Source organism: Spermophilus citellus (genome assembly GCF_964194105.1).
Source record: "Spermophilus citellus genome assembly, chromosome: 6".
In the NCBI taxonomy this organism is placed as follows: domain Eukaryota; kingdom Metazoa; phylum Chordata; class Mammalia; order Rodentia; family Sciuridae; genus Spermophilus; species Spermophilus citellus.
The window spans coordinates 31961682-32250039 of record NC_138187.1 but is presented as its reverse complement, the minus strand read 5'-3'; the positions used below and the strand labels follow the sequence as shown (position 1 = coordinate 32250039).

General features: G+C 37.8%; 2 protein-coding genes and 2 pseudogenes across 5 annotated transcripts in view; 3 read left to right on the top strand and 1 right to left on the bottom strand.

The window, feature by feature from the left end:
* Positions 1-72575: 72575 nt before the first annotated feature.
* Positions 72576-235214, top strand: LOC308650638 (cytochrome P450 3A9-like; the record flags this gene model as incomplete). Of its 2 annotated transcripts, none has more annotated exons than XM_081296820.1 (13): positions 72576-72720; positions 81434-81527; positions 82550-82602; positions 84143-84242; positions 86356-86469; positions 86727-86815; positions 87475-87623; positions 94215-94342; positions 95933-95999; positions 99915-100075; positions 101393-101619; positions 103997-104159; positions 104744-105262. In XM_081296820.1, 13 exons carry the CDS (start codon positions 72650-72652, stop codon positions 104837-104839), a joined length of 1512 nt encoding a protein of 503 aa, XP_081152946.1. The 2 variants fall into 2 exon arrangements, with proteins under 2 accessions (XP_081152946.1, XP_081152945.1); XM_081296819.1 differs by lacking the exons at positions 72576-72720; positions 81434-81527; positions 82550-82602; ... (8 more) ...; positions 103997-104159; positions 104744-105262 and adding exons at positions 208803-208873; positions 210774-210867; positions 211919-211971; ... (8 more) ...; positions 233540-233702; positions 235119-235214.
* Positions 123537-124472, bottom strand: LOC308650649 (olfactory receptor 2AE1-like; annotated as a pseudogene). The gene has a single exon. The product of its transcript is annotated as an olfactory receptor 2AE1-like (transcript).
* Positions 152234-153172, top strand: LOC308650646 (olfactory receptor 2AE1-like; the record flags this gene model as incomplete). The annotated part of the gene is made up of 1 exon (XM_081296830.1): positions 152234-153172. The coding sequence occupies one exon, from the start codon at positions 152234-152236 to the stop codon at positions 153170-153172; it is 939 nt and encodes a 312-aa protein (XP_081152956.1).
* Positions 235215-282281: 47067 nt separating the features above from the next.
* Positions 282282-288358, top strand: part of LOC308651216 (cytochrome P450 3A8-like) — a 7405-nt pseudogene continuing 1328 nt past the window's right edge. The window contains exons 1-4 of the transcript in view: positions 282282-282389; positions 283761-283827; positions 286834-286994; positions 287218-287444. The product of the transcript in view is annotated as a cytochrome P450 3A8-like (transcript). The remainder of the gene's footprint in view (positions 282390-283760; positions 283828-286833; positions 286995-287217; positions 287445-288358) is intronic.

The following is a 288358-nucleotide window of genomic DNA, read 5'->3' as shown; positions in this document are numbered from 1 at the left end:
CACTGTGCTGATACAATCTTTGAAAACTAACAGCCTCGAACCCAGGTGGAAGGGCCCTTACATCATGATTCTCTGCACTCGTACTGCCATCAAAGTTGCTGGTATTCCTGCATAGATCCATCATTCACAGCTTAAGAAGGCACCTGTAAATCTGGCTGTGGTGGTGCATGTCTGTAATCCCAGGGGCTTGGGAGGCTGAGACAGGAGAATTGTGAGTTCAAAGCCAGCCTCAGCAACTGTGAGGCACTAAGCAACTCAGTGAGACCTTGTCTCTAAATAACTACAAAATAGGGCTGGGGATGTGGCTCAGTGGTCGAGTGTCCCTGAGTTCAATCCCTGGTACCAAAAGAAAAGGCACCTGCAGAACACACTGGAGGAGAATCTAGTGGTCAAAGGTGGAAAGTGGCTAAGCATTGACCCTTTAAAATTAAAATTTCCAAGGTTTAATGTTTTGTTAATAACTTCTTATTTTTTAATTAGTTACACATGACAGAACAATGACCTTGACATATCATACATTTGACTCAGATGGGATATAAATTCTCATTTTTCTGAGTGTACAGGTTGCAGAATCATATTGGTCATGCAGTCACATATATATACACACAGTAATAATAATGTCTGTTTCATTCTACTTCTTATTGTTTTTCCTTTTTACTGTAAGCATAATGCTAATAATTTCACCTGATGGAATATTTGTGTATCCTTGGGTTTTAGCTATGCTAGCCTCAACGTATCTTGTACCCCATCTGTAGCCCAAGTAGGACTAGCCATTTCTGTATCACCACTAGTATTAAATTATATTTACTCCCATCAAGATCCAATAATTGGCCTTTTCAGATGGTATAAAGAAAACCAAGAAATTTTCACAGGGAGGGACCATGCAAAAATCTTACAGACCAGTCTCGGGGGGATAATATAAATTTTTGAATCTACAAATACTCAGCTCACCCTCAAGATTCAGGACAATATTCCTGTATAAAGCTTAAAAAGGAGGCCCTGGTAGACACTGGCTATTGAAGTGCTCCTTTAAACATGGATGTTTCCATGAGCCCCCTAAATTCTATAAATGATCAAAACTTTTGGTTACAATTGGCAGTTAATACTATGAAGAAAAGTTTCTTCTGCATACATGAAGGAAGCTCAATCCATTAATTGTTAGCTGATAATTTTATGGGCCTGTCTGTAAAATATAATGACCATGTTAAAGTCACTGGTGATAGGGCTACACAGCAAGACTGGTCTGTGTCCCATGGAGAGTCATCCTTGCCAGCTTCAGTGATTATCCAAAAACTGTTTATGCATAGATTGCACCCTTCCCCAATCCCCACCAATTTCTTCTATTAAACAAAACATCACCATACCCAATGGCAAAAGACTTCCTACAGGATGAGTTTCCTCTGTAATAAGACAAGTTTTCAGGCTTTGCCTACAAATTTTTCTGGGATCTTCTCTATTGGACGGATATTTCCTTTACTGCCATCTCTGGCATCTCCCCATCAAAATACCTGAAGTCCACCCTCAAATTGCAATGACAATTTAATCCTCTTGCACCCACTAGATGTCGCAATTGCAGTAGCTTTCTTTTTGCCAGTCCTGGGTCTAGTGGTAGGAATATACAGAGAAATCACAAAATTAGTCTGTAGTTTTGGCAAAACAGCTAACTTTACTGCACAAGTCTTGGCAGAAATTAATCAAGAGATGAAAGAACTCTGAACCTCAGTATTATAAAATAGAGCAGCTATCGACTTCCTTTTACTGAGGCATCATTTGGGCTGGCAACAATTCCCAGGCATGTGCTGTTTTAATGTTACAGATTATTCTAATGTTATCCAACGACAGATAGACGAAATAAGAGAGGAGATCAACAAAATTCAAATGGATAACTCTTGGTCAGGCTTGGTAAATTGGTTTCCACGATTAATTTCTCTTTAGTTTCTATAATTTGTATCCTTCTTGTATTAGTTATTGTTCCATGAATTATTAACTATATACTCTGGTTTATTGGGCTACAACTTAATTCTATTATGTAACATCAACAGTATTAGCCTATATGATTGACATTACTAATTACTCCCTATCAAAGATTTGAAAGGGACACATACAAGACAAGAGGGGAATGATAAACCCAGCCTAATTCCCTCTTAAGATCAGGAGCCATGTCGTCAAAAGTTATAAAAGGTTCATTTCTGTTTTCTGTAAAATATTAGGATTTCTATTTGGCCTGGCCATATTTTGATGTTTTAAACTTGCTTGGAATGCCTGCCCATGCCTTGAACTCACCCATGCTTGGCTTTCCCCAAACAGATAACAACCCTCTCTGAAACCTTAGTGGCACCTCATAAATTCTGGCTTTCCCTGACCAGATAACAACCCTCTCTGAAACCTTAGTGGTATCTCACAAATTCTGGTTTTGGGATCTGAATTTACTCCCTAACTTGAGATATTGAGCCTTTTAGATCATTAACCTACTATCTGCTTTTGTATTATGCTTGTCAAAATCCTGTTCTCAAGACACCCCCCCTTTTGCAACTTTTTTGAGCTATAAAATCTCTTTCTTGGGGAATTGGGACTGCTGGTCTCTAGGCTGTGTTAGGGGAGTCAGCCACTGATCAGCTTCCTTTGTGTACATGACAATACAAGTTTGCTTTAATTTGTTTATAATTTGAATTGATGGTCTTTTCTTTGCATCAGGGTTTAACAGTAGCACACAGGGGGATGTCGTCTACATATTGGAGAAGAACCACAGATAACCTGTCTTTGAATTTTGCTAGATCCGTGGCTAGGGTTTGTCCATACAAGTGAGAGCTCTCTCTAAATTTCTGATGCAAAACTCTCAAGGTTAATTTATATCCACTATGTGTTCCTCAAAAGCAAAAAGATATTGTGATTGAGAGCCTAGGGATATATAGAAAAAGTCATATTTTAAATCTAACACAGTAAACCAAGCAGCAGCAGCCGGGAACTCAGATAACAGAGTATATGGATTAGGAACTACAGTGGGGAGGGAATGACTGCTTCATTAATTATTCTAAGGTCTTGGACTAGTTGCCATTCCCTGTTTGTCTTTTGAACTCCTAGGATGGATGTGTTGCATGAGCTATTGCAGGGCACTAGAAGTTTTTGCTGTTCAAGTTCCTTTCTTTTTTTTTTTTTTTTTGTAGTGCTGGGGATTGAACCCAGGGCCTTGTGCATGTGAGGCAAGCACTCTATTAACTAAGGTATATCCCCAGCTCCTGTTTGAGGTTTTGTATAATCTTTAATAAGCCCCTCATTTTGCCTCTGAGCATAGTGGGGATTGTCTCTGATGCAGAAAGAGAGAGGGATCCTCTAAGATTCTGTTTAATAGTGGCATTTTCCCAAATAGTGTGTTCTTTGGAGAACTTATTTATTTATTTATTTATTTTTTGTATCAGGGATTGAATCCAGGGATGCTTAACCATTGAGCCACAACCCCAGCCCTTTTAATAGTTTATTTAGAGATAGGGTCTCCCTGAGTTGCTTTGGGCCTCACTAAGTTGCTGAGACTGGCTTTGAATTTGTGATTCTCCTGCCTCAGCCTCCTGAGACAGGGATTACAGGCATATACCACTGTGCCTGGCAACTCACTGATTTTATAACCTCAACTTGAGTAAACTGTCTGATTACAATGTGAACTTCCTAAGGTTTGTGGGTTCAGTTGAAGTTATTGTTTAATATTAAACAAGGAGTATTCCACTGATATCATGCTGTAAGAAAACATTAGCTATTTATTATCATTCAAGGCTTCATTCAGATTGCAACATATTCCATCTGATTTCTAATCTTTTTCACAGCCTTCATTTGTGGTGTCCAAAGTCTGCAACCTTGGATTTTTTGTACTTAGTTCATAGACTCTCACTATCTGTGGACTGAGTACATGTTATTAGAAGGTACAGACAGGGAAGCCAAAAGTAAAAGCATTTTTCCATGATCAGTGAGAAAAGTAAAAGCATTTTTCCATGGTTAGTGAGAAATCTGGAGGGGGACCCTGCAACATGCATTCTGAAAGCAGTCAACTTAGTTTTTCAAAAATATTATATAATATCACATAATATTATATAATATTACCAACACTATTATTTCAGGATCAGGAATTTTTAAGAGTTCATGCTAAAGGAGAAATCCTTCACACAGAGAGAGTGGGAATTGATGGAATAAGGTGTGGTTCTATACAGTCCACCAGAGGATCTTCTGTGGGATGCCCTGGTTGACCATAGCAGTGACCTGCTCATTGCCATGCATGTATTTGCTTCCACATGTTCCTTGAGTCACATCCCCACGCTCTCAAAATGCTTTCTGGGATCATCTCCCCAATAAACTATTTACATCTTTCTCTTAGGATCTGCTTTTGGGGAAAACTTAGATAGGGAACTCTACCATACACTAGGGTTTTGACAGTCATTGTACCAGTTCATTTTCACACAAGCCAAGAAGTATTTTTCAATTTATTCTTAGAGGTGAGTTGCTGAAATTAGGAGAGTTCAAACAGATCCCCCAGGGTCACCAGACAAGTTAGGGTAGGGTTACAATTTGGGACCGTGTGTGTGAGATTCCCAAGCATACCTATGCACCATTCTGAGATGCTTTAGATAAGACTTTTGGTTGAGTTCTGCATAAGTGTGTGATATGAGTGTTTTTCATCTAATGATTATTTGTATCCCCCTTCAGTAGTTTGTACTAGTTGTTCTCTTTCCTTGAAATGACCTTCTTTCAGTTTCTCTCTGTGTCAGTGATTCCTAAGCCCATGTTCAGGTTCAATATTTCTGTGAAGGCCTCACAGAACTCAATAAAGCAGTTACACTCACAGTTATTAGTCAATCCAGACCTGCTAGGTTAACCCTTCACTGGACAGTCACACACATTTTTCTGTCATTCAATACTCAGCACATGGTGGGACTACAATTTGGTGCAACTGCTCTGTAAAGCAGTATGTAGATTCCTTAGAAAACTTGTAATAGTACAAGTTTTGACCCAGCTATCCAACTTCTCAGTTTATACCCAAAGGACTCAAAATCAGCATACTACAGGGACACAGAAACATCAATGTTTATAGCAGTTCAATTCACAATAGTTAAACTATGGAACCAACCTAGTTGCCCTTCAACAAATGAATGGATAAAGAAAATGTGGTATATATACACAATGGAATATTACTCAGCCTTAAAGAAGAATGAAATTATGGCATTTGCCACTAAATGGATGGAATTGGAGACCATCACACTAAGAAAAATAAACCAATTCCCCAAACCAAAGACCAAATATTTTTTCTGATATGCAGATGCCAAGAAACAATGAGGTGTTTGGGCTAGGAAAGAATGGAGTTACTTTGGATTAGGCAGAAGGGAGTGAAGAGAGGGGAGGGGATATGGGAGTAGGAAGGACAGTAAAATGAATTAGACATTATTACCCTATGTGAATATATGATTACATGACCAGTGTGATTCTTCATCATGTACAAGAAGAAGTTACATTCTATTTATATATGATGTGTCAAAATATATTATATTGTACAGTCATATATAACTAATTAGAACACATTTAAAACAAACAAACAAACAAACAAACAAAGAACTCAGCACCAACATGAGCTCCTCAGAAGTGCCTTTGCCAATTAGCCTGGAATATCCTCCATCACTTTCTATCACTTTTCTTATTTTATTTTAATCTTTACTCTCTGACCACTGTACACTTTATATTTTATCATTGTATCATATCCAAATAAAAGGGAGACAGTTAAACACAATGTCCCTGAATGCCCTCTTTGTGTTTTCAAAAAACTTAGCTAAATTCAGGGAGTAATAACAGCAAGCCTGGGCCGGAGAGTCCAGATGCACATGATCTTGGACAAACCCTCACTTACGCACACTAGCAATGAAGACAAATTAGTAGTATCTGTAGAAACATACTTTTTTGCGTGTATACCAGGACCATTGATCATTTGAATTCTGGCCGTACAAGCAAGCTAATGCTGATGATGTCACTGCTTCTGAAGTCTAAGGCATAGAATCCCTCTTTTAGTGGGAATGGGTGTGGCACTGAAGTCACTATGGAAAAGATAGTATCAAGCATTCGGCCTTCGACCACTAAACAAAAAGCTGAGAGGGAGAGGAGGTGCTGCTTTGTGCTGTACCTTGAGGGACAGAGATACTATCTGTTTTTGCCTATTGCCACTGAATACTCAGAGTGGTCACTGATCTCTTTGCAAGCTTTCCCTAATAAATGTATGTTTTCCATGAAGTGTCTGGGCACTTTTCTTGCTGTTTCTGCAAACTACCCACTTCCCTGACACAATGTGACAATCATCTATCTCCTCTGCATAGAATGTAAGCTCCCTGAGATTAGAGTCATTCCTATTCATTGCAACTCATGTGTCAAGAAGGTAGTATGAGAATTGGCATTTAGCAAACATTTTTTTGATGAACTAAACAATCTGAATAACAATAGTATCTTTTCTATCTTTAAAATATCACAAATCAAGTTAATTTACTAATATTTTTCTAGCTAGATTTTAAGTTCTAATAAGGAAAGATATTCTTCCTTGGGATTCTCTGATAGTTGTTTCATCTCTATCCAAATGTTATCAAGGCAGAGTTAGAAAGGGGCAGATGTTTGAGAAAAATTTTCTAAATAAAATGCTCCATATCCGTAATTCTTTTCTTGGGCGTTCTCCTCCACTACCATCTGTGTTCTTCATCTGGTTTTCTTTATGACTTGTGAATCATATTGTTTACCTGAATTCTCCTAACTCTGGAGCTTGTTATCAACATTCTGGCCTTTCCTGAGATGATAATTCAATCTCTTTCTTAATAGCTGTGTCTTTCTAATGATAGCTCTTGAAGAAAATTCAGCATATACCTAATGGAAATGAATTACCTTGGACCATGTGTTTTCATAGCTGGCTTGAGTCAAAATTGAATTAGCATTCTAAGATCTCTGTAGCAATCATATTAAACAACAGGCATTGATTTTGAATGGCAGGAGAACAAGTCACTGGGGAATGATCATTAGTGGTTAAAGCCAAATGTGACTATCTTTTGATTTCCATTTGTCAGGTTTTGGTCTAGGGTTGGACTTGTAACACTGTTCGACCAAGAATTGCTAATGTGAAATCTTTCAGTAGTTTCTGGGATGCATTTTATTCCATTATGTAAAGTATAAAGTACTATGTGAGGACAGAACTACAGGTACCTTTAATTTCCTTTCCTTTATTTTCACAATTTTATGTGAAAATGTGATATTTGGAGCAGTGGCAGCCATCTTATACCAAAATAAAATACTCTGAACAGCAGAGATGAAAGATTAAAGAACTTGTGTTTCTGATAAATTTATTGCTCCACCATAGCATTGATCAACTCTAGATTCCTTCTAATGGGAGATAATATGTATATTGCTGCTTAAGTCACTTTTATTTGTTTACTATTTGAAGTCAAAAGCATACTTTCTAAAAATGGATTTAAAAATGTCCCCAAAGAACTCATATGTTAGGAAATGTAGCAATATTCAGAGGTGAAAATATTGAATAATGAGAGCCATAACCTCATCAACAGATTAATCCATTTGAATGGATGAACTACTGGGCAGTAATTGAAGGCAGGTGGGTCATGGCTGAAATGAGTAGGTCATGGGAAGGTGAACTTGAGCTATATCTTACCCCTGCTTTCTCTCTGCTTCCTGATCTTCATGAATTGAGAATATTTCCTCCCACTTTCCCCTTCACCATGATATTCTGTCTCATTTCAGGTTTGTAGAAATGGAGTTGATTGATCATGAATTAACCCTTTGAAACCATAGGCCCCAAGTCAACTTTTTATTCCCTAAGTTGTTCTGTCAGGTATTTTCTTCAAAGTGGTGAAAAGTTGACTAACACAGAGAAATTGGTACTAAGAAGTGTTGCTGTGGTTGTATCTGACCATGTTATTCAGAAGCCTTTGGAGCTGGTTTGCAAGGAGGAGCTTGGAAAAGTTTAAAGATTCAGGATGGAGAAGTTTTAAAATGTCATGAGTAGGATGTAAAGGCCATTCTTGGGAGAGCTCAGAAGACCAAAGTGCTGATAGGTATGCTGACAGTAAAGATTGTGTTCATTAGGTTTCTAACAGGAATGAAGACTCAGTTGTTAAATGACCTAGAGGCCACACACATTATATTCTGGCAAATAACTTGTCTACATATTGTGCATGTCCTGAGACTGTCTGTGAGGCTGGATTTGAAGATGATGAACTAATTAATCTGGCAGAGGAAGTTTCAATGCAGCAGAGAACTCAGGTGGGGGCATGGGTATTTCCTGTGGCTTTTATCCAGGTTTGTTGTGAGAAATGGGAGCAACAAGCAGAGAGGAAAGATTGGAAAAGCTTGTAGTTTGGCCAGAGAGAATGCACATATAAAATTGGGGCCAAAGAAGTTGAGGTTTCTAAAGAGATTACTATTGCAAGTCAGCCAGTGCCTCATTGGGGTAATTTCTCCTGGTCAGGAGGGGATAAGCCACCTGAGAAAATTACAGTCTGAAATAAAGTAAAGAAATAAAAGACAGTCAGAAAAATAGGTTTAAATGCAGAGTACCTGATTGATCCAGCCCACACAAGAGCTGGGGCTGAACAGTTAGAAGATGGCTCCCATTCTTTATCTAAGGGAGAATATTCAAGTCAGGGATAAGGTTTCAGAGGTGGAGTCTTGCATCATGATGTCTTGCAATCAACAGATTGATTGGCATCTTGGCAGGCTACACCCATCTCTGAGAGTGTGTGTGGGACCAGGCAGAGCTGAGTAGAAATTCACTTGCATTTGGGCGATCTTACCCAGTGGGATTGCCACTGGAAGTCTTCAGATACCAAATTTTCCTATTTAATAGTCTTCCAGCACTTTGTTTGGATCTGATTTGGATTCTTGGTTTTGAAAATGGAGTGTTGGATGGGCATTTCATGATCTCCAGGGGAGCAACTGAGAAAAGAAAGGGAGAGTTAGTGGATTGGAATTGTTGGCGGGGCTGTAGTTTTGGGGCTGAAAATCCACTCAGCGGGAGCCGCCATTTGATTTCTGCATGCTGTCTTGATGGCCCTGTCTACACAGTCCAGCTGCCGCATCTAGAGACTGGAACTGAGCTGCGTGCCGAGCCCTGTCCTCCGAAGGCTGGACCACGGCCTCAAGTGCCTCGGTCGCCTGTTCCCTGATGCACCTTGGGGCAGAGCCTGCTCTGGGGTCGTTCGGCATCCCCCTGTGAGGGGACCCGTGCTCCGGAGGATGGGGCTGGAGAGGCGCAGCGGCAGCCGCTTGGGCCCTCCGCGGCGGCGCTGCTAAGGTCGCGGACAAGCGCGGCGCCCAAGAGCGCGGACCAGAGGTGGAGGCGATGGCAGCAGGGTTTCAGTTCTAGAAAACTGGACTGGAAACAGAAGCAGTAGTTTCTATAACCCCAAGATCTTGCTTATGCCAGGAAACTGTAAGGGTAACATGAATATCATGGCGGCAGGCGCGGAGAGATCAAGTCTCTGACCTCTTCAACTGCGCGGGCATAGGGAGCTGTAAATTATCTAAAGCCTATTTGCTCAGGATCACTAGGCAATGCTGAACTGACGTGGAGCTAGGGCGTACACTTTGGGCCCCTCAGAAAACACACACTGAGCACGAATCTGCTGCATTTAAGCCCCAGATCGCCTGCTTCTCGTGACTCAGCACTAACGATCCTGCTGAAATAACTAGTCGGCCCACCTGATCTCACAGAGGTAAAAGCCAACTGAGCACCATAGCCAGACCGAGGGAATCAGGAGTGACGTGGGACTAGCGGCGCAGAACCCCCAGCTATCGCTCCCACCAGGGCTGACAACAGAGGTCCCTTGCACCAGCTACCAGGGGAGTTGCTACCTGAGGGCAAACAAATTCGCTGGGGGTCCTCAGCCCCAAGCCCTACAAACTTAGGGTCCGAGGGAGGCAAACAGAAAGGGTGTGCCCAGGCATCCGTGAAAACAGGGTTCCCAGGAGCAGCAGACCCGGCATGTAGCCAGTAATGTGGTAAGCGTCACAGGTGAGTGGGGCCTGGATTGAGGAACCACAAGAGAAGGACCTAGGCACTCAGGACTGGAGACTCGCACAGTCTGGGAAGAAGAGCTGAGGCACGGTGATTGGTTCCCACCTATCACGAGGAGAAGCCTGGCCCAGTGGGCATAGCTCCACCTACTGGAAGAGAAGTTAATCGAGCTCTATGACTGCATTTATTATTATTATTATTTTTTTAATGATTATTATTAGTATTTTTTTTATTCTCACTTTTTGTAGTTGATGTTGTTGTTGTTCTTTAACTTTCTTATTAATGGTTTCAATTTTTTTAAATTCTTTTTATTCTATTATTATTATTATTTTTTTTTTTTTAAACTTCAATTTCCATTTTTTTATTATCATTATAATTGTTTTGTTTGTTTTAAATTTTTATTATTTCGTTTTTTCTTTCTTTCTTTTCACTTTTTTTCTTTTGTCTTTTCATTTCTTTTCAATTTTCTTATTCCCCCTCTCTTGAATTCCACCTGCCTACACTCACTCTCTTTAGTCACTTCTTCCCTTCCCTTCTAATACCTCTCCTCCCAAGCATCAAATAAATTTATAAGAGTAAACAGTAACTCAGCAGTCAAACAGAACAAGAAGTATCATGAGCATAAAAAATCCAGGAAGAAAAGGAGTACAAACAATGAAAGACAGCCTAAATATTCAGGAGGACCTGGAGTCATCAGAAAAATGGCCATATAAAGAACTCAAGGAACACCTTAGACAGATGTAAAGGAACCTTAAAGATCACATTGAAAATGAATTACATAAACAGATAAAAGAAGAAGTTAAGCATCTCTATCAGGAGATAGAGATTATAAAAAAATCAAACAATAATTCTAGAAATGAAGGAAATGATAAACCAAATTAAAAACTCAATCGAGAGTATCACTAACAGAGTGGAGCAAGTAGAAGCCAGAACGTCAGATAATGAAGACAAAATATATCATCTTGAAAAGAGTCTAGCCAACTCAGATAGACTGGTAAAAAATCACGAGAAAAACATCCAAGAGATTTGGGATAATTTAAAAAAACCAAACTTATGAGTCATCGGGATAGAGGAAGGCACAGAGATTCATGCCAAGGGAATGAGTAACTTGCTGAAGGAAATAATTACAGAAAACTTTCCAGAAATAAAAAAGGAAACAGATATACAAATTGTAGATGCATACAGGACACCGAGCACACAAAATCACAGTAGACCAACGCCAAGACACATTATTATGAAGATATCCAATATACAGAACAAAGAGAAAATATTAAAAGCTACAAGAGAAAGGAGACAGATTACATTCAGGGGTAAACCAATAAGGTTGACAATGGATTTTTCATCACAGACGCTGAAAGCGAGAAGATCCTGGAACAACGTATTTCAAACACTGAAAGACAATGGATGCCAACCAAGAATTCTGTATCCAGCAAAATTAAGCTTCAGATATGACAACGAAATAAAAATCTTTCATGATAAACAAAAGCTAAAAGAATTTGTAGCCAGAAAACCAGCATTGCAAAGCGTCTTGAGCAAAACTCTACACGAGGAAGAAATGGAAAACGATAACCAAAACCATCAGTGGGAAGTGCCTCGGTAAAGACAGAGGATGGGGGGAAAGCTAATCATGGAGAAACAAACTAAATTAGGGGAAAAAACAGATAAATAATCAAACATGGCAGGAAGTACAAACCATATATCAATAGTAACTCTAAACGTTAATGGCTTAAACTCTCCAATAAAGCGACATAGGCTGGTAACATGGATTAAAAAAACAAATCCAACAATATGCTGCCTCCAGGAGACACATCTGATTGGAAAAGACATACACAGGCTCAAGGTAAAAGGTTGGGAAAAAATATACCACGCACATGCTCCTCGTAAGCAAGCAGGGGTGGCCATTCTCATATCGAATAAAATCGACTTCAAGACTAAGTTAATCAAAAGGGATAAGGAAGGACATTATATACTGTTAAAAGGAACCATTCACCAACAAGACATAACAATTATCAATATTTATGCACCAAATAATGGCGCTGTGACGTTCATAAAACAAACTCTCCTCAAGTTCAAGAATCAAATAGACCACAACACAATAATCATGGGTGACTTCAACACACCTCTCTCACCATGGGACAGATCCTCCAAACAAAAGTTGAATAAAGAAACTATTGACCTCAATATCACAATCAATAACCTAGACTTAACTGACATATATAGAATATATCAACCATCATCAAGTGGATATACTTTTTTCTCAGCAGCACATGGAACCTTCTCAAAAATAGATCATATAATATGCCATAGGGCAACCCTCAGTAAATATAAAGGGGTTGAGATAATACCATGCACTTTATCAGATCATAATGGAATGAAACTGGAAATCAATGATAAAAGAAGGAAGAAAAAATCCTACATCACATGGACAATGAACAATACGTTACTGAATGATCAATGGGTTACAGAAGACATAAAGGAGGAAATAAAAAAATTCTTAGAGATAAATGAAAATACAGACACAACATATCGGAATCTATGGGACACAATGAAAGCAGTTTTAAGAGGGAAATCCATCGCCTGGAGGTCATTCCTCAAAAAAAGGAAAAACCAACAAATAAATGAGCTCACACTTCATCTCAAAGCCCTAGTAAAGGAAGAGCAAAACAATAGCAAATGTAGCAGAAGGCAAGAATTAATTAAAATCAGAGCAGAAATCAATGAAATTGAAACAAAAGAAACTATTAAAAAAATTAACAAAACAAAAAGTTGGTTCTTTGAAAAAATAAATAAGATCGAGAGACCCCTAGCCATACTAACGAAGAGAAGAAGAGAGAGAACTCAAATTACTAACATACGGGATGAAAAAGGCAATATTACAACAGACGCTTCAGAAATACAGAAAACAATTAGAAATTATTTTTAAAAGCTATATTCCAATAAAATAGAAGATAGTGAAGACATTGATAAATTTCTTAAGACATATGATTTGCCCAGACTGAGTCAGGAGGAAACTCACAACTTAAACAGACCAATATCAATAGATGAAATAGAAGAAGCAATCAAAATACTTCCAACCAAGAAAAGCCCAGGACTGGATGGGTATACAGCAGAGTTCTACAAAACCTTTAAAGAAGAATTAATACCAATACTTTTCAAGTTATTTCAGGAAATAGAAAAAGAGGGAGCTCTTCCAAATTCATTCTATGAGGCCAACATCACCCTGATTCCAAAATCAGACAAAGACACCTCAAAGAAAGAAAACTACAGACCAATATCTCTAATGAACCTAGATGCAAAAATCCTCAATAAAATTCTGGCGAATCGGATACAAAGGCACATCAAAAAAATTGTGCACCATGATCAAGTAGGATTCATCCCTGGGATGCAAGGATGGTTCAATATACAGAAATCAATAAATGTTATTCACCACATCAATAGACTTAAAGATAATAACATATGATCATCTCGATAGACGCGGAGAAAGCATTCGACAAAGTACAGCATCCCTTTATGTTCAAAACATTAGAAAAACTAGGGATAACAGGAACTTACCTCGACATGGTAAAAGCTATCTATGCTAAGCCTCAGGCTAGCATCATTCTGAATGGAAAAAAATTGAAGGCATTCCCTCTAAAATCTGGAACAAGACAGGGATGCCCCCTATCACCACTTCTATTCAATATAGTTCTCGAAACACTGGCCAGAGCAATTAGACAGATGAAAGAAATTAAAGGCATAAAAATAGGAAAAGAAGAACTTAAATTATCACTGTTTGCAGATGACATGATTCTATACCTAGAAGACCCAAAATGGTCTACATAAAAACTACTAGAACTACTAAATGAATTCAGCAGAGTGGCAGGATATAAAATCAGCACACATAAATCAAAGGCATTTCTGTATTTCAGCGACAAAACTTCTGAAACGGAAATGAGGAAAAACACTCCATTCGCAATATCCTCAAAAAAAATAAAATACTTGGGAATCAACCTAACAAAAGAGGTGAAAGACCTATACAATGAAAACTACAGAACCCTAAAGAAAGAAATAGAAGAGGATCTTAGAAGATGGAAAAATATACCTTGTTCATGGATAGGCAGAACTAACATCATCAAAATGGCCATATTACCAAAAGTTCTCTATAGGTTCAATGCAATGCCAATCAAAATCCCAATGGCATTTCTTGTAGAAATAGATTAAGCAATCATGAAATTCATATGGAAAAATAAAAGACCCAGAATAGCAAAAACAATTGTAAGCAGGAAGTGTGAATCAGGTGGTATAGCGATACCAGATTTCAAACTATATTACAGAGCAATAGTAATAAAAACAGCATGGTACTGGTACCAGAACAGGTGGGTGGACCAATGGTACAGAATAGAGGACACAGAGACTAATCCACAAAGCTACAACTATCTTATATTTGATAAAGGAACTAAAAACATGCAATGGAGAAAGGATAGCATCTTCAACAAATGGTGTTGGGAAAACTGGAAATCCATATGGAACAAAATGAAACTGAATCCCCTCCTCTCGCCATGCACAAAAGTCAACTCAAAGTATATAAAGGAGCTAGATATCAAATCAGAGACTCTCTGTCTGATAGAAGAAAAAGTTGGCTCCGATCTACAGATTGTGGGGACGGGCTCAAAATTCCTTAACAGGACACCCATAGCACAAGAGTTTATAACAAGAATAAACAAATGGGACTTTCTTAAACTGAAAAGTTTTTTCTCAGCAAGAGAAACAATAAGAGAGGTAAATAGGGAGCCCACATCACAGGAACAAATTTTTACTCCTCACACTTCAGATAGAGCCCTCATATCCAGAGTATACAAAGAACTCAAAAAATTAGACAATAAGAAAACAAACAACCCAATGAACAAATGGGCCAAGGACATGAACAAACACTTCACAGAGGAGGACATACAATCAATCAACAAGTACATGAAAAAATGCTCACCATCTCTAGCAGTCAAGGAAATGCAAATCAAAACCACCCTAAGATACCACCTCACCCCAGTAAGATTGGCAGCCATGACAAAGTCAAACAACAACAAGTGCTGGCGAGGATGTGGGGAAAAGGGTACTCTTGTACATTTCTGGTGGGACTGCAAATGGGTGCAGCCAATTTGGAAAGCAGTATGGAGATTCCTGGGAAAGCTGGGAATGGAACCACCATCTGACCCAGCTATTGCCCTTCTTGGACTATTTCCTGAAAACCTTAAAAGAGCACACTACAGGGATACTGCCACATCGATGTTCATAGCAGCACAATTCACAATTGCTAGACTGTGGAATCAACCCAGATGCCCTTCAATAGATGAATGGATAAAAAAAATTTGGCATTTATACACCATGGATTATTACGCAGCACTAAAAAATGACAAAATCATGGAATTTGCAGGGAAATGGATGGCACTAGAGCAGATTATGCTTAGTGAAGCTAGCCAATCCCTAAAAACCAAATACCAAATGTCTTCTTTGATATAATGAGAGCAACTAAGAACAGAACAGGGAGGAAGAGCAGGAAGAAAAGATTAACATTAAACAGAGACATGAGGCTGGAGGGAAAGGGAGGAAAAAAAGGGAAATCACATGGAAATGGAGGGAGACCCTCATTGTTATACAAAATTATATATAAGAGGTTATGAGGGGAATGGGATAACAAACATGGAGGGAAATGAATTACAGTAGATGGGGTAGAGAGAGAAGATGGGAGGGGAGGGGAGGGGGGATAGTAGAGGATAGGAAAGGTAGCAGAATACAACAGTCACTAATATGGCAGTATGTAAAAATGTGATGTGTAACCGATGTGATTCTGCAATCTGTATTTGGGGTAAAAATGGGAGTTCATAACCCACTTGATTCTAATGTATGAAATATGATTTGTCAAGGGCTATGTAATGTTGTGAACAACCAATAAAAAAAATAATATCTTCCATGGTGATTTGGCCCATGGATATCTCTCAAAAGATTACCACTGCTAAAAAGAAGCTAAGTACTTTGCACAGAGAAAATAGGGAAGATTCTTTGAGGGCACCTCAGGAATGCAAGATTCCACCTTTGAAACCTTGGTTTGGTGATCATACTGGACTGACTTTTGCTCAGAACAGGCAGAGAGAAATCGAAGCCAAGATATTCAAATGCCTGTGGAAATGTTTTTGGGAATGGGTGAATTTATCATTTTGGAAAGACAGCTAAATTATGAATTTGCAGTGTACAATCAGATTCCTGCATGTGTGAAACATGTGTGGCACCAAATTACCTCTAGGGATCAATCTAGGGTAGTTCTGACTAAAGTTAAACAGGGTGCCAATGAAATAGATTCTGACTTTGTCGCGAGGCTCTACCAGACCACAAACTGATCAATTGGAGACCCAAGTGCTTGTGAATTTATTGTTTAACAGCTAGCATTTGAAAATGCAAATAAATTTTGTCAGGATGTTATCAGATCTCATAGAAAAAAAGTAAGAGTTCAGAATTCATTCGCTTGTGTTCTGATATTGATCCAGCTCATTTATAAACTTTTACCGTCGCTGTGGCTTTAAAACAAAGATTTTTGCCACAGGAACTGGTACACCGATCCCATGGGTGATGCTTTAATTGTGGGAGAAATGATCATTTTGCATGTGGCTGTAAAATCCACCATTATAAACCCAGAGCTCTCTCTGTTTACATAACCACCAGTACAAAGCTAGAGATCATGTGGCAGGGGAGGAGAGCAACCAAGATGGTGTCAACCCACCTTCATTTTGGCCTTTACTTCCACCTAGTAGGGAGTCAAAAAAATTCCAGTAGGCCCCTCCCTGGGCTGAAAAAACAGGAGAAACAGAAGGGAGCTCACACAGCCTAATGTCATTGTGGCCGACCATGGGGAGCCACCATTTTTACCTGCGCGAGTCGCCCAGACAATCTTTTTACAACCATCAATGGTAGTTGATATGATTCCTGAGATGGGACCACAACAAATCCCTACTGGGTTTTTGGGCCACTCCCTAGAAAAAATATAGGGTTAATTTTGGGATGTAACAATTGAAAAGAGGCAATCGAGGTGATTCCTGGAGTGGTGGACTCTTGTTTCAAGGGGGAATTAACAGTCACTGTAAAATCAAATTATGCCATCCGGCTTTCTCCTGAAAATACAATAGCTCAATTAAATTTTCTACCCTGTAATTCCACTGAATGTCCAGATGAAAATTTAGCTTCCAAACCGCTGGACAGAGTGTACTGGTCTCAATTAGTGCAGCAGCAGCACCTCCTACTGGAACTTAAAATTAATCATAAAAAATTCAGAGGCATGGTGGACACGGGAGTGGACAAATCAGTTTTGTGTTGCGATTTTTGGCCTGAGAACTGGCCCTTACATATAGCACCAGCTAATTTAGAAGGTATAGGGCAAGTCTCATAGCCTACTCAGAGCATCAAATATCTTCACTGGGAGGACCAAGATGGAAATAGTGGAGGTTTAAAACCCTATGTATTAGAATTTTTACCAGTGAATAGATGGGGAGGGGATATATTAAACAAAATAGGGTTATTATTAATAATTCTAAATTCTATGAGATCATTTGAGGAATTTAATCAAGGATTTCTCCCTGGAGATAATAAAAGAAATTATCAGGACAAGTATCTGTTTACAAACCAGTCTTCTCGACAGAGATTAGTAAATGCTCCAGACCAAAATTTTTCCTAGGGGCCCTGAGTGTCTCCCCAATCCACAAGACAGCAGAAAAAATCACCTGGTTCACAGGAGAGCCTATATAGATTTCTCAGTAGCCCATCTCAGGGGACAAACTTAATATAATTCATATATTTGTTGAGGAACAACTTCAGGCTGCTCATATAGAATCAATGCTTAGTCCTTGGAATACCCCCATTTTTATTATTAATAAAAAGTCAAGTAATTTGAGGTTACTACAGGATTTAAGGGCAATAAATCATGCAATTCAGTCTATGGGACCATTACAGCCTGGACTTCCTTCTCCTACAGCAATTCCTTTAAATTATAGCTTAATGGTGATAGATATAAAATATTATTTTTTCTCAATAAAATTGCATCCTGAGGATTGTTAAAAATTTGCTTTCAGTGTCCCAGCAATTAATTAAAAAAAAACAGTTAAGAGATATTGCTGAAAGATTTTTGCCTCAAGGAATGCGTAATGGTCCAACTTTATGTCAACAATTTGTGAGTCAACAATACTCCTATAAGAAATAACTTTCCTGATGCATTTATTATTCATTTCATGGATGATATATTATTGGTTCATGCTAATCAAAAATTACTTTCAAAAATTGTTACTCAGTTAGAGGCTTCACTTACAGCAATGGGTTTGTGCATTGCTCCTCAAAAGTACAAAATATGCCTTCCTTTCAATATTTGGGCCAAGTAATTGAAGGATATACAATTCTTCCTCAAAATCTACAGATAAAAGTTAAGGAGTTACATATCCTTAATGATTTTCAAAAACTATTAGGAGATATCAATTGGCTGTGGCCATCCTTAAAACTAACTACTTATGATTTAAGTCCTTTATTCCAGATATTACAAGGAGATCCTTCTCCAACTTCTCCTCGTCAATTGTCAATAGAGGCTAGAGCTGCTTTTAAAAAGGTTGAAATGGTAATAAAAATGCACAACTGACTAGAATTAATCCTCAAGATCTGGTATATTTATTAATATTTCCAACTGATCATTACTCTACAGGAGCTATATGGCAAAGATTGGGAGTTATTGCGTGGAGTCTAAGCCTACTTTCCCCAAAAGGCATTAATTCATTTTCATGACTATTGCTAAATTAATAATAAAAGGTAGAATGAGAGTTTTACAACAAATTGGATCTGAGCCTGATATTATAATCATTCCATTTTTGTTCAACAAAATAATTGGCTTTTTCAAGCTTCTAGTTTATGGCAAATAACTTTTGCTGATTTTCCTGGTCAGATAGAAATTCATTATCCTCATGATAAAGTTATTCAATTTTCATCAATAACATCACTTATTTTCCCAATGATTGTACGTGCCTATCACATAGGTAGAGCCTTAATGGTGTTCACTGATGGTTCAAGCTCAGGTAAAGCAGGTTTTTATAGCCATGTTCACACAGAGGTAATACAAAACTCATATACTTCTGCCCAAAGAGCAGAGCTACAAGCTCTCATTTGTGCCATAAATTACTTTACAAATGAGCCTATTAATATTTATTCTGACAGCTTGTATGCAGTCGGAGTTACCAAAAATATTAAAACTTCATTTATTGGATATACATTATCACAAGAGCTATTTAAATTATTTCATGATATACAAAAGGCGGTGCAAATGCCAAAATACCCATGTTTCATAGGACACATATGAGCTTATACTAATCTTCCAAGACCTTTAACTTCAGGTAATTATAAAATTGAAAAATTGGTAGCTGTTTCTCAACAAATGTCTCCATATGATTGTGCACAAGCTTCACATTCTTTACATCATCAGAATGCTTCTAGTTTACATATAAAATTTAATATTACCAGAGAAAAAGCTCGTCAAATTATAATTCACTGCCCCATGTGTGTCATACACAGTCCATCTCTGCCATCAGGGGTAAGTCCCTGTGGATTAAGACCAAATCAATTATGGCAAATGGATGTAACTCATATTCCTCAATTTGGTAAGCAATGTTATGTACACATAATAGTTGATACACATTCCAGATTCATTTTTGCCACAGCACATACAAAGGAAAATACTCAACATGTAATTTCTCATTGCCTAGAAGCCTTTGCTGTGTTAGGATGCCCTTTAAAGATTAAAACAGATAATGCACCAGCTTATGTAAGCTCTTTTTTGAAACAATTTTGCCAAGAGTTTTGAATTGACAATAAAGCAGGAATTCCTTATAACACCCAAGGTCAAGCCTTTGTGAAAAAATCTTATTTATTTATTAAGCTGCAATTACAAAAATTAAAAGGGGGAATAGGTTTATGACTCCCCAAAATAACCTCAATCATGCCTTGTTTGTTTTAAATTTTTAAAATTGTGACACAGAAGATCACACTGCAGCTGAGAGACATATGTCTTCCACAGCAACAGGCCCTTTAGGCCGAGTTTTGTGGAAAGACTTACAAACTGGTCAATGGAAAGGCCCAGATACAGTGATTATGGGGTCAGAGGTCATGCTTGTATTTTTCCAGAAGGTGATTTCGATCCTATCTGGGTGCCCAAATGCGCAGACAGGGAGGAGATAGAGCCAAGATTCAAGCATCTGAAAATCGACCCAGAGAAGCCTTCCCTCAAAAGGAAGAGATATCAAAGAAGAATGAAGATGACCCAGCAAGACTCAGCTGAAAAGATGATCTCATGGGAAGATGTGAAAAAGCTGACAACACAAGCTTCACTAATGATTCAACTCCTAGGGGGAAATAAGACCCCATTGATGATGGTAGCTGTCAGGTAAAGGGAATTCAAGCAGGCACTTATTAAACGTATTTCCCAGACCCACCCTTAGTGCACCCAGCTGTGTGGACTGGAGAATCTATTCCATTGTTTACTAATGACCCATTCATGATGGTAGGATTTACAGACACTCATAGTACTCCCAACCATGTGACTAGATTTAATTATTCTGGCTACAGTGCTCAATTACCTTTGTGTTGGTCCCAAGATAAAAAAGCTGGCTGTCTCAGAGTATCATTTGAGGAGAAGACATTGATTGGGAGGCCTAGATTAATTAATCATACTATTTTTGGAGACTTAAAACCTTATATTAGATCAGTGATCAAAATGGGATTTTCCCATAACAAACCAGTCATTTCTGCAAAACCTCCATGAATACCTCATTGTACTAATAGTTCTACGATAGAAATTGGCACCTTTCTTAGATGGATAGATTGTGCAAATACCTTTCAAGTTGTCTAAAGATGGTGGGAATATTTTAGACTAGTCTCCAAAAATTGATAAAAGACAATTAAGAAAAAGTTCTGCTATGACACCTGCAGGATTTGTTAGCAATATTTTGACCTACAGTGAGGATGGTATTCAAAAGGATGTTTTGTGTTTTATTGCTGCCTCAGAATTTTTACATTTTACAGACAAGCCTTTACAGGAATTTGTTGGCAAGAGTTGTAAGGAAGGTTCTTGCTATGGCTTTATGAGCCTGTGTTCAATCTCCTTACATTCTAATCTTTGGAAATGTAAAAGTTAAATGGATAGATGACAGATATCTTGTAACACGTAACAAATGTAACCTAACCAATTGTACTACTAGATATAATAGAGGAAAAGAAGTGTTGGTACTTCATCAGCCCTCTTTTGTTTTATTGCCAGCTAATATTTCAGAACCATGGTATGCTTATGCTAGTTTTCAAGTCTTACGACAAATCTATACCCAGCTTGTGAGACCTAGACGTGCCTTTGGAATTATAATTGTGGGAGTTATAGCCTTGGTTTCTTTCATTGCATACACAGTGACAGCTTTGGTGACTTTATCTCAAAATACTCAACATACAAAATTTCTTAATAATTTAGCTCAAAATACTTCCAAGGCTCTGAAAAATCAAGTAATATTGATGAAAGGATTGAGACTAAGTTAAACGCCTTAGAGGCAACTTTTATAAATACAGGTAATGAACTTTCAGCTTTAAAGTTTAAAGAAAGGCTTGAATGCCACACAAGTTATAAATATGTGTGTGTTACAGCTGCCAAGTACAATGCTTCTCTCTGGGATTGGGAGAAGGTTAAAAACCATTTGTTGGGTATTTGGCAAAATAGTTATAATAGCTTGGATCTTTTGGAACTCCGTCATAATATCCAAGATATTCAAAATAATAGAGCTGATTTTTCAGATCCTTTTTCTTTATCTAATAAAATATTAAAGGGATTAAAGGAATTAAATGGAAACATTCTTAAACACTCAGCCCAGTATATTTTTCCATTGTTCTCTTTGCTGTTAATTCTTTTTTGTGTTGTAACTTTAGGATGGCGAGTTTTCAGAGCAAGAGCGCAGAGACTCAAGAGGGTAAATAATCATCTGATTTTTAAAAGAAAAAGGGGGAATAGTGGGAGGCCATCCTCGCACATGATTTGAGTTACCTCCCTGGCTGGGAGAGAGGCTCTTAGATACATTCTTGTGTCCATAGCTTTCTCCACCCTTCTCAGGTCCGAGGGCTTGTCCACGTGGAGGCATATCTGTCCACTACCCAGAAGACCCAATCATTGAACCTGAACTTGGGACACTGCCCCCTTTAATCTTCATTTGATGGGATTTTCCCCAGAATTTTTTGTTCCCCAATAAAAGTCCACTCCCTGGTGTGTTCTCTCTCTCTTGCTAGCCTCTTCAGCAAACCTCGCTACTCTAATAGGTAGCTGGAGGCTGGAGCTAGGAAAAGCCATCCTGGAGCTGGTTTAAAGGTAATTAGAGCCTGTCTCTTTAATTCAAATTCCCTTAGGATTTCTCACATAGCTGAACCTCATTTATGAACCCCGTGCTGGCTGCAGGCTAAAGTGAGTTTAAGAATTTCCCCTACTTAAGGTATATATTTATAGCCATAAATTTCCCTCTTCAAATGGCTTTGATTTTTTCAAAAATTTGGTATATTTAGTTTTCATTTGAAATTGTCTCTGGGTGTTTGCCAATTTCTCTTGTACTTTAGTATTTGGCTTATTGGTTTTTAAGACTGTGTTGTTGAATCCCACATATTAATGATTTTTTCTAGTTTTTATTTTATTGATTTCCAGTTTCTTTTTCATTTTGATTAGAAAAAATACCCAGTAGAATTTCAATCTTTTCAAATTTATGAAGACTTGTTTTGTGGCCTAATATTTGAATTCCATGGAGAGAGTTTCATGAGTGTTTTTTCTTTTTTTTTCTAATATTTTAAAAAAATTGTTCTTTTTAGTTACACATGACAGTAGATTATGTTTAGACGTATTTATACAAGTATGGAATATATCTTATTCTAATTGGGATCCCAATGTTGTGGATGTACACAATGATGAGGTTCACTGTGATGTATTCATATATATACATAGGACAGTTATATCAGATTCATTCCACTTTCTTTCCTATTCCTATCACCCCTCCATTTCCTTCATGAGTTTCTTGTTGTTGGTTGGAGTCTTGTATATGTCTTTCTTGGGTTCAACAGTTCTATAGTGTTGTTTGCATCTTTTATTTTCTTATTCAGTGTTGTAGTATCCATTATTGAATGGGGAATATTGATGTGTTCCACTATTATTGTAGAGCTCTACATTTCTTCATTCCATTCTGCCAATTTTTGATTCATATATTTGATATCCTGATATTTGGTGCATGTTTGCTTATAGTTGTTATATCTTGTGGGAAATTCACATTTTTATCTTTTAATTTTTTTACATTTTTATCTTTATAAAATGTTTTTCGTTGTTTCTCATATCAGGCTTTGAATTAAAATGATTTCTGATATTGGCATACCCATTCTTGCTATATATTTTGATATATTTTGTATAAAGTATCTTTTCCCATTCTTTCTCTTTCAACCTATACATGTCATTTGATCTAAACTGAGTTGTTTGCAGTCATAATATAGTTATTTTCTTCAGTTATTTATTTAATCCATCTGCCAATGCATGTCTTTAATTAGAGAGTCGAATCCATTTACATTTGAGGTAATTGCTGATGGGAAGAAGTCACTATTGCAATATAATTTCTTCTGCATCTTCTGGAGCTTTTTGTTCCCTCAACTCCTCCCTTCCAGTCTTTCTTTGTGCTTCCTTAGTATTTTTTAGTGACATATTTTGATTGCTTTTCCATTTCCTAGTGTGTATATTGAATAGCTATTTTCTTTGTGTTAACAATGATGGTTTCATAAAATATCCTAGGGTTAGAAAAATTGATTTTATATTAGTTTCAAGTTAACTTCAGTTGCAGAGAAAATCTCTATTTCTTTGCAGCTACATACTGTCCCTTTATGTTATTAATGTCACAAGTTACATCTTTACATATCATACCCATTTAGATAGATTAATCATTTATATCTTTTAGCTCTTTTTGTCTTGTAAAAGAATGAAGTATGGATTTCCCACCAAAATTACTATTATGTACATTTTGAGTTTTGTTTATATACTTATCTTTTACCAAAGTACTGGATATTTTCATGGGGTTTGATATTAATGTCTATCCAAAAAAATTAGTGTCCATTTCTATAAGCTAGTTCATTACAGTAATAACAGAAGGCTACACAGCTCTTGTCCTTTTTCTATAAAGTATTTGAAACTTCCTGGCTTTGTTATTTCTAATTTCACTAGCATTGAGATTTATTAATTAGGTTTTCAAGACATTTTAATTGGTGTGAACCAATTATGAATTATTAGGGTTCCATAGATGCTTTTCTATGGTAATAATTTCAGGTATACAGTTAACTATCCTTTAGGACAAGTAGAGTTTTCCTAACAGATTATTCCTGGAATAAGCTGATTTAATTATCTCAGTATGCCTGAAGTAGGATGATTATATATAATCTAAACTTCCTAAGGTTTATGTGTTAATTGAGGTTGTTGTTTGATATTCATCAAAGATTATGTCAGGAGGACAGTGCTGTAGAAAAACATGAGATATGTGTCATCATTGGTTGGATATCATCTGTGAGCAACTGTCAATAAAATTATGTAGATCAGGCTGTGCCCTGCTGTGAGCTACTTCATGATGTAGTATGACATGAGTAACTCCATTGAGTATGAGTGCTGAGTTGAACTGACTCAAATGACTTGTTCATACAAGTAAAGAACTACCATCTGCCTAGCACAACCATAAGGCAAAAACTGATAAATGAGGTAATAATGCTAATGAAAATGACCTGAGAATCTATCAAATTAATCAGAATCATATAGATGCTTGGGCATTTAGTAGAAAACAACAACAAAAAGGTCCATGAGCTTGTGGGACACACCAGACCACTGAATGAAGCAATCCCCTCACCTGGGACCCATAAAAGAAGAACCCCCAAGACTGAACACAATGGTATCCTGGTCGCCTTTTAGTCACTCATCATAAGCCCAGCCAAGGGACATCATCATAGTGACAAACCTTTGATGCTCTCTCCTTAGGCTTCAGCACAGTTTCATTTCTCCTGCCTGTGATGACTATGGCCACACCAGGCTGACATCTTAAGCTGACACTGCTAGATGAAAATTTGAAACTGCCACCTGTCTGGTCCCTGGCTTAGAATAAGTTCTTTGCTTTGACAGTCCTGCACCCTGAACAAGTTCTTCAATTTTCCTCTGTCCACAATTGTATCTGCTCTCTACTTGTGCTCTCAGTTGAGACTCTTGGGCCCTGGTTGCTGCCTTAACCTTTTCTTTGTCTTTTATATAAGAATATGGAGAGAGAGAGCCAGATAGATCTCTATCTATATGTATAAAGAGGGGCAGGGGAAGAGAGATGTGTGAACTAGTGTTATAGGTATTAGTAGTTAAGACAGAATAAAAGAACCTGACATTGCCTGGTTGATGACTATCAGGTGATCCATGAGTACATGGTGAACTGCCACCACTGAAAGCAATGTAGCCTGTAAATTTATTATTATTCAATAAATTCTGACATTGTGGTGAGATACAAATATGTGTCTTCTATATTCATAACAAGGATTACTCACAACACAAATCTTGACTTAAAAGGCACTAGAGTTGTCTCTAGCAATGTGTCCCTGGGGTGAACTTAATTCCCATCCCCAGTCTATCTGAAGTAAAGTTGTAGTTGTCTGAACCTCCTAAGGTTTATGTGGTCAGTTGAGGTTACTGTTTAAAATTCAACCAGGATCATGCCAGTCAGTCAGTTTTGTAAGAAAACATCAAATACATGTCATCATTGGTGGCTTTATTAGGATATCAATATGTTCTAGCTGGCTGCTAGTCTTTCACCACACTCATCTCATTCTTTGCCTTCAAAATCTGCCAAATAGAAGGATTTGAACTTAGTATGCTAGTTTCTGGGAACTAAGAAGACGTGGCTCTAAGGTACACACATCCACACAGCGAAGCCCAAAGTGAAATGTTTTCCCAGAGTCATATTTGTGAGTTGCAGGTTTGGAGCATGACCTTGTGTCTGGACTCCTGTAATGACTTCAACTGTACTGCCATAGTTCTCATATTTTCTCCAAAATCCAAAGTAGGATCTAATCTGACTGTCTCTAAATTCACCTATCTCCACATGTTTAGTTTGGTTACAATAATGACCATATTCTTCAATGCTTATTTCTCTATAGTTCTATTTTTTTGTAAATACAATGAAGTTGTTGAGGTAGGCATTTTATAAAGAAAAGATGTCTCTCAGTTATATTTGTGCTGTCACAAATAACAGGTCTTTATTTTTTTGGGGTGGGGGTCTGGAAATATTCTCTTGTGTACATTCCATTTTTTGCCTGAGAAATATTTTTTTATTTCTTCTTTTTAGATATACATGACCAAAGGTTGTATTTTGACATATTATACCCTCATGAAGTATAACTTCCTATTCTTGTGGTTGTACATGATTACACCTTTCTTTCTGCCCATTTGTCACTTCATGGACACTTGGGTTGATTTCTTTTCTTGGCTAATATGAATAATGATGACATAAACATGGGAGTGCATAAAACTGTTTGATATCCTCTATTTCCTTTGGATATACACCCAAGGGAGGATTTCTAGACTATATGTTACTTCTAGATTTATTTGTTTTTGAGAGATCTCCAGTGATTTTCATAATAGCTATCTTAACTTTCATTTGAAAGAATGAGTGTAATCTTTCCCCTTTCTCTACCTTCTTTTCAGCACTTGATATATTTTGGCTTTTTGATAATATCTGTTCTACATGCATTGAGGTAAATTCTTATTATGGATTTGATTTGCATTTCCCTGGTGATCAGTAATATTGAGCATTTTCTTCATAAACCTCTTGGCCATTTCTATGTTTTCTTTTGAGAAACATTTATGTAAATCTACTTCCTATTTAAATCAGAGTCATTGGTTTGAATTCATTATGTGTTTTGTGTATGAACCTCTTATCAGATATATAGTTTGCAAACATTTTATCCTATTCTATAAGGTGTCTCTTCCCTCTGCTGATTGCCTCCTTTGTTATGCAGAAACTTTTATTTGGAAGCAACCCAATTTGCCTGTTTTTGCTTTTGTTTCCTGTGCTTTTGGGGTCTCCTTCTGAAACTCAGTGTACCTTCTAACGTCCTGTTGCATTATTCCATCTGTTTCCTTTTTGTGAGTTTATTTTTTGAAGACTTTCATCTCAGTCTTTAATATATTTTGAGATAATGGACTTTTGTAACTGCTGAGAAGTTGGGTTCTAGTTTCGAGTTGCATGTGAACAGGCAATCATTCCAGTGCTGTTTATTGGAGAGAATACACTTTCTCCAATGCAATTTCTTAGCCCCTTTTTCAGTGTTGAAGATCAGTTGGCTTGGCCTGGGTGGGTTCACTTGTAAGCTGTCGGTTCTGCTCCCTTGGTCCATGTGTCTATTTCATAGAATGACCCATTTTTTTTTATTACTGTTACTTTCCAGTGCATTTTGAAGTGTGGCATTCAAATGCCTCCTGCTTTCTTCTTTTTATTCCCCTTCTCCTCTTTTTTTTTCAGTGCTGATGTTTGAACTATAGACTTTGCCCATGCAAGGAAATCACTCTGTCAACTGAGCTACATCTCTGGCCTTCTTTTTTATCCTCTTGCTGGATTTTCTTTGCAGGGAGTCTTTTGTTCAGTGTTTCAGTCTCCTCACTAGTTATACATCTACCCTGACTACCTGTATCTTCATGCTTCCATTTCAGGAGGCTGTATTTCCAGAAGTTTTCTCATTAAACCTAGGTTATGCAATGGTGTCATAATTTTTCAAAAATAGCTAGTCATATTCCATATTCTCTGGTTTTAGTTATCTGAGACTTCTCTTTTTTCTTATTCTATCTAGCTAAATATTTTTCATTTTGTAGATCTCTTGAAGAGTCAAACTTGGCTTTGGTGATTTTCTGAATTGTTTTTCCATTCTCTGGTTTATCTCTGTTCTAAACTTTATTATTCCTGTTTTTATTATAGCTTTGGGTTTAGTTTATTCTCTTCTAGCTCCTGGGGTATAAATTCAGGCTGTGAATGTAATAGCTTTATGTTTTTGTTATTAGTATTTGTAGTTACAAATTTCCCTTTTTGCAGATCTTTACTGTCCAGGATATTATATTTTTTGGTTTTCATTTTAAGTTGTCTCAGGACATTTGCTAAATTCTGTCATGAATTATTCTTTGTCTGATTTGTTTTCAAGTGTGTGTTGCTAAATATCCCGATTTTGTGAATTTTCTAGTTTTCCTTATTCTATTGTTTTCCTTCTTTCATTTTCTTCAGATGGGAATAGATGCCTTGTATAATTTCAGTCTTTTTAAATGTATAAAACTTGTGTTGTGGACTAACATTTGATGTCCTGTGGACAGCATTGCAGATATTCTTTTTTTCCTTTCCATTTAAAAAATTTTATTTGTTCTTAGTAGTTATACATGACAGTAGAATATATTTTGACATACATCCATATGGAGTATGACTTCTCATTCTTCTGGTTGTATATGATGTAGAATTACATTGGTTGTGTAATCATATACGCACATAGGAAAAAACATCTGATTCATTTTACTATCTTTCTGATTCCCATTTGCCTACCCTTCCCTTCATTCTCTTTTGTCTCATGCATGGTACTTCTATTTTTCCCTATTCCTCTGCCCCTTATTGTGAGTCAGCATCCTTTATCAGAGAGAACATTCAGCCCTTGGTTTTTGGGATTGGCGGATTCCCTTATCATGATAGTCTCCAGTTCCATCCATTTAATGGTAAATGCAATAATTTCATTTTCTTTATGACTGAATAATATTCCACTGTGTATGTATACCACAGTTTCTTTTTTTAATATTTATTTTTTAGTTTTTAGTTGGACACAATATCCTTATTTTATTTTTACATGGTGCTAAGAATCGAACCCAGTGCCTCATGCAAGCTAGGTGAGCTGCTATAAACACCAATGTGGCTCCTTAAGTCCTTTGGGTATATACTGAGGAGTGGATAGTTGTTCCATTCCAAATTTTCTGAGGAATATCCATACTGCTTTCCATAGTGGTTGAACCATTTTGTAGTCCCACCAGCAATGTATGAGTGTACCTTTTTCCCCACATCCTCACCAACACCTATAGTTGTTTGTATTACTAGCTGCCATTCTGACAGGAGCGAGATGAAATCTTAGAATTAGTTTTGATTTGCATTTATCTAATTGCTAGAGATGTTGCACACTGTTTCATGTATTTGTTGATCAGTTGTATATCTTCTTCTTGAAGTGTCTGTTCAGTTTCTTAGCCCATTTGTTGATTGGGTTGTTTTTTTTTTTTGGTGTTAAGTTTTGAGTTCTTTGTATATCCTAGGGATTAATGATTTATCAGAGGTACATGTGGTAAAGTTTTTCTCCCAATCAGTAGGCTCCCTCCTCACGTTATTGATTGTTTCCTTGCAGAGAAGAAGCTTTTTAATTTAAATCTATCCCATTTATTGATCCTTGATTTTACTTCTTGTGCTTTAGGAGTCTTGTTACAGAAGTCAGATCCTAGGCCAACATGGTTCAGATTTGGGCATATTTTTTCTTCTATTAGGTGCAGGGTCACTGTTCTAGTGCCTAAGTTTTTGATCCACTCTGAGTTGATTTTTGTGCAGGGTGAGAGATAGAGGTTTAGTTTTATTTTCTATATATGGATTTCCAGTTTTCCCAGCACCACATGTTGAATAGGCTATCTTTTCTTAAGTGAATGTTTTTGGAATCTTTGTCTAGTATGAAATAACCACATTTATGTGGGTTTGTCTCTGTGTTTTCTATTCTGTACCATTGGTCTACATGTATGGTTTGGTGGCAATATCATGCTGTTTTTTAACTATAGCTCTGTAGTGTAATTTAAGGTCTGATATTGTGATGCCTGCTGATTTGCTTTTCTTGCTAATGATTTCTTTGGCTATTCTGGGCTCTTATTTTTCCAAATGAATTTCATGACCGATTTTTCTATTTCTTTGAAGAACATTATTGGGATTTTAATAGAAATAGCATTAAATCTGTATAGCACTTTTGGTATTATGGCCATTTTGACAATAACCTTACTCAATGTTGTTTTGTTCATTATTGAATGTGGACTATTGATGTCTCTTGCTATTATTATAGAACTCTCTACTTCTTTATTTAATTCTGTCAATTCTGCCTATCCAAGAGCATGGATAATCTTTCCTTCATCTTCTAAGGTCTTCTTCAATTTCCTTCTTTAGTGTTCTGTAGTTTTCATTGTACAGGTCTTTCACCTCATTTGTTAGGTTGATTCCCAAATATTTTATTTTTTTGAGACTACTGTTAATGGGGTAGTTTTCCTAATTTCTCTTTCAGTAGATTCATCACTGATGTATAGAAATGCAATTGATTTGGGGGTGTTATATTTTATATCCTGCTACTTTGCTGAATTCATTTATAAGCCCTACAAGTTTTCTGATGGAATATTTTGGGTCTTCTGAATATAGAATCATGTCTTCTGCAAATAGGAATAGTTTGAATTCTTCTTTTCCTATTTGTATCCCTTTGATTTCTTTCTTCTAATTGTTCTAGCTAGAATGTCAAGAATGATGGTGAATAGAAGTGGTGAAAGAGGGCATCCTTGTCTTGTTCCAATTTTTAGAGAGAATGCATTCAATTTTTCTCCATTTAGGTTGATGTTGGCCTTGGGTTTAGCATATATAACTTTTCCACTATCCCTGTTTTTCTAGTGTTTTAAACAGAGGTGCTCTATTTTGTCAAATGCTTTTTCTACTTCTATTGAGATAATTATATGATTCTTATCTTTATATCTATTGATGTGATGAATTATGTTTATTGTTTTCTGCAATGTTGAACCAACCTTGCATCCCTAGGATAAACCCCACTTGTTCATGGTGCACTATATTTTTAATATATTTTTTATTCAACTTGCAAAAATTTTATTGAGAATTTTTGCATCATATTCGTCAGGGATATTGTCTGAAGTTTTCTTTCCTTGTTGTGTCTTTCCATGTGTTCTTGAGGAAGATATGCACACCCACATTTTGGGGGTGAATTCTTGCTTTATTTTTATGGGTCCTCTTTCATATCAGGTTGTATTAATCTATAGAGTTGTTCCAGTGATATCTGTACTCAATGTTGTTGTGTTCATTATTGAATTTGGACTATTGATGTCTCCTGCTATTATTATAGAACTCTCTTATTTCTCTATTTCATTCTGGTAATTTTGGCTCCATATATTGGGATCCTTGATATTTGTTTTGTATTAGTTTATAGTTGATATATATCTTTTTGTGAATTCACCATTCTATCATCATAAAATGTTCTTTTTTCATTGTAACAGGTTTTGAATTAAAGGTGATTTGTCTGCTGCTAGTATGCCCAACATACTGTGTTTGTACTTTTATGTAAAACATCTTTTTTTTTCATCATTTAAATTTCAACCTATTCATGTCTTAGATCTAAACTAAGTCTTTCTTAGATAGAATCCATTTGTTTTCTGGTTGTCTTATTCATCTGCCAATGTATGTCTTTTGATTAGGGAGTTCAATCAATTTACATTTGGCATAATTAATGGTGGGAAGAAGTAAGCATCACAATGTGGTAATTTGTCTTCCCCATCTCCTGGAGCTTTTTGTTCCCCATTTTCCCCTTTCCAGTCTTTGTGCCTCATTACTATTTTGTAGGAACATATTTGGATTCTTTTCTTGTTTCCTAGTGTGTCATTGTTAGATATTTTCCTTGTGGTTATATTGGTGATTACACAGACATCTTAATGTTATGAAGAGCAATTTAAACTGATTTCAACTTAATCTCAGTTGCAGAGGAAACCTGTACTCCTTTACAGCTTTGTACAGTCTCTGTATGTGCTTGATGTTACAGATTACATTTTTACATATTGTATCGATTAAGAGAGACTTATCTTCTTTTTTGCTATTATTATTATTTTAAATTTTGGGATAATATTTCTTTTTTAAATAAAATAATACAACACTATTATACATCTTGACATAATCACAAAAGCATGGTCTCTAACCTGATTATGTCCCCAGCATTCCCCTCTGTGGATCCCCTCCTCCACTTCACAAATCCATTTACAGTTTATTTTTATTGCTATAAAATTAATGTCCTGTGGATACATGTGGTGCTGGGATGTACTATGCCACACCCATGCATGCACATTTTAAGTTCAGTCAGATTCATTTCTGTCTCTTATTCTTCCTCCTCAATCCTCTTCATGTACAATACTGATCTTTCCTCTATTTTGACAAAATTACCTTTCACTTACTTTTTTTCCCTCTCTCTCTTTTTTTCTTTTTCCCTCTTTTTTGTGTTTTTTGCTTCCCCACCACCTGTGTTATTTTTGATTAGCTTTCACTTAGCAGAGAAAACCTTTGAGCTTTGACAATTTGGGATTGGCTTATTTCATTTAACATGATTTATCCTCATTTATTTTTATTATTTAGTTACAGGTGGACATAATCTTTATTTTTATGTGGTGCTAAGGATCAAACTCAGTGCCAACATGTGCTAGGCAACCACTCTACTTCGGAGCCACAACCACAGCCCAGACTTATCTTCATTTTTAACCTTTAGCTTTGATATCCTATAAAAGAATAAAGCATAGAGCTACCAGCCGAAATTACTACTTTATAGATTTTTTTGTTTTATTCATATATGTACTTTTACCAAAACTCTGGATGCTTTCATTTGTTTTTATGTTAATGTTTAGAAAAAAAAGTAGTATCCATTTCATACTATGAAGCCCTCCTCTTTCTTGTAAAGTATTTGAAACTTCCTGGTTTTGTTGTTGCCATTGCAATTCATCACCATTGGGTTATATTGATTACATCTTCCAGAAAATTTAATGGGGGTGTGAATCGTTTATAATTCTGCAGAGTTCCACAGGGCCTTTCCTTTGGCAAATAAAATTTGAGTTTTAACTGTTCTTTGTGACAAATGGAGTCCTCCTGATAGTGTTTTTCTAGAGTCTGCTGATTTCACAATCTCAAAGGGCCTTATTAGTCTGATTAAAATATGAATTTCCTAATGTTTATGTGTTAGTGAGGTGGTTGGTTAATAATCAACAAGGATTATATCTAGAAGGTAGAAAAACATGCAGAAAACTATGAGATACGTGGCATCACTGGTGTGAGTCAAAGTCTGACTTTTAGAATTCACTTTGATATATGGTATCTGTGAAAGATTGTTCATGAAATCTTGACTTTTAGTGGCAGGCTCTAGAGCAGTCCCTAACAGCATGTTCCTGGGCGAGGCAAATTTCCATTCTTACCATAACTGAACTGGTTATAGTCTGAACTTTCTGAGGTTCTTGTGGTCAGCTGAGGTTGTTGTTTAATATTCAACCAGAATTCTGCTAGTGAGACAGTATTGTAAGAAGCTATTGAATACATGCCATCTTTGTTGACTTTATTGAATTTCGACACCTTCTAGCTCACTGCTGGTCTCATTCACTACCTTTATTTTTATTCTCTGACTTCAAAGTCTGCAACTTTGAAAGATTTGTACTTGTCTCATGTTATCCTAACACATGGAACTAAGAACATGTAGTTGAAAGTTTCAGACTTAGAAGAAGAATGAAGACATATTCCCAGGATCAGGTGTATGATGACAGATTTGGGTCCATGGTGACTGGATTCCTGAAATGAGTTCCCCTCAATACTGTTAATGTTTTCCATTCCCCACCTCAAGATCCTATGTATGTTCTGATCTGGCTGTTTCCCAACTGTCCCAATCTCTGGTCATTTTGCAGTTCCAAAACTGCTTCCACTTTTTCAGTTTAGCAGCAATGACCATACTCCTCAGTACCAATTTCTCTATAAATCTGTTTTTCATTTGAAGAATTTGAGGCAGAATGTTTTGTAAAGAAAAGATGCCATTCAGTCACATCCATGATGTCCCAAATGACAGGGTGAATAGTATTCTCCCTTGTATACATTACACCTTTCCTTTCATCCATTCAGTACTTCATGGACCCTTAAGTTGATTTCTATTCTTGGGTGTCATGAATAATGTTGTAATAAACATGGGAATGCAGATGTCTCTCTGACATATTACATTTCATTTGGATAAATGTCCAGAAGTAGGATGCTGGATCATATGGTAGTTATATTTCTAGTTAATTATTTGTTGTATGCTTGTTGGATTAACATCTCTTTCCCTTGTCACTTGTTAAACTTCATGAGAACAAGGATTCTGCCTCTTGTTAGCAGTGCTTGACACATGTCTTGATCATAGCAGGCATGCAGCCCAGCCAACCCATAGTGACACTGATGTGAGGAGCCCACTTCCTCCAATGCCAAGAGAGAATGCTGTGAGACCTGCCACTTGTCCCATGCCTCCCAACCATGAGGCCCACAAGAGTCAGTTGCTTCCCTCCTCTAGCAATCAAAGGTAGATACCATGTGGTTCCCTAAATCGGCCAGATCAAATTTGGCCCTACTGGGGAGTATTGTCTCTTGAGAACAGAGTTAGAAAAACAATTTTTGTTTGCATTTTAAAATTGCTTATTTTTGCATAGTCACAATTAGAAATTATGAAATTTGAATGTAACACTCAAATCATTCTGGCATAATCCTACCTCCCCACACTGAGAACAAACTCTTAACCAGTGGAAGTCAGGACAGTTTTCTTGAGAGTGAGATAAATTTGGGCTAATGATGCAAATGGAAATATCAGATTCATGTTGATGGTTACAACACTCTGAATAAAGTGATGGAATCTGAACCTAATGCCCTGTGAATATTATTTGAGCTTCCACATTGAAATCAAAAATGAATGCTGAGAAATTCATTCAATGTTGATGAAGATACTTTACCATACCTGAATGGTTGCTGTACTGTAGTTATCTGCTTATTTGTCATGATTTTCATCCAGAACACCTGAATCTTGGTCATCTTTATATCCTCAGCACTTAGAACAGACCTCTAAAAGTACGTGGAGATGCTTCAATACAGCAATGAGTAGGTGGGAGACAAGGAGTTGTTTGGGTGTTCTTTCAACACATAATATCTTCCTGTACATGTTCATCTAAATTGTCAGTGTGCAAACTTTTTTATGTTAGCATATATTGCTTCTGGGAAATTAAATGGCACAAAGAACATGTCTTTTATTATTATTCCCTGTACAGTAAGACCATTTGCATTGGTTGGGAAATAGTTCTTGCTACATTTCATCCCAAGTAATTATAGTTATTGCTTTTGATATAGAGTCTAAGCACTCTAGTTAGGGCCTGAGATGACTAGGGCAGAGGAATTGTCACATTGGACTTGGTAATAATACAATATTTGTAAATATATACTTTGAAGGAAGAAGAAAACATATGAAATTCCATAGGAGTTTCATTTCCAAAAGAATAAGGAAGGCATGGAGATTAACTTGTCAGTGGTTATGAGATGCCACTCTGACCTTGTTTGAATGCATTCTGTGAACGCCTCTCAGGGGGAGCGTAGAGGGAGATCCTATTCATCAATACCTTCAGTATCTCCCTGACTTGCCTCCCTTTTTATCCCTGCTGAGAGACACAGAGAAGTTGGAGGAGAAAGTGGGAGAAGGGAGCGAGATGGGTTCTTTCTTCTGAAAGTGCCACAGGGGAGCTGCTGAGGGAGTATCCATGGGGATAGGAACAGAATTTCAACCAATTGGTGTTGTGGTCATGGGTCTGGCTATTTCTCATGGTGACCCTGTCAGGGAAAGGCAAGTGTTGAGGAATGATGAGCAACAGATGGGTTTTCAAACAGCTTTATCTATCCTACTTTGTTGTGATCCACAGCTGCTGTGAAGTGATTTGCAATCACTGAGTCTCAGTTTCTACCTCTGCAAACCAGGGATAGTAGCCTCACTTTATGAAACAGAGTCCCTTAAAGTCAAGGAGAGAAGTCAGGCATGTGTAAGAATTTCCTGGGATATCAACCCACCATTCCTGGTGATTGCCTCTCAGCTTTCCTTTCCAACATCACTGCCACTTCTGTCCTTAATCACATCTCTGCAGCGCTCCCTTTTTCCAGACATTCCACAGGAATGCTTCAGGATTGGCTCCATATGAACGTATTTATGTGTCTTCCACTGCACCTAAGGCTATTCCTGAGTAAGGAGACTATGGGCTAGGAGACTATACCTGGTAAAACACCTCCCCTTGGCCTTGAATCAATGCATGGATGAATAGATGGATTTGTTTATAACACTTTAAAGGAGGAGCTGTGGAGAAAGCTTTGACTCAAAGGTGACAAACTATGATGGTCAACATTTTACATTGCATGACAAGCTCCAGAGTAAAGAAAGGAAGCAGCAGATTTGGTTCTGAACTAATATATTTACTATTGAGATGTCCACCTGCCACTGTTCAGCAGCCCATATACTTAAACCATGAATAATGTAATGAGATGAGAGTGGTGATCTGTAACCTTTGGACTTACCAATAATACTGAGGTATTTATTAACTTCTTACAGAATATGCACTCAAAGGAGGCCGAACTGGATATGTGCATGATTATTTTGCCAATGTGGGGAGGGCACTTGTGTCCCTATAGTTTTCTGTGGAAAGGCTGAAAATGATGAGAAAAGATAAAGAATATATGCCAAGTGCAGTTCAAGTGTATTTAATTTTGTTGTGTATTAAGAACTTTGAAGGTTATTTTCTTGTCATGAATCATGCTTTTTCAGAATAAACTCATACAGGACATAAGTCAGAATGATGATAATGTACTTATGCAATTTCCAAACACTCACTTGTGGGGTCTCTACCATTGGAGATGTGGTGGAAGCTCACAAGTGACAGATATGTCAATTGCATGACACCTCCTGACCAGTCTCCCAGGTCTCTTCACCATCCATTTGAGTAATCACCATTCATCAAAAACTGGAACCCACTGTCTCTGACCCTCACACCCTCCTACCCAACCTGGAATCATATTTTTGGATTTTGAGGTGCAGTGTGGGCTGCCTGTAATGACATCTTCCACTCCATTGGTAGCTAAGGTGCTTGGGGTCCAAGTGGCCATGCAGATTGCTCTTCTCCTTTTCTGTCCTTTTTCTCAGTGTGGCAGGGATATAGGGTCATTCTTTTTTTCCAGAATCTCTCTAAATTCCTGTCCATGGCAGACCCCTTTGAGGGACTCCCCAAAGAGCACCATGAATTGATGGTGCTCACTCAGCTGTCAGCTCCATCTTCTCCATGTCCAGTCTCTCCTTCAAGGGCCTTTGTCAACAGAACCCTGCTGGATCCACCTGAACACACAGGGACAAGGGATGAGGTATAGGTGACAGCTTCTGTTGTACTCAGTATCCTGGTAGGTAGAGTGGTTGCCAAGGACTTACAGGGGAAGGCATGCAGGGGCCAAGCCATCTCATCCAATTCAACTCAACTAAACTTTCTGGATGCCAACTCTGTAACAAGTATTCTTCTAGGAACTAGGGACATAACAGTGAATCATACCCATTTTTTTGATAATCTCACAGTCTGATTAGGGAAATGTTCATAAAAGTCCTTAAAGGAGGCAGAGAGCAGAGAGGTCAATAATAAAACTGGGAGGGGAGAAGAGGTGTAGAAACCACTCAGAGGAAGACATGATAGGAGATTGGTAAGGAAATTCTCTACTATATTGGTTTTGTGCCTGAGGTTTTTTTGTTGTTGTTGTAGTACCAGGGATTGAACTCAGGGGCACTTGTCCACTGAGCCATATCCCCAGCCATATTTTGTATTTTATTTGGAGACAGGACCTCAATGAGTTGCTTAGAGCCTCTCTTTTGCTGAGGCTGGCTTTAAATTTTTGATCCTCCTGCCTCAGCCTCCCAAGCTGCTGGGATTACAGACCTGAGTTGGGTTTTGAAGGGTGATTAGGAGGCTTTTATGGGGCACAGGGTCATTCTAGGCTGAGGAAACTACTTGAGTAATGATTTGTAGATGTGACTTGTTAGATTGAATTCAAGCATTTTGGAATGAGAGGAGCCATGGAGACCAGTCAGTGCAGGTCAGAGGAAATTAATTCCAGTGGGTTCACTTAAATTTCTAATAAGACTAAATGATCTTTGGCCTTAGGAAAACACTGACAGAATTGCTTATTGGTTTTACACAGAACATGCACTCAGAGGAGGTTTATGACCTTTTGCCAAATGCCAGGGTGCAGAGGGCATCTGACCCTTCCAACTCCAGGTAGTACACAGGTGGGCTTTCTCTTGCCTGGAGTCCTGTCCCCACATCCTCTTCCATAATGTAAGAATGCAGTCTGGCCTTACTAAATACATCTGGGCACAGAAGAGAAGCTCTGCAGGCACAGCTTTGCAAAGGGCAGCCCTAAAGGTTTTCATTTTTAGCTGACAGGAAAACTCAGCATAGAGAATTGCGGAGGGAAAGCAGTGATGGACCTGATCCCCCATGTCTCCATGGAGACCTGGATCCTCTTGGTAATCAGCCTGTAATTGTCTGTCTGTGAGTAGCTGCTCAGGCTCTTCTCCTCTGTAACCCTGGAACTGGGTGGTAATCAGGCCCTTCTTTCCCTTATCTCTTTGGAAGATCAAAAGAGATAATGGAGGAGAAGTTGCTAGAAACACAGAAGCTCCAGCAGATCCTTGAACTCCTACCTGCTCCCTGACTTCCTATTCCTGTGGCTAGGGAGGTTATTGACAAAATTTGTTCCTAGAGATGATCTAATTGAATTTTAGATCCAGACCAATGACCCAGATACAATAGAGGCAGATTATAAACAACTCATCGACATGTGCAGTGGGAACCTCACCTCTTTCTCCATTCCCTTTGGGAATGCTGGGGGGCTTTGTTTGGGTTTTTGTCTCATCTTTACCTTCTCTATTATGTCTAGTGGAGGAGATGTGTGGCTCTCTTGTGTATGTGGAGGTTTCCTGTTCCCCTCTCTCCCATCCTCCAGCATCATTTATGAAAAGCTCTACAGTGCACTCCATACCTGGTGGGAGGGTCATACCTTCCCTCTTTTATATGACCTCCCCTGGAACCCCCATTCCCTTCTAGAACTCAATTTCTACACCGTGAAATATGCAGAACTATTTACCTCTAAATGCTGAACTTTTAGAGCAGAGATAGCTGTCAGAAATGTGGGGGAGAGATCCCAGAGTCCAGCTGGGCCTTGTAGAGGTATGCCTGTGGATCCTTCAAACACATGGCCTTTTCTGAAATGATTGGTTTGGCTTTATGATATTTTATAAGAGTTACTGGATTTTTACAGAGGCTTTAAATGCTCACCCCTGGAGAAGAAGAAACAAGGTATTAATTCAACCATCTGGAACACATCATAGTTTCTCATATGATGTTGCACAGTGCATCTCTTGCTATGAACAGGAAGGAACTGTAACCTTTAGAGGGCATCCATCTTTTGGCTGAAAGGTCTCTTGGGGCTCATTGTCCTTTTCATACTTTCTCCATTTGCTACAATGTGACCAACTTTGGCATTGCTGGCGGCCTCTTCCCTCTGTCTTTTTTCTTCCCCAGTCTGCTCCATGTCAGTCACATTGGAGTGGAGAAGCTTGCGGGATCCAGGACCCACAGCTGTGGGGTTCAGAATAAGATGTATCAAAGATGAGTTGCAGGCAGGCCTTCCCTAGGGAGCACCAGCCCTAATGGGTTTTCATACAGAGGTAGTTGATGGATGGAGGCAGCAGATGAATGGCTTTGTGACTGACCCTCTTGATAACTGCCATTGTGCTTATAGGCAAGCATTGGTCACCCACTCTTGTGCACAGTGTCACTCAGGGGAAATATGGGAAATCAGCCTTCCCTATATATCAAATCATATGGACTGTCTGACAACAGCAACTTGGGTATCTCTGAAGGTATTCAGATTTCTCTGATGTCATGGGAAGCCTTGGACCCAGTTGTCATACAGATATTTGTATTTGTCATGCAAATAAGAGCACTGTGAGCACTCCTGGATCTTTCTGGGAAGACAGATCTAGCAAGGGCCAGATCCTAAAATAGGAACATGGTTCAGAGGAAAGTAAAATTATAAAAGCCTCAGAACAAACTGTAAGAGTGATGTTACCACAGGTGCTTCATGACTTTGTGATGTTGAGAAGATGCACTTAAGCAAAACCTTATCATTGGAGCAGAAGAAAAAATAACTTCCCAGTTCTCTCATTCATTAGTCCATGAATGAAAATCATCACTTCATGGAATAATCAATTTCCTAAACTGACACAAACAAACGAAATGCCCTGGCAGAATTCCAGCCTGAAGCTCTCTGGAACACTCTAGTTTGGAGATGCTTAGCAAGGATTCACTTTAGGATGGGAGCATAAAGAGTTCAGGTGCTTTTAGTTAATCATGAGTTTCAGGAGGTCCCTCAGTGGAGGTGGAGGGAGAGAGGATGAGTGCATGTGATTATTGCTTTGGGGGTTTTGCTGTCATTTATTACCTACATGTCACCTCCCTGGTTTGACTGTTCTGGTTCCTGAGTCTGTGACAAGCGAGCCCCACATACAGTCACAATCTCTGTGACTGGCTTTCTCTTTCACTGTTTAGATATGGGGCCTCCTCACATGAACTTTTTAAGAATCTGAGGATTCTTGGACCAAAACCTCTGCCACTTTTGGGAACTACCCTGGATTACCATACGGTGAGTCTTGCTCAACCTCCCTGTTTTGCTTCTATGGTTGCAAAGATTCACTTAGTTCTATCAAAGTGCTGCTCCTCAGGCGGAAGTTCTGAGATTTTTAAGGCTTCACACCATGCCTGGGATGTGCATAAGTCTGGTGGACCAAACCATCCACTGGTGTCTTCAGATTCCTAACTACCAGAACTTGAAAGAGAGAGAGCTCATGAGGAAAGATAAGCACATGCTTAAGGAGGAGACATGTGCATGTCCCTGGGAAATCTCATTCATTGCCCCTCAGCTTTGATTTCCACAGAGGGAATAATGCAGAGGTTTGTAGATGTTAGAGGCAACAGACTCCCAAGCCAGAACACCTTAGATAGACAAGCAGTTGCTTCATGTTCACAGATGAGGACAATCCCTGCCATGTCTACAAAGTCACAAGAAACCGAAAGAAGCACTGATTTCTCCACTTCCACTATCTCCTGTATTTGCTCTCCTGTCCACTCAGATGTCCCCGATTATGAGCTACCCTCTAACTTGCAGTGAGGGGTAGTCAGCCTGATCTCATGAGATTCCAGTCATTTGTGCCCTGTTGGTGCTATGGTCAGTACATTGGAATGACGGAGTTTTGTTTTCAGTTCCCAGGGCATGTGGAAATTTGGTGAAGAGTGTTATAAGAAATATGGGAACATGTGGGAGTGAGTTTTCTGGAAACTTCTCTTGGGTAGATTTGTTAGGATGCGGCACCTCAGTATGTGAGGAAAATCTTAACCCAGAGTCTTGGGATGCAGCTCTCTGTTGAAAAGCCTTTGGTGTCTGGTCCTGCCAAGGTCCCATATGTCACCAGATGTCAAAGTCCAGACTCTGAACACTCTAGTTTGGAGATGCTTAGCAAGGATTGAGTTGAGAATGTTGCAGGTAATGATTTTTCTCTAGGCTTTGATGGCCCAAGGACTCCCAGAATCACCTTCTGTCTAGTGCCTGGAATTTTCTTTTCTACCTCATTCTACTGACTTGGAAGAAGTGATGTAGCCTATTTTTAAAGAAGATCCCTTTGGGCTTATGTACTTGATGACTTTGAAAGTTTGGCCCAACTTCCCTGGCAGAGCTGCTGGAAGTTTTCTGGGAGAAGTAGAAGAGGTCGATCTTTGTACTTGTATGTTAGAAGCAATTGAGTGAAGTCTTTGCCTTTTTAACCCCTCCTCTTCTCTTCCCATTAGTCCTCAGAAACTGCAGGGCTGGATGCAGGCTCTGCTGAGGTGGCATGGCCTATTAAAGGCCAGGGCACAGAGCGATGAATCTCCTATGGCCCATCTACCACTGCCCCTTGCAACATTATTACTTGAGACCAGTTGACAGTTTGTTTTCAACTTTTTAACTCCCTCCCAAGATATCTTAAAAACAGGTTTGAATTTTATGATTCCAATTATTCAAGTATTATTTTAAATAGCCATCATTGCCACTATGACATCAGTAATAGGTTCTACAGAATGAAGTTTATAGGGATTTTATGTCTTGACATCCTATCTCCTATGAGTAGATAATGCATTAAAATGGAAAATGACTGTGAAAAACCAGGAACATTAAAGGAAAAACCTGTCAAACTGATAGAGGAATTCATGTGACAAAAATATACACATTTGCATAAATATGTACAAAGACAAAATCATTAGGTTATTTAGAGCAAAGAGTTTATATCGTACAAAGTGTGTGGCTTACCAGGTTCTTTTGTCAATGCAAATAAAGAATTTATCATTTTAAAATCATGCTATTAATGCTGAGAGGAAGCAGATTTAAATTATTGGTAGCACAGGCACATTGGCTCACAAAACTGTCAAAGGAGATTTTGTAAAATAAATAATGCTCAATTTTGTAACAGACACTAAAATATTTGTGTAACCAATATCACATTTTCTCAGCATAATTAATTTTTTTCTCCTTCCAGATTTGAAGTGTTTATTTTGAAAATTAACATTTGTCATTATTGCATTAAATATTGCTGACAACATCATTAGAATTCTGTCCACAACTTGTGTGAATTCTACAAGGAAAGATAGTTTTCATTTACTTAATCAACTTTTTTTGCCTAAAATCTATTATGTGCTATTACAAATATTGCTGATATAGCAGTGAATATCCCTGCTATAGACAATAAGAGAGAATATAGCAATAAAAATAGTTCAATTAATTTAAAGTATCATATTAGAAAGTCCTAAGTCTTATGAAGACCATATATCAGAGTAAGGAACTTAAGAGTGGTAGATAAGGTGGTTAGGGACATCCTCTTTGAGCCATTAAAGATTAGCAAAAACCTGAATGAAGTCAAGGACAAGATCCTGGATAAGGGTCTTTAGGATGCTGTTTTCCAGTCAGTGGAGCAGTCAATGGTAAAACCTCAAGACACACATATGGTATGTGAAGAACCGAAAGGCCAGTGTCACTGGAACAGAATGAGTAAGACAAAGTGATGGAACATGTTCAGGGTGATAACCAGGGAGAAGCTAATGGAAGATCTTACTCACTATTCTTGATGGTAGGAATCCTTGGGACATCTGGGAAGAAGAAAGAACATGATCTCATTTAAAGTTAGTGAAAGGATAATTATGATTGTAATGCATTCCACTAATGTCATGTATGTAAGAAATAAAAAAATGAAAACAAATCCAATTTGTCTAAAAATAAATAAATTACTTAGACTGTTGTGGACAGTGATTTGGCTTCACTAAATATAATAGCATGAAAATTATAGAAAAGTGACCCTATTAAGGATATGGTTTATGGGTAGAGCCAATATTTCTTTAACTTTTCACTGATCAAATATATTGTTTAGGTGTTTAAATATTTTAATTTCTGTGGTACTGGGGACCCAACCCAGTGTCTTGCCCATGCTAGGCAAGCACTCTAGTAATAGAATAATTAGCTATACCCCCAGCCCAGTTATTGAAATAGTGTAAACATATAAAAATTATAGAGAATGGTATAGGTGATACCCATCTATGCACCATTTGTTTTTAACAAAAGTTCCCATGTAATTTCTAGTTATTATCTATTTGAAGAACTATTTTGTCTTTGTCTCTTCCTGCCTGAGCTATGTAACACTATCTTTTTAAGAAGACTCCAGTGGCTTAAGTGATCAGAACTGCTAACTTGATCTGGGCGTTAATGTTGCTGTGGATTGTAGGATGAGGCTGGTGTCTTGTGCAACATCAGGTGTGGCTCCAACTGCAGAATCTGGACTGTTGGGTTTAATCAGCTCTTATTTTCCAGCACAAGTTGTATGATGGTTGAAAGTCTGTATTGGTGATCACGGATTAAGAGATGATCAAAATAGAACTTGTGAAAGAATATTATTCTGTCTTTACAAACTGGCGGGTAGGCACTCACTGTTTAAAAAAATAAATTAAACTTTTATTTGAATACTTTTCCAACATGAACCAGCTGTGTGACATGGGAGCAGTTTCTTTTCTCCTCTGGGCCTTGGTTTATTTGTACTTGTAAAATTTTTATTTTTAAATAGTTTTAGATTTACAGTAAGTTGGTAAAACAATGTACAGGGGCACTTAACCACTGAGTTGCAGCAGCAGGTTATGGTCTGTTTTATCCAAAAGACTCTTGTCCAGTGGATAAAAGAGAAAGAGGTCAGGGAATTTATTTTGGATTCTTTGGCCACTCTGAAGGACGGAGGCGGGTGGGCTACTGATCTCACTGCTATGGCATGTATAGATACGTGTGGTATTGATATGTGCCGAGTGGAGTTTGATGGATTATGATTTACCTGTGGCTGCAGGGTACAGTAGTGACCAGCAGAATTCTTAACTTTGACTTTATGGTACAGTTTCAATTCAGTCATAAGAAGTTTGTGGCAACTTGAATGGATTTACTAGTCAAATTTACCAATTACAGCCTCACTGAATTCTTCATGGGAAGACCTTTCTCACACTTGTGCCTTGTTCTTCATTTTGGATTACATGATTGGGATTGGCAGGGTTCTAAGTATTTTAAAGGACCAATTTGATTCCTGATCAAACATACCCAGGCCTGACTCTGCTTCCTTCTCAGAGAGGAAAGGAAAGGGGGAGGCCAAATTATAATCATAAGGGCTGTTGGTGAGCATGAAGTAGGGTAGAGAGAAGGGGCATGTACTAAGGTAGGTAATATTCAGGCCCTGATTGAATAAGTGGTACTAATTCCACTCACTGGATCCTTTTTATTTATTTCATGCCCAATGCCCTTCTATTGACACCTTTTTTCTTCTGCTATTTTAATTTTATTCATTAGAATAGGATCAGTCACTATCCTTCTAGCTTTTTGTCTTGCTCTCTAGTTTATGTAACATCATGGAATCATCCATTTTGAAGTTCCCCAGCCCTTCTATTACCTGATGTCTCTCAAAAATATAATCCCAGTTTCCTAAGTGAAATTGTGCACCTGAATCACATCATTATATGAAAGTCTAGGTTTTGACTTGATGATCTGGTGGGGGAAGGTTGAGAGTCTACAGTTCAAATAAGCTCCCAGGTGCTGCTGTTACAGCTGGTTTATGGGCCACACTTTGTTTTTTAATTTTAAGAGTTAATTTTATTGTTTTGTTAGGAACAATCTGAAGAATTCTTGATTTTTGTGCAACAACTGAAAACACTATCAAATATAAGGGGGAGATTATCAGATTGATTTCTTTCAAGACTTAAAAAGTCCATCAGCTAGCAAAGAACAAGAAACTGTTATGTAAGGGCCAATTCTGTGTTACCTATTTGTCATGAAAGATAGAAGACTTTGGAAAGGCAACATTTCCACCTTTTATCAAATTATAGCCCTTATATCTGCTGAGGGCCATTGCCAAATAGGAATGACGCATCGAAATTTCCTTGCCAGCGTACCCCATGTTAAATGGACTTGCCTTGGAAATTTGCTGTGACATTGCATGTGTGTTTGAGAAAGGTGACCCTGCTCAAGGACCAGGGTGGATCCAGGTTTAGGGTGTATCCTGCAGGTTTTAGGAAGTATCCCGCTCCTTGGGTTTAGGGCGTTCCCGGTTTAAGACAAGTTTAAGGCGTTCCCGGTTTAAGACAATCTGGGTTTAGGGAAGTTCCAGGTTTAAGGTTATTGCTGCTGGGAATAGGGCGTATCCTGCTGCCTGAATTCCCGTTGAGTTCTTGTGGAATTCAGAAAGTATTTGGGACGTGAATTGTGCAGCAGAACTTGGATTTCCCCAGAACGTGTGTGTAGAGGCTGGTGTGAGTTCGGGAATAAAGAATTGCTGTTTGAATCTACAAAGCTGTGAGTGGCTCGTGATTTTGTGCCCAGCCAAGACTGCAGCATATATCAATATTTTTGTAGGTTCTTTTCTGTCATACATGAGAGTTGAACCCATTTTGACATAATAATAAAAACATGAAATATTTCATGCTGTAGTTCAGACCCAAGTACCTCTCCTTCCCCACCCCCTACTCCCTTCCCTCTATTGATCTTTCTGCCATTTACTTATAGTTATTTTTTATTTCTTGTGGATATACTTGATGGTGAGATTCACTGTGGTGCATTCATGTATTTACACAGTCTTTATATAAAAATTAACTAGAAGGTTTTTAGTTTTAAACTTGAAATCATCTACATGGGAGGAGGAATGAAAATTCATCCTGACAAAAGTTCATTCCCATATAACAAGTTTCTTCCCAGGTTGAGAAATCTCAGGTAACCTGTGACTCACATTTTTAGTTTTAAGCTGTTTCTCCCAGATAGCCTTACAACTGAGTGAAAAAGCCTTTGTTTAATAAAACACTCTTGTGTTTCTAGTTTTATTAGGTTTGACCCTTGTAAGTTAGACCATATTCCAGTAGAAATAATTTTTCTGAGCCCAAATAAGTCTCCCTGAAGTTCCTGCAAATGTGTTGAGATGGAAGATCTTTTAATTCTCCATACAAGGAGACCTCAGCCTGACAAACTCTCTGAATGATTTTTTCTGCTATATTTTAGGTAGAATAATTTAAATTCTTCCTGAAGGACAAAGCCACCATATTTTACTCATAGCTAAAGTACTTCCATAGTCATTCCATAGTTACACAGTGTCTTGAAAAGACCCATCTTGTGTTGGTGGTGAGGATGACATAATGAAGAGCAGTCAGGCTAGAGTAGTGTAGGCCCTGGGACAACTTGAATGGAAACAATTTTGCCTTATTTTGGTTCTATAGGATCTAGGAGTGAAAACCACTCCCAGAATAGCTCCAAATTGCTTTTCCATATTTCTCCCCAGATATTTGGGTGAGAGCTTCATTTGGATTTCCCCTCATCTAAAATGTGGTTTTCTACATTGGCCTGATTTTCCTGGAATGTTTCCTCTTCTTTTAGCTCTCTCTGATCTGGAGATTATGACCCAGCCAATTATCTTTATTTCTGGTGACTCTGAATTCACTGCCAACACTCTCTCCCTCATTCAGTATGAAGTGGCCACTCACCCTGATGTTTAGAAGAGGCTGCCGCAGGAGATTGATGCTGTTTTGCCCAATAAGGTGCATGGATGGTGCCTGGAGTGGGAGGGCAGCCGTGAGCTCTCAACAAGAATGCTTCCTTGTCACTTACAGAGGGATTTCTTTTCAAATAGTATCGGCTATGATTCTTTCACCAGCACAATATATGAAGGATCTAGAGAGAAATAAAAAAAATGCGTGTTAAGGGTGAAACTGGAGTACTAAATTAGGGAGAATCAAAGAAAGAAAGCTTTTGATCATCATAGCCATGATGATTTGGGCCTTTCTGGCACCCCAAATGAGATTATTAAGATAGGTGAGGATCATTTGCATTTGGAAGAGACCCAAAGACAAACAGGGTTTTGCTATATTGTCCAGACTGGTCTTGAATCCTTGGGTTCAAGCAATTCTCCCACCTCAGCTTACCAAGTAGTTGGGTCTATGGGACTTCAGCTGATAAGCATTTATTAAATTTTATTCTCACAGAACTCTGAGGTGGGTGCTGTTCTGTTCATGCTTATAGGTAAGAACATCACTACATGTTTATATCTGGATTAGAGGAACATCAGATAATACTATCAACATTTTTTTTTACTTCTCCTAAATTTTATATGACTTTACTCTGAAGTGAATGTAGTAAATAAGGTTTAGTGTATTTCAAACTGGTGCTGATACTGGGAACAGTAGAGGACATACCTTGAGTAAAATATCAATTCCTAGATATTCACCCAGCTTGGGGCTCTTAAGAGAAAGAGACTCACTAAATAGTCTCTTTCATAAAAGAAGAGGTGATAATCATCCCAACAAATGGTAGATATACAAGTAAGAAAAAAGAAAAACACCCCAAACATCCCACAACACCTCAAAACCTGATTCTATTAAAAAAGATAGTAGAAGAAATATAGAAAAACATTTTAGAAAATTTATAATTAAAATGTTTAATGAACTTAAAAAAGGTGTTAGGAGTGAAGTTAGAAAGAAAATACAGGAAGTGAAAGATCATTTCAATAAAGAGAGATTCTGAAAAGAAGCCAAATGGAGTTTAAAGTGGCACATGCCTCTAATCCCAGAAGCTTGGGAGTCTGAGGCAGAAGGATTGCAAATTCAAGGCCAGCCTGAACAACTTAGAGTTATAAGTAACTTAGTGAGATCCTATCTTAATAAAAAATTAAAATAAAATAAACAAACAAGTAAATCCCCAAGGCCTTGGGATGTAGCTCAATGGTAAAGCACCTCTTTGTTCAATCACCAGAACCCTCCTACTCACCCACCCCCCACAAAAAAAAAGAAAAGAAGAATAAAAAGAACCAATTGTACATACTGGAAATGAAAGACTCAATAAATCAAATTCCAAATTGAATGGAAAATATCACCAAAAGATTAGACTTTGAAGATAGGTTTTTATCTTGAAAGTAAAGTCAATAATAATGAAAAAATGTTAATAGATCATGACCAGAAAATACTAAATAAACAATTGTTACACCTCAAGTCCTAAGAAAAAGAAGAAAAAACTAACACTAAAATCAGTAGAAGATAGGAGTTTTAAAAATCGAAGCCAAAATCAATGAAATTGAGAATGAAAAAACAAAGGATCAATGAAACAAATAATTGGTTCTTTGAAAGGATAAACAAGATTAATAAATCCTTAGCCAAATTTACAAAAGAAAGAGAATAAAGATCCAAATCAACAAAATTAGAGATGAATAAAGAAATATCACTACAGACTCTTCTGAAATCCAAAGGTACATCAGAAATTATTTTGAAAATTTATACTCTAATAAGCTAGAAAAATTTGAAAATATCGATAAATTCCTAGAGACATATGACCTATACACACTGAACCATGAGAATATAGCAAACTTAAACACAGGAATATCAAGCAATGAAATTAAAGCAGATGTATTTTCAGGTGAGTTCTACAAGACCTTTAAAAAGGAACTAATGTCAATCCCCCTCAAATTATTCCATGAAATACTAAAGGAAGAGAACACTACCAAATTCATTTTGTGAAGCCAGTATCACTCTGATACCAAATACAGACAAAGACACATCAAAGAAAGAAAACTTCAGGCAGATATCCCTGGTGAACCTAGATGCAAAAATTTTTAATAAAATATTGGTGAACCACATTCCAAAACACATTAAGAAGGTAGTGTACCATAATCACGTGAGTTTCATCCCAAGAATGAAAGGTTGGTTCAACATATGCAGATCAATAAATATAATTTACCACATGGATACAGTTAAGAGCAAGTATTACATGATCATCTCAATAGCTGCAGAAAAAGCATTCAACAAACCCACCATCTATTCATGTTTAAAACACTAGAGAAGTGTTGACAGAAGAGATCAGTAACCATTGGCATGATTATAACATACCAGTGAATATTCCAAAATGATAAAGGGTGGCCTCTGATCAGTGGCCAGTATCTCACTGATCATATTCTGACCGAGGCTCAGTTTAGACCTTGATTGATCAAGCAGAGATAGATTGCAAGCAATTCGTCACTGGGTGCAGTAGGATGCACCATTGGCAAGCTCTCAGAGTTCTGGGGGTAAGAGAGGTCTTCATGGCTTTTTGTCTCATTGTCTTGGTGTTACCTGTTTCATACATTCTGCCAGAGATGTGAAGAAGTCTTATTTCCTGCGTAGCAGGAAGTTTTTGCTCCCTCTTCCCTACCTACCAACACCATTTACACCATGTAACAAGTGCACACCAGATGCTATCATAGGCTCAAATTCAGCTCTTCCCTTTTTCTGTTCCATTTCCTTGGGACATCCTCCCTCTTAAAACTCAATTCCTTCATCCCATATATCCAGAACTATTTACCTCTAAGGTGAGGAATTTGTTGAGCAGAGAAGACTTGGGATTAATTTTGACTTCTATTCCTATTCCATCACAATCCTCTCCTAATTCTAAGAAGTTAAAAATAGTATAGATATTTGTTTCTTCCCTGATTTTAAATCTACAGGCAGCCTCCAAAGGAAAGATCCCTGAATTGAATTTTAAATATCTATCTCTTCCCAATTACAGTATGGGAGCATGAATCAAAACCAACTAGGAGCAGAATTCCTTTGAGTGGTGATATTCCTGGCATCAGGGAGCAAGGGAAAAGAGAATTTAGCTTGGACTGTGGAAAGGAGATGTTCCCCTATAAGTAATGTTTGACTTATAACCCAGTTTTACTTTTAAGAAAAGTAGGTTTTCATAATAATGTGAAAATAGAATATTATTTTTGAGCATTTTTCATATAAATAATTTCCAATTTCATTATTAAAAGTAACTCCATCATATGAAGAAATAGAAAATATAAATCAGGTTTTAAATATTTGAAGAAAAGGCTAGGGTTCAGCTTTGTCACAGCACATTTTTCCCTTCAATGATATTTTAAAAGGATTGAAATGTTTTAATTTCATTCTGTACAATATTAGAATTTCTTTGAGCAGGTTACTTTTGAAGGTTGCCATAGGGATTCTGTATTTGTGATAACCAATCTGTTTAAAATGACCTCATCTTTTTTGAACAATTGAAGGAATATTAATCTAATACATACATCCATGACTTAGATTGCACGTCTTTAAATATACCTGCCCAGCAGGGTATTCTTACTCAACAGTTTCCCCATATGCCAGTGTTCTTAATCCTTTACAGCACCTGAGTAAGGGAGAATGTGGATCAGTGATACAATAAAAGGCATCCAGATAGGAGTTATGAAAAAGTGGGAGAATACTCCTCTCTGCTGAGGGAAGAAGGCCCAGCGTGGGGACAGCCCCCACTGTAGGTCACTAGGAGAGGCAATGTGATGGCACCAAGTCAACTTCTAAACTGACACCAGTGAGTGAAGTGACCTGGAATAAATCTAGGCTGAATTGCTCAGGAATTTTCAAATTCATGTTTGGAGACTTATATCAGATATTCACTGTAGCTTTGGGAGCCTAATGATGGAACTTAACAATATTCAGCTGCTTTGAGCTAATTTTTATGGCTTTTGGGGTCTCTCAGGGAATGTGAGAGAGGAGATGATGAGCAGATGTAATTAGGGACATTGGAGTTTTTGTTGTTATTTATGGCCTACATGTTACCTGCCTGGCTTCACTGTTCCTATTCTTGAATCAGTGACTCATGAGTCACTATATACACACAGTCACAATCCCTTGACCTGGATTTCTCTTCCACTTTATAGATATGGGACCTATTCACATGGATATTTTAAGAAGCTGGGAATTCCAGGGCCAAGACCTCAGCTCTTTTGGGGAACTATTCTTAATTATCACTGGGTGAGTGTCTTTGAGCTCAGGTTTGTTCACTAAAACAATTGTTCCCTGGGAGATCTCTGTGTGGGTGATGGGGAAAGCCACCTTGCAAATTTCTGAGATACCCTGAAATCCTCTTTCATAATCTCCCAATGCAAAGTAATTGGATTCTTCATGTCCAAGCTAATTTCTTTAGCAAACATTGGCTTCTCTGCGCTGTAAACATTTTTCCACTCTTTCCCTTGGCAGAATGAGAGTTTTCCAAATCTTTCTTATCTATTTCCTTTTGCCCTCCAATCTCACTTTAAAATTGACTAAACATGGCCAATAATACCAATTCTGGTGCCTGAATACATGGTTGTTCAGAAATGTCTTCCACTAAGTAAACTAGTCCATCACTTTCCATTTGTTTTTCATAGAGCTCTAGGATATGGAAACAGTGCAGCCAAGCTCTTGGTGAGGGTATAAAAAGGGTGACCTTTATTCCCATTTCCAGTAGGATCTTCATTTCCATCTGAGACTAGTTCCCTCATCTCCTGGTTTTCTGGACCATCATTAGAATCATCCATAACTCTCTGCTTAAAGCATGTATGGTCTTTCCTAATATTTGCCCAATTCGAATTCCAACTCTCCTTCAATATTTTCAGATAAAGTTAGTTATCAATAACCCTACTCATCTGTAGCAATTTCTATTACCATATGTCCATCACCATAATGAAGTCCATGAACCTGGGTATGTTATTGTAACATTAAAGCATTGTGTATGTTGCATTGTGCAGCTGTTGAATTTGACAGATCGAATCCAATAGACAATAAAGATACTCTCTTTATATGAGATAGCATTTCTTTTAGTAATAATATGAAACCAAAAGCAAAAGTAAAAGGCAGGAGTGAAAGAGAAGACAATATGTCACCATATGGGGGAAACACCAACACCTGAAATCATGTAACTGGGGAATACCTGGAGTGTTTCAGGGTTAGAACTGGGAAGTCCTGGGCAGTCTTACCTCTCTACAGGTGACACTCCAAAGTCTTATTCCTTAAATTCAAGTTAGAACAAAGAAAGCTCCATTCTAACAACCTTCCTTGTGTGACCTAGAAATCCCCTCAATGACACTTCATTCTCCCAGGACTGGCCAGATCACTGAAGGGAGTGGGTGATAGCCTTGAGATAAGTGAGTGACTAAGTTCTCTTGAATAAGCCAAACCCACCAGGAAGCCAGCATTCTTTAGATGTCGCATCAAGATTGTGCAAAGGTCACAGCAGGCCCATTGACAGGAAAGATGTTGAATATTTTTCTTAGCTCTTATTTATTAAAAAAAAACAGGTTTTACAGGCAAATGCTATCATTTCATTCTCTTTAAGACTGAGTAATATTCCATCATGTGTATATCATTTTATTTTTAAAATATATTTATTTATTTATTATAATTTGTATTATACATGACAGCAGAATGCATTTTAATTCATAGTACACATATAGAGCACAATTTTTATTTCTCTGGTTGTACACAAAGTAGAGTCACACCATTCATGTCTTCATATGTGTACCTAGGGTAATGATGTCCATCTCATTCCACCATATTTCCTACCCCATGCCCCTCCCTTCCCCTCTCTCCCCTTTGCCCTATCCAAAGTTTCTCCATTCCTCCAATGCTACCCCCACCCCCATTATGGATCAGCATCCACATAAAAGAGAGAAAACATTTGGCCTTTGGATTTGGGGAACTGGATTAATTCACTTAGCATGATATTCTCCAACTCCATCCAGTTACCTGAAAATGCCATAATTTTATTCTCTTTTAATGCTGAATAATATTCCAGTTTGTATATATACCACAGTTTCTTTATCCATCCATCTATTGAAGGGCATCTAGATTAGTTTCACAATTTAGCTATTGTGAATTCAGCTACTATAAACACTGATGTGACTGTGTCACTGTGGTATACTTATTTTAGATCCTTTGGTATAGACTGAAGAGTGGGATAGCTGGGTCAAATGGTGGTTCCATTCCAAGTTTTCCAAGGTATCTCCATACTGCTTTCCCTATTGGTTACACCAATTTGCCTACCAACAATATAAGAGTGTGCCTTTTTCCTTACATCCTTACATTCTCCTTGTATTCTTAATAAATGACATTCTGACTGGAGTGAGATGAAATCTTAGAATAGTTTTGATTTGCATTTTTCTAATTGCTAGAGATGTTGAACTTTTTAAATATATTTGTTTATTGATGTATATCATCTTCTGAAAAATGTCTCTTTAGCTCCTTAGCCCATTTATTGACTGATTATTTGTTTTCTTTATGTTAAGCTTTTAAAAAAATATTTTTTAGTTATACACAGACACAATATCTTTATTTTGTTTATTCATTTTTATGTGGTGCTGAGGATTGAACCCAGTGCCTCATATGTGCAAGGCAAGTGCTCTGCCACTGAGCCACAACCCCAGCCCTATGTGTTAAGTTTTTTGAGTTATTTATATTGTTTATATTGTTCTATATATTGTTTCCTTTGCCGAGAAGAAGCTTTTTAGTTTGAATCCATCCCATTTATTGACTCTTGACTTTATTTCTTGTGCTTCAGGAGTCTTGTTAAGGAAGTAGGGGCCTAATTCAGCACAATGAAGATTAGGGCCTACTTTTTCTTCTATAGGCACAGGATCTCTGGTCTAATTCCTGGGTCCTTAATCTACTTTGAGCTGAGTTTAGTGCATGGTGAGAGATAGGGGCTTAATTTCATTTCCTGCATATGGATTTCCAGTTTTCCCAGCACCATTTGTTGAAGAGGCTATCTTTTCTCCAATATATTTTCCAATGAATGTCTTTGGTGCCTTTGTCTAGTATAAGATAACTGTATTTGTGTGGGTTAGTCTCTGTGTCCTCTATTTTGTAACACTGGTCTACAAGTGCCAATACAATGCCATTTTTGTTACTATTTTGGTGCCAATACAATGCCATTTTTGTTACTATTGCTCTGTAGTATAGTTTAAGATCTGGTATAGCGATGCCTCCTGCTTTGCTTTTCTTGCTAAGGAATGCTTTGGCTATTGTGGGTCCCTTATTTTTGCAAATGAATTTCATGAATGCTTTTTCTAGTTCTATGAAGAATGTTATTGGGATTTAATAGAGATTGCATTAAATCTGTACAACAGTTTTGGCAGTATGGCCGTTTTGACAATATTAATTCTGCCTGTCCCAGAGCATTGGAGATCTTTTCATCATCTAAGGTCTTCTTCAATTACTTTCTTTAGTGTTCTGTAGTTTTCATTGTAGAGGTCTTTCGCCCCTTTTGTTAGATTGATTCCCAAGTATTTTAACTTTTATGAGGCTATTTTGAATGAGATATTTTTCCTAATTTCTCTTTCAGTAGACTCATCACTTATATATAGAAATTCATTTGATTTGTGGGTGTTTTATATCCTGCTACTTTGCTGGATTCATTTATTAGTTCTAGATGTTTTCTGGTGGAACTTTTTGGGTCTTCTAAATGTAAAATCATGTCATTGGCAAATAGAGATAGTTTGAGTTCTTCTTTTCCTATGTGTATCCCTTTAATTTATTTTGTTTGATTGCTCTGGCTAGAGTTTCAAGGATAATGTTGAATAGAAGTGGTGAAAGAGAGCATCCCTGTATTGTTCCAGGTTTTAGAGGGAATGCATTCAATTTTTTTTACAATTGGAATGATATTGGTCTGGGGCTTAGCATAGATAGCTTTTACAATGTTGAGATATATTTCTATTATTCCTAATTTTTCTAGAGTTTTGAACATGAAGGGATGCTGTATTTTGTCAAATGCATTTTCTCATCTATTGAGATGATCATATAATTCTTATCTTTAAGTCTATTGATGTGATGAATTACATTTATTGATTTCCATATGTTGAACCAACCTTGCATCCCTGGGATGAACCCCACTTGCTGGTGGTGCACTATATTTTTAATATGTTTTTGTATGCGATTATCCAGAATTTTATTGAGGACTTTTGCATCTATGTTCATTAGAGATATTGGTCTGAAGTTTTTTTTCTTTGACATGTCTTTGTCTGGTTTTGGAATCAGGGTGATATTAGCCTAATAGAATGAGTTTGAGGAGTATTGGTATTAGTTCTTCTTTTAAGGTGTTATAGAACTTGGCTGTGTATTCATCTGGTCCTGGGCTTTTATTGGTTGGTAGGCTTTTAATGCCATCTTCTACTTCATTGCTTGAAATTGATCTGTTTAACTTGTGTATATCATCCTGATTCAGTTTGGGTAAAATAATGACTCTAGAAATTTGTTGATGTCTTTGATATTTCTATTTTATTGGCGTACAAGTTTTCAAAAATTTTTCAATTTTCTACTGCATTTCTGCAATGTCCATCATGATATTTACTTCTTCATCACAGATGTTAGAAATTGAGTTTTATCTCTTTTTGTCTTCATTGGCATGGTGAAGGGTCTGTCAATTTTATTTATTTTTAGAAAGAACCAACTTTTTGTTTTGTCAGTTTTTTCAATTGTTTCTTTATTTCAATTTCATTGATTTTAGCTCTGATTTTATGTATTTTCTGACTTTACTGCTTTTGGTGTAGATTTGTTCTTTTTCTAGGGCTTGAGATGTAATGCTAGGTCATTTATTTGTTGGCTTTTTCTTCTTTTAAGGAATAAACTCCATGCAATAAACTTTCCTCTTTCTACTGCCTTTGTAGTATCCCAGAGATTTCAATATGTTTTATCAGTGTTCTCATTTACTTCTAAGAATTTTTTAATCTCCTCCTTGGTGTCTTTTGCAACCCTTTGTTCATTCAGCAGCGTATTATTAGTCTCCTGGTGTTAGAGTAGCTTTCATTTTTAATTTTATCATTGATTTCTAATTCATTCCATTAAAATCTGATAGAATGCAGGGTAGTATCTCTACTTCTTTGTATTTGCTAAGAATTGCTTTGTGGAATAATATATGGAAGGATCTACTTTAGAGAAGGATCCATGTGCTACTGAGAAGAAAGTGTATTCACTAATTGATGGATGAAATACTCTCTATATGTCTGTTAGGTATAAGCTATTGATTATAATATTGAGTTCTATATTTTTGTTGCTGTTGTTTAGCTTTTGTTTGGAAGATCTATCCAGTGGTAATAGAGGTGTGTTAAAGTCACCCAGTATTATTGTGTTGTGGTCTATTTGACTCTTGAAATTGAGAAGAGTTTTTTGATGAATGCAAATGCTCCATTGTTTGGGGCATATATACTTAGAATTTTTACATCTTGTTGATGAATGGTTCCCTTAAGCAGTATGAAATAGCAGTATGAAATAGCAGTATGAAATATCTCTTTTGATTAACTTTGGCTTGAAGTCTACTTTATTTGATATGAGGATGGAAACCCCTGCTTGTTTCCACAATTCATGTGAGTGATATGTTCTTTACAAACCTTTCATCTTCAGTCTGTGGATGTCTTTTCCTATAACATGACTCTCTTCAAGGCAGCATATTTTTGGGTCTTTTTAAAAAAAATACAGTGTGCCAGTCTATGTCTTTTGATTAATGAGTAGGCCATTAACATTCAGGGTTACAATTGAGACATGATTTGTGTTACCAGTCATTTTGGTTTATTTTTGGTTTTTAATTTGACTTGGTTTCTCATTTGATTGGTTTTTCCTTTAGTGTAATACCTCTCTTTGCTGAGAAGGTATTGCTCCCTCTGTTTCTTCTTCATGGAATATTCTGCTGAGGATGTTCTGTAGTACAGGCTTTCTAGTTGTAAATTCTTTTAGCTTTTATTTATCATGGAAGATTTTAATTTCATAATCAAACCTAAAGTTTAAGTTTGCTACATATTATTCTTGGTTGGCATCCATTTTCTTTTAGAGTTGGATATATGTTATTTCAGGCTCTTCTAGCTGTGAAGGTCTGGTTTGAGAAATCTGCAGAGATCTTAATTGGTTTCCCCTATATGTAATCATATTATTTTCTCTTGTGGCTTTTAAAATTCTCTCCTTATTCTGTATGCTAGGCATTTTCATTATAATGTGCCTTGGTGGATATCTGTTGTAATTTTGTACATTTGGTGTTCCGTAAGCCTTTTGTATTTAATTTTCCAATTCATTTATCATGTTTAGAGAATTTATTTTAAAATTAAAATCTAAAATTTAAAAATTTACTTTTAAAAATTTAAAATCTGATATTATTTCATTGAATAGATTGTTCATTTCTTTGGTTTGTAAGTCTGTGCCTTCCTCTATCTCAATAATTCTTAAATTTGATCTTTTTATGCTATCTCATAATTCATGGATGTTCTGTTCATGGTTTTTTAGCATCTTCACTGTGTGGTCAACTTTATTTTTAAGACTGTATATATATATATATATATATATATATATATATATATATATTAGAGAGAGTGAGAGAGGAGAGAGAGAGAGAAAAAATTTTTTTAATATTTATTTATTTTTTTAGTTCTCGGTGGACACAACATCTTTGTTGGTATGTGGTGCTGAGGATCGAACCCGGGCCGCACGCATGCCAGGCAAGCGCGCTACCGCTTGAGCCACATCCCCAGCCCAAGACTGTATATTTTGTCTTCATTGTCTGAGGTTCTGTCTTTCAAGTGATCAATCTGTTGGTGATGATTTCTATGAATTTTTAATTTGGTTTATTGTTTCCTTCATTTCAAGGATTTCTGGGTTTTTTTTATAGAAACTCTGTTTTCTTATTGAAGTAATCTTTTGATTCTTGTATTTACTCATGTAGCTCTTTATTAAAATGATCTTTCTTTGATCTGTATTTGCTCTTTTATATCATCCTTTAATTCACAGTATATTTTATGAATGTACATCCTGAACCCCTTCTTTGATGTTTCTTCTGCTGAGCTGGTCATGGAATATAATAATGTAGTATCTTGGTTTGTTTGGGGCATTTTCTTCCCTTGTCTTTTCATGTTGTTCCTGTATCTTATGTTCTACCACTGTGGATCTGGGGTGCTACAGTTTTTACCCTATAAGCTTATAGTGTCCCCTCAGGGTTCCAATACCTCTCCTTTAAGGGAGAAATTGATATTAACAGATCCTAATACAAGCAATACAAAACCTTAAACCAAACATCCTACTAAGATGTTTGTGGTTTTGTCACAATATACAGAAATGGTGAGTTTAATGATTATCTACAATATAAACAGTCAGTTTGCAAAAGGTCTATAGTTTCTGATGGTGTACAAAGAGAGAACCAGGGGTGGGGTGTGGAATGAGGTGTTAAGGAGGTAGGAGGTGAGGATAGAGAGTTAATAGATCTTAGGAAGCATGAAAGAGGAATCAAAAGAAGTTGACTAGTAGCAGGAGAGAAGATAGAAAGTGACTTTGGGGAGACAAATAAGTGAGAAGACAATAGAGTATAAAAAACAAACAAATATAAAAATTAAGAAAAATTAAAAATGTAAAAATAAGAGATAAAAGTATATACAATGCAATTGTAGTATACTATTCAGACATTCCAGTCCTCAGTAGCATAATGTATGAAAAGTACTTGGTTTCACAAATGTTGGGGATATGAGGGTGGGGGAAGAGAGAGAGAAAAGAAAAAAAAGATAAAAGAAAAAACTCAAAGGAAAATTTAAGGATTGTTTTTGTGTGAGTTCAGTATCTTTCCTTCTTCCCTTCTCATCCAATAGATGGGGTTTTCTGTTGTTTGCTGTTATCTCCACCATCAGGATGGTGAAGGTTATTAGGGTGGGAGGGTTGGTATTGGGGGTGGAACTCCTGAAGGTGGGGTAGAGCCCTTGCCAGTCCCCGTTGGGAGTCTGCACCCCAAGGATCTGCTTTGGGGCCTGCTCATGTGATGTGGGAATCTCGTCTTATCTCCTTATATCACTTGTAGACCTCACAATTTCTGGTCTCCAATTTAGTCTCTAAACTCTGTCTCACTCACTCACTCTCTTTCTACTTCCCACTCAGGAACCTCTCTCTCTCTCTCTGGAATTCTTGTGGGTTGCACTCTGGGGCCTGTGCATCTGTCATGGAGATCTATTTTGTATTGGGCAGATCAGGACCAGGCTTTGTGAGCTACTGACCAGTCATGTAGCTGCAAGCACTGTGCCAGGTTAGTGGCTGTGGGGGTGAAGGGGGAGTTGTGGAACTAAAGGTACCTTGATATTGCTTCTAGGCCTCAGCCAGTGTCCCAATCTGGGAGTTGTCCCAATCTGGGATTTGTCCCAAATTAAAGATGGCAACAAAAGTGTTTCAAGATAGAGGCAGCTGCTTTCAGAGATGGGGTGTCAGGTAGGGCCAGGCGGTGGCCTTGGGCAGCATGCTCAGAAATGCTGCTCTGTAGCATGCAGTGTTTTTGCTGGTAGCTGTCTCTAGACCCTGTCAGTTGTCCCCAGGTGCAAGTGACTATGGCAACAGTTGCAGTGTCTCAAGATGGATGTGACAGGGGATCCCCATGCTGGTAGATGGGGGCCCACATGGGAGTGGCAGCCGGGCATCCTGCACAGGCACTGATGCTGGGGGTCCTGCACAGACATTGAGGTCAGAGGACCTGTGTGGACATGGCAGCCAGGATTCCTACATGGGAGCAGCTATCAGCGGTCCTTTAATAACTCACAAAGAAACAGTATTCCCCTGCTTGAATCCTAGGTCATGGAGTGACAAGGAATGCAGCCTCCCTCTAGCCTGCCATCTTGGATCTCTTCCTCACAATTTCACATTCATCTGTTGAAGGACACCTTGATTGGTTCCATAGTTTGGCCACTACGAATTCACATACTATAAACATTGATGTGGCTGTGTCACTGTAGTATGCTGATTTAAAGTCCTTTGAGTATAAACTGAGGAGTGGGATAGCTAGGTCAAATGGTGGTTCCATTCCAAGCTTTTGGAGGAATCTCCATACTGCTTTCCATAGTGGTTGCACCAATGTGCATTTCCACCAGGAATGTATGAGTGTACCTTTTCCCCCCACATCCTCGCCAACATTTATTGTTGCTTGTATTCTTAATAATTGCCATTCTGACTGGAAGTGAGATGAACTCTTAAAATAATTTTGATAAGAAAAATTATTCAAGATCTTTAGCTCAGTTTTGATGGCTGAAAGTTCCATCAGCATGGCTTTGGCTCTTGTGAGAGTTCTTCTGGCTTCCATCCATTAGGTGTCATCATGGTAGAAGCATTTGAAAGAGGGAGAAATTGATACCATTGGTTACCAGTGACAAGTCCTGCTTCCCCACATGTTGAAGTAAAACATTAGAGAAGCATGCCCAGGCAAGCATATAAAGCAGGGTTTACTTAAAAAAGGGATAACATAGATTTCTCAAAGGGAAAGATAGCTGGTATCCTGGTATCCCAAGAAGTGAGATGTTCTGACTTTTACAAAAAATATGTCATAGATTTCTTTGTTCTCCTGCTTTCTTCCCCTTATCTCTTTCTCTTTCCTCTGTATGTGATTAGGCCCAAGAGATGCTTGGTAGGATGGCCAAAAGGTGAGAAGCTACCTTGATAGGGTGGAGAAAGCATTCTGAAGGAATTAACATTTCATTTCCTCCATTTTTTTGGACCTGACCCTTGCCTATCTGCCTGTCTAATTCTGGCTTCAAGATGACAGGAAGAGACAAGATGCCAGACCATGGGGACAGGCCAGGAATGATTTCCTGCTATGCTAAACTTGTGGTAAATTTCACCTGCTGATAACATCACCACACTAGGGACCAAGTTTCTGACATGATCCCTTGGGGGTAAAAAACAAATCCAAACTTTAGCACTATAATTTTCAATATATGGTAACTATAAAAAATTTTAATACATTATTTCTATTTTTTCACACAGAGTCTCTCACTCTAGTAAATTCACATGACATTGGATAGCAACTAATGGGGAGCAACCACATTTCAAGAGCTCAATCATGAGGTCCTACTGCATCAGACAGTGCAGGATTAATTTTAACTTGGAAATGAGAGAAATCCTAAGAAGAGTTGATAATTGACCAGGGACTGGACAAGCAATGAAAGGGTAGAAAAGCCTTGGAAGTTCATTTCAAGTGACTATAGCCACAGATTGAAAGTGTGTAGTAGTAATCTGTGTGCAGATTTATACTACTGCAAATATTGTCACAAGGGACATCTTTACATAGATGACTTTGAGGTCACATCCCTTGCTCTGGCATCTGATACCATGAATTTGAATCATGTTCCAACGTGAACCAGCTGTGTGACATGGGAGCAGTTTCTTTACTCCTCTGGGCCTTGGTTTCCTCATCTGGAACATGAGGATGCTAATAGTATGTACCTCATAGAATTATTTGGAGACTCAGTGAATTAAACACAAAAAGCATATAAAATGCTTCCTGTTGTGTAGTTGATGTTGGCCATTGTATGTTTTTCTTTGCTGAATTATTCCTGAAAATCTATTCCCTGGAGAGAGGTACTGGACTGACTTTCTACAAGAGTGTGATATGGACTGTGGGCACAGGGGTTCTGTCCTTGAACACTGCTAATATTTCACTTCTGTTAGGCTGTCCTCCTAAAGAAGGAAATGGTACTGAATCAAAAGAAAATTATTCCAAATTTTGCAGAGAGAACTTGCAGTCACCTGAGCAGTCCCCCCATCTGGAGTAAAAGTAGGCATTGTTCTTGAAGGAAATCTGCCTGTGCCGGGTATGTACTCCTCTTGGAAGTAATAGATTTTGTGAAAACAGACTGGCACCATCTGGATTACCTTGCATATGATCCTTAGAATTCCAGAATTTGATTTATTCAACCCATATCTGTAAAGTTCTACTGTGTGTCAGGTGCTTTGTCCATGTTGAAGATACAAAGGTAAAATAGATAAAAGATCCCTGCCTCAAGAGGGTCACATGCTAGGGTTGAGAGACAGCCAACAGGCAGGAACACAAATTCAGTAACTACTCATTGCTTAATTGCCAGGAAGGAAATGAATAGGATGATGAGAGAGCAAGTAATAGGGCATCTAGTTGCCTGGAAGAGTCAGTGAAGTCTTTCTGAGTACAAGGTATTTTAAGCTGAGACATTAAGTATTAAGCATCTGTCCCATGAGTAGCCAGGGAAAGAGCATTCCAGAAAGCAGAATCAGCAATGCAAAGGGTTGTGTTTTTTTTTCCTCTGTGTTTCTTTCTCTGGAACACCACCCTGTTGTTCCAGGGTTAAATCCAATTTGTCATGGTATATTATCTTTTGATCACTGCTACTGGGTTTGGTTTGTTATTTTGTTTAAAAATTTTGCACTGAGCCTCATGACAGAGACAGGCAATTAGCCTGAATTTGTTGTTCTGTTTTTTTTTTTTTTTGTTTTGTTTGCAATTTGGATCTAGTTGCTGTTTCCCCTAGAATGAGTTGGTCACAGTGCCCTCTTTTTTCAATTCTCTGGGTTGATTGACACTGTGGTGTCTCTTGGCTTCACCTGTGTATTTGCAGCCTCTAGATGGTTGCTTATGGCCTTGTGTTCTAGGACTTATGTTTGTGTGCAATTGCTTCTCCTTTGCTATAACCTGGTGGTCCCTAAATTCTGTATTTTTTTAAAATACAGAAACCCATGTACATTGAGTTTAATATGTATCCTGGGTTGACTGTCACTAAGTGGTGCTTCATAGGACCTGTGGGTGAGCAGAAGTGGGACCCTCCCTACCAGCTGCCTGCTGAGGCAGTGGAAATGGGTGGTTGGAGGACATGATGTCCTGCTTTACTCCTGAAGGAAGAATAGGAATTCCCCAGATAGAAAACCGTTTGAGTCCATGTCAAGGCTCTAGATCCATCTGTGCAAACTAAAGAGACAGCGCCATGCCACTTTTGGGGACTGTGGCAATTGGCAAAATGTTCCAGTTTCTTAAAACATCACATATCTCTGAAGAAACCAGCTGTTGCCAGATGGAGAGGGGTCTGGTGCTATGATTCTGAGGCATTTAAATTTTATCTCATGGGTTTGGGGAGCAGTTGGAAGGATTTGAGCAAATAAGGAACATTATAAGATTCTATACTCTGACTGCAGACTGAGCAGAGAATTCCCTGGATATCTCATCCTGGGGTCAAAAAAAAAAAAAAAACTGATTAGGAGGTTACTGTCAGAATGATTGCAACCAGAGTTTTGAGATGAGATTTGATTCCCCACTTCACCAATTTTCTTCTGGGTTCTTTTCTCACAAATTTAAAGAATAAAATCCATGGACAATGATGGAAGTGAAAAGTAAATGGTGTAAGATTTATTTAAATGAGAAGATATAGAGCTCCTGATGTGGGAGGGGGCAAGAGAGCAGGAAAACACATTTTAGAGTGCTAGCTTAGGGGTTACAAGCATCAGTCAAAATCTATGTTAAAAAGGCATTGAAAAAATATCAAGACTATTGGTTGTGATCTTTAGCTTGAGTTTTAATCCTTCCTGTAATTCCCATCAGGGTTCACTCCCACCTTCCATTCCCACCCACCACCTCTCTGGGAAAAAAGGAGTTGACTGGAGTGTTCTCACAGGTGAGCTTCATGGTCTTTTCCATTTGAAATAGGCCTTGATGGTGCCTAGTAATATTTCTACTGGTTAGCCTCCTGGTAGAGAGTCTGCCTTTGAATAAGACCTTAATACAAGCCGAGTCTGACCATTATCTATCCTTATTAATTATATGGGGAGGGGGGCACATACCTTAATGCTCATATTTTCCTTTAAATATTGCCTATTTATTTCCATATGGTTTTCTGAAATTGGTCAACACTCTGGTTTTTCTTTGACTTTTTGATTTCATCACCTTGTATTTTATGCTCTCCTGGCACCCTAAATGATTCTGGTTGAGAAATATAACTGTGATGTCTGTTTTTCTCCTGATACCAGGAGTTCAGGGAATATGCAAGTTCATAGTGGGTTTATATTTATGGATGTTTCTTTGTAACATCTCAGTAACATTTTGTAACTACATTGGGTGTATTCTGTGAGGTGCATAAGGAAATATTTATCCAGTGGGGGAGAGAGGTAACCTGCCAGGTTATTCAGGAGGCTGCTTCATATGCAAACAAGCATAATAGCAGCACAATTTGGAACCAGAAGGTCTGGTTCCAGGGCCTGGATTCCTGCTTTAGTTCATTGGCAGGTCTATCCCCCATTTCTCTGTTTCTACATCTGTAAGTGCTCATTAAAATAATCCCAGTTCTACTCCTGATATAGGAAAAAGAGGCTGAACACCCAAGGAATTTTCAGTTAGCAGGTTTATTGGCTACAGGGTCCAGAGGGGCTATCACCTGAAAAATTCTCTGGACCTTGAGTCTGGAAATTCTTGGAACTTTGTATGGGGGAGAGGTTGGCGGTGTACATGAAAAGTGCTTTTTGTCCCCCTTTTTTTTTAGATTAATCAGAGATTTTCCAAGTTTTATCACAAAAGCAGAAGTAGCACCATCAAGTCTTTGGCCAAACCTAACTTTTGCAAGAAAGAGCAATTTAGTCCTCAGAAAAAATAGAAAGTTCTTTCCCAAATTCAGTTTTTTCAGATTTTTTTTTGCTGATGTTTTGTTAATAAGAACAGTTATGGTAAGGGTCTCTGGAGAAGCTTAAGATTCTTTGGTGGAAGAGGGGGCACCACCATGTTCAGCTCATGGAATCACCATAAGGATAAATGAAGGGAGATGTGAAAGCACTTTGTAAACTGTAAAATGCTGTGGAGGTGTTAGCAGATAGCTTATCAGAATAGACACTGAATGGAGTAGAAGGTGAGCAGCCATGAACTTCTCTTCTTTCTGTTGGCTGCTTGGCAGCTACTTTTAGAGAGAATCACCTATGCTTGTGGGGACAGGGGAATCTACCGCTCTTTGAGTAATTGTTAATAAGCTTTCTATGTTGTTCTGCATGAGGCCCTACAGTAGAAAATCACAAAGAACCTGCCAAACCAGCCAAGGCAGTTCAGCTCCTCTTTCAGGTGAAGTGAAGTAAACTTTTCTCATTATAATCTCCTTATAAAACTTCCTTCTACCACATCTTGAAATTTGATGCATGAATAAGCAGGTATGTCACTAAGCCTGTGCAGGACTGTGCCCGGCTCTGTGATGAGGAGTCTTCCAATATGAACAGACACTCACTTCCCCAATAAAAGACCCTCTCTTTTTGTTAGGGGAGACACAGCTTTGGGATTTGTCCCTATCCAGGATGCTCTCCATAGTTGCAAGTAATGAACTTTTCTTCACCGTTTCATCTCTGTGTTGTGCTTATCAGTTTTCTAACACCAAAGTCCAAAGCCATTAGGTTTGGTTCCATTTTTTTTGACAGAAAATCAATAGAAGTGCTTACCCTCCAGGGCAAGGGGGTCAGAAAGGACAACCCTCTCCTTCACTCCATCCCTCATCAGTGAACTTACTGTAGTTCTTCACGCTGACCTGTGTATGGGCAGAGGTCAGTTCATAACCCATTCAGAAGGCATGGGCTGAGGTGCTAATCATCCACTAATTCTGAGTGGCCTTGGGCAATTCTGAGCTGGTGTTAAAAGATTAAGACCGGGAATTCTAAATCTAGACTATCTAAATTTGAATTGTGACTCTGTGTGGAATTACCTATATGTTCTTGCAAGGATCAGTTGATATTACTGGAACTTCATTTGCTTGTCTGTGAGTTCTTAATAGTACCTGTCTTTTATGGTTGTCAGAGGTAAATATTTTTAGACAAAAATTTCACCTATTGTAACAGTGATCCACCTCATGCTTTGAATACAGCCTTTGGATTCTCTGCCACTAAGGCTTACTTTAAAATGGACATGATTTTATTTTCCTCTCCTCCCTCTCTCCCTCTATAACCTGGGAGTGGGAAACTATCTTTTACCCATCCTAGGCAGAGCGATCTGTCTTTAAGCACACACCCACCACAGGAAACAAGTAATTCAGACTTCAGAAATGGTACCAGAAGAATGACTCTCTCCCATTAAGAAGTGAATTGAACCTCTCACAGGGAAAACCTGGGATGGATCACTTCTTTAATAACCCTCTGTTCTTGGACTGGGGCTATAACTCAGTGACAGAGCACTTGCCTAGCATGTATGAGGCACTGGGTTCAATCCTTACCACTACATAAAAATAAACAAACAAAATAACGTCATTCTGTCCATCTAAAACCACAAAAAATAAATAAAATCCCTCTGTTTTCCCTGATGGGCAGAATCATAGCCTCTTAGATAGGAGTCCCCTGTGCTTATTTCCTAGTAGAGCAATAAAGCTTCCTTCTTTATCTCAAAACCGTTCTTGTTATTTAATTGGCATCAGGAACAAGACTGAGCTTTTGGTAACACTATTATTATTTGAGATAAATTCTGTGAATGTACTGGGCAGGAGGATTTCATGTTCAAAGGTTTCAGCAACTTAGCAAGGCTGTAAGCAACCTAGTGGGACCCTGTCTCAAAATAAAAAATAAAAAGGGCTGGTGATGTGGCTCAGTGTTTAAGCACCATTAGGTTCAATCACTGATACTAAAAAAAATTCTCTGTGTGTTTGTGGGCAAGTGTGTGTTTGTGTGTGTGTGTGTGTGTGTGTGTGTGTGTGTGTGTGTGTGTGTTGCCCTTTCCTCTGTAGTCCTAGTTGAGAAACCAATCTAGCATTTTAAAATTAGGACCCCCTTAGCAAATGTCGTCTCCAAGGTCCAGTCTATTCCATCTTTGTGCTTGATCCTGCCCCCAGGCTCTTGGTTCCTGGCTGTACTGGAGGGCCTGGGGGACTCTCAGTGATATGCAAGATAAAGAGAATAATGAGGAGATGGTGTGTTTTTGGAAGTTCAAGAGAATTATAGAGTAGAGAGAGGCTGGCAGTCCTGTGGGGTCCTGTGACTTGAAGGACCTTGACTGAGCCTCTTCCAAAGATGAGGAAACAGAGCTAGGCACACCCAAGTACTGACACACCCCACCCCTCAAGTCCTGTGAATTATGCTTTTATAACTTTCAAAGTAGGAGAGAGTTAAGGGGTAAAGTAAAAGTCATGACATGATTTTGATCTGGAATGTTCCTAAAGGCTCAAGTGTTAAAGGCTCAGTTTCTAATGCAGCAGTGTACAGGTGGAGGTGGAGCTTTTGGGGAGGTGATTTGATCATGAGCTTCCCTAACCTCATTTGTGAATGATCCATAGATGGATTCATAATTTTATGGCATTATCAGAAGGTGGTAGAGAGGACAGGGCCTAGGGCCTAGTTGGAGTTAGGTCACTGGGTGCATATCCTGGAAGAGTTTATCAAATACCTGGCCCCTACCTTGCCCTCCCTATGCTTCCCAGCAACCATGAAGGGTGTGATTTTGCTCCATGATGCACTTCTGCCATGGCAATCTGCCTCACTACAGCTCAGAATCAATGGATCCAAGTGATTATGGACTGAAAACTCTTAAACTGTGAGTCCAAATATATCTTTTCTTCTTTATTTAATATTTCTCAGTTATTTTTTCTCTTGTGGTTTTTAAATTTTATATCGTTCATTATAATTATACATAACAGTGGCTTTCTTTGTGATCTATTCTTACATGCTCATAGCATACATTGGTTTATTTCATTCTCGTGTACCCCCTTCTTTTTGCACCACCTTCTCCCTCCCCTGATCCCAATTCTCTACTCTATTATTCTCTCAAGTTTTCATATTCTTTTTCTAGCTTCCACATATAATAAAAAGGTATAACCCTTGGCTTTCTGAATCTGGCTTCTTTCACTTAGTATGATGCTCTCTGTTATGGTTTTGATGTGTGGTGTCCCCCAAAAGTTCAGGTGTGAGGCAATGCAAGAAGGTTTAGAGGAGAAATGATTGGGTTATATAGCATAGCCCTAATCCAATCAGAAAATTAGTTCCTGATGGGTTTAGCTGAGTAGTAACTGGAGTCAGGTGGGGTGTGGTACATTGGGGGCATGGATTTGGTGTATATATTTGTATGTGGCAGGTGAACACCTCTCTCTGCTTTCTGATCATCATGTGATCTGGGTCCCTCTGCCACACTCTTCTGCCATGATATTCTGCCTCATCTTGTACCCTGAGGAATGAGCTGGCCTTCTATGGACTAAGACCTCTAAAAACATGAGCCCTTAAATAAACTTTTTCTCCCCATACAATTGTGCTGGTTGGGTCCTTTAGTCACAGAAGCAAAAAAGCAACTAAAACATTCTTCATTTCTATTAATTTTCCTGCAAATGACATAATTCCATTTGTGTTTATGACTGAGTAAAACTCCATTGTGTATATATACCACATTTTCTTTATTCAGTAATCTGTTGATAGACACCTAGCTTGGTTCTATAACTTTATTATTGTGAAGTATGTTGCCATAAACATGGATATGCATGTGTTGCTATAGTGTGCTAATTCTGTTAGACAAATATGGAGGATGGTATAGCTGGGTCATATATTGGTTTCATTCCTAATCTCTTATCACAGCAACAAAAACCTGACAACAGAGGTCACCTGTGTCAAACACTGCTGAGAACTTCAGCAAAGGTTTATTTTATTTCATAATAATTATCTCAATTTGTAGTTTAATATTATTTTTGTGTTTAATTGGTTAGCATCCCTCACCATTAATCAAGGTTGAGACTCATAAGGGCAAAGATTCTGACTGGCTTGTGGGTAATATTTGGCACAGGTCCTGAATACAACAGACAGGCAGCCCTTCCAATCCACAGTGACACTGAGGTGCAGCTCACACCTCCTCCAGTGCCATGAGGAACTGTCTCTGGACCCAACATGTTCATTGGCACTCCCAACCATGAGACCCCATCATTCATCCACCAAAGCTTAGATACCACCTGGTTCCCCAAATTAGCAAGATCAAGTTTTACCTGAGAAGAATGTGAACTTAGCTAAGTTAGACAAGTAATCTTGCTTGCATTATTTTTCCATAATCACAATTATGAATTGTGGAATTTGAACCTCATACACAAATCATTCCAGAGCACTACTGTGCCTCTCTATACCCAAAGAAATTCACTCAGACAGTGCAAGTCAAGATAGACTTCCCATGGGAGGAACCACCTGGGCCCCCATTATGAAAGGATGAAAATACCATAATGATGTCATCCTTACATCACTGATTTGATGGATCACCTGTTCATTTACACTTATATCAGCTTGATGCCTCCCTGAATGTTATCTGAGATGGAACTTTTATCTGTTGTCAATGAGAATAAGAAAGGAGATAAACCATTCATGTTGATAAGGACTGTATATTTCTCATACCTGTATGATTCATTTTATGTGGCTGTACTGTCCTTATTTATGCTACATCCTTATTTGTCTCTATCTGAAACCAGAATAATAACTGGGCATTAGTCATCTGAGTACTTAAATATTTAGAACAGACCTTTTAAGGTATGTGGTAAGTGTTTTACTAAATATGTGTGAGGAAGAGAGGCCAGACGTCACGAGGGCACTCTCCTGGCACATAATGCTTTCCTGCCTTGGTGCAGCACAAATTTAGTATGCAAGTCACTTCGTGTTTGAAGATATTACCCTCTATGGAATTAAGTTCATGATGAATCCTCTCTCTCTCTCCCTCCCTCTCTCTCTCTCTCTCTCTCTCTCTCTCTCTGTGTGTGTGTGTGTGTGTGTGTGTGCGCACGCGCGCGTGCTCATGTATGTGATAACTTCTCCCTGGCCTTGAACTCCTTGGCTCAAGTGATCCTCCTATCTCATCCTCTTGAACAGCTGGGACTATAGATGTGTGCCACCCTGCCTCACTAGAGCATGGCTTCTTTGATTGTCCTTTGCAGAACAAGAACCTTTGCATAGGTTGGGCCCCAGCACTGGATGCGTTTTTCATCTCAAGGAATGACTAACCCATCCTTGTTGGTACAAATCACAACCAGTCCAACCAGGACCAGAGATAAGTAGGACAGGGGGAAAATCATATTAGCCTTGGTTATTTCATCATCTTAGCCAAATATGTCTTGAAAAAAGATGGAATTATATAGTTCCATAGAGGTTTTACATACAAAAAGTTTAAAAAAGATTTTGGGTTATGGTGAGATTGTTACTGACAGCCTAACCCTGGGAGCTACCTTGATCCTAGCTGGCTGGATTTGACTGTCCCCCCACATAATAAATAGATAGAAGATGGTAAGATGAGTATTGAACTTGATGCCATTGATCAACATGGAAGGAAGCCATTAGATTGCTTCTCCTTAACTACCCCACAGACACAATTATAATTTACAGAAACAAAAGCCAGGTGATATACATGTGTAGATTCAGTTGTTCTGAAGAGGGAGCAATCTGGAAAAAAAGGCAGAAAATACACACATGCAGATTTAGTTAGTCTGTGTTAGTCCCAGAAGGAAGGAAATCCCCATTTCCATTTTCTTTGGTGCCTGTCAGGGTGGGAGGTGGAAGCCCCATGGTCCTCCAACTTCTACTCTCAGCATGAGGAAGTCATTCCCAATGTCAGATGGGGTGCTTCCAAATTCACTCTGTTTCAAGGCTGTTAATTGTCAATAGTTATCAAATGACACTGTAATCTCTCCTTGTTTGAATGCATGCCAGAGATGTGAGAAGGGTTGGTGAAGGGTGAGTATCAGTTGGTGCAGAGTAAGAAGAAAGAGAGAAGGAAGCATATAAGCACAGCTTAAATGTCTTCTCATTCTGTTATGTATTGAGAACTTGGAGACTTTGTTACCTAATCCTCTGTTTCTCAAGCTAATCAGACAAAGAATTTGAATCAGAGTTGAGATAATGAGCTGATATAATTTCCAAACACTCAGACCTGGCATCACTCACATCAGGAATCTGCTGAGGGTCTCACAATGACAATTGTTCTCCTCCTAAACCAGCTTCTGGAGCCTGCTCTCCACCCACAACCACCCATTTACCAAAAAGCAGGAAGCCATCTGCTCAGACACCTCTTGGCCTAATGAAAAATCTGGAATTATCTTTTTGGAGTTCTGGTGCTGGATGTGCTCTCTGTGGTGATATCTGCCATGAGATGGATGGGTAGAGATTTGTGGTTCACCTGGCCATGCAGACTGCTATTCTCCTCTTCTGTCCTTTAACACCCATTGGTCATGGACATGCATTATTTTCAGAGACAGAGGCTATTCTTTGCTCTAAAATCTGTCTAACTTTCTGGCTACTGCAGGGATCTCTTACTGGCTGCACAGGAAGTAGCCTGGATTGACATTACTCAGTGCATCCATCAGCTTCATCTTGTCCATGCCCACTATTTTTTTCTAGGGGACTTCTCCCCATCAGAGTACTGGCACAACAGCCTGAATGTTCTGGGAAGGTGGCTGTGGCCAAAACAAGCCAAATAATCTTCCTGTATTAATAAACCAGGAAGATGAAGTGGTCACCAAAGACACACAGGGAAAGAACCTGCAGAGGCCCAGAAATCTCACCTGACTCAATGACCAAACGTCCCAGATACCAGCTCTTTGTAAAGAACTCTGCTAGGGACTAGGTGCATAATAGTGGATAGTACAGAGACCCTGCTGCAGAGAAGTTCACATTCTGGAAAGTTAAACAAAGGTGGAATCCAACAATGTTGTTGGAGAGTAAAGAGAACAACAACAAGATAAATGTGTTCCAGGGATACTAGAAGTTGTCCAGGGGAGGAAGTGGCTCCGTGTGAAGAGGTGGTATTGAAAGCATTTACCAGATGAAGTTTTGACTGAGCTGGGTTTTGAAGGATGATTAAGAGTCTTCTGGGCTGGGGCTGGGACTCAGTGGTAGAGTGGTTGCCTAGCATGTATGAGGCCCTGGGTTTGATTCCCAGCACTGCATAGAAATAAATAAGGAAAGAAAGAAAGAAAGAAAGGAAGAAAGAAAGAAAGAAAGAAAGAAAGAAAGAAAGAAAGAAAGAAAGAAAAAAATATTTTTAAAAAACTCTTCCATGGAGCAAGAGGGCATTGTAAGCAGAGGAAAGTGCATGAATAGTTATTTAGATATAATCTTTCTGGGTCAAATTCAAGGATTTTGTAATGAGAACACCCAAGGAGACAAAAACTGATTAGAGGACATTTAATTCCAATGTTTCACTTGAGTTTCTGATACGAAGCAATAACCTTAGGGCATAATGATAACACTGATCAAAGTTTTTATTAATTTTTATAAACCTGAGCTCAAAGATCAAAATAGGCTTGTCTCATGACTCACTGCCGACTTCCAAGGTGGAGGGGGCACCTGGCTTCTGCAATAGTGGGTGGAGCACAGGTGTTTCTTTTCTACTGGCTGTACACCCAACCCCACCTCCTTTCCCAGCATATAAATATGCCAGACTGACTCACAGCTGTTCATAGAACGCAAGCTTGGCACCTTCCCCTGTGAAAAGATAGCTCACATAGCTGGAAGTCAAACTCGGGGGAGAAAATTTTAGAAGGACAGTAGTGATGGACCTGATCCCAAACTTTTCCATGGAAACCTGGGTTCTCCTGGGAATCAGCCTGGTGCTCCTCTATCTGTGAGTAACTTTCCCAGTTCCTCTCCTCTTCAAACCTCCCATTTCTGTGAATAGGAGGTTTAGTGACATAATTTGATTTTGGGGATGAACTTCTGATTGAGTCTCAGTTTGGACCTAGATTAATCAGCCAGAGTTCTGTAGAGGCAGATTACAAACAACTGGACACCTTCTGAAAAGTGATGCACTCTTTGCAAACTTTCAGAATTCTGGGGGTAAAGAGGGGTTTACACAACTTTCTGTGTCATTGTTTATCTTTTGTGCTCTATGTGCACTACAAGAGATGTGTAGGCGGCTCATCTCCTGTGGAACAGGTGGTTCCTGCTCCTCCTCCCCACATCCCAGCACCATTTGTAAAATGCACCAAGTGCATCCCAGGTGCTACCACAGGCGCAGACTCAGTTCTTCCCTCAGTTCTCTTCCCTTTCCCTGGAACAGCCCTCCCTCCAAAAACTCAAATGCTCCACCCTGCAATATGCAGTTACTTCTGAATGATAAAACTATTGAGCAAAGACCTGGGAGAAATTTGGAACTTTTATTCCTTAAGTTAGCATCAGTGTAGAGATTTGTTTCTCCCTTGATTTGAAATCTAATGGCAGCCTCAAGAGACAAAAGTTAATAAGCCCATTTTGTATTTTAAATATTTTCCCATGATATTTCAGTACAGGAGCATGAATAAAATAATCTAGTAGAAGAATTCATTTAAATAGTGGGATTCCTGGTCTGGGGTTGTAGCTCAGTGGCAGACAGCTCATCTGGCATGTGTGAGGCACTGAGTTCAATCCTCAGCACCACATAAAAATAAATAAATAAAATAAAGGTATTGTATCTGCCTACAACTAAAATATATTTAAAAAATAGTGGGATTCCTGGTTTCACGGAGCAGGTGAAGAGAGCAGTTATTTCTGACTGAGGGCAGAAGACATTGCCCCAAGGGGATCTTTGGCTTCTATCTTTTTTTTTGTCTGTCTCTGTTTCTTTTTTTTATTGGTTGTTCACAAAATTACAAAGCTCTTGACATATCATATTTCATACATTAGATTGAAGTGGGTTATGAACCCCCAATTTTACCCCAAATGCAGATTGAAGAATCATGTCGGTTACACATCCACAATTTTACATAATGCCCTATTAGTAATTGTTGTATTCTGCTACCTTTCCTATCCCCTACTATCCCCCCTCCTCTCCCCTCCCATCTTCTCTCTCTACCCCATCTACTGTAATTCATTTCTCTCCTTGTTTTTTTCCCATTCCCCTCACAACCTCTTATATGTAATTTTGTATAGCAATGAGGGTCTCCCTTCATTTCCATACAATTTCCCTTTTCTCTCCCTTTCCCTCCCATCTCATGTCTCTGTTTAATGTTAATCTTTTCTTCCTGCTCTTCCTCCCTGCTCTGTTCATAGTTGCTCTCATTATATCAAAGAAGACATTTGGTATTTGTTTTTTAGGGATTGGCTAGCTTCACTAAGCATAATCTGCTTTAGTGCCATCCATTTCCCTGCAAATTCTATGATTTTGTCATTTTTTATTGCTGCTAGTACTCTATTGTGTATAGATGCCACATTTTTTTATCCATTCATCTATTGAAGGGCATCTGGGTTGGTTCCACAGTCTAGCTATTGTGAATTGTGCTGCTATGAACATGGATGTGGCAGTATCCCTGTAGCATGCTCTTTTAAGGTCTTCAGGGAATAGTCCGAGAAGGGCAATAGCAGGGTCAAATGGTGGTTCCATTCCCATCTTTCCCAGGAATCTCCAAACTGCTTTCCAAATTGGCCGCACCAATTTGCAGTCCCACCAGCAATGTACAAGAGTACCCTTTTCTCCACATCCTCACCAGCACTTGTTGCTGTTTGACTTCATAGTGGCTGCCAATCTTACTGGAGTGAGATGGTATCTTAGGGTGGTTTTGATTTGCATTTCTCTGACTGCTAAAGATGGTGAGCATTTTTTCATGTACTTGTTGATTGATTGTACATGCTCCTCTGAGAAGTGACTGTTTAGGTCCTTAGCCCATTTGTTGATTGGGTTATTTGTTATCTTATTGTCTAATTTTTTGAGTTCTTTGTATACTCTGGATATTAGGGCTCTATCTGAAGTGTGAGGAGTAAAAATTTGTTCCCAGGATGTAGGCTCCCTATTTACCTCTCTTATTGTTTCTTTTGCTGAGCAAAAACTTTTTAGTTTAAGTAAGTCCCATTTGTTGATTCTTGTTATTAACTCTTGTGGTATGGGTGTCCTATTAAGGAAGTTGGAGCCCGACCCCACAGTATGTAGATCGGAGCCAAGTTTTTCTTCTATCAGACGCAGAGTCTCTGATTTGATATCAAGTTCCTTGATCCATTTTGAGTTAACTTTTGTGCATGGCGAGAGAAAGGGATTCAGTTTCATTTTGTTGCACATGGATTTCCAGTTTTCCCAACACCATTTGTTGAAGATGCTATCCTTCCTCCATTGCATGATTTTAGCCCCTTTATCAAATATAAGATAGTTGTAGCTTTGTGGATTAGTCTCTGTGTCCTCTATTCTATACCATTGGTCCACCCGCCTGTTTTGGTACCAGTACCATGCTGTTTTTGTCACTATTGCTCTGTAATATAGTTTGAAATCTGGTATCGCTATACCGCCTGATTCACACTTCCTGCTTAGAATTGCTTTTGCTATTCTGGGTCTTTTATTTTTCCATATGAATTTCATGATTGCTTTATCTATTTCTACAAGAAATGCCATTGGGATTTTGATTGGCATTGCATTAAACCTATAGAGAACTTTTGGTAATATCGCCATTTTGTTAATGTTAGTTCTGCCTATCCATGAACAGGGTATATTTTTCCTTCTTCTAAGATCTTCTTCTACTTCTCTCTTTAGGGTTCTGTAGTTTTCATTGTATAAATCTTTCACCTCTTTTGTTAGGTTGATTCCCAAGTATTTTATTTTTTTTGAGGATATTGTGAATGGAGTGTTTTTCCTCATTTCCGTTTTAGAAGTTTTGTCGCTGATATACAGAAATGCCTTTGATTTATGCGTGTTGATTTTATATCCTGCCACTTTGCTGAATTCATTTATTAGTTCTAGTAGTTTCTTTGTAGACCGTTTTGGGTCTTCTAGGTATAGAATCATGTCATCTGCAAATAGTGATAATTTAAGTTCTTCTTTTCCTATTTTTATGCCTTTAATTTCTTTCGTCTGTCTAATTGCTCTGGCCAGTGTTTCAAGAACTATATTGAATAGAAGTGGTGATAGAGGGCATCCCTGTCTTGTTCCAGATTTTAGAGGGAATGCCTTTAACTTTTGTCCATTCAGAATGATGCTAGCCTGAGGCTTAGCATAGATAGCTTTTACAATGCCAAGGTAAGTTCCTGTTATCCCTAGTTTTTCTAATGTTTTGAACATAAAGGGATGCTGTACTTTATCGAATGCTTTCTCTGCATCTATCGAGATGATCATATGGTTCTTATCTTTAAGTCTATTGATGTGGTGAATAACATTTATTGATTTCCATATATTGAACCATCCTTGCATCCCAGGGATGAATCCTACTTGATCATGGTGCACAATTTTTTTGATGTGTTTTTGTATGCGATCCGCCAGAATTTTATTGAGAATTATTGCATCTAGGTTCATTAGAGATATTGGTCTGTAGTTTTCTTTCTTTGAGGTGTCTTTGTCTGATTTTGGAATCAGGGTGATGTTGGCCTCATAGATTGAATTTGGAAGAGCTCCCTCTTTTTCTATTTCCTGAAATAACTTGAAAAGTATTGGTATTAATTCTTCTTTAAAGGTTTTGTAAAACTCCGCTGTATACCCATCCGGTCCTGGGCTTTTCTTGGTTGGTAGTCTTCTGATGGCTTCTTCAATTTCATCCATTGATATTGGTCTGTTCAAATTGTGTGTATCCTCCTGACTCAGTCTGGGCAAATCATATGACTTAAGAAATTTATCGATGTCTTTACTATCTTCTATTTTATTGGAGTATAGGTTTTCATAATAATTTCTAATTGTCTTCTGTATTTCTGTAGCATCTGTTGTGATATCGCGTTTTTCATCCCGTATGTTAGTCATTTGAGTTCTCTCTCTTCTTCTCTTCGTTAGCATGGCTAAAGGTCTGTCGATCTTATTTATTTTTTCGAAGAACCATCTTTTAGTTTTGTTAATTTTTTCAATAGTTTCTTTTGTTTCAATTTCATTGATTTCTGCTCTGATTTTAATTATTTCTTGCCTTCTGCTACATTTGCTGTTGCTTTGCTCTTCCTTTTCTAGGGCTTTGAGATGAAGTGTGAGCTCATTTATTTGTTGGTTTTTTCTTTTTTTGAGGAATGACCACCAGGCAATGAATTTTCCTCTTAAAACTGCTTTCATTGTGTCCCATAGATTCCGATATGTTATGTCTGTATTTTCATTTATCTCTAAGAATTTTTTGATTTCCTCCTTTATGTCTTCTGTAACCCATTGATCATTCAGTAACATATTGTTCATTTTCCATGTGATGTAGGATTTTTCCTTCCTTCTTTTATCATTGATTTCCAGTTTCATTCCATTATGATCAGATAAAATGCAAGGTATTATCTCCACCCCTTTATATTTACTGAGGGTTGCCCTATGGCATAATATATAGTCTATTTTTGAGAAGGATCCATGTGCTGCTGAGAAAAAAGTATATCCATTTGGTGATGGTTGATATATTCGATATATGTCAGTTAAGTCTAGGTTATTGATTGTGATGTTGAGTTCTATAGTTTCTTTATTCAACTTTTGTTTGGAGGATCTGTCCCATGGTGAGAGACGTGTGTTGAAGTCACCCATAATTATTGTGTTGTGGTCTATTTGATTCTTGAACTCGAGGAGAATTTGTTTTATGAATGTTGCAGCACCATTATTTGGTGTATAAATATTGATAACTGTTATGTCTTGTTGGTGAATGGTTCCTTTTAACAGTATATAATGTCCTTCCTTATCCCTTTTGATTAACTTAGTCTTGAAGTCGATTTTATTCGATATGAGGATGGCCACCCCTGCTTGCTTACGAGGGCCGTGTGCGTGGTATATTTTTTCCCATCCTTTCACCTTCAGCCTGTGGATGTCTTTTCCAATCAGACGTGTCTCCTGAAGGCAGCATATTGTTGGATTTGTTTTTTTAATCCATGATACCAGCCTATGTCGCTTTATTGGAGAGTTTAAGCCATTAACATTCAGAGTTACTATTGATATATGTTTTGTACTTCCATCCATGTTTGATTATTTATCCTTTTTTTAAAAAATTTAGTTTGTTTCTCCATGATTATCTTTCCCCCCGCCCTCTGTCTTTACCGAGGCACTTCCTACTGATGGTTTTGGTTATTGTTTTTCATTTCTTCCTCGTGTAGTGTTTTGCTCAAAATGCTTTGCAATGCTGGTTTTCTGGCTGCAAATTCTTTTAAATTTTGTTTATCATGAAAGATTTTTATTTCGTTGTCATACCTGAAGCTTAATTTTGCTGGATACAGAATTCTTGGTTGGCATCCATTGTCTTTCAGTGTTTGAAATACATTGTTCCATGACCTTCTTGCTTTCAGCGTCTGTGATGAAAAATCAGTTGTTAACCTTATTGGTTTACCCCTGAATGTAATCTGTCTCCCTTCTCTTGTAGCTTTTAATATTTTCTCTTTGTTCTGTATATTGGATATCTTCATAACAATGTGTCTTGGCGTTGGTCTACTGTGATTTTTTGTGCTCGGTGTCCTGTATGCATCTTCAATTTGTATATCTGTTTCCTTTTTTATTTCTGGAAAGTTTTCTGTAATTATTTCATTCAGCAGGTTACTCATTCCCTTGGTTTGAATCTCTGTACCTTCTTCTATCCCGATGACTCATAAGTTTGGTTTTTTTATGTTATCCCATAACTCTTGGATGTTTTTTTTGTGAGTTTTTTTTACCAGCCTTTCTGAGTTGGCTAGACTGTTTTCAAGATGATATATTTTGTCTTCATTATCTGACGTTCTGGCTTCTACTTGCTCCACTCTGTTAGTGATACTCTCAATTGAGTTTTTACTTTGGTTTATCATTTCCTTCATTTCTAGAATTATTGTTTGATTATTTTTTATAATCTCTATCTCCTGATAAAGATGCTTAACTTCTTCTTTTATCTGTTTATGTAATTCATTCTCAATGTGTTCTTTCGCTGCTTGAATTTGCTGTCTTGTATCCTCTTTAAGGTTCCATTCCATCTGTCCAAGGTGTTCCTTGAGTTCTTTATATGACCATTTTTCTGATGACTCTAGGTCCTCCTGAATATTTAGGCTGTCCTGCATTGTTTTTACTCCTTTTCTTCCTTGCTTTTTGAAGCTGCTCATGTTACTTCTTGTTCTGTTTGACTGCTGAGTTACTGTTTACTCCTATAAATTTATTTGATGCTTGGGAGGAAAGGTATTAGAAGGGAAGGGAAGAAGTCACTAAAGAGAATGAGAGTAATCAGGTAGAATTCAAGGAAGGGGGGATAAGGTAATTGAAAGGAATGAAAAGACAAAAGAAGAAAAAAATAGGAAATAAAAAAAGAAAAATTAAAAAAAAATAAAATTAAAATTAAAATTAGAAGAAAAAAAATTTAAAAAAATTGTAGAAAAAATTTAAAAAAACAACAAGAAAGAAAAATGAAAATGAAAGAACAACCCAAATCAAAAAAAAAGAGAGAAAAGAAAAAAGAAAAAAAACTAATAAATGCAGTCTCAGAGTTTGATTAACTTCTCTTCCAGTAGGTGGCGCTGTGCCCACCAGGCCAAGTTTCTCCTGTCAATACGTGGGAACCAATCACTGTGCAGCAGCTCCTCCTCCCAGACTGGGCGAGTCTCCAATCCTGAGTGTCTAAGGCCTCCTCTTGTGTCTAGTCACTTCCCCACTTTTCCTCTAGTCAGGCCCCTCTCACGGGTGCCGCTCACCAAAATACTGGCTACATGCCAGGTCTGCTGCTCCCGGGAGCCCTGTTTTCATGAACGACTTGGCACACTCTTCCAGTTTGCCATTCCATCAGACCCTAAGTTTGTAGCGCTTGGGGCTGAGAATCCTCAGTGAATTTTACTTGCCCTCCGGTAGCCACGCCCCCGGTAGCTGGTGCAAGAGACCTCAGCTGTCAGCACTGGTGGGAGCGGTAGTTCCGCGCCACGGATCCCGCGCCACGGGTCCCGTGGCACCTCTGATTCCCTCGGTCTGGCTATCGTGCTCACGGGAGAGCTGGGAGGGGCCCTTACAGCAGAGCTGGAAGGGGCCCTTAAGGTTTCCCCGATGTGTGGAGAGGGAAGGCTAGGGAATTACACACCTGTAGCCGCAGGTTTCAATGAAGTTATCTCCTCTGCCACAGTCTGATGATGTCAGTTCTCTGCCATGGTGGTATCTCTTGCAAATGGCGACAGTTCGTTTCCCTTTGCCAGGTGACCAATGCAACGAGTGGGTCCTTACTGTCTCTCCCAAGCCCCGTTTCAAACCTGTGGCCACTACCTATGAAGGCTCGGTAGGCATTTACCTCCGTAGGATGAGAAGGCCCGACCAGCTGTTTCAGCCGGATGGATTAGTGCTGAGTCACAGATATTTGTCTGCGGGAAGCAGGCGAACGGGACTTGAATTCAGCCGATCTGGGCTCAGTGTGTGTTCTGAGAGGCCCAGACTGTTCGCCCCAGATCCACGTCAGCTCAGCATTGCCTAGTGATCCTGAGCAAACAGATTTAGGTTGTTTACGACTCCCTATGCCTGCACAGATGAAGAGGTCAGAGACTTGATCTCTCTGCGCCCGCCATGTTGGAATCTTTGACTTCTATCTTAAATCCACTTTTATAAGGGTAGGCATTCATAGTGATGTGAAAATAGAAAATATAAACCTGGTTGCAACAATTGAAGTAAAGGGTAGTACTCAGGCTTTTGTTACATCAATTTTCCCTCCAGTGGCATTTTAAAATTAATGGAAATGTTTTAATTTCATTCTGTTCAATTTCTTTGAGGTAAGTTCCTCATGTTCCTTCTGAAGGTCAAAATAGGACTCGTGGATTCTGTATTTGTGAAAACCAATCTGTTTAAAAATGACCTCATCTTTTTGAACAATTGAAGAAATATTAATTTAATACATACATCCATGATGTAGATTGTGCATGTCTTTAAATGCACCTGCCCAGCTGGTTATTCTTACTCAACAGTTTCCTGTATGCCAGTGTTCTTAATCTCTTACAGCAGATGAGTAAGGGACAATGTGGACCAGGGATGCAATAAAAGGCATCCAAATAGGAATTATGAAAAAGTGGGAGATTATTCCTCTCTGCTCAAGGAAGAAGACCAAGAGTGTGGACAGCCCCCACTGGAGGCCCCTAGAGGGGCCAACATGATGGTATCAAGTCAGCTTCCTAAACTGACACCAGTGAATGAGGTGACCTGGAAGAAATCTAGGCTGAATTGCTCAGGAATTTTCAAGTTCATGTTTGGAGGACTTATATCAGATATTTACTGTAGCATTGGGAGCCTCATGATGGAATTAGCTGCTTTGAGCTAGTTAATATGACTTTTGTGGTCCCTCAGGGAATGTGAGAGAGGAGATGATGAGCAGATATAATTAGGGCCATTGGAGTTTTTGTTGTTATTTATGGCTTACATGTTATCTGCCTGGCTTCACTGTTCCCATTCTTGAATCAGTGACTCGTGAGCCTCTATATACACACAGTCACAATCCCTTGACCTGGATTTCTCTTCCACTTTGTAGATATGGGACCTATTCACATGGATATTTTAAGAAGCTGGGAATTCCAGGGCCAACACCTCTGCCCTTTTTTGGAACTCTTCTTAATTATCGCCGGGTGAGTGTCATTTGAACTCCCTGTTTTGCCTCCTATAATTGCACACATCTGCTTAGTTACATCAGTAGAAATTCAGCTCCATGAGAGAAGTTTCAAGATTTCTAAGCTTCATAAACTGTGTGAGGGCCCCATCCAAAGCACAGTCTGGTTTACCCTGGGGCTCTGTTTACAACTCCTCATAGTGTCAGGTTCACTTCTGTTGATGAGCTCAGGACTCTGGCACAAACACACTGTAATCTGTGGACTTTCTGTTCAGACTGAGAGCATTCTCACAGTTTTCTTTTTTCTCAGTGCAGATTCTAGGAAGATACACTCATACCTCTGGGATGCTTTATTTGCACAGTTAAAATATTACAAATGAGGAAGATTAATTGCTCAGTTTCTATGATGAAAACTCAGAGCCAGTGTTTACCTATCTGTGTTCTATGTGCAGAGAAGTAGCATCTCCCCTTTTCCTAGGTTGACACCGGAAAGCAAGTCCACTTTTTATGTGCTCACTATCTCACTTACTTACTCAACAATATGATTGTGACAACATAAATCTCCTAGGCTAGAAGAGGTTGCTGGTATCTTTAACTTCCTAATGCTACCAGAATTTTAGAGACAACATGAGATAAATTAAAATGATACTGGATGAGGAGACAAAAGATGGCCCTGGGAAACACTCATTTTCTCTCACTTTGGGTTTCCTCATGTGCCCATGGAGGTAATAATTCAGAAGGTCCCAGTATTTCTGAGACAACATAAATAGAAGAAGAAATAATGCAGAAGAGAAGCATGTTGTATTCATAGACAAGGGCAATTAGTTGAGTATGTATAATAATTAGAGAAAATTTAAGTGACTTTACATATTTCATTTCAAATATTGCATATTTTCTCTTTTCTCCTCAGAAGCCTCTGAGTAAGAGCTTCTCTCTAACCACCTGTTAGGAACATCAAACCTGATTTCATGGGATTTGGGTCATTTGATGTGATGTCAGTATATTTACAATAATGGAATTTCATTTTGTTCTTCTTCCTAGGGCTTTTTTAATTTTGATGCAGAATGTTATAAAAAGTATGGAAAAACATGGGGGTGAGTATTCTGGAAATTTCTCTTTGGTAGACTCGTTATGATGTGGCACCCCAATGTGTGAGGACAATCTCAGCCCAGAGCTTTTGGGATACAACCCTCTGTGCTGCAAAGTCCTTGGAGGCTTGTACTGCCAAGGGTCCTGCATCTCATCTGGAGTTGGGTTCCATAGTGTGATTTAGGTTGACAGTGTTGCATGTTTTGGCTTTTCTCCTGCCTTTGATGACCCAGAGTCTCCTAGCCGTACTTTATGTCCAGTGTCTGGTTATTCCAATCTTCCCCATTTTTGTTTGTTTTAGACTCCTTTAATTGAATAATATGTATTATTTGACAACTTTTTTTTTTATTGTGGGCTTATAAGTCTATGACATCATCTTTTTCCTCATTGATGTTTAAAAGCAAAATTCCATTATTTAATTTTCAGATTTAATGCATGCTTTTGAACACATGGCTGGGAGGTACTGAGAAGCAGATGGGAAGTCCTTCTGCTCAGTTTTCTTCATTTCCTTTACTTTTTTTCTTCTTTTTTATTGTCATCATTATTGTTGCTCATATGCCATTTTTAAGTTTTCAGCGTTGGCTTTTCAATGAAGTAGACCCAAGCATTTCTTTCTCTCCTTCATCCATTTGATGTTAAGACCAGACATAGAATGTAGTTCCACCAGTGAGTTCCCTGGTGGATTGATGGGGTTTATATTGGAGGGTGGCCTCAGCTAACTATAGCAACTATTCCCTTTCAGAGCTGGTGGGGGTTTGGTGAGAGCCATAGAAGAGGGGTAATCATTTTGCTCTACACTAAAAATAGTGGTAGAAGACATTGACTCTTCTTCTCCATCTTCTTTCATCAATCCACAGAAATCCACAGGGCTGACCACAGTGTTCTGCTCAGTTGACATGGCCTATAGATACCATGTGATCCAGTGACATAACATTCCCTGCTGGATCTCCAAAGGCTCCACTCCAGCTACCACTTGCAAAACTTAGTAATTGTGACCAGTTAGCCAACTATCTGCCTTCAATTTTTTTCACTAACCTAATAGCCTTTTGAATAATCCAATATTTTATGATGTGAAAAGTTATGGAGACTATGGGCTAAGGCTGTAGCTCAGTGGCAGAGCACTTGCCTATCACATGTGAGGCACTGGTTTTGATCCTTAGAACTATATAAAAATTAATAAATAAAGGCATTCTGTCCACCTACAATTACAATAAATAATAAATGAATTTAGTTATGGAAAGTAGTGTAGGCAATACTATTATATTCACCATCTAGATTTAACAAGTGTTGCAATGCTATTTCTAATTATGATCTCTTAGGAGTGTATTTTGTCTCTACATTTCTCTTCCTACCTACTTTAACTACTTTACCCTTTATGCTATGAAGACTCCAGTGGCTTCTGTGGTCAGAATCCCCAACCAGAACTTCATGTTGCTATGTATTGTAGGACTAGGCAGGTGGAATAGGTAACCTCAGGATCAAAGTCTGGATTTCTGCTGCAGAATCTGGCCTGTTAGATTTAATCAGCCCTATTTTCTAACACAGCATATATGATGGTCGACGGCCTGTTTTGGTTATTACGGAGCCCAGCATTATCAAAACAGTGCTCATCAAAGAATGTTATTCTGCCTTCACTAACCGACGGGTAAGCATTTACTTTTCAACATTTTAACATTTATTTAGTTATTTTTAAGTTTTTAATTTATTCTTTCCAGTTATGCACAACCCTAGAATGTAGTTTGACATATTATACATACATGACCTACAACTTCACAAGCCTGTGTTTGGACATAATGTTGAGTTTTTCTGGTTGTGTATTCATATATGAACACAGGAAAGTTATGTCTGATTCATTCTACAGTCTTTCCTATTACCATCCCCTCACCCTTCCCTTTGTTCCCCTTTGTCTAACCCAAAGTAACATTTATTTATTTATTTATTAACTCAATTTTTATCCTGAGATATTTATAAATTCAGAGGGCATTCCTTGCCAAAAACATTACCAGGCAGTTGCATGTATAATTTATTATGTTTTACCCAAAGATAATTTCTTACATGACTATAAATTTATTAAGTTCCTATTTCTATAGTAACAGGAAATTGATACAATATAGGCTTTTTATTTTCATTTTTCCTGTTTTGTGTGCCTATATGTATGAGTGTACAGCTCTGTGCAAATTTATCACATTCCTACATTTGTGTAGATTTGATTGTGTTTTTAATGTGTTTTCACCAGTTCTTCATTAACCTTAGAAATGTGCCTGGTTTCTTTTGTGTTTACCACATTGGTCAATGTTTGCACTTACAAATAGGTAAAATCCTATCTGTATGCCTTTTATTTATTTTTCTTTTCCTCTGACATCAGCTGGGAGTTCCAGTGTGAGGTTGAATAAGAGCCAGTAGAGTGAACATTTCTTTTGAAGGATATAGACTTTAATCTTCCAAAGTTTACCCCAATTTTAGATGAGGCTGATGTGTGTGTGTGTGTGTGTGTGTGTGTGTGTATTTCCATACAATCTCTATATTCACTTTTTAAAAACTTTGGGTGCTGGGTCTAGCTCAGTTGGAAGAGTGCTTGCCTTGCAGGTACAAAGTCTGGGGTTCAATTCCCAGCATCACAAAAAGTTTTTAAAAAACTTTGATTAATGTATGATAATATGTTCAATACATACATATATTCCACACTGCCCAAATCCAGCCTCTATTTACTTCCCAACATGTCCAAATCACTAATCTGCACTCAGATGAACGTTTTTACTTGTCTTTCTGTATATGACGGAACATACATTGTAGAATTATTCCTGATGCTTGAGAGAAAACATTCAGTTTGCCACAGTAAGTACACTGTTAGCAGAAAATGGATTTTTGTACTCTTTGTCAAGTTGAAGAAACTTCCCTCTGTTCCTAATCTCCTAAATTTTTACAGTGAATGAATTGCTTAACACCTCACCATTGCTTATTTACTCAAGTTTATCAACTTGAAATAGTAAGTAACACCATTGCCGAGGCTGGCTTTGAACTTGCGAGCATCCTGTCTCAGACTCCCAAGCTGCTGGGATTACAGGCATGTATCACTGTGCCTGACTGGAAGCATACATTTTAATACAAAAATGTATTTTAGATGATGGAACTAAATTTCAAGGGATTTGCTTTTGTGGGCTAGCACCCAGGTGAAAAATAGAATTATCTTCCTTTCCCCCTCTGCCCTTGTAGAAAATATTGGAAGAACTTCCACTAATAACTTGTGTTTTTCCTGTATTACACTTATATTCCAAATCCTTTAAGTTTCAAATATTATTATTTTTAAAATTATCATATGTAACCTCCCCTTTATCAAGATGCTTATGCTGTAAATGCATGTAAAGACAGAATTGATCTTAGGTAACATACAGTTGACCAAGAACACCTGATATCTGTCACCAACCCATTTCTGCTCTGCATAGCCCTGGAGGTTGTACTAGGTCTTCTTCCTGTCTATTCCCATGGAAAAAGCTTCCAACCAAGGGGAATTTTACATCTAAACAAAGGTTGCAATATAAAGTCCAAAAATGGTGTGAGGTGCCTGGGTGTCTCTTCCAAACTCACAGGAGGCTAGGCACTTGGAATAAATACTGTTGAGTATCTGACATAGTGCTAGCTACCTAGTAGGCAGTCACTAAACATTTTTTTAAGTAAATCATGCTTGTTTAACAAACTTTTGCAGCTTTTGAGACCTCCAAATTTATGTAGGACAAAATCTCTTTTCCTCTGGGCTCTAGGATTTTGGTCCAGTGGGATTTATGAAAAAAGCCATCTCTTTGTCTGAGGATGAAGAGTGGAAGAGAATAAGAACACTGCTGTCTCCAACCTTCACCAGTGGAAAACTCAAGGAGGTAATAAAATAGGAGGGCTTTTCATTGGAAAGAATAAATCTGGGAATGGGTAGAAAGTGAGATAGATAGTAGTCCCTTTACAAGGGATAGTCCTCTGAATTTGAACTTCCTAAAAATGTTCTTTTGTCTTTATGTTTTAGAAGAGATATAGTAAGATTCATTATAAATGTCTCATACTTCTTCATCCTGGGAAAACCATAGCCTTGGGGACTGAGTCTCCTCACTGAACTATGGGTGATCTTGTGTTTTGTGCATAGATGTTCCCCATCATTAACCAGTATGGAGATGTGTTGGTGAAAAACATGAGACTGGAATCAGAGAAGGGCAAATTTATCAACTTGAAAGAGTAAGTAGCAGGGCAGCTCTGGCATTCCAAGCTCTACCAGGACCCCCTCCAACTGCCTGCCACAGAACTGAATTCCAAATGTTGAGCTTGTACAATGAGCAGACAAAGCAAGAGTTTGGAGTCACAACTCCAACTGTTCTTCTAAGAAGGAGGTGCTCCCAGGAGGAGTCAGGGAAGCTGAGGGAGAAAGGATCTCTCCTGTATCCACCAAGGTTTGATATACTAGAAGACAAAGTACTGTCAAGGTCACCTTTTTTTGAGCCCTCTGGGAAGACTCAGTTATTCTACCCTTGTCCTGCTGAAGCTCAGTTTGTATACAACTGTCATCATCCACATTCTATTTGTGCTACTGTAGTGTGTCTGATTATGGATCTGATTCCTGTGTGGGTGAACTTCTTGAGTTCAGAGGTGAGTCTAACTCACCTCACTGTCCCTATCAGTCCTGGAACAAGGTAAGTACCTCATTTGCAACTCATAAAGGCCTCATAGTCAGTGTGAAGGGATCATGGACTCATAGTCCAGCAGAAAACTGTGACAGTGTGTGGCTCATTGCTTGTCTTGCCTGGGTATGTGAACTTCCTCCTACTTCTTGCTGCATGTGTAGTAGAAGGATTGGGAAGATGCACTGATTTTAACTTTCCATGTCTTTCTCTATTCAGCATTTTTGGGGCCTACAGCATGGATGTGATCACTGCTACATCATTTGGAGTGAACATCGATTCCCTGAACAACCCACAAGATCCCTTTGTGGAGAAAGTCAAGAAGCTCTTAAAATTTGATTTCTTTGACCCTTTGCTCCTCTCAATAAGTATGTGGACTACCATGTTATTCGTTTCCTCTCTCTATTTAAAGAAGATCATTATTGATACATAATTAACATACCTTTTAATTACCCCACTTAATTTATACAATTAAATGGTTTTCAGTACAAAGATATACTCAGCCATCACTAGTGACCATTTGTCAACTCAGAAGCAGGCTATCATATCATTATCAACTCTCTATTCCCCAAGCCTAAGCAACCATGGATCTATTTTCTGACTCTATAGATTTGCTGATACTGTGAATTTTCTATTAATGAATCCCACAGTATGTGGCTTTGCATGTCTGACTTCTTTCATTTATCATTGTGTTTTCAAATTCTTCCATCCTGAAGCATGTGTGAGTACTTCATTTCTTTTTTAAAAGAAATTATTTATTTATTTGTTCTAATGAATTATACATGTCAGCAGAATGCATTTCACTACATAAAACACAAATGGAGCACATGTTCCTAGGGTAATGATGTCCATCTCATTCAACCATCTTTCCTACACTCATCCCCCCTCCGTTTCCCTTGCCCTATCCAAACTTCCTTCATTCCTCAGATGACCCTCCCACCCATTATGGATCAGCATCCACTTATGAGAGAAAATATTTGGCTTTTGTTGTTTTGGGATTGGCTTACTTCACTTAGCATGATATTCTCCAACTCCATCCATTTATCTGAAAATGCCATGATTTTATTCTCTTTTAATGCTGAATAAGATTCCATTTTGTATATGAACCACATTTTCTTTATCCATTCATCTGTTGATGGGAATCTAGGTTGGTTCTGCAGTTTAGTTATTGTGAATTGAGCTGCTATAAACATTGATGTGGCTGCATCACTGTAGTATGCTGATTTTAAGTCCTTTGGGTATAAACAGAGAAGTGGGATAGCTGGGTCAAATGGTGGTTCCATTCCAAGTTCTCTGAGGAATTTCCATACTTCTTTCCAAAGTGGTTGCACCAATTTACAGGCACATCAGCAATGTAAGTGCCTTCCCCCGCAAATTCTCACCAACATATATTTTTGCTTGTATTCTTCATAACTGCCATTCTGACTGGAGTGAAATGAAATCTTAGAGTAGTTTTGATTTGCATTTCTCTAATTACTAGAGATGTTGAACATTTTTTCATATATTTTTGTTGCTCAATTGTATATCTTCTTCTGAGAAATGTCTGTTTAATTCCTTAGCCCATTTATTGATAGGGTTATTTGTTGTGCTGTTTTTTTTGTGTTAAGTTTTTTGAATTTTTTATATATCCTGGAGATTAGTGCTCTATATGATGTGCATGTTGTAAAAATTTGCTTCCATTCTTTAGGCTCTCTCTCCACCTTATTGATTGTTGCTTTTGTTGATAAGAAACTTTTCAGTTTGAATCCATCCCATTTATTGTTTCTTGATTTTATTTCTTGTACTTTAGGAGTTAAGGAAATCAGAGTCTAATCTGACATAATGAAAGTTTGGGCCTACTTTTTCTTCTATTAGGTGCAGGGTCTCTGGCCTAATTCCTAGGTTCTTGATTCATTGTGACTTAAGTTTTGTGTATGGTGAGAGGTAGGAACTTAATTTCATTTTGCTACATATGGATTTTGAGTTGTCCCAGAATCATTGTTGAAGAGGTTTTTTTCCCCAATGAATGTTTTTGGCACCTTTGTCTAGTATGAGATAACTGATTTTGTGTAGGTTTGTCTCTGTATCTTCTGTTCTTTACTATTGGTCTACATGTCTGTTTGGGGGCCAATATGGATTTCCAGTTTTGCCAGCACCATTTGTTGAATAGGCTCTTTTCCCCAGTGAATGTTTTTGGCACCTTTGTCTAGTATGATATTCATGTGGGTTTGTCTCTGTGTCCTCTATTCTGTACCATTGGTCAACAAGTCTATTTTGGTGCAGATACCATGCTGTTTTTGTTACTATAGCTCTGTGGTATAGTTTAAGATCTGTTATAGTGATGTGATAGCTATTCTGGGTCTCTTATTTTTCCAAATAAATTTTATGATTGCATTTTCTATTTCTTGAAGAACATCATTGGGATTTTAATAGGGATTGCATGAAATGTGTATAACACTTTTGTAGTATGGATTTGCCAGAATTTAATTGAGACATTTTGCATCTATGTTCATTAAAGATATTGGTCTGAAATTTTCTTTTGTTGATGTGTGTTTGGCTGGTTTAGGGATCAGAGTGATACTGGCTTCATAGAATGAGTTTGGAAGTGTTCCGTCTTTTGCTATTTCATGGAATAATTTGTGGAGTATTGGTATTAGGTCTTCTTTGAAGGTCTTATGAAAATCTGTTTGGTCATGGCTCTTATTTGTATGTAGGCTTTAGATGGTGTCTTCTATTTCCTTGCTTGAAATTGATCTGTTTAATTTGTGTATATTAGTTTGATTCAGTTTGGGTAGATCATGACTCTAGAAATTTGTCATTGTATTCGATATTTTCTATTTGATTGGAGTATAAATTTTCAAAATTGTTTCTAATTATCTTCTGTATTTCAGATGTGTCCATCATGATATTTCCTTCATTATCACAAATTTTATTAATTTAAGTTTTCTCTCTCTTTATTCGTGTGGCTAAGGGTTTATGAATTTTGTTTTTTTCAAAGAACCAGCTTTTTGATTTGACAATTTTTTCAATTGTTTCTTTTGTTTCAGTCATTGATTTCAGCTCTGATTTTAATTATTTCCTGTCTTCTACTATTTTTAATGTTGATTGTTCTTTTTGGGGGGGCTTTGAGATGTAATGTTAGGTCCTTTATTTATTGACTTTTTCTTATTTTAAGGAATGAACTCCATGCAATGAACTTTCCTCTTAGTAGTGCCTTCATAGTGTCCCAGATATTTCAATATGTTGTATCAGTGTTCTCTTTTACCTCTAAGAATTTTTTAATCTCCTCTCTGATGTTTTCTGCTATCCCTTGCTCATTCAGTAGCATATTATTTAGTCTCCAGGTGTTGGAGTAGCTTCTATTTTTCATTTATCATTAATTTCTAATTTCATTCCATTTTAATCTGATGGCATCCAGGGTATTTGCTAAGAGTTGTATTTGCTAAGAGTTGCTTTGTGGCATAATATATGGTCTATTTTAGAGGAGAATCCATGTGCTGCTGAGAAGAAAGTGTATTCACTCATTGATGGATGAAATATTCTCTATATGTCTGTTAAATCTAAGTTATTGATTGTATTATTGAGTTCTATAGTTTCTTTGTTTGGAAGATCTATCCAGTGGTGAATAAGGTGTGTTAAAGTCACCCAGTATTATTGTATTGTGGTCCATTTTACTCTTGAAATTGAGAAGAGTTTGATGAATGTAAATGGCCTTTCCATGTTATCCCATAATTCATTGTTTGGGGCATAAGTATTTATAATTGTTATTTCTTGTTGATGAATGTTTTTTTAAGCAGTATGAATGTCCTTCTTTATTCCTTTTGATTAACTTTGGCTTGATGTCTACTTTATTTGATATGAGGATGGAAACCTGTGCTTGTTTACACAGTCCATGTGAGTGGTATATTTATTCCCAACATTTCACCTTCAGTTTGTGGATGTCTTTTCCTATGAGAAAAGTCTCTTGAAGGCAGCATATTGTTGGTTTTGTAAAAAATCCAATCTGCCAGTCTATGTCTTTTGATTGATGAGTTTAGACCATTAACATTCAGGGAAATATGGTTAATATTTCCAGTCATTTTGCTTTATTTTTGGTTTTTAACTTGACTTGGTTTCTCCTTTGATTGGCTTCTCCTTTAGTGTAGTTCCTCCCTTTGCTGATTTTAATTGTTGTTTTTCATTTTTTCTTCATGGAATATTTTGCTAAGGATGTTCTCTAGTCCAGGCTTTCTAGTTGTAAGTTCTTTTAATTTTTGTTTATCATGGAAGGTTTTCATTTTATCATGAAATCTAAAGCTTAATTTTGCTGGATATAGGATTCTTTATTGGCATCCATTTTCTTTCATAGTTTGGTATATATTGTTCCTGGACCCTCTAGCTTTGAAGGTCTGGGTTTAGAAATTTGCAGAGATACTAATTGATTTCCTCCTATATGTAATCTGATTCCTTTCTCTTTTGGCTTTTAAATTTATTTCCTTATTCTGTATGTTAGGCATTTTCATTGTTATTACCCTTGTAGATCTGTTGTGATTTTGTACACTTGGTGTCCTATAAGCCTTTTGTATTTGATTTTCCTATTCATTATTCACGTTTGGAAAAGATACTGATATTATTGCATTAGATAAATTGTTCATTCCTTTGTTTTGGAACTCTATGCCTTCCTCTATGTCAATAATTCTCACATTTGGCCTTTTCATGTTATTCCATAATTCATGAATGTTCTGCTCATGGTTTCTTATCATCTTTACTGTGTGGTCAACTTTACTTTCAAGATTATATATTTTGTCTTTATTGTCTGAGGTCCTATCTTTCAAGTGATCTCGTCTGTTTGTGATGATTTCTATTGAGTTTTAAATTTGGTTTATCGTTTTCTTCATTTCAAGGATTTCTTTTCCTTTTTATCTTTTTTGTAGAATCTCTATCTCCTTATTGAAGTAATCTTTTGCTTCCTGTGTTTGCCTATGTAGCTCTTTATTGAAATGACCTTTTGTTACCTGTGTTTGCTTTCTTATATCATCCTTTAATTCACAGAACATTTTAATTACATACATCCTGAACTTCTTCTTGGACATCTCTTCTGCTGTGCTGGCCATTGATTCTAGTAATGTATCTTGGTTTGTTTGGGGCACTTTTTTCCCTTGTTTTTTTCATATTGTTTGTGTGTCTTTCCCTTTAGCAGTGTAGATCCAATGTATTAGAGTTTTTATCGATAGACTTATAGTGTCCCTGAAGGATTCCATTACCTCTCCTTTAAGGAAGAGATCAATATTAACATATCCCAATGCAAACAATATTCAGGCTTAATTAAACCAAATAGCTTCTATTGAGATGTTTACAGTTTTGTCACAATAGACAGAAATGGTGAGTTTAATTATTATCAACCATGTAGAGGTAGGTTGCAAAAGGATCTACAGTTTATAATGGTGGACAAAGAGAGAACATGGAGGAGGGGTTAGGATGAGATTTTAAGGAGGTAGGAGATGAGTATATAGAGTTATTAGATCTTAGGAAACATAAAAGAGGAATCAAAAGATGTTGGCTAGTAGCAGGAGAAAAGAGAGAAAGAGACTTTGGGGAGACAGATAAGTGGGAAATAGAGAGAGAGAGAGAGAGAGGTGGAGGTAGAGAAGAGAACAACAAATTATTTCATTTGCTAATATTCTGTTGAGATTTTGCATCCATAATTATAAGATATATCAGTTTGTAGTTCTCCTGTGTTATCTTTGTGTTAAGTCTTAGGATTAGGCTAATATGGGCATTTTAGGATCTTTTACAAGTGTTAACTGTACTCTATATTTAAAAAATACTTGATATTTCTATGAATGTTTGTAAAGAGGTAAAGAATTGGTATTAGTTTTTTAATGTTTGGTAGAAATGTCCATGAAACATCTGGACCTGAGCTTCACTTTGTAGAAAAGTTCTTAGTTTCTAATTTAGTCTCATCACCTGATGTATGTAAATATATATTTTGTATTACTTTTTGTGTCAGTTTCTGTTTTGTGTATTTTTAGGAATTTGTCCATTTCATTTATGTAATTTGTTAATTGTTGTGATAATCTGATTGTTACAACATCTTTATATTTCTTTCTACGTATTTCCCTAGTTTTTATTTTGAATGCTAGTAACTGTAGCCTTTCTATTTCTGGTCAGTGTAGCTATTATTTTGCCAATTTTGTTGTGTTTTTTTTTTCCCAAAGAATTGCATTTGTTTTCACTAATTACTTCTATTGATTTTATTTTTTTATTTGATTAGTTTCCACTTTGATCCTTAATATTTTCTTCCTTTTTTACCTTTAAGTTTAATTTGCTCTCTTTTTTCATGATTTATTGTGTAAAATTTGATCATTCATTTGTGCTCTTTATTTTATGTAATAGATAAGGAATTTCCCTCTGCACAATGATGGCTTTTTCTCCATTCCACAAGTTTGATATATTATGCCTCATTTTTTCCCTTTCAATACTTTATTTGTTTCACTATATTTCTTCATTCATCCAGTGTTTATTTAGGTGGATATTGATTAATTTGCCCATACTTTGAGTTTCCCAATTTTCTTTCTAATAATGCCTTCTGGATTCCTTCTGTGGTGCTTGAGGAATACATGCTCTGTTGGTCCCATCCTGACTTCTCTTTCTTGAAGAGCATAATTAACTGCAGCATCAGACTGAAGCCTAGTTTTATCCAAAGACACGCTATTCCAGTACACGAAGGGGAAAGGGGTCAGGGTTTTCATCTTTCTCCTTTGGTCATGCCACAAAGGCAGAAGGGGCCACTGATCTCACTACTATGATGGTGGCCCTATATATGACATCTTCTTGCTCAGCCAGTGGCCTGGAGCCCAATCAGCAGTCTCAGAAGGAACAGTTCCTCTTTAGGAACCCTTATGACTTCCACTTTTCTGATTGGTAGAAAAGATGTAATTGCTCCAGGTAAATTTTACATTTTTCACTGAAGTGTCCTTTGTTTTTTCTTTCTCCTGCAGCAATATTTCCATTCCTTACTCCGATTTTTGAGGCAATGAATATCTCTATGTTTCCAAAGGATGTCACAAATTTTTTAAAGAAAGCTGTAAGCAGAATGAAAGAAAGTCGCCTTCAAGAGAAACAACAGGTAAAATCTGGTGGTGGTTACAGAGAAGGTTCATTTTTGATAACTTATTTGCCTATGGGTGAATGACTTCCATACTTCTTTGTATATTTTTAAAAGGTAGATAAAGAACTCTTGGTTGAGAATAGTATAGGGTTTCCATTTGGAGAGAATAAAGAATTTAGCATCTGGTAATAGAGATATAAGACTGAATCAGAGAGGGAACTGAATTAGAGTAAGATGTATTCCATGCTTTTTATAATTATGTCAAAATGGACTCTACTCTCATATAAATAAAAAGAACTAATAAAAAAGACTTAAATAAATAAAATTCTATATTCCAAATACTGAAAAAATAGTGAACCAAAGAGAAAGCATTTACAGTTAAATGATGGGCTTGGAATTTAGTTTGTCAAGGCATAAATATTGCTGATAGAAAAAGTCCCAAATACTCTAAAAAGGAATCCTTGTACATTGTTGAGTAGAATGTAAATTAGGACAGCCTTTATGGAAAACTGTGTGGAGGGCCCTCAGAAATCAAATACAGACCCACCGTATGATCCAGCAATCTCACTACTGGGTATCTAGCCACAGGAAGTGAAATCAGAATGTCAAAGAGAGATATGTACTCCCATGTACTCCATGCTGCACTATTTTAAAATTGTTCCTATTAATTGAGCCAAATAGATTTTGAAAACATCCATCATCAGGAAATGATAAATGCAATTAAAGATGTATTTAAACTGACATAAACATCAAACAGAATATACATATATCAAAGTAATCAGGTTACCTAGTTAATATGTACAGCTTAATGTTTTATATATCAGTTGAAATGATTTTTTAATAGAAGAAAAACATTTTATCATATCCCTTTTCTTCAATAGATAAAATTTCAACATAAAAATTATTTTTTGGTGCTTTAATTTCATCAGATTTTATATTGGCAAAGAATCATTGCATTTCCAAACCTCTCACTTTACAAAACTCTCCACAGAAGGCATCCTCAGGGTAGCTGGTACTGTCTGGCCCCCTCATGGAGCAGGCATGGGTTCTTTAGGTGAAGGTTTTGTCTCATGTATGAAGCCCAGCACAGGATGTGTGCAGGCCAGGGAGCCAAGATGGGCCCTCCAGGTTTCAGGACAAAGTTCATAGCTTCAAGCATGTTGGGATCTTTCAAGAAGCTTGCCTAAAATCTGATGATGAGCTCTAAAAATGGCAGGAGATTAATCTGTGGCATCTTAGGTGAAGAATTAAGGCAGTAAAACAAAATATTGCAGTTCAGGACTCTTCCCTGAGCAAACAAATGTAACAGGAGACAAAGCCAACCACTCTCTGGCCAGGAGGCTGTGTTCAGAATCCACAGAAGCTCACAAGCAGGGAGAGCAAAGACCAGTAGCTGTTGGACTCCACAGCCTGTTTTCACTCAGGGAAAGGTTCTACTCACCAAAGTTTATAGATGGATGCTTTTCTTCACTGATGACTTAGGAAACTCCAGCTGGACTTCTGAATTTAAAGAAGTCATAGTCTCAGAAGCGAAGATAAGTTCTGCACTCTTAATTTTTTTCTGACTTCATAATTAACCTTCTATCTTTGAAATCTCTCTGTTTCTAGCATCGGGTGGATTTTCTTCAGCTTATGATAAATTCTCAGAATTCCAAAGATGTGGAGTCTCATAAAGGTAAACAAGGTTGCTATCTCGTCTACTGATGGGGAAACTCAGAGGGAAGTGTGTTCTGGAAATGTGCAGGAGATTCTCGAGGAAGAAGAGCAATTCTACCAAGTTGCAGAAAGGCCATGCTTGGATATTATATACAGTAGCCTGAGGAACTTCCTAGAGAAACACATCTAAAACCATGTTCAAATGTTGAAGCTGATATAAACAAATATTTCTTTTACCAGCATGGTATTTTTATTCAACTTATTTTCTTACTATTTTTATTTTGATGCTCAATTTCTCCCATATTTTCCCCTGGAATCCCTTTCATGTAAGCTCCTGAGTCCTCTATTATTCTTGTCACCCTTTTAATGATTGTTTTAAAAGTAGCTTCTGTTTATTATGGCCATAGCAATATTGAACTGAAAACATAGAGGTTCTCCATGTAGTCATGCTTCACTCTTAATATCCACCACCAGAGAGTTATATTTATCACAGTTCAGGAACCTGTATTGACACACTTCTATCATTCAAAGTCCACAGATTTCCTTAGGGTTTGCTCTTGGTCTTGTACATTCTATGACATGTATCCACATTATAGTAGCATACAGTGTATTCTGTGCCCTTTTTATTCATTTTCCAAGTATTTTTTTTTGCTTTCTGATTTAAGATATTCCAGGTTTCTGCTCTATTTCTCCTGACAGCTTTGTTTTTGTTTTTGCAATTAATGGAATTTAGAAATCAAAATTTGTGATCATCTTGTAGATTTTTGCTCTTAGATACTCTCTGCAGACAAGATTTTTAACATGAAATACTTCTACATGGAGCAGAGGACAGAAATATTTCTGTATCTACTCCCATCCAATGATATAAACTATTTTTCTCTCTCCTTCAAATTTTTTCCCTAATTTACAGCTTATTTCTGTAATAAACAAATACTCCCATTGCAGTTCTAATTCATGGTACCCAGTGCCTTGACAACCATCTGAAAAAATTCCTGAATGTTGAGCAATTAATTCTAGAGATGAGGACTGGGCTTACTACAGCCTGCCAGTGTACAATTTTTTTTTTTAAAATTTATTTTTTAGTTGTAGGTACACACAATACCTTTATTTTTATGCAGTGCTAAGGACCAAACCCAGTGCCTCACATGTCCTAGGTGAGTTCTCTACCACTAGCCACAACCCTAGCCCCAGTGTACATATTTTTATGTTCAAATGTACATGTTATCTATCTATCTATCTATCTATCTATCTATCTATCTATCCATTCATATATCCATCTATCCTGTATGTATTATCCAGTTTTATTCAGCTTTCTATGATGAAGGAAACAGTCTATAATTTAACTCATCAATAAAATAACCACCAAACACATGTGCCTACTGAGCACTTGATACGTAGTTAGTGCCACTGAGGAATTGAAGTGTATTGACTTTTAATTAATTAAAATTTAAACACCCACACATGGCTAGTAGCTATAAATGCAAACATTTGAGCTCCAAACCTTGACTTATTCTTTTGGTGCAGGGTACAGGGTTACCAGGAATTGAACTCAGGGGCACTCAACCACTGAGCCATATCCTCAGCCCTACTTTGTATTTTATTTAGAGACAGGGGTCTCATTGTGTTGCCTAGTGCCTCGCTGTTGCTGAGGTTGGCTTTGAACTTGTGATCCACTCCTTAGCCTCCCACAGGGATTACTGGTGTGTGCCACTGCACCTGGCCCAAACCTTGACTTTATAGTCCTATTTCATGGGGTTCATACTCACTGGGATAAAAGATTTGATAATTAAATCTTCCCATAACATTATCATAGAAAATCATCATCCATCCATCCATCCATCCACCCATCCATTCATCCATTCATCCATCTATCCTATATGTATCTACCCAGTTCTATTCAGCTTTCTGTGATAATGGAAACAGTCTATTTGACATGTGGCTAGTGCCACTGAGGAACTGAAGTGTATTGATTTTTAATTAATTAAAATTTAAACATTCACATATGGCTGGTAGCTACGAATGCAAACATCCAAGCTTCAAACCTTGACTTTTTTTTGGCGTTGGGGAGTGGGGTATCAGGGATTGAACTCAGGGGCACTCAACCACTGAGCCACATTTCCAGCCCTACTTCATATTTTATTTAGAGATAGGGTCTCGTTGAGTTGTATAGCACCTCGCTGTTGCTAAGGTTAGCTTTGGACTTGTGATCCTCTTGCCTCAGCCTCCCACTGGGATTACAGGTGTGTGCCACTGCACCTGGCCCAAACTTTGACTTTTTAGTCCTATTTCATGGGGTTCAAACTCACTGGGATAAAAGATTTCATAATTAGATATTCCCAAAACATCATCATAGAAAAACATCATAGGAAAAAACATCAGTAAATCTGAATTCTGTAGACCTTTCAAACACTTGTTTTGTGTATTATTTTTTATCCCAAATTGCATGTTTGGCATAGGGACCATGTTTATTTCAGGGCCCCAGCTAAAAGTCCTGATGCATTCCAAGATACATGAGTTAATTTCATGATTGTGCTTAGCTTCTGTCAAGAGAAAAATCATGATGGAGGTCAGCTTCTATGAGAAGAGCTGTTCAGTGTGCATGAAGTAGAACAGATAGAGGGCATGTTCTAGGGAAGGTGACATTCACTCATGTCTGAATAGTGTTGTGTTTTACTAAAATACACCCTACTTTTCCCCCACGTGTCATGTTTACTGTCTCTCTATTGACAGTTTTCTTTTGATACTTTAATGACGTTCATTATATCAGTGTCAGTCACTACTCTTCTAACATTGTGTGTTACTGTGTAGTTTCTGTGTATTCTGAGATCATCCATTTTGAAGAGAGGTGCCCCAGGTCTTCTATTACCTGATGCCTCTCACTGGCATGAGCCCTACTTCTCAAGGGAAGATATGCACAAGAATCATCACATTTCATGGAACTTCACATTTTGACTTGGTAGTTCTAGGGTGGGTTTGAGATTCTGTGTTTCTAATAATTTCCCAAATGCTGTTGATGCTGCTTGTCCATGGACCAGGCTTTCAGTAGCAACAGTCCATTTGCTGCCCAATATTTCCTTACATTTCCTCCAACATGTTTAGATGAAAGATTCTTCAGTTGACCACTCAATGAAACCTTAGTATTATAAACAATCAAATCAGTGTTTCAAGCTATATGTTACCTAGAATAATTTAAAATTTTCCTGGATGAGAATATCATCCCCTTTTTTACTTACACAAAATCTAAGGGACATATTGATCATACTGTGTATCTTAGATAGAAATGGTGTCTCTTCCTTCAAGGATACATAAAATTATAAGAGGCTATGAGGGGCAAGGGGGAGGGGAAAAAAAAGGGAGAGAATTGAACAACAGCAGGGGAGGTAGAGAGGGAAGATGGGAGGGGAGGGGAGGGGAGGGGAGGGGGGATAGTAGGGGATAGGAAAGGTAGCAGAATACAACAGACACTAATATGGCATTATGTAAAAATGTGAATATGTAACAGATGTGATTCTGCAATCTATATTTGGGGTGAAAATGGGAGTTCAAAACACAATTTGAGTCTAATGTATGAAAGATGATATATCATGAGCTATGTAATGCTTTAAATAATCAATAAAAAATTTAAAAAAAATAAAAAATAAAAAATAAAAAAAATAAAAAAATAGAAATGGTGTCTCTTGAAATTACCTATCTTTGGTGGTGCTGAGAATGGCACAGCTAGAAGCCCAGTCCAAGTGTGGTATAGACCTCAGGAAAACTGGATTAAAAAAAGTTTTCCATTGTCTCCTCTATCAGACAAACTCTGAGAATGACCCTGAACTGCTTTTCCATGGTCCTGCCTGGTGATTGTGGGTTTTAATGTGATTTCTATTAATCCAAACCCTGATGTTGTGATTTGCTGGATTTACCTAAATTGTGTTTCCTCTTCCATTAGCCCTGTCTGACCTGGAGCTTGTGGCCCAATCAATTATCTTCATTTTTGCTGGCTATGAGACCACGAGCAGTGCTCTTTCCTTCATTTTGTATGAACTGGCCACCAATCCTGATGCCCAGACCAAACTGCAGCAGGAGATTGATGTGGCTTTGCCCAATAAGGTGAGAAGATGGTACCTGCAGAGGGAGGAAAGAGGCGGAGCCTCAGCAAGACTGCCTCCTCGTCCCTTCCTAGGAGGCTTTGTCCAAAATATAGTCACTGATTCTTTTCACCAGCTCTATTTGGAAAAGATCTGAAGAGACAAATGAAGGAGAAAACAGTGTTTTGGAGAAAATGCTATTTCCAAAACCACAAGGAATTTTTAAGAGTGAAATTTCAGTTGTATCCATTAATCCATTACCAGTTACCATGATGATACCTAGGAAGTGTAAGCATGTGTCGCTAAAGTGTCCAGATCATTGGCTCTGCTGAGCTGTGGCATGAGCTCTTGCCTGGCTGTCTACTGAGTGAGCCTGGGCTTGGTGGGCAGGCTGACTCTGCTCTGATCCACACATCTTCACACTCTAGTCATGTATTAGAGAGAAGCTGCCAAGGGATGAGTCAGGTTTTCTGGCTCCTGAACCAAACTCTTTACTTCTACCGGTCTCCTCTCCAATGTCACATCAGGCATTAGCCACATGTTGTGCTTGCTGTCCTCACACCTCTGCCTAAACAGGGAGTCTATCAGATATCAAGACACCTGGTTTCTGGGGCTGGCATGGCTGGTTTGGAGTGAAGTTGGCACAAAGCTTCTTCTTCAGAGCTCACAATGAAGCCTTGAAGAACAACCAGAAGATGGGTATAGCAACAGAGGGTCAGACTGAGAGTGGCTTCTTGTCCTCCTTAGAATGTTCTCTGGAACTGAAATTGTGTGACATGGTGCCATCCAATCTTAGCCTTTTTTTGGTGGTATTAGCGTAGAAGTTACCATTTTTCCCAACATTATTTACATGATATAGTGTTATCTCTAAGATATATATATTCAAAGCAGGATTATTCAAGAAAAAACGGATGTATAATGGGTTATTTCCTCTTTTCTATGTTCTATTTCCTTGAAATAGACATGTGATTTTTGTAGTGAAAGGTTACAGTGACTTTCACATATTTTACCTGAGTGTATTTGTCATATTCTATTAGTTACTTTTCCTCACATGAGAAAAAGTAGTACATGATGATGCTGAGGATATTACACACTGAATTTGGGATTGTCCCAAAGGTCTCTTATGTACATAACTACTCTGCACTTCTCAGTGGGCCATGGATAGGGTTGTCAAATGGACATGATTGTTTTTACAATGCTTAGTCAATTGTAAGTACTACTGTCCTTCACCATTCTGTTATTCTTGGGACCTCCTAACACTTTAATAAAACTACGTAGATTGTGTTTAAAGTTAGTTCTAAACATGAATTTCAAAAAATCTCTTTTTTTTTCTCTTCAGGCACCTGCTACCTATGATACCGTGTTACAGATGGAGTACCTGGACATGGTGGTGAATGAAACTCTCAGGTTGTACCCAATTGCTGGCAGACTTGAGAGGGTCTGTAAGAAAGATGTTGAAATCAATGGACTGCCCCTTAGGAAGGGAACAGTGGTGATGATACCAAGCTTTGTTCTTCATCGAGACCCACAGCACTGGCCAGAGCCTGAGGAGTTCCGCCCTGAAAGGTACAGGGCCTCTGGGAAAGGGAACCACCCTGGGCTAGGGTTGTCCAAGCATGTCCTTGTATTTCTTATCATAGATGAAATACAGGTAGCTATGTAATCATTTTTATATCTGTCTTTGTATTTTAAGCAGTTTTCCTGTTATAAATATAATATTTTCTTGCAAAATGATATGAATTTGTGACAAGGAACAAAACGAATGCTATGTCCATTCACTATACTTAATTCTTTTTTTTTAAAAAATTAATTGATTTTTTAAAAAATAAATGACAATAGAATGCATTACAATTCTTATTACACATATATAACACAATTTCTCATAACTCTGTTTGTATATAAAGTATGTTGACACCAATTTGTGTCTTCATACATGTACTTTGGATAATGATGTTCATCACATTCCACCACCCATGCTAACCCCCTGCCCCCTCCCTTTCCCTTCCACCCCTCTGCTCTATCTAGAGTTCAGCTGTTCCTCCCATGCTCCCCGTCCCTACCCCACTATGAGTCAGCTTCCTTATATCAGAGAAAACATTTGGCATTTGTTTTTTTGGAATTGGCTAACTTCACTTAGCATTATCTTCTCCAACACCATCCATTTACTTTGCAAATGGCCATGATTTTATTCTCTTTTAATGCTGAGTAAAATTCCATTGTGTATATATGCCACATTTTAAAATCCATTCATCTACTGAAGGGCATTTAGATTGGCTCCACAGTTTATTGTGAATTGTGCTGCTATAAACATTGATGTGGCTGTGTCCCTGTAGCATGCTGTTTTTAAGTCTTTGGGGTATAAACCGAGGAGAGGGATAGCTGGGTCAAATGATGGTTCCATTCCCAGATTTCCAAGGAATCTCCATACTTCTTTCCATATTGGCTGCACCAATTTACAGTCCCACAAGCAATGTATGAGTGTACTTTTTCCCCTACATCCTTGCCAACACTTATTGTTGTCTTCATAATAGCTGCCATTCTGACTGGAGTGAGATGATATCTTAGAGTAGTTTTGCTTTGCATTTCTCTAATTGCTAGAGATGATGAGCATTTCTCATATATTTGTTGATTGACTGTATATCCTCTTCTGAGAAGTGTCTGTTAAGGTTCTTGTCCAATTTATTGATTAGGTTATTTGTTTTTTTGGTGCTTCGCTTTTGAGTTCTTTATATACCCTAGAGATTGATGTTCTATCTAACGTGTGAGGGGTAAAAATGTGCTCCCAAGCTGTAGGCTCTTTATTCACCTCACAAATTGTTTCTTTTGCTGAGAAGAAACTTTTTAGTTTGTTAAATTCTTTAAATAATCATGAATTAATAATATGATCATGTTCTCCTAAACATATTTCTATGCATATATAGATATTTTTGCAAAACTAGATTGTATCATATTTTATTTGATTTTTGTTAGCACTTGATAATATATGCATTCAACCTCTGCATGTATGATTTTTGGGGTGGTACCAGTAATTGAACTCATGGGCAGTCGACCACTGAGCCACATCCGTATCCCTATTTTGTATTTTATTAGAGACAGGTTTTGAGTTGTTTAGTGCCTCGCTAAATTGCTGAAGCTGGCTTTGAACTTGGGATCCTACTGTCTCCGCCTCCCAAGTCACTGGGATTACAGGTGTGTGCCACTGTGCTCAGCCTGTATGTATGGTTTTTGCATCAATAATTTCAACTTATTAAATAAACTTTTTTCTTGTCAGTTTCCCCTAAACAGTCTAATACAATAAGTATTTACATAGTATTTAATATTATTAGTTATTATAAGCAATCCAGAGATGATTTAAAATATATTTCAGGATGTGCATAGGTTATACAAGTATTTCCCCATTATTTTTATAAGAGACTTGATCACCCAGGATTTTGTTTATTCCGATGCTAAAACTATTTCTCCTCAGATATGGCACCATGACTCTGTGTGTATGCATGTGTGTGTGTGTGTGTGTGTGTGTGTGTGTGTGTGTGTGTCTGTGTTTTCAATTTTATAGCATGTGCCATAACCTACATAACCACTATCTTATTTCATTTTATGTATTCACTCTTAAACTCCTTATATTTTATGTGTGTTTTGTTTCCTTTACTGTCTCAATTTACCATGATTTCCTTTGAAACAGCATTTATCTCATCTCAAAAAGACTGAAAGATCCTATAGACTAAGGGGGAAAAAGATGGAAAAACTCCTATAGGCTAAGGGGGAGAAAGGTGGAAAAACTCCATAGCTTAACGATTCTCATAGCAAAACCACAGCTGGATTTCAATGACCAGCCCAGAAATCATCTTTTACACCATTGCTTGGGGTGTCTAAGGCAGAAACTGAAACAAGTAACTGTTGTGGTTTTAATGTTTTGTTGACTTGTCATCTATTGTGGAACCAGGTTCAGTAAGAAAAACAAGGACAACATTGATCCGTACATATACATGCCCTTTGGAAATGGCCCTCGAAACTGCATTGGCATGAGGTTTGCTCTCATGAACATGAAACTTGCTCTTGTCAAAGTAATGCAGAACTTCTCCTTCCAACCTTGTAAGGAAACCCAGGTCAGTAGATTTTCATATAAATAATGTTTTATTTCAAGATGTTTTTCCAAACAGAGGGGCCTAGTCACAGAAAAATATATGCTTATTCATCATTAAATTCTTAGATTTATAATCCAGTGAGTCACTTTTGCACCATCTTTGAGATTTTTAGAGTTCATCACTATGGGGGCTCTAAGTTTATGGCTTTATGAAGACCAAAGTGTGTGGATGGTGAACTTGAGCACAGTGTAAATTCAGCTCCAAGTCTCTTGGAGAGACCCTGTGCATAGTCATGAGGTGTGGTGACCACAGGGTTCTGATGTTTGAGTGAAGCTCTCCTCACCAGATCTTATAGAACCTCCCTGTCTCAGGCCTTGTACAGGATAAATGTTTATGAAATAAATTTTCAGATAAATGAATAATTTTACTATCCAATCATGACACACCTTAGAGAATGAGTAGGACGAATTCAAAGTACATGACATTAAAAGTAGTTTTATGTTTGTGGAGCATCACTGGGCATAATGTGTCTTCTCTACTTTTTGTTGCTTTGGTTCCTGGTGTTTCATTCATTGCTTCTCCAAATGCTTATCTATATGTTACAGATTCCCCTGAAATTAGCCGATCAAGGACTTCTTCAACCTAAAAATCCCATTATTCTGAAGGCTGTATGCAGAGATGGGACAATAAGTGGAGCCTGAACTTCCCTAAGGATTTGTGCATTGTTGTTCTCAGAGCCTGGGACCCACAACATCAGAGAACAAAAATGTATTTTGTGAAGAAAACTCAAAATGAAGATAGACTCTATATTCCTCAATTGATGAATGATAAGAGATGCTGGACCTTTGCTGAGCTTGCTCAGGGTCTGTGCAGAGTATTATGATTTTGTGATGGAAAGGAGGTGCCCATCTCAGTGCCAGATGTGAATACTCACCCTTTCTGGGTCTAATGGGCTCTCTCCTCTCACTGCCAGTTAGTCCTGGCAGCTCCTCCTGAGCTCTGATAAGATAATAAATAATTATTACCAAATTTGTCAACAATTTTTAATGAAAATGAGGGTGGTTGTGGTGGCTTTTGTAGTGACATTGATATATGATGTCTTACTTAAAATATGCTGTGATAAGTTTTATAATGAGAAAATCAATAAACATATCCTTATAGAAGTTTATCTGAAGCCTCTATGCCCATTTAAGGGGATATAGAGTACTAAATCAGTGAGAGTCAAAACTCAATCTTTTGATCATCACAATCAGTGAATACATGGAGCTTTTTCAGAAATTTAAATTAAATAATAAGATGGATAAAGTTAACCCACTGTGAATTTTCCCATTGCTGGAAAAGTATATTCATAGTGTCCTGCCATTTTTGAAGTACAAAATTTGTAACACTTTACTGAGGTAGTTATTACTATATCTCTAGCTTAGAATTCATACTCCCATCCTATCTCCCTTGTTGATTCTGGAAAGCAAGAAACGTATTTGTAGTCCATCTTCAACTCCTAATGGTGTAGCCTTTATTCATTTACGTAATTATTTATTTGTTTTGGTACAGGGGACTGAATCCAGAGGTTCTTAACCACCGAGCCACATCCCCGGCACTTTACTATTTGTTCTAATTATTTATACATGACAGAAGAATGCATTTTGAAACATTATACAAAAATGGAGTACAACTTCTCATCCTTCTGGTTGTACATGATGTAGACATACACCAGTCATGTAACTATATATGCACATAGGGTAATTACCAATTCTTTCTACTACGTTCCACATATATATTATATATTATATGTTATATGATATATATTTATTGATACAGGTTTTAGCTAAGATGCTCATGGTATCATTGAGTTTTGGCACTAGTTTTGAACTCATGATCCTCCTACCTCAGCCTATAGAGTCTTGAGGATTATAGGCAAGGAATAAATTGTCCTACTCTTTGAGATTATTAAGGAAAGACTCTATCAAAATAGGTGCTATGAGAGCTGGATTTTGGAGGCTCAGCAGGAGTCTTTTATGAGGCACAAAAATATTCTAGGCAGAGGAACCTGTGTGGGCAAAGATATATGGATGGAGCTTGTGTTGACAAAGTTCTCATGTTTTGAAAATACACAGGTGTGGGATTGGGGTTGTGCTCAGAGATAGAATGCTCACCTACCATGCATGAGACACTGGGTTTGATCCTCAGCACCACAGAAAAATAAAATAATGATATTGTGTCCACCTATAACAACAACAAAAACAAAAATACAGCAGCAGGAGATTAATGCCAGTGGCTTCACTTGAGTTTCTCATAATATCACATAACCTTTGGCACTATTGATTACACAGTGATTTCTTGATTTTCCACAAAATAAGAATTGAAAGAATTACAGGAGTCCCATGCCAGATACAAAATACAGGTCTTGCCACTCACCACACCCCCCAAAGTCCAAAGAGTAATCACAAAAATCAAGAAAAGAACTTCAGCCACACCAGAAAGACAAGGGGATCCATGTTTTAAGTCATGTCTTTCAGGTGCTGGCATGACCCAAAGGTTTAAATAAAAACAGAATCGGGACAGTGGGGAAGAGATATGCATTGTTAAGCAGTCTTGTCCAAACTGTCTCACTTCTAGCACTGTTAGGTGGCTCCTGAGAAGTCCTTATCCCTTGAAAGGAATAAATTTTATTTAGTGTTCTGGATGTTTATCTACCAGACCTGGAATCTTAAAAGAGGCAGTGTGGTCCCATGAGATGATTGCTCCTGTTAAGGGAATAAACTCCTTTTGTTTATCTGTCTAAAAGGCTCTGACTTTCCTGGAAGGGAATGAACAATGACTGAAGACATCTGGGAACCACCCTGGGGTTCTGAAACAATATACTGTAAAAGCTTACACTTGAGGGGCTGGGGTTGTGGCTCAGTGGTAGATCACTTGACTGGCATGTGTGAGGCACTGGGTCTGACCCTCAGCACTGCATAAAAATAAATAAATTAAACAAAGGTGTTTTGTTCATCTACAACTAAAAAGAATATTTTTTAAAAAGCTGATAGTTGAATGCCCCTTCAATCTTGCCTCAATCTTCAAGCTGGATAAGGTAGATTAGATAAATTTGTAATCTATTGCTAGTTTTTATCTGAGCACGCCTTAAATTATTAACATGTTTATGTGCAGAGCTGAGCAGTCACAAATATTTAGTAAAGGGAATGAAGGCAGAATGCCAAGCTTTATCCTGCTTTTAGTTACTCATTGTACAGCTGCAGGCCCCAGAGTCCTTGTCTTTACCAAAGGCAGCATCTTTAAGTCCCTGTTTTCAAACAAAGGTCAAAGTAGGAGAGTGCATGATTCTTTGCCAACTGCAAAGAAGACACTTGACCCCTCTAATTCCAGGAGATGCAAAGGTGGCTTTCCCACTGGATTCATTCCTGGCCTCACCTCCTTCCCCAGCACAAAACTGGCCTCACTGAATCATAGCTTGTCACAGAAGGGACACTGTGCAGGCACAGTTCTGCAAAGGGCAGCCCATATAGCTGAAAGAAAGATACAGAATTCAAAACTGATGAAGGAACGTGGTGAAGAACTTGACCCTGAATTCTTCTGTAGAGACCTGGGTCCTCCTGGCTATCAGCCTTATGCTTCTCTATCTGTGAGTCACTGTCCAGCCTTTTCTCCTCCAGAAGCCTGGAGTTGGTGGCCTAATCAGGTTCCTGTTTTCCTTAACTATTTGGAAGATCAAAATAGATGATGGAATTGAAATTGCTATAAACACTTAAGAATTTTCTATTGATCTTAGGCAGACTGCTTGAGCTCCTCCCTGTCCTGAAATCTATATTCCTGTGGGTTTAGGGATTTATGGTGAGGTGGGTTCCCAGGAATAATCTGATTGGCTCTGAGTTTGCACCTAGAGTGATGAACCAGAATTCACCATATACAGCTAATGGGTAAGTTCTTATCACATGCAGTGGGAACCCCTCACCCTTTCAAGCTTTGAGAATTCTGGGGAAAACCAGTTTGCTTGGATTTTGTCTCTTCATCTTCTAGGCTTTCTGGAAAAAGACATTCTGGAGGACTATACCTGTTAATATGGTGATTTCTGCACCCTCCTGGCTGTAGAACCATTTGTACAATGCACCATAGCCCCTCAGACTCCCTGGGAGGCTGACTGAACAATTCCCTCTTTCCTGTGAACCTTTCCTAACACATCACTCCATCCTAAAACTCAATTCTTCCACCCTGAATTTCATAGACCTTTTTTACATCTAAATCTTGAGTGTCTAGAACAGAAAAAACTGACAGAAATTTTAAGAAATTTTATTCTTGCCTTTTGTATTATCTTTCCTTTCTCTGGGAGATTAGCATCATAAAGAGACTTATTTACCCCCATATAAAAATCTACTAGCAACCTGACAAACACCCCAAACCCAACTGGGCTTTTCTTTTTTCTTTCCCTCTACACTCCAGCATGAAAGCATGAATCTATACCATCTAGTAGGGAAATTGCTCTTAATGGGATGCTGGCATCATGAAACAGAAGGAAAGAGGATATTTTGATGTGTGGGTAGGAGAGATTCCACACAGGCCATGTGTGACTTCTGTCCCAATTTCACTCTTAAGAATAATGAATCACAATAGCATAAAAAAGGAAAATAGAGATCTGGCTTTGAGTCTCTAAAAGAAAAGTACTAATTCAGGGTGTTGTGTTAACATAATCCTCTCTGATGACATTTTCTAATGAATTTATGTAATTGAATTTATTGTATTTAATGGCACTATTTGTACAGAATATATGAAAACTACACTGCCTTAAACATTCTCCTCTAAAAAGCAGCAGCAAGTTCTTATTGCAACTGTCTGGAACACATTATGGGTTCTTATTTTATATTTTCTTCTCAGTCAACAGGACAGTTCCTGAACTTGGAGGGTCCCCCTCCATGTAGATGAGAGGAATTACAGAGCATGCTGGGCCATTTGTCCTTGCCACAGTTTTCTCTTCTGCCACTATGTGGCCACTTTTGCAGAACTAGCTGTTTCACGGTTAAAATAGCTGCCAGGACTCTCTTGTACACCATTTCTTTTTTCTGTATTTCTCTCATCTTTTGGGATGGTGGGACAGGGGTTGTATGACATAGAACACTCTGGCATGGGGCTGTGAGTATGACACATCTGAGCTGCTGGCCAGCCAGGCCAAAGGAGCACCAGCCTTTGTGGGTTTTCATACAAAGGGAGTTGATGCATGGGGGCAATAAACAAACTGTGCTGTGACTGGCCACCTTGGTGGACATGAGCATGCCTGGCTCTGCGCAACCATCTGAGCATCACAGTTGGAGGAACAGAATCAATGAGAGGGAGAATGGCCTGGAGATTATTCCTCAGTCACTCATTCCTCGCTGTAGCATTCAGAGTACATAGGGAACTCAGTCTTCCCTCTGGTTCAAGGCAACCAGATTGTCTGACAACAGACTTGGGTGACACTCAACATGGCTCACATTTGTGTGAGGTAGAGGGAAGTCTCATTGTTTCAAAATGGTACATTTGCCATTCAACAGGATATTATTACTGCTTCCAAGGATACATATGAAGTCAATTTTAAAGAAGGGCTGGATGCTGAACTGGGAGCATTGCAGAGAAAGAAGGAAAAGCCCAAAAGTTTTATGACCAAGTTGTAAGAAAAATGTCACCAGAGGCTCTCAGTGGGCCCTTCTGTGATCGAATAGACAGTGTTAAGCAAAATCTCTTCATCAAAATAACATCAAAATATCACACACACACCCTTTTTAGACTGGGAAATACTACATTAAGGAAGGGCCAACATACCAAAGAGACATGCAAATGAAATGCCCTGGCAGAATGCCAGGCTGGACCTTGCAGGAGCACTCAAGTCTGGGAATGTGTATTGAGTATAAACCTAAGAATTGGGGCATGAAGTCTCAACTTCTCTTAGCTCATCATGATGACTTTGGGGTAAGGGGGGCTCTCTAAATGGAGTTGGGAAGGAGCGAATGTGCTCACTTTCTCTCACTGTGAGTTGGAGTTCCTCAGTAAGGATTAACTGGGGGCAACTGTAAGCAGGTAGGGTGTTGGTGGAAGAGGTGGGTCACTGGGGGCCTGGCTTCAGGGCATCATTTTGTCCCTGGCTAGTGGAGTTTCTGTCTGCTTCCTGGTGCCATGTCCTGAGCTGCTTTATTCCTTCACACTCTTCTGCCATGTTATTCTGCCTCACCACAGACCACAGCAGCAGAGGAAGCGATGTATGAACTGAGACCTCTGAAACTGTGGGCCCAGTAAATCTTAGTTTTCTACATGGTTCTTGTCAGGGTCACAGTAGTGAAAAAGCCTGCTAAACTAATCACATCAACTTGGTCAACTTAGGGGTGACTGGGGCCTTGAACTTCCTAATTTCCCCAGTATTCTAGGGAGATTCATGAGAGAAATGAAAAAGATCTGGGGAAAAAAATGAGTGAAGTGTGCTTGCGAATGTCCCTGGGAAACACACTCACTTTCTCTCAGCTTTGGTTTTTTTCACATCCAGGTGGAGGGAATGAGTCAAAGTTGGCAGGATTTCAGAAACAGTCCATGCGCATGAGAAAATGATACAGAAAGCCAGGTTGCTTCACACTCATACTCCAGGACAACTGGCCAAACAATGGCACACACCTGTAGTACCAACCACTCTGGAGGCTGAGGCAGGAGAATCACAAATTCAAGGTCATTATAGGAAACATAGCAATACCTTGTCTAAAAAAAGGATAATTTCTTCAATATGTACAATACTTCAAGAAAATTCAAGATGGTCTCTAAATTCCCTTTTCTATTATCCCATTTATTTTCCTCTTCTTTGCCTTTGGATGTCTTAGAATAAGAGCTTCCCTCTAACTGCCAGTGATGGACCATATTCCAGTCTGATTTCAAGGGATTGGAATAATTGGTTCCTCAATTAGAAGCAGGGTTCAATATTTTCAAAATAACAATATAAATTCTCTTCTTTCTCCACCCAGGGTTTTTGGCAGTATGACATCCAATGTCATGAAAAGTATGGGAAAATGTGGGGGTGAGTATTTTGGAAACTTCCCTTGGGTAGACTTGTTGGATGGGGCACTCCAGGGCAAGAGGACAATGCCATCCCAGAGCTATTACTAGGAATTAATTATCATAAAGCTCTTAGGGGCTCCTCCTCCTGCCAGGGGTCCCATATTTCACCAAGTGTCAAGGTTCATGGCCAAGAATGTCATACTTCTGACTTTTCTCAGTCTCTGATGACCCAAAAACTCTTGGCCTCACCTTCTCTCCAGTGCCCAGCCTCTATCCCCTTTTCCATTTTTTCTTCATTAGGAGCCTTTAAAACTACATAGGAGGTATTAAGTCAGACCTTTCTAAAATGTGCACCATGCCTAGCTTTATCTCCTTTCAAGTTTATCACTTTATTAAAAGTGACCTTTATATAAATTTGAGGGTTATTATGTACATTTAAAAGAAAAGATGAGAGAGAGATGAACAGATTAGGAAATGATATGATCTCTGCTTTCTTTTATTTTAACTTTCTCTGCAAGTGTGAAGTCTTGGAGATTTCATTTGTTTTTAACTGTCAATTAGGAGTTTTCAATGCAAGTGTACACAGGGATTTCTCTGCCTACCTCATTCTACTGACTTTGATGAATGCATGTCGAGTACATTTTAAACCACTGTGTTCCCATGACCTTGTGTACTTCATAATCTGATAAGATAAAATCAGCTAATTTCAGCATCCATTTTCTTAATAATGCTTGGTGAAAGCAGTTCCAGAGGTATTATTATAGTTCTTGTGTTCTATAAGCAAGTGGGAGATGGCTTTGCCTCTTCCTCCCTCTTCATCTTCTCTCATCAAGTCCTCAAAACTGCAGAGCTGGCCACATCATCCTGCCTAACTGGCATGGCCCATAAAGGCCATATGGTTGAGTGGAAAGAGCACGCAGGGCTGAGTCTCCACTGATATACCCCCAGCTGTCTCTTGCATCTTAAGCATTTGTAAGAACTTAATAATTTGCTTGTCATCAATTTTTCTCTAATCTAATAACCTTTCACATCAGAAGAAATAATTGAAAGCATAAACAGAGAACCTTTAGAAGGCTATAAAATCTTTGTCCCCTGAACTTAATTTACAGTGTTAATATTCATGATATAAAAATAACTCAATGATTTCAACACCAAAAAACCAAATAACTCAATCAATAAATGGGCAAAAGAACTGAGCAGACCATTCTCAAAAGAAGAAATACAAAAATGACCAATGAATATAAGAAAAAATGTTCAACATGTCAAGCAATTGGAGAAGTGCAAAATTATTTTCCATGCTTTTATAATTATGTCAAAATGAAACTTATTATATGAATAAATAAAAAGAACTAATGACAAATTTAAATGACCTTTGGTCTTTATGTCCTAGAAGAGATACTTTTTGATTCATTATAAATATCTCATACTTTATAATCCTGGGAAAACCAGAGCCTCGGGGACTCGATTCTCCTCTAACTGTGGGTGGAGTTGTGTTTGTGCTTAGATGATCCCCATCATTAACCAATATGGAGAGGCATTGGTGAAGTACCTGAGCCAGGAAGTGAAGAAAGGCGAGCCTGTCACTGTGAGAGAGTAAGTAGCAGGCAGCCCTGGGGTTCTGAGCTGTTTTAAGACCTTCCAGCAGCCTGCCAGGGAACTGAAATTACCACTGTTGACCTACTCCGTGACCAGACAAAAGCAAGTGTGAGCTGTCACAACCACAATGGGCCACCCAAGAAGGAGAGGCTCCCAGGATGAGGCAGGGTGCTGGGACATCTGTGTGCAAAAACAGAATTAGTTTATCTGCTTGATCGTCAATGTGGATATTATGTAAGTCAAAACTCGTTTTCCAACGAAGAATGTGATCACACAGAAGTTGAGGGTGGAGCATAGGGAATGTTGGTTATGGGAAGTTTGTGGTACCTATTGAGCAGGGATAGAAAGATACAATGCAGGGCTAGGATTGTAGCTCAGTGGCAGAGCACTTGCCCAGCATGTGTAAGGCACTGAGTTCTATCCTCAGCACCACATAAAAATAAACTGATAAAATAAAGTCATGCTGTCCAACTAAAAAAATTATTTAAAAAATTTTTAAAAAAGAAAGATACAATGCAGGCTACGGAACAACAAATCTCTTCATGGTTGTACTGAGAATATCAACAAAATACAAAATATGAAATATTTCCACCACTTCTTCCTCCAGTTTCAACGGAGATAAGGTCCTGAAAGGATACATATTACAACTACCATATCATTTGTTGTATAAATGGGTTATTTTGACCCATGAACAACCACTGATACTGTCTTGGGAAATCTGAGAGAATATGTTCACCAAGTTGTGAGACTATCCAAGTACATTTTGAGGAGATTTTTAATGTTTTAACTGAGGATATTCTTACTCATTCCCTTTTATGAGATTCTGCCCTTGGGGCCACCTTGGGTCTTGGAGTGCAGGACCTCTCAGAAGCTGTAGCAGTGGGTTCAGAGAAGGGGGGACAATGTTTCTGCCTCTCAGAACAGGGTGTTGCTGTTATGTGATGTGTTAGAGAGAAATCAGCTCTTGGCACAGACTGTGCTTAGGCAGGGCCTAGGTCAAGGTCACCTATCTTGGATCCCCTACCAGGAGTCAATTATAACACCCTGGTCCTGCTGAAGCTCTGTACTTAATCATCTTTTATCATCTACACTCCACTCACTGATGTAATTTGTCTGATCATGGGTGTCTGTCTCTCTGTGACTGAACTCCTTGAGCTCACTACCCTAGTGTCCCTAACTCCCCTGGCACAGGGGCAGCTGCCTCATGACATTTGATAGGAGCATGGACTAGTCATTTGATCAACAGATATTTCTGACAGTGTGTGAATGTGCTGGTCGCACTTCTTCCAGCATGTGTAGTAGGAGAGTAAAGCAGTGCAGATTAAAATTTTACATTTCTTTCTCTACTCAGAATTTTGGGGAGCTACAACATGGACGTGATCGTTAGCACATCCTTTGGAGTTAATATCAATTCCCTCAACAATCCACAAGATCCATTTGTGAAAAAAAACAAGAACATCCTTGGTTCAGATGTCCTCCTTCCAATTTTTCTTATAAATAGTATGTGGATTACCGTTTCTTTTAAAATAACAACTTCATTAAGATATTATTTACATACTATATGATTCCTTAAAATGTAAAATTCCATAATTTTTCACATGTTAAATGATACATGCAGCCATCACCATTGTCAAAACTCAGAAAACTCATTATCTTTTAACTGTCAGCTTTCAAAATTATTTACCCTAAACAAACACTACTCTATTTTCTATCTCTTTAGCTTTGCATATGATGTATACATTATAACATGGAGACATGTAATATGTGGTCTTTTGTGATGCAAAGTGATATCATTAAGCATTCTGTTTCCAAGTGAAATATATATCAGTACTTCATGTTTATGGCCATATAATATTCCCTTCTATAGATATACCACAATTTAGTTATCCTTTCATCAGTTGATGGACATTTGTGTTATTTACACCTTTTGGCTATTGTGATTGATGCCGTTATGAACATTAATGTGAAACTTGTTTGTGAACTCTAGTTTTCCATTTTTTTTCCTAGTTTTCAATTTAATCTGAGTGTATACTCAGGAGTGAAATTGCTGCCTTACAAAGTACTTCTGTCAGTGTTTTACATAATAGCTGTATCATTTAATATTCTTTCCAAAAATGTATGAAAGTTCCAATTACTTCATTTATTTCCTAACACTTCATGTTTCCATCTCTTATTTTAGACATTGTAGTGGATGCGAGATGGCATCTTATGTGGTTTTGATTTGCATTTTCCTGTTGGTTACTGATACTGAACAATGTTAATCACTTTTTTATTTATTCTTTTTAGTTATGCATGATATGTTTATAAAAGCATAAAGCATACCTTATTCTAATTAGGATCCCAGGCTTGTGGATGTACATGATGTGGAGATTCACTATGAGGTATTCATCTATGTATATAGGAAAGATAAGTCAGATTCACTCTTTTGAAGAAATATCTATCCATGTCTTTTGCCCACAATTACCTGAAGCATTTGTCTTTTTGTTTTGAGGCTTAAGAATTTTACTGGTATGAGTCTGTACCATGTACAACCAGAGGAAGGACATCTTGTGCTCCACTTGTGTACAATGTGTCAAAATGCATTCCACTGTCATGTATAACTAATTGGAACAAATTAAAAATAAAAGAAAAAAGAATTTTTAAATAAACTAAGTGAAAACATAATTATTCATATATTCTTTACACAGTTTCTTATCAGATTATGCTTTGTAACATGTTTGTTCTTTTCTATAGACATCTTTTCACTTTCTTGATAGTGTCCTTTGAAGCACAAAATTTTTAGTTTTTTGCAGTTCATTCATATCATGGGAGGTACTACATATCCCAACCATTAAAATGAATGAATTGGATTTCAACATCTTAAAATGTATCAATCTCAAAGCTGTAGTGTTCACAAAAGAAAGTAATTGACAGTAGATGCATGCAACCTGATGCCATTTATATAAATGTTAAGAACTCAACAGGTCTTGGAAACTTAGCTCAATAGAGCTGGTATTGTGGCAAGCATCATTGTTGGAGACTTAGTTTTTCTTTGCTGCTGAATCATTTGCTCAGCCTGCAGCGTCAGATTCTTTAGCTCTTTCCATGAGCGTAGCTTCACCATTGGGTCTCTCTGGGCCATCTTCTTTCCCCTCTTCCTTCAAGAGTTTCTCTTAGTGGAGAATCAGGTCTGGAATTTCTGGGTCAATCCTCAGTCATCTGAACCTTGGTTCTAAGTCCTCCATGCCTGATGGCACATTCAAGTACCCAAATAGGAAGAAAAGCACCTTCCAGGAAAATACAAGCATGACCTCTGCCCAACATTATGACTGGATCTGGTCCTCTCCATTGACAAGTTTGTAAATCTTTCCACCAAACTTGGCCTAAAGGGCCTGTTGCTGTGAAAGACATGTGTTGCTCTGCTACAGTGTGACACTCTGAGTCACAGTTTTAAAAATTAAAATTGAACAGAGTATGATTGAGGTTATTTTGGGGGGGGTCTTAGTCCTATCTCCCCCTTGTCATTTTTGTAATTGTAGCTTAATAGATAAATGACCTCGATTTACAATAACTTGACCTTGAGGGTTGTAAGGAATACGTGTTTTATGGTCAACATGAAACTCTTGGCAAAATTGTTGAAAAGAGGAGCTAACATAAGCTGGTGCATTATGTTTTAATTTGTAAATAACATCCTAATACTGCAAAAGCAGCTAGCAATGAGAAATAGCATGTTGAGTATTTTCTTTTTCGTGAGCTGTGGCAAAGATAAATTTAGAATAAATATCTACAATTACATGTATATAAAATTGCTTACTAAATTGAGGAATGTGAGTTACATCCATTTTCCATAACTGATTTGGTTTTAATCCATGGGGACTTACCCCAGATGGTAAAAATTGAGTGTGTATAACACATTGGGGGCAGTGACATACAAATTGACAAAGTTGCTCTCTAGTAATATTAAAATTTTTATGTAAGCTAGAAGCATTTTTATGATGCAAAGAATGCAATGCTTGTGCACAGTCACATAAAGATATTTACTGACAAACAGCAACCAATTTATCAGAGTTATCATTACATGATGTTAAAAGCCCTGGAAGATTAGTGTGGGGCCATATGGGGCCTATAAAACATGGGTGTTTTGCATTTGTACTGTCCTTTGGAGGGTATGAAACAAGTTAAATAATTCTTGTGATGGTGTATACACAATAGTTGAAGTTTCAATATTTTTTGCAACTCAAACTTCATATAAACTGTCAGGATAAATATTGATGGACTCATTTGCAAAAAAGACATAAAGCACAAATGAGAGTTTCAAGTTCTACTCATTGGGCAGAAGAAGATAAGGTTTGTACCACCTCTCTATGAGCATGACTATAAAACCTCCTTTCCCTGACCTTGAGCCATCAGTGAATACCATTAGTGCTCCATCTATTGGATGTGCATACACAATCTTTGGAAAAATAAGTGTAGTTAGAAAGGCAAATTGAATAATTTTATCACAAGAATAATGACTTTCTATCTGACCAGGAAAATTAGCAAAAGCTACTTGCCAATTATTAGAAGTTTGGAGAAGCCAATCATTCTGTTGAGCAGAAAATGGAATGTTTATAATATTAAGTTCTGATCCAACCAGCTATAAAACTCTGCCCTTGATAACTAATTGAGCAACAAAATCATGAAAAGGCGTTAAAGACCTTTGAGAAGAGTAAGCTAAATGAATCCACTCAATAACTCCCATATTGCTCCTGTAGGAGATTAAGTAGTGGTGATATCAATAAATATGAAGGCCTTTGTGGGTTAATTCTAATAAGGTGAGCATTTTTAATAGCAATTTCAACTTTCCTCAAAGCCATTCTTACTTCTGCTCTGAGCTGATGAAAAGCTGGAGAAGGCTCTCCCTGTAATATCTGGAGTAAAGGATTTAAATCTGAAGGAGTTAGCTTTAAAGAGGGCCTCAGCCAAGTTATATCACCTAATAGTTTTTGAAAATCCTTAAGAATGTCAACTCCTTGACTCTAATTTGTATGTTTTGAGGACAGAATTTATGCCCTTCAATCACATGACCTAGATATTGAAAAGGAGATATCCTCTGTACATTTTGAGGTGCAATGCACAAACCCATTGCTGTGAGTCTGGTCTCTAACTGGGCAAAGAAATTTAGGAATACATCTGAATTAACATGAGCTCAAAGTATACATTCCATGAAATAAATAATATATGCATCAGGAAATTTCTCCCTCACAGACATGATGGTGTATGCCACAAAATTTTTACAAAGGGTAGGACTGTTACACATTCTCTGAGGCAACACTTTCCAGCAATATCTTTTAACTGGTTTTTAAAAAAAATATTGCTTGGACACTAAAGACAAACCTTTTACAGTCATCTGGCCATAATGGTATAGAAAAGAAATAATCTTTTAAATATACTACTATTAAAAGATAATCCAATTTGATAGCTGTAGGAAAAAAGAAGCCCTGGTTGTAAGGCTCCGTGGGCTTGATAACACAATTAATTGCCCTGAGATCTTGTAATAATCTCCAGTTGCCAGATTTTTTCCTTAATTGCAAAGATGTTCCAAGGACAGAGCATAGGTTGTAAATGGCCAGCCTGAAGTTGTTCCTGAACTAACATGTGGGTATTTAAAGTTTTTCCCCTGCCAAGGGCCACTGACTAACCCAGATTGGCTCTTCTATGAGCCAATGAATTTTTTTCTGCTGTTCTCTGTGTTGGGGATAAAGTAAGGGGAACTATCAAAAGTTTTGGCTGGGTGCATTAATTAGTCTCTCTTGGGAAGATTGAGTTGTAGGTAAATACCCTTGTAAATTTTCCTCTGTTTCCCTAGGAAAAAATGTTTGATTAAGTCCCTCAAAAACATGATAAAATTTGAAGTTACTATTAACAAACCTAAGCTGCTCAGAATATCATAGCCCCACAAATTGACTGGCAAGATGTCTAAAACATAAGCCTTGAAAATTCCAGAGTTACCATCTTTATTGTCCCAGTGAAGATATTGAGCACTTTGTGCAGGCTGAGAGATCTGACCTATCTCCTCCATGTTGGCAAGCGCAATATGTAAAGGCTACCTCGTAGGCCATAATCTACTAGATAAAACAGATCTATCATCCCCAGTATCTATGATACCTGAATTTTTTTATGATTAACTTTAAGATCCAGTAGAGGGCATTCTTGCTGAACTAATTGAGCCCAGTACACTTGGTCTGGGGACCCAGAAGTTGAGGTCTACTCTGGGCCATCCATGGAGTGACAAGGCAGGAGTATTAGCTGTGCCAATCATCTCTTAAAGAGAGCTAAGTAGCGGGCTCTGACTGCACAATAATTTCAATTTTATCTCTAAAGTTTAAATCAATCACTCCTGGCAGCACCTGAATTCCCTTTTTAAAGTTGTTTCACCCCAAAACTCACCCTATGCTATTTGGGGTAATGGTCCATGACCCCAGTAGGGACTCGTTTGGCCACATTTCAGGCATTAAAGTAACTCCCAAGGTTGGCCATAGTGTACAGTCTCGATGGAGTTAGCTGCTAATAGTGACGAGCTGGCATAACCAGTCCTGATGACGTCAGAGTCTGCAACTTCTCTTCCAGTGTATATTGCAGTGCCCCTACAGTTTGGTGGGCCCAGGGCAGGCCCAGCTCTTGGTTTTCTGGCCCCAAAGAAGGCAGAGTTGAAGGCTGAATTGGCTGTGAACTACCGCTGCCATATCTATCCAAATCTTCCCATGCCATGCAGTCATCTCCCTGTTAGTGCCATCTGTGCAAACTGGGAGAGGTCTCTACCCTATTGTGCAGAGATTCATAGTCCCAAGCCATTTGCCCAGTTCTACCAAAATTGGAACAGCACTCATAAGAATGGCACCTCTGAGACTGAGGTTGTAATACCCGCTTCAAAGCTGCAGCGAGCATTATGCCCTGCAGCTGTGTGTGACCCACATCCACACAAAGGCAATGAACTTGGAGACCATCCCCCTTTTTCAATGGGGTTGAAGGATTTCCTGACAAACTTTATTAGCATTCTCAAATGCTAGCTGCTTGACTAGGAACTCAGAGGCATCCAAGTCTCCTAATGATCTCTTTGCTGCCTGGTATAGATGTTCCTCCAAATCTGAAAATGGCTCCTCTGACCCCTGTTTGATCTGACTAAAATTCAAAGTTGATTCACCCTGATTAGGTAGCTCTCTCCATGCCCTTTTGGCGCATGCAGTAATTTGATCATATATGGCCAGATAATAATTTAATTGCCTTTCCAGATTTGTAAATTCTCCAGTTCCAGTTAACATCTCCAAAGTGGCATCATAGCCTTGTTTCCGGTTTCTCTCAGACTGTTCAGTGCAATAATCAGTCCAGTGAGACCACCAACAGAGGTAGTTGCCCCCACCCCCATAAAAAATTTTGGCCATATAAATCCAGTCATGTGGGGGTAAAGGCTCTTTGCATAAGGAATCAAGCCAACTTTGAACAAAGGTGAATTTGGACAGCAAGCATTTTTGAGCTCCTTTAGAGTCTTAAAAGAAACTGCAGCGTGCATACGGACACACTGATTTTGCTCGTTAATCTGCTCAAAGACCGGAAAAAGCTGAAAACCTGTAATGTCCTCCCCTGCTTCCTGTGCTGTTCTAAGGCAATGGTGGAGGGGTGTAAGCATGGCTACTGCCAATTCAGAGTAGTTATTAAACTTTGTTCTCCCAGAGGAGAGTGGCCAGATCCAAATGGCGGGCGTGGGGACAGTCAGGCATAATCTGCCAAACCCTCCTCTAGATCATTCTCACCCTCTGACTGAGTTTCCTCATATTGTGGCTCAGCTTCACCAGTATCTTTCTGTCCATTTTCTTCCCCTCCATCCTGAGTCAGCCTCACAGAGACTCCATCAGGGCTAGTTTCCTCTCTAGCACACACCCCTACCATCCAGTTTAGTTGGCACACTTCTAAATAACTGGTTCTGTCTGGTTCAGCTGTGACTGAATGTTTGGTATTCAGACTTGCTCTAAGGTCACCTGTCTGTGGTTTGTGAGCTACAGACTGGGTGAGAATTGACTCGGCCCACAGTCCCACTACAGATAGAGAAAACTGCCTGGGAGCAGCCATGGGCCACTTCTCTGATTCCAAACTTCTAATTGCTTTCTGGATCCCCTTTAACAAGTCTTCTGTAGACCACTGCCCCTCCTCTCAATATTCAAAATGAAACATTCCTAAAGCAGTTCAGACCTTTTGAATATTTTCTATTGTACTTTTAGATAGCTTGGCAGAGAGGCAGCCTTTAGACCTTTTCTACCTATCCTTTCCAAAGTATGCAAATCTGGTGACTCTTCATCACTAATCCACAGGCATATGTCATTAACTGTTTCAGGAATTGAGCCAGCTGGGCCCTCCTGACTCGTATTCCTCTTCAGTTGACTAGAATCTCCAAAATCATTAAGTAAATTTATTTTTCTGAAGACATGGAACTGCTCATTATTTCTTTAACATCTCTGACTCTCAGAATGCTTTCTTCTTTTACAACCCCAAAACACAGTTCAATGAATTTCTAAAGTACATTCACTCAGTCTACATGGAAATTCACTCTGAGGGGTCCCTGGTTCTGGGTGCCACCTGCTGCCCCCATCAGTGTGGGCAGCTGAACTTACAATCACTGATGTGAATTTGCAGGGACACCAAATAAAACATAGACACAATTTACTTTTACACAATCTTCATGATGGCCTCCCCAGCCCTCAGTCTCAGGCTCTCCAAAAGGGAGAGCAAGACAAAGTCAGGAGAGGCTGAGGAGAGAGAGGGACAGGTTCAGAGGTGATATTTCATTGGGGGGACTCTTGTTTAGAAAGTTCTATCCAAAAACCTTCAGAAGGAGCAGGAATACAAGGGAAAGGTGATTGAAACTCAACCGTAGGGGAACATCCTACAAAGAAGAACACTTGCTTTGAGCAAGACCCCGCCCAAGCCACAGTGAATGCAGTAATTGGTCAGAATCTGAGGCATCATGACTGGAAGGTGTGGTCATTCATTGTGGCTCCCCACAATTTATAGTAGGTGAATATGGGGACATAGACTTCAAGATGGGTTCTCCCACTATTTTCTCATCATTCCAACATCACTTCAACACAGTTTTTTTCTGCTAATATCACCCAGAATCCATCTATCTCCTCAGAACTAATATTCTAAACTCATAATCTCAAGTATTCTAGATAAAGACCTGAGATTAATGTGACTAGAGAGACTAATTTACTATATATCACAGTGGTAGCAAGTGACAGACTCTAATCCACAGATTATGATTCCAAATAATGAGACTAGAAACTCAGAAAACAGAAAAGTACTTTCAACCTTTGAAATTAAAAAAAAATAATATCACTAATTGATATGGCAGGACCAATACAGACAAAATAAATCATAAATTTATGTTTAAAGAATGTTAAATTTTTGGAGATAGAAATGTGGCTCAGTGGTAGAGCACTTACCTAGCATGTGTGAGGCAATGGGTTTGATTCTCAGAACTGCATATAAATAAATGAATAAAATAAAGGTCCATCAACAACTAAAAATATATATTAAAAAAGAATGGAAAATTTCATAGATGCAAATTCCAAATATATGACTCAGTACTTAGATCATAGCAGTAAAAAGGACTCAGTAAGTATTTGTCAAATATATGTATTTTACCACCATTTCACCCAGCTATTCCACTCCCTGGTTTATACCCAAAGGACTTAAAATCAGCATACTATAGTGACGCAGCCACATCAATGTTTATAGTAGCTCAATTCACAATAGCTAAACTGTGGAACAAACCTAGGATCCCACAATAGATGAATGAATTAAGAAAATGTGGTATATATACTCAATGGACTATTACTCAGCATTAAAGAAGAGTGAAATTATGCCATTTATTAGTAAATGGTTGAAGTTGGAGAAAATCATACTAAGTGAAATAAACCAATCTCACAAAACCAAAGGCCAAATGTTCTCCCTAATATGCAGATGCTAATTCACAATAAGGCAGGGGACACTAGGGAAGAATAGCATTACCTTAGATTAGGTAGAGGGAAGTGATGGGAGAGGAGGAAAGAGGTTGTAGTGATACAAAAGGCAGTAGAAAAAACAGACATTATTACTGTGTGTATATATCTGACTACATGACCAATATTATTCCACAACAGGTACACTCAGAAAAAATGAGAAATTATATCCCATCTATGTATGACATGTCAAAGTGCATAAATGCATTCTACTGTCATGTAGAACTAATTAAAACAAATTAAAATTATATACATATTTTACAAAAAGTATGTACAGGTAATTTTACTTTGTATGTAATAATACTTCCCTTCTAAAAACTTACTGATACAGGAAACTCTACAAGTCTAACAACATAAGTTATTTCTCACCCTTCCTTTCAAGAAACCCTTCACTTCATGTCCCATGCTTCTGATATTAAGCAAGATCTTCTCCTTTTATATTTCATAAATACTCTTGAGTGGCATTATTTATATCTATTTTGTGGATGAAAATATAATGAGAAAAGCCATTATAATCGTATTTAATATTTTTTGGAGTGTCACTGAACTTTGCAAGTCTTCTATGGAGAGATTTTTAATCTTTTTCTCTAGTTCTCTAGGAGGTGTGAAATGTGCCCCATGATGCTTAGATGCCTGAGACCAAGTTAAAAAGTGAAGTTATACATAAGCCACCTATTTCTTGCAAAGAGAATCAGAGACCTGGATTCTTGAAAGGTTTATTCAGATCAACATAAGGAGCTTATCCTATTCCATTCTCTGTTTGGGACAACTGCAAGTGCAATCACTGGGTGATTTGTATCCGTAACACTCTCCTCAGAGCCTTAGCTACATCCTTATTCCAGAGAGTATAAATCAGAGGATTCAGAGTGGGAGTAATGATGCTATAGAACACAGAACCAACTTTGTCTTGCAGTGGAGTGTGCTGGGACCTGGGCCTCACTTATGAGAAGATGCAGGCACCAAACCAGAGAGACAACACAATGAGGTGGGAGCTGCAAGTGGCAAAGACATTTCTCTTACTCCCAGATGAATGAATCTCAATGACACTGTGCAGGATGAAGCCATGGGATGTAGAAACCAGGGTTATTGGGAGGAGGAGAAGCACGATGCTACAGATATACACTGTGGACACATAGACAGTGACGTTAACACATACCAACTTCACAACAGCTGGATACTCACAGTAGAAGTGGTGTATTTTCCAAGATCCATAAAAGGGAAAGTGCATCAAGATGACTGTGTGAATTAGGGAGTTCATAGATGCCCCCAACCATGAGGTGAGGGCCATCATCACTGCCACCTTCCTGCTCATGAGCACAATGTAATGCAGAGGATGACAGATGGCAACATACCTGTCATAGGACATGAGAGCTAGCAGAAGACACTCAGCACCACCCAGAGACAAATAGAGGAAGTGCTGAGTGGCACAGCCCAGGAAGGAGATGGACTTGCTGCCAGACAGGTAGTTGGTAGCCATCTTGGGGATGGTTGTGCAGACGTGCATCAGGTCCATGAGGGAGAGCTGGCTGAGCAGAAAGTACATGGGTGTGTGAAGCCCATGATCCACCCAGATGAGGAGGATGGTGAGGGTATTGCCACTCAGTGCAACAAGGTAGACCACCATGGTCAGGCAGAAAAGGAAAAGGTGGGTTGGGGAGTCATTGAAGAGCCCTTCAAGGATGAAGTCTGCCAGAGACGTCTGATTCCTCAGCCACATGCTCCCTTCTCAGTCCCTAGGGAAACAGGGAGTGGAGATAAAGTGTGATGCCAGAAATATGGGATCCTGTGTACATGGCGATCAGCTCTTTTGATCCAATCAAAGATTTGTGATGAGATTTTTTTTCTCTATTTGTAATTAATCTGCAGTTGAAATTATTGAAATTCAGTTTTTCAAAACAAGAGAAACCTAAAATTTGTTATCACAATCATGGTCATTTGGAATTCCAAGACTCTATTAAGGTCCAAAATTTATGACTCTTTTTACCAAATATAGGCATACGTGTGTATAATCATATGTGTGATTTGTGTTAGTGTGCGTTTGTGTTTGTATGGTTGTTGGATTATGTTTCTTATCTTACAGGAAACTTATAACAAGAGCAGCTGAACCACTAAGACATTTCTATTAATGCATGTAATGGTTAAGGGTTGCATTACAGAACTTTGGCCTTATTTCTTTGTGGAAGCTGGTTAAGGAGTTGATGTACTGCTGTCATGTTTAAGTCTGATGTGGAAACTTTAAGTCTACAGGACAAGCAGTAGAAAGGGAAGATAGTACAAAGCAGGGCAGACAAGAGACAGATGAAATATAAAAGCATGAGCTGTGACCCCACAAGAGAAAACAAACAAACAAAAAAGAGTCAGTTCTGCTTGCCTATGGAATTAGGCACTGGGGTTCTTTTTTTTTTGTATTGGCTCTTTTGAATTCTACAAAATTTTGGGGTTTCTTTTAACATGTTTAAAAAGCATAAAATAGGCCTCAATTCAGTCCCCATACTTTTCTTTTCCCTCTCCTCCTCCCTTCCTCTGATCCCTTCCCTCTACTCTGCTGATCTGCTATTATTTATAGCTTTTTATTAGTTACTTGTGGATATACATCCAGATGAGATCCATATGGTATGCTCATATAGGTACATGGGAAATTTAGGTCAGATTTCTAATGAAGCTGAATGCACACCCCTAGCCCAGAATTCCAAGAGCCTAAAGGAGAATCCGGGGAAGGTAGAGCAACTGCAGGCCCAGCCACTGCTCCATAGCAGTGAGGAGTGAGCCAGCAGATCTCCATCAATGTATTAATACTACAGGATGACTGCTTCCCTTCTGCCCTCTAATCTCCCAGGAAGCTCCTCTAAGGCCAACCTTAACTAGAAATGATGAATTAGAGGGAATTTGGTGAGATGTAGTTTATCCTAGCCAACCTCACACATCATAAAGTCACTACAGTCCATCTTCTGCCAATTTGGCACACATGCACACCTCCATCAGTCAGGTTAACCTCCAAATACAAAAATGATACATGTGTAACTATGACAATACATCTATCATGAAGGCAAACACATTATCCCTTTCTCCAGGAGAAAATCCAAAGTTCTTTGTTTCACCTAGGGGAGATATTCATTCCTCTGATACATGTGTCCCCTTTAATATCCTGGAACTTCAAAATTTTCTGGATGATTTATATGAGAAAGATTCATACAGAAAATGTTGGGAGTCGCCCTGGCTCCAAAGATGGCGCCGACCATGCTTCTCTTCTGGTACTAACTTCCCCATGCCCCGAGACAGTGGCGGGAAGAGCCGCCCAATGGTGAGCCCTGCTGACCCTCATGATCCTTACCCACCAATCAGAAAGTTCCCTGAGCCAATACCTTGCTCTGTTGAATGGTTCCTGGCTCTATAAATGTGGAAAGCTATTCCTCAATAAACAGGTACTTCTCCGATGAGGAGCCTTGTCCAATCGTTCTTTCAGAAGCAATAAAGAAATACTGATTACTACCCATCACAGGATAGATCTTCTTATCCAAAAAAAGGGTTAACCAGTACTTTGGATATCAACCTCTGTTTCCTCACTCAGTCCTGGCACCTTCCCAATAGATCCATGAACAAACTGGACATGGCATCAAGGGTAAAGATTATTCCTGGATTCAGCAATATGGACGTACACTCACCAAGGTCAATCTATCTGAAGCCGCTGCTGAATACTCATGGCTAATAGCAAAGACCAATCTGGGTTCCCAACATCGCACCATTCCCTGGGGTGATCAGCCAGCCCCTTCATAGCACATTGATGACATTGGACCACATTCAACATGAAAGGGACACTCTTTTTTTTTTTCTGGACTGGACATTCACTCTGGGTATGGATTTTGCTTCCTCTCCTGAAGTGCTGCTGCCAGAACTAACATCTCTGGACTCATAGAATGCTTTATTGGCCATAAGAGTATTCCACGCAGCATTGCTCATGATCAAGGAGCTTGATTCACAGCAAACAAGTGTGAAATGTGGCCTGTGTTCATGGGATTTGTTATACTTAACATAGGTCTTCCAACTTCCTGAAACACAGAACCTGATGGAATGGTGAAATACCCTTGTAAGACTCTGCATCAAGCTGCACGTAGCTGGAAACATCTCTCATTGCTGGGCAATGTCCTCCAGGGTGTGTACTGTTAATTTATGGTACTGCTTCTCCCACAACAAGGATTCATAGGATCAGACCCCAAGCATTCAATGGATATAAATGAGAGTGTGTTCTCCCCCTATCACATTGATGTCTATGACCCACCAACATTATGTGTTCCTGCACTTTTCAGTTCTGCTGCTTTAGAAAATTCTTAGTGACAAAGGGAGAGATTCTTCTACCCAGACACAAAGTGATTCTATTTTCTGAGAGTTGAGATTGCCCAACTGCCACTTTAGGATGCTCATTATAGCTGAATCAACAGGTGAAAAAGAAGGTCACTCTGTGGCATTGAGTGATTGATTCTGACTAGGAAGGGGAAACTGAGTTGCTACTACACAATACAGAGAGGAAGATCAAGTGTGACATAGGAGATTTTCCTAGTGCCTCTTCGAACTCCCAGGTCCTGTGATGGAGGGCAATAGGAAACTAAATCCCAAGTCAGGTCATACTGATAAAGGCTCAGATCCTTCAGGGATGAAGGTTTGGGTCACCCACCTGACTAGGAACAATGACCAGCTGTGAACCAAGGCAGTATGTACTGGGGAGTGAAATAGGATAGTTATAAACACCAGTAATGACCATGTGGACAATCCTCAGGAACACAGACTGCCATACTTTTGCATTTCTTCTTAATGCTGATAAGAATTTGTATATTTATATTACACAAAATAAGTGTTTACTTCATTGTCATCCTCTTATCAAAACATGAGGTGTGAATACTACCTAAAATCATATCTCAGTATTTAAATAACTGGATATAAATGAAGGAGTATGAATCAGTAGAAACAGAATAAATTTCACACAAACTACAAATAAAATGATTTTTTCCCTTAATGTGGAAAGGGTTGTATATTTTATATACTTTTCTTGGGAAAAGTTGATGATGTCTTAGGTTATCCATAGAATTGTCAAATTAGGTAGAAGAATATTTTATGTTGTCTTTATTTGAATATTGAGCAAAATTTTTAAAAAAATGCCTGAGTGCTGTGTTGACACAAAACAAAGCAACCATACTTGTGTCCTGGGTAGATTTGTGAGTCAACAGATTACATAAAATGCCAAAAAATCTAGGTTTTTCACATTGATTCAGCAGCTTGTCAATCTGCCCTCTCACAAGTTCTCCCTCTAACTTCCCCATCTCCCGAGAAGAGCTGTCCAATGATGAGCCCTGATGGCTCACATGATCCTTACCCACCAATCAGACTAGCCCTGCTGGCTCACATGATCCTTACCCACCAATCAGACTAGGCCTGCTGACTCACATGATCCTTACCCATCAATCAGAAATCACCCCATGCCAACTGCAAACCATTAAACTGTTAAACTATCATAACTGTCAAACCACCCCGGTTCTATAAATATACAGAGCTTTTCCTCAATAAACGGGCATTTTCTCCAACAATGTGCCTTTTTTGTTCTTTCATCAGTGCTGAAACCTGGGAGGGGGAATGCCTTGATGCTTGAGGGCCCCCTTTCTCAAGGCTTGCCATCCTTGTCCACTCTTTCGAGTACTGCTACTACTCACACAACACCGGCTCTTCAGTAGGTGAGTTCCCCTATCAGGTATCCAATTTCAGATGGGCTATATGCAGGGGCTTTGACCATGAACATCCAGCAAACCTCTGATGCCCAATCTGGAAGAGAGAATGCACCCCACCACAACCTTCACGGTCATGGTGGACTGTCTGGGACCCGGTTCATGAGTGAGAGGTCCTGAGGGGTGGAAGAACAGTCACTCCCCTCTCCCTCTCTCTCTCTCTCAACCACCCTCGTCCCTCTCCTGACCTATGGGGGCTTCTTCTTCCCTCCCTGAAGACTCCTCCTTATTAAATTCTGCAGACAAGATTGGCCTTACTAACAATTAGACAATCAAAGTCAATGGCCCCCAGGAGGATTCCTAGATCCCACAATTCTCAGAGATCTGTTTAACTTCTGCGAGCACTCAAAAAAGTGGAAGGAGATCCCCCATGTTGAGGCTTTTTCTCTTCTTCGTTCTCACCCCAACCTATCCAGCAGATGAGACCCCTCCCTACTGACCTCCCCTGTCGGCTCCGTCCAGCCACTCAGGTGCTCCCCCTGACTTGGCTGACACCTTTATTTCCCCCAAACTAGGTTCCACTCCCTAGTCCCACAAACCATGGCCCCCTTAAGAGATGTTGCTGGACCTGAGGGCATTATCTGAGTACATGTCCCATTCTCTATGAATGACTTCATGCAACTCGAGCGAAGGTTGGGCTCATTCACCACAGAAGAGAGTTTCAGTGGGTCCTCCAGACTTAGAGCCTCACTTATATGTTATTGGCTAATACTCTCCTTCTTGAGGAACGTACCAGAGTCTGGGAACCTGCCAGAGCCCATGTTCATGAAACTCACTGAGTTAATCCCAATCACCCTCCGGGGCCATTTGCTGCCCCAGATAATACACAAGCTGGCATACAGAGTAGAGACCAATTCTCTGCATGTATTATTGCTGGGCTCAAAAAAGTGGCATGTAAGGCTGTCAATTTCCAAAAATTACAAGAGACCCCATCGAAATTTCTGGATCAGCTTACAAAAGCCCTTCAGCAGTAACCTAGATCCTGAAACCCCAGAGGGCCATCATGTCCTTATGACATATTTCCTCTTGCATAGCTACCTTGACATCTGGGCCAAACTAAAAAAGCTCAAACAAGGCCCTGCCACCCCCCAGACTGAGAAATTTCAGATGCTCACCCAGGCCCTGCAGAGTGCTTCCTTGGATCGCTGCCCATCACCGAAATCCCTCCCCCCTGGGTACCTGCTTCAAGTGTGGCAAGGAGGGACATTGGGCCAGGGCATGCCCTGCACCACACACTCCGCATACCCCATGCCCTAAATGTCAACAACAAGGTCACTGGGGCTCTGACTGTCCCTAGATCCTGTAGGAGGCCTATGGCCAGGTTACCATCTGACCTTCTGGGCATGGCAATGGAAGATTGATGGAACCTTGGGTCCTTGACCCTTGTCCTTGTCCTTGTCCTGTCAATAGACAGGAACCCAGGGTGCAGATTCAGGTGGATAGGCACCATATTGACTTTCTCCTTGACACTGGGACTACCTTCTCAGTCCTGACAGAATTCTGGGGGCAAACAGTGCTGTCCACCTCTCCTATTGTCGGGGTAGAAGGAAAGACCATCTATCCAAAAAAGACTCCCCTATTACTCTGTTCCATAGACAACTTCCCATTCTCTGAGGCATTCCTAGTTATGCCCCAATGACCAGTTCCTTTGCTCGGCTGAGATATTCTGTCTAAATTCAATACAACAATCAACATCCAGGCTCCTGGCATCTGTCAGGCCCCAGAATCGGCCTGTTCATCTTTTCTGGCCCTTTTGGCAGAAGACTGGCCATTCTGCTCCACTTGTGAGGCTGATATGAAACACCATACTAAAAAGGACCCCTTACCTACAAACCTGGTTGACCCGATTGTATGGGATACCCACACCCCCTCCACCATTTCCTGCCCACCAGTAAAGATCCTAGCACCTTCCTCAATCAGGCTCAATACCCCCTGTCCACAAAAGCTCTTCTGGGCCTACAACCTATTATTAAGGACCTTCTGAGCAAAGGGGTACCTCCGTCCTGCTTATTCCCCTTACCATACTCCCATACTAGTGGTAGAAAAGCCCAACAGGTCCTATCACTTAGTTCAGGACCTATGACTCATCAACACCTCCGTTAGGCCCATACATCCTTTAGTTCCCAACCTGATTTGAATTGCCAGCTATCATAATCATGTGAGTTAATTCCTTATAATGAATCTCACACACCCACACATTTATGCATATGTGAATACACACAGACATCCTATTGATTCTGTTTCTTTGGAGAACCACAACAGGAAACTAATTGACTATTTTAAAAAAATAAAAACCAGCATATTGTGGAGTTTGTAATGTATTTAAAGGTGAAATGCATGACAAAAATTGACACCTTTATCACTAGGAAATGAACTTTATCTCTGGTACTATTCTTTGCTCTTAAATCTGTTGATATAATATAGTAACTCTAGATTTCTTTAGTATTGATATCTTATATCATTTTAATTCTTTTACTTTAAACATATGTGGGTCTTCATATAAAGTGATCATAGTTGGGTCTTGCTTTTTAAGATGATACAACCAAACTCTCTGCCTTTGGTTTAGGGTAACTCAGATATTTATAGTTAATGTGATCATTATACAGTGAGATTAGTGTCTATTATCTTGCTATTTGCATTTTGTTGTATTTCTTTCTTTTCCCACCTTCTTTTTGATAAATCAAGATTTTAAAATCATTCCACTTTATTTCCTTGTTGATTTATTATTTACAATGGTTTTATTTTAGTGTTGCTTTAAGGGTCACAGCATATACTGATAAACCCAGCCTGATTCCCTCTTAAAATTGGGAGCCATCTTGCCACAAACATGAAAAGCTAATTTCAGCTTTACTATAAATTATTGCGAATTCTAAACTTGCTTGGAATGCCTGCCCGTGCCTTGAACTCACCCATGCCTGGCTTTCTCTAACCATATAACAACCCTCTCTGGGGCTCTAATGACGTTTATAAATTCTGATGTCGGGGCCAACAAAATTATAAACTAGCCTTTGTGTTATGCTCGTCAAGAGTTTTGTTATCTGTAAGTTCTCAAACCCCCCCTTTGTGTAATTTTCTGGGCTATAAAACTGCGCTTGTAGAAACTTTCAAGGCTGTCTTTTGTTCCTGTGGTTTTTGTTGGGAGAGGAAGACCAGCTGGTTGAAATAATAAGTTTGCTTTAATTTGATTTTAATTGGAGTCGATGGTCTTTTCTTTGCATCCTGGTCTAACAATACCTTTATCAGTCTACCATCAAGTGATATTATACAACTTCACAACTAAGAAATATGTAATATTATGTTGCTATTCTCCCCGCCCCCATCTCAATCTTCATGCTATTGTCTGGATAAAGGAATCCTCAGAATACCATAAACAGATTTCAACATTAACCACCTATTCTGGGGAAAAAAAGACATTTTTACTTCAGAGTAACATTACTGGTAATTGGAGAGCAAAGAAAGCTTGAAGATTACTGTGGGAGTATGTTAGAGGTTAAAAAATATCTACCTCCTCATATGGAAATCTGGGATAATCATTGGAATTCAGCTGGCCATCAGTCTCTAGCAAGTCTCCCTGTCATCCCTCCAGAGGGAGATACAACTCTTCACTGGGTGGGATTTACCTAGCTCATGAGGTATTGTACTATAGCACTGTGGACAGAATACACCTGACATTTTTTTCTTCTCCTTTTGTCTCACACCTCTGGCTGTATTCTTTGTCTGAGTCCTCTAACATCTTTAGTTACACCATTAATGACTCATGGGAAATAAAGCTATTCTTCTTTTGAATGAAAATTCCCTCCTTGAACTCTGGCTTAGAGACACACATTCCTTGGCTCCCTTTCCCCCTTCATTTGTGTCCTGGGTAGTCCATCAGTACTGTCCATTCAGCTCCTGCATAAGATTCACACAAACAAATATGGTAGCCTCCATTGGTAACTTTTCTAGTGGCCACCCAAATACTTTTTTTTTTCCTCTAGATCCTCCTAATTGAACTATTTAATATTCACTCTCAATGTGCTTCAGAAGATGCAGTCTCATTTAAGGAATTAGGGCCAGTGGAGCTAGGACAGAAAATTTCCCAAGGTGCATCTAAGTCATATCCAAATATTAAAAATATTTTATATTAATTATATTTAAATATAAATATTTTGAATATTAAAAAGTTTTTAAAAACATTTTTACCATTTCTGATGTTAGCAGCTATATTGGAACTGAGAACACAGGGACAGTGGACTTGGTTAAAGATTTCCCTAAGCTTTGTTTTGGCAGTTCTAAGAAATGATTACACTTTCCTATCAGGACTTCTTCCAGTACCCACATTGCTAATTTCTTATCATTGGGAAACTCATCAATACTTTTTCCTATTCTTCCTGTGGGCTGTTGCAAGGTTGATTGATTATTCTACAAATCCTTATTCTGATATCAAGTAGAGCCGAAAAACAAATTTTATTTTTTCATCCCTTGGCTTCCTTTTAAATCACTGGTGGCAACAGTTCCAAATCTTTCCTCTACAGTTGGGAAGAAGTTAAACTTTCACTTGAGGGGGAAAAAAACCACATTCATATCCTCACCTCATATTATTCAGTCCTTTTCCTTTTTTGTGGGTCTTGATGTTGACCCTCTCTGCTCATTAGGTATGGATGGGATTCAAATAACAAAACAAATAAATAATAATATAATAATAACAAAACAACAAACTGAAACACTGAACCTCTTTGATGCTTTTGACGTACAAATCATTATTGAGAAGAAACTTTCATGGTAGATTTTCAATTTTACTTAGGGACTTCTGCAAGGTTTTTCTATGTTAATGTGTGATATGACTCATTAAGAGTGTTGGCAGCAATTTAGTATCTTTCACCACAGAAGTCATTGTTCTTGGCACAGTGATTGGGACTTCCTAGAAGGAAATTTGGCCATCCCTATTTATCCTCCACTTTCTGAGCCCCACGTGGACCTTCTAGGATCTCAACTCCTCAGATCCACAGTGAGAGCCAGACTGCATCGCCCTGGCCCTCTCAGGTCATGGGTATCCTCCTCCACCGGAAGGTGCTCTCTGTCGGGTGCCAAAGAGGGTAGAGGGGCATCTTGACGTGAGGAAGGCAGACAGGCCCATCCCTTAGACCAGTCTCTAGACGGGTGGGTTGGAACTAAACTCCGAGCACCCTGGAGACCTGGTGGTTTCTAGAAGGGGAGACCAGAAGTGCCAACGGAAGGATCCGATGTGCAGTCTGGGCCGCTGGGAGCGCCCACGTGTGTCTTCTGGAGGGTGAGGCTCTTCCCTGGCGTTGTTAATCTTCAGCCCGAGGTTAAGGCTGTGTTATCTAGGTTTTTATTTTTTTATTTTTAAAATTCACATTTTCTCCTTATTTATTTGTGCTTTCAAAACTAGTTACTGGGCTGGGGTTGTAGCTCAGGGAGAGCAGGTGAGGCCCTGGGTTGGATTCTCAGCACCACATTAAAAAAAAAAAGTCACAAAGTTTAGAACATGCCCAAGGGGTTGAGAAAGCAGCTAGGAGAATGCATTTGGGGCCAGGACCCCGAGCCAAGCTACACCCGGTGGCAAAAGTGTGTGGGGGCGGGAGATGTGTGTCCACTTAAATTATTTGTAATGCTTCTGAGTGGAAGACTTCCTTTCTCTTCCATTTGTTTAATTATTTATACCAAAATGAGCTCATGGAGATTTATTTTATCTTTTGGGTTGTAATCCAGCATCACATTACTTGTCTTTTGGTCAAATTATCTCAGCTTTGTTCATTAGGAATCCTTCATATTAGCTCCTGTGTCCTTCCAATTGTATTTCCATTGTGTTAGGTCCATTTGGTGTATTGTGTTCAAGTATTCTGTTTCCATATGGATTTTCTGTCTACATGATTAATCTGTTATGAATTAATGGCCCCTACTGTTATTGTGTTGCTGATGATATCTTCCTTCAGATCTGTCAGTGTTTGCCTTAAATTAGGTAGAGTGATGTTGGTTGCATAGCTTTTTTTTCCTTTGGGTACTGGGGATTGAACTCAGGAACACTTGACCACTGAGCCATATCCCCATCCATATTTTGTATTTTATTTAGAGACAGGTTCTCACTGATGGATGGGTCCTTTCCATTGCTGAGGCTGGCTTTAAACTGGAGAGCCTCCATTGCTGAGGCTGGCTTTAAACTGGAGAGCCTCCATTGCTGAGGCTGGCTTTAAACTGGAGATCCTCCTGTCTTATTGCCTTTCTGTTTCTGAGGCTGGCTTTAAACTGGAGATCCTCCTGTCTCAGCCTCCCAAGTGGCTGGGATTACAGGCTGTCCCACTGCAACTAATTTGCATACCTATTTTTAATCATTACATTTTCCTATTGAATTGACCCTTTAATCATTATATAATGACTTTTTTTGTCTCTAATGCCAGTTTTGACTTACCTATTTGTCTTATATAAGTATAACTTCATCATGTTTTCTTTCAGTTCCTGTTTGCATGGAATATCTTTTTTCTTCCTTTACTTTCAGCCTATGTGTGTCCTGAAACCTGAAGAGTATCTCTTGAAGACAGCATATAGTTGGATTTTGTTCTCTTAAATCAATTCAGCCACTCTAGGTCTTTTGATTATTAATTACATTACATGTAAAGTGATTGTTGATAAGTAAAGAATTACTATTACCATTTTAAAATTGTCTTATGTCATTTTTTAGTTCTTTTTATTCCTCTCTTTGTAGATGGTTTTCTAATGTTTTGATAACTTCTCTTTTGTAGTGACATATTTTGATTGTTTTCTCTTCATTTTGGGGTATTTATTTGTTATAGTTTATATCTTCAATGACCCCAAAGGCTCATGTGTTGAAGGCTTGGTCACCAGCTGATAATGCTATTAGGAGGTGATGGGTACTTAGGAGGTGGAGCCTAGCTGGAGGGAGTAGATCATTGGAGGTAAAGAGGTACATGGGGACACAGGCCACTTCTTCTCTCTCTTTCTGCTTCCTGTCTTCCATGAGGTGAGCAGATTTCCTGTGTCATATACTCACCACTATGATGTTCTTTCTTTGCACAGACCCAAAGCAATGGATAGTGACCTCTTAAACTGTGAGCTGAAATAAATCTACTCATTTTAAGTTGTTTATCTTGGGTATTTTGTCACAGCAATGAAGCTGGCTAACACAGGAAATAGGTATTCAATAGTGGGGTTATAGTTGTGATTATACCTGATACTGAGGTTCAGAAGCCTCTGGAATTGGTTTTGGAAGACTTTTCAAAAGATTTGGAATTGTAGAGTAGTGAAGCTCTAGAATGCTGGAAGTGAAGCTTAATGGGTAATTCTGGTGAGGTCTCAGAAGATCAGACTTCTATAGAAATGCAGAGAGTAAAGAATTTGCTAATGAGGTTGCAGATGGAAATGAGGACTTGACTGGGAACTGGACTTTAGGCCATTTATGCTATATCCTAGAAAAAGAACTTGTCTATGTTTTGTCCATACCCTGAGACTTTGTATGAGGCTGAGTTTAAAGTTTAAAAGATTAGTTAATCTAGTGGAGGAAATTTCAAGGCAACACAGCATTCAGTCTTTTGCATGGGTATTACTGACTCCTTTTAACCATATTTATATTAAGCACAAAATGCAGAGGGGAAAGATTTGAAAATTTTTCATTTGGCCAGAAAATGGTATGAAAAATTGGGTCAAGGAGGGTGTGGTTGCTGAAGAGATTAATACCATTTTAAAGAAGCCAAGGGCATTGTACCAGGACAATAAGAAAGATAGCTTGAGGGATCTCAAAAGTCAGAAAGAACCCCCCCCCCCCCCATAGCAGACTGAAAGACTGTACAAGTGTAAACTCAGATCAAAGACTTTTGTTTGAGAAGAAAGCCTTGGGACACCCTGCTCTCGCAGGGCCCCCTAAGAATTTTTTTCCCAAAAGATTTCCTTTCCTGTGTTCAGCTATACAGGCATGAAGAGGCCTTTTCAGGCAAGGTTAGAGTGGGCCACAGTAATAAAGTTCAAGCTGGCAGCAGACTTTTGCATTGTTCATGAGGTACCATTTTTTTGGCAGCCATGAAGAATGAAAGTGTTCTGGGGTGAGGAGTCTTCCACCAAGATCTCAAAGGAACACCTGGAAGGGCAGCCAATGTGTGTGACAGAATTGGAGTTCCTTTAAGCAGCCTATGAGGGAGAAATGTGTGAAGTTGTAAGAATGAAACCAGAGTGGCAGTGGAGACTCCAGGAAATCAGGGATGCAAGAAATATGGAACATCTGCCAAGGAAAGCCACAGGTAATGAACAGAGAGTGGCAGTGTGGGCTGCAGCAAGCAAGGCTGCAGGGGCAGGCCTGTCAAGTCTGTTGGAGCTCACATCACACCACTGTGTGTCCAAGCTATTAGAAATGGAGCTATAGGTTTTATTATTTGTCCTATTGGGTTTTGGTCCAACCCTTCCTTTGTGTATCCCTATTCCTTACTTTAGAAATTGGAATATTTCTCCTGTGCCATTAAGCTTTGGAATTATGCAACATTTAAAAAAATATTTTTTTAGATATAGATGGACCTTTATTTTATTCATTTATTTATATGTGGTGCTGAGAATTGAACCCAGTGCCTCACACATGCTAGGCAAGCACTCCACCACTGAACAACAACCGCAGCCCACATATAACATTTTTTATAAAAAAGTTATATATATATATATGTACACCTTTATTTTATTTATTTATACATGGTGCTAAGAATTGAATCCAGTGCAGGCAAGTGGGCTGTGACTAGGTAAAAGTTTGTCTTGAGTCTCAGAGGAGAATTAGCATGGATATTTCAGCAATGTTGGAACTATTGAATCTTTGGGACTCTTGGAAATGGACTAAATTTATTTTGCATCATAAGATGCATGTGAGCCTTTGGGCCCCAGGAGTAGAATTTTGTAGTTTGGATATGGAATGTCTCACAAAGGCATATATGTTGAAGGTTTAGTCACTAGCTGGTGGTGCTCTTGGGATATGGTGGAAATTTTAGGAGGTATGGCCTAGTTGGAGTTAATAGGTCATTGAGGATGTGACCTTGAAGGATACATTTGGACCCTGGCTGTGTCTACTCTCCTCTCTCTTTCTGTTTCCTGACTGCAATGAGGTGAGCAGTTTGCCTCTGTCAAGTGCTCCCTGCCATTATGTTCTGCCTTGATACAAGCACACAGCGTGGGATTAAGCATCTCTGAACTGAAACTTTGGAAACTGTGATCCCCCCAAAATCTTTTCTCCTAAAAGTTTATCTCAGGTAGTTTGTCACAGGAACATAAAGCTGACACACTGATAAGGCTAATGCCATGTGGGTGTAGTGATTGGATTAATGTCATTATCACAGGATTGAGTTTATTACAAAAATATTTAGTTTGGCTTTCCTTTTTCCCCTTTTCTCTCTTACTCTCACTTTCTTTATCTCTCTTCTTCATTCCACCATGGGGTGTTGCAGCCAGAAGACCCTCACTAGATTCTGGTCCCTCTGTCTTAGACTTCTCAACATCCAGCACTATGAACACAATAAATTCCCACTGTATTATAAATGTATTCAGTCTGTGGCATCATCTTATATCAACACAAAATGGACTAAGACAACAGTCAACTTATCTTCAAGAAAATCCCTTAGAAATAAACAGAGAAAAACGTCCTGATATTTGTCTTGCAGTGAGTTCTTTTTTTAAATATTTTTTTTACCTGTTGATGGATCTTTATTTTATTTATTTATATGTGGTGCTGAGAATTGCACCCAGTGCCTCACACATGCTAGGCAAGTGCTCTACCACCCCAGCCCCAGCAGTGAGTCCTTGAATATGACATCAACAGCACTGGAAACAAAAACAAAAATATATATAAAGCACTAATTAAAAACACTTAAATAGAGGAAAGAAAGGGAAAGGGGGAGGAGGAGAGGAAAGGCGGATGTACTCTCACTCTCAGGCCACCACAGGGAACTAAGGTGGAACAAATTATATTTTATGCTTGGTGATTAGGTAAAAATGAACTCCACTATTATGTTTAACTGTAATCCACTAAAAAAGCAAAAACAGATAATTGAGGAGATCTTAAACTAAAGCTCTTCTGCCCAGGAAAAGAAATAATCAACAAAATGGGCAACCTACAGAGTGAGAGAAAATATTTGCAAACCTTATCCAAGGTTGATATCTAAAACATATAAGGAACTCCTGTAACTGAACAGAAAAGCAATAATCCTATTAAAAATTGGCAAAGGATCTGTATAGAAATTTCTCCAGAGAAGACGTACAATGGACCAATAAGTATATTGGTCCTAATTATCACAGAAATAACTATCAAAATCACAGCAAGATATCACCTCACACTTGTTAGGATGGTTATATAAAAAAGTAAACCCTGTGTGCTGTTGATGGAAATACAAAATGGTGTGCCACTGTGAAAAACAGTATGGGAGTTCTCTGAAAAATTAAAAATACCACTATTCCATGATTCAGTAATGCCAATATTGGGTACACTCTAAGCAAATGCAATCAGGATGTTTAAGAAGTTATCTGCACTCTAATGTTCATTGCAGAGATATTCACAGTGGCTAAAACATGAAAGCAACCTAAATGTACACTGATGGATAATAGATGAAGAAATTGTGGTGTGCATATTCAGTGGAATATTATTCTGCCCTAAAGAAAGAAAGAAATTCTGCCATTTTCAAAAATGTAGAAGAACATGGAAGACAGTATGCAAAATTAAATAAGCCAAAGAAGGACAAATACTACATGACATGTATATGAGGAAGCTAAAATGACAAGCCTTGTAGGAACAGTAGAATGGCGGTTGCCAGGGAGCTGGGGAGGCTTTTGTACAAAGCCAAAGTGTATAGATTTACAGTTATACAAGATGAATATGTCATAGTGATCTCTACTATATAGTGTATAGATCTGTGGGAGGCTGCCTGCCCATAAGCTGAGCATCCTCTCTCAGCTTTGATTAAGGGGGTGCCAGTCTAGTATCACACACCTTACTCTATGCAATGGAGTGGCCCCCACCTTCACTCTGCAAAGAAGTTTGCTCTAGCCCTGGACTTGGGCATTACCCAGTGGGATTAGACAACTCCCTTTGAAACTGTATCCCCTGCCTTATTTGGTGAAGAACATTCTATTGAAACTCCTGTGTGTCTCCCCTATAAACTTAAAGAGATTCTGTGTGCATGCTCTCTTTTCTAGTGCTCTTTCCAGCGTGGAAGCTGACCTTTAAGGTCACAAAGCAGTCCACCCTCCATGTGAAAATTTCTTTTGTGTCCTGTGCTTTTTCACCATTTTCTTAGTTTAATGTTGCAGCCAGCTCTTGTGAACCCAGTTCATCTCATCAGTGCAGGTGGCTGGCAAGATAGAGCCTATAGTTATCAATTATACTTTGTATACTTAAAAATTTGTAAGACAGTAGACCTTATATTGTGTTTTTTTTACATGCAGAAATTATAATGATAAATAAAGAGAATGGGAGTAAAGTTTGGAGGTGATGAATATGTTTATAGTGTAGTTTATGGTGACTTCATGAGTATATTTATCTCTGAACTCGTCAACTTTTATATATTAAGTATGTCCAATGTTTTGTATGTTACTCCTTCCTCAGTAAAGTGGTTTTATTTATTTATTATTATCTTCAATATTTTTAATTGTAGATGGTCACAATACCTTTATTTTGTTTATTTATTTTAATGTAGTGCTAGGGATCAAATACCAGTAAAGTGTTTTTTTTTTTTTAAGATAATTCCACCACACAACCAGAACTGGCTTCATGAAAGAAGGTTCGATTCATGAGTAAACGCTAGGGAGTTCTAAATTAATGAGACAAGACTCTAACTACCTTTAATACCAGCCCTGAGTCGGCTTCTCCTAGCTCCCGCCTCCAGCCACCTAAAGTGGTAGCGAGGTTTACTGAAGAGGTGAGAGAGAGAGAGAGAGAGAGAGAGAGAGAGAGAGAGAGAGAGAGAGAGAAAAGGAGAGAACACACCAGGGTGTGGACTTTTATTACAGAACAAAAAATTCAAGGGAAAATCCCATCCAATGAAGATTAAGGGGGGGGGGCAGCATCCCAAGGTCAGGGGCGATAATTGGGTCTTTGGGCAGTAGCCAGGCATGCCTCTGCACTGACAAGCCCTCGAACCTGGAGAAGGGTGGGGAAAAGCTCTAACACAGCTGTGTCTAAGCGCCTCTCATCCAGCCAGGGAGGTAACTCAAATCACGATCGAGGATGGCCTCTCACAGATAATCCATTTTATTTATTTATTTTTCAATGAACTTTTATTTTATTTATATGCAGTGCCAAGAATTGATCTCAGTTCCTCACACATGCTAGGCAAGTGCTCTACCACTGAGCTACAACTCCAGCCCAGCAAAGTGGTCTTAATGTACAAAGCAAAACATATTTTTTTTTATTTTCCTTTTTATTTCTTTTTTGACCTATGGGTAATTTAGAAGTCTCTCAATATTTGGAGTTTCAGGAGATATTTCTATTATTGATTTTTAATTTTGTACTGGCCTGTGAATATACTTTGAAGACTTAATGTTTAAATTTATTGCTCCTTTTATTATGGCCTAAAATATAGCTTATGTTGATAAATTTTTCCACATACATATAAAAATATTTTCTGTTTTTTAGAGTGAAGTGTTTGGTAAGTTTACCTAGGTCAAGCTGGATAATAGTATTATTTTTTCAGATTTTTTTCTGTCCCTCCTGTCTCTACTCTTTCAGGGCTCCAATTACTTCAACACACCTCTCTCACTACTAGATAGGTCATCCAGACATAATCTAAGTAAAGATTCCTCAGACCTAAAAAATACTATTAACCAAATGGATCTAATAGACATCTGTAGAATATTTCATCCATCAATTACTGAATTTAACTCCCCCTCAGCAGTGCATGGAACATTTTCTAAAATATGTGACATTTTAGGTCATGAAGCAAATCTTAGCAAATATGAAAAATATCTAGATAATACCTTGCATCTTAATGGAACATAATGGAGTGAAATTAGAAATCAATGACCAGATAAAAAATAGAAACCACTCTAACACCTGGAGACTAAATAATACATCTTTGAATGACAAATGGACAGCAGAAGAAATTGGAGGAGATATAAAAAATTCTTATAAACAAATGAGAATAGGTACACAACATATCAAAATATCTGAGCCAGGATGAAGGCAGATGTAAGAAAAATTTTTAGCCCTGAGTTCATACATTAAAAAAATTAGATAACACATAAATAATCTAACATTATACCTCAAGGTCCTAGAAAAAGAAGAACAAACAACACCAAAGTCAGTAGAAAACAGGAATTAAAAAACAATGAGATTGAGAATAAAAATTACAATGTATCAATAAAACAAAGAGTTAGTTTTTTGAAAAGATAAGCAAGAATGATAACCCCCCAGTCAAGTTAACCAAAATGAAGAGAGAAAAGACTCAAATAAATACAATTAGCAATGAAAAAGGAAATATCACTAGATACCACTGAAAGCCAGAGGATCATCTGAAATTATTTTGAAAATTTATACTCCAATAAGCTAGAACTTTTTGAAGAAATTGATAAATTCCTAGAGACATATGACCTACTCAAATGAACTATGAGGATCTAGAAAACATAAACAGATTAATATCAAGTAATGAAATTGAAATAGCTATCAAAAGCCTTTCAACAAAGAAAAATCCAGGACCAGATGGAGTAATAGTTGAGTTCTATCAAACCTTTAAAGAAGAATTAGTACCAGTCCTCCTCAAATTATTCCATGAAATTGAAAAGGAGGGAATCACTGCCAAATTCATTCTATGAGACCAGTATCACCCTGACTAGACAAACACACATCAAGGAGAGAAAACTTCAGGCTGTTATCCTTGATGAACACAGATGCAAAAAATTCTTAAGAAAATATTGGGAATCTGGGTGTGGTGATGCAGGCTGGTAATCCCAGCGGCTCCGGAGACAGGAGAATAGTGACTTCAAAGCCAGCTTTAATAACAGTGAGGTGCTTAGCAGCTCAGTGAGACCTTGTCTCTAAATAAAATACAAAATAGGGCTGGACATGTAGCTCAGTGGCCAAGTGTCCCTGAGTTCAATCCCCAGTCCCTCCTGCCCCCCCCCCCAATATTTTGGAAAACTGGATACAAAAACATATTACAAAGATAGTACACTACAATCAAGGGAGTTTCATTCCAGGGCTGAGAGGTTGGTTCAATATATGCAAATCAATAGATGTAATTTACCACATAATAGACTTAAATCACAAGATTATCTCAATATGCAGAATAATCATTTGACAAAGTACAACACGTCAATGTTTAAAACATTAGAGAAAGTAGGGATAGAAGGAACTTACCTGAACATTGTAAAGGCTATACATGACAAATCCAAAGGCAATATCACACTGAATGCAGAAAAACAGAAAGCATTTCCTCTGAAAACAGGAATAAGGCAAAGATGTCCACTATCACCATTCCTATTCAACACAGTTCTTAAAACTCTAGCCAGAGCAATCAGGCAAGAAAAAAAAATTAAAGAAGGGCTGGGGATGTGGCTCAAGGGGTAGCGCGCTCATCTGGCATGCGTGCGGCCCGGGTTCGATCCTCAGCACCACATACCAACAAAGATGTTGTGTCCGCCGATAACTAAAAAATAAATATTGAAAAGTTCTCTCTCTCTCTCTCTCTCCCTCTCCCTCTATCACTCTCTCTTTAAAAAAAAATTAAAGAAATACAAAAAGGAAAAGGAGCTCAAATGATCTCTGCTAGCTATCGACATGATCATATATTTAGAAGACCCCAAAAACTCCAACACAAGTCTTCTAGAGCTGATAAAATTTTAGTAAAGTATCAGAATCCAAAATTAACATATATAAATCAATCACTTTCCTATACTTCAATATAAATCACTTTCCTATACTTCAATAAGGAACCACTGTAAAAGAAACAATAACCTGAAAAAAGTGGGACTAAATATCATGAAGGATGTCAGGGACCTTTGCAATGAAAACTATAGAATGCTAAAGAAAGAGATTGAAGAAGACCTTAGAAGATGGAAAGATGTCCCATGGATAGGCAGAATTAATATTATTAAGATGACAATATCACCAAAACCATAATAGAGATTCAATCCAATTTCCATCAAAATACCAATGACATTCTTAACAGATCTAGAAAAGCCAATTCTAAAATTCATTTGGAAAAATAAGAGACCCAAAATAGCCAAAGCAATCCTGAGCAAAAGAAGATGCTGGAGGCATCACAATACCAGACCTCAAAATATGCTACAGAGCTGTAATAACAAAAAAGCATGACACTGGCACCAAAACAGACTGAAGAACAATGAAATAGAATAGAAGATAGAGAGGCAAATCCACATTAATACAATTATCTGATACTAGATGAAGGTACCAAAAACATTAATTGGAGAAATGATAGCCTTTTTAACAAATGGTTTTGGAGTTACTGGAAATCCATATGTAAAAAAATGAAAGTTAACCTCTATCTCTCACCCTGAAAAGGTCAACTCAAAGTGGATCAAAGACCTAGGAATTAGACTGGAAACTCTGCAACTCCTAGAAAATGTAGGCCCAACAGTCCAACATGTTAGCACAGGAACTGACTTCCTTAACAAGACTCCTTAAGCAAAAGACATAAAACCAAAAAAAATCAATAAATGGGATGGCATAAAAATGAAGAAATTTTTGTATAGCAAAGAAAACAAGTGACTGAAGAGAAACCTTGCATAATGGGAGATTTTTGCTACCTATTATTCAGACAGGGCATCAATATCCATAATATATAAAGAACTCAAAATCTTGACACCCAAACCTCCTCAAATAGCTCAATTAAATATGAGCAAAATAACTAAAGACACTTCTCAAAAGACGAAATACAATTGGACAACAAATATGTAAAAAAATGTTCAATATCTCTATCAGTAAGGGAAATGCAAACCAATACTTCATTCAGATTTTATCTCACCCCAGTCAGAATAGCAATTATCAAGAGTACAAATAATAATAAGTGTTGACAATGATGTGGGGAAAAGGTACACTTATACATTGTTGGTAGGACTGAAAATTAATGCAACTACTCTGGAAGGCCGTATGGAGATTTCTCAAAAAACTAGGAATGGTCTCAGCAAAAGAAACAATCAATGAGGTGAACAGAGAGCCTACATTTTGGGATCAAGTTTTTGCCACACGCACGTCAGATAGACTTCTAATCTCCAGGATATATAGAGAACTCAAATACTCAACACCTAAAAACCAAACAACCCAATCAATAAATGGACTAAGGAGCTAAACAGACACTTCTCAGAAGAAGATATATAACTGACCAACAAATATATGAAAAAATGTTCAACATCTCTAGTAATTAGAGAAGTGTGAATCAAACTATTCTAAGATTTCATCTTATGCCAGTCAGAATGGCAGTTATCAAGAATACAAACAACAATAATTACTGGTGAGGATGTGGGGGGAAAGGCACACTCATACATTGCTTGTAGGACTGCAAATTGGTGCAACCAATCTGGAAATCAGTATGGAAATTCCTTAGAAAACTTGGAATGAAACTACCATTTGTGTAGAGGGAAGTGAGGACTGGGATGGGGCTGTGGGGATGAGAAGGATGGTAGAATGAGACAGACATTATTACCTTATATACATGTATATACTGGAGTGACTACCATGTACAGTCAGAGGAGTGAGAAGTTGTGCTCCATTTGTGTACGATATGTCAAAATGCATTCTACTGTCCCACTCCTTGGTCTATACCCAAAGGACTTAAAATCAGCATACTATAGTAACACAGCCACATCAATGTTTAAGGCAACTCAATTCACCATAGCTAAACCGTGGAAGCAACCTAGATCCCCTTCAATAGATGAATGGATAAAGAAACTGTGTTATATATACACAATAGAATATTACTCAGCATTAAAAGAGAATAAACTTATGGCATTTGCAAGTAAAAGCATGGAGTTGGAGAATATAATGCTAAGTGAAGTAAGTCAATCCCCAAAAACCAAAGGCCATATTCTCTCTGAGAAGTGGATAATGATCCTTAATGGGGGGACATGGGGAAAATGGAGAAACTTTGGGCAAAGGGGAGGGAGGGAGGGAGGGGAGGGGTCAAGGGGGCAGGAAAGATGGTGGAATGAGATAGACATCATTACCGTAGATACCTGTATGACTGCACATATGGTGCGATGCTATATTGTGTACAACCAGAGAAATGAAAAGTTGTGCTTGCTGTAATTGTGTACAATGAATTAAAATGCATTTTGCTGTCATATATTCCTGAGGAGAATAAATAAATAAATAAATAACCCAAAGAAAAAAATTGAAAAATAAAGCAAAAAACAAAAACAAACAAGCAAAAAAAAAAAAAAAAAAGAATGTAGGAATGAAACCATCATATGACTTCCACTCTTTGGTACATATCTGAAGGAGCTAAAGTCAGCATGCTGTATGGATACAGCCACATCAGTGTTTGGTAGAAACACAATTCATAACAATCAAGCTATGGAACCAACGAAGGTGTCCTTCAACAGATTAATGGGCAAAGAAAATGTGATATATATCCATTTGTAGCCAACGGAGTATTAGTCATAAAGGAAATTGAAATTACAGTATTTGCTGGTAAATGGATGGAACTGGAGACCATCATGCTAAGTGAGTTAAACCAGACTCATAAAGCTAAAGATTGAATGTTTTCTCTGATTTGTGAAAGCTACCCCAAAATAAGAGGGAAAAAGAGAAAAAAAGATAAAGGAAAAATGATTTAATAAAAATAGAAGAAAGATAGGTGGAATAGATAAAGGGGACTGAGGGGGAGGGAGAAGGAACATGATAAGGGAAGAACAGTAGAGTGAATCTGACCTAACTTTCACATATATGAATATATGTGAAATACATATATGAATATACTACATATGTGAATATACCACAGTGAATCTCATCATAATGTATATCCACAAGACACTAACTATAAAAAAACATAAAATTCAATAGCAGAAAGATCTGTAGAGTAGAGGATAGGGAAGATGGGAAGGGAGGAGGGAAGGGAACGGAGGAAATACTGGGGACTGAATTAGGACAAATTATATTTCATGCTTTTATAAGTATGTGAAAATGAATCCTAATGTTATATATAACTAAAAGAACAAAAAAATTCAAAAAATTTTGTTTCATGTCACTTGCATGGGCATTGATTAATACAAATCCTTAACACAAGCTGACATATTTGTATCTGTAAATCTTAAGGAGGAAAGGAACCCTCATGCTTGTTAATCACTATGTAATCAATCCAGTGCATGGAACACGGCAAGTGCTCATACAATATTTGTCAAACAAATGAATGAATCATATAAATGCCATAGCTGCCTTAACTTAAAGCTAATTATATTCTTGCATAAAGGAAGGTACCAATAAAAGTAATAATAATAGATAAAAGTAATTGAAGACAATGATAATACATTTTATCTACTTAAACAACAAGCCACAATATGGAATCAAGGTAAGCTCAGTGAAGCAAGACATTTTGATATCTGAGTTGAGAAAAGAGAAACAATAGCTCAAATATGCTTATGATGAGTGCTGGGCTGTGGCTCAGTGGTAGAGTGCTTGCCTAGCATGTGTGGGGCACTGGGTTCAAACCTTAGCACCACATAAAAATGAAATAGATTATGTGTGTTCATCTAAAACTAAGGAAAAAAACTCCAAAATATCCTTATGACAAGAGGAGGGAAGGGAGTGAATGAAACATGGGAGTAAATGCAATGTAGGGAAATGCACTTTTCTTTTTATTTGTCCATATAAAATCTTCTGACATGTTATTTAATGTACTTTATAAGAATTGGAGTACCAATAAGCCTAAGGGTGGGAATTACCTGCTATCATTTGTATAATATATATCATGGGAAGACAGAAAAGTGGCCATTGTGCAAGAAGATACTCAGCCTGTCTTCTGAAAAGGGTAGCATGGAAAGAGGCTACAGAGATCTGGATTCTGTAATGAATACATTATTATGAAATATCCTGGCATGTTTTTTTATGATCCTCTGATATAACTGATTTTTAAAAAATTTGTTCTAATTAGTTATTCATAAAAGTAGAATGCATTTTGACATATTGTACACAAATACAGCACAACTTCTCATCCCTCTGACAGTACATGGTGCAGAGTCACTTCAGTATATACGTGTATATAAGGTAATAATGTCTGTCTCATTCTACCATCCTTCTCATCTTCACAGCCCCACCCCACCCCTCACTGCCCTCTACACAAACACCAAATTTCCTTCATTCTTCCAGACCCACCTGTCCCAGTATGGATCAGCATCCACATATCAGAGAAAATATTTGGCTTTGTTTTTTTTTTTTGGATGGGGGGGGTTCGCTTATTTCACTTAGTATGATATTCTCTAGTTACAACTATTTACCTGAAAATCCGTGCTTTCATTCTTATTTAAGGCTGAGTAATATTGCATTGTGTTTATATACCACATTTTCCTGACATGTTATATTTATGTAGTAATATATATTCCTGGAGAGGCACCAAGTGTTAGTGTGGGAATTAACTTCCTTCATTTCTTAAATTCTTTTCTGTGCAAAGATATTCAGGAAGACTGTTAAAAGGGCATACTGGGTAAGGGAGACTTGATCTTTCTCAAAAATTGTCTTCTCAAGAGGGTAGCATGGAAAGGGGCTACAGAGATCTGAGTTCTGCAATGAATAAAACAAGTCAGGGAGTGTAGGAATAGTTACTCTGCATTGTTAATTGGCCCCTAGAGAGGGTATTCCCATGCTATCTTCCGAGCCAGAGTCCCAGAATTATCACGGTCCCCCAACCCTGCAAACAAACTTCAAGTACAGCACTCTGGGATTATCACCTCAGTGCACACAGCACAGAGTAATTGGTATGTTGGGTAATGGTGCCCAGAAGAGATCCAGGGTGTGTTCTGGTGGGAATTATTGATGCCACCAGGGATTCAGATCTCTATTCACTTCTGCTGACATCATAGGTCCTGAGGACCAGGGGGTATTTCATCTCTCATGGAGTATGCTCCTCTTTTCTCATGAATGACTCATGTCAGGCCAAGTCTGGCCTCTTTTAACCCTTGTGATTACTGTTGAGGAAACATCTGTGTAGTCCAGAAGGAGCTTAGTAACTGCATAACATATACATGTTTGGATGTTACTAAGTAGGGAATGAAGGTAAAGCTAGAAAGAGGGTACCTTAGTGATTCCAAACCACAGAGACTGCAAAGTGGATCTTTGTTGGACTCTGGGAGCATTGAAGATTAAGCTGGTATTATGTTTAGCATCTTACTCAGGTAACATGAATGGCCATTCCTATTTCCCAGGCTCTCAACTTGGGAATGAAAGGTAGTTCAAATATATGTTCAGGGACAGAAGAAACATATATACCATACCAAGTTCCAACTAGGAGGGGCCAAAAGCATTCAGTTACTTAATCTGTCCTGCTGTGGGCTCATGGGGCTCAAAATATGAGCACAGATATTGAGAGGGTCACAGAACCCCATATCCTATTGTTTCTGTGATGCTCCATCACTAGGGTAATTAGTGCAAATCATGATGACTGTGCTGGACCAATGTCCTCTCTGGTATACTACTAGGAGATGGCAATTTCCAGGGTTAGAGGAGGAGTCTGAGGAGTACTTCAGCAAGTGCTTGTGTGGAAGACCAATAGCCAAAGTGTGGCTGGGAGGACTGTTCTTCCTTCTCCATTTCACTTCTGTGCTTATTCTGTCTACAAATCTCTGCAGAGGAAATGCCAGGTAAGATAGTGCTGGAGCTTGAGGTTTTATTAGAAACTAGAACATTGTGAGATTATCCTTTAAATCGAGGGAGACATTTGGTTAGCCCATGAGGATGCTTCCTGAGAAGGCACAAAAACAAAACAAAACAAAACAAAACATTGAACCAAAAAATGTAATTTAAGGGCCACACGTAAGATTGGAAAATTATTAGGCGGGTTACCTAAGGGAGAAAGAGGAATAGAGTCAGATGGTGGAAAACTTGTACTATGGAGGTTTACAGATATGGTTAGAAACTAATGAGGAAAGAGAGATATGTATGGATAATTAGGTAGAAAGGATATTTGTAGACCATCTTGACTTGGTTGGAGTAATCAGGGGGAGCAGTGTTGAAATTTTTCTCTTATTCTACAGAAGCGGAGTGTGAAATATGACATGACTGCCACAAAAATCCTAGAGTGACTCTAGGGCACAGGAAAAATGAATGTGAGCTCTTTATTTCCTGGAAAAAATGATATTTGATCAGAATTCATTCAGTCCTGTATTTTTGTTTTTATTTTTTAAGTTTTTTTAATACTCACATATTTTTAATTATTTGTGTTCACTCTTATGAATGTCATGATCCTCACAAGTCTACCTAGAGCATAGGTATTGCTGCTTTGTTTTGTGTCAACACAGCATCCATTCACATTTTTTAAAATTATAATCAATAGTCAAATAAAGACAACATAAAATATCCTTTTACCTAGTCCGATATGACTATTCTATCATCTTCTTTTTCCAAGAAGAGTATATAAAATATACAACCCTTTCCTCATTCAGGGGAAAAAATCCATTTTTGTATTTTGTGTGAAATTTATTCTATTCCTACTGACTCATACTCCTCCTTTTATATCTAGTTATTGAAATACTGAAATATGATATTAGGTTTTATTAATTCCTCTTATGTTTGATAAGATGATGAAAATGAAATAAACACTTGACTTATATAATATTAATGGATAATATTCTTATCAGCATTAGGAAGAAATGCACAAACTATGGTGGTTTGTGTTCCTGAGGGTTTTCCACATGGTCATTATTGGTGTTTATAACTATCCTATTTCACTTCTCAGTCCATATTTCCTTGGTTCATAGGTAGTCATTGTTTTTGGTCTGGTAGGGTGACTTAAATCTTCCTTTCTGAAGGATGTGAGCCCTTATCAGCATGATCTGACTTGGGCTTTAGTTTTCTATTGCTCTGCATTACAGGACCTGGGACTTTGAAGAGGAACTTTAGAAAATGTCCCGATTTCACACTTGCTCTTCCTCCTCCGTATTGTGTAGTTGTAACAACTCAGTTTCCCCTTCCTAGTCAGAATCAATCACTCCATGCCATAGGGAGAACTTCTTCACCTGCTGATTCAGTTATAATGAGGATCCTAAAGTGGGAGCAGGGAAATCTCAACTCTCAGAAAATGAAATCACAAAATAAAAAAAAACCAAAAACAAAACAAACAAACAAAAAAACAAACCACAAGTGTCCATTTTATGTTAAAAGTAGTCCAATACTATCAAGGTGCTGTCAACTCAGGTTGGTCTTTGCTGTTGGCAGTGGGTATTCAGCAATGGCTTCAGGCAGATTTGCCTTGGTGAGTGGAAGTCCATTGTGCTGAATCCAGGGATAATCTTTACCCCTGCTGCCATGCCTGGTTTGTTCATGGTTCTGTTGGGCAGATTCCAGAACTGAGTGAGGAAACGGCTGATAGCTAAAGAATGGGTAAATACTTTTTTTGGATAAGAAGATCTATTCTGTGGGTAGGAGTAATGAGGATTTCTTTCTTGTTTCCACATGAATATTCTGAATATATCTTAACCAGATAATTTTGAAGTTCCAGGAGACAAAAGGGTCACATGTTTCAGAAGAATGACTGTCTCCCATAGGCAGAATAAAGAACTGTGGATTTTTGCCTGGATGAAGGGTTAACATTTGCCTTCATGCTGGATGTATTGTATTTTTTAGGCAGGTAACTGTTGTATCTGGAGATTAACCTGACTGAAGGAGATGTGTATGTGTTTCAAATTGACAGAAGATGGACTGCTGTGAATTTGCGATGTGTGAGGTTGGTTAGGATGAACTACATCTCACCAAATTCCCTCTAATCCATATTTTCTGTTTAAGTGGGTCTTAGAGGAGCTTCCTGGGAGATTAGAGGGCAGAAGGGAAGCAGCCATCCTGTAGTACTAATATGTTGTTGCTGGTCAGCTGGCTCACACCTCACTAGCACGGAGCAGTGGCTCGGCCTGCAGTTGCTCTACCTTCCCCAGGATTCTCCTTTAGGTTCTTTGAATTCTGGGCTAGGGGTGTGCATTCAGCTTCATTAGAAATCTGACCTAAATTTCCCATGTGCCTATATGAACATACCATATGGATCTCATCCGGATGTATATCCACAAGTAACTAATAAAGAAATATAAATCAATAGCAGATAGATCAGTAGAGTAGAGGGAAGGGAACAGAGAAAGGGAGGAGGAGAGAGAAAGGGGAAGTACTGGGGACTGAATTAAAGCAAATTATATTTTATGCTTTAGAATTATGTCAAAACAAACCGAAATATTTTGCATAACTAAAAACAGTCAATAAAAAAGAATTCCAGCCACTGATTCCATAGGCAAGCACACCTGACATTTTTATTTGGCTTCCTTTGTGGGGTTACAGCTCATGCTTTCGGATTTAGTCTGCCTCTTGTCTGCCCTGCTTTATGCTATCTTCCCTTTCTACTGCTTGTTTTGAAAAAAAACGTATATTTCAATAATTTCAGGTGCTGGATAATTACATATAGGAAAAAAATCTCTCCACAAATGTTTTCTTGGATCAAAGTGCTTATCGTCATGTTTGAAGGATCCCATATTTTGGGCATCAAAATTTGTCTCTACTCCCTGTTTCCCCAGGGGCTGAGAAGGGAGCATGTGGCTGAGGAATCAGACGTCTCTGGCAGACTTCATCCTTGAAGGGCTCTTTGATGACTCCCCAACCCACCTTTTCCTTTTCTGCCTGACCATGGTGGTCTTCCTTGTTGCACTGAGTGGCAACACCCTCACCATCCTCCTCATCTGTGTGGATCGTGGGCTTCACACCCCCATGTACTTCCTGCTCAGCCAGCTCTCCCTCATGGACCTGATGCACGTCTGCACAACCATCCCCAAGATGGCTACCAACTACCTGTCTGGCAGCAAGTCCATCTCCTTCCTGGGCTGTGCCACCCAGCACTTCCTCTATTTGTCTCTGGGTGGCGCTGAGTGTCTTCTGCTAGCTCTCATGTCCTATGACAGGTATGTTGCCATCTGTCATCCTCTGCATTACACTGTGCTCATGAGCAAGAAGGTGGCAGTGATGATGGCCCTCACCTCATGGTTGGGGGCATCTCTGAACTCCCTAATTCACACAGTCATCTTGATGCACTTTCCTTTCTGTGGGACTCGGAAAATACACCACTTCTACTGTGAGTATCCAGCTGTTGTGAAGTTGGTATGTGTTGATGTCACCGTCTATGAGACCACAGCGTACATCAGCACCATAGTGCTTCTCCTCCTCCCCATCATCCTGGTTTCTACATCCTATGGCTTCATCCTGCACAGTGTCATTGAGATGCGTTCAGCTGGGAGTAAGAGAAATGCCTTTGCCACTTGCAGCTCCCACTTCACTGTGGTCTCTCTCTGGTTTGGTGCCTGCATCTTCTCATACATGAGGCCCAGGTCCCAGCACACTCCACTGCAAGACAAAGTTGGTTCTGTGTTCTATAGCATAATTACTCCCACTCTGAATCCTCTGATTTATACTCTCCGGAATAAGGATGTAGCTAAGGCTCTGAGGAGAGTGTTGAGGAGAAATTTTATCTCCCAATGACTATACCTGTGTTTGTCCCAAATGTAGATGTTATTCTGAGTCAATCTCTAAGAATTTTCAAGAGTCCAAATACCTGATGTTCTCTGACTACTCCAAGAATAAAGTGGTTTATGACTAACTTCACTATTTTAACTTAGTCACAGGAAATCAAGCAGCATTGCATAAGTGTCTACAGTCATTCAGAGTATTAGAGAAATATCTTTACAAACCCCATTAAAAGAAGACATATAATGGTCAGAGACAATGTAAAAATATTAAGATAAATATGTAAGGACCTTTTCTATTATTATTTATTGACAAGACATGTAAATTACGCCACCAGAGGGTATTTATGGAGTGTAAAATTAGAATTTGTTGCTTAATATCAGAATCATGGGAAGTAAAGGCTGTTTTGAAAGAAAGGGTAGATGATACAAAATTTATACTCATAGACCTTTATAGTTCATTGAATCAGTGTTTATGAATTTATAAGGGAAAGAATGAAGAGGTAAGGGTATGGAGAGGGGTGGAGATAGTCCCAAGAGAACCAGAGAGGCTAAGTCTTCACGTTTGGCAATGAGGTGGTCACCTCCTTTCCATCACACAACACAGAGTACTGTGTAGAGACACTTACCAAGCCCAGAGAAGGTCCAGCGTCACTAGTAACTCAAGAGCAGCATCAATCTATCTTAAATTCGATTTTTTTTTTATTCACAGAGCAAATCAAGATGTCTTTTATTTTGACATACATCTTTCATTAAGAACAGAGCATAGATCTTTAGGGAGATTCAGATTCTACTTTACAGGCTTTTCTCTTGACACAGTCTTTAGAACATTGGTTCTTCTGGCTGAAGTAATGATTCCCTGCTGAATTTCAGAGGAATCTGAAAACATTAATCTAGCATACTTAAAAGTAGTAAATGAAGCACCCAAACCAGAAGGAATTAGAAAAGGTAAATTTCAGATAATAATGCTGTATAAACATATGAAAACTACTTTTAACCTTGTATGTCTAGGATTCCTTCCATTTATTTTATAAGCTTTGTCAAGATTGGATAGTGAAAGCATATATACATCTGTCCATTCAACAAAATATTTCATGAGCATCTATTCACTACCATGCCTGGGATAAATCATGTTGGCTTGTGTTTTTTTAATTTAAATTTTTTCAAGAGAGTTAGGGATGAGGCTCAGTGGATGAGCACTTGCCTAGCAATGGTGAGGCCCTGAGTTCCCTGGCACCACAAAGAAAAAAATTTAAGTAAAATGGATGAATTTAAAAAATTTAAACCAGAGTCAAACTCTATAAAGCTAAATAAAATGAACTTCATGGATGTTTGCTCAGGTTCTTTCATGCATGGGTTACACAGGAAACCCTGAGTAGGTTTTATAATTTGAAGTATATGAGTAGTCCTTCCCTTCTAATAGAGTCCAGTCATGCCTCTTGATTGAACCCATGCAGTTTAAAGATGGACTAAACCTTCAGGGAAATTTTATGCTTTCCCCCTCCAAGGCTCCTTTTTGTCTTTACTTCCAAGAGAAGTGCAAATGGGGAACATTTGAGTCCTACAGAGTTTTGAGGAGCACTTTTGCCCCATTCTGACCAAGGCATTCCTTTACTGTCAGGGGTACTTCCAGCAAAGTATTATTCTGATCCCAGGAGAGGGAAGGAAAACAATTGTCATGGAGATTGAGAAATTCCTGCTGGGAAAGACTAGGAGCTTGCAGAAAGTACCTACCCTATCCCAGGTGTACTAGAGACTTATTTTCTATCAGATCTAAGTTCCTTATATGGACATACATGAAGCATAGCTACATGGCTGCCCTGAATCCTCAAAGAAAATGATAACCATATCTCTCCTCTCGTTTCCCAAATGGAAAACTAACAGATGGGGGAGGATTTGCATATTAAATTAACAATCCCTAGAAATAAGCCATATAAGACCTTGCTTTTTATGACTCAGTGACAACTTTACATTTTTCATAGAAGTGATTCCACATTGATCCATAAATGTAACAAATTACTATTTTTAAATTTCAAATAATTTGCAAATATTTTCTGCATACTGAGAAACGTGTGTGCATGCGCACGTGCACACACACACACAGAGAAAGAGGGAGAGAAATATCATTTGTAAAATTTTAAAATTAAAAAGAGCAAAAAAATGACAGCCATGAAATCTAATTCTAATTCAAGTCACTTCTTAAATATTTACTGAATGCTTTGCATGGGTGAGGTCCACTTACAAGTCACCACTGGGAGTTTATGAAAGGCATAAATAAGGTGATGTAGTTAAGGGGGATGATGTACTAAGATACAGATAAAATAGGCCTCCAGGGGCTGTGGTTGTGGCTCGGTGGTAGAGTGCTTGCATAGCCTGTTTGAGGCGCTGGGTTCAAGTCTCAGCACCACATTTAGAAAACTAAATTTAAACCAGAGTCAAGCTGGTTTAAATATAGTCCTACAAATGGGATGCTATAATAACAAAATATTAACTTAGATGATGAAAACAGTTTTCAGTAACCAATAACAAAATGGAGGAGTGAATGAGTCTTGCATTAGATGGGGTGGACTCCTTGGAAGAGTTTGTATATTGAACTAGAATTTGAAGGATGAGAAGAAGTGGGAAATAAGAGTCAGAAATAGTTATTACTGAAATGTAAAAGAAGTAGTTTTTCTGTAACAGGACTCCTGAGGTCAATCAGGATTACCCTAGACTGTATAAATCCTTCATAATGTTAAGAAATTATTGATATCAATGATTCTCAATTTTGTCTGAGAATGAGAACTGAAGGATAGAAGATCAGTATACAAAAACAAATTGCGTTTCTATAGACTGTGATAAAAGGGAAATTAAGAAATGAAGAAATTAATCCAATTTATGATATCATTGAAAAGAACAAATACTTAGAAATCAAAGTGACAAAAGTGCAATACAGGTGTGGGGCTGTAGCTCAGTTGGTAGAGTGCTAGCCTACCACGTGTGAAGTACTGGGTTTGATCCTCAGCACTACATAAAAATAAAATATATTGTGTCCATCTATTATAAAAATATTTTTAAAAAACCAAAAAAGTGAGAAAAACAGGTTCAATAATAACTAAAAAAACACTGTTGAAATAAATTAAAGAGGATCTACATGACTAACAAAAAACATGCCAGGTTCATGGTTCAGAAAACTTAATATCAGCAAAATGGCAGTACTCTTGAAATCAATTTGCAGGTTAGAATGACCTTTGTAAGAGAATCTTATCTGACTTTTTTGTAGAAATTGACAAATTGATTTAAAATTTAAATTGAATTTAAAGGGACCCCCAAATAGCCACAATGATCTTGAAAATCAAGAATAAAGTGAAGGATTCATATTTTTTGATTTCAAAACTTAACACAAAGCAAAAATACATTTTTAGTGATAAAGCAAAATGGTAGAACTATTAGAGAAAAGAGTTTTGGTGGTTCTTTATTAAGTGAAACACAGAATTATTGGTCCTGGCAGATGGGTAACATGTAGATAAATGGAATATGATTTGGAGTTCATAAAGAAACCCACCTGTCTATGACCTGTGGAATTTTGAGAAAGGTGCCATTGTCAATGAATGGGGCAGACCCTCTTCAAAAATGAAACTGGAACAACTGAATAGCTACATGCCAAACAATAAAAGACAAAGATGCACATAAGGACTCTAAAAGACTAATAAGACAGAGCCTTGGGGAACACTTTGTCTGGACTAAGATGACAGTTACATGAATCTATCCACAGTAGCAAATTTGCAGACATACATAGGCACACATGCAGGAGGCACATAAAAAAAACTGGTGAAATCTAAATACGTTCTGCGAATTGTATCAATGTCAATTTCTAGTTACTATAATAAGAGGAATAGACTATATCCATAGATAAGCAATGTGCTAATAATTAAAGATAAGCAATTCTTGATAGGAAATTACAACAACTGTGTAAGTCCATATGACCTCAATGGAGCCTGAGATTTGATACTTAAAGTACATACAATAAAAGGAAAACACATAAATCGCACATCATTCAAATGTAAGTTTCCATGACATGTTGAGTTTTTAACATTTTTATAAATAGCATCATATTACATGCATTTTCTGTCAATTGCTTTTCTTTTATGAACTTTACAGCTTTGAGATTAATACATTTAAGATTTTGAAATCTAGTTCATTCATTTGAATGGTTGAGGTATATAGTAGCTTCCATGAAAGGAATAAATTGCAAAAAAAACTAAAAACTTTGTGCTTCAAAGGAAAATATCAAGAAAGTGAAAAGACATCTATAGAACAGGACAAACCTGTTGTAAATCATAATCTAACAAGGACTTCTGTGAAGACTATATAAAGATTCTTAAGTCTCAAAATGAAAAGACAAATGTTTTGGGTATACATGGGCAAAAGACATGGATAGATTTTTTTTTTTAATATTTTTATTAGTTATGGATGAACCTTTATTTATTTGCTTATATGTGGTGCTGAGAATTGAACCCAGTGCCTCACACATGCCAGGCAAGTGCTCTACCACTGAGCCACAATCCCAGCCCATGGATAGATATTTCTTTAAAATAGTGGATCTGTCTTAACTTTCCTATGTACACAGATGAATACTCCACAGTGAATCTCCACATCATGTTCATCCACAAGACTGAATTCTAATTAGAAAAAAATGTACTCTATTTTTGTATATATATGTCAAAATATACTCTCCTGTCATGTACACCTAAACAGAATAAATAAAAAACTAACATTGCTCAGTACTAGTAACCAATAGGAAGAAACAAATCAAAACCACACGAGATGCCATCTTACATCCACTACAATGTCTAAAATTAGAGGTGGAAACATAAAGTCTTAGAAAAGATGTGATGTAATCATAACTCTCATACATTTTTGGTGAGAAAGCAAAATGGTACAACTATTATAGAAAACATTTTTGGTGTTTATTTAGTGAAACACAGAATTATTGTATAAGCCAGAAATTTCACTCCTAGTATACACCAGAAGAAATTGAAAACTAGAGTTCACAAACAAGTTTCACATGCTTTTTCATAGTAGCACTATTCACAATGGCCAAAAGTTAGAAATCACCCAAATTTTCATCAATGATGAATGGATAACCAAATTGTGATATATAAATACAATGAAATATTATTTGGTCATAAAATCTGAGGTACTGATATATATTTCACTTGAAAACAAAATATTAAATGATAGCCATTTACATCACAAAAGACTACATATTATATGACTCTATTTTTATAATGTAAATGATATCTTAACAAAGTTGTTATTTGAAAGAGAAAAAGAAATGCTAGTTCACATAGTAATTATAAGAAAAAGTGGATGAAAGACATCTAAATCTCTGATACTCTTCACTTTTTTTTTCCATAAAGGAATCTTGTGAATTGTTGAGGGAATCAACATTAACTGTCTCTGGCTGTAGCTGGCCCTGTGGTCATGCCCCTGCCAGCCCCTCTTCCACTCAGTGTGAATGAAGATAGTGTGGCATCCTTCCTCTGTGTACCAGGATGTGCTAGTGATTATGCCTGTGCTGTAGGCCCCAAAGATTCTGAGTAGAGAAAACACAGAATATTTAAATCTGTGCCATTTTACCCTCCTTCTGATACACATGCAGCAAGAAGTAGGACCAGCACAGATCCATACACTGTCAGAATTATCTGTTGACCAATGGCTAGTTTTTGTTCCCATCACATGCCATGAGGCAGCTGCCCTTGTGCCAGGGGAGTCAGAGACACTAGGGTGAGTGAGACTCATCTCTCAGATCAAAGAGGAGAGAGAGAGAGAGAGAGAGAGAGAGAGAGAGAGAGAGAGAGAGAGAGAGAGAGACCCATAAGTGAACAAATTACAGCAGCGAATGAAGTGTGGATGATTAAGGGGGTTCCAAGATGGCGGGCCAGAGGGAGGCAGAATTCTGCATTGCTCAGTAACCTGGGGTTCAAGTTGTGAGAATATGGCTTCTCTGCCAGCAATATTCCTGCCCCATACTCAGTTTCTAACTCCCCACTCTCCCCAGCAGCTGCTAACTCTGCACAATTACATCCTGTTTACTTTCACCATCCTGAAGGCAGAGATACCAGCTAACAACAGAGGACTCCACCTATTGGATTAGAAGGGAAGTAGGAAAAATACTGATAAACAACCATAGCAAGCCCTGTGTCTTTCTTCAATATATTTTCTCTCCCTATCTCTCTCTCTCCTTCTCTCTCTATCCCACTCCTTCTCCTTTCTCTTGCCCTAACATCCCCAACATATGTGAAATCAAATACTTTGCATGAATTAGGATTTTGAGGTCTGGGATGTCTGAATAGTGTATTACATTATGTTGTACATTCTTTTAATAATATTTTATTTTTTAAATTTTAAAAATCTTTTTCTTTTTTCCTTATGGTTCTTCTATTTTAACATTTTTTACTTTTCTTGATATATCTGTGTGTTTGTTTTATGTACTCTATTATCTTCCCACTTAATTGTCTACCCACAGGTACTTCCCATCCTTCTACTAATTTTCCTCATTAGATTTCTCTTTCACACTTTCTAAGGTATAACAACTCTATATCCTCACCTCCTACCTCCTCACCATATCATCCTATTCCTCACCCCAGGTTCCTTGTCTACCATCAGAATCTGTAAATCCTTTTATAAGCCTACTGAGTATATTATAGAAGTTAATTCACCATTTTTGTACATTGTGAACAAACTGTAGCAAACATTTGGGTTTTTAGGGTGTATATTTGTTTATATGGGATCTGATAACATTGTCCTTCACTTCAAAGAAGAGGTTTTGGGTTCCTACAGGGGCACAATAAGTCTATATTGTAAAATAGGTACCACCTATATACACAGTGCTAGAAGGAAAGACACACAAGCAATATGAAAAGACAAAGGAAGAAAGTGCCTCAAACAAATCAAGACACTGCATTATTAGAATCCATGGCTAGCACAGCAAAAGATATTACAGAGAAGGAGTTCAGGATGTACATAATTAAAATGTTCTGTGAACTAAGAGATGATATATGAGCAAATACAGGCAGCAAAAGATCATTTTGAAAAAGAGCTACATCAACAAAAAGAGGAAGCAAAAGATTACTTCAACAGGGAGATAGAGGTTTAAAAAAACAGAAATCTTGCAATGAAAGAAACAATAAACCATATTAAGAGTTCAATTGAGAGCATCACCAATAGATTAGACCACTTGGAAGACAGGACCTCAGACAATGAAGACAAAATATATAATCTTGAATGAAGACCGCACAATGAAAATGGTAAAAAACCATGAGCAGAAGATATAAGAAATATGGGATATCATAAAAAGACCAAATTTAAGAGATGTTGGGATAGAGGAAGGAATGGAGTTCCAAACGAAGGGTATGAACAATCTGTTCAATGAAATAATATCAGAAAAATTTCCAAACATGAAGAATAAATTGGAAACCCAAATTCAAGAGGTTTACAGGGTGCCAAATGTACAAAATTATAACAAATCCACACCAAGTCACATTATAATGAAAATGCCTAATAAACAGAATAAGGAGAGAATATTAAAAGCCATGAGAGAAAGAAATCAGATTACACATAGGTGGAAACCGATTAGAATATGTGCAGAGTTTTCAACCCAGACCCTGAAAGTTATAAGGTCCTGTAACAACATATATCAAGCTCTGAAAGAAAATGGATGCCAACCAAGAATCTTATATCCAGAAAAACTAAGCTTCAGATTTGATGATGAAAGCAAAACCTTCCATGATAAACAGAAGTTAAAAAATTTTACAACTCAAAAGTCTCTACTACAGAACATCCTTGGAAAAATATTCCATGAAGAGGAATTGAAAAACAACAGTAAAATCAGAAAAGGGAGGTATTATACTAAAGGAAAAACTAATCAAAGGAGAAACCAAGACAAGTTAAATACCAAAAATAAACAAAAATGGCTAGCAATACAAATTATGTCTCAATAATTACCCTATATGTTAATGGCCTAAACTCACCAATCAAAAGACATAGACTGGCAGATTGGATTAAAAAACTCAACAATATGCTGCCTCTAAGAGATTCATCTCATTGGAAAAGCCATTCATAGATTGAAGGGGGAAAGTTGGGGAAAATCATACCATTCACATGGACTCTGGGAGCAAGCAGAAGTTTCCATCCTCATATCAGATAAAGTAGACTTCAAGCCAAAATTAATCAAAAGGGATAAAGATGGACATTACATACTTCTCAAGGGAACCATACAACAAAAAACATAAAAATCATAAGTATATATGCCCCAAACAATGGTGCAGCTATATTCATCAAACAAATTCTTCTCAAATTCAAGAGTCAAATAGGCCACAACATAATAATTTTGGGTGACTTTATCACACTTCTTTCATCACTAGATAGATTTCCAAACAAAAGCTGAACAAACAAACTCTAGAACTCAATAATACAATCAATTACTTAGACTTAACTGACATATATAGAATATTTTAATCTTTAACAGGAGAGTATACTTTCTTCTCAACAGCACATGGATCCTTCTCTGAAATAGACCATATAATATGCCACAAAGCAACTCTTAGAAAACATAAAAAAGTGGAGATACTACCCTGAATTTATCAGATTATAATGGAATGAAATTAGAAATCAATGATAAAATAAGAAATAAAATACACTACAACACCCGGAAACTAAACTATATGCCATTGTATGAACAATGAGTTACAGAAGACATCAGGAGGAGATTAAAAAGTTTTTAGAGGTGAATGAGAACACAGATACAACATATCAAAATCTCTGGGACACTATGAAAGCAGTTCTAAGATGAAACCTCGTTGCATGGAGTTTATTCCTTAAGAAAAGAAATGTCAACAAATAAGTGACTTAACACAACATCTCAAAGCCCTAGAACAAGAAGAACAAATCAACACCAAAAGCATCAGAAGACAGGATATAATTAAAATCAGAGCTGAAATAAATGAAATTGAAACAAAAGAAACAATTGAAAAAAATTGACAGAACAAAAAGTTGGTTCTTTGAAAAACAAATAAATTTGACAGACACTTAGCCATTATAATGAAGAGAGGATGGAGAGAGAAAACTTAAATCAATAACATACTTGATGAAGAGGAAAATATCACAACAGACACTACAGAAATACAGAAGAAAATTAGAAATTATTTTTAAAATATATACCCCAATAAAATAGAAAATATCAAAGGCACCGATAAATTTCTAGAGTCATATAATTTGTCCAAATTGAATCAGGATGATATACAGAATTTAAACCAATCAATTTCAAGTGATAAAATAGCAGACACCACAAAATCTACCAACCAAGAAAAGCCCAGGAATGGATGGCTACACATCCAAGTCTTACAAGACCTTTAAAGAAGAACTAATACCAATACTCTACAATTTATTTCAGGAAATAGAAAAGAGGCAGCGCTTCCAAACTCATTCTATGAAGCCAATATCACTCTGATTCCAAAACCAGGCAAAGACACATCAAAAAAGAATACTTCAGACCAATATCTCTAATGAATATAGATGCAAAAATTCTCAATAAAATTCTGGCATCGAATACAAAAACATATCAAAAAGATACTGTGCCACGATCAAGTGGGGTTCATCCCAGGGATGCAAGGTTGGTTCAACATACAGAAATCAATAAATGTATTTCATTACATCAATAGACTTAAGGATAAGAACCATATGATCATCTCAACAGATGAAGAAGAAGCATTTGATAAAATACAGCATGGCTTCATGTTCAAAATACTAGAAACACTAGGGATAACAGGAACATATCACAACTTTGTAAAAGCTATCTATGCTAAGCCCCAGGCCAACATGATTCTAAATGGAGAAAAATTGAAAGAATTCCCTCTAAAAACTGGAACAAGACAGGGATGCCCGATTTCACCACTTCTATTTAACATAGTTCTTGAAACACTGGCCAGAGCAATTAGACAGATGAAAGAGATTAAAGGGTTTAATTTCATTTTGTTGCATATGGATTTCCAGTTTTCCCAGCACCATCTGTTGAAGAGGTTATCTTTTCTCCAATGCATGTTTTTGGCACCTTTGTCTAATATAAGATAATTCTAATTATGTGGGTTAGTCTCTGTGTCATCTATTCTGTACCATTGGTCTACCAGTCTGTTTTGGTGCCAATACCGTGCTGTTTTTGTTACTATTGCTCTGTAGTATAGTTTAATGTCTGGTATAGAGATGTCATCTGATTCACTCTTCCTGCTAAGGATTGCTTTAGCTATTCTGGGTCTCTTATTTTTCCAGATGAATTTCATGATTGCTTTTTCTCTTTCTTTGAGGAATACCATTGTGATTTTGATTGGAATTGCATTAAATCTGAATAGTGCTTTTGGTGGTATGGTCATTTTGATAATATTAATTCTGCCTATCCAAGAGCAAGGTAGATATTTCTATCTTCTAAGGTCTTCTGTGATTTTCTTTCTTTAAGGTTCTGTAGTTTTTATTTGTGTAGATTTTTTACCTCTTTCTTTAATTTGATTCCCAAGTATCTTATTTTTTTTGAAATTATTGTAAATGGGTAGTTTTCTTTCTCAGAGGATTTGTCACTGATATATAGAAATGCCTCTGATTTATGGGTGTTTATTTTATATCCTGCTACTTTGCTGAATTCATTTACTAGTTCTAGAAGCTTTTTGGTGGAGCTTTTTGGGTCTTCTAGGTATAGAATCATATTGTGAGCAGATAATGCTAATTAAGTTCTTCTTTTCCTATACATATCCCTTTAATTTCTTTTGACTCTCTAATTGCTGTGGCCAGTGTTTTAAGAACTATATTGAATATAACTGGTGAAAGAGGACATCCCTGTCTTGTTCCAGTTTTTGGAGGGAATGTTTTTAATTTTTCTCTATTTAGGATGATGTTGGCCTGAGGCTTAGCATAGATAGCCTTTAGGATGTTGAGATATGTTCTTGTTATCCCTAGTTTTTCTACTGTTTTGAACATGAAGCAATGCTGTATTTTGTAAAATGCTTTTTCTGCACATATTGAAATGATCATATGATTTTAATCCTTGAGTCTATTGTTGTGATGATTAAATTTATTTATTTCCATATGCTGAATGAACCTTGCATCCCTGGGATGAATCCCAGTTGATCATGGTGCACGATCTTTTTGATATGTTTTTGTATTCGATTTGCCAGAATTTTATTGACAATTTTTGCATCTATGTTCATTAGAGATATTGGTGTCTTTGCCTGGTTTTGGGATCAGGGTGATATTGGCCTCAGAAAATGAGTTTGGAAGTGCTGCAATGATAATCTTTCTAAATATGGTGCTGGAACAACTGGACAGTCACAGGTCAACAAAATGAGACAACAAAACCGAACCTCATCTTGTTTAACAATGAACATGACATAGATCATAGATTTAAATGCAAAGCATAAAAGTACAACTTTTAGAAGAGAAACAAGAAAAAAACATGTCAGAAGTAAAGAATTTTCAGATATTATGCTTAAACCACAAAAATATTAATGTATTAGTCTCCTCCAAATAAAACAATATTTTCTTTTATGAAGACCCTGTTAAAAGGAAAAGACAAGATACACATAAGGACTCTAAAAGACTAGTAAGACAGAGCCTTGGGGAACACTTTGTCTGGACTAAGATGACAGTTACATGAATCTATCCATAATAGCAAATTTGCAGACATACATAGGCACACATGCATGAGGCACATAAAAAAACTGGTGAAATCTAAATACGTTCTGTGAATTGTATCAATGTCAATTTCTAGTTACTATAATAAGAGGAATAGACTATATCCATAGATAAGCAATGTGATAGTAAAACATAATTGCTGGAATGCAGGAGAAATGATATATGAAACCTCCCTGTACATTTTTTGGAGCAATTCTCTGTGAAGGTATAATCATTTTAAGATGCAAATTTAATTTTAAAAAATCTCATTAAAAAATGATGCTTACAGCTGATTTGTGAAAACAAACCATCACTGTTTTGATCATCTCTGGATCTGCAATAACCAACACAGACTGTGGATCATCACACAACCTGTAATGGGAAAGAAGAGCTGATTAAAACTGATAAGCCAGATTCTGCAGTTAGAGCTACCCCCATGAATCCAGACTGATGTTCCATAACCCATATGCCTAACTGTATAATGCACCGTGATACTAGATACAAGGTCAATTTAGGGTATGATACACAGTGAGATTCTGGCCATAAAAACTATTCTGATTTTCATAAAATAAAGGTCATATAGCTGAAGTAGGGAAGAGATATTTAAAGACAAAAAAATTCTTCATAAGGAGAGCCTGGTCAGATAAGTCTAAATGGTGCATATGTATTTTCTACTCCATTCACAACAATTTTTGTATTTTAAAATATTTCATTATAAGTGGAGTTTTTAATTTGCATTTCTAATTGCTAGAGATGTTGAACATTTTTTCATACATTTATTGATCATTTGTATTTCTTCTTTTGAGAAGATCTGTTGAGTTCCTTTGCCAAGTTATGGATTGAGATATTTGTGGGGCTTTTTTTTGTTGTTTGTTTTTTTGTTTTAGTGTTAAGCTTATTGAGTTCTTTGTATATCCTGTAAATTAACACTATAAATGAGATGCAGGTGGCAAAGATTTTCTCCTCTTCTCTGCATTCTTGGTTCATGTTCTTGATTGATCTTTTGCTGTGAAAGAGTATTGGATTAGTGAAAATTTGAAGGCAAGTAAAGTATTAAGTTCTTACAAGGGCTTCAGATGCTGGGGTTGTATCAGTGTAGATTCACCCTGTGTGCTCTTTCCCTTCATCCACATGCCCTTTATGATCCATGCCAGTTAGGCAGGATGCTGTGGCCAGCCCTGCAGTTCTTGAGGACTTGATGAGAGAAGATGAAGAGGTAGGAAGTGGCAAAGCCTTCTCCTACTGCTTATAGCATACAAGAACTACAATTATACCTCTGGAGCTGCTTTCACCAAACAGCATTAAGGAAACAGCTACTGAAATTAGCTGAATTCACTCTACCAGATCCTGAAGTACATAAGCCCATGGGGAACACAGTGGTTTAAATGCACTGGACATCCATTCTTCCTAGTCAATAGAATGATGTTGGCAAACAAATCCCGGTATACACTTCTGCTGAAAACACCTAACAATGAAAAACAAATTAATCACCCCCCAAGACTTTACACTTGTAGATAAAATTAAAATAAAACAGAGGACAAATAATTTCCCAATTGGTTTATTTCCATCTCTCATCTTTTCTTTCAAATGCACATGATAAACCCCAAATTTATATAAAGATTTTTGACTTTTAATCAAGTTGACTATCTTGAAAGGAGATAAAGCCAGGCATGGTGCATATATTAGAAGGGTTTGGAGTTATGCCTCCTATGCATTATTAAATATTTTGTAAGGAAGGAGATTGGAAAAGGGAGGATTGACTGGGCACTGGATAAAAGTTGTGACCAGGAGTTTCTGGGTCTTCATAGACTGAGAAAAGTCAGGAGTGTGGCATTCTTGGCTTTGAGTCCTGACACCAGTTGACACATGGGACCCTTGGCAGGAGTAGGAGCATTCAAAAGCTTTATGATAATAAGTCACCAGTAATACATCTGGACTGGCATTGTCCTCATGCAGTCGGGTGCCTTATGCCAACAAGTCTACCTGAGGAAACTTTCCTGAATACTCACTCCCACATTTTCCCATATTTTCATGATATTGGGTTCATATTTCCAAAAATATGAAAAAAGAAATTATATTGTTATTTTGAACATATTGAATTCTGATTCTAGTTGGTTCCAATCCCTTGGCATCAGACTTATTGTCAAATGCTGGAAAATCAGTCTGAAGCACCTATTCTAAGACATCTGAAAGCAAAGGAGAGAAAATAGAGAAAATATTTGAAAAGGAGTTTTAGAGTGTATCTTAAATTTTCTTGAATTATTTGGCATATTGAAGGAATATATATATTCTATGTTGCTCAGGCTGTCCTTGAATTTGTTATTCTCCTGCCTTAGCCTTCAGAGTAGTTGGGACTGCAGGTATTTGCCACTGTTTGGCAAGTTATCTTTGAGTAAGAATATGAAGCAACTCTGGGTTTCTGTAGCATTATTGTGTGAGTTTTTTGTTTCTGTAATTCTGCCAACTTTTGAGTTATTTCCTCCACATGAATATGAGAAAACTAAAACTGAGGGAAAGTGAGTGAATTTCCCAGGGATATTCACAATGACACTTCACTTGTTTTTTTTTTCTTTTTTTTCAGGATTCTTTTTTTTATTGGTTGTTCACAACATTACAAAGCTCTTGACATATCATATTTCATACATTAGAATCAAGTGGGTTATGAACTCCCATTTTTACCACAAATACAGATCGCAGAATCACATCGGTTACACATCACATTTTTACATACTGCCATATTAGTGACTGTTGTATTCTGCTACCTTTCCTATCCTCTACTATCCCCCCTCCCCTCCCCTCCCATCTTCTCTCTCTACCCCATCTACTGTAATTCATTTCCCTCCATGTTTGTTATCCCATTCCCCTCATAACCTCTTATATGTAATTTTGTATAACAATGAGGGTCTCCCTCCATTTCCATGCAATTTCCATTTTTTTCTCCCTTTCACTCCCACCTCATGTCTCTGTTTAATGTTAATCTTTTCTTCCTGCTCTTCCTCCCTGTTCTGTTCTTAGTTGCTCTCATTATATCTAAGAAGACATTTGGTATTTGTTTTTTAGGGATTGGCTAGCTTCACTAAGCATAATCTGCTCTAGTGTCATCCATTTCCCTGCAAATTCCATGATTTTGTCATTTTTTTAGTGCTGCATAATACTCCATGGTGTATAAATGCCACATTATTTTAATCCATTCATCTATTGAAGGGCATCTGGGTTGATTCCACAGTCTAGCAATTGTGAATTGTGCTGCTATGAACATCAATGTGGCAGTATCCCTGTAGTGTGCTCTTTTAAGGTCTTCAGGAAATAGTCCGAGAAGGGCAATAGCTGGGTCAAATGGTGGTTCCATTCCCAGCTTTCCCAGGAATCTCCATACTGCTTTCCAAATTGGCCGCACCCATTTGCAGTCCCACCAGCAGTGTACAAGAGTACCCTTTTCCCCACATCCTCACCAGCACTCATTGTTGTTTGACTTCATCATGGCTGCCAATCTTACTGGGGTGAGGTGGTATCTTAGGGTGGTTTTGATTTGCATTTCTCTGACTGCTAGAGATGGTGAGCATTTTTTCATGTACTTGTTGATTGATTGTATGTCCTCCTCTGTGAAGTGTTTGTTCATGTCCTTGGCCCATCTGTTGATTGGGTTATTTGTTTTCTTATTGTCTAATTTTTTGAGTTCTTTGTATACTCTGGATATTAGGGCTCTATCTGAAGTGTGAGGAGTAAAAATTTTTTCCCATGATGTAGGCTCCCTATTTACCTCTCTTATTGTTTCTCTTCCTGAGAAAAAACTTTTCAGTTTAAGAAAGTCCCATTTGTTGATTCTTGTTATTAACTCTTATGCTATGGGTGTCCTATTAAGAATTTGGAGCCCGACCCCACAATATGTAGATCGGAGACAACTTTTTCTTCTATCAGATGGAGAGTCTCTGATTTGATATCTAGCTCCTTGATCCACTTTGAGTTGACTTTTGTGCATGGCGAGAGGAGGGGATTCAGTTTCATTTTGTTGCATATGGATTTCCAGTTTTCCCAACACCATTTGTTGAAGATGCTATCCTTCCTCCATTGCATGTTTTTAGCTCCTTTATCAAATATAAGATAGTTGTAGCTTTGTGGATTAGTCTCTGTGTCCTCTATTCTGTACCATTGGTCCACCCACCTGTTCTGGTACCAGTACCATGCTGTTTTTATTACTATTGCTCTGTAATATAGTTTGAAATCTGCTATCACTATACCACCTGATTCACACTTCCTGCTTAGAATTGTTTTTGCTATTCTGGGTCTTTTATTTTTCCATATGAATTTCATGATTGCTTTATCTCTTTCTACAAGAAATGCCATTGGGATTTTGATTGGCATTGCATTAAACCTATAGAGAACTTTTGGTAATATCGCCATTTTGATGATGTTAGTTCTGCCTATCCATGAACAAGGTATATTTTTCCATCTTCTAAGATCCTTTTCTATTTCTCTCTTTAGGGTTCTGACAAAGACACCTCAAAGAAAGAAAACTACAGACCAATATCTCTTATGAACCTAGATGCAAAAATCCTCAATAAAATTCTGGCGAATCACATACAAAGGCACATCAAAAAAATTGTGCACCATGATCAAGTAGGATTCATCCCTGGGATGCAAGGATCATTCAATATACGGAAATCAATAAATGTTATTCACCACATCAATAGACTTAAAGATAAGAACCATATGATCATCTCGATAGACGCAGGAAAAGCATTTGACAAAGTACAGCATCCCTTTATGTTCAAAACATTAGAAAAACTAGGGATAACAGGAACTTACCTTGACATTGTAAAAGCTATCTATGCTAAGCCTCAGGCTAGCATCATTCTGAATGGAGAAAAATTGAAGGCATTCCCTCTAAAATCTGGAACAAGACAGGGATGCCCCCTATCACCACTTCTATTCAATATAGTTCTCGAAACACTGGTCAGAGCAATTAGATGAAAGAAATTAAAGGCATAAAAATAGGAAAAGAAGAACTTAAATTATCACTATTTGCGGATGACATGATTCTATACCTAGAAGACCCAAAAGGGTCTACAAAAAAACTACTAGAACTAATAAATGAATTCAGCAAAGTGGCAGGATATAAAATCAACACACATAAATCAAAGGCATTTCTGTATATCAGCGTATAACAGTGACAAAACTTCTGAAACAGAAATGAGGAAAAACACTCCATTCACAATATCCTCAAAAAAAAAATACTTGGGAATCAACCTAACAAAAGAGGTGAAAGACCTATACAATGTTTTTTTTCTTTCCAGATTTTTTCACTTATCTTATGAATCCCCTAGAATACTGGTAAAATTAGGAAGTTAAAGGCACCAGGGAATTTAATTTTACAAAGTTTATATGCTTGTTTTAGTTCATATTTTCACTGCTATGACCAAAATAACTGAAAAGAACAATGTAGAGAAGGTAAAATTTATTTGGTTCCCTGTTTCAGAGGTCTCACTTTGAAGATGGTTGATTCTTTTGTTCTGGTCTAATGTGTGGCAGAAAACATGGCAGAAAACTGTGATGGAAGAAAGCAGCTCAGGGCACAGCACCAGGAAGCAGAGTGGGAACCCCACTCACCAAGGACAAAATATAAGCTCCAAAGGCAGGGCCTAGTGACTCACCTCCTCCAGCCACACCCTACCTGCTTACAGTTATAACAGTTAATGCACTGATCACGTTAAGGCTCTCATAAGCCAATCACTTCGTTTCTGATTTTTTTTGCATTGTCTCACACATGAGCTTTTTGGGGACACCTCATATTTAAAACATAACAGTGGTCCTCAAACATGTTGTCGAGTGAGAACAAATGAGTGATGAATGACAAAATGGAGTCACCTTCAAGTTTCCTAGCTCAGTGTAGAAAAGAAGGAGAAATGCCGCCAATAATCTCAGGAGTCAGCAAATTAAATACTTGCTCTAAGTTTTTGCTTTGACACTTAAAACTAAATCTTCCTATTGCTAAGTTTCAGAGGTGATATTTTCAAGCTGCAAAGGGAGTCCCCAATAATGTGGATCTTAGCTCCTATCTAATAAGTAGTTGACTTGGGAAGTATGAAAAGGAAATGATTGCTTTTACAGAGGGAACAGCAGTATAGAATTCCCAGGTGGATGTTAGGTCTTAGAATTATAGAATTAGAATGTGATTTTTAAAAAGTCTCAGATTTTTGGGAGAGGAAATCTGAGCATAGAGCAGCTTTTCTTCGGATCTTCTGAAATAGATCTCATTAATTTCACTTCAGAAGTCAGGCCCTGAGTCAAACACCTAACTGGGTTAACCACAAAGTCTTGATTAAAATTCACATTCCTTATGGAATATGTTACATTCAATTCAGTGAACTTATATTTTAATAATTTTAAAAATCATCCAATTTCTGCTGATTTTATATAAGTGATTCTGCCTTTGTTGAAAAATAAAACTCATCTTGTGGACCAATGGTACAGAAAAGAAGACATAGAGAAAAACCTATGTAAATACAGTTATTCATACTAGAAAAAGGCACCAAAACATACATTGGAGGAAAGATAGCATCTTCAACAAACGGTGCTGGGAGAGCTGGAAATCCACATGTAACAAATGAAATTAAATCTCTATCGAATCAAAGTGGATCATGGACCCGAATTACTCCAGACACCCTGCACCTAATAGAGGAAAAAGTAGGTCCAAATCTTCATCATGTCGGATTAAGCCCCAACTTCCTTAACAAGACTCTTAAAGCACAAGAAATAAAATGAAAGATTAATAAATGGGATGGTCTCAAAGTAAAATGCTTCTTCTCAGCAAAAGAAACAATCATTGAGGTGAACAGACAGCCTATATTTTGTGAGCAAATTTTTGCCACACACACATCATAGCACTAATCTCCAGGATATATAGAGAACTCAAAACACTTAACATCAACAAACAAACAAACAACCCAATCAATAAATGGGCTAAGGAGCTGAACAGACATTTCTCAGAAGAAGTTATATAGTTGATCAACAAATATATGAAAAATGTTCAACATCTTTAGTAATCAGAGAAATGCAAATCAAAACTACTCTGAGATTTTATCTCATGACAGTCAATATGGCAGTTATCAAGAATACAGGCAACAATAAATGTTGGCAAGGATATAGGGGAAAATGCACAGTCATACATTGCTGGTGGGACTGCAAATTGGTGCAACCAATCAAGAAAGCAGTATGGAGATTTTTTAGAAAACTTGGAATGGAACCACCATTGGACTCAGATATCCCCCCCCGACCTCTACCCAAAGGAGTTCAAATCAACATAATATAGTAATGCAGCCACATCAATGTTCATAGCAGCTCAATTCACAATAGCTAAATTTTGGAAGCAATCTAGATGCCTTTAAATAGATGAATGGATAAAGAAACTGTGGTAAATATACAAATAGAATATTACATAGCATTAAAAGAATAAAATCATGGCATTTACAGGCAATTGGATGGAGTTAGAGAATATCATGATAAGTGAAGTAAGCCTATGCCAAAATCCAAAGGTTGAATATTCTCTCTGATAATTGGATGCTCATCCAAGACAGGTAGTGGGGAGACATGGAAAAAATGGAGTAACTTTGATTGGGCAAAGTATAGGCAGGAAGGGCAGGGTGTGGAGGGCAGGAAATATTGTGGAATGAGATGAACATCATTACCCTAGATACCCTAGATACAACAATCACCTTGCAGTAGTGCAGAAAGTTCCAAAAAGAGGCAGAGGTTTTGGCCCAGGCATTCTCATCTTCTTAAATAGCCCCTGTGAAGATGTTCTGTATCTATAAAGTGAAAGAGAAACCCAGATCACCATGACTATAATTCTATAGATAAGGGACTGGCCAGTCTCTGACTGAGAAACTGGACCAGGCAGTGAGGGAGAAAACATGTAGATGACACATAATAATGAAAACTCCATTGGCATATTCTCTCCTTTCCAACTCCAGTTAGAGAACACCCCCTCCCAACCCCAAAAGCACAATAATTAGCTAAAAGAAGTTTAGTCTTCATGACCCAAATTCTTGGGTTTCTACTTGATAAACATTCCCATAAGTTAAAATTTCTGTGCTCCTGAGAGGTCCAGGCTGGTGTTCTGCCAGGGCATTTTGTTTGCTATGTCTCTTTGGTCTCTTGACTCTTCCTTAATGTGCAGATTCCTAGTCTAGGTAAAAAAAAACTGGGTGGGGAGGACTGATGTTTTGACATGATTTTGATGAGATTTTGGGTAACCAAGTCCACTCAATTACAGGGAATTCACTGAGAGAATATGATGACATTTTTTCCTTGCAATTTGTTCACAAAACATTTATGCTTTTTCTTCTCACTATGCCATGTCCCTGGTTCAGCATCCAGCACTACTTTAAATCTGACTTCACATGGGCACTTAGAAACAGTCATAGTATTCTTATTTCTATTGAATGAAAAATGTGTCATTTTAAAAAAATGAGACTCCATTGGCTTAACACAAATGTGAAATCTGTTGAGTGACACCCAAGTCTGTTGTCAGATAATCAGATTGACTTGAGCCATAAGGAAGGCTGATTTCCCTTACATCCTTTAAGTGCTACTTTGAGGAATGATTGACTGAAAAATCATCTCCAGACCACTCCTCTCCTTATTGAGTGTGTTTCTTCAACTGGAGATGGTCAAATGGCTCACAATGCCAGACATGCTCATGTTCACCAAAGTGGTCAATCACCAAGCAATTTGTTTATCGCCTCCATACATGAGTATTTAGAGCAGAGGATACCATACATTAACTCTCTTTGTAAGAAAATCTACAAAGGCTGGTGCCCCCTTGGGCTGAATAGTCAGCAACTCAGATGTGTCAAGTTGAATAGCCCCATTCCTGGGTATTCTGGATCCTAAAACCCCTGCACTTCCACAGCATTACTAAAAGATGAGAGACTAGGAAAAGAAGAAAAGGTGAAGAAGAGATTTCTGCCAGCTGCTTTAATCATGAAACATGTAGTTCTGTATAGGTGGCCCCATAGTGGCAGAGAAGGAGAGTGTGGTAAGTATAAATGGCTCAATAGCCCTGCAATTCCATTCAGCTACATGGAAGAACCTTCCAAAGTTCAGGTACAGTCCTGTTGACACAGCAGAAAATATGCAACATAAAATAAGAACCCATGATGAGTTCCAAACAGTTGCAATAAAAACTTGATGCTACTTCTTTAGAGGAGAATGTTGAAGGCAGTACAGATTTCATACACTTCTGTACAAATCATGTAACTAAATACAAGAAAATTAAGCTACATAAATGTATTAGAAAATGTTATTGAAGAGAGGATTATGTCACCATAACACCCTGAATTAATACCTTTACTTTCAGAGAATTGAAACTTTTTCATGCTATTGTGATTCTCTACTCTTAAGAGTGAAATTCAGACAGACGTCCAATATAACCGGCATGGGAATCTCTCCTACACACACATCAAAGTAATGTCTCTCCCTCTACTTCAAGATATCATGATCTCATTATTAAGAGCAATTTCCTACGAGATGATATTTATTCATGTTTTCATGCTGGAGTATAGAGAAAAAAACTATAAAATCAAATTGGCTTTGGGGTGTTTTTCAGGCTTCTTGCAGATTTCATATTGGGGGAAATGCATCTCTTTACTGATGTTAATCAATATAAAGCAAGAATAAGACTTCTTAAAATTTCCGTCAGGTATACTCTGCTCTAAATACTCATCATTTGGAAAGAAACAGTATTGTGTATTGCTTAGGGTAAGAATTGAGTTGTAGGAGGGAGGGAATGCCAGGAGTGGTTCACAGAAAACAGGAATTTGTGCAGTTAGCCTCCTGGGGAGTCTCAGGTGTAATTGGTTCATTCTATAAATAGTGCTGGGGGCAGGAGGAGTAAGGAATCACCACATGCACAGGAACTATTCCTTTTACATTTGTTTTGCAGAAGAAGAAAACCCAGAGGATAAAGGCAAAACCCAAACAAACTGGTTGTCCCCGAAATTCCCAAAACTCCAAAGGGTAAATTGTCCACTGTGCATGGCAATAACTCATTCATTAGCTGTATATGTTTAATTCTGGTTCATTACTCTAGGTGAAAACTCAGAGCCAATCAGATCATCCCCAGGAACAAACCTCACCACCAATCCCTCTACCCACAGGAATATGGATTTAGAGGTGGGGAGGAGCTCAAACAGTCAACCTAAGATGAAGAGGAACTTCCTAAGTGTTTATAGCAATTTCAATGACATCATCTCTTTGATCTTCCAAACATAAGGGAAACAGGAACCTGATTAGGCCTCCAACTCCAGGGTTCCAGAGGAGAGGAGGCTAGACAGCAATTAAGAGTGAAATTCAGACAGAAGTCCATACAGGTTATATTGGACTTCTGTCTGAATTTCACTCTTAATTGCTGTCTAGCCTCCTCTCCTCTGGAGTTGGGGGCCTAATCAGGTTGGTGTTTCTAATGTTGCTCCTCATAGGTAGAGGAGCACAAGGCTGATAAGTAGGAGGAATCAGGTGTCTATGGAAGAATTTGGGATCAGATCCATCACCACTTTCCTTCAACACTTCTGTCTTCTGAATTTTCCTTTCAGCTCTGGGGGCTGATGTTTGGAGAACTGTGCCTGCAGAGCATGCCTTCTGTGCCAAGTGGTGCAAGGCCAGTTTATGTGCTGGGAAATGAGGTGGGGCAAGAGTTTCAGCCAGAGGAAAGGCCACTCTCTCCATTTCCTGAAATTGGATGGTCAGGTGCCCTCTGCCCTTGGCAAAAAATCATGCACTGTCTTACTTTGACCTTTTATAATAGGAACTTCAAGAAGCTACCTTTGGTAAATGCAGTGACTCTGAAGTCCAGAGCTGTTCAATAGGTAACTAAAAGCAGGATAAAGCTTGGTGTTCTGCCTTCATTGGGTATCATTTACTAACTTAACATTTTTGGCTGCTCAGCTCTGCACATAGACATGTTAATCATTTAAGGAGTGCTCATCTAAAAACTGGAAATACCACATTTAGTAACCCAAATTTACCTAATCTATCTGATACCCCCTTGAAAACTGAGGCAAGATGGAGGGGACATTCGATCATCAGCTTTTACAGTACCTTGTTTCAGAGACCTGGTGTGGTGCCTAGAAGTTTTCAGTCATTGTTCAATTCCTTCCAGAAATGACAGAGCATTATAGACAGATCACAATGAGGAGACTCTTCCCTCAATAGGAGCAATCATTTCATGTGACCTATAATGCCCCTTCTAGCATTTCAGGTCTGGTATACGAACATACTGTGCAGTAAGTTAAATTTACCGACTTCAAAAGATAAGGACTTCTCAGAGTGTTAGAACTGAGATAATGATCCATCAGACTACAGTTTGGCCAATAATACTTAAAAATGCATACTTCTTCCCCACTTCTGCAATTCTTCTTCTATTTAAACCTTCAGGTCATGACAGCACCCTGAAGATATGCCTAAAATATGTATTCGCATTGTGGCTGGTATTAAAGTTATTTTCTTGATTTTCACAATTACCATTTGGGTTTCTTTTTGGGGGTGAGTGGCCAGACCTGGCTTTTGTACCTGGCCTGGAACTCCTGTAATACTTTTAGTTCATATATTGTGGGAAATCCATTAATCACTGTGTAATTGGTAATGTCATAGGTTATTTGATATCATGAGAAACCGAAGCAAAGCCACTAGAATTAAATCTCCTTATTTTGTCTCTGCAAAATAGCTGCTGTTGTTAAAAACAGACTTTATCAAAACAAAATGTTTCATGAAACATTCTTAAAACTTTGCCCACACAGTTTCGTCTGCCTAGTATGATTTTGTGCCTTATAAAAGATTCCTGCTTAGCCTACAAAACAAATCTCCTATAGCATCTATTTGGTACATAGAGTCTTCCCTTATTTATCTCAAACAGTAGAACAATTTATATTTTGCCTGTAATCCCCAAGACTCTGGAGGCTGAGGCTGGAGGATTGCACATTCAAAACCAGCCTCAGAAATTCAGTGAGGTCCTAAGCAATGTAGATAGAACCTGTCTCAAAATAAAACATAAAAAGGGAAGAGTAATAGAGTGAATCACACATTATTATTCTATGCAAATGATTACACAACCCACGTATCTCTACATAGTGTACAACCAGTAGATTCATTCTACTATCCTTCTTACCTCATATCCCCTCTCCTCCCTTCACTCCTTTCTGCCTAATCCTAAGTAATTCTATTCTTCCCTAACACCAGAACTTTATTGTGTATTTGCATTCGCATATCAGAGAAAGCATTCGCCCTTTGGTTTTTCTGGGATTGACTTAGCACAATATTTTTCCAGCTCCATTAATTTACTGAAAAATGTCATAATTTCATTCCCTTAGGCTTAGTAATATTCCATTGTGTATATATAACACATTTTCTTTATCCATTTATCTGTTGCAGGGCACCAAGTTGGTTCGCTATTTAGCTATAAATCTCTGCTCTAAGTACGTGGTTAAGTAGAAACTCAGCCCCAGATATCATGATGATTTGAGAAAGGCACACATAAACAGGCAATTGCAGGATGCCAAATAAAGTAATCATAGTGGAATGAGTAACAGCATCCTACCAGTCTTGAATGGTGGAGCTTCTTTCTTGCCACCGGATGGTCCAACCCCTTGTTCTTCGTCAGCACAAGTGACATCTCTTTGAGAAGCCTGTTCTGACTTCCACTGGAAAGTAATTGCTCATGGTCTTGGTTTATGTTTTACATTGAAAAATCAGAGGTCATATTCTTAAATATGCAAAAAGAAAAAGAAAGAAATGAAAGAAAGGAGAAAGATGATTTGTGTAACTCAGTTCTCAAATGCCCTTTCTTCAAAGTAGGGACTATCTTCATCTTGCCAGTTTTGGGGGGCAGGCAGTATCTAAGCTTTGTGGCTGGGAGAGGGAATGGGCAAATACTCTGGCCTTTGTGTTTGTGTTGGTGAGGAGAGGGTCAGGTCTAGGGACATTCCCTCTTGGCACTGGAGAAAGTATGTACCTCACCCCAGTGTCACTGCAGGGTGACTGGGCTGCATGCCTGCATGTGTAATGCATGGCTCAGATCAGGCTTTAGGATCTGAGCCATGCCTCACACAAAAGCCAGGCAGAACCTTGGCCTTCATGAAGTTTAACTTTTCCTGGGGGAAAGAGACACTAAACAGCAACAACAAAAATTCCACTCATGTAGATTTTGAATTACAAATTGGGATAAATTCTGTGAATTTATATTTCTGTGAATTCTTTTAATAATTCTTTACTGAAGCTTGCAGCAGCAGGATTTGACTCATTCATCCTTTCTTTTCCTCAAATCACTCCTCCTTTGAAAAATATAAAAATAACAGAATCAATGGGACTAGAGGCATGGAAAGTGTGAGGCATTGGTTGTGCCTGGATCTCTTTCCTCACGAGGGAGAAATTGACCTAGTCTAAGAGGTCCAAAACCCTTGTTATCTCAATCACAAGACCCACTCAGCATTGCCTTCCTATCTCAGGCTTGGCATGAAACACACACCTTCCTCAATATTCTAATTATCTTGTATATTATAGTCCCCAAATTTCTCTAGTTCATGCAGAAACCAAGAGATCCTATGATCAGGATGCATAAAAGGTGAAATAATCTGGAACTGAAAGATAACACACCTGCCACAGATGTACTGAGCTGTAAAATCTAGAGAGGGTCTCTCAATTGGGAGTGCAATAAAAAAGGCACCACATACAGGAATCAATAACTCAGGAAATAATAGCTACCATTTATTTACTTATCTATATATTTTTTTGTTTTTTTAGATATACATGACAGTAGAGTGTGTTTTGACATTACACATACATGGAGTGTAACTTTTAAATTAGAATAACACTCTTGTGGTTGTACATGATGTGGAGTTTCATTGGTCTTGTATTCATATATGAACATAGGAAGGTGATGTTCAATTAGTTCTACTGTCTTTCCTAGTGTATGTTTTTTTTTTTGTTCTAATAACTTCCTCTTCATTAACTGGCACAATCCATCCAACAACTCTATGAGATTTGTGTGGTTATAGTCATTATTTTATGAATGAGTAAACTAAGTCCCACAAAGTTTAACTCACCCACCCATGGTTACCTAGCTAATTACTACCAGAGCCACTGTTCTAATTTAAATCATCTAACTCTAGTGCCCAGGGTCTTAACCTTGCAACCTGGGCTCAGCCTCACCTACTGCCACACAGGATGAGTTAAAGGAATGGAATGTGGCCCAGATCTTCTGAAAGTGTTGTGCCCAGAGCTCTGTCTCCTACAAAGGCACAAGTTGAAGATACCATTTTAGCCCTATGGGGGACTTCCTATCTCCCCTGCTCACTCTGGAAGAGGAAACCTTATGAAGATTTTGAGTTTAAGAGTAAGATTTCATCATGGCTGCTCACTTCCTACTCCATCCCTGAGCCTTTCTTCTTTTGGAAATAACCAATAAGTGAATAGAGTACCTCATAGTTTAGAAAGCTCATTTACATTTCTCTTAATGATGGATCCTATGTCTACTCTGTGAGACAACTAGTGTTGGGTTGTTTTAATTCCCCTGTTATAACTTTGAAACCAACACTGAAGAAGAAAATTGCTGAGGCAATTTAATCCTGAAGTGGGGCCCTGGAGCCAGAACTTGTGATTCCAAATTCTGCTAAAGGTACAAGGGATTCTCTCAAAAACCTGGTTGATGTGTCAGCCTCACATAGGTTAAATATTTCTTTCCACACCTCCCAGAATACTCCCAACATAGTTATGAAATTGTGCAGAACTACTTGTGAACACAAATCCACAGAGAGCCTTTAGTTTATTACTAAATGTGAATTCACTGAATTTCTGGAGTCAGCAGACAGTCAGAGGTAGAAAGAGTTCAGTCATTTCATAATCTAAATCATTTTGATAGTCAGGAAAGCAGGAAGCAAATGAGGACAAAGCCAATAAATCAAAGAGAAATCAGAATTCATGAAAGAGAAAATGAGTAAGGAGAAGATGAGCATCATGGGGTCACATTGAAAAGGACTGCAAAGCCTGCACACTCTCCCCTCCACATGGGACACTGAGCTTCTAACTTGCTTGATGGGACTGCAGGCTGCTCTTATCCAGGGAATGCCCTGCTCACCACCAGGCAGAGCCTTGTAAAATGGGTCTTTTAATATTTATTTATTGATTTTTGTACTCAGACTTTTTACTTTTTATTTTGAATCCGGTCTTGCTAAGTAGGTTAGGACCTCACTAAGTTGCTAAGGCTAGCTTTAGACTTGCGATCCTCCTGCCTGAGCCTCCTGAGTCACTTGGATTACAGGAGTGTACCACAATGCCCAGCTAACAATTCTCTTGTACTAAAATCTTTCAAAATGCTATCAACACCTACAGAATAAAACCAAATTGCCTTCAGCAACACCTGATTCTTCTTCACCAGGACACACAGGCCTCTTCAGTCTTGTCTCACTCTATAGCTCCATAAGATGTTGTAAGGGATTGTTATCATTTATCACATCCCAAGCTCCCTAAAGGTGACATGTTCTTGTTTTCCTTTGTCTGTACAGGCTAGTCTTCTCTTGGAATGACCCAACCTGTTTTTCAAAAAGTGAATTCCTATTCAACTTTCAGGAGTCACACAGTGCATCATCTACCCCAACTAACCCCTTCCACTGACTCACCAGAGAGGTGGTGAAGAGTCCACTTCTATCCTCTCATAATTCCTATAAAAAACTCTGAGTTGCTATCAACACAGGATTTCCATTAAAATTCATGTGCATGGGAGGCTTAAAAATGCAGATACCATAATCTGCCCCACTCCAGACCCTAGTAATTTCTCTGTCCCTCCCATTGTCCTTCCCTCTGTTACCCTTTCTCTATTCTACTAGTCTTATTTCTATTTATTTCTGCTTTTTGAAAATTAATGCTTTATATTTATAATGAGATTACAATAAATCACTGAGTCAAACTCAATATAAGAATTGTAACTTTTATTCACAAGCTGGTGGGCCAAGAGAAGGCCAAGAGAAGTCTTCACTACTTGACCCACTCCAGGGTTGGAGCACACCATTTATAGTTCAAAACCACAAGTTACTACATTAAACCTAAGTGGCTGTTACTATGATTCAAAACCATACACATAAATCATAAGCTCTAAAATCATAAGCAGAAGGGGAAATGGATCAAAACAACCCTAAATGAGTACAATTGAAAGAATGGTTTACTAGTATCTAGACAATTATTCTATGTTGTTAGGGTACATTGCCAAGAAAAATGGGAACCAAAAAGAGAATAATTTTACATTGTATAAGAAGAAGAGCAACATTTGCATCTCTAAGCAGGGTGTGCTAAGCAGGATCAGGATGGCAGTGACAGGGTTTTCTCCTGGCAAAAGCATTTTTTATATGAAATGGAGTCTTAGAGTAAAATGGAGTTTGTCTGGTTAAGGCACATATATCCTGGCCCATAACATTTCCCCCTTTTGAATGAGGTAGAGGGTTGTAATGGCCATTCATTGATATATATAAATGAATATATATATATATATATATATATATATATATATATATATATATATATATATATATACACTTGATTCACAAAATATGTTGTTTTATTAGTTCTGGCCTTAGAACACAGTCTGAGTAAGAGAAAAAAACATAATTAACTTTTCATTTCTTTTTTTTTTTAGTTTTATCTTTAGAGGGTGGTTGGAGTCTCTTAGTCTGTCCATTCTTTTGCAGGAGATATTTTTGTTGTCTTGACTCAGGTGAGATAAATCCACTCTGTGAATTCATTTACCTTCATGGCCATTGGGGTAGTCAAGATGAGTGAATAATGTCCCATCCAGCTAGATGTTAATCCTTTGTAAAACAATTTGACATAGACAAATTCATAGTATTTGTTTTCTTTAATAATGAAATTAATAAGACTAAAAACATGCTTAGTTTGTGTAATAGCTATCTTGAATTATGGCTGTCTTATACATTATCTTCCTCTTTGAGATCATAGTAATCTTTAAAACAAGTATCACTCTTCTAAACATAGCTTTAAATGAGCTGAAGTCCAGCCCATTTTGGAGCCATTCTAACATGTAGTAGGTGGAAGGCAGAATTCTATCTCAGGTAAGGTGGGACTTGACAAATTTGAGGTAAAGTGTTTTAGGTCTGAGGCTGATTTTGCCTTTTTCTTAAATGTCATTTTATAAAGTTTGCATATATTATTTCCTGAGTCTATATGAGCATTAGTTAACACAATATAACATTACATTTAAAACATGGATCACAAAAGGCTAAGGGGGCTGTTAGCTTTCCTTTTGCATGGGTAGGTGGCAAAATGTTTTTATGTTTTACAATATTACCTTTAAACAGATCAGACTCTCATTATTTTTAAAAGTGCATTGAAATTTCAATTGTAATGTGAAGAGTAACCCAAAATTTTATATATAACTTATTGACAACAGGTTACTTTATCTGATTGTAAAACATTAAATGACATAAATAAATATCAACCCAATTTGTTATTTCTATACACATCTGAGACTTTTGTTACAGATAATTTTACTTTGGAGAATATCAATATGGCAAAGTGCTCTCTTAAGCTTTACATTTTACTAATTTTAACTTTTACAGTACAGTTTAGAATCCTGAGTACAGTAACAATAATCATAGGTCTGAATGGGTTTACAAAAACCAAAGGATATCCTTAAATTTCTTATACATTTAGAAAACAGTGTTAATAATCAGAAACTGCTTGGTGAAAGTAAAGAGATATAGGAGATATCTCTTGGGACAACATGTGGAGGAGGTAGAGCAGACCAACCCGGCCCCACACATGTAGGAGGTGGACCAGACAGATCTCAGCCCCATGAGCAGAGGAAGAGCAGACTGACCCCAGCTAGACACACAGAGGAGGAGGAACCTGACCCCAGCCCAATGTGGATAGGAGAAGGAGACTGACCTCAGCTAGACACATGGAGGAGGAGGAGATCGACCGCAGCTGCATGTGTGGAAGAGGAGATCAACCATGAACATGTGGAGGAAAAGACCAAACCACATCTACCAATGCATGGCTCTTCTGGCTCCCTTCCATCTAGAGACAACAGCCAAGACCTGGAAGACCATCACCAAGGTTCTGTCCTGGTTACACCAGAGGCATCCTTGCTAGCCTACTTCTCTTGATACCTCTTTCACTCTCCCTATGACTTAATACCTCTGTATTCATTCCTTCTACCTCACAACTCCGACATCCTATACCCTCCCCTTTGTTCATCATTCAAAACTATAGACCCTTATGCAAGCCTACTATTTTTAATGTGGATAGTAATTGGATACATTATTTCTGTTTAATGTGACAAAACTGCAATTATCTAAATAGGAGTTATATAGTTTAAGACTGTATATTGTTTGTTTGGATGCTGTAAATATTAATATACCCCTTAAAGTTGATGTATTGGTAACCATTACAAGATTATAGAGTAGAAACTGTAATACCTCAGATCTGTACTGCTATAGATGAAGACCATAAACAACATTAAAAAAAAAAAACAAGGGAAGAAAGTGACCCCAAACAAACCAAGACGGTACAATAATAGAATACATTGACATCACAGTAGAAGAAATGTCAGAGAAGGACTTCAAAACATACATAATTAAAGTGATCTTCAAGGCACAGAATAATATAAGACAGCAAATACAGGAGACAATAGATCACTCCAACAAAGAGATAAGAGACAAATACAGGTAGCAAAAGATTACATCAAGAATCACAGAGATTCTGGGAAAAAAACAGAATCCTCAAAATGAAGGAATCAGTAAACCAAATTATAAATTCAATAGAAAGCATCACCAACAGACTAGACCACTTGGAAAACAGAACCTCAGGTGATGAAGACAAAACATATAATCATGAAGATAGAGTTGACTCTGCAGAGAAGATAAACAGAAACCATGAATAGAACATCCAAGATATATAAGATAACATGAGAAGACCAAATTTAAGTGTTATAAGAATAGATGAAGCAGCAGAGATACAAACCAAAGGAATGCACAATAATTTAATGATATAATATCAGAAAATTTACCAAACCTAAAGAATGGAATGGAAAATCAAATACAAGAGGCTTACAGGACCCCAGATGTACAAAATTACAGCAGACCCACACCAAAAAACATTAGAATGAGAATGAGTAACATAGAGAATAAAGGTAAAATCTTAAAGGCTGTGAGAGAAAAAAAATTAAATTACATATGGGTGAAACCAATGTGGATCTCAACTGGTTTCTCAACCCAGACCCTCAAAGGTACGAGTTCCTGGAATAAATTATTTCAAGATGTAAAATAAAATGGATGCCAACCAAGAATTTTACATCCAGAAAAAATAAGTTTCAGATTTAAAGATGAAATTAAAACCTTCCATGATAACAAACATTGAAAGAATTCACAACTAGAAAGCCTGAGCTACAGAGCATTCTCAACAAAAAATTCCATGAGAATTAAGTTAAAAAAAAGTGAAAACCAGCAAAGGGAGAAACTACACTAAAGTAATATTCAACCAAAGGAGAAACTAAATCAAATAAAAAATCAAAAGCAAAATGACAGGGAATACAAATCATATCTCAATAATAACCTTGAATGTTAATGGCCTAAACTTATCAATCAAAAGACCTAGACTGGCAGATTGGATTAAAAAGCAAGACCTGACAATATGCTCATCTCCTCCATGGGCATGCTTTCCTCTTACCTCATGAGCTCTCTCCTCCAGTTCTCATAGAGTTAGGAACCTGAAGACACCAGTGGTCAGCTTAGACCAACAGATTTATGTACTTCCCAGGCATATTGTGTAGTAGAAAGTGAGTAAGTGAGCAAATATCAGAAAACTTGCCTCCTGAGTTCCCACTCAGCATGGAGAGGGGAGAACTGCCACCTCTACACAAGGACAAGGCAAGTTCAACACTTGCTCTGAGTTTTCACTTTAGAAAGTTAAGAATAAATCTTTCCATTGTTAAAATGCAATTGTGAATTTTAACTATACAAAAGTAGGTCACAGAAATGTGGATTTTGGGATACATCTACTGAAAAGTTCATTTGGGATAAATAGAGAGGAAATTATTGGTTTTTCAGAGAGAAAATGCATGGAGTCCTTCACTGGAACAAACAAAATCCTCTTAATGTGCCAGAGATTTGGGCTGTGCACCTGAGGCAAACACTATGCTCCAAATAAATGAGGTTAGAGCCCCAGGAAAATCCTGGGTGTACTCTGTGGAGCCCACACACAGTTTCTGAAACCTCAACACTTCTTCTCAAGGAGCAGCATCTAAATGGAACTAAGTGGATCTTTGCAACCAGGAGAAGCAAAACGGGAACTCAAGCAAGACTTCCCTTGCAGCAAGCCAGATTAGTTTCCCAAACAACAGAGGTTTTGGTCCCAGAATCCCCAGCTCCTTTAAAAGTCCACATGAGGAGGTCCCATAGCTATACTGTAAAAGAGAAAGTCAGGTCACAGGAATTGTGAATGTATGTGGGACTTGCCTGTCACAGACTCAGGAACCAGAGCAGTCAAGCCAGGGAGGTGACATGTAGGTGATAAAATGACAGCAAAATCCCCAAAGCAATAATTGCATTCACTCACCCTCTCCTCCTCCACCTCCACTGAGGGACCTGTTGGAACTCATGATTACCTAAAAGAACCTGAATTCTTTATGCTCCCATCCTAAAATGAATAGTTGATAAGCATCCCCAAACTAGAGTGTTCCTGAGAGGTTCAGACTAAAATTCTACCAGGGCATTTGACTGGCCTATGTCAATTGGTGAAATAGATTATTCCATGAAGTTATGATTCTCATTCATGGAATAATAAATGAAGTAGATTTTTTCTTTTCCTCGAATGATAAGATTTTGCTTAAGTGCATCTTGTCAACATCACAAAGTCATGAAGCACCTGTGGTAACATTGCTCTTCCAATTTGTTCTTGAGGGTTTTATAATTTTCCTTTTCTCTGAAACATGCTCCTATTTTAGGTTCTTCCCTTAGATCTGTCTTCCCAGAAAGATCTGGGATTGCTCACGGTGCTCTTATTTGTATAGAATGACAACTGGGTCCAAGGCTTCCCATGACATCAGAGAAATCTGAACACCTTCAGAGATACTCAAATTGCTGTCGTCAGACAGTCCATATGATTTGATTTATAGGGAAGGCTGATTTTCCACATTTCACCTGAGTGGCACTGGGCACAAAAATGGGTTACCAAGGAACCAATGTTGAGGCCATTCCTCTCCTCATGAAATCTACAACCAATGATGCTTGCATGGTCAGCACAGTGCCAGCCATGCTCACACTTATCAAGAGGGTCAGTTACAAATCCACTCATTTGCTGCCTCTGTCCATCAACTACCTCTGTATGAAACCCATTACGGCTGATTCTCCTGAGGGCAGGCCTGCCTGCAACTCATCTTTGATATGTCATATCCTGATACCCACAGCTGTGGGTTCTGGATCCCACAAACCTCTTACTCCAATGTGGCTGACATGGGGCAAACTTAAGAAAGAAGAGAGAGGGAAGAGTCTGCCAGCAACCGGTGAAGCCTGTAGCTGTTATTCCCAGAAGGTTGGTCTCATAGTGACAAATGGGGAAGGTATGAAAAGTTCTATGTGTATGAAAGGAATGTTCCCCAAGAGACCTTTCAGTTACAATGAGGTGCCCTTTGAAGTTCGTTTCTTCCTGTTCATAGCAAGAGATGCACTGTGCAATATCAAAGAGAAACCGTGATGTGATTTAGATGGTTGAATTAACATCTTCTTCTCCAGAGATGAGTTTTTAAAGTAGACAGGTGTCAAGTATTCTGTAAAAATCTAGTAACTCTTGTAAAATATCATAAAATTTATTTCAGGAAAAGATTTGTATTTGAAGGATCCACAGGCATTCCTCAGCAAGGCCCAGCTGGGCTCTGGGACTCCCCCTTCATATTTCCAACAGCTGTCTCTGCTCTAAAAGTTCAACATTGAGAGGTAAATAGTTCTGCATATTGCACGGTGTAGAAATTGAGTTCTAGGAGGGAATGGAGGTCCCAGGGGAAGATCACAGAAAAGAGGGAAGGTGGAATGTGACCCTCCCACTAGGTAGGGGGTGCACTGTGGAGCTTTTTATAAATGATGATGGGGATTAGGAGGGAGGAGAACAGGAAACACCAATATCCACCAGACAGCCACATCTACTCCAGCAGACATAATGGAGAAGGTAAAGATAATAAGAAAAATCTCCAAATAACCCAGATGCCCCCAGAATTCCCGAAGGGAATAGAGAAAGGGGTGAGGTTCCTACTGCACATGGCGGTCAGGTTTTTTTTTTTTATAATTTGCCTCCATTGTATTCTGGATCATTGGTCTGGGTCTAAAATTCAGTTAATCAGATCATCCCAGGAACTATTTTTGTCAATAACCCCCATAGACACAGGAATAGGTAGTTGGGGGGAAGGGATAGAAACTCAAGAAGATATTAAGGATCTGGTTAAGATTAACAGGAGCTTATGCATTTCTAGCATTATCTCTTTTGACTGTCCAAACACATTAAAAAAATAAGGCCCTGATAACCACCCCAATCCCAGGGTTACAGAGGAGAAGGGCCTGGACAGCTACTCACAGACAGAGGAACACCAGGCTGATTGTGAAGAGGATCCAGGTCTCCATGGAAAAGTGGGAGATCAGGTCTATCACAGCTTCCCACAGGCAATTCTCTATGCTGAATTTTCCTGTCAGCTGAAGATGAAAACCTTTAGGGCTGCCCTATGCACGGCTGTTCCTGCAGAGCTTCCCTTCTGTGCCCAGATGCATTTGGTGAGACATGCCTGCATTTTTACATTATGGAAGAGGATATGGAGATAGTATGTTGGCCAGGAGTATGGCCACCTGTGTCCCACCTGAAGTTGGAAGGGTTGAATGCCCTCTGCACCCTGGCAGTTGGAAAAGGGTCATAAACACCCCTACTCTGACTTCCTCTGAATGCATGTTCTATGTAAAAACAATAAGCAATTCTCTTAGTGTTGTCCTAATGCCAAACATCTTTTACTCATATTAGATATTTAAGTGAGCCCATTGACATTAATTTTCCTGACTTGCTCTTCTCTCCATTGCTCCCCTCATTCCAAAATACTTGAATTCAATCCAACAAGTCACATCTACAGATCATTACCCAAGTAGTTTCCTCAGCCTAAATTGACTCTGTGCCCCATAGAAGGCTCCTAATCACACTTCAAAACACAACTCAGGCACAAAATCATTCTAGTAGAAAGTTTCCACAGCAGTGGCCTACAACAAATAAAATCGTGTCTTCCTCTGGATAATTTCTACCTGTCTCCCCCACCTCCATTTATATTATTGGCCTCTCTATGCTCTGCCTCCCTTGGGGACTTCTGTGAATATTTCCCTCACCAGATTGTGAGATTATCAAGGAAAATGGGTATCATTCACTGTTATGTCCCTAGTCCCTAGCAGAATACTTGATACAGAGTTGGCATCCAGAAACTTTGGTTGAGTTGAATTGAATTTGATGGCTGGGCCCCTGCATGTCGTCCCTTGTAAGCCCTTGGCATCCACTCTACCTACCTAACAAAAGGTATCACCTATGCCTCATCCTTTATCCCTGTAAGTTAAGGTGGATCCAGCAGGGTTCTGTTGACAAAGGGCCCTTGAAGAAGGGACTGGACATGGTTGAGATGGAGTTGACAGCTGAGTGAGCACCATAAATTCATGGTGCTCTTTGGGAAGTCCCTCAAAGGTGTCTGCCACAGAAAGGAATTAAGAGTGATTTTGGAACAAAGAATGGCCCTATCTCTCTGGAATAATGAGAAAATGGACAGAACAGAAGAACGATCTCTGTGGCCACTTGGACCCCAAACACCTTAGCTACCAATGGTGTGGAAGATGTCATTACAGGCAGCATATACAGCACCTTATAATCCAAAAAATATGATTCTAGGTTAGGTGAGGGGTCCATGGGTCAGAGACAGTGGGTTCCAGTTTTTTTTTTAATTTTAATATTTACTTTTTTAGTTTTTGGTGGACACAACATCTTTGTTTGTATGTGGTGCTGAGGATCGAACCCGGGCCGCACACATGCCAGGTGAGCGCGCTACCACTTGAGCCACATCCCCAGCCCGGGTTCCAGTTTTTGATGAATGGTGATTACTCAATGGGTGATGAAGAGACCTGGGAAACTGGTCAGGGGACATTGTGTAATTGATATCTCTGTCACTTGTGAACTTCCACCACATCTCCAATGGTAGAGACACCACAAGTGAGTGTTTGGAAATCACACAAGCTCATTATTATCATTCTGACTCAGATCCTGAATAATTTTATTCTGAAAAAAAAACACGATTCATGGCAAGGAAATAAACCTTCATAGTTCTTAATACATAACAAAATTAAAGACACTTGAGCTGCACTTAGCATGTCTCTTCCTCTATCTTTTCTCATCATTGTCAGACTTTCAAAAAAAACTATAGGTTATGCATGACCTATACTTAGAGAACCCAAGTTCCCTCCCCATATTGGTAATTGGAAAAGAATTATGTACACATTCAGTCTGACCTCCATTTAGTGCTTATTCTGTGGGAAGTAAATAAACACCTCAATCAGTGTTATTGGTAAGTTCAATGGTTACAGATCACCACTTCCATTTCATCCCATTATTCTGGGTTTAAGTATATGGGCTGCTGAACAGTGGCCTATGTACGTGGACATCTCAATGCTAAATATCGGCCACCTGCTTTCTTTGTTTTGGAGCTTATCAAGCAGCATGAAATGTTGACGATCATAGTTTGTCATGTTTGAGTCAAAGATTTCTTTGGGAGACACTAGATAGACACTACAGCTCCTCATTTAAAGTGCAATAAGGAAATACATCTATTTATGCATGCATTGATTCAAGGCCAAGGGGAGGTGTTGTACCAGGTAGTCTCCTGGCACACAGTCTCTTTACCCAGGAATAGCCTTAGGTGAGCAGAAGACACATAAATGGGCTCAGATAGAGCCATACCTGTGGTATTCCTGTGTAATGTCTGAAAAAAATGACACTCTGCAGAGATGTGATTAAGATATGGCAGAGATCTTTACAGGCAAGGAAAAGTACAGGAAAGGAAAGCTGGGAGACAATCATCAGGCATGGTGGGATTTATAGCTCAGGAAATTCTTACACATGCCTGACTTCTCTCCTTGACTTTAATGGACTCTGTTTCATAGAGTAAAGCTACTATTCCTGGTTCACAGAGGTTGAAAGTGAGGCTCAGTGACTGCAAATGGCTTCACAACAGCTGTGGATCACAACAAAGTAGGATAGATAGAGCTAACGTGAATGGAGTTTGAAAAGTCTTCTGTTGCTTGTCATTTCTCAGTACTTGCCATTCCCTGACAGGGTCAACATCAGACATAGCCAGATCCATGACTGCAACAGCTAATCAGTTGGGATTCTGTTCCTATCCCATGGTTACATTCTCAGCAGCTCCCCTGTGGCATTTTCAGAAGTAAGAAAACCTCTCCCCCTTCTCTCTCTCTCTCTCTCTCTCTCTCTCTCTCTCTCTCTCTCTCTCTCTCTCTCTCTCCCCCTCCCTCCCTCCCTCCCTCCCTCAGCAGGGATAAATAGGGAGGAAAATCAGGGAGATACTGAAGGTATTGATGAGTAGGATCATCCTCTATGATCCCCACCAGAGGGGTTCACAGAATGCATTCAAACAAAGTCAGAGTGTCATCTCATAACCACTGGCAATTTAATCCCAATGCCTTCCTTATTCTTTTTGGAAATAAATTCCCTGTGGAAATTCATGTTTTCATTTTTCTCCAAAGCCTATATTTACAAATACTAAGTTGTTACCAAGTCCAATGTGACAGTTCCTTTGCCATTGTCATTTTAGGCCCAAAACAGGGTGCTTAGACTCCATAGCAAAAGCAATAGCTATCATTACTTGGGATGAAATGTAATCAGAACTATTTCCCAACTGATGCAAATGGTATTACTCTACAGAAGATAATAATAAGAGACATGTTCTTTGTGCCATTTGATTCTCCAGAAGCAATGACTTCAAACAGAATAAGTTTGCAAACTGACAATTTATTTGAACATATATGGGAAGCACCCAAACCACCCCTTGTCTCCCATCTTCTCTTTGCTATACTGAAGCATCTCCATGTACTTTTAGAGGTCTGCTCTAAGTGCTGAGATTGCAAAGATGACAAAGATTCAGATATTCTGGCCAAAAATAATGACAAATAAACAGATAACTACAGCAACCATCCAAGTATAATAAGTGTCTTTGTCAATATTGAATGTCTGAATTTCTGTCTCAGTGTTCTTCATATAATCAATGTGGAGTCTCATATAATATTCACAGGGCATTAGGCTCAGATTGCATCACTGGATTCATGTATTGTAAGGATCTTCATGAATCTAATATTATCCTTGACATTGTTAGCCCAAGTCTCTCCTCATATGGGAAACCTGTCCTGATTTCCACTGTTTAAGTGTGTGATTTCATTGCAGGGAGGCAGTGTTGTGCTGAAATGATTTGAGTGTTAGATTCAATTTCACAATTTCTAAACTTGACTGTGCAAATAAAGAAAGTAAATTTTTAAATGCAAACTAGATTTTTTTTCCTAACTCTGTTCTCACGAGCCTACACTTCTCAGTAGGGGCAAACTTGATTAGGTCTATTTGGGAAACCAGGTGGTATCTAGCTTTGATTGCTGAAGGAGGGGAGGAACCAACTCTTGTGGGTCTCATGGTTGGATGTTGTAGGGAAAGTGGCAGGTCCCATGACATTCCCTCCTGGCATTGGAGGAGGTGTGTTCCTTACCTCAGTGTCACTGTGAATTGGCTCAGCTGCATGCCTGCTGTGTTTGGGACATGCACCAGCACAGCATATAAAGGTCAGAATTATTGCTCTCATGGAGTTTAACATGAAACAGGAAAAAGATGCTAACCCTACAAGCACAAACAAATATTGAATTAGAAATAGAACTACTATATGATTCAGCATCCCACTTCTGGATATTTATCTAGATGAAATATAATGTGTCATAGAGGCATGTGTACTCCCATGTTTATTGCAATATTATTCATGATAACCAAGAATAAAAATCAACTTAAGCATCCATGAAATAGTGAATGCATAAAAGGAAAGGTGGAATGCATACAAGAGATAACACTATTCATCCTTACAAATGATGAATTTCTATCATTTGGTCAGCATGGATGTGACTGAATGGCATCATTTCTTTACAAAATATCCTGCCTCAAATTCTTCATTTTAGTAATAAAATACAGATTTATAGAGGAATTGGTAGTGAGGCATATGGTCATTACTGTAACTAAACTGAAAAAGTGGAAGCATTTTTAGAACTGCAAAATGCCCATAGGTTGGGAGAGTTGGGAAACAGCCAGATGAAAACATACATGGAATTTCAGGAAAAAAAGAAGAGGAAATAGTAACAGTGTTGAGGGGAAATCATTTCAGGAATCCAGATACCATAGAAACAAATCTGTCACTCACACACCTGACCATGGGAATATATCCATATTCTTCTAAGTCTAAACCTTTCAACTACTTGTTCTTAGTCAGAGAAAGTAAGAGGTGACTGAGACTGGCAGCCAGCTGGAAGATGTCACCATTCCAACAAAGTCAGCAAGGATGACATGTATCCAATAGCTTCTTACAACACCATCTCACTAGCAAAATTGTGGTTGAATATTAAACAAAAACCTCAGGTGACCACAAGGACCTCAGAAAGTATAGACAACAACCAGTTCAGGTAGGGTAAGAATGGGAATTTGTGTCACCCAGGAACATGCTGTTAGGGATTGCTTTAGAGCCTGTCACTAAAAGTCAAGATTTCATTTACACTTTGTCACAGAGGATATATATCATAGCGAGTCCTAAAAGACAGACCTTGACTGCCACCAATTATGACATGTATCTAATGTTTTTCTACCTTGTAGATATAATCCTGGTTGACTATTAACTAACAACCTCAACTTACACTTAAACCTTAGGAATTTCATATTGTAATCACCCTAATCAGGCCCATTGAGATTGTGAAATCACCAGACTGATTAACTGGTCACCTTACAAGATACCAGTTTGGGTCCAAATTCCACTTGTCATGAAGAACAGTTGTAACTCAAATCTTATTTGCCATGGAGAAGGCCCTGTAACCCTGCAGAATTATAAATGGTTCACACCCATTAAATTTCCTAGGGATTTAATCAATAAAACCTAATGGTGATGAATTATTTTAGCAACAACAGTCAGAAAGTTTCAGACACTTTACCAGAAAGAGAGAAGGGCTGCATCGCCTTCTGTGACTTCTATAATGAAATAGATAGTATTTATTTTGCTAAACATTAACATGAAACCATATGAAAATATCCAGAATTTTGGAAAAGTAAGTGAGGTGACTGAGACTGGCAGCTAGCTAGAAGATGTCACAATTCCAGCAAAGTCTGCAAGGATGACATGTATTCAATAGCTTCTTTCAACATTATCTCACTAGCAAAATTGAGGTTGAATATTAAACAACAACTTCAGGTAACCACAAGAACCTCAGAAAGTAAGTATATGAACAACATTTAAAAAGTAAATATATGAACAACACTAAAAAATTCTATAAAATAGTTTTTTTTGTTGGTATGTCTTTGCTCCTTTCTGTTATAGGTTATCAAAGCTAAATGGTAAAATGAAGATAAGACATGTTAAGTGAAATAATCCAGTCCCAAAACATTAAAGTTCAAAGGTTCTCTCTCCTAAGGGGAAGGTAATCCAAAATAAGGCAAGTGAGGTGGAGATTAAAAAAAATACAAAAAGAAAAAGAGAGAGGGAACAAAAGAAGGGAGAGGTAATTTCATCAAAATAGAGACAAAGATCAGTAGAGTAGATGGAGGTTGTTGAGGAGGAAGAAGAAGGGACAGGAAAATGGAGAAAGAATGGAATGAATCTCATTGAACATGGAAGGTGCATGCATGGGTGTGGCACAGTGGGTCGCAGCATCACATGTTTCCACAGGACATTAATAAAAAAAACTATAAATGGATTTCTTATGGGATGATTTGAAAATTAAGTCAGTCTGACCCAATTTTGCTCAGACAATTCACCCTGAGCAGAATTGGCCCCCATTTCTGCGTGAGCCCATTCACACAGAAGCTGAAATTGCCACCCTTACCAACTTGCTCCCTAACAACAATGTCCTTAACTGTAGAACTAATGCAAGCTTGCTTCTTGACTATGCACAAAAAGGTGCCAATTCTGAGAACCTGGTGTTTTCCACTTTATAAAATGAATGTACTTATGATTGTACTTGCCTCTCCTGCCTCCCTACTTTGTGCTTTTTTTGTATGTTTTTAACCTGCCCCCCACCAGCATTCAATATCTTGGACTGCAGAACTGGCGGCTTTGTGCTCCCTTGGCCCTTGCCAGAATACATCCTTTGTCTTTAGTTCAAAAAGACAGAGATTTATTTGGGATTTAGAATAGTGCCTTAACATTTGGAGGCCCCAGAGAGATATTGGCTGTAGTTCTAGGCCACCTGAGACCCCAATGCCACAAATACAGAGAGAAGATCTTGGAACAACATATATCAAGTTCTGAAAAAAATGGGTGCCAATCAAGAATCTTGTACCCAGCAAAATTAAACTTTAGATTTGAAGATGAAATAAAAACCTTCCATGATAAACAAAAGTTAAAAGAATTTATAGCTAGAAAATTGGCTCTGCAAAACATCCTTGGCAAAATGTTCCATGAAGAGGAAATGAAAAACAACAATGAAAATCAGCAGAGGGAGATAGTACCCTAAAGGAAAAACTAATCAAAGAAGAAAATCAAATCAAGTTAAATAACCAAAATAAACAAACATGGCTGGGAATACCATGTCTCAATAATAACCCTGAATTTTAATGGCTTGAACTCACCAATCAAAAGACATAGGCTAGCACACTGTATTAAAAAAGAACAATATGCTGCCTACAGGAAACTGATCTGATAGGAAAAGACATACACAGACTGAAGGTGAAAGGTTGGGGAAAATCATACCACTCACATGGGCTGCAGAACCAAGCAGGGGTGTTAATTCTCATGTTAAATAAAGTAGACTTCAAGCCAAAGTTAATCAAAAGGGAAAAAGATGGACATTACCTTCTGCTGAAGGGAACCATACACCAACAAGACATAACAATCATAAATATATATGCCCCCAAACAATGGTACAGCTATGTTCATCAAACAAACTCTTCTCAAGTTCAAATTGAACACAACACAATAATTTTCGGTGACTTTATCACACCTCTCTCAGCACTGGATATATCTTCCAAACAAAAATTGAATAAGGAAACTCTAGAAGTCAATAATACAATCAAAAACTTAGACTTAACTGACATATATAGAATATTTCAACCTGCATCAAACAGATACACTTTCTTCTCAGCAACACATGGATCCTTCTCCAAAATAGACCATATAATATACCACAAAGCAACTCTTAGCAAATACAAAAAAGTAGAGATACAATCATGCATCTTATCATATCATAATGAAATGAAATTGGAAATCAACAACAAAATAAAAAATAAATATTTTTCCATCACCTTGGGACTAAACAATACACTATTGAATGAACAATGGGTTGGAGAAGACATCAAGGAGGAGATAAAAAATTCTTAGAGGTAAATGAGAACATAGACAAAACATATTAAAATCCAGGACACAATGAAAGCAGTACTAAGAGGAAGGTTCATTGCATAGAATTCATTCCTTAAAAGGAAAAAAAAGCAAACAAATAAATGACCTCACATTACATCTCAATTCCCTAGAAAAACAGGAACAAATCAGCAGCAAAAGCAGTAGAAGGCAAGAAATAATTAAAATTAGAGCTGAAATCAATGAAATTAAAATGAAAGAAACAATTGAAAAAATTGACAAAACAAAAATTTGGTTCTTTGAAAAAATAAATAAAATTGACAGGCCCATAGCTATGCTAATGAAGAGAAGTAGAGAGAAAACTCAAATTACCAGCATTCATGATGAAAAAGGTAATATCACAACAGACACTACAGAAATACAGAGGATAATTAGAAATTATTTTGAAAACTTATACTCCAATAAAATAGAAGACATTGAAGGCATTGATGAATTTCTTTTTTTTAAAATTGTTTTTAGTTGTCAATTGATCTTTTTATTTATTTGTATGTGGTGCTGAGAATCAAACCCTGTACTTCAGGCATGGTAGGCAAGCATCTACCACTGAGCTACAACCCCAGCCCCGATAAGATAAATTTCTTAAGTCATACGATTTGCCCAATTGAATCAGGAAGATATACACAATTTAAACAGACCAATATCAAGTGATGAAATAAAAGACACCATCAGAAGCTTACCAACCAAGAAAAGCCCAGGACCAGATGGATGCACAGCTGAGTTCTACAAGACCTTTAAAGAAGAACTAATACCAATACTCTTCAAGTTATTTCAGGAAATAGAAAAAAAGTTAAATTTTTTTAGACAAAAATTTCACCTATTGTATCAGTCATCTACCTGTGTTCAGTTCTTAGCACCACATAAAAATAAACACATAAAATAGAGGCATTCTGTACATCTACCACTCAAAAAACAAAAAAAACAAAAGTAAACAAACAAAAAACACCAAACCTTTTGTTCTCCCTGATGGGCAGATGTCGGGGGCCATTCTGACGCGTGATTGGGTGACTCCCGTTAAGGGCCTGAGGCGCTTTGGCTGTGTCGAAGCTTTCCCGACCCTTTCCTGATGAGAGAGCCCATCCGTGTGGGGGTGTGTGTGACCACTGACCCCGGGGACCCAATCACTGACCCTGACCTTGGAGTGCAGCCCCCCCTCAACCTTCATTGGATGGAATTCTCTCCTAAATCTCTTGTCCCCCAAATAAAAGGCTACTCCCAGGCGTGTTCGCTCTCTCTCTCTCCTGCTAGCCCAGAGTAATCCTCGCTGCCCTGCTGGGCGGCTAGAGGCGGGAACCAGGGAGGTGAGCCATCTCGAACCTAGCAATATAAATAAGGTAACTGGTTTGTGTGTTTTATTTCGATCTCTTCTAACTAACTTTATGCCTAGAACCTCATTAATGAAACCACTGTGCAGGCCACGTGGTAGAATTGGCGCCCAAGAGGGGGGCATTCTAGATTAGTTAGATTGAGTGGGAGCACGCGCTAAAAAGATAAGGAAAGAAATAAAGATAAAGGAAGATAAGGAATAAAAATAAAGATAAAGGAAGAGGTGACAATTGGGTCACAAAAGTACCTGGAGATATTGAAGGAAAGAGACGTTAAATTACTTAAAATGGGAAATTCTACTTCTACGGATAAGGAAATGTATCTGACTATTTTAGACACTATAATTAATCAGAAAGGAAAACAGATAAAGAAAACTCAGTTATTACAATTCTTAAAGATTGTTGGTGAATATTGTCCTTGGTTTTGTGACCAAGAATCTCCAAATTTACTTACTTGGGAGAAATTAGGAAGAAAGTTACAGAGAGTCTGTCTTTCTACTGAAATACCTGGAGGTATAGAAAATATACAGAAAACTTGGACAGCCCTAGAAGTTTGTCTTTTTGAATATATGGGCCAAAGTTCGTGGCCCCCTGAAGACCTTTTAAAAGGCATTCAAAGAGCTGTTAGGTCTATTCAAATGGAAAATCAGCCTGAAGCAAAGTTAATTCCCTTTCCCTTGAGCCATTTAAAAACAAAGGCAGGGGCCAAGCAGCCCCATGCGGAGGATTCAGATGGCGCGGATCAGCCCACATTCTCGCCGCCATCGTTCCCTCCTAGTGGGAGCCAGGGAATTCCAGGAACAGTCGCACAGTGTGACGTCACTAGCGGCGCCGACCAGGACAGTCCGCGATTTTTACCGGGACAGGGACAGAGATCACAGACAGTTTTCTTAGGACCTTCAAAGACAGTTGAATTAGATCCTGAAATGGGGCCAGAACAAATCCCTACTGGGATTTTCGGGCCGCTTCCTGAAAATACTGTAGGTTTAATTTTGGGGCGTGATAGTTTAAAGGGAGCCATTGAGGTAATACCTGGTGTGATAAATTCAGAATTTAAAGGGCAATTATATGTTACTGTAAAATCCAATTATGCCCTAAGGCTCACCCCAAAGGATATTTTTGCTCAATTAATATTATTGCCTTGTGTCTCAGAAAAGCACCTGCCGGTAGATTCAGTTTCTAAACCGCCGGACAGAGTATATTGGTCCCAGTTAGTACAACAAGAACGCCCTTTATTAAAACTTAAAATTAATAATAAAAATTTCCTAGGTATAATAGACACAAAGGCTGATATCTCAGTATGGTCCAGTAGGTTTTGGCCTAGGAACTGGCCTTTGCATGTAGCACCAGCTAACCTAGAGGGAATAGGACAGGTTTCACAGCCTGCTCAAAGTGCCAACTATCTCCGTTGGGAAGATTCTGATGGGAACAGTGGAATATTTAAGCCTTATGTGTTAGAGTCTTTACCAGCTAACCTATGGGGAAGAAATAGTTTAGCCAAAATGGGATTGTTATTAGTTACTCCAAATTCTATAAGGTCAGTTGAGGAAGTTAATCAGAGGTATTTTCCTGGAGATGATAAGGAGACCTTTCAGGAAGAATATCTGTTTAAAAGCCAGTCTCCACAACAAAGATTAGTAAATACTCCAGACCAAAATTTTTACTAGGGGCCCTGAGTACTTCCCCGATCCCTAAGACAGCTGAAAAAATCACGTGGCTCACAGAGGAGCCTATATGGATTTCTCAGTGGCCCATCTCAGGGGAAAAGCTTAAAATAATTCATAGATTAGTTGAGAAACAACTTCAGGCTGGTCATATTGAACCAACGCTTAGTCCTTGGAACACACCTATTTTTGTTATTAAGAAAAAGTCAGGAAATTGGAGATTACTACAGGATTTAAGGGCAATAAATCATGCAATTCAGCCTATGGTATCATTACAGCCAGGACTTCCCTCCCCCACAGCCATTCCTTTAGATTATAGCTTGATGGTAATAGATTTAAAAGACTGTTTTTTCTCTATAAGGTTACATCCTGAAGATTGTGAAAGATTTGCTTTCACTGTCCCAGCAATTAATTTTAAGGAACCTGTTAAAAGATATTGCTGGAAGGTACTTCCCCAGGGAATGCATAATAGTCCTACACTGTGCCAAAAATATGTTGACCAGGCAATAGATCCCATTAGAAATAGCTTTCCTGATGCCTATATTATTCATTTTATGGATGATATATTATTGGCTCATACTAATCCAGAAGTACTTTCAGAAATTTTTACCCAGTTAGAGACTTCACTTACAGCAATGGGTTTATGTATAGCTCCTCAAAAAATTCAAAAGTTATCTCCTTGTCAATATCTAGGTCAGATAATTCAAGGACGTACAATCCGTCCTGAAAATCTTCAGATAAGAGTTAAAGAGTTACGTACCCTTAATGATTTTCAAAAACTATTAGGAGATATTAACTGGCTAAGACCATCTTTAAAACTAACTACTTCTGAGTTAAGTCCTTTATTTCAGATATTACAAGGAAATCCTTCTCCAACCTCTCCATGTCAACTAACTTTAGAGGCCAAGACCACCTTAAGAAAGGTTGAACTTGCAATTAAAAATGCACAGCTTACTAGAATAGATCCTAAAGAAATAGTGTATTTATTAATATTTCCAACTGAACATACCCCAACAGGAGCCATATGGCAAAGATTAGGAGTTATTGAATGGATTTATTTATCCCACTCCCCTCAAAAAACATTAATTCCTTTTCATGATTCTATAGCTCAATTAGTAATTAAAGGTAGAACTAGGATTTTACAATTAATTGGATCTGAGCCTGATATCATAATTATTCCATTTTCTGTTCAACAAACGAATTGGCTTTTTCAAACTTCTAGCTCCTGGAAGATAGCTTTTGCAGATTTCCCTGGCCAGATAGATAGCCATTATCCTCGTGATAAGATTGTAAAATTTGCATCATTAACATCACTTATTTTTCCAAAGATTGTACATTCTCATCCAATAGAGGAAGCTTTATTGGTGTTCACGGATGGTTCCAACACTGGTAAGGCAGGTTTCTTCAGCCGTGTTCACACAGAGGTAATACAAACTTCTTATACTTCTGCCCAAAGGGCAGAGCTTCAAGCTCTGATTTGTGCCTTAGATTATTTTTCAAATGAACCTATTAATATCTATTCTGACAGCTTATATGCAGTCGGAGTTACCAAAAATATTGAAACCTCAGTTATTGGGTATACTTCATCACAGGAGTTATTTGAATTATTTCATAATTTACAAAAGACAGTGCTAATGCAAAAGTACCCATGTTTCATAGGACACATCCGTGCCCATACTAACCTTCCTGGACCTCTAGTTGCAGGTAATGACAAAATTGATAAGTTAGTAGCCTTTTGTCAACAGATGTCTTCGTATGACTGTGCACTAGCTTCCCATTCCTTGCATCATCAAAATGCTTCTAGCTTACGTAAAAAATTTAATATTACCAGAGAACAAGCTCGTCAGATTGTAAGCCAATGCCCTAAGTGTGTTATTCACACTCCATCTCTGCCATCAGGGGTAAATCCCCATGGATTAAAACCAAATCAAATATGGCAAATGGATGTAACTCATATTCCTCAATTTGGTAAACAATGTTATGTACATGTCATAGTGGACACTTATTCTAGATTTATTTTTACTACAACACGTACTAAGTAAAATACTCAACATGTAATTTCTCATTGGTTAACAGCTTTTTCCGTTTTAGGGTGTCCTATGCAGATTAAAACAGATAATGCTCCAGCTTATGTAAGCTCTTCTTTTCAACAATTTTGCCAAGAGTTTAAAATTAATCATAAAACAGGAATTCCTTATAACCCCCAAGGTCAAGCCATTGTGGAATGAGCTCATTTATCTATTAAACTTCAATTACAAAAATTAAAAAGGGGGAATAGGATTGTGACTCCCCAAAATAGCCTTAATCATGCCTTATTTGTTTTAAATTTTTTAAACTGTGATGCAGAAGGTCACACTGCTGCTGAGAGGCAAATGTGTCCCTCAGTAACAGGCCCCTTAGGCAGAGTTCTGTGGAAAGATTTACAGACTGGTCAGTGGAAGGGTCTGGACCCGGTAATAACATGGGGCCAAGGTCATGCCTGTATCTTTCCAGAAGGTGCTTTCTGTCCTATTTGGGTGCCTGAACGTGCTATCAGACATAGAGGAGATAGAACCCAGACTTAAGAGACTGAGGATCGACCCGGAGGAGCCACAACCCAGAAGGAGGAGATATCGGAAAAAGATGAAGAAAAACCAGATTGAACCAGCCGAAAAGCTGATTTCGTGGAAAGATGTGAAGAAGCTAACAACCCAGGCTTCCCAAATACTTCGACGCCTGGGAAAGAACAGGACCCCAGTCTTGATGGTAGCGACAGTAATTGCCCTACTGGGCTGTCAGGTAAAAGGGAATCAAGTAGACACTTATTGGACATATTTCCCAGATCCACCCCTGGTACACCCAGCTGTGTGGACTGGAGAATCTATTTCAGTATTTACTAATGACTCATTCATGATGGGAGGATTTACAGATACTCATATTACTCCCAATCATGTGACTAGATTTAATTATTCTGGCTACAGTGCCCAATTACCTTTGTGTTGGTCACATGATAAACATGCTGGCTGTCTGAAAGTATCATTTGAAGAAAAGACAGCGATTGGTAAACCTAGACTGACAAATAATTCTATTTATGGGGACTTAAAACCTAATACTGGATCAGTAATTAAGATGGGACTTTCCCATAACAAGCCATTCATTTCTGGAAAACCTCCACTGGTACCCCACTGTCCAAATAGTTCTACAATTGAAATTGGCACCTTTCCTAAATGGATGGATTGTGTAAATACCTTTCCTGTACAACATAAGGTGTCTAAAGCTAGTGGGTATATTTTAGACTGGTCTCCAAAAATTGATAAGAGACAATTACGAAAAAATTCTGCTATGACACCTGCAGGACTTGTTAGTAATATTTTGACTTATAGTGAAGGAGGTATTCAAAAAGATATTTGGCGTTTAATTGCTGCCTCAGAATATTTACATTTTACAGATAAACCTTTACCAAAATTTGTCGGCAAGAACTGTAAAGAGGGATCTTGCTATGGCTTAAGAGCCTGTGTCCAATCTCCTTATGTTTTAATTATTGGAAATGTAAAAATTAGATGGATAGATGACAGATATATTGTTACTTGTAATAAGTGCAACCTAACTAATTGTATTTCTAGGTATAATGGAGGAGAAGGAGTGCTGATACTTCATCAGCCCTCTTTTGTTTTATTACCTGCTAATATTTCAGAGCCATGGTATGCTGATGCTGGTTTACAAGTCTTGCAACAAATTCATGCCCAGCTAACAAGACCTAAACGTGCTATTGGAGTCATAATTGTTGGTGTCTTAGCACTGGTCTCATTTATTGCCTCAACTGTCTCTGCATCTCTGACATTGTCTCAGAATATTCAGCATGCAAAATTTCTTAATAATTTAGCTCAAAATACTTCCAAGGCTCTGCGTAATCAAGTAAATATTGATGAAAGGATTGAGACTAAATTAAATGCCTTAGAGGCGACTGTTATAAACATAGGTAATGAACTTTCAGCCTTAAAATTTAAGGAAAGGCTTAAATGCCATGCTAATTATAAGTATGTATGTGTTACAGCTGCCAAGTACAATGCTTCTCTCTGGGATTGGGAGAAGGTTAAAAACCATTTATTAGGTATTTGGCAAAATAGTAATAATAGCTTGGATATTCTGGAACTTCATCACCATATCCAAGACATTCAAAATAATAGAGCTGATTTTTCAGATCCTTCTTCTTTGGCTAACCAAATATTGAAGGAGTTAAATGGATTCAACCCTGGAAATATTCTTAAACACTCCGCTTGGTACATTATTGGATTATTCTCTTTGCTGTTAATTCTCTTTTGTATTATAACCATAGGATGGCGATTCTTCCAATCAAGAATCCAGGAACTCCAGAGAGTGAACCGCCACCTCATTGTTAAGAAAAGAAAGGGGGGATATGTCGGGGGCCATTCTGACGCGTGATTGGGTGACTCCCGTTAAGGGCCTGAGGCGCTTTGGCTGTGTCGAAGCTTTCCCGACCCTTTCCTGATGAGAGAGCCCATCCGTGTGGGGGTGTGTGTGACCACTGACCCCGGGGACCCAATCACTGACCCTGACCTTGGAGTGCAGCCCCCCCTCAACCTTCATTGGATGGAATTCTCCCCTGAATCTCTTGTCCCCCAAATAAAAGGCTACTCCCAGGCGTGTTCGCTCTCTCTCTCTCCTGCTAGCCCAGAGTAATCCTCGCTGCCCTGCTGGGTGGCTAGAGGCGGGAACCAGGGAGGTGAGCCATCTCGGACCTAGCAATATAAATAAGGTAACTGGTTTGTGTGTTTTATTTCAATCTCTTCTAACTAACTTTATGCCTAGAACCTCATTAATGAAACCACTGCGCAGGCCGCGTGGTAGAGGCAGAAACACAGCCTCTGGGACAGGAGTCCCCTTTTCTTCCCCTTCCCCAGTAGAACAATAAAACTTTCTTATTTTCTCAAAACCATTTCTTTTATTGAATTGACATCAGGGACAAGACTGAGCTTTCAGTAACACTATTGTTGCTTGAGGTACATTCTGTGTGCGTGTTGGGCACAGTGATGCACATCTGTAATCCCAGGGGCTCTGGAGGATAAGGCAGGAGGATCATGTGTTTGAAGGTTTGAAGGCATATTCTTAGCAAGGCTGTAAGCAACATAGTGAGAGCTTGCCTCAAAATAAAAAAAAATAAAATGTGCTGGGGATGTGGCTGGATGTTTAAGCAACCTTAGGCTCAATCACTGCTACTAAGAAAAAATGGTGTGTGTGTGTTTGTGTGTGTGTGTGTGTGTGTGTGTGTGTGTGTGTGTGTGTGTGTGTGTGTTAATGCATTTGTGTTTCTGGGCAAATATGTGTTTGTGTGCATGTGTATGATGCCCTTTACTCTGTACCCCTAGTTGAGAAACCACTTTAGAATTTTAAAGCTAGGACATCCTTGGCAGATGTCTTCTTCAAGGCCCAGTCAGTCTATCCTGCTGTCTTTGTGCTTCATCCTGCCCTCAGGAGTTCTTGGTTGCTGGCTGGACTTGAGGGTCTGGGGGACTCTCAGTTATATGCAAGATAAAGAGAATAATGTGGAGGTGGCATGTTTTTGAAAATACAAGAGAATCATAGAGGTAGAGAGAGGCAGGTGATCCTTGGGGTCCTGTGATTTGAAGGGCATTTACTGAGCCCCTTCTACAGTCAGATGAAGAATTAGAGCAAAGCATACCCAAGTTCTCACACAACCAACCCCGCAAGTCCTGTGGATTCTGCTTTCATAACTTACAAAGTAGGAGGGAGTTAAGGGATAAAGGAAATATCATGATATGGTTTGGCACTGGAATGATCCCAAAGGCTCAAGGATTAACAGCTTGGTTCCCAATGCATCCATGTGCAGAGGTGGAGATTTTGGGAAGGTGGTATGATCATGAGCTTCCCTAATCTCATGTGTGAATGATCCATAGATGGATTCACAATTGTATGGCATTATCAGAAGGTGGTAGAGAGGACAGGGCCTAGGGCCTAGTTGGAGTTAGGTCACCAGGTGCAGATCCTGGAAGAGCTAATCAAATCCCTGGCCCCTAACTTGCCCTCCTTATGCTTCCCAGTCACCACAAGGGGAGCAACTTTGCTCCATTGTGCACTTCTGCCATGGCAATTTGCCTCACCACAGCCCAGAATCAATGGATCCAAGTGATTATGGACTGAAATCTCTTAAACTGTGAGTCCAAATATATCTTTTCTTCTTTATTTAATATTTCTCAGTTATTTTTTCTCTTATGGTTTTTAAATTTTTTTTGTGCATTAAAATTAGATAGATGAGTGATTTTTCTTGTGTTATATTCATATATGCACATAGCATACACTGTCTATTTCATTCTCATATCCCTCCCTTTGCTCCCCCCTTTTCCCTCCACCAATTCCATTTCTCTACTGGTCCCTCTTCTGTTTACCTGAGTTCCCTTTCTTTCCTTTTTTTCTCTCTAGTTTCCACATATTATAAAAAACATATAACCCTTGACTTTCTGAATCTGGCTTATCTTACTTAGTATGATGTTCTCTGTTATTGTTTGGGTGTGTAGTGTTCCCCAAAGGTTGAGGTGTGAGACAATGCAAAAAGTTGAGGAGAAATGATTGGGTTATACGGCATAGTCTTAACCTAATCAGTGAATTAGTCCCTGATTGGATTAATTGAGTGGGGACTGTAGACAGGTGGAGTGGGGCTGGAGGAAGTGATTCATTGGGGGTATGGCTTTGGGGTATATATTTGTATCTGGCAAGTGAATACTGGTCTCTCTCTCTCTCTCTCTCTCTCTCTCTCTCTCTCTCTCTCTCTCTCTCTCTCTGCTTTCTGATCATCATGAGAGCTGGTTCCCTCTGCCGCAAATTTCCACCATGATGTTCTGCCTCACCTTGAGCCCCAAGGAATGGAGCTGGCCTTCTATGAACTAAGACATCTGAAACCATGAGCCCTTAGATATACTTTTCCTCCCCATACAATTCTACTAGCTGGGACCTTTAGTCACAGAAGAAAAAACTGAATAAATCATTCTCCATTTCTATTAATTTTCTTGCAAATGGCATAACTCTATTTGTGTTTATGGCTGAGTAAAACTCCACTGATTACATATACCATATTTTATTTATCCAGTTGATGGACACCTAGGTTGGTTCTATAACTTAGTAATTGTGAAGTATGCTACCGTAAATGTGGATATGCATATGTTGCTATAGTATGCTGATTAATTCTGATGGATAAATATGAGGGATGATATAGCTGGGTCATATATTGGTTTAATTTCTCATCTCTTGTCACATCAACCAAAACCTGACAATACTGGTCACCTATGTCAAACACTGCTGGGGAGTTCAACAAAGGGCACTGGAGAGTTCAACAAAGGGCAGTCATGAGGGCAGTCTTCTGGCACATAATGTTTTCCTGCACATGCACAGCAAAAATTTAGCATGTAAATATCTTTGTGCTTGATGATATTACCTTCTATGGAATTCAGTTCATGAGGAACATGCCTCTCTCACTCTCCCTCTCTCTTTCTTGTGTGTGTGTGTGTGTGTGATGACTTTTCCCTGTGTTGCCTGGCCTTCCTTGAATTCCTGGGCTCAAGGAATCCTCCTGCCTCATCCTTTTGAAAAGCTGGGACTACAGATGTTTGCCACCCTGCCTGGCTAGAGCATGGCTTCTTTGATTGCCCTTTGCAGAACAAGAACCTTTGCATAGATTGGGCCCCAGCACTGGATGCGTTTTTCAACTCAAGGAATGAGTAACCCATCCTTGTTGGTACAAATCCCAACCAGTCCAACCAGGATCAGAGCTATGAAAGACAGGGGGAAAATCATAATATCCCTGGATATTTCATCATAAGAGCCAAATACATTATTTGAAGGAAGATGAAATTATATTAGTTTCATAGAGGTTTTATATACAGAAAATATAAAAAAAGATTTTGGGTTATGGTAAGATTATTACTGACAGCCTAACCCTGGGAGCTACCTTGATCCTAGCTGACTGGATTTAGATGCTTGCCCACATAATAAATAGACAAAAGATGGTAAAATGAGTATTGAACTTGATGCAGTTCCATCAACTCAGGAGAAAGCAGTTAGATTGCTTCTCCTTACCTATCCCACAGACACAATTATAATTTACAGAATCAAAAGCCATGCGATAGACATGTGTATATTTGGTTGATCTGAAGAGGAAGCAATCTGGGAAAAAAAGGCAAGAAATTCACAGATGCAGATTTAGTTAGTCTGTGTTGTCCCAGAAGGAAGGAAATCCCCATTTCCATTTTCTTTGGTGCCTGTCAGGGTGGGAGGTGGAAGCCCCATGGTCCTCCAGCTTCTACTCTCAGCATGATGAAGTCATTCCCAATTTCAGGGGGTGCCTCCAAATTCAGTCTGTTTCAAGGCTGTTAATTGTCAATAGTTATCAAATGACACTGTAATCTCTCCTTGTTTGAATGCATGCCATAGATGTAGGAAGGGTTGGTGAAGGGTGAGTATCAGTTGGCACAGAGGAAGAAGAAAGAGAGAAGGAAGCACACAAGAGTTGAATGTCTTATTATTCTGTTATGTTTGAGAACTTGGAGACTTTGTTACCTAATCCTCCATTTCTCAGGCTAATCAGACAAAGAATTTGAATCAGAGTTGAGATAATGAGCTGATATAATTTTCAAACACTCAGACCTGGCATCACTCACATCAGGAATCTGTTGAGAGTCTCACAAGTGACAATTGTTCTTACAAGACTCCTCGTAAACCAGCTCCCAAGGTCTGCTCTCCACCCACAACCACCCATTTACCAAAAAGCAGGAAGCCACCTGCTCAGACATCTCTTGCTCTAATGAAAAATCTAGGACCATCTTTTTGGAGTTCTGGTGCTGGATGTGCTCTCTGTGGTGATATATGCCATGATATGGGTGGGTAGAGATTTGTGGTTCACCTGGCCATGCAGGATGCTGTTCTCTTCTTCCTTTCACACCTGTTGATCATTGACATGCATTGTTTTCAGAGACAGAGGCTATTTTTTTCTCTAAAATCTACTTGCTGGCTACTGCAGGGATCTCTTACTGGCTGCACAGAAAGTAGCCTAATGTGCTGGGAAGGTAAATGTGGCCCAAACAAGACAAATCATCTTTCTGTATTAATAAACAAGGAAGATGAAGTGGTCAGCAAAGACACACAGGGAAAGAACTTGCAGAGACTCAGCAGTCTTACCTGACTCAATGACAAAACCTCCCAGATACCAGCTCTTTGTAAAGAGCTCTGCTAGGGACTAGGGGCATAATAGTGGATAGTACAGAGATCCTGCTCCAGAGAAGTTCACATTCTTGAAAGTTAAACAAAGGTGGAATCCAACAATGTTGTAGGTAAGTTAAGAGAACAACAACAGAGAAATGTGTTCCAGGGATACTAGAAGTTGTCCAGGGGAGGAAGTGGCTCCGTGTGAAGAGGTGGTGTTGAAAGCCTTTACCAGATGAAGTTTTGACTGAGCTGGGTTTTGAAGGATGGTTAAGAGTCTTATGGGCTGGGGCTGTGACTCAGTGGTAGAGGGCTTGCCTAGCATGTGTGAGGCCCTGGGTTTGATTCTCAGCACTGCATATAAATAAATAAATAAATAAATAAAATGTTCATCAACAACTAAAAAATATTTTTAAAAAATCTTCTATGGGGCATGAGGGCATTGTAAGCAGAGGAAAGTGCATGAGTAGTTATTTAGATATAACCTTTTGGGTAGAATTCAAGGATTTTGTAATGAGAACATCCACATAGAAAAAAGCAGAATAGAGGACATTTAATTCTAATGTTTCACTTCAGTTTCTGATAAGAATCAATAACCTTTGGGCATAATGATAACACTGATCGAAGTTTTTTAAAAAAAATATTTATTTTTTAATTGTAGGTGGGCATAATATCTTTATTTCATTTTTATGTGGTGCTGAAATTTGAACCCAGTGCCTCATGAGCACTCTACCACTGAGCCACAACCCCAGCCCCATTGAAGTTTTTATAGATAAGTTTTTATAAAATCTGAACTCAAAAATCAAAATAGGCATGTCCCCATGTCTCACTGCCAACTGCCAAGGTGGAGAGGGCACCTGGCTTCTTCAATAGTGGGTGGAGCACCAATAGTTTTTTCTATTAGTTGAACACTCAGCCCTACCTCCTTTTCCAGGATATAAATATGGCAGTCTGACTTCATTGAATCACACCTGCTCACAGAAGGCAAGCTTGGCATTTCTAGATCACATATCTGGAAGGAAAGTAGTGATGGACCTGATCCCAAACTTTTCCATGGAAACCTGGGTTCTCATGGGAATCAGCCTGGTGCTCCTCTATCTGTGAGTAACTGTCCCAGTTTCTCTTCTCTTGAAACCACCTATTTCTGTGACTAGGAGATTTAGTGATATGATTTGATTTGGAGGATGAACTTCGGAGTGAGTCTAAGTTTGAACCCAGACTAATCAACCAGAAGAATTCAGTAGATGAAGATTACAAACAACTGCACACCTTCTGAAAAGTGATGCACACTTTGCAAACTTTCAGAATTCTGGGGGTATAAAGGGGTCTTCACAAGTTTCTGTGTCATTGTTTATCTTTTGTGTTCTATGTGCACTACAAGAGATGTGTAGGAGCTTCTCTCCTGAGGAACAGGTGGTTCCTGCTTCTTTTCCCCACGTCCCAGCAGCATTTGTAAAATACACCAAATGCATCCCAGGTGCTACCACAGGCTCAGATTCAGTTCTTTCCTCTGTTCTCTTCCCTTTCCCTGGAACAGCCCTCCCTCCAAAAAATCAAATCCTCAACTCTGCAATATGAAAGTACTTCTGAATGATAAAACTATTGAGCAAAGACCTAGGAGAAATTTGGAACTTTTATGCCTTAAGTTAGCATCAGTGTAGAGATTTGTTTCTCCCTTGATTTGAAATCTAATGACAGCCTCAAGAGACAGAAGTTTCCAAGCCCATTTTGTATTTTAAATATTTGATTATGAAATTCCAGTACAGGAGCATGAATAAAACCATCTAGTAGAAGAATTCCTTTGAATAGTGGGAATCCTGGTTTGGGGTTGTGGCTCACTGATAGAGAGCTCATCTGGCATATGTGAGGCACTGGGTTCAATCCTCAGCACCACAAAAAAATAAATAAATTAAATAAATGTATTGTGTCTGCCTACAACTATAAAAATATTTTTTAAAATAGTGGGATTCCTGGTTTCATGGAGCAGGGGAAGAGAGCAGTTATTTCTGACTGAGGTAGAAGACATTGCCCCAAGGAGACCTTTGACTTCTATCTTAAATCCACTTTTACAAGACTAGGTATTCATAATGATGTGAAAATAGAAAATATAAACCTGGTTCTAACAATTAAAGTAAAGAGTAGTATTCAGGCTTTTGTTGCATCTATTTTCCCTCCAGTGGCATTTTAAAATTAATGAAAATGTTTTAATTTTATTCTGCTCAATAGTACAATTTCTTTGAGGTAAGTTCCTCACATTCCTTCTGAAGGTCAAAATAGGACCCTTGGATTCTGTATTTGTGAAAACCAACCTGTTTAAAAATGACCTCATCTTTTTTGAAAAATTGAAGGAATATTAATCTAATACATACATCCATGATGTAGATTGCATGTGTCTTTAAATATACCTGCCCAGCTGGTTATTCTTACTCAACAGTTTCCCCATATGCCAGTGTTCTTAATCTCTTACAGCAGATGAGTAAGGAAAATGTGGACCAGGGATGCAATAAAAGTCATCCAGATGGGAGTTATGAAAAAGTGGGAGAATACTCCTGTCTGCTCAGTTAAGAAGTCCCAGAGTGGGGATGGCCCCCACTGGAGGCCACTAGAGGGCCAACATGATGGCATCAAGTCAACTTCCTAAACTGACACCAGTGAGTGAAGTGACCTGGAAGAAATCTAATCTGAATGACTCAGGAGTTTTCAAACTCATGTTTGGGGACTTATATCAAATATTAACTGTAGCATTCTGAGCCTAATGGTGGAACTTAACAATAATCAGCTGCTTTGAGCTAATTATTATGACTTTTGTGGTCTCTCAGGGAATGTGAGAGAGGAGATGATGAGCAGATGTAATTAGGGCCATTGGAGTTTTTGTTGTTATTTAGGGCCTACATGTTACCTGCCTGGCTTCACTGTTCCCATTCTTGAATCAGTGACTCCTGAGCCACTATGTACACACAGTCACAATCCCTTGACCTGGATTTCTCTTCCACTTTATAGATATGGTACGTATTCACATGGATATTTTAAGAAGCTGGGAATTCCAGGGCCAACACCTCTGCCTTTTTTCGGAACTCTTCTTAATTATCGCCGGGTGAGTGTCATTTGAGCTCCCTGTTTTGCCTCTTTTGGTTGCAAACACCTGCTTAGTTACATCAGTAGAAATTTAGCTCCATGAGAGAAGTTTTGAGATTTCAAGCTTCAGAAACTGTGTGAGGGCCCATCCAAAGCACAGACAGGTTTACCCTGGGGCTCTCTTTACAACTCCTCCTGGCCTCAGGTTCACTTCTGTTAATGAGCTCAGGACTCTGGCACATCAACAGTGTAAGCTGTGGACTTTCTGTTCAGACTATGAGCATCCTCACAGTGTTTTCTTTTTTTCCTCAGGGCAGATTCTAGGAAGATACACTCATACCTCTGGGATGCTTTATTTGCACAGTTAAAATATTACAAATGAAACTTAGCATGAGGAAGATCGATTGCTTAGTTTCTATGATGAAAACTCACAGCCAGTGTCTAACTATCTGTGTACTATGTGCAGAGAGGTAGCATTTCCCATTTTCCAAGTTAAGCCCCCAAACAGGAAGGCAAATCCACTTTTATTTGCTAACTATGTCACTTACTTACTCAACAACATGATTGTGACAACATAAATCTCCTAGATTAGAAGAGTTTGCTGGCATCTTTACTCCCTAATTCTACCAGAATTCTACCAGAAAACATGAGATAAATTAAAATCATACTTGATGAGGAGATAAAAGATCATGCATGGCCCTGAGATGCACTCATTTTCCCTCACCCTGGGATTCCTCATGTGCCTATGAAGGTGATAATTCAGAAGGTCCCAGTATTTTTGAGACAACACAAGCAGACAACAAAATAATGCAGAAGAGAAGCATGTTGTATTCATTGATAAGGGTAATTGGTAGATTATGTATAATACTTAGAGAAAATTCAAGTGACTTTACATGTTTCATTTCAAATATTGCATATTTTCTCTTTTCTCCTCAGAAGCCTCTGAATAAGAGCTTCTCTCTAACCACCTGTTAGGAACATCAAGCCTGATTTCATGGGATTTGGGTCATTTGATGCAATGTCAGTACATTTGCAACAATAATGTAATTTCATTTTGTTCTTCTTCCTAGGGTGTGTCTAATTTTGACACAGAATGCTATAAAAAGTATGGAAAAACATGGGGGTGAGTATTCTGGAAATTTCTCTTTGGTAGACTTGTTATTATGTGGTGCCCCAATGCATGAGAACTACCTCAGCCCAGAACTTTTGGGATGCAACCCTCTGTGCTGCAGAGTCCTTGGAGGATTGTCCTGCCAATGATCCTGCATGTCACCAGGAGTCTGGGTCTACAGTCTGACTTAGGTTGAGAATGTTGCATGTTTTGGCTTTTCTCCTGCTTTTGATGACCCAGAGTCTCCAGCCTTACTTTGTGTCCAATGTCTGGCTATTCCTATCTTCCCCATTTTTCTTTCTTTTTGACCCCTTTAGATGAATAAAGTGTATTATTTGAGAAATTTTTTTAAAAATCATGGGCTTATAAATCTATGGCATCATCTCTTTCCTCTATTGATTTCCTTTTAATTTAAAGACAAAATTCCCTTATTTAAATTTCAGATTTAATGTATGCTTTTGAACAAAAGGCTGGGAGGTACTGGGAAACAGATGGAAAACCATTTCTCCTCAGCTTTTTTTTTTTAAATTTCCTCTACTTTCTTTTTTTTATTTGTCATCATTATTGTTGCTCATGTGCCATTTTTAAGTTTTCAGCATTGACTTTTCAATGAAGCATTTCTTTCTCTCTTTCATCCATTTGACGTTAAGACCAGACATAGGATGTAGTTCCACTAGTGAGTTCCCTGGTGGATTGATGAGGTTTATATTGGAGGGTGGCCTCAGCTAACTATAGCAAATATTCCCTTTCAGAGCTGGTGGGGGTTTGGTGGGAGCCATAGATGAGGTGTAATCATTGTGCTCTACACTAAAAATAGTGGTAGAAGACTTTGACTTTTCATCTCCATCTTCTCTCATCAATCCCCAGAAAGCCACAGGGCTGGCCAGAGTGTTCTGCTCAGTTGACATGGCCCATAGATACCATGTGATCCAAGGACACAACATGCCCCACTGGATCTCCAAAGGCCCCATTTCAGCTACCACTTGCAAAACTTAGTAATTGTGAGATGTTAGTCAATTATCTGCCTTCAATTTTTCACAAACCTATATTTTTCCATGTAAAAAGTTGTGGAGACTATGGGCTGAGGCTGTAGCTCAGTGGCAGAGCGCTTGCATAGAACAATGAGGCACTGGGTTTGATCCTTAGCACCACATAAAAATAGACAAATAGAGGCTTCTGTCCACCTGTAATTAAAAAATAAGTAAATAAGTAAATAAATAAACAAATAAATAAGTTATGGAAAGTACCATAGGCAATACTATTGTATTCACCATCTAGATTTAACCAGTGTTCCAATGCTATTTCTAATTATGATCTCTTAGAAGGTGTATTTTGTCTCTAAGTTTCTCTTCCTACCTACTTTACCTACATTACCCTTTATGCTATTAAGACTCCAGTGGCTTCTATGGTCAGAATCCCCAAACAGAACTTCATGTTGCTATGTATTGTAGGAGTAGGCAGGTAGAATAGGTAACATCAGGATCAAAGTCTGGATTCCTGCTGCAGAATCTGGCCTGTTAGATTTAATCAGCTTTGCTTTCCCAACACAGCCTGTTTAATGGTTCACAACCTGTTTTGGCTACTACAGAGCCCAGCATTATCAAAACAGTGCTCATCAAAGAATGTTATTCTGTCTTCACCAACCGGCGGGTAAGCACTCACTTTTCAACATTATAACATTTATTTATATTTTTAAGTTTTTATTTGTTCTTTTTAGTTATACATGACTCTAGAATGTATTTTGACATATTATACATACATGAAGTACAACTTCCATCCTTGTGTTTGTGCATAATGTGGAGTTTCACTAGTTGTGTATTCACATATGAACATAGGAAAGTTGTGTCTGATTAATTCTACAGTCTTTCCTATTCCCATCCCCTCACCTTTCCCTTTGTTCTCCTTTGTCTAATCCAAAGTAACATTATTTATATATTTAATTTATTAACTCAATTTTTATCCTGAGATATTTACAAATTCAGAGGGCATTCCTTGCCAAAAAAAATTACCAGAAATGATAATTTCTTACATGACTATAAATTTATTAAGTTCTTGTTGCTATATTAACAGGAAATTAATACAATCTAGGCTTTTTATTTTCATTTTTCCATTTTGTGTGCCTATATGAATGAGTGTGCAGCTCTGTCCAAATGTATCTCATGCCTAAATTTGTGTAGATTTAGATTGTGTTTTTAATGTGTTTTCACCAATTTTCATTAACCTTAGAAGTGTGCCTGATTTCTTGTGTGTTGACCACATTGGACAAAGATTGCACCTATAAATAGGGAAAATCCTATCTGTATTTCTTTTATTTATTTGTTTTTCTTTTCCTCTGACATCAGCTGGGAGTTCCAGTGTGAGGTTGAATAATAGCCATGAGAGTGAACATTTCTTTTGAAGGATATAGACTTTAATCTTCCAAAGTTTACCCCAATTTTAGATGAGGCTGTGTGTGTGTGGATTCCCATACAATCTCTATCTTCACTTTTTGAAAACTTTGAGGGCTAGGGATATATCCCAGTTGGTAGAGTGCTTGCCTTGTAGGCACAAGACCTGGGGTTAAAACAAAAATTTAAAAACTTTGATTAATATATGATAATTGTGCATGATAATTGGATTTGCTGTGATCTTCAATACATGCATATATTGCACATTACTCAAATCCAGCCTCTATTTACTTGCCTTCTACATACCCCTTCCCAACATGTATAAATCACTAATCTACACTCAGATGAACGTTTTTACTTGTCTTTCTGTATATGACTGAGCAGACGTTGTTGAATTATTTCCTGATGCTTGGGAGAAAGCATTCAGTTTGCCACCAGTACGTACATTGTTAGCTAGAAATTGTTTTTTGTAGAATCTCTGTCATGTTGAAGAAGCTTCCCTCTGCTCCTAATCCCCTAAATGTTTACAGTGAATGAGTGCTGGAAGCATACATTTTTTGGTGGTAGTGAGGTACTGGGGAATGAACTCAGGGACACTAGACCACTGAGCCAAATTCCTGGTCCTATGTTGTACTTTATTTAGAGACAGGGTCTCACTGAGTTGCTTAGCACCTCAACACTGCTGAGGCTTGCTTTGAACTTGTGATCATCCTGTCTCAGACTCCTGAGCTGCTAGGATTACAGGCATGCACCACTGTGCCTGGATGGAAACATACATTTTAACACAAAAAATATATTTTAGATGACAGAACTAAATTTCAAGGGTTTTACTTTGGAAGTCTAGCACCCAGGTGAAAAATAGAATTATCTTCCTTTTCTGATCTGCCCTTTTAGAAAATACTGAAACAACTTCCATTAAAAACTTGTGTTTTTTTTCCTGTATTACACTTACATTCCAAATCCTTCAATTTTCAAATATTATTATTTTTAAAATTATCATATCTAGGCATCCTTTTATCAAGACACTTATGCCGTAAATGCATGTAAAGACAGAACTGATCTTAGGTAACATACAGTTGACCAAGAACATCTGGTATCTGTCACCAACCCATTTCTGCTCTGCATAGCCCTGGAGTTTGTACTAGGTCTTCTTAGGTCTTCTTCCTGTCTATTCCCCTGGAAAAAGTTTCCAACCAAGTGGAAATTTTGCATCTAAACAAAGGTTGGAATATAAAGTCCAAAAGCAGTGTGAGGTACCTGGGTATCTCTTTCAAACTCTCAGGAGATTATGTCACTTGGAATAAATATTATTGAGTGTCTGACATAGGGCCAACTACCTAGTAGGCAGTCACTAAACATTTTTTTAAATAAATGATACTTATTTAACAACTTTTGCAACTGTGGAGACCTCGACATTTATGTAGGACAAAATCTCTTTTCCTTTGGGTGCTAGAATTTTGGTCCAAGGGGTTTTATGAAAAAAGCCATCTCCTTGTCTGAGGATGAAGAGTGGAAGAGAATAAGAACACTGCTATCTCCAACATTTACCAGTGGAAAACTCAAGGAGGTAAGGAGGGCTTTTCATTGAAAACTTAGAGAATAAACCTGGGGATGGGTAGAAAATGAGATAGATTGTAGTCCCTTTTAAAGGGATAGTTCTCTGAATTTGAACTTCCTAAAAATGTTCTTTTGGCTTTATGTTTTAGAAGAGATATAGTAAGATTCATTATAAATGTCTCATACTTCTTTATCCTGGGAAAACCATAGCCTTGTGGACTGAGTCTCTCACTTAACTATGGCTGATTTTGTGTTTTGTGCGTAGATGTTCCCCATCATTAACCAGTATGGAGATGTGCTGGTGAAAAACGTGAGACTGGAATCAGAGAAGGGCAAGTTTATCAACTTGAAAGAGTAAGTAGCAGGGCAGCTCTGGCATTCCAAGCTCCACCAGGAGCCCCTCCAACTGCCTACCACAGAACTGAATCTCAAATTTGAGCTAGTACAATGAGCAGACAAAAGCAAGTTTGGAGTCACAACTCCAACTTCTCATCTAAGAAAGGGCTGCTCCCAGGAGGAGACAGGGCAGCTGGGGGAGAAAGTATCTCTCCTGTATCCACCAAGGTTTGTTTGGCTGCTATTTATGACTTTGGATATACTAGAAGACAAAATACTGTCAAGGTCACGGTCACCTTTTTGAGCCCTCTAAGAAGACTCAGTTATTTCACCCTTGTCCTGCTGAAGCTCAGTTTGTATACAACTGTCATCATCCACATTCTATTTGTCTGATTATGGATCTTATCCCTGTGTGGGTGAACTTCTTGAGTTCAGAGGTGAGTCTAACTCACCTCACTGTCCCCCTGACTCCTAGCACAAGGGCAGTACCTCATTTGAAACTCATAAAGACCTCTTGGTCAGTGTGAAGGGATTGTAGACTGATCTGATGGTCCAGCAGATAACTGTTGACAGTGTGTGGCTCTCTGCTTGTCTTGCTTGGGCACATGAACTTACTCCTACTCCTTGCTGCATGTGTAGTGGAAGGATTGGGAAGAGGCACTGGTTTTAACTTTCTATATCTTTCTCTATTCAGCATCTTTGGGGCCTATAGCCTGGATGTGATCACTGCTACATCATTTGGAGTGAACATTGATTCGCTCAACAACCCACAAGATCCCTTTGTGGAGAAAGTCAAGAGGCTCTTAAGATTTGATTTCTTTGACCCTTTGCTCTTCTCAATAAGTATGTGAACTACCATGTTATTCATTCATTCTCTTTTTAAATAAGAGTGTTATTGATACATAATTAATATACCTTTGGATTACCCTACTTAACTTATACAATTAAATGGTTTTCAGTTCAAAGATATATGCAGCCATCACTAGTGACCATTTATCAACTCAGAAGAAGTCTATAATTTCACTATTAACTCTCTATTCCCCAAGCCTAAGCAACCATGAATCTATTTTCTGACTCTATAGATTTGCTGATACTGTGAATTTTCTGTTAATGGAATCCTAAAAGTCATGTCTGACTTCTTTCATTTATCATTATGTTTTCAAATTCTTCCATCCTGAAGCATGTGTGAGTACTTCATTCCTTTTTTAAAAGAAATTATTTATTTATTTGTTCTAATTAGTTATGCATGACAGCAGAATGCATTTCACTACATAATACACTAATAGAGTGCAAGTTTCCATTTCTGTACTTTTACTTAAAGTAGATTCACACCATTTGTGTCATCATACATGTACCTAGGGTAATGATGTCCATCTTATTACACCATAATTCCTATACCCATAACCCTTCCCTTCCCTTTTCTTTCCTTTGCCCTCTCCGAAGTTCCTCCATTCCTCCAATGACCACCCCATTACGGATCAGCAACCAATTATGAGAGAAAATATTTGGCCTTAGGTTTTTTGGGATTGGGTTACTTCACTGAGCATTGTATTCTCCAAATCCATCCATTTATCTAAAAATTTTATGATTTTTTCTGTTTTAATGCTGAATAATATGTCATTGTATATATGCACCAGAGTTTCTTTATTCATTCATCTACTGAAGTGCATCCAGGTTGGTTCCACAGTTTAGCTATTTTGAATTCAGCTCTATAAACATTGATGTGGCTGTGTCCCTGTGGTATGCTGATTTTAAGTCCTTTGGATATAAACTGAAAAGTGGGATAGCTGGGTCAAATGGTGGTTCCATTCCAACTTTTCGAGGAATCTCCATACTGCTTTCCATATTGGTTGCATCAATTTGCATTCCCACCAGCAATGTAAGAGTATGCCTTTTCTCCCACATACTCACCAATATACATTTTTGCTTATTTTCTTCATAACTGCCATTCTGAGAGAAGTGAGATGAAATCTTGAGAGGAGTTTTGATTTGCATTTCTGTATTTACTAGAGAAGTTAAACCTTTCTTCATATATTTGTTGACCAATTGTATAGCTTCTTCTGAGAAGTGTCTGTTCAGTTACATATGCTATTTATTGATTGGGTTATTTGTTTCCTTGGTGTTAATTTTTTTGAGTTCTTTATACATCCTGGAGATTAGTGCTCTATATGATGTGTATGCTGTAAAAATTTGCTCCCATTCTTTAAGCTCTCTCTTCACCTTATCGTTTCTTTTGTTGAGAAGAAGCTTTTTAGTTTGTTTAGTTTGAATCTATCAGATTTATTGATTCTTGATTTTATTTCTTGTGCTTTAGGAGTCTTGTTAAGGAAGTCAGAATCTAATCAAAGATAATCAAAATTTTGGCCTACTTTTTCTTCTATTAAGTGCAAGGTCTTTGGCCTAATTCCTAGGAGCTTCATTCATAATGAATTAAGTTTTGTGCATGATGAGAGATAGGGGCTTAATTTCATTTTCCTACATATGGATTTCCAGTTTTCCCTGCATCATTTGTTGAAACGACCATCTTTTTTTTCCCAATGAATGTTTTTGGCACCTTTGTCTAGTATGAGATAACTGTATTCATGTAGGTTTGTTTCTATATCTTTTGTTCTGTACCATTGGTCTATGAATCTGTTTTGGTGCCAATATGGATTTCCAATTTTGCCAGCACCATTTATTGAATAAGCTCTTTTCTCCAGTGAATGCATTTGTCACCTTTATCTGCTATGATGTAACCATATTCATGTGGGTTTGTCTCTGTGCTCTGTTCTGTACCATTGGTCAACAAGTCTATTTTGGTGCAGATACTATGCCTTTTTATTTCTATAGCTCTGTAGTATAGTTTAAGGTCTGGTATTGTGATGCCTCCTGCTTCACTTTTCTTGCTAAGAATTGCTTTAGCTATTCTGGGTCTCTTATTTTTCCAAATACATTTTATAATTGCCTTTTCTATTTCTATGAAGAGTATCATTGGGATTTTAATAGGGATTGCAGTAAATATGTAAAACACTTCTGGTAGTATGGGATTTGCCAGAATTTAATTGAGAACGTTTGCATCTATGTTCATTAGAGTTATTGGTCTGAAATTTTCTTTTGTTGATGTGTCTTTGACTGTTTTTGGAATCAGGGTGATACTGGCCTCATAGAATGAGTTTGGAAGTGTTCCCTCTTTTACTATTTCATGGAATAATTTGAGGAATATTGGTATTAGGTCTTCTTTGAAGAACTTGTGAGAATCTGTCTGGTCGGGGGTCTTCTTTGTATGTAGCCTTTTGATGGCATCTTTTATTTCCTTGCTTGAAATTGATCTTTTTAACCTGTGTATGTGATCCTGATTCAGTTTGGGTAGATCATGACTCTAGAAATTTATTGATGTCTTTAATATTTTCTATTTAATTGGAGTATAAATTTTCAAAATAGCTTCTAATTATCTTCTGTATTTCAGAAGTGTCCATCATGATATTTCCTTTTTCATCACAGATTTTAGTAATTTAAGATTTTTCTCTCTCTCTTTCTCTTTGTTAGTGTGGCTAAGCATTTATAAATTTTATTTTTTTTCAAAGAACCAACTTTTTGTTTTGTCAATTTTTTCAGTTGTTTCTTTTGTTTCAATTTCATTGATTTCAGCTCCAATTTTAATTATTTCCTGTCTTCTACTACTTTGGGTTTTGATTTGTTCTTGTTTTGGGGGGGCTTTGAGATGTAAGATTAGGTCATTTATTTGTTGACTTTTCTTCTTTTAAGGAATGAACTCCATGCAATGAACTTTCTTCTTAGTACTGCCTTCATAGTGTCTCAGAAATTTCTATATGTTGTATCAGTGTTCTTGTTTACCTTTAAGAATTTTTAAATCTCCTCTCTGATATCTTCTTCTATCTCTTGCTCATTCAATAGCATTATTTTTTTAGTTTCCAGGTATTGGAGTACCTTCTATTTTTCATTTTATCATTGATTTCTAATTTTATTCCATTATCTGTTAGAATGCAGGTTACTGTCTCTGTTTGTTTGTATTTGCTAAGATTTGCTTTGTGGCATAATATATGGTATATTTTAGAGAATAATCCATGTGCACTTGAGAAGAAAGTGTATTTACTCATTAATGGGTGAAATATTCTCTATATGTCTATTAAGTCCAATTTATTGATTGTATATTGAGTTCTATAGTTTCTTTGTTTAGCCTTTGTTTGGAAGATCTATTAGATCTATACTGGTTAAAGTCATCCAGTATCATTGTGTTGTGGTCTATTTTACTCTTGAAATTGAGAAGAGTTTGATGAATGTAGATGTTACATTGTTTGGGGGTATATGTATTTACTAGGGAGTGCTGCCTTGTATAGCAATTTAATGTTTACCTAATAAAGTAACTGTCAGTATGTTTTCCACAAAAGCCATACCCATCTCAAGTTCCCACCTAGAATGCACAAGAGCTCCTGTTACTCCTTATCCTGTCCAACACTTACGTTTCCCCATTGTTTTGTTTCTAGCTATCCTCCTGGGTGTATTGTGGCATCTCATTGTGGGTTTGATTTTAATTTCTATAAACTAATATGTTGAACAAGTTGAGCTATTTTTATGTCTTCTTTCTATAAAAGTCTTTTCAAGTCACAATTGTATTTCTGTTTGTAGGCGAGTTGTAAGATTTCTTTATTCTGGATACAGATTCCTGATGTGATGTGTTTTGCAATTTTTTTCTCCTCATCTACAGGTCTGGCTTGACTTTTTATTGTATATTTGGAAGTACCGTCTTTTTATATTTATAAAATATAATTTTTGTGTTTTTTTTAAAGAGAGAGAGAATTTTTTTAATATTTATTTTTTAGTTTTTGGCGGACACAACATCTTTGTTTGTATGTGGTGATGAGGCTGGAACCCGGTCCGCATGTACGCACCGCGAGCGCCCTACTGCTTGAGCCATATCCCCAGCCCAAATTTTTGTGTTTTTATTCCCTTTTTTTTGGCTTCACAATCTTAGACTCCAGATCTAAAATTGTAAAGTTTTAATTTCTTGCTTTTTTCCTAAGAGTTGGTTTAATTTTATGTTTACATCTTTGGTCCATTTTTAGTTGGATGTTTTTTACAGTATGAATTTAGGGCCCAACTTTAATCTTTTGCGTGTCTCTGTCCAGATGAACCAAAAGCATTTATTGAAAAGAGTGGTTTTTCCATATTTCACTGTCATGGCACCTTTCTCAAAATTCTTTGAACTATAGACACATGGGATTATTTCTTATCAACACTATAATTCTTCTGTCAGTTTTTTTGTCTTTGAATTTTAAGATCACATCTTTTGTAAAGAATAATAATTTGACTTCTCTTTTTCCTATTCCTTTTATTTCATTATTTGGCCTCATTGCTCAAAGATTTCAGTTGATATATTGACTAAGAGTGGTGACAGTGGACATTTTTGTCTTATTCCTTATTTTAAAGAAAATGCTTTTAGTTTTTTCTTGTCCATATGCTGTTTGGGATTTTCATATATGACATTAATGATGTGAAGGAATTTTCTCCTATTCTTTGCTACTTCAGTGTTTTTAATTTTTGACCAGTGCATTATAATTACACATAATATGGAGCTTCATTCTGACATAATTATACAAGCATGGAATATAATTTGCTCTAATTTAGTCTCTAGTACTTCCCCTGTCCCTCTCCTCTCCCTCTAACCTGTTTCCTTTCCTTTAGTCTACTGGTCTTTATTCTATTTATTTATCATTCTTTTTAATCAATGCATTATGGATATGCAAAAAGGGGAAATTCATTGTGGTGAATTATATGCCCCCTTTATGTCATCCCAGAGCTCATGGATATTCTGATCATGGTTTCCTCTTGTTTCCCTTAATGCTGACTGAGGTTTATATGTTTCAAGTGTGAAGTTTTATCTTCCAGGTGACCTAATATATTTGCAAGAATTCAGCTAAATTTTTATTTGATTTATTGAGATTTTTATTTCTCAAATTTGTTTTGTCTTTTCAGAATATCTTTCACATCCTGTGTTCTCACCCAGAGTTCATTCCTTAGATCATGTCTCAGTTTATTGATAATGTTAACAATCAACTTTTAAAATTATTTGCTTGGGATTTCATCAACTGCAATATCTGTGAATTTAGTATTGGAGAATAATAAGCTTTTGGAGACAGGATGACAGCCTGTTTGCTGAGGTTCTGTATTTGTGTATATGTTGAGACGGATTCCTTTTGCTCATGTATGTGGGGGAGTTTAATGAATATTTATTTCATCATTTTAAGCCCTGATATGAAGACATATCTTAACTTTAACACATCTAATCAATGTAATCAGTCTTGGGCTCAAGAACAAGTACCACTTTCAGAAAATAAGTGCCAGTAACAGTAATAACTTAAGAGCAAATCATATATCAACATATACTATAGCATTTATTAGTAATGAGCTCTGCAACTCTATTAACCAAAGAGAAAAGTGAGTGAGGAGTAACATAGAGTAGGTGGAAAAGCTTAAGCATTAGCAATATAGTATGGCAAACTGTATTAGAAGGATAAAGCATAAAGAAAATAAAAAGAAAAATAAAGAAAAATTGGGAGAGGGAGGAGAGAAAAAACAATGAAGCACAGGAGAATGGAGTGGAGGTGAAAGAGAAGCAGAATTGACATGGGATCCATTTCATTCAAAAAATAAATAAAATTATATGAATTCTAAAAAATACATAATGAGAAGACACTGGGAGTTTATCTCCAATAGTGAATGCAAGACCACTCATAGAGCTTCAGTTTTATTCCTGTTGAAGCTTTAAATTTGCAGACATTGCTTTGTGGGGTTTTGATTTTAGAATCTCCCAGTTATGAAGGATTTTATGTGACACCAATGTCATGCTGTTTGTGTGTTTTCAGCTCTGGCCCAAGCTGGCCAAACTTGCTGGAGGAGTCTGTGTGCTGAGCTCTGACCCCTCTGCCTGGCAGCATCTGCTGTGGGAGTATTGTATGATTCATAGCGGACTTCACTTTAAAAATGGCTTTGTTCTTGTGACTGGGGTGGGAATGTGAGTGTGGTAGGGTTGTTGGTCAACTTCTAGAAAACAAAGAGAATCAGTACAGGATCTAGGTGTATCACACCCCTCCTTCAGAAAGCCTGAGTCCCTGTGCTGGGTTGTGTGTGTGGAATGTTTCCCTCCATCCCTCAGACCCTCTGGAGCTTGGGGAGGTGTCACAGGTACTGTGGGATGCTGTCACAGGCCCAGGGTTTTCAACCTGACCCTGATTTGTCCTATTTCCATCTCCTGTCAGCCAAGGTCAGACTGCCAATTTCAAATGAAAGTGCTCTTCACACTTTACTCTGCAGACTCTCAGACAGTTGCAGCTTGCCCCACAAAGCTTCTCCTTTTCTGTGTTGTAGTCCCACTCCTGTGTCCAGATTGATGCATGATCTGGACACCCGCCAATACAGTAAAAGATAAGGATTAGGTGGCCATTTTTCTTGGTATTCAAAAAGAAAATATACCAGAAACAATACTAAAAAGAGCAAAAACAATACTAAAAAGAGCAAAAAAAAAAAAAAATGAGTGAAACATGAAAAGCAAGGGTAAATTGCAGGGATTCCTAGTCTCCCTCCCAGAAAGTACTAACAGAGAATGTCTTTAGCTGATGCCACTTCACCACTTTTACTCTCTGCTGGAAAGTGCCTGGTCTTTCTGTTGAGCTAGCTCTGATGAGCTTATTTTCTTCTCAGATGATGATTTTGTTGGACAGCAGCACCATTCATCTTAAACGGGGTGGGAGTAATTTGGGCCCATTGGGGAGGAGCTTCCTCTCCCCCATGGAACCAATGCACACCCAGAACTGCTGCCATCTATCCCATGAATTAATTCTCTTTGTATTCTAGAAGTTGATATTTTTGGATTTCGCCTGATTGCTAGTTTTCTGGGTTGCTTGCTATCATTTCCCCACAGTCTTCCCATCTCCCCACAAAATTGTTGTTTTAATTCAGTCTCCAGGGACTGCTGAGTTCTACTGATACATCATTTTTCCTGACCTCCAAATCTGATTTTTTTTGTTGTATATAATTCTTTTTATATGATGCTAGATTTAATTTGCTAATACTAGTTGAGATTTTGCATCCATAATTATAAGATATGTCAGTTTGTAGTTGTCCTATGTTATCTTTGTGTTAAGTCTTATGATTAGGTTAACATGGGCATTTTAGGATCTTTTACAAGTGTTCATTGTATTCTATATTTGAAAATACTAGATATTTCTATGAATTTTTGTGGAGAAGTAAAGAATTGGTATTAGTTCTTTGAATGTTTGGTGGAATTGTCCATGGAACATCTGAACCTGAGCTGCTCTTTGTAGAAAAGTTCTTAATTTCTATTTTAATCTCATCATGTGTTGTATGTCTATGTATATTGTCTATTACTTTTTGTGTCAGATTCTGTTGTTTGTATTTTTTCTAGGAATTTGTCCATTTCATTTAAGTTATGTAATTTGTATAGTTGTTGTGATAATTTGATTGTTAAAATATCTTTATATTTCTTTCTATGTTTATAATGTCAGTATTTCCCTTTTTTTATTTTGAACGCTAGTAACTGTAGTCTTTCTATTTCTTAGACAGTCTAGCTATTATTTTGGCAACATTGGTGATATTTTTCAAATAATTGCATTTGTTTTTATTAATTTCTTCTATTGACATTATTTTCTCTTTGATTAGCTTTCACTTTGGTCCTTAATATTTTCTTCCTTCTGTTTTCTTTACTTTTAATTTGTTCTTCTTTTTTCATGATATATTGTGTGAAGTTTGATTGTTCATTTGTGATCGTTGTTTTTATTTAATAGATAACAATTTTCCGCTACACAATAATGGCTTTTTCTTCATTCCATAAGTTTAATATATTATTCCTTCTTTTTTCCTTTCAGTACTTTATCTATTTCACTTTATATTTCTTCTTTCATCCAGTGTTTATTTAGGTGAATATTGATCAATTTTCCCATACATTGAGTTTCCCAATTTTTTTTCTAATAATGCCTTCTGGATTCCTCCTGTGATGGAATCTCTTTATCCCATCCTGACTGCTCTTTCTTGAAGAGCATGATTAACCACAGTCCCAGACTAAAGCCTAGTTTTATCCAAAGACACTCTATTCAAGTACATGAAGAGGAAAAGGGTCAGGGTTTTCATTTGCTCCTTTGGTCACTCCACACAGGCACAAGGGGCCACTGATCTCACTGCTATGATGGTGGCCCTATATATGACCTCCTCTTGCTAAGCCAGGGGCCTGGAGCCCAATCAGTGGTCCTAACAGGAACAGTTCCTCTTCAGGAACCCTTATGATTTCCAATTTTCTGATTGGTAGAAAAGATGTAATTGCTCCAGGTAAATTTTACATTTTTCACTGAAGTGTCCTTTGTTCTTTCTTTCCCCCGCAGCAATCTTTCCATTCCTTACTCCAATTTATGAGGCAATGAATATCTCTATATTTCCAAAGGATGTCACTAATTTTTTAAAGAAAGCTATAAACAGAATGAAAGAAAGTCGCCTTCAAGAGAAACAACAGGTAAAATCTGGTGGTGGTTACAGAGGAGGTTAATTTTGATAACTTATTTGCCTATGGGTGTATGACTTCCATACTTCTTTGTATATTTTTTAAAAGTAGATGAAGAACTCTTGGTTGAGAGTAGTAGAGGGTTTTCATTTGGGGAGAATAAAGAATTTAGCATCTGGTAATTGAGATACAAGAATGAATCAGAGAGGGAATTTAATTAGAGTAATATGTATTCCAAGCTTTTATAATAATGTCAAAATGGACTCTACTCTCATACATAACTAAAAAGAACTAATAAAAAGATTAAAATGAATAAAATTACATATTTCAAATATTGAAAAAATAGTGAACCAAAGAGAAAACATTTACAATTAAATGATGGGAATGGAATTTAGTTTGTCAAGGCATAAATATTGCTGATAGAAAAAGTCCCAAAGGAGTCCTTGTACATTATTGAATAGAATGTAAATTAGGACAGCCTTTATGAAAAATTGTCTGGAGGGCCTTCAGAAGTCAAATACAGGCCCACTGTGTGATCCAGCAATCTCACTACTGGTTATCTAGCCACAGAAAGTGAAATCAGTATGTCAAAGAGAGATATGTACTTCCATGTTTATTGCTGCACTATTTTAAAATTGTTCCTATTAATTGAGCCAAATAGATTTTGGAAATATCCATTATCAGGAAATGATAAATGCAATTAAAGATGTGTCTAAACTGACATAAACATCAAACAGCATATATATATATATATATATATATATATATATATATATATATAAAATCAGGTACCTTGTTAATATGTGTATAGCTAAATATTTTTATACATCAGTTGAAATGATTTTTTAAATAGAGGAAATTTTTTTATCATATCCCTTCTCTTCAATAGATAAAATTTAAACGTAATATTTTTTTCCTGATGCTTTAATTTTATCAGATTTTACATTGACAAAGAATCATTGCATCTCCAAACCTCTCACTTTACAAATTCTCCACAGAAGGCATCCTCAGTGTAGCTGGTACTGTATGGCCCCTAATGGAGCAGGCATGGGTTCTTTGGGTGAAGGTTTGTTTCATGTATGAAGGCCAGCACAAGGATGTGTGCAGGCCAGGGAGCCAAGATGGGCCCTCCAGGTGACAGTACAAGTTCATAGCTTCAAGCATGGTGGGATCTTTCAAGAAGCTTGCCCAAAATCTAATGATAAGCTCTATAAATGGAAGGAGATTAATCTGTGGCATCTTTGGTGAAGAATTAAGGCAGTAAAACAAAATATTGCAGTCCAGGACTTCTCCCTGAGCAAACAAATGTAACAGGAGACAAAGCCAACCACTCTTTGGCCAGGAGGCTGTGTTCAGAATCCATAGAAGCTCACAAGCATGGAGAGCAAAGACCAGTAGCTATTGGACACCACAGCCAGTTTTCACTCAGGGAAACGTCCTACTCTCCAAAGTTTGTAGATGGATACTTTTCTTCACTGATGACTTAGGAAACTCCAGCTAGACTTCTGTACTTAAAGAAGTCATAGTCCCAGAAGGGTAGATAAGTTCTGCACTCTTAATTTATTTCTGACTTCATAATTAACATTCTATCTTTGAAATCACTCTGATTCTAGCATCGGGTGGATTTTCTTCAGCTTATGATAAATTCTCAGAATTCCAAAGATGTGGAATCTCATAAAGGTAACCAAGGTTGCTACCTTGTCTACTGATGGGGAAACTCAGTGGGAAGGTTTGTTCTTGAAATTTTCAGCAGGTTTTCCAGGAAGAAGAGCATTTCTACCAAGTTGCAGAAAGGCCATGCTTGGATATTATATACAGTAGCCTGAGAAACTTTCTGGAAAGACACCTAGAGCCATGTTCAATGTTGAAGCTGATATAAACAAGTATTTGTTTCACTAGCATGGTATTTTTATTCAACTTATTTTCTTAATATTTTTATTTCATGCTCAATTTCTCCCTTATTTGTCCACTGGAATCCCTTTCACGTAGGCTCTTGAGTCCTCTATTATTCTTTTCACCTTTCCTTGTGATTGTTTAAAAAGCAGCTTCTGTTTATTCTGAGAAATTATACATCCATAAAAATATTGAACTGAAAACACAGAGGTTCTCCATGTAGTCTTGAATACACTGCTTCACTCTTAATATCCACCACCAGAGAGTTATATTTGTCACAGTTCAGGAACCTGTATTGACACACTTCTATCATTCAAAGTCCGCAGACTTCCTTAGGGTTTGCTCTTGGTCTTGTACATTCTCTGACATGTATTTACATTATAGAAACATACAGTATATTCTGTGCCCTTTCCATTTATTTTCCCAGTATTTTCTTGCTTTCTGATTTAAGATATTCCAGGTTTCTGCTCTGTTTCTCCTGACAGCTTTGGAATCGGTGATTTTTCAATGGATCTTAGGGTTTTTATTTATTTATTTAGTAATTAATGAAATTTAGAAATCAAAATCTGTGATCATCTTGTGGATTTTTGCTTTTAGATACTCTCAGCAGACAAGATTATTATCATGAAATACTTCTACATGAAGCAGAGGAAAGAAATATTTCTGTATCTACTCACATCCAGTGATATAAACTATTTTTCTCTCTCCTTCAAAAGAAATTTTCTAATTTAGAGCTTATTTCTGTGACATAAATACTCCCATTGCAGTTCTAATTTTTGGTACCCATTGTCTTGACAATCATATGAAAAATTCCTGAATGTTGAACAATTAATTCTAGAGATGAGGGCTGGACTTCCTACAGCCTGCCAGTGTACATATTTTTTAAAATATCTTTATTTTTTAGTTGTAGGTGTACACAATATTTTATTTTATTTTTATGTGGTGCTGAGGATCAAACCCAGTGCCTCACATGTGCCGGGTGAGTGCTTTACCACTGAGCCACAAACCTAGCCCCAATGTACATAATTTTTTAATATTCATTTTTTGGTTGTAGATGGACACATTATATTCTTTTTATTTATTTATTTTTATGTGGTGCTGAGAATCAAACCCAGGGCCTTGCACATGCGAGGTGAGCACTCTACCGCTGAGCCATAACTCCAGCCCCTCCAGTGTACATATTTTTGTGTTCACATGTGTATATCCATCCATCCATCCATCCATCCATCCATCCATCCATCCATCCATCCATCCATTTATCTATCCTATATGTATCTACCCAGTTCTATTCAGCTCTCTGTGATGATGGAAACAGTCTATAGTTTAACTATTTCAATATAATAACCACCAAACACATGTGCCTACTGACCATTTGACATGTGGCTAGTGCCACTGAGGAACTGAAGTGTATTGACTTTTAATTAATTAAAATTTAAACATTCACATATGGTTGGTAGCTACGAATGCAAACATCCGAGCTTTGAATTTTTTTTTTTTTTTTTTTGCGTTGGGGAGTGGGGTACCAGGGATTGAACTCAGGGGTACTCAACCACTGAGCCACATTTTCAGCCCTACTTTGTATTTTATTTAGAGACAGAGTCTCATTGAGTTATATAGCACCTTGTTGTTGCTGAGGACTCGTGAATATCTTGCCTCAGCCTCCCACTGGGATTACAGGTGTGTGCCACAGCACCTGGCCCAAACATTGACTTTATAGTCCTACTTCATGGGGTTTAAACTCACTGGGATAAAAGATTTCATAATTAGATGCTCTCATGACATCATCATAGAGAAACAGCATAGAAAAAAACATCAGTAAATCTGAACTCTGTACACATTTCAAACACTTGTTTTGTGTATTCTATTTTTATCTTGAATTGCATGTTTGGCATAGGGACCATGTTGTTTCAGGGCCCCAGGTATCTAAACGTCCTGATGCATTCCAAGATACATGAGTTAATTTCATGATTGTGTTTAGCTTCTGTCAAGAGAAAAATCAACATAGAGGTCAGCTTCTATGAGAAGAGCTATTTGGTGTGCATGATGTAGAGCAGAGAGAGGGAATGTACTAAGGAAGGTGACATTCAGTCGTGACTGAATAAGTGTTGTGTTTTACTAAAATTGACCCACTTTTTCACCACATGTAATGCCCACTGCCACTCTATTGACAGTTTTCAATAGAATAGAATCACCACATTTTATGGAAGTTCATAAAATGGAAGTTCATATTTTGACTTGGTAGTTCTAGGATGGGTTTGAGATTCTGTGTTTCTAATAATTTCCCAAATGCTATTGATGCTGCTTGTCCATGGACCAAGCTTTCAGTAGCAACAGTCCCTTTTCTGCCCAATATTTCCATACATTTCCTCCAACATGCTTAGATGAAAGATTCTTCAATTTCCCACACACTGAAACCTTAGTATTACAAACAATCAAATCAGTATTTCAAGCTATATGTTACCTAGAATAATTAAAATTGTCCTGGACAAGAATATCATCCACTTTTGTACTTACACAAAGTAGATTTATGATAATCTAAGGGACATATTGATCATACTGTGTATCTTAGATAGAAATGGTGCTTCTTGAAATTACCTATCTTTGGTGGTGCTGAGAATGGCATAGTTAGTAGCCAAGTCCAAGTGTGGTGTAGACCTCAGAAAACTGGATTAAAAAAAGTTTTCCATTGTCTCCCTATCAGATAGACACTAGACTGAAAACCACTCTGAGAATGACCCTGAACTGCTTTTCCATGGTCCTGCCTGGTGATCTGTGGGTTTTAATGGGATTTCTCTTCATCTAAACCCTGATGTTGTGATTTGCTGGATTTACCTAAATTGTGTTTCTTCTTCCATTAGCCCTGTCTGATCTGGAGCTTGTGGCCCAATCAATTATCTTCATTTTTGCTGGCTATGACACCACTAGCAGTGCTCTTTCCTTCATTTTGTATGAACTGGCCACCCATCCTGATGTCCAGACCAAACTGCAGCAGGAGATTGATGCGGCTTTGTCCAATAAGGTGAGAAGATGGTAACTGGAGAGGTAGGAGAGAGGTGGGGCCTCAACAAGACTACCTCCTTGTGGGCTGGGGATGTGGCTCAAGCGGTAGCATGCTCGCCTGGCATGCGTGTGGCCCGGGTTCGATCCTCAGCACCACATACCAACAAAGATGTTGTGTCTGCTGAGAACTAAAAAAAAAATAAATATTAAAAAAACTCTCTCTCTCTCTCTCTCTCTCTCTCTCTCTCTCTCTCTCTCTCTTCCTCTCTCACTCTCTCCTTAAAAAATAAAAATAAAAAGACTACCTCCTCCTCACTTCCTAGGAGGCTTTATCCAAAATATAGTCAGTGATTCTTTTCATCAGCTCTATTTGGAAAGGCTCTAAAGAAACAAATGAAGGAGAAAACAGCATTTTGGGGAAAATGTTATTCCCACAACTACAAGGAATTTTGAAAAGAGTGTAATTTCAGTAGTACCCATTACCAGTTACCATGATGATACCTAGGAAGTGTAAGCATGTGTCACTCAAGTGTCCAGATCATTGTCTCTGATGAGCTGTGGCATGAGCTCCTGCCCTGCTGTCTGCTGAGTGATCCTGGGCTTGGTGGGCAGGCCAACTCTGCTCTGCTCCACACATCTTCACACTCTAGTCATGTATTAGAGAGAAGAAGTCACGGGATGAGTCAGATTTTCTGTCTCCTGAGCCAAACTCTTTACTTCTACCTTACGTCCTCTCCAGTGACACACAGGCATTAGGTACATTTTGTGCCTGCTGATCTCACACCTCTGCCTAAACAGAGTCTATTGGATATGAATACACCTGGTCTCTTTGGCTGGCATGCCTGGTTTGGCAGTGAAGTGGGCACAAAGCCTCTTCTTCAGAGCTTACAATGAAGCCATGAAGAACAACCAGGAGACTGGTCCAGAAAGAGAGGGTGGGGCTGAGAGTGGCTTCTTGTCCTCCTTAGCATTTTCTCTGGAACTGAAATTGTGTGACATGATGCCATCCAAACTTAGCCTTCTTTGGTGGTATTAGGGTGGAAGTTACCAGTTTCTCCCAACATTTTTACATGATGTAGTGTTATCTCTAATATATATATATAAAATCTCCAAAGCAGGATTATTCAACTAAAACTGATGTAGAATGGTTATTTCTTTTTTTCTATGTTATATTTACTTGAAATAGATACATGAGTTTTCTAGTGAAAGGTGACAGTGACTTTCACATATTTTGCCTGAGTGTAATTGTCATATTCTCTTTTTGGTGCTATTAGTCACTTTTCCTCACATGAGAAAAAGTAGTACATGATGCTGCTGAGGATATTACACACTGAATTTGGGATTGTCCCAAAGGTCTGTTATGTACATAACTACTCTGCACTTCTCAATGGGCCATGGACATGGTTGTCAAATGGGCATGATTGTTATTACAATGCTCAGTCAATTGTAAGCACTACTCTCCTTCACCATTCTGAGTATATTTTGGGATATTCTAACACTTTAATAATACAGCATAGACTGAGTTTAAAGTTAGTTTCAAACCTTAATTCCCCCAAATTTCATTTTTTCCCTTCAGGCACCTGTTACCTATGATACCCTGATGCAGATGGAGTACTTGGACATGGTAGTAAATGAAACTCTCAGGTTGTACCCAATTGGTGCCAGAATTGACAGAACCTGTAAGAAAGATATTGAAATCAATGGAGTATTTATTAGTAAGGGGACACTGGTCATGATACCAATCTTTGTTCTTCATCGAGACCCAAAGTATTGGCCAGAGCCTGAGGAGTTCCGCCCTGAAAGGTACAGGGACCCCGGGAAAAGGAACAAACTGGGCTAGGCTGATTCAAGCATATCATTGTATCTATTAGCATAGGTGACATACAGGTAACTGTGCAATCATTTTCATGTATGTCTTTTTATTTTAAGCTGTTTTCATGTTACAAACATGACATTTTCTTGCAAAATGCTATAAATTTGTGACAAGGAATAAAAAGGATGCTATATCCATCCAGTATCTCAAATTCTTTAAATAATCACAAGTTTATAATGTGATTATGTTCTCAGAAACATATTTCTGTGTAAAGATAAACTTTTTTGCAAAACTAGATTGTATCATATTTTTTTTATTTTGAACAAATGTTTAACAATAAGTGGTAAATTCTCCATTATCACTTGATGACACTCTGTATGTACAGGTTTTGCATCTATGATTTCAACTAAATATAAACATTTTTCTTGTCATTTCCCTATAAACTGTCTAATACAATAAGTGTTTATAGAGTATGTACATTTTATTAGTTATTATATGCAATCCAGAGATGATTTAAAATATATTTCAGTATGTGCTTAGGGTATACAAATATTTCCCCATTATTTTTATAAGAGACATCATCACCCAAGATTTTGTTGTGGCCTGATGCTGAAACTAATCCTCCTCAGATATGGCACCATGACTGTGTTTGTGTGTATGCAAGTGTGTGTGTGTGTGTGTGTGTGTGTGTGTATGTGTGTGTGTGTGTGTTTTCAAATTTTATATAGTGTGCCAAAACTGACATAACCACTATTTCATTTCATTTTATGTGTTTATGTTTTATATGTCTTATATTTTGTGTTTGTGTTGTTTCCTTTACTATCTCAAATTTACCATGATTCCTTTTAAACAGCATTAATCTCATCTCAAAATGACTGAAAGATCCTATAGGTTAAGGGAGGAGGGTAGGTGGAAAAATTCCATAGCTTAACAATTCTCATAGCAAAACCACAGCTGGATTTCAATAAAAATCAGCCCAGAAAAGCATCCTTTCCACCATTGCTTGGGAGTGTCTAAGGGACATTGTGAAACAATAACTGTTGTGGTTTTAATGTTTTGTTGACTTGTCATCTATTGTGGAAACAGGTTCAGTAAGAAGAACAAGGACAGCATCGATCCTTATGTGTACATGCCCTTTGGAAATGGCCCCCGAAACTGCATTGGCATGAGGTTTGCTCTCATGAACATGAAACTTGCTCTTGTCAGATTAATGCAGAACTTCTCCTTTCAACCTTGTAAGGAAACACAGGTCAGTAGATTTTCATATAAATGTTTTACTTGAAGATGTTTTTCCAAACAGAGGGACCTAGTTACAGAAAAAAAAATATGTTCATTCATCATTTAATTCTTAGATTTATAGTCCAATGAGTCTCTTTTGCATCATCTTTGAGATTTTAGAGTTCTTCACTGTGGGGGCTCTAAGTCTATGGCTTTATGAAGACCAAAGTATAAAAAACATATGGGCTCAATGCAGATTAGTGTGACATGTGTATGTGTGGACTGTGAATTGAGCACAGTGTAAATTCAGCTTTAAGTCTCCTGGAGAGACCCTGTGCACAGTCATGAGGTGTGGTTACCACAGGATTATGATGTTTGAGTGAAGCTCTCCTCACTGGAACTTACACAACCTCCCTATTGATAGTGGTTCACTTTCAGGACTTGTGGGTTTAATATGCAACTTTTCCTTCTCAGTGGGCCATCTGCATGGGAGAGGAGGGTAGAGATGGTTTCAGGGCCAATTGGCTGATATAAAGGGGTCCTCTGACACACCAGGAATGGGGCAGATACTTTCTGCAAGCTCTGTCTTCTCCAGGCTGGTCTTCTCAATCTAAACAATAATTTGCTTCTTACTGAGAGCAAAAGAGTACTCTGTTGGAGATCCCCTCCCAGCCCTGTGGAGTGATTCTGGAAATGGCATGAGGATTTAGTCAAAACACTGAAGGGCTCAGAAGTTCCCCCATTTCCACTGGGCTTAGAAGCCAAGAGGAGATTCCCAAAGAGCAAAGCAAAGCATAATGGTCTTAAGGAATTAAGACCACTTCCATCATTCTACAGATTGAGTTCAACTGGAAGAAGTGAACAGACCCTTTGGAAGTTGAAGACTGCTTATGACATTGAAGTGTATAAAACCTCCTCAGGGTTCTTTGTTAAGTTTCAGCAGGCACAAAATTAACTTTATACAGTTCTCTAAAAGTTTGCCTTAATGTGTAGGAATCTATTTTAAATTTTTGAAACTTTTTTTTAATTTACAATTTTCTTAAAATCACTTTTTCTTTAGTTGATGGACATTATGTATTTTTATGTGGTGCTGATAATCAAACCCAGTGCCTCACATGCTAGGGAAATGCTCTACCACTAAGCCACAATTCCACTCCTTTATTTACAATTTTATCAATAAGGTGAATAAGTCAATCTCATTTTGTCTCAGGCCTCGTATAAGAGATATTCATGAAATAATTTTTCACATAAATGAATAATTTTACTATCCCATCATGACACATGTTAGAGAAGGAGTAGGAGGAGTTCAAGATACATGATACTAAAAGTAGTTTTCATGTTTGTAAAGCATGACTGTACTTAATGTATCTTCTCTACTTTGCTGCTGTGGTTGCTGTTGTTTCATTCATTGTGCTTCATTCTCCATGTGCTTGGCTATATGTTACAGATTCCTCTGAAATTAAGCAATCTAGAAATTCTTCAACCTGAAAAGCCCATTATTCTGAAGGTTTTGTGCAGAGATGGAACAATTAGTGGAGCCTAAACTTCCCAAAGGATTTTTGAATGGTTCTTCTTGGAGATGGGGACACAGAACATCAGAGAACAAAAATTTATTTTGTGAAGAAAACTCAAAATGAAGATAGACTCTATATTCCTCAATTGATGAATGATAAGAGATGCTGAACCTTTGCTGACATTGCTCAGGGTCTGTGCAGAGGAATATTATCTAATTTGTGATGGAAAGTATGTGCCAATCTCAGTGTCACTCACCCTTTCTGGGTCTAATGGTCTCTCTCCTCTCACTGCCAGTTAGTACTGGCAGCTCCTCCTGATCTCTGATCAGAGAATCAACAATTATCACCAAATTTGTCAACAATTTTTAATGAAAATGAGGGTGGTTGTGATGGCTTTTGTAGTGACATTGATATATGATGCGTTCTTTGAAATATGCTGTGATAAGTTTTATAATGAGAAAGTCAATAAAAATATCCTTATGAAATTTATCTGAAGCCTCTATGCCCATTTAAGGGGATATATAGTACTGAATCAGTGAAAGTCAAAACTCAATCTTTTGATCCTCATAATCACTGAATACATTGAGATTTTTCAGAAATTCAAATTAAATAGTAAGATAGATGCAGTTAACCCACTGTGAATTTTTGCATTGCTGTAAAAGTATATTCATAGTGTCCTTCTGCAATTTTTGAAGCACATAATTTGTAACACTCTACTGAGGTAGTTATTACTGCATCTCTAGTTTAGATTTCATATTCCCATCCTATCTCCCTTATTGATTCTGGAAAGCAAGAAACATATTTGTAGTCCATCTTCAATTCCCAACGTGATAACAAGCACAATAAGCATTGAATTAGAAAATGGTTGATAGTCAATCATTTTTACAGCAGTGCTCCTCAGATTCAACTGGTATCAAAAGCTACACAGGATTTTTTCATTTTATTCCTGTCCCATATCTTCCTTCCCTTTACTTCCCTTTCCCTTCCTGAATAATTCACTCCTAATGCCATTAGATGCGGTCCAGCAATGTGAGGGCACACTCCGTAGTGGAGGAGGGAATAATGGTGGCTTCAAGTCAGATATGAGATACAATTGGGAAGGTGTCCTCAGAAGGGACAGCCTGAGTATGGGAGCCCAAGCAACCTGAGATGGGCTCCACAGACAGAGGTAGCCTGTCATAAACACCCGTTGACAAAATAGGGTAAAAAACACCCCGGTGAGCTAAGGAGGGCATGTGGTTTTAGAATAGGATGAATGGAATTTAGCTGTATAAAGAGAGATTGTTTAAAAAACTAAATACATCAAGGACAATGAGATCCAGTTTTCATAGGAAATGTTGGTGAAGCGACTCTCTGGTTCAGGAAAGAAAACTGGAATTAGACTTGTGAAGGAGGACTGAAATGGAATGTATCACTGTGAATTCATGCTTTTCCTGATAGAAAAATAGAGAAACAAGTGTGTGTGTGTGTGTGTGTGTGTGTGTGTGTGAGTGTGTGTGTTTGTTTGAGTGTTTGAATACAGAAATTTAAATTCATACTTGTCTGCACAAATGGGACTGGGTAACAGTGACATTTTAATAGCAAGGACCAGTGGATCAGTCTTGGTGATGAGATCCTTGAATAAAAATACCATATTTCACTATAGGAAGCAGGGCTAGTTAGATAAAAGACTGATTCCAGGTTAAAAATTGGGAAAGTCCAAACTGAACCTTTAACATCTTTTTGTGCAAAATGCAAGAACACATTCAAAAAGGGAGGAAGGTGTCCCAGGTGTACCCAGGCTTATCCCACCTCCATCTTGGGCCCCTGGAAGCCTCTCCATAGCCCTCCCCATGCAATAGCCTCCACCTTGGGACAATAGGTAGGGGTTGGAGGCAGCTGCATCTCAGAATAGGTAGCCCAAAGCCACTGTAAGGCCCACTCTTTTAGCCCCATCTCTGAAAGTAGTTGTATCCATTTTGACACAACCCCACAGCTATCTTGAGTTATCTCCACTATTGCCACCACCACATTTAGTTGCAGTAGCATTATCATGGGTCATTGGCTGGGGGCCAGAAGTCCAAAACCAAGATGAGGTACAAGTAATCTTCAGGGTCACTATAATATTATAGGGTAGAAACTGTAATAAGTCAGATTTGCACTGCAAGAAAGGAAGACACATAGACAACATGAAAAAAACACACCAAGATACTACAATAATAGAATCCATGGAAAGTGCAGTTGATGAAATGTCAGAGAAGGAATTAAGAATATATATAATTAAAGTGACCTACAAAGTAAAGAATGACCTAATTGAGAAAACACAGGCAACCTTTGATCACACCAACAAAGAGATAAGGGGGCAAATACAGGTAGCAAAAGAGTACTTCATTAAAGAGAGATTCTGAAAATAAAATCAGAAATCAAGGAAACAATCAACAAACAAACAAAAACCCGACAGAAAGCATAAAGAGCAGATTAGATCACTTGGAAGAAAAATGTCAGAAAATAAAAACAAAATATACAATCTTGAAATTAAGTTCAGCACACAGTGAAGATGTTAAGAAAGCATAAACAGAACACCAAATAATTATGGGATAACATCAAAAGACCAAATCTTTTTTTTATAGCAGCACAATTTTTAATTGCCAGGTTATGGATCCAGTCTAGGTATTTTGTCAACAGATAAATAGATAAAGAAATGTGGGAAATATTCACAATGGATTTTGATTCAGTTATAAAGAATGGGATTATGTCATTTACAAAAAAATGAATGGAACTGGAAAACATCATGTTAATCAAAAAAAGTCAGACTCAGAAAGTTAAGGGTTGTATAATTTCTCTCATAGGTGGAAGCTAGAGAGAATAAAGGAAAAAAGGAATTTCATGGGGGAGAGGGGGAAAGTCCTGGGGGGGTGAAATTGATCAAATTATGTTATATGAGGTACAAATATGCCACAATGAGACCCTTATTCTATATAATTATTATGTACCAGTTAAAAAAAAAACAAAAGAGTAAATGCTCAAAAATATTTTTTAAAAGGTAGTAGAATATGTACTGTCATTTGTTGAGGAGAAGAAACTGTCAAAGATGGTGAAGTTCTAAATCCTAAGAGCTGGGTTGAGACTGAGTTCAATCTGTTCCCATTAGTCCCTAAATTTGCTAAAATTGTCCCTGGCTCATACTTTCCTCAGTTTCCTAGAGAAACTTTGGCTCAAATCTTAGGGTAAGGCTTCATTTATTTTCTCCCTGTCTTGCTTTTGCAACCAGTACCCAAGTTTTGTTCTTTTGCTTGGGTGAAATGGCCTCCTAATGGATGGCATTAACACAAGGTTTTGTTTTGTCTCATCTTCAATCTTTCTCACATTCTATTGACAGTTTTACCTTAATCTTAAAATTGCTGCTTTGGTCAAAATTATTGCTGCTATAAACAAGCATATGTCTGTTTCAATAGTTTTATTGATTCCAATTTGCTTAATAGATTGAATATAAACTCATTGACTTGGAATATAAAACTTCCTTGCTTTTAGCCTCATTTCTAATTCTTCTTTTTTTTTGCGGGGGGTACCAGGGATTGAACTCAGGGGTGCTCAACCACTGAGCCCCATTCCCATCCCTGTTTTGTATTTTACTTAGAGACAGAGTTTCACTGAGTTGCTTAGCACCTTGCTATTGCTGAGGCTAGATTTTATCCTCCTGCCTCAGCCTCCTGCCTCAGCTTTGATACTCTTGCCTCAGTTGGGATTACAGGTGTGCACCACTGTGCTTGGCTTGTTCTTTGTTTTTAAAGAAAAGTTTTACTAATGTTTTAATATTTCAGCAAGTGTGTCTGCAACAGGTTTAAAAGACAGACAGACACACTATTCTCATCTGTAGAGAAACAAAGAAGAAATTAAATCTGAGAGATTAAATCCAGTATTAGTAACAGTATCTCAGATACAACAATTTTTTTTTTTTGTGTGTGTGCATGTGCCAGGTATTGAACTCAGGGGGACTCAACCACTGAACCAACCACATCTCCAGCCGTATTTTGTGTTTTATTTAGAGACAGGGTCTCACTGAATTGTTTAGTGCCTTACTTTTGAACTTGTGATCTTGCCATCCTCCTGTGTCAGCCTCCCCCACTGCTGGGATTACAGGCAAGAGTGGCACCTGGCTACAATAACTTTTAACAGTTTCACTTTCTCTTAGTATATTTCTTTCTTTTTTTTGGTATTGAAATTTTTAATAGGGATTGGCACTAAATCTGTATAACAGATTTAGTAGTATGGCCATTTTTAAAATTTTTTTTTAACTTTCAAATTTTTTTTATTTGTTGTTCACAACATTACAAAGCTCTTGACATATCATATTTCATACATTAGATTGAAGTGGGTTATGAACTCCCAATTTTTACCCCAAATGCAGATTGCAGAATCACGTCAGTTACACATCCACAATTTTACATAATGCCCTATTAGTAACTGTTGTATTCTGCTACCTTTCCTATCACCTACTATCCCCCCTCCCCTTCCCTCACATCTTCTCTCTCTACCCCATCTACTGTAATTCATTTCTCTCCTTGTTTATTTTCCCATTCCCCTCACAACCTCTTATATGTAATTTTGTATAGCAATGAGGGTCTCCCTTCATTTCCATGCAATTTCCCTTTTCTCTCCCTTTCCCTCCCATCTCATGACTCTGTTTAATGTTAATCTTTTCTTCCTGCTCTTCCACCCTGCTCTGTTCATAGTTGCTCTCATTATATCAAAGAAGACATTTGGTATTTGTTTTTTAGGGATTGGCTAGCTTCACTAAGCATAATCTGCTCTAGTGCCATCCATTTCCCTGCAAATTCCATGATTTTGTCATTTTTTAATGCTGCGTAATATTCCATGGTGTATAAATACCACATTTTTTTATCCATTCATCTATTGAAGGGCATCTGGGTTGGTTCCACAGTCTAGCTCTTGTGAATTGTGCTGCTATGAACATCGATGTGGCAGTATCCCTGTAGTATGCACTTTTAAGGTCTTCAGGGAATAGTCCAAGAAGGGCAAGAGCTGGGTCAAATGGTGGTTCCATTCCCAGCTTTCCCAGGAATCTCCATACTGCTTTCCAAATTAGCTGCACCAATTTGCAGTCCCACCAGCAATGTACCAGTGTACCCTTTTCTCCACATCCTCTCCAGCACTTGTTGTTGTTTGACTTCATAGTGGCTGCCAATCTTACTGGAGTGAGATGGTATCTTAGGGTGGTTTTGATTTGCATTTCTCTGACTGCTAGAGATGGTGAGCATTTTTTCATGTACTTGTTGATTGATTGTACGTGCTCCTCTGAGAAGTGACTGTTTAGGTCCTTAGCCCATTTGTTGATTGGGTGATTTGTTATCTTATTGTCTAATTTTTTGAGTTCTTTGTATACTCTGGATATTAGGGCTCTATCTTAAGTGTGAGGAGTAAAAATTTGTTCCCAGAATGTAGGCTCCCTATTTACCTCTCTTATTGTTTCTCTTGCTGAGAAAAAAACTTTTTAGTTTAAGTAAGTCCCATTTGTTGATTCTTGTTATTAACTCTTGTGCTATGGATGTCCTATTGAGGAATTTGGAGCCCGACCCCACAATATGTAGATCGGAGCCAAATTTTTCTTCTATCAGACACAGAGTCTCTGATTTGATATCAAGCTCCTTGATCCATTTTGAGTTAACTTTTGTGCATGGCGAGAGAAAGGGATTCAGTTTCATTTTGTTGCATGTGGATTTCCAGTTTTCCCAACACCATTTGTTGAAGATGCTATCCTTCCTCCATTGCATGCTTTTAGCCCCTTTATCAAATATAAGATAGTTTTAACTTTGTGGATTAGTCTCTGTGTCCTCTATTCTATACCATTGGTCCACCCGCCTGTTTTGGTACCAGTACCATGCTGTTTTTGTCACTATTGATCTGTAGTATAGTTTGAAATCTGGAATCGCTATACCGCCTGATTCACACTTCCTGCTTAGAATTGCTTTTGCTATTCTGGGTATTTTATTTTTCCATATGAATTTCATGATTGCTTTATCTATTTCTACAAGAAATGCTATTGGGATTTTGATTGGCATTGCATTAAACCTATAGAGAACTTTTGGTAATATCGCCATTTTGATAATGTTAATTCTGCCTATCCATGAACAGGGTATATTTTTCCATCTTCTAAGATCTTCTTCTACTTCTCTCTTTAGGGATCTGTAGTTTTCATTGTATAAATCTTTCACCTCTTTTGTTAGGTTGATTCCCATGTATTTTATTATTTTTTTGAGGATGTTGTGAATGTACTGTTTTTCCTCATTTAGTTTCAGAAGTTTTTCGCTGATATACAGAAATGCCTTTGATTTTTGCGTGTTGATTTTATATCCTGCCACTTTGCTGAATTCATTTATTAGTTCTAGTAGTTTTTTTTGTAGACCCTTTTGGGTCTTCTAGGTATAGAATCATGTCGTTCGCAAATAGTGATAATTTAAGTTCTTCTTTTCCCATTTTTATGCCTTTAATTTCTTTCGTCTAATTGCTCTGGCCAGTGTTTCGAGAACAATATTGAACAGAAGTGGTGATAGAGGGCATCCCTGTCTTGTTCCAGATTTTAGAGGGAATGACTTCAACTTTTCTCCATTCAGAATGATGCTAGCCTGAGGCTTAGCATACATAGCTTTTACAATGTCAAGGTAAGTTCCTGTCATCCCTCGTTTTTCTAATGTTTTGAACATAAAGGGATGCTGTTCTTTGTCAAATGCTTTTTCTGTGTCTATCGAGATGATCATATGGTTCTTATTTTTAAGTCTATTGATGTGGTGAATAACATTTATTGATTTCCATATATTGAACCACCCTTGCATCCCAGGGATGAATCCTACTTGATCATGGTGCACAATTTTTTTGATGTGTTTTTGTATTCGATTCGCCAGAATTTTATTGAGGATTTTTGCATCTAGGTTCATTAGAGATATTGGTCTGTAGTTTTCTTTCTTTGAGGTGTCTTTGTCTGGTTTTGGGATCAGGGTGATGTTGGCCTCATAGAATGAATTTGGAAGAGCTCCCTCTTTTTCTATTTCCTGAAATAACTTGAAAAGTATTGGTATTAATTCTTCTTTAAAGGTTTTGTAAAACTCCGCTGTATACCAATCCGGTCCTGGGCTTTTCTTGGTTGGTAGTCTTTTGATGGCTTCTTCAATTTCATCCATTGATATTGGTCTGTTCAAATTGTGTGTATCCTACTGACTCAGTCTGGGCAAATCATATGACTTAAGAAATTTATCGATGTCTTCACTATCTTCTATTGTATTGGAATATAGGTTTTCAAAATAATTTCTAATTGTCTTCTGAATTTCTGTAGCATCTGTTGTGATATTGCCTTTTTCATCCTGTATGTTAGTAATTTTAGTTCTCTCTCCTCTTCGTTAGCATGGCTAAAGGTCTGTCAATCTTATTTATTTTTACGAAGAACCAACTTTTAGTTTTGTTAATTTTTTCAATAGTTTCTTTTGTTTCAATTTCCTTGATTTCCGCTCTGATTTTAATTATTTCTTGCCTTCTGCTACATTAGCTGTTGTTTTGCTCTTCCTTTTCTAGGGCTTTGAGATGAAGTGTGAGCTCATTTATTTGTTGGTTTTTCCTTTTTTTGAGGAATGACCTTCAGGCGATGAATTTCCCTCTTAAAACTGCTTTCATTGTGTCCCATAGATCTGATATGTTGTGTCTGTATTTTCATTTATCTCTAAGAATTTTTTATTTCCTCCTTTATGTCTTCTGTAACCCATTGATCATTCAGTAACATATTGTTCATTTTCCATGTGATGTAGGATTTTTCCTTCCTTCTTTTATCATTGATTTCCAGTTTCATTCCATTATGATCAGATAAAATGCATGGTAATGTATCCACCCCTTTATATTTACTGAGGGATGCCCTATGGCATAATATATGGTCTATTTTTGAGAAGGATCCATGTGCTTCTGAGAAAAAAGTATATCCATTTGATGATGGTTGATATATTCTATATATGTCAGTTAAGTCTAGGCTATTTATTGTGGTATTGAGTTCTATAGTTTCTTTATTCAACTTTTGTTTGGAGGATCTGTCCAATGGTGAGAGAGGTGTGTTGAAGTCACCCATGATTATTGTGTTGTGGTCTATTTGATTCTTGAACTTGAGGAGAATTTGTTTTATGAATGTCGCAGCACCATTATTTGTTGCATAAATATTGATAATTGTTATGTCTTGTTGGTGAATGGTTTCTTTTAACAGTATATAATGTCCTTCCTTATCCCTTTTGATTAACTTAATCTTGAAGTTGATTTTATTCGATATGAGCATGGCCACCCCTGCTTGCTTACGAGGACCGTGTGCGTGGAATATTTTTTCCCATCCTTTCACCTTCAGCCTGTGGATGTCTTTTCCAATCAGATGTGTCTCCTGGAGGCAGCATATTGTTGGATTTGTTTTTTTAATCCATGATACCAGCCTATGTCGCATTATTGGAGAGTTTAAGCCATTAACATTTAGAGTTACTATTGATATGTGGTTTGTACTTCCAGCCATGTTTGATTATTTCTCTTTTTTTTTCTAATTTTGTTTGTTTCTCCATGATTATCTTTCCCCCTGCCCTCTGTCTTTACCGAGCCACGTCCCACTGATGGTTTTGGCTATTGTTTTTTATTTCTTCCTCGTGTAGTGTTTTGCTCAAGATGTTTGCAATGCTGGTTTTCTGGCTGCAAATAATTTTAACTTTTGTTTATCGTGAAAGATTTTTATTTTGTTGTCATACCTGAAGCTTAATTTTGCTGGATACAGAATTCTTGGTTGGCATCCATTGTCTTTCAGTGTTTGAAATACATTGTTCCATGACCTTCTTGCTTTCAGTGTCTATGATGAAAAATCCATTGTTAACCTTATTGGTTTACCCCTGAATGTAATCTGCCTCCTTTCTCTTGTAGCTTTTAATATTTTCTCTTTGTTCTGTATATTGGATATCTTCATAACAATGTGTCTTGGCTTTGGTCTACAGTGATTTTGTGTGCTCGGTGTCCTGTATGCATCTACAATTTGTATATCTGTTTCTTTTTTTATTTCTGGAAAGTTTTCTGTAATTATTTCATTCAGCAGGTTACTCATTCCCTTGGTTTGAATCTCTGTACCTTCTTCTATCCTGATGACTCGTAAGTTTGGTTTTTTTATGTTATCCCATAACTCTTGGATGTTTTTCTCATGATTTTTTACCAGCCTTTCTGAGTTAGCTAGACTCTTTTCAAGATGATATATTTTGTCTTCATTATCTGAACTTCTGGCTTCTACTTGCTCCACTCTTTTAGTAATACTCTCATTTGAGTTTTTAATTTGGTTTATAGTTTCCTTCATTTCTAGAATTATTGTTTGATTTTTTATAATCTCTATCTCCTGATAAAGATGCTTAACTTCTTCTTTTATTTGTTTATGTAATTTGTTTTCAATGTATTCTTTCACTGTTTGAGTTTGCTGTCTCATATCCACTTTAAGATTCCATTCCATCTGTCTAAGGTGTTCCTTGAGTTCTTTATATGACCATTTTTCTGATGACTCTAGGTCCTCCTGAATATTTAGGCTGTCCTGCATTGTTTGTACTCCTTTTCTTCCTTGCTTTTTCATGCTGCTCATGTTACTTCTTGTTCTGCTTGACAGCTGAGTTACTGTTTACTCCTATAAATTTATTTGATGCTTGGGAGGAAAGGTATTAGAAGGGAAGGGAAGAAGTCACTAAAGAGGATGAGAGTAAGCAGGTAGAATTCAAGGAAGGGGGAATAAGAAAATTGAAAAGAAATGAAAAGACAAAAGAAGAAAAAAATAGGAAATAAAAAAAGAAAATTTTTTTTAAATAATAGTAATAATAAGAAATAAAAAATAAAATTAGAAGAAAAAAATTAAAAAACTAAAAAAAATTTAAAAACAACAAGAAAGAAAAATGAAAATGAAAAAAAAAACACAAATCAAAAAAAAAAAAACAAAAAAACTAATAAATGCAGTCTGAGAGTTTGATTAACTTCTCTTCCAGTAGGTGGAGCTGTGCCCACTAGGCCAAGCTTCTCCGGTCAATATGCGGGAACCAATTACTGTGCAGCAGTTCCTCCTCCCAGACTGGGCGAGTCTCCAATCCTGAGTGCCTAGGGCCTCCTCTTGTGTCTAGTCACTTCCCCACTTTTCCTCTAGCCAGACCCCCTCACCAGTGACGCTCACCACAATACTGGCTACACGCCAGGTCTGCTGCTCCAGGTAGCCCTATTTTCATGAACGACTGGGCACACTCTCCCTGTTTGCCATTCCCTCAGACCCTAAGTTTGTAGAGCTCGGGGCTGAGAATCCTCAGCGAATTTTACTTGCCCTCCGGTAGCCACGCCCCTGGTAGCTGGTGCAAGAGACCTCAGTTGTCAGCACTGGTGGGATCGGTAGCCAGGAGTTCCGAGCTGCGGGTCCCACGCCACTTCTGATTCCCTCGGTCTGGCTATCACGCTCACAGGAGAGCTGGGAGGGGCCCTTACGGGAGAGCTGGGAGGGGCCCTTAAGGTTTCCCCGATGTGTGGAGAGGGAAGACTAGGGGATTACACACCTGTAGCCACAGGTTTCAATCAAGTTATCTCCTCCGCCGCAGTCTGGTGACGTCAGTTCTCTGCCATGGTGGTATGTTGAGAGCCACAGCCAAAGGGGCCCCAGCAAACTTCCAGCTGCCAGCAAACTTCCAGCTGCCGGCTGATGATTGGCTCACAGCGGCCCCAGCAACATCTAGCTGATTGGCTCCTCTGCGGTGATCATTGGGCTGTTTCCCCGCCCTTCAGACTGCAAAGCTGATGATTGGCTCACAGCGGCCCCAGCAACATCTAGTTGATTGGCTCCTCTGCGGTGATGTTCATTGGGCTGTTTCCCTGCCCTTTCAGACCACAGAGCTGCTCATTGGGGGACTTCCTTGGCTCCGCCCACGTGACCCAGCCAGTCGGCCTCAAGAGCAGGAGGATTGGGGGAGGTAGTGAGGCTTGTGTGTGTGAGAGGCTTGTGGGAAGCCGGTGGTGGCAGTTGGGCTCTGAGGGTTTTTTCCTGAGGAGCTGTTTTGTTTGGTGTTTGTAGTTCTAAAAATAAAGTTCGTTTCTTTTGACAAGTGGCTCCTGAATTGTGCCCAGCCAGACTGCGGCAGTGGTATCTCTTGCAAATGGCGACAGTTTGTTTCCCCTTGCCGGGTGACCAATGCAACGGGTAGGTCCTTACTGTCTCTCCCAAGCTCCATTTCAAACCTGTGGCCACTACCTATGAAGGCTCGGTTGGCATTTACCTCCGTAGGATCAGAAGGGCTGACCAGTTGTTTCAGCCAGATGGGTTAGTGCTGAGTCACAGCTGTTTGTCTGCGGGAAGCAGGTGAACGGGAGCTTGAATTCAGCCGATCTGGGCTCAGTGTGTGTTCTGACAGGCCCAGGCTGTTTGCCCCAGATCCACATCAGCTCAGCATTGCCTAGTGATCCTGAGCAAAAAGAAATTAGACTGTTTATGACTCCCTATGCCCGCACAGCTGAAGAGGTCAGAGACTTGATCACTTGGCGCCCGCCGCCATGTTGGATCTCTAAAAGACCAAATATAAGATTTATTGGGATAGAGGAAGGAACACAAAGATTCAAACCAAAGGAATGCACAATCTCTTTAATGAAATAATATCACAAAATTTCCCAAGCATGAAGAATAAATTGCAAAATCAATTACAAGAGGCCTATAGGAAACCAAGTGTACAAAATTAAAAGAAATATACACCAAGCTACATTATAGTGAAAAGGTCTAGCATACAAAGTAAGGATAAAAATTTAAAAGCCACAGAGAAAGGAATGAGATCACATATATGGAAAAAATTAGATCTCTGCAGATTTTTCAATCCAGACCCTCAAAGCTAGAATATCCTGAAAAAATATGTACCAAGCTATGAAAGAAAATGGATGCCAACTAAAAATCATATTCAGAAAAAAAGCTTTAGATTTGATGATGAAAGAAAAACCTTCCATGACAAACATAAGTTAAAAGAATTTACAACTAGAAAGACTGCAGTACAGAACATCTTGGGAAAATAGACCATGAGAAGAAAATGAAAAACAACAATGAAAATCAGCTAAGGGAGTGATTACACTAAAGGAAAAATCAACCAAAAGAGAAACCAAGTCAATATAAATATCAAAAATAAACAAAAATGACTGGGAATACAAATCATGTCTGAATAGTAACCCTCAATATTAATGTCCTGAACTCACCAAACAAAAGACATAGACTGGCAGGTTTAATTTTAAAAAGACCCAACAATATGCTGCATTCAAGACACTCATCTCATAGGAAAAAGCATCCACAGACTGAAGGTGAAAGGTTGGGAAAAAACACATGCACATGGACTATGGAAACAAGGGTTTCCACCCTCATATCCAATAGACTTCAAGCCAAAGTTAATCAAAAGGAAAAAAGAAGAACATTTCATACTACTTATGGAAACCATACATCAATAAGACATAAAATTATAAATATGTATGCCCAAGCAATAGAGCATCTATGCTCATCAATCAAACTCTTCTCAACTTCAAGAGTCCAATAAACCACAGTAAAGTATTTCTGGATGACTTTAACATGCCTCTTTCACCACTGGATAGATCTTCCAAACAAAAGCTAAACAAAGAAATTATAGAACTCAATAATACTATCAATAACTTAGACTTAACAGACATATAGAGAATATTTCATCCACCAATGAGTGAATACACTTTCTTCTCACCAGCACATAGATTCTTCTCTGAAATAGACCATGTATTATGCCACAAAGCAACTCTTAGCAAATACAAAGAAGTAGAGATACTACCCTGCATTCTACCAGATTATAATGGAATAAAATTAGAAATCAATGATAAAATAAAAAATAAAAGATACTCCAAAACCTGGAGAGTAAATATTAGGCTATTGAATGAACAATGTGTTGTGAAAGACATCAAAGAGGAGATTAAAAATTATTAGAGGTTGTGGCTCAGTGGCAGAGTGCTTGCCTAGCATATGTAAGGCTCCGGCTTTGATTCTTAGAACTGCTTATGAAAATAAGTAAAATAAACATGATGTTCATGTACAACTACTCAAAAAATCTAAAATAATTTTTAAAATTCTTAGAGGTAAATGAGTACAGTGACACAACATATCTAAATCTCTGGGACACTATGAAGGCAATACTAATCACATCAATAGACTTTTTTCATTATAAAATGTAATTTATTAGATCAATATACTTAAAGATAACAATCATATGATCATCTTAATAGATGCAGAAAATACAAAATACATCACACCTTTATGTTCAAAACACTAGAAAAACTAGGGATAACAGGAATATTTTCAATACTGTAAAAGTTATCTATGCTAAGCTACAGGCTAACTTCATTCTAAATGGAGAAAAATTGAATGCATTCCCTCTAAAAGCTGGAAGAAGACAGGGATGCCTTCTTTTGCCACTTATATTTAACATAGTTTTTGAAAATCTAGCCAAAGAAATTATATAGATGAAATAAATTAAATGTATATGGATAAGAACAGAAAAACTCAAACTATCATTGTTTTCCAACAACATGATTGTATGCCTAGAAGATCCAAAAAATTCCACCAGAAAAAATTCTAGATCTAATGAATGAATTCAGCAAAGTATCAGGATGTAAAATCAATACCCATAAATCAAAGGCATTTCTTCACATCGGTGACAAATCATCTGAAAGAGAAACAAGGAAAATCACCCCTTTTACAATATCCTCAAAATAAATAAATAAATAAAATACTTGGGAATCGACTTAATGAAAGAGGTGAAAGACCTCTAAAATAAAACTACAGAACACTAAAGAAAGAAATTGAAGAAAACCTCAGAAGATGGAAGATCCTCCCATGCTCCTGGATAGGCAGAATTAATATTTTCAAAATGATTATACTGCCAAAAGCACTATACATATTTCATGCAATCCCAATCAAAATTCCAATGACATTCATCATAGAAATACAAAAAAGCAATCATGAAACTCATCTGGAAAAATAAGAGTCCAAGAATACGTAAAGCAAACTTTACCAAGAAGAGTGAGGCAGGTGGCATCATTATACCAGAACTTAAACTAAACTATAGAGCAATAGTAACCAAAACAGTATGGTATTGGCACCAATGGTACAGAATAGAGGACACAGAGACAAACCCATATAAATGTAGTTATCTCATACCAGACGAAGGAGCCAAAAATTATATTGGAGAAAAGATAGCCTTTTTAAAAAATGGGGCTAGGGAAACTGGAAATCAACATGGAACAAAATGAAATTAAACCCCTGTCTCTCACCATGCACAAAACTCAAATCAAAGTTGATCAAGGACCTAGGAATTAAACTAGAGACACTGGACCTAATAGACAAAAGTAGGTTCAAATCTTCATTGTGTTGGATTAGGCCCTGGATTCCTTAATAAGACTCCTATAGTCCAAGAAATAAAATCAAGAATGAATAAATGGGATGGATTCAAACTGAAAAGCTTCTTATCAATGAGGTAAATGGAGAACCTATAGAATGGGAGCAAATTTATTACCACATACACATTGATAGAGCATTAATATCTAGGATATATAAAGAACTCAAAAAACCTTAACAACATAAAACACATAATCCGATCAATGAATGGGCCAATGCATTGGTTAAGACCTGGAACATAACATATTTTAGTCCTAAGCACAGATTAGCCTATTGATATTGATGTCAGTTTTTAATTATTCTATTTGTGTGTTTTATATATAATAGTGGGGTTTGTTTTGATGTAATCATATACAAATAAAATATAATTTGATTCACTTTTGTCCCCAGTGCATCCACTATCCCTCCTCTCCTCTTTCCCCTGTTCCACTTCATTTAATCTATTGGTGTTCTATTTATTTATAGCTTTTTAAATTAGTGTTTGTAGATGTACATAAAGGTGAAATTCAATGTACGTAGTACATCCATTTATGGACATAGCATAATTTGGCCAATTTAATTTTATTTTTTCTCCCTTTTTCCCATTCCTTCTCCCTTCCCCTCAATCCCCTTTCTCTGCACCACTGGTCTCCCTTTCACTTTCATGGGATTCCACTCCCCTTTTTATTTCTTAGTTTGGTATAGCTTCTGCGTATGACAGAAAACATTCAACACTTGTCTGTCTGAATCTGGTTTATTTCACTTATCCTGATGTTCTGTGGTTCCATACATTTCCTATCAGATGACATAATTTTATTATTCTTTATGGCTGAGTAAAACTCCATTATGTCCATTTTAACATGTAAGAGCTGTTCCTCATGTAAGCAGAGCAAGTGGAAAGTCATCTTGGATTTAGTCATAACATCATCTCAGAAAAACACATGTTTTTATAAAATTGAAACATATAGTTTCCATAGGAATGTGTTTCCAAAAGAAAATAAGTAGTTTTGGGGTTTGAGTGGACTAATTAAATTGTTTATAGTCATGAAATAATACGCCAAACTTTCCTTGTTGAATGAATGTTGTTTTACATGCATTCAAATCTTATCATGTTTTGCCAGTGAGAAGTCCACATTTTCAGGTCAGTGTCAGGAATCCCTGGGGATTTACAGACCAGAGGGATGGGAAGAGTTGTCTGGGGTGTTTATAAGTTTATACCGAAGGTTAACACTAAGAACAGATAAAAGAAGAATGACCTGCTTGTGCTGCTTAAATTTCTACTCTTTCTGTTGATTTTTAAGAACTTTGAAGAGTTATCACCTAATTCTTTATTCCTTAGACCAAGTAGACACAGAATATTAGATAATGTTCCAATTAGATAGTTAGTCCATCATATGGTGACATTAGATAATGAACTCGTGTTATTTCCAAGCAAACAGGGGATGTCTTTCATCACTAAAGTGATGGGGGCTCACAGGTACTAATGACACCTGTTACAGAGCTGTTCCAGACTCAACGTCTACCCATTTAATTAATCATCTATTCACCAAAAATCATGAGGCCATATATTCTGACTTATCACAACGGGAAAGATCAAATCATATTTTGGTGTTAATAGATCTTGTATCTGCTCTGGCATTGCACCAAGGTGTTTGGAGGTCTATGTGTCCATGCAGGCCACTGTTTTTTTTACCCTATTTAACATCCATTGGTTTAAGACATGCAGACTTCCCAGAAAGCATGAACCTCTTTTTTTGTCAAAAATTTGGGTAACTTGCTGTATACTGCAATATTCCCTCAGGGACTGCACAGCAACATGAATACACACTGTTTCAACCATCAGCTCCATCTTGTCTATGTCCCATCTCTCCTTGAGAGGCCATCTTCCCAACAGAATTAGTACAGAATGGCCTGAAAGTACACTGAAGGTGACTGACACAGAGCCAACTCTTCTTGGTATATTAACAAAGCAGGAAGATGGAGTGGTCACCAAAAATTCCCGAGAAAGGATCATGCACAACCACAACAATCTCACCCAATTCAACTCAGCCAAATTTCTTGATACCAGGAATAAAACCTTCTGCTGGATATAAGGCTACAATGGTGGATAATACCCAGACTGGGCCCTTGAGAAACTTAACATCTGGTTCAGGGAAACACTGGTGGAAACAAGCAATGTGCTAGAAGAGTAGAGAGGACAACAATGGAAGTGAGTGCAAATCACAGAAGTTGCTTCTGAGGAATAAATGCTGTTGATGGTGTTGATGGTGGTGGTTGTTCATTTCTTGGTTTGTGAGGATTGTTTTTGTTTTGTTTTGAACTGGGAATTGAACCCAGAGGAGTCTCTCCACTGAGGTGCAGCCTTTATTCATTTATTTTTTATTTATTTGTTTATTTATTTTGGTACTGGGGATTGAATCCAGGGGTGCTTAATCACTGAGCCATATCCCCAACAATTCACTATTTGTTCTAATTATTTGTACATGACAGTAGAATGCATTTTGACACATTATACAAAAATGGAGTATAACTTCTTATTCTTCTGGTTGTACATGATGCACACATACACCAGTCATGTAACCATATATGCACATATGGTAATGACCAGTTCTTTCTACTATCATTCATATATATATGATGCTTAGAGGATCACTGCATTTCTGAAGCTGACTTTGAACTCATGATTTTCCTTCCTAAATCTATAGAGTCCTGAGGAGAAGAGACAAGGAATAAGTTGTCCTACTCTTTGAGATTAGTAAGGAAAGACTCTACCAAAATAGGTGCTATAATAGCTGGCTTTTGGAGGCTCAGCAGGGGTCTTTTATGAGGCACAAAAATATTCTAGGCAGAGGAACCTGTGTGGCAAAGATATATGGATGGAGCTTGTGTTGACAAAGGTCTCATGACTGGGGTTGTGCTCAGAGGTAGAATGCTTAAAAACCATGCATGAGACACTGGGATTGATACTCAGCATCACAGAAAAGTTAAATAATGATATTGTGTCCACTTATAACAACAACAACAACAAAAAGACAAGCAGCTAGGATCCAGGAACATATAAGGATATTTAATGCCAGTGTCTTCACGTGAGTTTCTCATAATATAACATAACCTTTGGCATTATTGATTATGCAGTGATTTCTTGATTTTCCACAAAATAGGAATTGAAAGAATTACAGGAATTCCATGCCAGGTACAAGATACAGGTCTGTCCACACATCACACACTCCTAGAAAATCCAAAGAGTAATTGCAAAAATCAAGAAAAGAACTTTAGTCAGTGTGGCCACACCAGAAAGACAAGGGAATCCATGTTTTAAGTCATATCTTCTGGGTGCTGGAATGACCCAAAGATTTAAAGAGAAGCAGAATTGGGACAGTGGGGAAGAGGTATGCATTGTGAAGCAGTGTTGTCCAAACTGGTCTGAAGGATCACTATCTCACTTCTAGCACTGTTAGGTGGCTCCTGAGAAGTCCTTATCACTTGAAAGGAATAAATTTTATTTATTGTTCAGGATGTTTATCTACCAGACCTGGAATCCTAAAAGGAGCAGTGTAGGTCCCATGGGATGATTGCTCCTGTTGAAGGAATAAACTCCTGTGTTTATCTGTCTACAAGGGTCTACCTTAACTGGAGGTAAATGAACAATGACTGAAGACTTCTTGAAACCACCCTGGGGTTCTGAAACAAGATACTGTAAAAGCTGACACTAGAGGAGCTGGGGTTGTGTCTCAATGGTTGATCACTGACTGGCATGTGTGAGGCACTGGGTCTGACTCTCAGCACTGCATAAAAAATGAATTAAACAAAGGTGTTTTGTTCATGTAAAACTAAAAATAAAATTTTTATAAAAGCTGATAGTTGAATGTCCCTTCAATCTTGCTTCAATCTTCAAGGGGGATAAGATAGGTTAGATAAATTTGTAATCTATTTCTAGTTTTTATATGAGCACTCCTTAAATTATTAACATGTCTATCTGCAGAGCAGAGCAGTCACAAATATTAAGTTAGTAAAGGATATTAAATGAGGGCAGAATGCCAAGTTTTATCCTGCTTTTAGTTACTCATTGTATAGCTGCAGGCCCCAGAGTCATTGTCTTTACCCAAGGCAGTATCTGTAAGTCTCTGTTTTCAAACAAAGGTCAAAGTAGGAGAGTGCATGATTCTTTGCCAACTGCAAAGAGGACACTTGACCCCTCCAATTCCAGGAGATGCAAAGGTGGCCTTTCCACTGAATTCATTTCTGGCCTCACCTCCTTCCCCAGCACAACAACTGGCCTCACTGAATCGTAGCTTTTGAAGGGGCACTCTGCTGGCACAGTTCTGCAAAGGGCAGCCCACATAGCTGAAAGAAAGATACAGAATTCAAAACTGATGAATTAAAGTGGTGAAGACCCCAAATTCTTCCATAGACACCCGGGTCCTCCTGGCTATCAGCCTTTTGATTTTCTATCTGTGAGTCACTGTCCAGCCTTTTCTCCTCCAGAAGCCTGGAGTTGGTGGCCTAATCAGTTTCCTGTTTTCCTTAACTATTTGAAAGATCAAAATAGATGATGGAATTGAAATTGCTATAAACACTTAAGAATTTTCTATTGATCTCAGGTAGACTGCTTGAGCTTCTCCCTGTCCTGAAATCTATTTTACTATGGGTTTGGGGATTCATGGGGAGGTGTGTCCCCAGAGATAATCTGATTGACTCAGAGTTTGCAGGTAGAGTGATGAACCAGAATTCACCATATATAGCTCTTGCATAAGTTCTTATCACATGCAGTGGGAATCTCACCCTTTCAAGCTTTGGGAATTCTGGGGCAAACCAGGTTCCTTGGGTTTTATCTCTCCATCTTCTGGGTTTTCTGCAAAAAGACATTCTGGAGGAATGTTCATATAGTGATTCATATAGTGATTCCTATTCCTATGAGCTCCTGGCTGTAGAACCATATTTGTACAATGGACCATAGCCCCTCAGACTTCCTGGGAGGCTGACTGAACAATTCCCTATTTTCTGTGAACCTCTTGTAGCACATCCTTCTCTCCTAAAACTCCATTCTCCCACCCTGAAATTCAGAGAAATGTCTAAATGGTGAGTGTCTAGAACAGAAAATACCTGACAGAAATTTTAAGAAGTTTTATTCTTTTTTTGTATTATCTTTCCCCCCTCTGGGAGATTAGCATCAGTAAAGAGATTTATTTACCCCCAATATGAAATCTATATTTGGGGTAACAAATACCCCTAACCCAATTGGGCTTTTCTTTTTTATTTCCCTCCACACTCCAGCATGAAAGAATGAATCTATACCATCTAGAAGTGATGTTATTTAATTTTATTATATTGTTATAGTTAAACCTTCATCCCAGGGCTTCATAAATTGACTTCCATACCACTCACATATAATTGCATCAACCCTTTATTGAAGCACACTAGTGGCCACTGACGAGAACATAAAGCTGTTCCCCCGATCAGCCCTGAACAATTACAAGGGTGCTCCTTATAAGCTTGAAAATCTCAAAAGGGATATTCGGGAGTCTAGCAAATGCAAGCAAGCCAGGTTACAGAAGCAGGAGAGTGCAGTCAAGTGTAGGGAAGCCTAACCAATCACAGTGATCCCAGTCACCCCAGTTACAGAATCAGAGCCCTGTTACCCTAGTTACAGAAATAATGCCCCATTAGGTACTTCCATATTCTTAAAGGTTTCGATAGCAAAAGGAACAGAACATCTTGACCCAGTCACGACTCTTCTACTTGGCATGCTTGTTTTACAGAATGGAGTCACAAAACAAAATGGAGTCACATTTGCTTTTGCTATCACATTCCCCACTGGTTTTAGTAGATTTGATGTTAATCTTGCACATCATTAGAACTCAGTTTCTTTTTCATCCTTCTGCATCTAAGGGACCATACTAGGCTCACAAGACCAAAATTCAGACCTCAGCTACACACTAGTTTAAGAGGCAGGGCCCCATAGTAGTCCCAATCAGGAGAAGGACTAGGGGCACAACTATGTCTGATATGATGGTAGTCAGCCAAGGAGACCATGATAATAGGTTTTGGAAGTAATTCCCTGAAGCGTCTTATGTTTTGTTTTGTTTTTCTTTCTCACTAGCACCAAACTGTTTTTTTATTTTCCCAGAATGGTTGCATAAAAACAACACGTTTTTTCTAGGGCCATACAAAGTCCTCCTTGTTTTAGAAAGAGACGATTTAGACCCCATCTGTTTGTAATATTATTTCTGTCAGAGAGTCTAGTGAAATCTCTCATTTGGAGATTGACATTTTTAGTTCTCCTAAATCTTTACCTATTTGATGACTGAGGAAATTGAAATTTTTATAGCCTGTGATAAGAGATGCAGTTCCCAAAGCAGTATACTGATCCAGCTATTTCCATACCAGCCAGGAGGGGAACTAAAATGGGGGCAGCCTGTCTATGTTGATAAATCACTGGGCCCTGGCCTTTTAATAATCCCAGGTTCTTTTCCTTTTTTGCCATCAAAATAGTAGGTTACATAGTTCAGAGTATTGACAGTTTTGAGATTTAGGCAAGAAGTTTGAACTGGAAGCCAGAAAGCACAATTTTGGGTTAACAGGGAGTTGTCCCACTTATAATTTGGGTTGTGGAAGCAAGTGTCTCTTTCTGGGAGATCACGCAGGGTGATCTTGGGGGTAGTTCCCCAGGTACATATTCCTGAACTAGACATATTGGTGAACATCTATACTGACCATAAGTTTTTCTCTAATATTAGGGACTTACTACTGCTGTAAGGGAAAAGGACAATGACCGTTCTTGCTGCTTTGAGTTGAGAGGGGGCAATGTAGAGTGGGCAAGCAGTTAGGAGTCCCTTTGTGGAAACTGAAAGGGCCAAGGAGTCCATGGTAAAAATCTGGTTCAGGAAGAACAGATTGTAAATTCACCTGGGGGTGGGTACTTCTCTTAGAGAAACAAAAAGACATGAGTACTGAAATAAGATTAATGCAAAATAGCAGTTTTAGCATCTGAAATCTTTTCATGAATATTATGAAAATGACAGAAATTAATTATTGTTTACCAGGAGGTGGAAGACCTGAGAAATTGTCCCCATAACAAGGCCTAACAAAGCCTAATAAGGCCCTTTTTATGGACATAAATCTTTAACATTGTCAGAATTATCAGGAATGTAGACACAACATTTACTTAAGTTAGTTAATGTCATCTGATTTTTGTAAAATATCTTTATTGCCATGACCTCTACATTCAGTAGATATTTCTTTGTTACTTAGGGGTAGATAATTATACTATCGAACACTGATTATGTCTACTTGTGTATGAGGTTAGGAAAATATGTATGCCTTAATCTGACTAAAAACTTCTGGCTCTGGCAATTTTTATTATCAGGCATTCTTGCCTAAAAATTTTTCTTTTGTTGCCTCCAGTCTTACTTATTTTTTGGGGGGTGAATACACAAGTGTACATTTTAAGTTACATTAAAATAACTGTTGTTTATTTTAAATGCCCAGGAATGGCTGTGCTTTGGTTTTTAACTGTTTTCGCTAGGTGTTTAAGACCAAGCTGGTCAAACAGAACTTTTTCCTACCTATTGGTAAGAGTCAGCTGAGTATTCTTGGAGGACACTCTTGGGGAAATTGTGAGCCAAATTTCTGCTCTGCTAGTGCCATTTGTATTAGGATGGGTCAAGGTCTTGCTGACCATGTGGCTTCCCTTGGAAGCATCAGGCATGGCTCCCCTTTTTAATGACCTTCCTCTGTTGCAGCATGCACACTCATTGGCTTTCTGTTCTCCAGTAGTCTCATTAATCTCCCTTATCAGGAGGTTATGTGGCCCAGAGTTGCAAAGCTCTTCCTCCTGTCCTGGGTTCAGGCTGACTCAGAGGGAAAGAGCCAAATATTGGTTTTCTTGTCCCCTTTATTTTAACCTTAATTTTTAAGTTTGACCTTAAGCATCTAGCAAGTCAGTTTTATCAGTCTTAAACTGAGAATACTGTTTTAACTTTAATGTTTATAACTTTAGAGTTTTTTTTACATAACACAATATCTTTATTTCACTTATTAACTTATTTAATGTTGAGGATTGAACCCAGTGACTCACACATGCAAGGCTAGCACTCTACTTCTGATCCATAACTTTAGCCCCTTTACCGTTAGTTTAATCCCTTTTAATTATTATCTGTCTACAGATGATGGCTTAATATGTCAAATTAACTTAGGTGGTGTGTTCATGAAGTATTACCTCTGTAAAACGTTAACAGGCATCAGTTATTGTTAGCTGTGGAGCAGGCTGAACAAATGTTAGCTTCACTTGTTTGCCTCAAGTCTGAACACTCAACCCCACTCAAGGTTGAACACTCGACTTTCACCCATCTGTTATAATGGAAACCCACATCTGACTCCTGCCTGGTCTGCCTGAAGGCAGATGATGACACCCTTAGCAACTACAGTGATACAATCACTCTACTCCAACAAGGCAGCTTGTAGACCCAGAGAGCCCATTAGATTTGGCTACAAAATCTCTCTCTTGCCAGGTCCCCCTCTCTTGTTCTCTCTTTCTTATCTCACTTTTGCTCTCTTTCATTCTCCCTCTCATTCTCTTTCTCTTCCTTTCTTTCCCTCTCTCATACCCTTTGTCCTTCCCCTTGTAGTTTCCTTTCTCTCTCTCTCTCTCTCTCTCTCTCTCTCTCTCTCTCTCTCTCTCTCTCTCTTTCCTATTAATCAGACAATGCCACTATAAGGGTCTGTTGGTTGTTCTGAGTGTCATGGTCACTTTTTTTAGTCATAATGAAAATACAGGGCTGGGGATGTTACTCAAGTGGTACCACGCCCGCCTGGCATGCGTGTGGCACGGGTTTGATCCTCAGCACCACATACAAACAAAAGATGTTGTGTCCACCGAAAAAACTAAAAAATAAGTATTAGAAATCTCTCTCTCTCTCTCTCTCTCTCTTTAAAAAAAATGCAAAATGAAATTAACAACAGTAAAAACATATCTAGCTTGTATATAATTTTGAACCCTGGCTGAGTTATATATTATATTTTTTATTTGAGATCATAGCAATCTTTTTAATAAAATCAATATTTGAATATAACTTTAAATTAATATTTTTAATAAAATCAATCTTTGAATATAAGTTTAAATTAACTGAAATCTGGCCTACTCTGAAGTTATTTTGACATGCTGTAAGGTGAGAGGCAGAGCCTTATCTCAGGTAAGGCAGGGCTCTTCACAAATCTTAGGTAAAGTGTTTTAGTTCTAAAGCTGATCTTTGTCTCTCTTTTTAGATATTATTTTATAAAGTTTACATATATTGTTTTCTGACTCTGTATAAATGTTAGCTAGCACAATATGACATACATCTGAAACACTAATTAACAAAAGGCTGAGCGCTCTTTCTTTATGTGGAAAAGTGGAAAAAATGTTTTATAATATTAACCTTTAAACAGATCAGGCTCTCATTATCTTTTAAAATACCTTTAATTTTTTATATCCCAGTGTAAAAGGTAACATAAAGTTTGGTTACAAAACATCAAATAATATAAATAAATTCCCAATAAAATCTATTATCCTTATAATTTTAAATTATCATTACAGACAATTTTAGTTTGGAGAATACAAACTTGATAAAATGTTCCTTTAAACCTTTTACCTTAAAGACTTGCGTACCTGAAAGATATGAACATATTTAATCTGTAAAGAAGAGTAATTTACCACACTTTTATTGATGTTTTTATATTAACAAAAGTTAGCTTTTAAAGAAAAATCTAGACTCTGTAATGTAGGACAATACTTTAAAATAAACTTTGCTGTTTAACCAAGATTACTTGTTCTGGGGGATAAAATTAACAGTCACAATGTAATTAATATTTTTAGAAGTTTTTGTCATTTTAGCATATAAATATATCAGTACATTAATATTTATCTGTAGGGAACGACCTTGAATAGTTTTAACTATTTGTGTTACATACATAACCAACTTTGTTTCATATAAATCTTTTAATATTTATCTTTTATATATACACCTATATATTAATTAATTAGGCCCTTTTGTTGTTTATTAAGATATATTATAATTATACTTTACCACATAAAGACTTTTTATCTGGAAACAGTTTTTACTAAATATATTTTTATATTAGAACATTTTAATAATTTTTAATCCATTGATCCTTCTTTCTGTTTGTACCTTGAAATAACCCTTATATATTTCTGAATTTAGATAAATTAATCCATTTTAATAAAATGAAATATTTTGTTATTTATGGTACTTTAATTGAAATGTAGTTGAAACCTCTTGACTCCTTGTATGTAGAATTATACCTGTTGGGACTTTTAATTTATAGTAACCTTATTTTTATGATAACACAAAATATTTTTTTAAAGAGAGAGAGAGAGAATTTTTTAATATTTATTTTGTAGTTTTGGTGATTACAACATCGTTATTTTATTTTTATGTGGTGCTGAGGATCAATCCCAGTGCCCTGCACATGCCAGGGGAATGCATTATTTTTTGAGCCACATCCCCAGCCAGACACAAAATAATTTTAATTTTTTTAAATTTACCAATTTATGAAAACACCAACATTATTTGAGTATTTTGTCTTATGGATTTTAAGAAGTTAAGAGTACTTGATATTATATTTAACAGTTAGCATTTTAACTTTGTAAAGCAATTAGATGTCTCTAACAAACACATTCATGATTAATTTTATATATGTTTAGATGTAATTTATGTTTCTTTTTTTAAAAACAAGGTATCATACAAGTGCATTGAATAGTGTTAATAATCTTTTTTCTGGTTGAAGAAAAATCCTAGAGACAATGGATATCAGACACTTTATAAAAACTAACATTTTAACAGATGTTTAACCATCTAGAAACAAAACTCTGCATTAGTAACTTTAATGACATTTGTACTTTCATTTATTTTTCCAATTTAAATTGAACCTTTTAAATCATATTAACCAAAGATATTTGGACTATTTTTTTATTTTAATTTATGAGCTCAGATGTCAAATTTTTTTGTACCAAATATATGTAGACATGGCAATACATGTAGATGGACAGTACACTGGTGCACCCACACAAATAAAACATACAAACAAAAGCCTTGTAGCTTATTTTTAAAAACCTATTAGATTGAGAGTTAACCCTTGTAAATTGGCCTTAGAATAAAGAAGAGTGTAATCAGAAAAACATATTAATCTAGGCATATTGGGTCAAAGTTATCAATTTGACAAATATAGAATTTAAAAAGTTTTTCTGACCTTTTTCCTGAGGTAGTCCTGTTCATCAAAGCTAAATAGAGTTAAGGGAATATAGAAAAATGAAAGGCTATTATTTTTTCCTGAAGGAATTTCCTAAAGACACAGCTCCATTGGTCTCCTTGGGAGAGTGCTCCAGGTTGGGATCCCATTCTAAACTGTTTTTTTCTGGTTTCTTGGATAGTGGCCACCAAATTGTAGCCTGATATTGAAAAATCCTTGGACCACTTTTTTAATAGTTGGTAGTTATTCATGCTTGCAAATACTGAGAGACAAAAGCCAAATTTCCTAGACAAAATTATGCTTTTTGTTATACAATTTAGGAATAATAATTGTATAAAACACTTTAGTTTTAATCTGTCCTCTATAGGAACTCACATGATTTACCCAGTTGGCCACCTGGCCCAGTTCCTAAATGAAGGCAATCTCCAGAATATTTTTTTTAACCTTTAGCTTTTACTTTTGACAATTCTTTTATTCCTGTTGGCAGCACTTTACATTTAAATGCAAGCTGTAGTGAGCACAGTTAAAACCATTTTAACCATTTTTTTCCCATTAGAAACAAACTGAAGTAGAAATTAACACAGAACACAAAGGGAACAAAGAAAAACAAACCAAACAAACAAAAGTTATGAAATTGTTAAGAAAATAAGTTAAATGGGTCCAGGTAGAGATCTCTATAGAGCTCCCTTGTCCCATGATGTTGATAGACAGAAGGAGTCCTGATGAAAGAAGAGCAGTAATGAGAACAAGAAAAGGTCCATGCACAACACACAGACAGATAAACACAAGACAGAGGGCTGGCAAACAGACACTGGACAAATGACAAATAGCAAGGCAGAAGCTGGAGAAATGACAAACAGCAGAACAGATGCAGGACAAGCAACAATCAGCAAGGTTACACAGGGAGAACTCTAATGGTCAGAGATCATGTCTCGTCTTGCCCCCAAGAACAGATGAAGCTGCAGGGAGGCCTCCAGTGGGAGAGAGACAGCATCTCGACCTGCCCCCAGATACAGACAGATGAGGTCACACAGGGAGAGCTCCAAAGGGGCAGAGACATGACTGGTCCTGCCCCCAGGTACAGGTAAGGGCCCACTTGGAGGCCTCCAGGGAGACAGTGACAACATCTCATCCTGTCCTAGGAAAGGTGTAAGCAACAGCATCCAAAATGAAATTTTCCCCAGGGAGTCAAATCACCATATCTGACAGGCCGGCAGGAGGCTTTTCAGAGCATCCTAGGATGGGGCTGAGGTTCAAAGGCCCATGATTGGAGGCAAATTTGGTGTGAGGGTAAGGAAGAAATGAATCCTGGATGAGTCCCCAGATGTTATAGTTAAAGCTTCATCCCAGAGTTTCATAAACTGACTTCCAGACCACTCTTTTATAATCAAATCAAGTCTTTATTGAAACACACTAGTGGCCACTGACCAGAATATAAAGCTGATCCCTTGATCAACCCTGAACAATTGCAAGGGTGCTCCTTATAACCCTGAAAACCACCAAAGGGTTGATTGGGGATCTAGCCAATGCAAGCAAGCCAGGTTACAGAAGCAGGAGAGTGCAGTCAAGTTGAAGGAGGCCTAACCAATCACAGTTGGCTCAGTCACCCTAGTTACAGGAACAATGCCCCATTAGGTAGTTCCGTGTCCTTAAAGGTTTTGATAGCAAAAGGAAAAGAACATCTTGACCCAGTCATGACCCTTCTACTTGGCATGGTTGTTTTATAGAATGGAGGCACAAAACAAAGTGGAGTCACATTTGATTTTACTATCACAGTATTTAATGGCAGGATTTGTACAGAATATATGAAACCTACACTGTCTTAAACATTCTCCTCTAAAAAGCAGAACTTTTTTTTCTTATTGCAACTGTCTAGAACACATTATGGGTTCTTATTTTATATTGCATATTTTCTTCTCAGTCAACAGGACAGTTCCTGAACTTTGGAGGGTCCCCCTTCATGTAGATGAAAGGAATTGCAGAGCATGCTGGGCCATTTATTCACACCACAGTTTTCTCCTCTGCCACTATGGGGCCACTTTTGCAGAACTAGCTGTTTCATGGTTAAAATAGCTGCCAGGACTCTCTTGTTCACCTTTCTTTTTTCCATATTTCTCTCATCTTTTGAGATGGTGGGGCAGAGGTTGTATCACATAGAACACTCTGGCATGGGGCTGTGAGTATAACACCTCTGAGTTGCTGGCCAGCCAGGCCAAAGGAACACCAGCTTTTGTGGGTTTTCATAAAAAGGGAGTTGATGCATGGGGGCAATAAACAAACTGTGCTGTGACTGGCCACCTTGGTGAACATGAGTATGCCTGGCTCTGTGCTGCCATCTGAGCATCACCAGTTGGAGGAACACACTCAATGAGAGGGAGCATGGCCTGGGAGATATTACTCAGTTATTCATTCCTCACAGTAGCACTCAGAGGACATAGGGAATTCAGCCTTCCCTCTGGCTCAAGGCAACCAGATTGTCTGACAACAGATTTCGGTGACACTCAACATGGCTCACATTTGTGTGAGGTATAGGGAAGTCTCATTGTTTCAAAACACTACATTTGCCATTCAACAGAAGATATTATTACTGCTTCCAAGGATACATATAAAGTCAATTTTAAATAAGGGCTGGATGCTGAACCAGGAGCATGGCATGGAAAGAAGGAAAAGCCCAAAAGCTTTACGACCAAGTTGTAAAAAAAGAAAATGTCACCAGAGGCTCTCATTGGACCTGCTGTGATTGAGTACATTGTGTTAACCAAAATCTCTTCATCAAAGTAGCACCAAAATATCATACACACACCCTTTTTAGACTGAAAATACTACATTAAGGAACAGTCAACATACCAAAGAGACATGCAAATAAAATGCCCTGGCAGAATGCCAGGCTGGACCTTGCAGGAGCACTCAGGTCTGAAAATGTTTCGAGTATGAACCCAAGAATTGGGGCATGAAATCTCAACTTATCTTAACTAATTATTGTGCCTTTTGGGTGGGGGGGCTCTCTAAATGGAGTTGGGAAGGAGCGAATGTGCTGTTGGAGTTTTTGTTGTTATATATCACCTACATGTTACCTCCCTCATTGCCTGGTCCAGTTTCTGAGTCAGAGACCTGTCAGGCCCTTATTTATAGAATGACAATCATGGTGACCTGGCTTTCTCTCTAATTTTATAGATATGGAACCTATTCACATGTGCTATGTGAGAAGCTGGGAAATCCTGGGCCAACACCTCTGCATTTCTTTGGAATGCTTCTGTAAGGTGAGTATGGTTGAGTTTCTTCTTTTTCTTTGGCAAAGAAAATGCCAGTTTAATATCATTGGTAAAAATGCACTTCTTTGGGAGGAAGTTCCCAACTCTCATCCTTTTTGAAACAGTATGCAAGCTCCACTCTGAGCATGGCCAGGTTTTCCTTGGGGCTCTGTTGTCAACTCTTCAAGAGCCTCAGTGAAAATACTCAGATCCCTAATTCACCTGCGTTTGATGCTCATGATGTTTTTCAGACTTGAACATATCATAAAGAGGATGTTTAATTTGCCTTTGCACATTTGAGCAAAAAATATGTGAAAGAGAAGTTGTCAAGCACATTCAAACATTTCTATTCATAACTAGATCTCATGAGTAGCTTTATTTTAAAAAGTATTCATGGATATATTTGAAACTACAATTTTTTGAACAATGCAAGTATTCTTATTCATATTTGCACATACACAATTTCTTAATGTCTAAATATATGGTTATTTCCATGGCAGTACCAAAGTTTTACTACTAAAGATACATGTAGAGGATTTGAGAGATGAAACAAAAGCATTCTGCATTTTTTTTTATTATACTTCAAAGATAACACTCCATCTGTGAGTCTTAGAAGGGAAAAAAATACGAAGGAGATAATACAGCTCTCATCTATGGACTTCACATAATTAACCACAAGATGAGTATTGTTTTTCAACAAGGTCAAATTTAGTGATATAAAATGAGCAGAAATTGGATGATTTAAAAATTATTAAAATTTAAGTCAATTGAATGGAGTGTTCCGAAAGAAATGTAAATTTGTGGCTTGCACTGGTGATTAACCTGGTTAGGTATTTGACTCAGGGCCTGAATACTGGATAGAAATTCATGAGCTCTAATCCAGATGGTTAGAGGATATGCTGCTCTCTGCTTAGATTATCTTTCCCAAAGACTGAGGCTTCTTAATTAGATTCTATTTCTACAATTTGGAGACCTAATGACAACTTGAGAATTCCATACTTATGTTCTCTTTGGAAAAACAATCATTTAATCTTCACACTTCCCAGATAAACTGTTAACTAAACAGCCTGTAAGGTCCATATAATTGGGGTCTCCTTGTGCATCCTGAAACCATCACCCATGAAACATAAGAACAGAAAAAATTCTTTTTAAGTGTTAGAAGCAAAAATTTAGATCAAGGATTTAATTTATTGACTCCCATGGGTAGGGTGGCATCTCCCCATCTTTTCCACATTGATCTGGAAAACTGGAAAGTAACTCCATTTTATCAATCCTCACTTATTCTTTCTCACTCCACAACATACATGAGAATCACTGTTATGGTGTTGGTGTCCCTCAGAAGCTCATATGTGAGGCAATGCAAGAAAGTTCAGAAATAAAGTGATTGGATTGTGAAAGCCTTAATCTACTCAGTACACTATTTCCTCAGTAAGGATTAACTGGGGGCAACTGTAGGCAGGTAGGGTGTTGGTGGAAGAGGTAGTTCACTGGGGACCTGGCTTCAGGGCATCATTTTGTCGCTGGTTAGTGGAGTTTCTGTCTGATTCCTGATGCCACGTCCTGAGCTGCTCCATTCTGTCACATTCTTCTGCCATGTTATTCTGCCTCACCTCAGACCATAGCAACAGAGGAAATGTGTATGAACTGAGACCTCTGAAACTGTGGGCCCAGTTAATCTTAGTTTTCTACATGGTTCTTATCAGGGTCACAGTAGTGAAAAAAACAACTAAGCTAATCACACCAACATGGTCAACTTAGAGGCGACTGGTGCCTTGAACTTCCTAATTTCCCAAGTATTCTAGGGAGATTCATAAGAGAAATGAAAAAGATCTGGGGAAAAAATGAGTGAAGTATCCTTGTGAATGTCCCTGAGAAACTCACTCACTTTCTTTCAGCTTTGGTTTTTTCACATCCATGTGGATGGTATGATTCAAAGTTGGTAAAATTTCAGAAACAATCCATGCAAATGAGAAAATGATACAGAAAGCCAGGCTTGCTTTATATTCATACTCAAGGACAACTGGCCAAACAGTTGCACACACCTGTATTCCCAACCACTCTGGAGGCTGAGGCAGGAGAATCACAAATTCAAGGTCAGCTTGAGCAATATAGGAAACATGGCAATTCCTTGTCTCAAAAAAAAGGATAATTTCTTCAGTATGTACAATACTTCAAGAAAATTCAACATGGACTCTAAATTCCCTTTTCAAATATCTCATTTATTTTCTCTTCTTTGCCTTTGGATGTCTAAGAATAAGAGCTTCCCTCTAACTGCCAGTGATGGACCATATTCCAGTCTGATTTCAAGAGATTGAAATAATTGGTTCCTCAATTAGAAGCAGGGTTCAATATTTTCAAAATAACAGTATAAATTATCTTGTTTCTCCTCTCATGGTTTTTGTCAATATGACATCCAATGTCATGAAAAGTATGGGAAAATGTGGGGGTGAGTATTTTGGAAACTTCCCTTCTGTTGACTTGTTGGATGAGGCACTCCAGGGCAAGAGGACAATGCCACCCAGAGCTATTACTGGGAATTAATTATCATAAAGCTTTTAGGGGCTCCTCCTCCTGCCAAGGGTCCCATATTTCACCAGGTGTCAAGGTTTATGTCCAAGAATGTCACACTTCAGACTTTTCTCAGTCTCTGATGACCCAAACACTCTTGGCCTCACCTCTCCAGTGCCCAGCCTCTACCCCCTTTTCACTTTTTTTCTTTATTAGGAGCCTTTAATACTGCATAGGAGGCATTAAGTCAGACCTTTCTAAAATGTGCACCATGCATGGCTTAATCTCCATTCAAGATTGTCACTTTAGTAAAAGCAACCTTTATATAAATCTGGGGGTTATTATATACATTTGAATGAAAATTGGAGACAGAGATGAACAGATTGGAAAATGATTTGACCTCTGCTTTCTTTTATTTTAACTTTCTCTGCAGGTGTAAAGTCTTGGAAATTTCATTTGTTTTTCCCTGTCAATTAGGAGTTTTCATTAAAAGTGTACACAGGGATTTCTCTGCCTACCTCATTCTATTGACTTTGAAGAATGGACTTCCAGTACATTTTAAACCACTGTGTTCCCATGACCTTTAGTACTTCATAATATGTTAGGGTGAAATCAGCTAATTTCAGCAGCCATTTTCTTAATAATGCTTGATGAAAGCAGTTCCAGAGGTATTATTGTAGTTCTTGTGTGGCACAAACAAATGGGAGGAGGCTTTGCCTCTTCCTCCCTCTTCATCTTCCCTCATCAAGTCCTCAAAACTGCAGAGGTGGCCACATTATCCTGCCTAACTGGCATGGCCCATAAAGGCCATGTTGTTGAGTGGAAAAAGCACACGGGGCTGAGTCTCCACTGATACTGTCTCTTGCATCTTAAGCACTTGTAAGAACTTAATAATTTAATTTAATAGACAACAATAATTTAATTATTGTCTATTTTCTCTAATCTAATATCCTTTCACATCAGAAGAAACAATTGAGAGCATAAAGAGAGAACTTTCAGAAGTGGATAAAATCTTTGCCCCCTGTGCTTCATTTATGCTGTTAATATTCAAAATATACAAAGAACTCAATGAGCTTAATACCAAAAATCAAATAATCCAATCAATAAATGGGCAAAAGAACTGATCAGACCCTTCTCAAAAGAAGAAATACAAATGATCAATGAGTATATGAAAAAATGTTCAACATGTCAAGCAATTAGAGCAGCGCAAAATTATTTTCCATGATTTTATATTTATGTCAAAATGAAACTTATTGTTATGGATAAATAAAAGGAACTAATGAAAAATTTCAAATGACCTTTTATCTTTATATCTAGAAGAGATATTATTTGATTCATTATAAGTATCTCATACTTTATAATTTCAGGAGAACCACTGTCTCAGGGACTCGATTCTCCTCTAACTGTGGGTGGAGTTGTGTTTGTGCTTAGATGTTCCCCATCATAAACCAATATGGAGACGCATTGGTGAAGTACCTGAGCCAGGAAGTGAAGAAAGGTAAGCCTGTCACCGTGAAGGAGTAAGTAGCAGGCCAGCTCTGGGGTTCTAAGCTGTTTAAAGACCCCCAGCAGCCTGCCAGGGAACTGAAATTACCACTGTTGAGCTACTCCCTGACCAGACAAAAGCAAGTGTGAGCTGTCACAACCACAATGGGCCACCCAAGAAGGAGAGGCTCCCAGGAGAAGGCGGGGAAGCTGGGACATCTGTGTGCAAAAACAGAATTAGTTTATCTGCTTCATCATCAATGTGGATATTATGTAAGTCAAAACACATGTTTTACAATGAAGAACGTGATCACTCAGAAGTTGGAGGTAGAGCACAGGGAATGTTGGTTGGGGGAAGTTTCTGGTACCTATTGATCAGTGATAGAAAGATACAATGCAGGGTATGGAACAACAAATCTCTTCATGGTTGCACTGAGAATATCAGCAAAATGAAAAATGTTAAATATTCCTACCACTTCTTCCTCCAATCTCCACAGAGATAGGGTCCTGAAAGGATACGGATTACAACTACCACATCATTTGTTGTATAAAATGGGTTATTTTGACCCATGTACAACCTCTGATACTGTAATGGAAAATCTGAAGAGAATATTTTCACCAAGCTGTGAGATCATCCAAGTATATTTTGAGGAGATTTTCAATATTTTAACTGAGGATATTCTTACTCATCCCCTTTTGCAAGATTTTGCCTTTGAGGCCAATTCAGATCCTGAAGTTCAGGACCTCTCAGGAGCAGTATCAGTGGGTGCAGAGAAGGGGGGACAATGTTTCTGCCTCTCAGAACAAGGTGTTGCTCTTATGTGATATGCTAGAGAAGAATCAGCTCTGGGCACAGACTGTGCTTTGGCAGGACGTAGGTTAAGGTCACCTATCTTGGATCCCCTACCAGGAGTCAATTATAACACCCTGGTCCTGCTGAAGCTCTGTACTTAAATCATATTTTATCATCTACACTCCACTCACTGATGTAATTTGTCTGATCATGGGTGTCTGTCTCTCTGTGACTGTACTCCTTGAGCTCACTACCCTAGTGTCCCTAACTCCCCTGGCACAGGGGCAGCTGCCTCATGACATTTGATAGGAGCATGGACTAGTCATTTGTTCAACAGATATTTCTGAAAGTGTGTGAATGTTCTGGTTGCACTTCTTCCAGCATGTGTAGTAGGAGAGTAAAGCAGTACAGATTAAAATTTTACATTTTTTCTCTACTCAGAATTTTGGGGAGCTACAACATGGATGTGATCATTAACACATTCTTTGGAGTTAATGTCAATTCCCTCAACAATCCACAAGATCCATTTGTGAAAAAAGCCAAGAACATCCTTGATTCAGATGTCCTCCAAATATTTTTTCTTATAATTAGTATGTGGATTTCCATTTCTTTTTTCTTTTAAAATAACAACTTCATTAAGATATTTTTTACATACTATATGATTCCTTAAAATTTAAAATTTCATATTTTTTAGCATGTTAAATGATACATGCAGCCATCACCATTGTCAAAACTCAGAAAACTCATTATCTTTTAACTGTCAGCTTTCAAAATCATTTATCCTAAACAAACACTACTATATTTTCTATCTCTTTATCTTTGCATATGATGTATACATTATAAAAATGGAGACATGTAATATGTGGTCTTTTGTGATGCAAAGTGATATCATTTAGCATTTTGTTTCCAAGTGAAATATATATCAGTACTTCATGTTTATGGCCAAATAATATTCCATTGTATATCTATTTAGTTATCCTTTCATCAGTTAATGGACGTTTGTGTTATTTACATCTTTTCGCTATTGTGATTGATGCAGTATGAACATTAGTGTGAAACTTGTTTGTGAACTCTAGTTTTCAATTTTTTTCTTTTTTTTCTAGTTTTCAATTTAATCTGAGTGTATACTCAGGAGTGAAATTACTGCCTTACAAAGTACTTCTGTCAGTGTTTTACATAATAGCTGTATCATTTAATATTCTTTCCAAAAATGTATGAAAGTTCCAATTACTTCATTTATTTCCTAATACTTCATGATTCCATCTGTTATTTTAGATATTGTAGTGGATTTGAGATGGCATCTAATGTGGTTTTGATATGCATTTTCCTGTTGGTTACTGATTCTGAGCAATGTTAATCACTTTTTTATTCATTCTTTTCAGTTATGCATGATATGTTTATAAAAACATAAAGTATACCTTATTCTAATTAGGATCCCAGGCTTGTGGATGTATATGATGGAGATTCACTGTAAGGTATTCATCTATGTCCATAGGAAAGATAAGTCAGATTCACTATTTTGAAGACATATCTATCCATGTCTTTTGCCCACAATTACCTAAAGTATTTGTCTTTTTGTTTTAAGGCTTAAGAAATTTACTGGTGTGAGTCTGTACCATGTACAACCAGAGGAAGGAAATATTGTGCTCCATTTGTGTACAATGTGTCAAAATGCATTCTATTGTCATGTATAACTAATTGAAACAAATTAAAAATAAAAGAAAAAAAAGAATTTTTAAATAATTTAAGTGAAAAAAATAATTATTTATATATTCTTTACAGTTTCTTATCAGATTATGCTTTGTAACATGTTTGTCCTGTTCTATAGATATCTTTTCACTTTCTTGATAGTGTCCTTTGAAGCACAAAATTTTTAGTTATTTGCAGTTGGTTCATATCATGGGCGGTACTACAGATCCCAAATATTAAAATGAATGAACTGGATTTCAAAATCTTAAGATGTATTAATCTTAAAGCTGTAGTGTTCACAAAAGAAAGTAATTGACAGTAGATGCATGCAACCTGATGCCATTTATATAAATGTTAAAAACTCAACAGGTCTTGGAAACCTAGCTCAATAGAGCTAGTATTGTGGCAAGCATCATTTTTGGAGATTGAGTTTTTCCTTGCTGCTGAATCATTTGCTCAGCCAGAAGCATCAGATTCTTCAGCTCCTTCCATGAGGGTAGCTTCACCATTGGGTCTCTCTGAGTCATCTTCTTTCCTCTCTTCCTTCAAGAGTTTCTCTTGGTGGAGAATCAGGTCTGGCATTTCTAGGTCAATCCTCAGTCGTCTGAACCTTGTTCTAGGTCCTCCATGCCTGATAGCACATTCAAGTACCCAAAGAGGAAGAAAAGCACCTTATGGGATAATACAAGCATGACCTCTGCCCGACATTATGACTGGATCTGGTCCTCTTCATTCACAAGTTTGTAAATCTTTCCACCAAACTTAGCCTAAAGGGCCTGTTGCTGTGGAAGACATGTGTCGCTCAGCTGCAGTGTGACACTCTGAGTCACAGTTTTAAAAATTAAAATTGAACAGAGCATGATTGAGGTTATTTGGGGGGGGGTCTTAGTCCTATCTCCCATTTTTCATTTTTGTAATTGTAGCTTAATAGATAAACAACCTTGATTTACAATAACTTGACCTTGAGAGTTGTAAGGAATACGTGTTTTATGGTCAACATGAAACTCTTGGCAAAATTGTTGAAAAGAGGAGCTAACATAAGCTGGTTCATTATGTTTTAATTTGTAAAGAACATCCTAATACTTCAAAAGCCGGTAGAAATGAGAAATAGCATGTTGAGTATATTCTTTTGCATGGGCTGTGGCAAAGATAAATCTAGAATAAGTATCTAAAATTTCATGTACATACAATTGCTTTCTAAATTGAGGAATGTGAGTTACATCCATTTGCCATAACTGATTTGGTTTTAATCCATGGGGATTTACCCCAGATGGTAAAAATGGAGTGTGTATAACACATTGGGGGCAGTGATGTACAATTTGACAAAGTTGCTCTCTAGTAATATTAAATTTTTTTATGTAAGCTAGAAGCATTTTGATGATGCAAAGAATGCAAGGCTTGTGCACAGTCATGTAAAGATATTTGCTGACAAACAGCAAGCAATTTATCAGTATTATCATTTCATGATGTTAAAGGCCTTGGAAGATTAGTGTGGGACCATATGGGGCCTATAAAACATGGATGTTTTTGCATTTGTACTGTCCTTTGGAGGGTATGAAACAAATTAAGTAATTCTTGTGATGGTGTATACTCAATAGTTGAAGTTTCAATATTTTTGCAACTCAAACTGCATATAAACTGTCAGGATAAATATTGATGGACTCATTTGCAAAAAAGACATAAAGCACAAATGAGAACTTGAAGTTCTGCTCATTGGGCAGAAGAAGATAAGGTTTGTATCACCTCTGTATGAGCATGACTATAAAACCTGCTTTCCCTGAGCTTGAGCAATCAGTGAATACCATTAGTGCTCCATCTACTGGATGTGCATGCACAATCTTTGGAAAAATAAGTGTAGTTAGAAAGGCAAATTGAATAATTTTATCACAAGGATAATGACTTTCTATCTGACCAGGAAAATTAGCAAAAGCTACTTGCCAATTATTAGAAGTTTGGAAAAGCCAATCATTCTGTTGAGCAGAAAATGGAATGATTATAATATTAAGTTCTGATCCAACCAGCTATAAAACTCTGCCCTTGATAACTAATTGAGCTACCAAATCATGAAAAGGAGTTAAAGACCTTTGAGAAGAGTAGGCTAAGTGAATCCACTCAATAACTCCCATATTGCCCCTGTAGGAGATTAACTAGTGGTGAATATCAATAAATATGAAGGCCCTTGTGGGTTAATTCTAATAAAGTGAGCATTTTTAATAGCAATTTCAACTTTCCTCAAAGCCATTCTTGCTTCTGCTCTGACCTAATGAAAAGCTGGAGAAGGCTCTCCCTATAATATCTGGAGTAAAGGATTTAAATCTGAAGGAGTTAGCTTTAAAGATGGCCTCAGCCAATTTATATCACCTAATAGTTTTTGAAAATCATTAAGAATGTGCCACTCCTTTACTCTAATTTGTATGTTTTGAGACAGAATGTATGTCCTTCAATCACATGACCTAGATATTGGAAAGGAGATACCCTTTGTACATTTTGAGGTGCAATGCACAATTAATTGCCCTGCAATAACACAATTAACTGCCCTGATATCTTGTAATAATCTCCAGTTGCCAGATTTTTTCTTAATTACAAAGATGTTCCAAGGACTGAGCATAGGTTGTAAATGGCCAGCCTGAAGTTGTTCCTGAACTAACATGTGGACTATTTTAAGTTTTTCCCCTGTTAAGGCCCACTGACTAACCCAGATTGGCTCTTCTATGAGCCAATGAATTTTTTCTGCTGTTCTCTGGTTTGGGGATCAAGTTAGTGGACCTATCAAAAGTTTTGGCTGGGTGCATTAATTAGTCTCTCTTGGGAAGATTGAGTTGTAGGTAAATACCCTTGTAAATTTTCCTCTATTTCCCTAGGAAATTTTTTATTAAGTCCCTCAAAAAACATGATAAAACTTGAAGGTACAAATAACAAACCTAAGCTGCTTAGAATATCATGGTCCCACAAATTTACTGGCAAGATGTCTAAAACATAAGCCTTAAAAATTACAGAGTTACCATCTTTATTGTCCCAGTGAAGATACTGAGCTCTCTGTGCAGGCTGAGAGGTCTGACCTATTCCCTCCATGTTGGCAGGTGCAATATGTAAAGGCCAGCCCCTAGACCATAATGTACTAGATTGAACAGATCTATCAGCCCCAGTATCTATGATACCTGAATTTTTTTATGATTAATTTTAAGATCCAGTAGAGGGCATTCTTGCTGAACTAATTGAGCCCAGTACACTTGGTCTGGGGACCCAGAAGTTGAGGTCTACTCTCGAGATAGGCATGTGGCTCAGTGGTAGAACACTTGCCTAGCATGTGTGAGGCACTGGGTTTGATTCTCAGCACTGCATATAAATAAATGAATAAAATAAAGGTCCACCAACAACAAACAATATATATATTAAAAATAGAATGATCAATTTCATAAATGCAAATTCCAAATACATGACTCAGTACTTATATCATAGCTGTAAAAAGGACTCAGTAAATATTTGTCAAATATATGTATTTTACCACCATTTCACCCAGCTATTCCACTCCTTGGTTTATACCCAAAGGACTTAAAATCAGCATATTATAGTGATGCAGCCACATCAATGTTGATAGCAGCTCAATTCACAATAGCTAAACTGTGGGACCAACCCAGGTGTCCCTCAATAGATGAATGGATTAAGAAAATGTGGTATATATACTCAATGGACTATTACTCAGCTTTAAAGAAGAGTAATATTATGCCATTTATCAGTAAATGGTTGAAGTTGGAGAAAATCATGCTAAGTGAAATAAGCCAATCTCACAAACCAAAGGCCAAATGTTCTCTCTAATATGTGGATGCTAATTCACTCTAAGGCAGGGGACACTAGGAAAGAACAGCATTACCTTAGATTAGGTAGAGGGAAGTGATGGGAGGGGAGGAAAGAGGATGTAGTGATAAGAAAGGCAGTAGAAAAAACAGACATTATTACTGTATGTATATATGTGACTACATGACCAATATGATTCCGCAACAGGTACACTCAGAAAAATGAGAAGTTATATCCCATCTATGTATGACATGTCAAAGTGCATAAACACATTCTACTGTCATGTAGAACTAATTAAAACAAATTAACAAATAGTATGTACAGGAACTATTACTTTCTATGTAACATGATATGCCTACATCTTTTCTACCTAATTATCCACACACATCTCTTTCTTTCTTCATTAGTTTCTGACTTTCTCTATGAACCTCCTTGGTATAAGTTTTCTATAATCTGGCTCTATTCTCTCTTCCTTCTTTAGCAACCCATTCTTATTTGTACCCCTTAAATTATGTTTTTCTCTATCTTCTCAGGAAGCATCCTCGTGATGAGATGTCACCATTGATTAAAGGATAATCTCACAATGCTCTAGTTTCTGATAAAGGCTTCTGAATAACTCAAGCCCCAACAATACCTTACCTGCAATTTGCTCTGCAAAGATTTGTGCACAGAAGTGAAATGGAGAGAGAAGAACATCCTCCCAGCCACATATTGGCTATTGGTCTTCCACACAAGCACTTGCTGAAATACTCCTCAGACTCCTCCTCTAACCCTAGAAGATGCATCTTTTAGCAGAATACCAGAGAGAATATTTGTCCAGCTCACTCATCATGGTTTGCACTAATTACCCTAGGATGGAGCATCACACAAACAATAGGACATGGTGTTCTGGAAGCCTCTCAAAATCTGTGTTCATTATTTTGAGCCCTGTCAGACAGATTAAGTAAAACTGAATGCATTTAGCCCCTACTATTTGGGACTTGGTGTGGTGCATATGTTTCCTCTTGACTCTGAACTTATATTTGAACTTCCTTCCATTAAAATATTGAGAGACTGGGAAATAGGAATGGCCATTCATGTTACCTGAGTAAGAGACTAAACATAATAGCAGGTTAATCCTCAATGCTCCCAGAGTCCAACAAAAAACCTCTTTGCAGTCTCTGTGGTTTTGGATCATTATAGCACATTCGTCATAGATTTACCCTCATTCCGTAGTAGTAAGATACAAATATGTATGTGTTATGTAGTTACTAAGATCCTTCCATACCACAGAGATGTTTCCTCATCAGTAATCACAGAGGTCAGAAGAGGCCAGACTGGCCTGACCTGAGCCAGTCATGAGGGAAGAGGAGCATGCTCCATGAGGGATGAAACATCCTCCAGGTCCTCAGGACCTCTGATGTCAGCAGAGGTGAATAGAATTCTGAAGACTGATGGCATCAGGGATTCCCACTCAGAAGACACACCAGATGTCTTCTGTGCACCATTACTCAAGATACCAATTAGTCTGTGCTGTGTTCACTGAGGTGAGAATCCCATGGGGCTGTACTTGAAGTTTGTTTGCAGGGGTGGGGGAACTGGATAATTTGGGGAATCTGGTTCTGAAGATAACATGGGAATACTCTCTCTAGGGGCTAGTTAATAATACAGAGTACCTGTTCCTACAGTCCCTGATTTGTTTTGTTCATTACAGAACCAATGTCTCAGTGGCCCCTTTCCGTGCTACACTTTTGAGAAGACAGTCTGAGTGTCTTCTTGCCCAGTGGCCACTTTTCTGTTTTTTTCCCCCATGTGTCATATTATAGAAATGGCAGCAGGTAATTCCCATGCTCAGTCTTGTTGGTGCTTCATTTCTATGGACCACACAGAATAGTATTTCAGGAGAGATAGAAAGAACAGTACATTTCCCTACATTTCACTTACTCCCATGTTTTATTCACTCAGTGTCCTCCTCTAATCATAAGCATATTTGAGCTATTCTTATTTCTCTTTTCTCAACTCAGATATTAAAATGCCTTGCTTCAATAAGCTTACCTTGACTGTATATTAAGGCTTGTTGTTTAAGTAGAGAAAACGTATTATCACTTGCTTCAAAAACTATAGGCTATTACTTTTATCTGGTACCTTCCTTTATGACAGAATATAGTTTTAATTAAGACAGTATTGGCATTTATATGATTTATTCATTGTTTGAGAAATATTTTATGAGTTCCTGCTGCATTCCAAGAACTGTACTGATTACATAGTGATTAACAAGCATCAAGGGTCTTTTCCTCCTTAGGAGTTATAGACACAACTATGTCAACTTGGGTTACAGATTTGTATTAATCAAGACCCAATGCAAGTGACATAAAATATAATGTGTTGAATTTTTTTCTTTTTAGTTATGTCTAACATTAGGATTCATTTTGACATAATTACAAAGCATGGAATATAATTTGTATGGATTACAACTACCATATCATTTGTTGTATAAAATGGGTTATTTTGACCCATGCACAACCTCTAATACTGTCTTGGGAAATCTGAGAGAATATGTTCACCAAGTTGTGAGCTCATCCAAGTATATTTTGAGGAGATTTTCAATGTTTTAACTGAGGATATTCTTACTCATTCCCTTTTTCGAGATTCTGCCCTTAGGGCCAATTCAGATACTGGAGGCAGGACCTCTCGGGAGCTGTAGCAGTGGGTGCAGAGAAGGGGGGACAATGTTTCTGCCTCTCAGAACAGGGTGTTGCTGTTATGTAATGTGCTAGAGAAGAATCAGCTCTGGGCATAGATTGTGCTTAGGCAGGACCTAGGTCAAGGTCACTTATCTTGGATCCCCTAGCAGGAGTCAATTATAACACCCTGGTCCTGCTGAAGCTCCATACTTAATCATCTTTTATCATCTACACTCCACTCACTGATGTAATTTGTCTGATTATGGGTGTCTGTCTGTCTGTGACTGAACTCTTTGAGCTCACTCAACCTAGTGTCCCTAACACCCCTGGCACAGGAACAGCTGCCTCATGGCATTTGATAGGAGCATGGACTAGTCATTTGATCAACAGATATTTCTGACAGTGTGAGGACCTCCTGTTCTACTTCTTCCAGCATGTGTAGTAGGAAGTGAAGCAGTACAGATTAAAATTTTACATTTCTTTCTCTACTCAGAATTTTGGGGAGCTACAGCATGGATGTGATTGTTAGCACATCTTTTGGAGTTAATGTCAATTCCCTCAACAATCTATTTGTGAAAAAAGCCAAGAGCATCCTTGGTTCAGATGTCCTCCATCCGTTTTCTTTCTTATAATTAGTATGTGGATTTCCATTTCTTTTTTCTTTTAAAATAACAACTTCATTAAGATATTTTTTACATACTATATGATTCCTTAAAATTTAAAATTTCATATTTTTTAGCATGTTAAATGATACATGCAGCCATCACCATTGTCAAAACTCGGAAAACTCATTATCTTTTAACTGTCAGCTTCCAAAATTATTTACCTGAAACAAACACTATTCTATTTTCTGTCTCTGTAGCTTTGCATATAATGTATACATTATAAAAAATGGAGACATTTAATATGTGGTATTTTGTGATGCAAAATGTATCATTTAGCATTTTGTTTTCAAGTGAAATATATATCAGTACTTCATGTTTATGGCCAAATAATATTCCATTGTATAGACATACCACAATTTAGTTATCCTTTCATCAGTTGATGGACATTTGTGTTATTTACACATTTGGGCTATTGTGAATGATGCTGTTATGAACATTAGTGTGAAACTGTTTGTGAACTATAGTTTTCAATTTCATCTGAGTGTATACTCAGGAGTGAAATTGGTGCCTTACAAAGTACTTCTGTCAGTGTTTTCCATAATAGCTGTTCCATTTAATATTCTTACCAAAAGTATATGAAGGTTCCAATTACTTCACTTATTTCCTAACACTTCCTGTTTCCATCTCTTATTTTAGACATTGTACTGGATGTGAGATGGCATCTTATGTGGTTTTGACTTGCATTTTCCTGTTGGTTACTGATAACAAGCAATGTTAATCACTTTTTTATTTGTTATTTTTAGATATCCATGACATATTTATAAAAACATAAAGTATACCTTATTCTAATTAGGATGCCAGGCTTGTGGAGGTACATGATGTGGAGATTCACTATGAGGTGTTCATCTATGTACATAGGAAAGATAATTCAGATTCATTATTTTAAAGAATGTCTACCCATATCTTTTGCCCACAATTACCTGAAGCATTTGTCTTTTTGTTTTGATGCTTAAGAATTTTACTGGTGTGAGTCTGTACCATGTACAACCAGAGGAAGGAAATCTTTTGCTTCATTTGTGTACAATGTGTCAAAATGCATTCTACTGTCATGTATAACTAATTGGAACAAATTAAAAATAAAAGAAAAAAGAATTTTTAAATAATTCAATTGAAAAAAATACTTCTTTATATATTCTTTACAAAGTTTCTTACCAGATTATGATTTGTAACATTTTGTCCTGTTCTATAGATATCTTTTTCTTTCTTGATAGTGTCCTTTGAAGCACAAAGTTTTTAGTTTTTTGCAGTTTATTCCTATCATGAATGAATGCGCTGAATTTTAAAATCTTAAACTGTATTAATCTCAAAGCTGTAGAGATCTCAAAAGAAAAGCAATTGACAGTAGATGCATGAATTTTGATGTCATTTATATAAATGTTAAAAACTCTACAGGTCTTGGAAACTTAACATTTAAATGATGTATGATTTAAGTCATTTCCTTTTATTATTTGTGTTTTAAGTATCAAATCTAAGAATCGATTGAGACCATATGGACTTACACACTTTTTATGGTTTACTACTAAAAATCATAGTTTAGCTCTTATATTTAGGTTGCCCAACCATTTTAATTTAAGTTTTACATACAGGGCCTGGTGAGGACAACATGTAATTCTTTTGCATGTGACTATCCAGTTGTTCCAGTACCATTTTTTGAAGAGTGTCTGCCCCATTCAATGGCCAGGGCACCTTTCTCAAAATTCCATGGGCCATAGACATGTGGGTTAATTTCTGGACTCTAAATCCTATTCCATTTATCTATATGTTTACCCATCTTATAGGACCACATTTTATTTTTGCTTTGGAGTAGGTTTTGAAATCAAGAAATGTGAGTCCTACAACTTTAATCTCATTTTTCAACATCATTTTAGCTATTCTGTGTCCCTTTTAAGTCTATGTGAATTTTAAATCAAATTGTCAATTCCTCAAAGAAGCCAGCTAAGTTTCTGTTACAAAGCTCATTAGGATCTGCAAATCAATTTCAATACTATTGCCATTTGGACAATATTAAGTTTTCTGATCCACAAACCTGAGATGTTTTTCCTAGTCATGTAGATCCTCTTTCTTTTATTTCAACAGTATTTTGTATTTATTAGTGTGCTTGTTTTGCACCTTTGTTAAATTGATTCCTAAGTATTTTATTCTTTTTGATGACATTGTAGATAGAATTATTTTTTCCACTTCTTAGTTTTTCTTTTGGGTTGTTTGTTACAGTGTATAGAAATGCAGTTTATTTTTGTGTACTGATCTTATATCATGAAATGCTGGTGAACTTATTACTTACAGTACTCCAAAAGAAGTGATGAGAGAGGGATTCTTGTCATGTCCTTGATTTGGGGTGAAACTATTAAATTATTAAGCTACAAGTTTTCATAGATATCTTTTATCAGGTTTACAAAATTTCATCCTACTCCTAATTTGCTGAGTGTTTTATCACAAAAGAATGGTTTTGAGGATTATTTTTCCAGGGGGAGGGTTGGTTTTGGTTTTTATCAAATGTTTTTTTTTTCTGCATAAATTGAATGAATCCTCTTATGTTGACTTTTATTTCATGGATTTGGTGTATTACACAACATTTTCCTGTGTTGTCTTTGCTTGGTGTTAGTATTAGGGTAATACTGGCCTTTTAGAATATATTTAGAAATGCTCTTTTAATTTTGGAAATGTTTGTGAATAATTGATATTAGTTCTTTATTTCATAGAATCTACTATGAATAATTTCTACTACTAACACAATCATGTTACATTTTACAAGTTTATTCAGGTTGCATATTTAATTCTCAATCAATTTCTATAGTTTATGTCTTTAAGGATTTTGTGCATTAAGATATGTGAATCAAATTGTTAGAATTCTCTCATAATCCTTCTCAAATGTTAGTAATAACTTCTCCTTTCATTTCTCATGCTATTAATTTCATTCATTTCTTTTTTAATATTTATTTGATTTTTTAATTAACATGTATGTGTTATGCAAATAAACGGGGTTCCGTGTGATGTCTCAACACATGTACACAGCATACACAAATGAAATACAGCCTTTCTTTATATACCTTCTGCCATAAACCTTCCCAAACTTTAATAATCACTATTATACATTCAGATCAAATATTTTACCTTCCACATACGAGAAAGAACATGTGGTACTTGTATTGATGTATCTAGTTTAGTTCATAAGCTGAATGTCCTTTAATTCCATCTACTTTTTTCAACAAAATACAAGATTTTATTCTTCTTTATGAATGAATGATCCATTGGGCACATGTATATATCTGTATATCCACATGTATATGTGTGTATATATATTTTATTATAATATATTATAAATACATAAATTTTATATAATAAATATATGTATATATATAAAACTTTCTTTATCTATTCATTGATGGAGACCTAGATTTAATTCACATCTCAGACTTTTCAGAATAATATAGGAATAAATACGGATGTATAGATGTTCCAATCATTTAGATAAAAAATAGATTAATATAAAATAGGTTTTACATATCTATAGAGTGTTATATTTACAAATGATACATAATATACAAATTTTTAAAAACCTAACAACCAAAATCCCCAAGTAATCCAGTTTAAAAATAGTCAAATGCTCTAGTTATTTCACAAAAGAAAAAACACAAATGACATAAAAATACATGAAAAACTATTCAAAATCACTTGGTGTCAGAGAAATGCAAATCAAAAATACAATACGACGTCATGTCACCCTGGTTAGAATGACCATTATCAAAAAAAGAAAGAATGAATGAAAAAATAACAAATGCTGGCTAGATGTGGAGAAAAAGTTCTCTTACATATTGTAGGTGGAAATGAACACCATTCTGGAAAAGAGTGTGAAGGTCCCAAAAATAAATAAAAGTAGACATACCTTCTGATCCATATGCCCATTTCTAGTACATATTGAGAAGAAATACCATCATATGAAACTCTTATCCCTTTGTATTTCTTGGTCAATTGGCTAATGGTTTGGCGATTTTTATGATATTTTCAAAGGGGTGAGGTGACTTATAAACACCTTTTGTTTTCATCAATTTTATTTCTTTTCTATTTCATTTGTTTCAACTTGGGTTTTTATAATTTTCTTCCTTATGCTTGCTTTTTGTTTAATCTTCCCCTTTAACCATTTTATGATTTAACTTAGACTATTGACTTGAGAACTCTTTTTTTATAAAATATATACATCTGTAGCTATATGTTTATGAGCGCTGCTTTTGCAACTTCTCCTAAGTGTGATATAACATGTCTTCACCTTAATTCACCTGAAAACAACTTCTAGTTGCCTCTGGATACCATCATTGATGCTTGACAGCTGTATATGGAAGTTTTACGGTTAATTTCCACTTTTGTCTGAGTTTCCAGATTTTCTATCTATTATTGATTTCTGGTTTCATTTCTTGACAGCTGAGGAACATAGGCGAAATTGTATCTATCCTGCCTATTTTTCCTTGAATGCATAATTACTTACAGCACAGACTACAGACCCTATCGCAATACACAAAAGGGTAAGGGGCCAGGGAATTTAATCCTCTTCCTTTGCTCAGTCCAGTGGCATTGATGGGGCCACTGATCCCCTGCTATGGTGGCTGCAACCCCATGTATGAGGTGCCCTTGCTCAGACACGAACCAGACACCAAGTACCAGCCACAGAGGGAATGGCTGCTGGTTGAGAAAACTGATGATTTTTCTCTTCTGTATTTTTTAGAAAATGATCAATGCTCCTGGGATGTTGCCTTTTCATCAAGGTTTCTCTGTATTTTTTTCTTTCACTTTCTTTCTAGTGATATTTCCATTCCTTAGACCAGCGTTTCAAGCATTAAATGTCTACAGTTTTCAAAATGTGTTCTGGATTTTCTTAAAAATGCTGTAATGAGGATGAAACAAAAATGCCTAAAAGATAAAGAAAAGGTAAAACCTGGTGGTGGTGACATGACAATGTTCACTTTCTGATCATTTATTTGCTGTGTACATCTGATTTGTGCATATATAAATATACATGTAATTTTGTAAGTGGTGATTAGGATTGAACCCAAGGCCTCATATATGCTAGGCAAATACTGTTATCACTGAGCTTCATTCCCCAGCCCCTCTCTGTACATTTTTTTAAAGTTGGTGGAATACTTTAAGATTTGCACCGGAGAATTTTTACATTTTGGATAGAATGAAGATCAAATTTAAAAAAGGCAAACTGATAATGAGTAAGATTGACAATGTTTGACACAATAAAAGACATGATATTATGCCTTGAAAGAAATATCATTCAAATAAAAACCTTATCATTTCCCTCCAATTCAGTAAACTGTCAAAATAAAAATTCTATTTCAAAATGATTACACTGTTAAAAAAGTATTCCCCAAGTCTTAGATTGGTGAAAAATCATTACAATTCCTGCCCTTTACATCTTAGTTGACACATTCTTCAAAGGAAGATCCTATTGGGCACCTGGTGAAGTATGTGTATGTTAAATCTGAGTCCTTTTCTGTCCACAATCAGGCCGTGCTCTTCAGTGACCATCAAGGTGATATGCTAACCCAGCTTTGCCTTCTGCTTTTCCTGGAAGTTGGCACAAGAATGTCTCCAGGTCAGGGAGGCAGGACAGCCGTCCCCAAGTGTCACTGAAGATTGAATCATGTACCTAATGGGTGGAGAAATTGATGATACACAAACAAAGCTAGTAATCATCTTTGAAAATACCAAGTGTACTCAGTGTGGCCATTGAATAAGAATTAAGGCAAACTAAAAGAATTGAAGTCCAGGACCACTTACTGGGCAAGCAGGTGTGACAGGAAAAGACAAACCCAGCATTAGGGAGAGCAAAGACCAACAGATATTGGACACCATAGCTGGATTTCTCTCAGGAAAATATCCTGTTCTCCATGGTTTATACATGCATGTTTTGTTCACTGGTGGGTTGTGCAACCCTAGCCAGACTTCTGGACTTAAAGGAGCCATACTCTAAGAAGGGACGTGAAATGCTACATTCCAGATTTACTTCTGATTTATGACTGATTTTGTCATTTCCATTTCTGCTTCCAGCACCGCATTGATTTTCTCCAGTTAATGATTGATTCCCAGAATTCCCAAGACAAGGAATCCTACAAAGGTAACCAAGAATATTTCATGGTCTACTGACAGGGAAATTCAGAGTAAGTGAATTATCCTGAAAATACACACGTTTTCTAGAGAAAAGAGATTTCTACCAAATTGCAGGAAGATACACATTTGGATATTGCAAATGGTGCCCACATGTGCTGTCTAGAATCATGCAGGTGTAACAAGGCTCAAAAATTGAAAGGAAACTAGGAGAAAGCATTTCAGTCATGAAGTTAGACAGTTGTCTTTTTACCATCGACATCAGAACAAATGCTGATTCGCAGCCTCATTCAGATGCACTGAATCAGAACCTCTGCCTGGATAGTTGCATTTGTACATTCAATCAGGAGGTGCACTGTCCCAATAGTGGTGAGGGTAACTGGCAGTACTGGGTGAAAATGTGTTCACTAGCTTCATCTGATACTATGATTAACTTTTCCCATGTAATTCATAAGAATGTTGTGGGGGAAACCTCTGACACTGTGTAAGCATCCTGTTCCTCAACATACTTTAACCAACTAGTTTTATTATACATGGATGATTTTTGATAGAAAGCATTTGTATTATGATGTTTACAAACTGCTGTCTTTATCATTCTATCATCTACTGTACATATATGAGTTGGTATTAGATTGTAAGACAGTTCCATTCATATATATGTCAGTATGATGTTATATACTGTGAATTTATTCTCTTGCTGTCAATTTTTATTTTGATGGTCAAATTCTCTTGGGCTTAAGTCTTTTAACAAATTCTCCTTCCTCCTTCTGTTCTTTCTCCCTCTCCTCTTCCTCATCTTATATTTTGATTGTTAAAATTGACTATATTTTACAGCAGTTTTAGTTTCATAACAAAACTGAGGAGAAGGCATAGAGATTGCACATATCCATTTTTTTTCTCTAAATTCATATGTTGCTCCCATTACAAACATCCCTCACCAAAATGATATATTTGACATAATCAATGAACCATCACAGAAAAGTCACCTTACCCCTAAGTTCATAGGGGAACATGAGGGTTCTTGAGTTTGTACATTCTATCAGTTTTGATACCTATATAATGATATATATCCACATTATAGAAACATACACAGTATTGCATATGGTTTCTCATATAATTTTGAGAGAACATTCTTGCTTTCTGTTGCAAGAAACTCTAGGTTCCTTGTCTATTCCCTCTGATCAGGCCTGGAACCACCCATTTTTCCAGAAGCCCTGGCTCCTTTAAGTGAGAGAAGGTATTAGAAACCAAAATCTGGAAGTGTAATGTGACCATTACTACTGTAGTTTCTTCTAGATCCTTTCTCTGAACAGAGATAGGAAAATAAAATATATTTGTGCATACTGAGCAATAAAAATACTTCTATGTGAGTCCATATGCATGATGTAAACAGTACTCCTCTCTCTGCTCCCACTACAAATTTCTGTGGTGAAGGAAGTACTCAATATACGTATTGTTCATACAGTAAGCACTAGACACGTGGCTATAAGCATTTGGCATGTAGGTAGAGTTACTGAAGAAGTGAACTTTCTATTGTTATTTAGATTTAATTCATTAAAATTTAAATTTAGATAGACACATATGGTTAGTGTCTACCAGATTGTACTGAACAGTTGTAACTTAAGTTTATAATACAATTTCATTTCAGTATCATTGGGTTTATGCCAGTAGTGGGGAAAACACGGTTTTAGTTTTCCCACAATAGCATCATAGAAAGCTTCTGTAAGCTAGAATTCCATGTAGATCTTTCTCACACTCATTTTGCATTAATTTTTGTTATGAATTTATGGTTGGAGTGTATACCATGTTTCTTTCAGGTATTCGAGTATCAACAAATCCTAATCATTTCTCCAATCAATGAGATGAATGCTTGAATGTGACTTTTCAGGAGAAAAGTCAAGAGAAACAACACCTTCTATCACAAAGGCTGTTTGATGATTATGAAGTTGAGCGAATAGAGGGGACATGTACTAGGAAAGCTGACATTCAGCCCAAGATTGATAAGCAATGCTAATTCCACTAACTGAACCCAATCTTCCTAATATAAGATACTAAGTGCATTTCTGCCTAATGCCCTGTATCAACACATTCTTTCTTGTGTGATTTTAATACCACTCATTAGACTCCAGTTAATCACTACTCTTCTGGGTTTTTTTCTCTGTGTAGTTTCTGCACACCCTGAGATCATCCAATTTGAAGACTGGTGCCCCAGCTCTTCTATTATGATGATTCTTAGGCTAGTTTGTGAACAGAGTTGACCACATCTCATGAAAGTTCAGATTTCAATTTGGTAGCTCTAGAGCAATGCTTGAGCTTCTGTGTTTCTTTTTTTTTTTTTTTAAAGAGAGAGGAAAGGGAGAGAGAGAGAGAGAGAGAGAGAGAGAGAGAGAGAGAGAGAGAGAGAGAGAGAGAGAGAGAATTTATTTATTTATTTTAGTTCTCGGCGGACACAACATCTTTGTTGGTATGTGGTGCTGAGGATCGAACCCAGGCCGCACGCATGCCAGGCAAACGCGCTACGGCTTGAGCCACATCCTCAGCCCAAGTGTTTCTAATAAGCTCCTTGAAGCTGTTGATGCTGCTGGTCCATGGACCACAATTTGTGTAGAAAAATTTTTCTGTGGCTCAGTATAGTTCTGTCAATGATGGCCTTTATTTTCCCTGCAAAGATGCCAGTATTGCAAATGCTTTCAAGGTTCTTCTATCTACATTCTAGATAGAGTAAGTATATTCTTTTTCCCCAGGGGAAGAGTGCTACCCACTATTTATAGCTAAATAACTTTCTTGATTATGCAAGGCACATTTGAAAAATACTGTGTATGTTTGACATCCATACTGTCCCTTGAAATCACCCAGTTCTGTTCATGGTGAGGGGGTGGCAGAATGAGGAACATTATGAATTGCTCTTCCAGTTTTTCCTCATGGGATTTTGGATCATCATTCTGATTTATCTTCATGAAACCTATGAAGTGTGCATGGGCCTACTTAGACTAAATTGTCTTTCCTCTCCTTTTAGGTCTATCTGATCTGGAGATTGCAGCCCAGTCTGTTATCTTTATTTTGGCTGGCTATGACACCACTAGCACCACTGTTTAATTTATTATGTATGTACTTGCCACCCACCCTGATGTCCAGAAGAAGCTTCAGCAGGAGATTGATGAGACTTTGCTCAATAAGGTGAGTGAATGGCACCTGGAGGGGAGAGGAGAGGTAAAATCTCTGGGCATCTCAGTGTGCCATTGGGCAGTTCTAAAATCATGATGATTATTAAATGCTTTGTAAATGCTATGGAATTTTACAAATATGAGTTATTTGAGGAGCTCTGAAAACATCAGTGTACTGTGTCAACAGAGTTTTAAGTCATTTCCAAATCTTAATTTACAATTTTTTTTCTTTCCAGGCACCTGTCACATATGATGTACTATTTGAGATGAAGTATCTGAACATGGTGGTGAATGAAACTCTCAGATTATATCCAATTATTGAGAGAATTATGAGAGTCTGTAAAAAAGATGTTGAACTCAATGGGGTGTTAATTCCCAAAGGAACAATCGTGACTATACCAACATTTAGTCTTCATCAAATCTCCACGTACTGGCCAGAACCTGAAAAGTTCTACCCTGAAAGGTACAGGGCTCCTGAGAAAGGAAATCCACCCTTAAGAGGCTGTTTCACACATATTCTGAGGTCTTTTAGTGCAGATGGCATACATGTGATTTTAAAATTTTCTTGTTTTAAGAAAATTTTAAGAAGTCTTTTACAAAGTGGTAATTATTTGAACTTTAGAAAACCAGCATCAGAAAAAATAAATGACTATAGCCATATATGGCCATAGAACATCACGATAAGCCCTTTTTATTATTAATGTGATAAATGTCAGTATGGACATTTTTATATAAATGTGTAGCTTTTAAGGGCTGAAATGCTATCACATTTCATTTGATATTGAACACTTATTTATTTTATTTAACAGTAATCTATAAACTTTTCTGCCACTTGACCACTCTCTTATTTTAGGTGCTTACATTTTTTAACCAATTTAGGGTTTTTGTCCTGTTCACTTTAGATCCTTGAATTTTCTACTTGTTTTAGTAAGCACTTCTGTCTTCCATTTGATTAAACATTGGTTCCTGTTTCCTCTAGCACAATTGTTAAATACAAGTTAAGGCCTGAGAATTCCCCCTCCCCAGATGGTTCAAGCAGCCTCACTGAGGATGGAGAGAGCTCAGATCCTCTGAGTCTTGTCTCTGGAGTGTCCTGGGCGAGCTTCTCACTCTCCACAGTTGATGACTCTTTCAAAGCCAAGTAACCTGCCCCCAAGACACCTGAGATATTCAACCTTAAATATGTCTTGACCTTGGTCTTCTGAAAATTTGGATCCAACCTCACAGTTTTCACTCTGGAAAGAGTTACTGTTTTCCTGTTGTTGTGCTGAAGAGAAAAATAGAGAAAGTTTTCAGGGTAGTGTCTGGGGGGTCAGGTGGCATGGGATCAAGACTTCTCTTGGCCCCTAACTTTACACTTCTTGATTAGAGTGACAT